This window comes from Anser anser, assembly GCF_964211835.1.
Source record: "Anser anser genome assembly, chromosome: 4".
Taxonomy (NCBI): domain Eukaryota; kingdom Metazoa; phylum Chordata; class Aves; order Anseriformes; family Anatidae; genus Anser; species Anser anser.
This window is the reverse complement of record NC_139724.1, coordinates 20,940,639-21,169,772: the sequence shown is the minus strand read 5'-3', so window position 1 is coordinate 21,169,772 and position 229,134 is coordinate 20,940,639. Positions and strand designations below refer to the sequence as shown.

Below are 229,134 nucleotides of genomic sequence, written 5' to 3'. Positions count from 1 at the left end.
TAAGGCAAACCCTCAGACCTAGGCCCATTGCCTTTTGCACCATTTATGATCTCTGCCGCATGATCACTTATTTGAATAGTGTTACAGTACTCTGTGGTCTCTTCAGTGTAACATTTGTGGCATCAGCCAAGAAGTGCCCTGCAATCGATCTCCGACTTCTATGGCTCAAAACATCCAAGCAGACCTTCCCATTGCTCTGGAGTCAGCTGGGGTGCTGGCTGGTTGCATCTGGTCTTTATTTTGTTCTCAGAGTCCCAGGAGAAGCTACGCCCCTTATGAAATCCTGGATCCTAGCAGGCCGCCGTTTTGATGGATCTTCAGTTGCATTTTGCTGTTCCAGATGTTAATAATATAATGTTCACAGAAGTCAAAGCAGCTGATCTTACCATTCACCATTAATTCCTGGAAACTGGGAAAATCACGTCTTCCTTCAGTCCTACAGAGATAATTCTCCCAGGCCCTCTGCCCAGCCACATCTCCCATCTTGCAGGAGGGATCTTCCTCACACCTCAAGCAGCAAGGTCAGTTACTGGGCTCCTGATACCCAAAGCATATTTCCTGGGAGGATGATGCACAACTCTGCTGAATTCACTGCCCTTCCCTCAGCCAGCTAGGCAGTCTTCCCATATGTTGGTGCAGATCCAGATCCTCAGCTGCTCCAGCTTTCAGGTTGCAGTCAGCTTTTGTCACACTTTGGGGCAGGGCAAGGCTGGACCATCAGAGACAGCAGCTGAACACAGCCCCTTCAGCACACACAAAGCTGAAGCTCCAGATCTTGCTCTTCAGATAGTCTTAGGTTTCATAGCTGTTGCAGGGGCAGGCAGAAGTCTCTCTAAACACTATTTGCCATTGCATCCAATTTATTTGCCAGCAAAGCAAAGCGCAGGTGATAGTTAGCCCTTCCCTCAGCAGGCAGTGCTGATTGTCAAGCCTTTCCCTCCCTCAGCAACAGGCCTTTTCCCCTTTGCTGCTTGATACGTGGCATTTTTCTTTGAGACAGGTCACTTTACATTTCTGTTGGCTAACGCTGTCAAATACTTTTTCCCAGAAAAGTTTCATCATCGCTGGCATTAGCCAGAACACAGATCCTCCTGTTTAAGCATCTCACACAATGCTGTCAGCAGTGTGTTTTAACACAAAGAATTGCTGAGTGATGACAAGCCCAAAAAGGACCGGTAGATGCATTGGCAGGGCAAAGGATTTTTCTGTAATGTTGAGGTCACAGATAATTTAGTGTATCTGTTCTGGATGTGCAGCTGTAGATCTCCTCCTGAGGCTCCTTTTCTCCCCAGTAAGATCATACAAAAGAGAAGCATCAATCAGACTAATGGTAAAGAGGTTAAAGGTATATCGCATAGCGGGGTGTTGGAAGAATCCTACTGGATCTCCAAGTGAAATTCTGCACTCGTGCTCAGGTTTGCAGTGTTTTGTTTCCTCCCATCTTCAGTTCTGCCAATGGAAGTGGGGTCGGTGAGGTTAAGTGCAAGCATTGGGCTCTCTCATCACGCCAGATATAACCCAGCACGTAGGTGGGGAAGGGGCCAGGGCTGAACTTGTTCTCTCCTCATCTCTGTAAACAACCTGAACATCTTGCAGCTGTCAGAGAGCAGACCATAACATCTCATAAACCATCTGCAAATCTGTAGGGGCGGGTGGATATGTAAGGTGCAGAGAACACGCTGTCCTCATTAAACTATCTGATAGCTAACCTCTGATTCAAATTGCAGTTTTTCTGACTGAAATACTGCTTTTGGCTTATGTAAATGGACCACTGGGTAGTCTCATGCTCTCATTGCGAAAGCAAGTACTTGAAGATTGGTTTCCCTTGAGTACATGTATTGTAAGAGTGATCTTAGCATCCTCTGGCCTTCTGCTAAACCAGCTTACCATAACAAGTCCTAGGGCTGTGGGGCTATAACTCATTTTTCAGTGAAATACAAGGGTCCCAAGGGCAGTGCAGGTCCCCAATTTTTTTCTTTGTTGCAACCTTTTTCCAGTTTTGGAGTATGGGTGAAACCAACATGCCACACTGCCTCTGCCCACACCCTGTGAAATGTGGGGGCTTCTCAAGAGGAGAGCAAACCAGGCTCAGTCCACCGAAATTGGTGATAGTGTCTCACGGCATGGCTTTCTGCACCTGGTGGGGACACTGGCAGCTTGGACTTGCACCAAGGAGTCTATTTTTAAACTGGCTCCATTGCATAATGCAATATGCCATTAAATTGCATCACCATTACTTTCTGTTTGCTTACCCCCAAGCTGCAGCAGACTGAAGGGGTGGCAGCCGGGTGCCAGCCACCCTGCCCAGGGCTGCACGGCTGCTTCATCCCCTCCAAACCTTCCCATCATGGTGCTAACAGAGCAGCTTTTTGCCTTCTAAGGCATGCAGCAACTTTTCAGAAAGCTTTTCAGCATGGCTTGTACTTTCTAAGAAATGAGCTGAAGTGAAGCCTGGAAGCGAGCGACACTGCCTACCTGGGCACACTCAAGGGAAAAAATCCCCGCAGATCAGAAGGATGCAAAAATCCTGTCAAACCACTTGAGAGAGGGGTGCATTTTTTACAGGAGTGACTTGATGAGATCTCTTTAGGTGAAACGAAAGGAAGGTGGGGATTTTTTTTTATTGCTACTAGAAGCGTTTTTCAGCCTGACCCAAAAATGACATGAAACCCCAACCTCAAGGGCTTATCTACACGCTTGGGTGTGGGGAGTGGGTTACCATGGATTTACCTTTACTCTGGTCCTTGCTACATTTTTGCAGAAAAGCAAGACCAAGGAGTGGAGAAAAGACAGCAGGTAGCTAACACCATTTGCAAAGCACTCTTTAGACACAACCCCAGTTCTTGAGCATCTTCAGGTATATTTGGGAAAACCCTGCCTGTGCTTACACCTACTCATTTTCCTTTCATCTTTCTAGAACATTTTATTTCACCTGGAGTAATTTTTCTTTCGATGTGAAAGAGGAATGCAAAGCCTTATGCTTCCTGCACCTCTTTTTGGGTGGCTGAGATGTTTTCATCACATTCACTGTCAACTCCAGTTAAACACCAGCGAAGTCCTACCCCAGTTGCCTCTGACTGTGGAGAAAAACCTGTTTTTTCTCATTTGCACTGCAACTCTGTGACTGATGGACCCATGTAGCTGCCAGGTCAGCCTGCCTGCCTTGCTCTGTCCTCCATGCCCATCTTTGCAGATGTGCTCCAGCTACACAGAAGGATCTGCACTAATCCCTGCTACCTTATGCTTCTTCATCCCTTGGCTTTCCTCGAGCCTTGGCCACATACCCTTGGTCAGCCCACAAGCTCAAGCATCCTCACTACAATGGTTTCTCTGCTCTCTGTGCCTTGCTAAGCTGCTTTAAGCTTTTGTTGCTTTTCCATGGACTCACGAACCACACAGTAGGGATCACAACCCGAAATCTCCCATCCACACATGGCTTTCTTTGGGATGGAGGCCACTATTGGTTCAATAAAGGGCCTTAAATGCTTCTTTTAAAAACCCATGCCCAAAGTCAGGACATTGCACTCATCCATAATGGCATCTTCTGAAGTTAGATTTCCCCCTTCCGCAAGTTGCTTCCTCCCCACACACACACTGTCGTTACCTGGAGGCAACAGAAAGGGTTCCGCTGCTCATCACAAGCTGTTGTCATGCTCCAAAAGGCAGGAGAACATGGGGTCCTTGTCAAATTAAAAGAGATAATTGTGACAGTGATCACAGAATTCACTGCAACAAAACGGCAAGCATACTCTGCAATGTAGTTATGGCTCCAGGCTTGCAGGATCACAGGAAGACTGAGGTGGGAAGAACTCAGGAGGTCTCCAGGCCAGCCTCCTGCTCAAAGCAGGGGCAGCCTGAAGTCTGCAGTATTATGGACCATACAGGGAGGTAAAGCCTTCCCATGCAGCAGTGTCTGTACTCCCAGACAGTCCTCTGGCCACTTCTGCATGGTTCTCCTCTTAGATGGATGTATCCAGGGCTGCAATTTAATGTGAGTGCCATAGCAGAACTTTTGGTTTTGTATCGGAAATGGGCCAGTCGGCAGTCAGACAGAAACATCTGACCATAAGCAGCTGCGTTTTCAGTTAGGATCCTGGAAATAATCTTACCTTCAAAAAGGCCAACTAGTCTTCCTAAGTATGAAATTTCTAGAGCTGTGTTATGCAGTAAATCCTATATTATTAGTAGTATTAGTATTAGTGTCATTTACTGCATGCTCAGTATAATGCAAATATATTTAATGAGTTGGCTTAGTAAGGTTTGGATGTACTCCAATACTTATTTCAGAACATACAGGAGTATCTCCAAGATTTCAGAACAAGTTGCACAGAAACCTTTTACGGCATATGATAAAACATACCGTCTGGTAGAGAATTAAGCTTACAACTGTCTCCAGAAAGGAACAGATATCCTGATCTGAATCAGCAGCTTCTGAATCCTGCACTGCTCGCTCATTAACACCAGCGTCACCAGCACTGGCTCACTTCCCAAAGCAGCTCTTGTGTCCTGATAAGCAGATAGCCAGCCAAGCACACAGGTACACAGATAATGCTCCACACATGAGAAATTTCCACCAATCTGAGAACACTTGCTGAAGTGATTTGGTGGAATGAGACAAAGTTTGGCAGAAGGTATATAAAATGCTTTAGTTTAATAGATATACTTTTTTAACAGTCAGCCTGGCAATTATATATTTTAACTTGATACCTCTTTCAGCAACGGGTAGCTAATTTTAAAGCTTTGCTCTGATTTTTTTTTTTAATTTCTTTTTCTTTCTGTCTTTTTTTTTCTTTCTCTTTCTTTTCCTTCCTTCCTTGCTTCCTTCCTGCTATTTCTTCTTAAGCCAAGAGATCTATATGACTTATCATGCTGACCATAGTGGGCATACAAAACTGCACCTTCTTGCATGTAACACTTTGTATCCCAACAAGGAAGCTGAGGTGTAAGCAGTGTTGTTTGGCTAAATTTCACTCCAGAGAGTGTCTGAGATTTCTCTGTGCATGGGAAGACACCAAGGGAATGCCTCATAGAATGGTATCTGATGTTTAAGGCAGATTAGCAACTGGAAATGAGGAGCTGAAATGTACCGAATCCAGCCATTCCTCCACAGACCACAGCATGGGAACGGCTCCCTGTAAGATTACCAAGTTCACCATAATTCACTAAAAGCCATCCTTTTCATCTAAAATTTCACTTCTTCTCTCAGTTTTGTGATGATACGGTCCCAAAGAGAAGTTCCTGTTTCTTTTCCCCCCTCCCTCCTGCTTGGCGGGGCCTGGCTGACGTGAGGAGCCCAGCACACAGGCCAACATGGGAGCCACCATCTTGAGCAACACCAGGCCTTGCTGGGGCACGGAGCGGGCTGCCACACACCAGGGGCACGGCCCAGGTTAAACCACAACACATCTGGAGGAGGAAAGTCTTCTTGGATGGGCTGGGAGCAGCTCTCGTCCAACTCACACGATTATTCATTGCATGGGGCCCGTGGGATGTGATAAACTCATGGGGTACTGTTACCCACTGCTGAAGCACGAAGCAAATGCAGAGCCAGCACGACTTATTCTCCTATAGATATGTAATCGGATATATTCATCATACATCATGTATGCATTTGGAAATTGTCTCACTGCTGCTGGGAAAAAAAATCAATTCAGGACTCATGACATGCTCACAAACTCTGGATTCATTGCAAGGCAAAGTAAAAATAACATAATGGAGACATCAGTCTTGCCCTGAGGGTCACTTGTTAAGGACAACTGGGAAATTTGTCTGTCTGTAGTGTCCTCCCTCGCTCTGCCCTTCCCTGAGGCCATCAGGTGCACTTGTGAGGGCACAAAACGCTGCAGATGAGCGTGTGGAAGCAGTACCTGCATGGTAGTCCTGCACACAGGTGTTGTAGGAGAGAAGTGACGGTGGCCAATGGGCATGGCCCACGTACTCCACTTCCCTAGGTCTGTAAGTCTTATGCAATGAAAGAAAATTTCATCCGCAGCTACTACAAAACAGTAAACATACTGGTGGAGCAGTGGGATTAAAAAAAAAAAATCTCTGGTTAAATCCGGTTTCTTTGGAAAGCCTGTGAATTAGGGTGAAAAAAACAATGGTTTCAGCCTGCTTTCTGGACCAGTAGCCATGCCAAGGACTTCTCTGTCCAGTATATCCTTCTTAATATAGCCATAGTCCAATTGCTACTTCCATCCAAGCTGGAAAGAAAGAACAGAAATCCCCCCTCTCCCTACAGAAAGAAGAGGAAAGTGAAACATTCAGTGTCACCTTCCCTTCCCTCTTATGTCTTATAGGCAGAAGCCTGTATATGGCCAAGAACTTGCAGTGACTCTTGCTTTCGTCTGCCTTGACACCTTAAAAACTTGCCTGTTACAAAAAATAAAGGCAGCTTGCTGCCCTGCAGTTTGCTGTTCAGAAGCTAAGCAGCCACAGGGACAGCATGCATGTATATATGTGCATACACATGTGCACAGGCGCACTCCTGCTTGCCCCGGGAAGGCGATGCTGCCTGCAGCCCGTGAGCCTGCACACCCAGCCTCAGCAGGTAGCTCAGTACCAGCACCTTTCCGAGCAAGGAAAAGAGGGTGCTGAGCAAGGCAACCCCTCCTGCCATCACCCCCACCCTGTGGCATGCTTGCAAAAACAAATCCTTCATGTGCACCTGCTTCCTCTTCGAAAGAAAGTAACGCTCTTCAGTGAAAACCAGACAGCAGGGTGAAGAGCTTACACACACACACACACACCCCCCAACTCTAAAATAGCTCTGTTTGCTGCACACAACGGGCTTTTTCCCCTGCATGGTCGGAAATACAGAGGCAAGAGGCATTTGCATGTGCTGCCTCCTTGGGGGTGCCTGGCTGGCTCCCCCAGTTCAGACACCCCCCAGCGAACAGCAGTTGTCTCCATTCAGCACCCCAGTGACACAGCAAACCCAATTTTTGTAGGCCTACAGACTTGGGACCTGTTATGTGCGTCCTGTGAGTGCTGCTGAAGACTTTCACTTGCTAACGTGTTTGTTAAGGGAGGTAACTGAGATTTAAGGTGTGCACAAACCACACGCACGGTTCTGTGGAGTCTGAGCGCGAGGGCATATTTTCACTTTCATGGCCTTCATATCTGAAGATCTCTGAGTGCTTAGTTTAGAAGTAAATATTCAGGCAGTTGATCTGGAGCAGTTGAAGAACATTTTTTCACACAACATTTAGCTGGACGGTGAAACTCATTGCCACATGGTATTTCAGTGGCTGAAAGCATGAATGGGGTCAAGAAGGAATTGGTCAAATGCATGCAAGGTGTGTCCAGCAGGACTCTTGGATACAGTCAAGACACAACCTCCAGCTCACAAATTCTCCAAATTGATGGTTAGTAAATGCTGGGAGGATTTATCAAGGAAAAAAAAAATCCCTCTAACCTTGCCCTGGCTCCAAAAATCTTGTCCCAAATGCCAGTTCCAAGTCATCGCAGGAGACAGGATACTGGGCCGGTCAGGCCAGTGGTCTGACGCACATCCCCATTCTCACATTGCGAAAACCACCCGGCCTCTGTGTGGCTGTAATAATTAATCAGCTGGAAAGAGCCCAAAACCAAAGAACAATGCCGTGACACTGAGCACATATTTACTCAGTTGGGGGAAGCAATGAGAAAACAAGTTTCGCTCCAATCAGTGCAGAAAGACCTAGGAGGGAGAAGTGGAGCAGGCTCTGGGTGCTGGTTGAAGCCTGGCCAGCCTCCCCTAGCCACACAACTGCTGCCCAGCAGAGCACTGAAAGAGGGGCTGGGCCCTCAGCAGTACTGCCCATCCGACAGCACAATACACCTCTATTTGCAAGGGGCACTCTGGGATAATTTTAAGGTGAAGCGGGGCCAGACAGGAAGGATCTTAAATTAAAAAAATATATACATTATACATATCATTTTACTTGTAAGTGTGGAGGAAGGCAGCTTGGGAGCAAGGCAGGCTGTGCCCCCGTGCTGGGAAGCAGCAGCAGCGATGGAAGAGGTTGAGATTCTCAGGGGAGTACACATTGAACATGAGCTGCAGCGAAAGCAGCTCCTTGGTGGTTTTCAATGCGTAAGGAGATGTGCGGGCTGTTGGCTGAAGGGCAGGACTGACTGAGTGAACTTTGTGAAAGGCGCTGCTGCTCAAATAGAGGGCATATGAAAGACCTTGAGACCAAACCAAAGGCCAGAGGACACTCCTAACAGTAAGCTCTTCACCTGCTTGGTCCCTGCCAATAATCCAGAACTGCTCTCAGCAAGAAGATTCATGCCGGTAGATTTATGGGCTTCGCTTCAATCAGATCAGCCAAAACCATCCAAAAAAGCAGACGAGGCACCAGACCACACCACAGAGCTTCTTCAGCAGTCCTCACCCCACGGTCCTTTCCCCTGGTGCTGACAGGAGCCAGCTTGCTTTTCCTCAGACCCACTCCTTAAACCCCCAACTCTCCTACAGGAAGCGAGGCAGCACCAAAGGGATGACAAAAACAAGCTTCACGCCGGGCTTTCCCTGGCCAGGCGGCTCGTGCCACTCGTGGTGTAGTGCTGGGACCAAGCGCCCCGCTGCCACCCTGCCGCTGACGGACAGACAGCGTGCGTCTGGCAGCGGGGCCGGTTTCCTAGTGAGGCGCTGAGGCTGTTTTTGCTGCCGAGGGAAGGGAAGTCGATGCACACACATCCTGTTGGTTTTACCTCGAGTGACCCACCCGGCAGGCTGTTCTGGCACGGCGCGTGTTTATGCACACGGGCAGCGAGAGGGGCAGCGAGCCCGGCCACGCTGCTGCGGCCGTCCTGGGACAGGGCACAAGGGAGCACCATGCCTCAACACCCCGCCGCAGCCCAGAGCTGCTTGCACAAGGAGATGCTGTTCGTTTAATTAAAGCCTCTACATAAAAATATCATCACTCCGACCCTCTGGGACGGATGTTCCTTCAGCTAATTCCCTTTGCAATTTTTTTTCCCTTTCAACAAGGCTGTGCTACCCCGAATTAGCATTTGCTGCAGACAGTTGCAGTGGACCAGTGAGCTTGATGTAGCACGATCTGCTTGCTTTTAAAGTCCTTATTCAGATGGAAACTTCACAGATTTAAGTAAAACTACTTTGAATCTGGCTAACCAGATTTCTGTGAATAAATGCGGGCTTGCCAGAAGTGTCATTCCTCACTAACATGCTGCTCTGGTTTCGCTTCTCCTCCACCTGACCCGGAATCTGAAACTGCGTAAAATGGATGGACTGGGGTATCATAACCCAACAGAAACGGCCACATGGGCCGAGGGTCTCAAAACTCTGGGATTTGTTCTGCAGGGGCTGGCTGTGCTCCCCCAGCTGATGTCCCCAGGGACACCCGTGCCAGCAGGGAGCACCGCACGCTGCCCTCCTTGCTCCTGCATCCCCGTCCCCAGCACAGGGCGTGCTCAGCACATGCGTCCTGAGGAAAGCTGGACACGGCACAGCAGACCGCTGATCTCCAGGTAAGTGATACAGAACTGATCTTTCGTGTTTGTGTTTTTTCCCAGAAGCTCACACTGAAATCTGATTTGTTTTAGATCACTTTGAAATACTCACAGAGAGATCTTGTATCAGTTTTGCTTGTGCCCATCACTTACATTTTTCCTGTAAACTTTGCTCCACCAAGCCAAACATACAAATGCTCATGAAGTCTCTCTGTAGTACCAAGAAGCTCGTGTTTCCCAACAGCAGACACCAGAGACACAGCAGTGCTCTCCCCAAACGCACTGTGTTATGGCATCACAAGGCCTACAAGCAAAACAGGCATCATCCCATTTTCCTCCAGCAAACTTTGGCAAATGTGAAAGGAAGCTGTGAAAAGCAAGTGCCCTTACGCATACAGGGATGAGTCACGCCACATGTGCTGGGGCAGCGGAAACCTCTGGGAAAACAGCTTTTTGGGAAAGGCATCTTGAACTTGGGCATGCGGGGCACTCCTCTGCCCCTGCAGGCAGCTGCAGTGTCCGGTGAAGGCGTCGCGCCAGGAAGGACAAGGCTGGCTGTTGAGGCAGCGGAAAGCCCCACATGGAGGATCTGGGGCTGCTCTGTGCAATATTTTAGGTAATCTGCATGAATTTGTTTATTGTCCCCCATCACACTGCTGCCTGCTGGAGGGAAGAGGCGTGGGCAGTGTGATGGAGAGATGCTGGTCCCTGCCCAAGGAATGAGGAGGCATCAAGCGCCCAGAGCACTGCTGGAGGTTGGCATGGGAAGGTGAGAGCAGCAACCGTGCAGCTCCTGTTTCATTCACTAACTGGAGAAAATTGCGAGCTGCCAACCCAGATGGGAGGTGGGAGCCTACAGGTATGTGGAAGCAGAGAGCATCTGCTCCCCTAAGTGTACCTGGTCAGGGACTATCTGATGGACAACGTGGGCAAATGGAACAATAAGGAAAAGGGGGAGGTGATAAAATACATGGGGACAGAAACCTGCCAGACAAACATAAATGAGACAGCGACAAGACGCAGACCTGGCCAGTCACATCGATTGACAGGCTATCAGGAAACTGCAGGCAAACTTTGCGACTGATAAGGATGCGACCCTGAAGGACCAGGATGTTGGTGGGGCTACGCAAATGTGGTGGAGGAAGGCGACCAGGGAGGAACAAACCCTCTGCCAGCCCCAGAGGAGGACGGGGCACCCGAGGGGGTCAGTGGGGTGGCTTGGGGGCTGTTTGATCAGCGTCCTTCCTGTGCTTGTGCTTCAGGACGCCGAGACACGAACACCGCAGCTTCCTGCCAGCTCTACTCGTTGCTGCTCTGTGGGTTTGAGGCTGGGCAAAGCGGCCGAGCAGGGAGAATGGCTCCAATTTACTGCTAAAGTAAACAGATTTTAACATCCATTAGCTCTCTGGGGCTTGCACCAGAAGTGAGACCGCAGCAGTATTTGTGTGTCAATATTTTCTCGCCCTCAAGAGAAAGGTGTTCGGGAAGGTATCCCAGCAGACCTATTGCAGCGGGCTGGGTTGGTTGGCTTTTTCAGTTCTTTGAAAAAAAATAAATAAATAAGTTGCCTGAGAGTAAAAATACCACCAAAAACTGAAACTTGACAGCGTTGGCTGCAAGAAATAACATCTTTAAACGGGCACATGCAAAAGCCCATGCCACAGCAAACATCCTCAGCACCCAGCTGGTTTCCTGCTGCTGTGCTAGGTCTCAGAGCAGAAATTGCAAGGGGTTAATAATGCAGCACCTTCACAGCTTGGGTTCAAATGTCCTAAAGCTGATGTTCTCCAAAGAAACAGCCTGAAAAAAACATATGCAGTTTTCAAAACCTGGCTGTATTGTAAAGAACATGGTCAGCTGAGAAACCATACATCAAATAAAGCATGGAACTGAACACAACCCTGTCAGGTATCCTCTGGAGGGGAGCCGTAGCACTCAGATCTGAGAGATGTAGCCACGATGAAACAAACAAAAATAGTAGCTCCCATTCTTTTCCACCATCCGTACACCAGTATTAACCTGTAAAAAACAAGGGACCATCTCCACTGATGCCTCACCTCCCTGTGCTGGTATGAAATCAGCTCCAGACAAAATCCATCTCAGAGGTCCAAGCAAGCCACGCACAACTGCAGCACGCCTTTTAGCTGCTGCTGAATTATTTAGTCTACAGCTGTCTCACTGAATGCAGAAGCAGCCCAAAGGATCTACCTATCATCAGCTACTCATCAAAAAAATAACAAACTGAGCTTGGAGAGGGCTTCCTCTGCCTCTGCTGATCTATTTAAAGCTGCACACCCCCCCCCCAAAAAAAAAAAAAAAAAGAAGCTCAGAGTAAGCTGTAACATCCAGTAGCTGAGTTTCATGAAGCCCAAGCGTGGCCTGGCCACCGCTGTCTTTATCTCAGCAAAAACAGGGCTGTGGACAAAGCGCTGCCTGCAGCAGCAGTCGCTGTCAGCCCCTGTGGTTTCCTTCCTCACAAGAACTATTTTGGTTTTTGTTGACAGAAAAATCCTGCACCTGTTGGTGCTGCCACAAAGGAGGAAACCCGCCTTCAGGCACTGCTCGAGAGGGTCCCCAGGCTGTTCCTCCTGCGGCACGACTCCTTCGGCAGCCCGAACTGAAGCCCCAGGAGTGCCGAGGGATGGAGGGCGGGATGGGGACAGCCGGGTGGTGACACACAACCAGGACCCATGGCCATTGCCACATGCTGAAAAAAACGTTAGCGCCTGACCCCGGGGAGGGGGTTGAGCTGAATCCCCTACCATTATTTTGAATGGCACTTGAACAATTTTTACGGAAGGACCTTGCCATACGCCAGGGGGAAGGCAGCAGGGGCAGCCCCAGCCACCAAGCACGAATCTGGATTATAAGCTCTATGACTCACAGAGACACCTGGATAAATTTACGCTTGGGGCCATAATTTCATTTTTTCGTGCACGCACTCACTTTTTCCATTATTTCAGTTGAGTTACAGAAAGGACGATCCCGCCTTCACAGGAGTCTTCAAGCAGCTCTCTCTTGAAAAACTGCAAGAAACACAAGCCCAGGTGAGGGATGCCCATGATAGCTGAGGGCAAAGGCACCTACAGTAGAAGGGGGGTGATTCCCCTTGCGGTAAATCGGCAGATGCAGTAAGAACCTGTGCTTTGTCATCTCCTTTTCTTTAAATAACCCTGCTCCTCTCTTTCTCAGACTTCAAAGCAGACCTCCGTGTGATTGCAGCACCTCATGCAGGCAGGTCTTCAGCAGATACTCCAGGGAACCTCCAGCTACACTGACTAAACCCCTGGTTTCCTAAGGGTCTGAGGCTCGTGGCGTCATGTTATGAAGCTGACCACGTCACCACGTGTAACCACCCCCAGCACATGTGTCCCAGGCATACGTGGGTCTCCTGTTGCGCAGCTGCTGGAGCAGGGTAGGAGCTACTGTTTTCGCAGGTTAGCTGCCTTCCTCACAGAAACAAGGGGAGAGCGAGCCAAGTTATCTGATCATCAGCATGCTCTCACCACAGGCGAGATGGGAGCATGTAACTTGCTTTGGCTGCACAAAGACGAACAAGCAGCTTATGCTGGAGGTGCCTGCCTTTGCTCATCGGCTACTCATTTTCAGATGGCTGAAGCGAAGAGCAGCAAATTCTTCTCCTGCCAAGTGACGGTTTACTTTGGAAACAAACCTTTATCTACCTAGGAAAACTCAGGCAGACCTTCTGGCAAGCAGCTCCTTACTTACCCAAGCATGCAGCGGAGCTTGTTGAAGCCAGACTCTCACCCACAGTCACACAGGACACACTGAAAGGCAGAAGCTCAGGAATAAAAAGGAGCCTTGTAGGAAGAAGCAATTGCTGAAAGGTACAGAGCCTTGGAGGTACTTCTTTGATGCCACGGGTGAGGGGCAGGGAGCTTGAACCACAGCTACAAATGAGGATAGCCCACTGTCTCTTTTCTCTGTGTAATGCACCGGGCACCGCCATTTGCCTGGAAGCCTGCAGAGATGTGCCAGCATCTAACACAGCCACCCTGGCCCCCGAGAGAGCAGGCCATCACTTGGGTAAACAGAAGCCCTGCTTCTGATAAAGCAAAAGCCCAGCGTCAGCTCTACTTACTTTGTAAGATGCTTTCCAGCCCCCACGCCACTGTGTGTCTGGGCTTTCGGCCGTAACTCTAGCACTAAACCCAGGCTGAGCCAAAGGCAGCAGAACTTCTGCATCCACAGACTGAATACTCAGAGGAGAACGAGATCGCCAGCACTGAGTTTGTATTACTTGATGCTTTCCAGCCCTGTGCAACTGGGCTTTCTCTTTCCCTCAGCCCTGACCCTAGCCCTAGGGTCTCAGCCCAAGCACCGCAGCCCTGCTTTCCCCAGCAAGCGTTCCTCAGAGGACAGTTCGAGCAGCAGCCTTCTTCTGAGCTTGGTAGCCCTTTCCTAGCCCCAGGACAACTGCAGCTCTGGGCTTGCCTTCGTATGCAGCCCTAACCCTAAGCTGAGCTTTGAGCGAGGCACCCCAACTCTCCTTCCCCACAATAAAAATTCATCAGATGACGGTGAGTTACAGAGAAGACGGAGGCAGTCCCTTCACAAAGGCGCATGCTGACGATACAAGAGGCAATGGGCCCAAGCTGCTCCAAGGGCAATTCTGTCTGGCTATAAAGATAAAAAAAATCTGCTGTGAAAACCACTGACCGTGGAATAAGATTGCCCGGAGAAGTGGCCAGTTTCCCTTGCTGGAAACACTCAAGACTTGGTTTGACATGGTCCTGGATAACCTAGTCTAGGATCCTGCTTTCAGCAGAAGGAAAAGGGTGCATTCCCAGGGGCCCTTCAACACGGCTCTTCTGTGATCCCATGAAGTCACTGCCTAAAAACAGGAGCCTGTCATCTTAAAAGGGGCTGGGAAACACTACAGAGCAACTTCCAACCTTGAGCTGGGAAGTTAAAAAAAAAAAAAAAGCAGACTGTGTTAAGAAAACAAGAAATAATGTGAAAAATAATGTGCAAGTGAACCCCCAAACCAAGAAGAAACCTGCTGTGAACCTCATAAACCTGCTGGCAAAGGCCTCGGGGTGATGGAGACTCAGTGTAACACCCCCCCAACACACACAATCTCTTTGCGGAAGACCAAACCTTCTGGCCTTTGGAAGGGCCACTGGAAGGGTGAGCACACAACCCCAAAAGAGGGACAGAGACTGGGAAATTTACACAGAACAGTTTTCACTGTTACGAGTTTTCAGGCTCACTTCAAATACCGCTCTGGGCCGTCTTTTCCTCCCAGCCAAACCCAGAGACCAAAGCTCTAGCCCTGCCTTCACACACCTCTGGGTGTGAAACTGCAAGTTTCAGATGGACTTGTGATAAAACTTGAAATTGTGGTATCACGTTAAGAACACAGCAAAATCCTCCTGGCCAGAACCTGAGCCTTTTTAATAGACAGTAAATACATCTCCCTTTGACACAGCCAATTTTGTGCTTGTTGCTGCTCATCAGCCACACATCCACAATACTGCATATGCACTCAGCTGTTGAGTTAGTATTGGACTGAGAGTCACACCTGGAGAACACCCTGTGATAGCTCAGAGTATAGCACTTCACAGAACCAACAGCATGGTTTGCCCACCACCACCACGCAGTCCTGCGAGCCACTACACACACTTAATCAGACACTCAACAGCTTCCCTCAAAGGCCCAGAGAAATCAGAATTTGTCATCACACAGAAGATGTTGAAAGCCTTGGGGGATGTTTACTTCACGTGTGTTTACTTGACTTCTGATTCATCCCACTAATAAAGAGCTATTGCTTGAAAATCTTTAAAAACATAATTTTCTGGACAAGAAAACTGTGAGTAAACTAAACAGGTATCTACCAGGAACGGGGCAAACACAGCTGAGCCTGCTTTGGGCTGGGGACGGGCTTCCTCAAGATCCCTTCCATGAGGTGCCTTGCTCAAAGCCAACCATGGAATAGCACCAGAAGAGGTTTCCCAGTTCCCAACCTGCACACGTGAGGCCAGACTTGAGTAGGTTGCCATTAAGCTCTAGTTCCTCTTTCCACCTCAAGCTGTCTCGAGCACAATACTTCCCACTCTGTTAGATGGGCACTGCAGAAACTGTAAAGACGGCTCATGCTAATTGTTCACTCTGAGAGGTCACATCCACCTCTCAAACACCCATGCCATCTGGGGCTTCTGAAAGATTAAAAAAAGAGAGACAAACAAGAGGATTATTAAAAATTTAACTATATACCATATTTATTATCAATCCACAGGATAATCTGATTGCTACATGAGCTCATAAAAGCTATTTCACCTTTACAAAATTAAAAAAAAAAATGTGCCACAAGGATGTAATAACTGCTGATAACCAAGGACTGATTCTTAAAATTATAAATTTGCTGTAGAAAAGATTAAAAAAAATTATATTCACTTTAGAATTTTATTTTGAATAAAATATTCCCCTGTATAAAAAATAAAAAAGCTTGCTCTGGTTAGAATTAGAGTATTTTTCTTCTTTTTTAAATCTGGGAATTTGCATAATATCTCTGTAATAGTTTTTTTTTTTCCTATTGTACCACGCGGCATTCAAGCATAGCAGATTAGAAAACAAACATGAGAAAAGCAGTCTTAAAATGTATGAAATCCACATGGGAAGTTTTAACTTCCTTTCCTTTCCTCTGTTCTTTAAAGACACTTTAGCAAGAATAGCCTTGGAAAAGAACACAGGTGGGGAGGGACCTTCAATGTGCCATTAAGTAGAGCAAGGTAATAAAAGGCCTTTCATAAGTGCTTTCTTAATAAGGTGCAGAAGCAGACTGCAACGTTGCTAGTACTGCACTATGTACAATATTCACAATAGATTTTTTTATTTAAAAATATTCCAGCTAGTTCACATTTTCTCTTCCATTCTGAGGCTTTCAGTTCCATCACAGCCTTGACGGCAAGAAGCGCAGCAGCACCACTTCCCTTGTGGTCGGTTGGTCCTCATATGAAACACTGGAACCTGCGAGTGGGCCAAAGTTCTTGGGTTTTTCCTACCTAGCAACCTTGGAAGTCCGTCTGGGTTCAGGTGTACATACTGACGGCTGGAGTCCTGAGTTAAAAACACTCCGGCACTGGAGTCGGACACAGCAATGTTTTATATTGCCAAGGCTTTCTTTACCTTAGATTTGTCTAATGTGCGTCAAGGGATGAACCTCTCCTAGAGAAACATAAAATACAAAACCAAACAAAACAAAGCTAAAAAACACACTGTCAGCGGCTTAGCAGCTCTTGACTCTCGACTGGGTGATGTCTGACGTTTTCTTGATGACGCTTGCCCGTGTCTCGCGGTCTGGCCGGCTGCTGCTAGTGGAGGCTGTGGACACTACTTGTGGCAGGGGGATGTCTGGGAAGGGGGGCCAGGAGCTGTTGTAAGGCAGTGGGCAGCTTTCTTCTTTGATGGTCACCTGCAGGTCAGGCTTGTTGGCAACAAAAGTAGCCATGCTGGGAAGCGTATGAGAAGTGTTCCTCATTCCCAGATTGCTGAGATACTGTTTGCCTTCAATGTTTTTCTTCTGCCAATGAAGTCGCCCCTACAAAGGGGGAAGAAGAATGAGGAAAGAATACATGAGCGAATGCACTTCGTAAGGTGCTCACAGGAACAAGATGAAGACAGAAACATCCACAAATTGCACAGGAGTTACCCCCTCTCTTAAAGCCTACCTGCTGACTTTGGATGTCTTTGCTCTCTGACATTTCCCCCCTTAGGAAGTCCTGTATCTTAACCTTGGTGGCTCTCCAGCACTCAGGAGACTCTGCCCACTCTTCTGATGGAAAAGGACGGCCTTACTGCCAGTGTGCCAGACAGAATCGGACACAGAAGACCGAAAACTCAAGAGCACCAAATGGAAGTCTCCTCCATTACCGGGGAGAGCATCCTCCTGCCAACAGGCAGGTACAGAGACTCAACACCTTTCAAACAGCACCACCCACATTGTCAACACAGGGAAGGCTGCTGGGAAAGCCAATGTCCCTTGATAGCATGCCCACCATCACAGCTATGAGGTTTGCCAAGGGAACACGAGCATCCTCTTCCTTTCACATCACACATGCCACAACAGCATGTTCTGTCAAAGGAGGGTCCTCGCTGGGTTTGGGGAGCCATGGAGCTCCCACCTCAGTCGCTACTGGTGAAGTAGCTGGTGGATTCCCACACTTCTCTCTTACCGGCTTCACAAACCCTCCTGGGGCATTTTACTGAGCTTCGGGCTTCACCAAAGCAGGAAGGAATAGCAGCCCATACAGCCCTCTGGTACAGGGCAGGGCAAGGAACACTGTTATAACCACGCCGGCAGCAGGTAGCTGATGCTGAGCGCTAACTCAGTCTTCGCTTCTCAGGAAAGCCTTTTGCCTCACATACCTCAAACATTCAAGTTGCATTTCTATCATACATGTAAACATTTCCTCTGATTGTATGAGTTCAGATGCCATTTAAGGAAAACAAAGTGAGCGTGCTTCCAGCTGAGATAAAATGCTCACTGCCCAGCAATGTCGATGCACAGTGCGCACACACACAGAGCACATGACAAAGTCCACTGGCTTGCTCCATATTAACAAACCAGTTGGCACTGTTGATGGTTCGACAGAGTATTTTCTTATGCAAATTTATCTCCTTGTAGTTTTGACAGATGAGGAAGAAGGAACTTGCAGAGATATCCGTTCTGCTAGAAAATCATCCAAACATTTGTATCCTTTGAACCTTTCTAGTTTTTTTTTTCTCTCTCAGCTTTTAAAACTGAATGTTTCAGTGGTAGGCAGTTGCAAATGTGGAAGAGGAAAGAATAGCTCTGGACATCATTTTGAGATCTTGCTCCAAAGTGTTTAGACTCCAGAAAGCACTTACCTCTGCATTTTCTTCATCGCTTGGAACGCTGTCAGTCGTTTCACTTTCTGTCAAACAAAAATGGAAGCAAAAATGAAACTCATGTTATTTTATCTACAGTAGCAAAATCCAGCTCAAGAGGCTCGATCCACTTCAAACAAGTTCAAGCAAACAGAGCCAAGCCAAACAAGCAGGAAACAATAGCAAAGCATGGACCCCCTATGTGAAGTAATCGAAGGGCTAGACCACACGGCATCATTGAACGACTGGAGTAAATTCACATGGTTATCATGGTTAATATGGACACGCCCTGGGGAAGACAGCAACAGAGGTGGAAACAGCAGATCTGTGTAACTGCCCATACTTCTGGGCAGAGGGAGGAGACTCCTGCTGGCAGGGAATGCCCCCTCTCCCTCACCTGCTCTGGGCAGCTTGAGGCCCAGCTACGGGCAAAGTCCTTCCCAATCCTTATTTTTATCTCCCCGCAAAAACATCTACAACTCCACCCCAGAGGAGATAAGTGTGTTTTTGTTTCGTAAGCTGTTATCTCAATCTGCTGCCTCAAGGGCTCCTTGTCACTTCTTGCACTTTATTACTGCTGGTTTACTTTGCTTTTATTTCATTCTTGCCACCCTTGCCCAGTCCTTCAGCCTGTTTCTCTGCCCTCCACCCACGACTCCAGCACAGAGAAATGTAATTACATTCTGCACCAAAGCAGGACAGCCCCGTTGCCTCTCACCCCTGCATACTGCCTCTCTGGCCCTCACCATTTCAACCAGAGCACAACTACACGAATAACACTTGTGCAAACACAAGCTGTCACCCCTCTGCACCAAGGGACAGGCCAGCAGCTCCAGCAGGACGGCCATCCTGCTGCAGCTCAGCCCTTGCTTGCAGAAGAGCCCAAAACCCAGGGCTTTCAGTTGTATTTTCAAGCCCTCTAGATGTCCCTGCTTGAACAGTGGGTGGAGCAGAGGACCTCCCCTGCGAGTCTCCAGAGCTCTTCTCTTGAGGCTTGGCTAAGGACGAGGTTTGGGCAGTGGGCCATAAACTTATGGTCTGAATTGCTCCTTCAGACATAAGGATGTAAACTGCACCCAGCGTCCTGAAGCTGGCAGCTCAGCTACTAAATACTCTAACTTCCACAGCTGACGCATCGCCTACTCCAGAGTCCCAGTCCCAGCATGCGGCAAGCAGAGGATCTAACTGTGAAGCCCTATGAAGTTAACACTCCGCAGGGCTCCTTGTCCACTGGCCCAGGTAAAGAGAGAGGTGACAACGTGATAAAGTTAGTCCATTAAGCCAAACTGGGGGGAGAAGAGGCAGAAAGTAATCTGTACAGAAGGAGAGTCAATACGAGGAATCAACACAGAGACAAGAAGCAGATATTCCTTGACATGAAGAAACATGTGGCAACAAAAAAAGGGTGATGCAGATGAAAAGGAATCCATCCTTGATGTTTATACATAACAAAATGCTGAGCAAGAGATAGCACTATAGTTATCAAAGCCAGGGAAGCTAGCCACTCGGGTATGGAAAGTTAGAGAGGCTATTTGAATCAAGAAGGTTATTTGAATCGGTGTCAAACAAGACAAGGTTGACAAGAACAGCCTTGGTACTAAAAAAATGGATTTCATAGACGTCAGTGGAAATATGAGGAAACTCACAAGGGCCAGACATATCATTTGCCTGTGTAACCTCAGAAAGGAACTAGAGGTGTTTTTGAAATAAAACAGATTTATGTAGGACAGCTGATACCTCCAGCTACTTTTTTTGTTGTTGCTGTTGCTGTTTCAGAAGAGCTAAACTAACTGCTCTTGCACAGCTGTTCTGGTCATACTCTTTCCTGCCAATCCGTGGTAGCACCTGACAGAGGAGGCAACCCAGCAAAGCCATGAGGGCAGGTTCAGGGCTCCTTTACGGACTTGTGTGTAACAAGATAAAATCCGAAATAGTCACAAGAACGTCCTACAAATGTCAGGGTTCTGACAAACCCTGTGGTGAAAAAGTGACATTTTTTCTTATATCCAGTTGGACCACGTTCTCTTGCTTCAATTTACGCCCATTGCTTCTCATCTTCCCTCCATGCCTCACTGTGAAGAGCCTTGCTCTACCTTCTCAGTACCATCCCTGTAGGTATGGATGGGCTGCTGTGAGGGTACCAGGACCATCTCTTCTCCAGGCTGAACAAACCCCAGTCCCTCAATCAGCACTTCCCCACAGGACGAGTGCTCCAGCCCCTCCCCATCCTGGCAGCCCTTCCCTGCACTTGCTCCTGTTTGTTGCTTTCTTGGTCTGGGGGACTCAGAACCAGGCCCAGTACTCCAGCAGCAGTGTGACCAGCCCTGAGTAGCGGGGGATAATCACTTGCCTAGATCTCCTAGCCATGGTCTTGAAGGCTGTTGGTCTTCTCTGCAGCCAGGGTGCTCTGCCAGCTCGCGTCCAGCTCGCTGCCCACCCCCCTTTCTGCTGAGCTGCTCCCCATTTCAGCAGCCCCAGCCCGAATCGCTGCAAAGGGCTCTTCCTTTCCAAGAACAGGACTTTGCATCTGTTCTTGCTGAACTGGCTGGACTTGGTGATCTTGAAGGGTTTTTCCAAGCTAGATGTTATCATGATTCTGTGAATTTCGTAAGGTTCCCATTGGCCCCTTTCCTACAGCCTCTTCGCTTTTTTCCGGACTGTGGCCCTGCCCTTAGCCATATCAGCTGGTGTCCTTTATTTGGTGTCTGCTGTAAACTTCACAAGTGTGCACTCCACCACCTCCTCTGCTCACTGATGAAGGTATTAATCAGGACTTGTTCCAGGATAGACTCTAGCAGTACGCCATGTCTTGCTGGCCTCTGGCTAGACTAACCAGGATCCTCAAGAGCTGTCTTGAGATGCATTTAAAGGCATATCAGTGGCATGAAATCGTCTCTGTGCTATCCTAGTTATGAGTTACCAGGTCCTGATATAAGGTAGGTCAGCTCAAGACCACCAGGATACTAAGACAACATAAGGCGATAGCAGAAGTACCTCAGACATGCTTCATTCATGCAGACTTGTTGCACTGACTTTAGGAAAGCTAGCTCAGGACTTGCTCATGTCCAGATGATTCTCTTGTCACCATATACATCCCTCCCTGTTGTCACAGCCCAAGCAACTGCCACGACTTCCAGACCTAGATGGTGACTCTTGTTTGCATTTCAAGAACTTAGATCCTGTAGCCGATGTTAAAAGAAAGCAGTGTTGCCACATTCACATACCCAGGAAAAGTTTTGCAAGAAGCATTTGGAAAAAGGACAAGCGTTTCAAAGGCCGCATCTCCCACTGCTAATATGTTAGAGCACCCCCACCTTGTGCTGCGCAAAGCCCTTCTAATGCTCTGGCCATTACAGACTAAACATGCTGGGAAGCACGATCATATATCAACGTGTGTGAGACTAACATTGGAGGCTATTCAAAAGAACATCAACTATTCACCCAGACCCAAAGATAAAAATTCCTACATTCATATTTTATGAAAACGTGTCTGGAACTAATTCAGCCTAATGAGTCAAAGACAAAACCATGTGTAAAATAATAAATTGCACTGGGAACAATTAATACTCAAGTTTTCCTAAAAAGATGACTTTTCTTTTTCTGCCTCAGTATCCTGAGGCTTGCAAGTTAGCAATATGTTAAAGAAGAAAGGACAGGTTGGATATGAAACTTTTTCTACTTTCAAATGTGGTTTTGCCCTGTTTCCTACGGAAATAAGGCTTATGTGATTGCAAGGACTCTATGTAGCGTGCCCATGCATGCATTTGTATCTGTTCTCCCCTTACAACTTCTGAATACGTTGTCAGTCTTAGATAAGGGATTAATAAGTGCCAAGACTCTTAACTTCCTACCAGTTTTATGAAAATAATGGGCCAGATAAAAATGAGAAACTATTAGCACCCTGACTCAGGGGAAAGCTTGTTATCTCAACCCTTACTAGATATCAGAGAATCCAGATGGGAGACAGACGTTGGAAGCCAGACTTCCACAGACCACTTGTTATCAGTCACTACATGGCTGTTCTAGTCTGCAGACTATACGCAACAAGACAAATCCACTCCTCCAGGGCCCTCAGCTTCACATTTACATTATATATCATTAGCGCAGCCCTTAGCATTCTGTACCCACTGTGGCAGGCATCACGGAAACATGCATCAGAGATGACCTTTTATCTTTAAAAGGTCAGGGTGCAAAGGGGACACAATATATTGGCAACATATCATTTGTACCATTGAAAATGTCCCTCTAATAAAAGATGACAAGATCTCTCTGCATAACATCTGAAAAGGTTATTTTTCCATTAATCACAGGCTAAAAACTGCAGCCTACATTTCCGTCCTTAGATCTGCCGAGTTGTTTCCCAAGGTAAAATGAATATACAGGACTGTGAATTTTTGAGTTAAAAATACAGAAGGCAGCAGAACAGACATTTCTGAATCTGTGCCAGCTGCCCTGGAAAAGCTCCCCTTTCCCCTGTGGTGACCCCTGCCTCTTGGCTTGACACTCCTGAGCAAATCTAGTGTCTCCCAAACATTTCCAAAAAAGAAACACCACGATGCTTACCTGCATAGGACGAGACAGGGGAGATCTGTAGGGGGTACAGTTGGCTCATGCTGAGGGGCTGTTCATCACTTTCTGTTGTCACCTCTACTACCTGGCAAACATCTGGAGGATTGGAAACTATCACCTGCTCCTCACTGCTGCCATCAAGGTGCGGCTGTCCTACAACTTGGAGTCAGAAGAAAAAAATGATTACTCATTTTATGTCGACTCTGATGAATCCCTAAGAGCTTGTCCTTGGAGACTGCTTGGTATTTGAGTGAAATGCAGTCTTTAATATAGCCTCAGCACTTTCTTCCATGTCCACCACCTGCTTTCAAAGAGACTTCTATAGGAAACCTGTGTGATATATTTAGTTTCCATCACCTTCAAAGACATTTCTTTTCCACTTGTGACAACTGAAAATGCCTAACTTTTTCCTGGCTCTCATTCAAAATGCCCTCGAGCCGTCCCCAACACATCAGCTGTCCAGACACTTTCCCAGGGAAGACCACAGCCACACTCTCCCTTCGCCAGGGCATACAGACCACAGCAATCTCTCCTAATCTGGGAAGCATCCTCACCCAACATGCTGCCAGCATCCCATAGCCTCTGGATGCTCTCGTGTAAATTATGCATCATGAAAGCAAATGGGTCAGAACTGGCGTGCAAAAAAACAGCCACCTGGTCATGTAAAATATGTTAGAAAGCTGATTTATACATGACATGAATCTGCCAAAAATTTACTCTCCAGTTAGATGCTTATTCTCACTGAACCTCACAATGCCAGTGGTGGCATGTAGAAAATCACAGTCGTACTGCTAGTCTGTAGTCCCTGTGGTCTGTGACTGACAGCTACAGTCTGGTTAGTTATTAACAGATGGTTTTCCTATTCCCCCATGGACATAATATTTAATACCAAAGTAACATTGCTTATTTCTACAAAGTGAAAGCACCATGGATGCTTTGTAAGCATCCCAAAACACTTTGCAGACACTAGCTGTGCTACAGAACACCCTTTTGAAACAGGGGAATAAACTTTAGAAGTTACTCAGCAAAGAAGTACTATTGTAAAAGCCAAAACCTCAGCTCTCTGGAGCAGCTTGAGAGAATTCCCTTTGTCTTGTACAACCCCCCGTTTTGATCCCAGCAGTATGAACACATGATTACTGCATTAATCCAGCACTGAGCTGAAAGCCACTAGGTAGATCAGGACAACGTGGATGTACAGAGCCACCGCAGGGGATGGCTAACCTGAAACCCCAGCTGACCGAGAGAAAGGGAAGGACTACGGATATTCTTTCACTGGACCACAAAACACCAAAAGAAACAACCTTCATACATATATTCCTACCAAATTCAACGAGAGTTTGGAAAGATTTTGTGCCGGAGGAAATGGTTCAGATTTATTTGTGTTTTGCGAACTGTTTTTAGTCTTAAACACACTGTACAGTGATACATGCCTATTTTAAGTTTTACACAGGAACAACTCTACTAAATCTTTCAGGCTCAGTAGTCCATTCCACTTGGTAATGTCATTCTGGAGCTGGCCAATACTGGAGTTTCAAAGGGCAGCCACAATTAATTCACCGAGCTATATGGTATCATTAGGAATTCAGACAGCATGTTTTTATTCTAGATTCATGATGGAGAAAAATGTGGTAAGTGAAGCACAGTACATCTTGAAATTCTTCTGTTAAGTGACCTAAGTACTCTGATTATTAATTAAAAAAAAAAAAAGCAAAAGATAATATCTTTTCCTGGATGGATTCAGGTAAATATACATGAATGCACATGTATATACACAAAACCCACTCCTGCCTTCTATCTTTAGACAAGGTAAGAACACGATGTTTTGAAAAAGAAAAGTGACAGGTTTTTCTCCCAGGGAAAAGCTTTGTGAAGTGCCAGCCAACTTCTGGCAACTCCCCCAAAGCCTGGGGGATGTGCATTCTATGAGACAATTCCAACATATAGAAAATTACGTACACACCAGATAGTCTTTTATTTTTCAGTTGGACCACGACAATTACTACCATTTTCTTCTAGACATTTTGTTGTCACTTCTCCTGGTTCTGAAAGGGCCTGCTTTTTATTGAGCGGAGGGGAGCAGGAGCACATGCGTGTGCACGCTCACAAACACACACACACAGAGTTAATTTTTATCCAGGAGAAACCAGTATTGTGCAACACTGTTGGGATAAGAACAGGCCATCTGCGCTGTTTTATCTTTCTCCTCAAGACCTGAAGAATTCTTACCCACCCCACGAGATAATTTCAGTGCAGCAAAAAATACTGCTCACTTGGGCAATGTGTCACCACTCTTCCTCGAGCTGCACGTATGTCAGAAGCACTGCAAGTGCTGTTTGTCTTTTCTCCCCGCCAGTTGACTTCCCTCCTTTCTGCAGAATATATCTATTTTACCCTTTCCCCCCTGTTTACATTAAATACCAGCCTGGAGTACTAAATAAGGACTTCTCTCCTCAGACTGGATAAGCAGCACACTCACAAGCCATTAATTAAACAACACTGGATCACAGTTACGCACCCAAACCTTGTTGTTCCACCTCTGAAAATGGATGCTAGGTCTATCCATAGGAGCAAAGGGGTAAAAAGGCTAACCAGACATCTCCCTTGTGAGCTCGAGGAAAAATGAAAGCCCTTAAGGTGCAAATTCAGTTCTATTCCTCGGAACATCTTGCTCGGTTTCCACATTAGGCCCTTTACCACTTTTACATTGATGTTACCAGTATGGCTCCTGTCCTGTAAATTACTAAGATCTGCTATGGTGTAACATGCATTCATCTCACAATAAAATTTAACAGGAGTTCAGGATACACCGCACTGTACAAAACTGACCTGTTGCAGCAAAATTACTCTCTTGGATTTGGGGGAGCAGCAGGTACATTTCAAAGAATGCTGTTAATTGATCTCTGTTTGACTTTAAGGTTGTAAAATAAAGCAAAAGTGTATGAAGCTTCCTTGCTGGGGCTGCATATCAGCTTTGGTGTATTTCAGATTTGTTTATGAGTCAGTCTGTAAATATACCTCACTGCTGTGCTATTCCTTTGAGTTATAAAGCCCTCTGTAATAGTAGGAGCAAAAATCATGCCCTAATACTTTTACAAAGCAAGAGATGATTAAATACACTGCCATAATGAGAGCAAAAGTACTTCTAAACCATAGAAGTACTTGGAGGAATGACTTCATGAAAAGCTCTGTGACCAAAAAATTGGGTAGCAAAAAATCACTGCATGCGATTTCTGCCATCTTTGCAAACAGAAGATTAACATATTTTTTCAAACACTTCTTCCTCATATATTAAAAGTGGAATTCTAGAGAAAATGGTATATGGGTCACATTTCTAAGATTCCTCATTACAGTCACAACCTTAGCTAAAAAAGAGCTGTCAAGAACAGCCCCGTTGTTCTACCAAGGTCCAATTATTCACATTCTTCAAAGATGACATCTAATTCCTAACGTACTGGTTTCTAAATACAATCTTCACTGATCTTGTCAGCTCTGTGATGTTAAGAAAGAACTCTGCTACTGAGGTAAAAGAACTGAGGTCCTCTATTTCATCTGTAGGTTTAAATTCACAAATAAAATGTTAACCTACGCGAACCTGTTCTTTGAGCAATGGGAAACCATGATCCAGCTTTGATTTAACTCCCACAGACACTGGCTACAGTACCCTCATAGCTGAAGACTACCCTGTACAGTAAGTTAATGTCAGGAAAAGCCACCTGAAAAAGTTTGTAAAAGCTTAGTTCTCAGGGGAACAACCATGCTGCAGAAGTGCTGCTCACTGTCTCGGCATGGTGGTGAGGCTGGCCCGCAAGCAGGACCTTGCATGGCCTGGGCTAGCAAAAAACATGTAGACAATTATAACTGTGTTGTTTTCCAAAGTGCAAAATACTGCTGGAAAGGTGAGTTTGGCAGAGTCAGAAGTTTATTTCTGGTATCACCTATTTCATGAAATCGTGTTTTAATCACCTGTATGCTTAGCATATATGAAAAGCATAGTAGTACTTACCTACAATGTTCACTGTACTGTCAACTTCATTTTTTATACTGGAGGGCAGGAAATAGTCAGAAGTGACATCATTTAGCCCATTAATCCCAAAAGATGATTCAACTGGCTCTTGCTAGAATGAAAACAGTACAGTTGGGTCAGGTTTGATTTATTTTAGGAGCCTGGACTCAGTTCATCGCTTTTTTTCTGAGATGGTAATAAATTAAATCGCTTCTGCCTGCCGCATAGCCACTGCTCTGTTAGACACAGTTTCAGAACGAGTAATTTGGTTCTCTGAGAAGCAGCCAGAGTTTATTCCATTTCCAAAGCTTCAGCTTTGAAACTAATGCTATTTTTAATTTTCAGATTTAGAGTGAGCCTTCAGAGAGCAAGAAATTAGTGTGCTATTTACTACAAGAGATTAACATTTGGAACAAACAAAGAAGAAACATTGCTTTAAAATGTATTCTATTTAATATTCATCCTCCCTCCCTTCCAAACATGCTGTATCTCTTTGCACTCTCTTAAAGGAAGCCTTAGCTTCAGCATAGTAATTACTAAATTCTAGTCTTAATTTTTCTCTGCAGCAAGCCTGAAAGCAAACCAAAATGTTTACACTAAATACAGCCTCTTAGATCACATCATAAACATTACCATAGGGCAACAGCGTTGGGAAAACACCACCTGTTCTATATACACTGAGCTGTCCACAAGATGCATACTCTGTAGGTCTGGTACATTCAAATGGGAATCTAAAATCCTCCCTTCAGACTAGACGCCAAAATTTTAATTCCACAAACTCGGGATTTCCTAAAAAGTTATGGACTCTTTTAAAGAATTAACTACAAGTCCAACCTCCTCCCTGTTATGGGCTCCTTTGTGGGGTTATCAGATATAAAGTCTAAAGTCTTCTGCTCTCATTCTGGGCAGGCAGTGCCGCCACCAAAAGTGAGGTTCTGCATGGCTCTTGTCCTCATGGCACATCTGCAGAGAGGTGCAGAACTGCTGGTGTGATCTGATGCCAAGGTATGCCCATTTTCACTGCTCCAAATCACTTCAGCAAGCGTAGGGCAAGGGCAAGCCTCAAGACTTGTGGCGCCAGCCCCCTTCAGAGTACGAACCACATGAACTGTTATCATGGGGATGAAAAATCAGAGGAGGGTAAAGCACTAGTGGCAACCGGGTGGTCTTTGATGAGCTACACTGGTGGTGTCAGCCCACAAGTCAAAGGACCGGAAAAACAGAAAAGATAAAATTAGCTGCTATTGATCTATCCACGAATACCAACTGCAGAGACAGATGAGGACTCTGCACCGGAGCCCTGGTGTTGTGCAACGCCCTGGCAAACACAGCAGCCCCCATGGGAATGCTGCTCACACCGTAACTCGCTCAGCTTTGCTGAGGCTTAGTTACAGAGGAGTTTATTTAGCTGCCCTTTCAAGCTGCAGAAATAAATATTCATCCTACAACTCAGGTGACGGTGCCAGATCCACAGAGGGACATGGACACTGGCATAGCCACTATTAAAGCACTTAACTTTTCAGTTATGCCTGGAGGAAGCTAAGCTGAAAGGACAGGGAAAGGTGTCACTTCGACTTAAACAAATGTCTGAATGGGAAGCTGCACGCATAGCCAAAACTACACGTAAGATAAGGTAGAGATTAAGCCCCATGCAGGCAGCTCAGCCCTGAACTCTGTTTCAAAGGAAAGAGCCTATTTCTCTTTGGGCTGCTCAGATACCTACGGCCTCTCCCCCATTTGCCCAAAACCCCAGGAGATTCATCTGCAAGGTGGGAGACCCGCTCTCAGTCCCCCTTGCCTAAAGTGGAGCAGGGATCAGGTATAGGCCAGGCCTCTCACCCACAGTGGGGACGAGGAAGGAAGCGCCCTCACTGAGCACCCTGCTCGGGCTCGGCCCCGCCAGCCCGGCAAGGTCTGGCACCAAGTCTCACCAGCAAGGTCCGGCAGCTCTCCTCGCCCCCACCACGGGTTGCCTTAGAGCTCTGGGCACCCACAGGGTCTGGCAGTGGTGACCCTGTTACCCTACAGAAGTTAACAGGCAGGTCGTGGAACAGCCTCCCGCTCATCTTCACTAAGCGGAGGTTTTCAAGGTAACTGCAAGGCTTTCAACAAAAACCGCGCAGCTCAGATCTCAGGAACCCACATCACCAAGCAAAGAAATTTAAGCAGCTTTCAGTGTTCAAAAATGTGCATGTGCATTAACTCATCCACCATCTTTCTTCACAGTTACCGCCTTCAGCACTCAACAGCCCACCTAGCAGTAGCTGAGCACTGAACGAGCACCTATTTTAAAAATCCTGGTGTATTTGGAAGTCAACTCATGTACACACTTCTCAGAATAAGGGAGAACAGTCAGGAATACTACCTGGCCCCATATCAAAGCCTGCAAGAGGTAAGCAGCCATATCATAATCAGTGGTTGGCGAGCCACGTATTCATAGCTATCAGTGGCAGGTGTATGTGCTGGAAGCACGGCCAGATCAGCTTACTGCTGCTGGGTCGTGTGGCCCAACACTTCTGCATAGTTCAGGGCAACCAAGCTGCAAGAAAGCACCCCCAAAAGCTGCAAGTGCCTCCCTGCACGCTCCTACTCACAGGCGTAATGCTGTGTGTAATAATCTCCCAGACACCACTGGAACTCTCTCAGCAAGCAGTATTTGTGAGATCAGTCTTAATGAAGAGGACAAGACCGTTCAAGCACCTCTACAGCTTTTCAGGTATTTAATATTTTGACTAAAAGAAAGATTATGAAGAAGGGGAACAGCAAAGTGCTCCTGCCAGGTTTGGGAGGCATCGTGTGCTGCCCGACACTGACCAATGGACTTTACCAGAATAAAGCAGTGCTCTGACACATAATTAAACAAGTCACAAATCACCAAGAGTTTTTGCCTTCCAAATCCAATTGCAATCAAGTCATTTTCCCAGGCCTCAAGCATTTACCTGGCTGAGGAATGAGAGCCACAGTCCCTGACAAGCAAGCAGCGGAGGACCGAGCTGTTCTGTTATGGACATTGCTACATGCTACTGCAGGCCATGCTTTCAGTACTCCAATCCCAGATTTAAATGAAAGACCCACCAACACAAATTTCAGTGAAGCCTGAAAGTCCGGAAACTTTGCAATTTACTTTATGAAAAAAATGAAGTTGGACCAAATCCTGCCACTATTTAACAAGGATCTTCTTTGAGGGGCCTCAGCAGAACTGTGAAACCTATCAAATACCATGCTTTGTAGGGAAAGCAAATGTGAGTTTGGGTCCATGCTCTGAACGAGAAGAAAATTTAATATGCTACCTGATGAGCTTTACAACTGAATTCTTCCAACTTATAGTGCATGAGCAGAACGTGCAGCTCCGATAAGACTTCTCCCCCTTGCCTAAACGAAAATGAATATCCAATGCCTTCTGCACAAAAACTAATTGCTCCAAAAGGTAGTTGCATTGTTCAGAAGCATTCCTTCCATAATTACTTTATTTCTACTTACACAGACAAACAAATGGCAAATGTATTGCCAAAGCTGCCAGTTTTCCAACCTCCAGGCATTGCAACAGAAGGGCTGTGTCAACTGATGACGTTAGTCATGGCTGTAACAGGCTTCAGGTTTAAAAAAAAAAAATCCAAAATAACTGTAACTACTTAACCAAACCACAAGCATAGGAGATTTGCAAATATCCACAAGATACTACTGGGGCTATTAAAAAATATTGCAACAGATTGTTTTCACAAGCTCTTACAGTATTAACAGCCACTTCTTACCTTAATTTGTTTGAATTTGTCGTCCTTCTCGGACTTTGTTTTTTTTCCTGCAACAACAGAAAGAAGATTTCTTAAAGTTCTCTGTGCCACGAGTTTTCCTATATGCTTTCTATATCCACTAAGAAATAGCCCCCAAACATGCCTCAGAATAGTAGCATCTCCTAGGAAAGGGAGAACTCATTTTGTTTAATTTTAAGCTCACTATAAGGCCTGGGCAGTCAAAAATTTACCTTGAGCACTCGGGTTTTGTGTTTCATTTTTGAAGGACTGCAAAAAAGAACCATGAATGGACTAAATAAAGTGATCTCATTCAAAAAAGCAAGGTGAAAAATATGAAAGAGTGACATACTACGAACCAGGGACTGTTAAAGGAGAAGCAAACTTGAGAAAAATACTCAAAAAAAAATCAAAATGCATGCCTAATCACACTTGAGACACTCTCACTGCAGCAACAGGAAAAGGGAGATCATTCTTTAACATGTGAAAAGAGATCACAGCAAATTTCAATGCATTTTTGTAAATGCTTGCAACATGGGAGAAGGATTATATATTATAATTAATGCAAAAGTGGTTTATGTAATCATGCTGGATTTGAGAATGCAGAAGAAAACCCAAGGTGTATGGCCCTCACCAAACCTCCCGTGCCTTGGCAGACCTCAGCACTGCTGCCCCTGCTGTGTCCTGAAGAGACCCTAACGTGAAAGCTCAGACCTGCTGATGCAAGCTCTGCTCTACCCCGCTGTTTGTACAGACGTGTCCCAGGAATTTCTCCCATCCGTACCACAAGACAGCACTTCGAATTAGAAATGTTTGCAGACAAATTCTTTTGCCCTCACTCATACATAAATATAGCCACATGCCATGTGGAAAGGGCAAGTGAGAATATATACAAGGCCCAAAGTATGTCAGTTGTATAGTAACTGGATTGTAGTGGAATCTTCTCCTGCACAGAGCTCCAGAATCTCATTTTTCATGATGAACTTTTCTAGCTCTTACAGCTATGAGAGGAATCTACCACAATGGGACAGATTGTGGTTCATGGATATATGCCTGAATGTAAAAAATACAACACAGATGAGAGATCGGAAACAGTTCCAAACCAAAAATTCTACTTTTTCCAGATTGATCTTCATTTCACAGTATGATTCTGCCCCCATAATGCCAGAGTTAAATGCTTCCAATCACAGTTACCTTAAACTTAAGATGTGCCTTTTACTTCTCAATTTGAGAAAATAACAAATTGAGCACTACGTGAACCGGATTTGATTTTAGAGGAGCATTATGCATTTGGATGGCAGGTTATCTTTCCATCCAATACTTCTAGGCACTAGAAGATACCAGAGGAACAAGGAAGCCCATCTTCTACTCCATAAGACAATAACAAAGCCATAAAGAAGCCAGTGTTTCTACTCAAAAAGAAATCACTCATGAGATTGACCTGGTGGTTGGATCTTCTCCTGGCATGTAGGAGACCTAACACCTAAGCCAAATCTGTGGAATTTAAACAGTTTCTCATGTCACCACTACCACGCTGTGGGGGCAAAGAGGACAGCCTTTTTTGCTGTTTTTTTTTGTTTTGTTTTTTTTCATGGCCTAATTTACCTATGTAACTAAAGAAGTGGCTCCATAGTTTAACATTCTGAACAGAGAAGGATGTCAAGCCTAGGATGTCAAACCTGGGAGTTTGTTCCTTATACAGGAAACCCAGATGCTGAATTTGAGCTCCCAGTTCCACATGGCATCTGAGTTTGGTCCCTGCAACCTACAGAACCAGCTTTTCTATGTAGGCCACAGCTATGCTGAAGTGTACTGCTCCCACTCAGCTAAAAAGAGTGTGAGTTTATTTCTATCCTTGCTTGGAAAAAGACAGAAAAATGCCTGCCACCATATTCTGAATGAGCTTTACTGTGTGAAATGCACGGATGTCAAACATCCTCTATTCAGCTTCCTTGACTGAAGGAGACCCAGTTCTCTCATGAGAGTTCTCTCATGAGAGGGAATAAGCAGCTATGGCTTTATGCTGCCTTCATTCACTAGGATACCTCAGAGGGACTGTGATTTTGAAAGTGGTGCCACAGAAAAATGAATAGGGACTCTCCTCTGTGGTATTCTCAGCTTCCTAAAACTGTGCTTTAGTTCAGCACTGATATTAACACCTCCCGCAGGAAACATTTTTCCTGATTCAAGTTAGGGGTGTTTGTCACTCTGCAAATCTTCAGCTGCTTACGCCGTATCACTGTCCCCTATCAAACTTGGCCCATTTGGCAGCAGTTACTGGCAGCCCCAAAATTTAAGCAAGCAAGGTACATGGGACTAGCACCTGCACACAGCTCCATCGGCTTTAACAGAACTGTCACCATTTACACAGACCACCAGTTATCATATCTTATCGATCCTCTCTCAAACTAGCTTGTTCTCTTAATTGAATGCAGCCCATTTTTCATACAGAAGTTCCTAAGTTCTGTGGAACACCTGGACAGGAAAGTCTGACTTTACAGTAGGAGAAGTAAAACTGGCACATTATGCAGACCCCATAGTAGCAATGCACCCAACACCGAATTTCACACTCACAAACTCTCTCCTCTACCTTTTTTAGAAGGTCTTTCAGATAGTGGCAGCATCCGGTACACCCTGAAGGCATTGTTTCCTTTCTTTATACTTTTGTCCTTCACTTCTTCTATATCAGGGAGAGAGTTCATAGCACATCGGAAGTTTGCTTTCCATGTCTTTGGATCAGGTTTATCTACCCCCGACTGGTATTTTCCTAAGCAAGAAAAGAGAGTTAGGCACATACGATGCATAACTGAATACCTAAGGCAGACTAATAGCAACACAGGTTAACTCCAAGGCATTAGTCTTTGGTTCTCAAGACGGGCATTCAAACAACAGCTGAAGTTGCAAGAGAAAGTGAATGGTGCGATCTCATTCTCATGCATGTTTCTAGAACACATGATTAAAAACAGTTTCTGTTCAAGAAAGACCTAGGGCACTGCGGATCAGATGGAACTCTACAACAACGTGGAAAAGCTTGCACAGCATTTACCTTTATTATGTCTGGCTCAAATCCATAGAAACACATAAAAAGCCTAAGGGCCCAAGTCTACAAAGTGCTGAGCATGCTCTACTCCAAACAATTTTGAACCCGATCTTGTTAACGTTTAAATCAATTAAGTTTTACTGTGTTCCTCAAATGCAAATGACTTATGGCCATTCAATAAAGCTGGGGAGTACTGCAGACCTTGAAAAAAGCACTTAGCCTCCCACAGATCTGGAAGCTTCAATTCATTTACTGTGTTAGTAAAAAGCAAAGACATGAAAGGAGGAAAATACAACTCTTAAAGGGAAAACAAAGTGAAAATCTGTCCTGCAAAAAGAGAGTCCCAATACCTGTGTGAATTGCCCAGTTTCTAAATAAGGGAGCATCTTTTTCAACATCCCACCCATGTCTTGCAGCATGCATCCATGGAATCTGAAAAATCTTCTTCTCCTGGAAGGGAAAACAAACAGGAAATGCCGATATTGATTGACTTGAGGGATTTTCTGATGACTGTAAGTCACCCATTTAAAAATGCACTTCCAGCATCTGCAAATGTTTTGCTTCCTTCTAACCCAGTGCTGCTGTCACTGAACTCAACAGGAAAACATCCACTGGCGTCAGTGAAAGCAGAATACAGCCCCAAGTATATGAAATACTCAGATGCCCCTTCGTGGACTACGAGACTGGCAGCTTTCCAGGCTGACACATGGATAAAACATTCAGTGCTACACATTTCTAAACATTCAAAACGAGGGCTAGTTTTGGCAGCACGGACACTTTTATGATTAGAAAAATCAGATACAAAAGTAAACAACCATAGGAACAGAGCTAATTCAAGGGATTTAGAATTCAGCCAGTAAAACACTAGCATGGTGAAAGAAAGGGCTATCTAAAATTTATGAGCTAATCAAACAGGACGTGTATCAAATGTAGACTTCTCTGCAATGGGATAAAAAAAGATACAGGACACCCATGTGCAGGGGTGGAATTAAAAGTAGCTAAACTTCTTCTAGTTCAGAAACTTTAGGTTGAAGAAAAACAGATTTAAAGCAATCCAAAAGAAGGCTTGTTTGTTTGTTTACACAACACATAGTTAAACCAGGGCGTGCCTTATATAGTGGAAGTATAAACTGATTCACAAAGGGAACAGAAAAACTTGTGGAAGATAGTATGCTGGTGACTGTTAAAGATGATGGGTTCAGATGCAACTCCACCTCTGGGAGCACAATGCCTTTCAGAGCTCAAACAGCACAGGACTGGGAAGAATCATATTCCCCCGGTGGTGTCTCCTTTACTCCTTCCACGAGCACTTCGCCCAGGCCATCATCAAAGATAGGATAGCAGGCCAGATGGATGCTGGGTCAGATGTGCTTTCATATCGTATAACACAGGAAAGAATTGCTATGTAATGACCAAGGGGGTTGTATAAGAACACTTCATGCTCATTTCCGCAAAGCCATGAAAAAGGGTTTTGCTCCACAAACAAAATCCTCCTCTTGGGCAGGATACACCTTACCTGGCTTCAAATACAGACATCTTACACTGTAAGCGCCACCCCTACAGGTTTAGATTTCTTTCACAGCTAGTGAAGAGAAAAGCACTTTCAGGGAACAATTTCCTTCAGCTCACCAAGTGAATTACAACCCCAAAGTGCCTCTTTCTCTCCATTAACTGCAAACAACTTTAGACAGGCAGCTCTCATTTAAATGACTGCTTTGTAGATGTCTAAGGTTGGGTGAGATAAATCCTTTGCCCTCCCCCCCTTCCTCCAACAACAGCTTTTCTTCCTTGTCTGTCAGGTTAATATTTCACTAATGTCAAGGTTAGGCTTATTTCCTTTCCTTTCTGGGTGATCTTTGCTTTTTTGAGCCTGCATTTTTTGTCACCTCCAACTATTTTCTCCAATCCCTTCCCATTTACATTCATTTGTTCAGAACAGCATTCTTCCCTTTTCACTTCATCTTTTCTTTAATTTGGTGAAATCACAGATTTAACGTGTTCTCCATTCTCCTTCAAACTCTCACACACTCCTTCTTCCTCTTCATCTATTCTTCATCATTTGCCTCACGTGCCTTTTGCCTCCTATCTCTTCCTCCTCTACATATTTAAAACACCCTATAGATATGCTCTCCTCTTTCCCCAAGTAAAGTTGGTCTAAAGAAAGCTTCAACCCCACTCTTCTGCGGTCCACAGCTCTACTGTGTTCATCAAAGTGAGAATAACCTCTATTGCCTTTACTGTCCTGCAGACAATGATTAGCGTGGAAAAAATAGAGGCCCATTAAAAAAATCTACCACCATGAACTGCACGAATAGACCAGACTAAAAAGTCTTCTCATGTTTGGTGATAGGAAGAAGTTCCAACAATGCTACACGATGCTATGGAGGCTATACAACTGATTTCATATTCTGCAATGAAATCCAAGAAGTTCTTTAGGCACTTGCAGACTGAGTAAGACTACAGATATAGCACCATGTCACCATCAGTGGTACTCACTGCTTCAAAGAAGGTGCAAGGACCTTCTCGACAGCAGTCTAAGTGTCCGTTACATAAAGTTCTTCCTAATTCCAGGTGTCTCGAAGCACAAGGACTTACAGCAAATTCTAATATAAATAACAAAATCATAGAATCTACATGTATTATAACTTTAAAATATAAATAATTTTACATACAGAAACATTTTCTCATCAATTATGTAAAAATCTAATTTTATCTGAAGCCCCACAAGACTGCATACTGCAACGAAACCATGTGGCTATGGTTCCATGGCGTTCTGCTCTAGTTTACCTAGATCCTCCCTATTTAAATATTATTTTTTTATTTCACAAATCCTTCTTCAGTTCATGTCTATTGATAATGACATTAATAGGAAAAGGCTCAGCACTGATTTTTCTTAGACTTGGCAAATCAAGAGCTCTCTTATGCTGCACTTCATCACTGCACGTTTGTGTAGGAGTCTTGAGTTTGTATAAAAAGTTAGGCTCGCCCAAAGTCAAAAGCACAACCCAGAAAACTGCTGCTGCATAACAGCAATTGCTACCACAATCCGGTGGGGATATCGAAAGGGAAAAGGTGTCACATTCTTAGAAATAAGCAGGAAGAGGAAAACAGTATTGAACACTTGAAACCCTAACAGTGCAAAATGCTCCAGGCGGGTGAATGAGCATGAGATCACAGATTAGTTAGAAAGTCATAAGACACATTTTAAATAGTGACCTCCGTTTGGATGGTAATACTCCAAGCAGCCATCAAAGCAGCTGGCTGCCTCGCGGCTCCTGTTACAGCTACTCTGCATGTTTTCACTCTAATTTCCTTTTCCAGATCCATGAGGGACGCTGACCTCCCATTATCCCCCTCCTCACACCACCTCTGCCCTCTGCTGAACTATGTAATTTCCTTCACACCTTCCAGTTTGTCTCCCAGGGATGGTAAAGAAATTCCCTTTCTCCCTTATGCTGTTCAGCAGGATAAAATGTTCGCTAGGGAGGTGCACAAGGATTTATTTTTAAAGCCCTGTAGAGAAGGGTTTGTTCTGGTGGGGAAAACATTAACAATGCAGTGCAGAACAAAGCAGGAGGTATAATGTGATTAACTGACAGCAGAGGAAGGAATTAGGTAAGTCAGCTGTTACCTGACTTGTCATTTTTAACTGAGAGAGGTTTAATTCCTTCCTTGGTCTGGAAAAATTTCCCAAGAAGACAGCCAATGACATAGAGTGATACTCATTTCTTCAATAGTTAAATCTTATTTCCTTAAGAGCTGTGCACACAAGTGAGTGTCATTCTCTTGCTATCTGCCCCGTCTTCTTTTCTTTAATGTGAACTGTCCTTTGCCAAACTCTGAAATATACAAACCCTGAAATCCTAAAACTTCCAGAGTCAATTCTGTACAGAATGTGCTGTGACACACGACATTTTATCATAGATTCCATGCAAGGCTTTGTTTATGGTCAGGATTTATAGTAAAAATAGAAATATTTTTGGTTTAATGATTCATTGCTGGAATGGATTTTTAAGCATTTTTAAACAGAAACGCTCAGAAGTGCAATTAGCTTGAGCACAATAAAAGCAACTCGGGATGATACCAAATCTGAGGGTAGAGTGGGGAATTGAAGTTTAACAAACGTCAGTGCAGGCCATTTAGCCTGGTGTCCTCCTCCTGATCGGGGCCAGAGCTTTGCTCTAGAAAAAAAAAACTCAATTTCAAAATACTTTATTTGTGAGACAAGCATTGATCAATATAGAATATGCTAACTAAGGACAAAATCCCCTACCGACTCTTGCATGCAAACAGCTTACGCCAGAAGCACAAGGCAGAAACCGCTGCAACAACATAATCAGAGAGCTGCCAGCATTAAACAACATGACATGCCTTGCAACACGCCTTTGTAGGCTAGTGGACTGAACTTGAAGAGTGAATCCCTTAGCACAGAGGCAGTGTTTTCACACTACAGAGCACGTATATTTCCAGGGTGTACTGGGAAAGGTTATGTGAACATAACCTGCAAACACACACCACCACTATATTTAACAGTAACTTGCTCCAATCTGAAATACCGTGCCCTGATAGAGAAATTATTTTGGAATCAAACGGAAATTTTCAGGAAAGGACAGCAGAGGTGGATCATTAGCAGGAGAGATCTGACACAGAAGTAGAGATAGCAAAGGAGAAGAATCCACAGGGACCTGAATATGGTATTCATATTACAAAGACAACCGTAAAAGCTGCTCTCTTCCTCCTCTTCAACTATGACCCCATTATGACCTACTCAAATTCACAGGGCAGGTAACTTGGGAATGGATAAAGCAATATTTATTTACCCAGTCACAGCATGTGAGAATAACTGATGCAGGATGTTCCTGAGAAACAAAATTTGCAGCTAAAATTTATAGGGCTGCTGATAATTTTATAGTCACGAGTGGTTTTAGCTTTGGAAGCTGAAATAAAAATATTAATTGCCATTCTCCAGTATTAAAAATGAACGCCTAAGCCCAACAGCTCCTATCACAGGGAGGATACTAGACAAACTGGACTAGTGTCTTAGACAGAATGGCAGTTTCTATATTTCTGCACCCACTTTACTGCATTTCTACTCATTTTGATAAGAATGTGGACTTAGTAGTTACAACTGCTCCATTCTTTTCAGTGTGGTGAATTGCACTTCTGCATCCTGCAGAACGCATGTAGTATTTTGGGGGTTTATTACTGTTCAAAGTCTCAAATGCACTGTTTTACTCAGCCAATTAAGAACAATTCTAATTGGGTGCTAACATTTTGGAGCCCACACTTGTGTTCACAGAGTATCTAGTGCTCTCACTATGAGTTCTGGACAAGGAATAGTAGTTTTGGGCCTGAAAACAGAAAAACTTAACTGATTTTTTCCCAGGTTCACTGCTTTGAGAAGTGTAAGAGCATTCACCCAATTCTGAAAGAAGGGACCATCACTTCAACTCGGAGGTTAATGCAAAATACACTATTCCACCTCAGAAGAGCATTTTGTTCAAAATCTCTCTGATGCTACATGGCGAGCAATCTGTTCCAGCTTAAAAAAAACTAACGGAGTCTTCGGGACGGTTGTTTCACCAACAAAGAGTTGGAGGAGGGAAAATGCTTACAAACAAGCCACAAATCTAGCAGGCAAATACAGAGAGCTTCAGATCTGGAATGTGAGGCCAGAAGAACAGGTTCAGCAGTGTTGTGGTTTAACCCGGCTGGCAGCTAAACACCACACAGCCGTTCCCTCACCCTCCCCCCTCCCTCTCTGGGATGGGGGAGAGATACGGGAAAGTGAAGCCGGTGAGTTGAGATAAAGACAGTTTATTAAGACAGGAATATAATAATAACAATAATAATAATAATAGTGATAATGATAATAGTATTAATAATAATAATGTGTAAGAAAACAAGTGATGCACAACGCAATTGCTCACCACCCGCTGACCGATGCCCAGCCTATCCCCGAGCAGCCGGCCCCCCACCCCGGCCAGCCACCCCTATATATTGTTTAGCATGACGTCAGATGGTATGGAATACCCCTTTGGCCAGTTTGGGTCAGCTGTCCTGGGTCTGTCCCCTCCCAGCTCCTGCTGCACCCCTAGCCTGCTCGCTGGCAGGACAGAGGGAGAATCCGAAAAGTCCTTGGCCTGGTGTAAACACTGCTCTGCAACAATTAAAACATCAGCATGTTATCAGCGCTCTTCTCATCCTAATCCAAAACATAGCACCCTACCAGCTACTATGAGGAAAAATTAACTCTGTCCTAACTGGAACCAGGACAAGCAAGAAGCATTCAGCTTTGCCCTCCCTTCTTATGTTGCCCCCTCGAAAACCAGGAACACTGATTTACTTATGCAAACCTCTGACACTGCTATTAAGTCCCTCTTTCACACACACACACGCACACGTGTGCACGTGCGCACACACCTTACCTTATTTAGCCATTTCAGCCCCGGTATTGTGTTAGAATTTATTTGTTCTTCCAGCCATGGGCGCATCCGCATTCTTTCGACAGGCATTGTTACCTGCACTGGAAGGAGCTGAAGGGAACAAGGGACAACGTTACTTGTTTTCCTGGCAGAACTGCGGTTCCCCCATCTACCAGCACAAAATACAGACTTATTAAAGATTTGCAGGCATTGAACAATCGTAAACATTATGCTGACTTTGGATCTATGTAGGAGCCTCCCCTAGGAGTAACAGAAATGATAAAGCTTTCTCCACAGAACAGTCTTGGTACACCTGTATTAGTACACCCTTCACCTGGGCAACAGCTCTTCTGCTTATAAAGGCAGGATACCAGAGGCCACAAAGAAAATCAGTTACGCTCCAAGAGACCTCTTTTTTTGGCTCGTGTACCTGCATTTGCAGAAGACTTTTTTTTTTGCCACAGAAAATGTAACCAAAACAAAACCAAACAAAACACAGGAAACACCACTGTACTAGCTAAAATGATGTATCCACTAACTCGAGTGTTTTCAGATGGCTGTTTCTGTCCCGTAAACTTGATTAAGATAATGAAAAATATATTCACATCGGTTATTTTTCAGACAAGTTTGGTTCTGTCTGCACAGGACGACGTCCCACACCCCCTCCAGCTTTCTCTGATCAACCCCGTTGCTGATATTTTTTACTACATTTCGATACTGCTCAGCTAGGAGGCGAGCGCTTCACAGCCCCTCAGCTGCACCAGGCCGCGTTACACTATTCAGTCAGGGCTCAAACCGACTTCTCACACGCGCGCACGTGACCCCGATGCCATTTCCCTGTTTAGAACGGTAAATTATTGACATAAGAGTCCAAAGTCTTGAAGCCAAGACAGATAATTTAAAAAACATTAACCTATCTCAGGCACCACTCCGAAAGTGCCAACCAGCACTAGATGCAGATTAAAGCACCGCATTAAACTCCTGTTAAGCAGCCTGCAATCAATCATTTTCACGTGCAAGTACTTGCATTTAGGCTTCTTCTCTCCCCCACTACACCAGGCTCAGCTCCTTCCTCTCTCCTTTGTTCTTTACATTTGTGTTCACTGCATCATTCTTAACTTCTCTGCTCTGCTATTCTTGTCACCTTTGATCTTAAAAAAAAAAAAGGAGAGAAAAACAAAAAGACTAGGCTACATATTTGAAAGCACACGGCAATGACACAAATGTAAATGGGTTTGTTCTTTTTTCCTATGGGAGTACAGGCATCAGGCAGACTAACAATTAGGCAGTACCAAGCCCACACCCAGCACAAGAGGAAGAAAAACGTTCAAAGTTTCCTCTCATTGCTCTGAGGACATGTATTTCCTGAAACTAATAGGGAATTAAAACCTGAGTGCAACAATAAGGCTCCCTGATACGCTCAGAGAATTTACCAGCAGCAGTGCTCACGCTAATCTCTTAGCAAACTTATTGGCATTTTATTTATTGCTCTGCAGAGCTGGTCACTACAGCTTCAGCCTCAGCCTTTTCCAATGACCAAAAATGTCTAAAATAGCTCACAAAATATTTGCAACTGCTCGGCTCCCTTTCAGATTCACTTCAGATCTGAAAAAGCAGCCAGCCCCGGAGCCCAGCAATGGCTGGATCCTGCTGCAACGCCCCGGTCCATGCAGGAGCAAAGCAGTTTTCCAAGTGACAGCGACACGCTCCTAAAATGCACGATACCCTTTTCAGATATGCAAAAGTACAAGCACTTTTTACAACACAGATGCAAGCAGGCCCCAGCAGCCCTTCCAGCACCAACTGCCTTATCTCAATCACACAGTACCACCATCTCCCTCCCACTCGAAGCAGGGTCAAAGCTAAAAAATGCAAATGACTGTACTAAAAACGCAAGCACATTTCTATTCATCTGTCAGGAAAGGAGCATGTAGATGCAACTATCGTCTTACATGCGTTTCTTCTTGAGATTTCTTTCAATATATGTGCACTTTGAGATAATTCCTGGAAACACCATGTATAAGCTTCAGAATTCAGTACGTGAGTGCTCCTGTTTGCAGCGGGACACGTCTCGTGTTGTGGCTAACGAGCCTCTAGGACGAATTTCAAGCCTGTCTGAATGAACCATTTAGGCAAAAGGCAAGGAAGTCATCTTCAAGGCAGCCGCAGCAAATCCCACTTGGGACGGAAAAAAGGTAAAAGCCGTGTTTGTGAAAAAGCAATGCACTTCAGGAGAGGAGAAAGCTGCCAACATTACTACAAGGAAGCAGGTCCTGCCCAGGATGGCAAGGTAGAGCCATTTGTCTTGTCCGTCCCGTGTCCCATGGGGCTGCCCAGCTGTTCCCCACAGACGTGGCAGGGTTCATCTCCTTCCCAGCACTCAGAGGCCTCTGGGACCAGCACAGCACCTGCAGCCGTCAGCTTACACCTTTACATCCATCACCCGCACCGCACCAAATTAATTGGAGGTAGTCACAAAAGAGGTCTGGCTTGTGAGTGGCTCCCGAGATCTGTTTATCTGAAAGTAAAACCAAACCCAGCTAAAAATAAACCCGCAGCGATGTCCAGCTGGAAGGAACCGTGGGCTTCTTCTGGGGAACCATGCTGCACAGAAGGGCAAAGGCAGCGCGCTTCTGTTAGTCAAAACACAGCCCGTGCTCCTCTGTGGCCACGAGCTGCAGAAAATAAAGCCAGAAGACACTCCCAGACACAATGCCTTGGGACAGCACTGACCACAACGGCACTAAAACGTAGCGGGGTTTTTGGCAGTTGCACGTCAGCGACACCTCTGCAACGAAAATAACGAGTCAGCTCTCTCTAGCAATCGTCTGTGTGAAACGAAGGTGCCACGTCTTCCCTCCAGAGCTGTCAAACGTGTGGTTTCCTTGTAAAGTAAGAAACGCCACGTCCTGCCGTGCCTTAAAAGTAGCCTCTGTGTTTCAGTACTGCCTCCCAGTATGTGTAACACGGTTAGGAGGCAGAGTTAATGGGTGCGCTTGAGAGCCCTACTTTGCTGGCTCCTTTCTGTGCCATTTTTGTTGTTGTACCCTTCACTGTTGGCTTTGCGGGGAGAACCTCAAGTCCATCTCTCAGTGAGTAGCAGGACAAACACCTTCTGCCATTCAAAGTCATCCAAGTTTTTAAAGACCCCTGAAATTCTCCAAAGCGGGCATCAAAGGCACATAAAGTTCCACTGGCCATCACTTAACGTAAAGCCAGCTTCGCCCTAGATCAGGGCACATTAATTATAAAGCAAAAGCACGAAGCCAGAAACGAAGGTGAGCCATACAAAACACGAGGCATGCCAAGTCCCCGCGCCCCCGCGTAGTGTTGACCCAGCAGAAAGGAAAAAGCAAAACCAGACGGTCCTTGTAAGGAGGACGAAACAATAACATCTATAAGGTGAAGCAGGCCTGCAACACCAGGAGCACCTCTGCACCTACCACCCACTGCCGACCAATGCTAACAATGCACTTCCCCTTCAGATTTACACCCCTGGAGTCAAAGCTGCATGCAGGTGCCCACATTTTTGTTTTTTTTTTTTGAGACAAGTGGACTCCATTCGCTTCCCACCTCTGGTCCCACCCCAATTTTGTCCCGTGTCAAGGCTATTCTTCGCGGAGACAGTGTTGTGAACGAGGGGAGGGAACTGAGCTGGGTTACAAGCAGCACCTCTTTCTGTAGGGCTTGTTTGGTTGAACCCTGCCCAACGCTCCTACCCTGCCTGGAAATGCCCGTGGCAGCGCAGCCAAGAGGGAGCACGCAGCATGGGAGCAGCTGGAGGGGACGGGCAGGATCCCCGTAACCCAAAAAGGCTAACGAAGCCTCCGTGCTTTTAAGCCACAGTGTCAAGCTTGGACTGTGCTGACCTCCAGCATCTCTTTGGGGAGGAAAACGCTCAGCGCTCCCAGAGACCCACGCTGAAATCAAGCTTTCTGGCACCACGCTGAGAATCATTTCTGTTTGTTTTCAATTCTCGTTTATAATTGTCCCGTTGTGGGGGGAGGGAAAGAACAATCGCCAAGAAACACAATCAACTGCTAATTTTCCTAAGAAAACATTGTTCTGTCCTATAAGAAGAGGAGGACTCCTTTAGACGTGAAGGGAGGCCTACCTACCGGGAATTCGCTTTGCAAACACTTGCCACTCCTAACAAGAAAGCCAATTGCCAAGAACCATAACTTGTAACCGTACACATACAGAAATGTATTAAGCCTGACAGCTCTGTTAATATCATTTCCCTTTTCTTGTCCCATTTTTATCACACACCTCTTCTTCATTGGGGTCAAAACCAGGGGCTGTGGGAGCAGAAACACACTGACGGGCACTAAGAGATGAAGGATGTCAGCCCCATACAAGCGCTGAGCACGGCAGACATGTGGATGTACCAAACAGTACCACACAACAGTATTGGTACTACAATAGCATGATAAGAGCATTTTGACCACTTTTGAAGGTTTGAGCTAGTTCTGCAGTCAGCTCAGTCTATTTTTTTTTTGCAAATAGACACCACAAAACCGTGGTGGAACCTCCTCCCTGACAAGCTATAAACTGTCCTAATCCTGCAGACGTGACTCAGAGGAAAAGTGTTGTGGAAGACGGCGAGCACAGGAGTTCTGAAGTCAGGCCAGCACAACCCAGTTACAGACACAGAAACCTGGAGGAGGCCAGCCAGAACACGGCTCCTGCTACCGCATGTTGCGTTTGAAAGTGAGCTTTCTACGCTGAAATCCTAACAGCAGCCTGGGGTCACGCGTACAAACCGACCTCTTAAAGGACACAGCTGGAGGAAAAGAGTCACAACAATGTTAAGAGATCGAAGCAGGGGCATAACAACGTTCTTACAAGTAGTAGTACAAAGGGCATTCAGCAAGTAGCTGTCACTACACCATCCTTAAGACGTAACAAGTCATACTGAATTTTAGCTCCGTGCTTCTCTGAAAGATGTATTTTTCCAAGATTCTTTACGTAAGACTCTTCAAAAGGAAACCCAGAGTACTCATTTGTTTTTAAAAAGAAGTTATAAAAATATTGGTTATTTTCAAGAGATATTTCCCTTCAAAGAAATATTTAAAAAGCCATAAATCATGGTTGGGTTATATTCTATATATAAATATAGCTTTAAATATTTTCACTCGATAATGTTCAATAAAGAGCTTGTAGTCCTCCCTACTGTCTGCTAAAACGTACCAGTAAGTTTGTTTTTTCCTTGATAACGCTGCTGCCATACAGAAAGTACAGCCTTTGAGAAGGAAGAGCTCTTCAGTAGAGTTATGGCAGCTGTAGAGAGAAAGTGAAAGCAACAGCACAGCATGTATTAAATCTGAGCAGTACAAGATGTTCCATTCCCTTCAGTTTCACTCCGTCTGTCAGCATCTGGATAACCGAAAAGACACGTAGGTTATCTCAAAACCACAAACTACTCTATGCCTACATCATGGATATTTTTGAAATTTACTTCTACAGAAGTAAGAAAAAAAAAAAAGGCAATTCTTTTTTCCCTGTCATAAAGTACCCAGTTAAAAGATTTGGATGTGGAAATGTAGCTCATGGCTGTGAGAAGGTAAGGTGGGATAAGATACTCGGAGGTGTGTTTGTGAAGTAGGTCACAGCCTTTCTCCAGAGCTGTGAAAAAACATCTGTTCCCCAGAGGACTTGTGCACAATATTGCACGGGATCTATTTCTCTTTTATCTGTGAATAGAGAACTGACAATATTTAAAAAAAAAAAAATAAAGGAAGTAATCTTGTGTTTGTGTTTTGCTGATAATCATTCCCTTTGTTTCCTAATGCTGATGCACTTCAGAAAAGCATCAATCACCCTGTGTGACCAAACAGATATGCTGAAATGAGACCATACGCTAATTTTAGGATTCAGGGAACTGGATTCTGTATTTGTCCGTGTGCCAAGAGTGTTCCAGGATACAAAGAAACATGATCTTATTCTAAGGAACAGTACTTACAACAAAATTCTGTCCCTGGGTCGCAGCTTGGACTCTACTTTCACGCAGGATTTTGTATACAGGACCACCCTGTCTCTTTTCCCGGGTAAGAAAACCTGCTAATGTGGCCTGCTCAGAAATACTTAGAAACGTGAGTGAGATTTAAACTGAAACTCACACCACTGAACTGCAGGTACTCTGACTTCAGGCACCTGAAATCTTCCTGGCTGCGGCCTCCAGGAGACCTCTGCTTTTTTCTGAAAGCAGAGCGAAAGTCTTACCACTGACACTGCACAAGAAGAATTAACGTGCCTGCTTTCTGACAACCCCAAATTATGCAAATACACATATCTTCCTTGGAACCACTAGCAAAACACTTAATTAAAGGAGCATTAGTAAATGAGGAAAAGTGCGCATACCCATTCTCGCAGTAGCCTGGGCTAAGGGCTCCAAATAAAACCCTGAAGCTCTTGGAGTTGTACAATAGAGATACAAGGCAAGAAAGTACAGGGAAGCCTAGAAAAGACTATCTAGATTCATGGATAGTTAGACAGCAACCCTTCCCTCTCTGGTCTTTTAATCTCATGTATTTACGGCGCCTTTTCTGCTCCCTACGAATACTGACACTATTAAATAGGGACAGGGGAATCAACACGGCATGCTGCTGCACACAAGGAAGATGCCGGAAGGTAGAAGGACAAAAAAAAGCCCTTGTGTCCTCAAGGGCTGGAGGGTGAAAAACACCCCAACCAACCCAACATTCCTTGCAAAAGAACAAAACAAAGGCAGCAAATACCTCCAATGTGTACAGAAATCGGCGTTACAGACTGCCTGACAAACATGCCCAGGAAAACGTACAATGGGAACTCACACTGTATAGAGAGTGTGTTTCATCAGCCCTATAGCATTTCTGTTCCACCCAAAGGGTGTTAACATGTCCTGGCTGGGATTCAGACATTACACATCATAACAGACTCCTTCCTTTGGTTTCCATGCACAGCTGAGTTTCCCTCGGCAGCAAGGACGTGAGCTGTTATTTTGCAGTGATCTCAGGCATTGCTAAAGGTAGCCCTTGGACTTACAGCCAAGAGCTGCACTGAGGAAAAGCCACGATATTTTAATACAACTGAACCAGGAGCCTGGTCGGTGCCTCTGGACGGGGCTGCTATGAAATAATGCTTCAGTTTCTCAATACCTACAGTAAATTTCCCTTCCACTGGCTCTTACGCTGAACATTATCGTAAGATTAAATAACACGATGTCTGTTGCTGAGCCCATTCACTTCTTTGGCATCACAGTGACTTACATCAGCTGGGAACTTGGCCCAGACTTCCAACAAATAGATTGTTAGCGATCATCTCTGCAGCATCTGCGCCACGAAGATCATCTGTACACACACGAGTGTCTGCAAAGCTGGTGAGAACACAAAGCGATTGCTTCACTTCCAACTTTAAAGGAATACTTTGTTTCCTGTTGTTCTTTTTCCTTTGTTTCCCAGGTCTTGCCCTGACTCAAGATGGAGATGATGATCAGCTTCAGATGGCGTCGGGATGACAGCGGCTCCGAGCAAGTGACAGCCAACAAGCGGCGTTTGATTACAGAAAACTCCTTCCCCAGCACCTCGGAAATACAGCTACAAACTTTACCTGATTTATTTACTTCCTGAGCTTTTGTTTTACGTCTGGTGACGGCTCGAGATTTGTTTTCCGCATCCGGGACGTCTAACGACTTTTCCCCCGAAGGCTGCCAGAAGAAAAGGTGGTCATTTTTCGGTGGTGGATCCCTCCTTTGCTCAGACGAGTTTGGGAACAGCTTGTTTACAACAAGAAAATCGCTGGCAGGGTTGTCAGGCAGCAATTAATTCCTTGCACTGGGGAGCAGTTATCCCCAAATAAATCAATTTTAATCTGGAATTAACTGCTCACACACGAATTCACTCCTGAACACCCACATATAATAGCTGATGCGGCTTAGCTGTGTCAGTCCCTATCCGCCGCAGCCAAACCCTGCGCCTTCTTAAAGGCTGTCAGGAAAACTCAGCGCTTGACAGCTGATTCATAAGGAATTTTCCAGGCTGATGAAAACTAGAAGGCTGTTAAGGCTCAAACAATTACCAAGAATCACTTATTTTATCATACTAACACGGCTCAACAGCATTTTTAAAGTCTTTCCATGGCTCTGTTAGACCAATGCTCTCTCAAAGTGCCCTGTGAGTAGGTTTACAGGAGACATCCATCCCTAAAACATTGCCGAGCACACTGCATTTCCTACACGAAACTGGTTTGTCTGACAGCAACACAAAATCATACATGCAAGTATCTACAAGATCAGGATGCTGAACTGTAAAAACCCTTTCTAAAGCCTGGGCAGACATCATCTCCACGTCCTGCCTAGCACTTCTCTGACTAAATACGTGGTCGGAGCTTCAGAGGACACCACGAGAAAGAAAAGCAGCCACTGTAAAACACAAGTCCTTAATCACAACGTTCCCACACTGGCAGCTTGTGCGGCTCAGGCAAGCCTCCAGAAAAGATGGTTACTTTTTAAAGGCACTCAGAGAAGCAGAAAAATTATTTCGGACAGCGAACGCTGAGAAGTGCGTTCAAGGAAGAGTTTTCCCATTCACTGGCCATGACCTGAACCTGATGTAATCCACCTTGCTCAGATTTGACTTGTTTCCCACAGCCAGCTCTGTTTGTATAACATACTGTTCTGCGACTCACAGCAAAAACTATTTGCACATTACACTAAAGTACAATTTAGTATTTGCTCAAAGCTTTCATTTTATTGTCTGGGCAAAGGCAGCTCCTACCGCCGAAGTTAATAGCTAACCCACACCTACTTTTGCTACCCTAACTTCTAATCAGCAGCGCAGCATCCAGAGAGCAAAAGACGTAAACCACCTCTGCTTAACTTCTCGGTGAGCTCCGAAGCCAGTCCTTTCCACAAATCAGTTTTTCCTTCACTCCCAAGAGAGGGGACAAATCCCAAATCCCTGACTATGACAGTTCAATTATTAAAGAGAAGTATATGCTATTTCGGTTTAGGAAAAAAAAAAAACATTTCTACCATTCACTTAACATGCTTGCTTTAAAGGCAGACCACAGAAGGCACAGACTTGGGGGCTGGGATACTCTGAATCATCCACACTGCAAGCTGGAAACATGTCTGTCACATGCACTTATTTATGCCTACAAAAATAGCACCATGAAAGAAGCAGATGTGTGAGCAGAAAAACTAACTTAAATTGAGTTAGTTATTACAGATATTGGCTGGAACCGGAGAATTTAACAGAGAAATGTCTTAATTTTGCATACACGCTTTAAAGGTTTGCTTTTACAGAGTACCAAGTATTAAATGCTTAATGCTGACACTTGTTGAAACAGTATGTTGTAAGCCTCCTTTTCACAAAACCATTACTTTTCACCACCACAGGACACACAGGAACTTCTTCATTCATTCATGTTGAGCTATGAATGGTTAATAGGCTCCCTGACAAAATGTGCTCTTAGTTTGATGTTTTTGTGTTGATCACAGGCTAACAGCAACAAGACAGCCTCAATTCCTGATCTGCAGCAGCTATTTCTATCTTGGAAGTTTCCTAAAATACTACTGAGCTGGAGTGAGACCACTGAACTCATCTTCATTTCGCTTCTAAGCAAGATAAGTGTTATTAAACTAAACAAAGCTCGTCTTCATCAGCTTCCCCCATGAATCTCAAGTCTCCAGAACAGTTTCGGCATCCAAAGAATTCAGTTCTGATACGCCTGAACATAATGCTTGTCAAACGTGTGAGAATTAAATCTCTGGAATTAAAGTCCTTCCTTTCACCCTCGTACAGCTTCAGAAGGGCAGGGATGGTCCAAGCTTCTCCTCAATACCCAGATGGCATTTTATACAACACATTCCAGGAACATACATCTCCACATACGAGAAGGATATTCATTCAAGTTCCCATGGCCATCTTTTGACTAATTTACCACCAAGTTCTCAAAGTCACAAAGGACCTTCTAATTGCTGACTGATCCACGGGAACTGAGCGAGGCCCCTTCCCGGCCATCTCAGGGGATCAGCAGAGCTTACAGCAGATAACATCTTTGGGTTACTGTTGATCTGGCCCAGATCTCAGTGGATGACCCCAAAGGTGAAGTGAAAAAAAAAAACCTACATTTTATACCTGATCCTATTAACAATTCAGATCTCAACACAAATAAATTTCAAGCGCACCTGCCGTCTGAATGACTCCCCTTCACGATATTGATGTTACCACCTTTATTTCTCTTTGTGTACCCACTTGCCACATTTCCAAATGTTACTTCCATGAAAGACGAACACACACCACACAGAGCACTGCAGGGTCATCACACTGACCGCTGGATGGGAAAGGAGTTACCTGGAAAACCTGGGAAAATTGCTCTTATTCCTTATTGTGTGTTCTGTTAAAGTAATGCTGCCCTGTAGAAGTCAAATTTACTAACAGATAAAATAAATAATAACACTGAAATCATTTTTATAAAGTTCAGCTCTCGTGCTTCTTTGCTCTGTGTTTATTTTCTCATTTTTGCCAACTGGGAAACGAAAACCAATGGAGTCAGTTTCACTTTTGTTTATATTTGGTTTCAATTTTATCCTCAAGTTTTGCTTTCATGTTTTTAACATAACAATGTTTGGATTTCAAATCCTGCAGGAAAGCTTTCAGTAGCTTTAAAGTATTTGTCTCCTAACCCCCCCTTTTTTTATACTCTGGAATTATTTTTATTTTAGATAAACTTTTTAAGATGCTGTCACAATGCTGGAATGCCTTTGGTGGGGGTATTGTTTTGATTTTTTACAAATGCATATGCCACATCCAATTTAATTCAATAGTTCGGTACTTTCCACTTGATTCATCTCCCAGCTGCACATAAAGCACATTTGTAAAACTCAGAAGGACACCTTAAAAGTAGGAGCAGCCAGTGCACCACACGGACAGAAAGCACACATCACGCACCAAGTGCATGTTACATATGTGCATGGAATGTGCATGCAGACCGAACCTTGCTGCTACTTCACCTTATTGTTGAATTAGTGCATTATCTTGCTTAGGTAAAGCTGTAAGAGGTTTGCCTGTAACGCTGTCAAGCAATGTCCAACATTATCAGAAATATTACAGTACAGATTTTGTGTTTCCTGCACTCATCAAGCCCCTCCACTCAGAGACACCCTTCCGTACACATCAGAAAGCAGAACTTAGCCATGCTTTCAGAATTTCCTAAAACAAACCGTAAGCAAACCTTCCCTCTTTTGTGCTATGTCAGTGCTAAGCACGCAGGTCTTTAAAAACTGCTTAAAATAATATTACAGCAAAACGGAAATGGTTAGACAACATCCACTGTCAAGTGTGGTTCAAACTAAGGGACAAATGCAAATGCTTTTGCCACAGCTTAACTCCATTCCTAACACCAGATATAGCTGCAAATCAAACCTGTAAAGGTTACCTCAAAAACTCTGAACCCCCAATCTGCTCTATTCTTTAAGGGGTGAGAACATGGAAATTATTACTTCTAAGCACAGCATGAAAGCCAGTAGCCTGTACAGCAACAACAGAATGCTAAAATCATTTAAAGTCAGAATTAGTTCTGTACCTTGGGTGAAACAACATGTCACATGCAGGTGGATTTGCTCCTGGGTGCCTGTGTCCAAGCTGCAACACGATAAAACGTCTGCTTTGTACTACAGACTGCTGTACGTTCGGTGTAATCTGCCCCCAAGCAAACAATGGGGTCAGAAGATTTCCAACACACACCAACCCCGCTTGCAGCTTATTACCCACAAGAAACCGAACATTACTCTCTCATTCACCACTTCTGCATTTTCTTCCCAGCTCATTTGAAAAAAAAAAGCATTTTTCATCAGCTCCAAGAAGCTGAAAACATAACCAGCACTAACTGAAAGAGCAAGTTAAGTGTTTTACAGCCTATCAGTGAGCAATGTGTGCTGTACAACATGTCAATTGTGCTATACACAAAACATGCAACTTTATACTTATATATTTACATATGCAGACATTAAACTCTTAACTATTAACATGCATTCCCTTCCTCTAACTGTTAATAACTGCTAATAGTCGGTGCTAGTTTTTCCTACTGCCTATTTTAATCTTAGCACACGAGCTCACACAGTGAAAGCAAGAAGAACCTTCAGACAGTTCGTAAGTAATAATTCAACAAAACTTCTGAAACAGAAGGGGAAATATAATTACATTGACTGTTTCTTTTTTCCATAATGTTATTGTTACATAAGGAATAGGCAATGTAATAAATCTGTTCTTCTCATGCACTGTACCCAGAATCTTTTCGGTTTGCTAATTTTTTGTTTTCCTTTCGCACTTGTGATCTCAAAGAGCAAAATAGAAAACGTATTACGCTAATCACGGTTTATAGCTGCATGAGCTGTAATAAAACTTCTGTAAACACTACCTTATGGCTTATATCCTCAATATCACAATCATTGTAGGTAGGCCTTTGAAGAACGGAGTTTTAAAAGGTCAATCTTTAACAAGTCACAGAGATAAGTAAGTGTCCCGCAGAAAGAGCAACACGAGATTAGTTCTTTTCCTTTATCTACAAACGGATCCCGGCTTTCAATACTTAAGATCCACAAAATATAAACTGAGGTTCTAATGAGGTAATAATGAGGTTCTAATCCTGAAACCAGCGGATGAATTTTGCTGAATACCACAGTGTCGGTGCACACACGCTGCATTTAACCTGACCGCAACTTGTGTCGGTTAACAAGTCCAGGGGTAACAAGCATAGACTGAACAGGATCATCATGGAAATCATTTTTGTTCTCAGGAAGTTTCCCGAGAACTTATGGCACAACATTCACGTAACAAAGGCCAATACACAGTCTGTGTAATCTCTATGTAATCTACAAATGGACCGTTTTTTATGTCTGTGCTTCTTATTCTTACGGCGAAAATTCCCTCACGGTTTTCAGAAAGAATCCTTGATCAGGCCTGGAGTGATCTGCGGCTATTCAGTGCTGAGTTTGAAACTGAACTGCACTGACTGCCAAGCCGCGCAGCAAGTTTCTCTTCCACAGACTGCCTAATCGCTCGTGAGCCTACGTAAGCTCGTGACATGCGTGACACGTGAGGCAAGGAGCGCCACAATTTATTTACTGCATGACAAACACCTCCTCCTGCAGTGAGGCTGCCTCCCATTTCTTTTATGTGGGTTGTGTTTACCTGTGCCGTTCCCTGCTGCCTGTTCACTCGCCTCAGGATGCTAATGATTTCAAGGAACACTCCCACATCCTCTTCTGTCACCTCTTCTCCAAGCTAAGGCTTCTGACTCTCACAAAAGCTGTTCCAGACACTTAATTGTCCTTGATGCCCTTCTCTGCAGCTCGTCACGTCTTACTTTCCAAGGTGGGGGAACAGAAATTGTTAACGCTGTTTAGGAGAGGGGAGCAACATGGACTTACGGTGGCGTGACAGTGTTTCCTATTCCCTGTTGCACTCCTTCCTGATAATTCCTAAGCTGCCCTCTGCCTTCTTCGCCACTACTGGGCACGGAGCTCACTTTTGCACAGGAATACCTGTGTTCTGTGATCTTTTCCCAAGTAAAAATAGTTCAAACTTCACTTTTGCGCATAGCATTATGATTACATTCCCGTCCATGTGCCTTACATTTCATCGGTCTGTACCGAACTTCATTTGCAATCTTACACCTGGACTTTCAACACTGTGAGGTCTTTCCGCAGTCTTTCAGAGGTTTTACTACTCTGAACAGCGAGTCAATACCACGAGGAAACCTGTTGCATCACCACCACCTATCTCTTCCCGCACCAGCCGAGTGGCACAGACTCTAGACCGGCTCCTGGGGGACAACCTGAGCCTCCTCTCATCGAGCAGACTTTGCAACCAGCCCTGCTCTGAGGAGGGCTGTACCAAGGAGACCTCCACCACAGCTCAGCGACGCCTTGAAAGAACCCCAGAAGCCCGGTGAGGCACAGCTTCTCCTCAACAAAAGCCCAGTCCATTGTCGGTGTTATCACACTTGTACCTCCTGCTCACTCATCGCATTCACCAAACCCTGGCAAACAAACAACTACAACAAAAAGGCGAACAAACACAAGAACAGCCACCCAGGAATTCCCAGTGTCCCCAGAAACCTTGAAAAACTGGCATCTGATTTGTCACCTCCTATTCCTGGAGCACCAAGGCCAAGTCTAAGCAACAAGTTACACAAGAGGCAACGTATCAGCAATTTCATAGTCTAAGTTCCCCCAAAAGTTTTGAACAAGGATCGCCTCCTCCCATCTGTTTTATCACCTCAATTTGTTCTGATATCCTCTCTTACAGACACGTCAGTTTGAGAGAAATCCTCAAACAGGCTCACTCCTTCTTAAAAGGGAAAAAAAACCTCTAGCAAGGGAATGTCCCTAAACTCTTCCTTAGTGAAACAAGACTCAAATAACTTGTTTCACTCTTCTGTTATGACTTTATCTTCCTTGGGCACTCCTTCTACACATGGATCATTTATCAGCAGGCTTCCTGCTTTTGATGCACTTCAAAGGGGATTTATTGTTTGTTTTCATGCTTTTAGCAACTTGTTCCGTGACTCTTTTTTGGCCTACCTTATTGTGTTTAACGCAGATTTCATGTTCTTTTCCATCTTTCTCGTTTGAACACAAAGCTTTAGTTTGTTGAAAGATGCCTTTTGACTTCAGCTGAACTCCTTCACTTTGCTTTTCAGCCTGTTCAGCTTTTCTGGCATTTCTGACAGATGCCATGCAATTGCTCTGAGCCCCTATTACAGCGTCTTTGAAGCATTACATGCCACCTGCAAGTATTTTACACTTTTGACTGCCTCTCACCATTTTACTCATTTTTTTCCCCTCCTCTTACGAAGATTTACTGTGGAAAATTAACCACCACCACAATAGCCCCTGGCTTTATTCCTCCTGAAACAACGCTGAATCTCAGCACATTAGGATCACTGTCACATTAGAGCATTTTTAATGTAAAATTCCAAACTTAATTCCTGCTGGCTAGGACCTTGCCCAGAGCTGCCACCCACAGAGTACCCTGACAAGCTACACCCAGAAAAAACCTAAAAACTTAGGACCTGGGCAAATTTCATGTTGGAACGTGACAATTGGCATGGGGGCAACTGAAGCCTTCCATTATCTTTGTATTTCCTACTTTTGCATCCACTCTGATCTCCCTTAGTGTATGACAGTCGCTGTCAACACCTTGGTTGGGCAGGCACTCACGCAGCCCTAATCCGTGCTCTTCCTATTTGGGCCTGGAACACCAGTTCATGAGATCCTGTGTTACTTCCTGAAACGGTTACAGGCTTTAACAAAAAGCATCCCGCTCCATGCACGTGTCAGCTACTCTGTCCTCCTTACGCCATCTGTAGTCTGTCACTACACTCTCTGAGCTTCTACAAAGTTTCTGGTACTCCAAGTATTGTACCATGGAGATGTTTCAGTAGGGGTCTTAATATGCAATATTTATATTATATAATATTTAATATGCAATGTTTATATTATTTTAGTAATATTTTTAAATAGGAATGATCCTCTCCAAGATAGGATGTGTCCCAGCAAACCACGTTCTTCACCTATAGGTCTTTCTTATAGGTTAAAGCTTTGATTTAAAACTTATATTGTTTTATATATATTACATATAAATAAGTTTATACTTCAATTTAAGGCATACATTGCCTGGCTGCAAATTTATTTATTAAAATTTAATTTATTAAAGTCCCTTTTTTTAACGTAGACTTGTTCTATTCCAAATATATTTCCTCTTGAATCTTATCCCCTTTCTTCTGCATCACTTTCTCTACTGTGCATTAAGACTCCACCTCTCTCCGACACCACCTGGTTCCACCACAGAGCTGAAGGCCTCCACACAACGTAGATTTGGGTCTTTACCCCCAGAACAGCTATATTTTACTTCTCAGACCTCTTATCTACCTCTCTCCATGCAGCATGGCCTGTGACGAACAGCCCTTCCCAAGAGACCGGCCTGCCACCTTCTGATAGAGACACCACACAGGGAGGTATGTCAAACGTGACGGCTGACCACCCCGACACCCGTGCCTACCAGCTGGGATCCCTGTTTTGTTTTGTTACTGTTTTGGTACCTGCCCGTGGCTGTGGCTAGCTGAAGAACTGCAGCACAAAACACAACCGCAACGAAGCACCATCACCTCAAAGGACTCTGTGCTCTCACACCAACCACACCATGTTTTTGACAGCAAAAAGGGCCCACGGCATGCAAGGGGCACATGGAGTAATTCCCCTGAGAGACATCACCAGTGTGGGACAGAGGAGGACAGAGAAGCCTCAGAAGAGGCCAGTGGCACGGAAAGATTGTGATTCAGACAGAAACCATCTGCCCCACAGATCAATTGTGCTAGTTTTATAATTATGTCACCATTTCCGTATTAGGGAGAATGTAAATTTTGGTGCCGCATTCAACTCCCTTTTTATGGTGCTAACAAGGGCATTCTGCAAAGGACATTACATGCAAATCTACCAGGGGTTAGTAACTATAAAGATGGGTATTTCATCTCAGGAAAGGGAGGTCCCAGTTTACAACTGCTCCTACGTTCAGGAGATCGCTGTCTAGAAGATCTCAGCACGGTGAGCTGAGCGGTAAATGACAGCCATTCGCCAATTGGGAGCAAAGTGCTGGGCAAGGGGATGAAATCAGTGATTCCTTCAGAGGAGCGGTGTGTATAAACACAGGAGCCTTGTGCAGGTGCTCCCTCGCTCATCAGGGCGGCAGTTAGGGGTGTGAATACTGCTGGGGAGCCGGGCTCGGCGCTGCAATCCCTCAGGGATCTCTGATCCCCGGCATCTGCCCAGACGGAGCGCGGTGCCTGGAATGTGACCCGCGCCCCCCGCGCGAACAAAACGCCCCTTCATAACTCTCCCCCGGGGACGGAGCCGCCCAGGGCCCAGCCCTCGGCCCGCTCCGGGTGCCCTCCGCGCAGGACAGCCCCTGCAAGCCCCGCACCGCGGGGCCTGACGCTCGCCCTCCGCGGCAACGTCTGCAGGCCCGAGGGCCGGGGTCGAGGCGGCGCGGCCCCGGGGCCCACCTCGGGCCGGGGCCGGGTGGCTGCGCGCTGCCGCAGGCCGCAGGGGCGGAGGCGCCGCCCGCCGCGGGGCGGGGGGAGGCGGAGGCGCGGCCGCCGCTTGTGTAACGCGCGGGCCCACCGGGAGGGGCCGGGGCCGGGGCTGCGCCAGCGACCCCCGCCCGCTGCGGGCCCGGAACGCGGCCCCCGAGCCCCGCAACAAGTGCGGCCATCGGGCGTCACCCCCCCAAAAACACACACACGGACCCCACAGCAGCGCGGCCCGTGCCCCGCCGCCGCGGCCTCCCCCCCCCCCCCCACCCCTCCTTCCTCCTCCTCCTCCTCTTCCTCCTGCAGCGGCCTCGGTGCCCCCCCCCCCCCCCCCCCCCCCCCCCCGCTGCCCCCGCACCCCGCACCCGCAGCGATCCGGGAAATAGCGGCGGTACCGGCGGCAGCGCAGCGCTGTGCGGGGATCGCCCCCGGCCCCGTCGCCGGCCCCGTCGCCGTCCCCGTCCCTTCCCGGCGCGGCTCGGTGCGATCCCTCAAGGTTACCGCCGGTTGCCAGGGGACGCGGGCTGGAAATGAAAACAGGCGCTGAATAATCGCGGGAGCAAAACTAAAAGTGCCTCCCTCCTCCTCCTCCTCCGCCCGGGCGGCGAGGAGGGCCAGATCGAAAGCAAAACAAGGAGAGGAAGCGGCGAGCAGCCGGCGCTTGGAAATCCCCCCGCCTCCTTCCCTCCCTCCCTCCCTCCCTCCCCGCCGGGCCGGGCCGGGCCGGGCCGGGGCGGCCTCGCAGGCGGCGGGGGCAGGGCTCAGCGCCGGGCCCGGAGACGGGCAGGGCACGGTACGGCACGGCTCGGCTCGGCTCGGCCCCACAGCCCGGCACGGCCCCGCCACCGGGCCCGGCGCGGCCGCCTCAGCGCCTCAGGGGGCCCCGCTGTCAACGCGGGCGTCCTTCGGCTTCCACAGCCCCACAGCGGGCCTCCGGGGGGCGGCCGGAGCCCTCTTGGGGTTTGCAAAGCCGCCCTCGGTCATGGTGGCTGAGGAGAGGTTGAGGGGCTGCAGGGTGTAAAACTAGCCCAGGGGAGGTCGCAGGTATCGCTGCCGGCCTTGCCATGATGAAGGGAAGGCCCCGTGAGTTAGGGACACTGGGAGATAGGAGATTTGGTCCTGCATAATTACAGTGTGCCATTACATTTCTCACATACACGTATACCTACACGTGTCCTCTACACATTTACACGCTTACCCAGGTGAACAAGTTGCACACACGTGTGGACGCATGCCGGGACACCTCAGTTTGCTCGCACCCTGCTCTCTGCTGGGGTAGTGAAAGGAGATGGAGGTGTTCCCTGGGTGCGCAGGTGCTGTGAGGACCCTCAGCCGTGGCAGCTCTGGCCACACGCAGGATCCCTCGGTGTCTGCCCTTGTGGGCAATGAGTCCTCCTCAGGATGTGATCTCTTCACACTGAAGAGAAGGCAATCACGGAAGCATTTGGGCCGTCAGGAATCCACCACCTCCCCAAAAACACCAAGGCCTCGCAGGAGGCCATGGACCACGTTGTGCATCTGTGAAGTAGGAAAGGGCAAGAGAGAGGTTTAGGGAGCAAGGTTTAGAGTGCCAGGCAGGACGGTTTTTCTGCGTCTCCTGCAGAAATACAGCAGGATGGAGAGGTCAGCACCGATGGGAAAGGGGACAGGTCCCAGGAGAGATGAGAAGAAGCTGCAAGGAAGGAAGGGTCAGAGGCACATGGCACTTCCAGGTACTTCCAGAAGAGAAGAGCCCAGATGGACTGATTTCCATGAAGCCCTCGTGGGACTGCATGGCTGGCCTTCAGATTGAGAAGGTCACAGGGGGAGTTGGAGATGGTTGGTGGTACTTTCCACCAAAGAGATGGAAAGTAGACAGGTACTGAAGAGCACTTGGGAGCGTGCATCCCCTGGCAGGGAAGTCACAAGGATTCAGTGTCTTTGGTTAACGGACAGGATGAAAGTTGGCAAGAGCCAGAGAATGGTGGAAAACTGTCAGAAAAGATAGTGCCATATAAGCAGCCTCAGGAGTGAGATGAGGGCCCAGGGTGTCTAGCTTTAAATCAGCACATTGACAGAATGGATGTGCTTGGAGAGGAGATCGGGGGGATGCTGTAATAACAAGATACACTTGTGTAGGAGGGTCAGGCTGGGCTGTGTCTGAAGGGAAGGGGGCTATACGCTCCAAAAGAAGCAGTCAGATCAGCTAAAACTAGCAACTAAAACCAAATTTTTATAAGACTTAAGGTCTCCATAGGAAAATGGAAGGAGTAAGATGATAGTACCAACTCTCTGAGACAGGTCAGGTAGGTGACCCAAAACTGCTGCAGAGCAGCTGGGAAATGTTGGGATGGAATGAGACCAGGAGCCCTTCCACCCCCCAGCAGGTATGGCAGAAATGGCAAAGAATCAGAGAACAGCAAAGGTAATTAAAAATACAGAATGACTCAGACTGACTCAACAGACCAGGACTTTTTAGGCTGTAGAAATGAGCCAATGCAAAAAAGTCAGGCGAGAGAAAATACACAGTCATGAATAGAGAAGAATGGGGATGGATTATTTGCTTTCTTTTCTAATATAAGAACTAGAGAGCATCAAGTGAAACTAGCAGGTGGCAGATTTAAAGCAAACACGAGGAGGTGGTTCTTCACACAGCAGGTAATTAAACGGTGGCACTTCCTGCTTTAAGGTGCCAAAAGTTCATAGGGAATCAAAAAAACCACCTGAGCACACTCAGAGAAGAAAAAGAAGGAAAAAAAAAGATAAATAAAAGGAAAAAAGAGGTGCTTTAAATGTAAAGACACAGCCTCTGCATAAAGCTGTCCCCTAAGCAGCAGATTGCTAGAGGCTGGAAGCCATTCTGTGGGTGCCTTGGTATGTCCTTGCAACGCTACGTGCTGTCATAGACGAGTGTCGGTCACAGCAGGGTGGATCTCTGAGCTAACTCATGTACTTCAGAGTTGTTTTTGCAGTCATAGAGTTGTGTATCAACACCATACGCAAGCAGGAGTAGCCTTACGTGTCTTGGCAGACCTGTTGGCAAATCGGGGCTCTGGAAATGTATAGCAGTTAACAAAATGCTCTCTTGAAAGCACGGGCTTTGTCTTTTAGGGACCAGAGGGAGGGCTTGCTTATATGCCACGTTACCCTGCCAACTTGCAAAAGTCTTCACAGGTTTACAGCACACGCCAGTTTGGAAGGAATAACTTAATAAGACACAGTTTTGTTCCAACCACCTTGTTCTAAGGGTTACAAAAGGCCTAATTGTGAATGCCTGCAAATTGCTCAGGAGATGGGAGTTGCCCAGTGCCGCTCACACAGCTCACTCCTTACAAAGGGAGCAGCAGCCCAGGCTGCTTTTTGCAGAGTTGTGGCTGTTGTCATTTCCAGTAATATACTTTTAATTCGTTTACAGAATGAGTGAGCTATGAAAGTCTGTAGTTTAGGTACCAGCATATACTGTGGGAAGAATGCTTACAATCGTATTAATAATTTAGTCTCACACTCTCACACTCGGAGGGCTACTTATTCACAAAGTGGCAACACTGTGAATGACACTAATTGTGTTTGGTCACAGAAAACACAAGTGGCTTACTGGAGAAAACAATAACCAAGCCATTTAGTAGAATTTGCAGCCCGCACTTTCCATTTCTTCCCACTGCCCTCAGCTGATCTAGATTGGGCTCATTCAAGGCATTCACAAAGACATTTCTCTCCACGTCTTCTGTGATGAGAAATTTACAGGATGTACTAGATGTTAAATCTTCTGTTGTGATTCTTTCGTGATGTTGAAAGGTAATGGGAACGGACAGCTTCTGGTTTTTAAACATAGCTTTCAACAGTGACTCATTCCATGTGAAAAAAAAAAAAAAAAGAGAGAGACTTACCATTCACAACTTTGCTGTTTCAGTAAGATCTGACACCCTTAAAATCAGAAAATTTAACCAAGAAGCATCAAAAATCCAGATCTTTTTCTCTGCAGAATTGCCAAAGTTTGCAGCTTACACTATTAATCATCTTCCTTAGGGAATCAGCTGATTCCACTAGCATCCTGCCTTTCATTCACTAAAGATTAACTGTTCTGGCCTGGCCTTCATTTCTGTGAAAAAACAACAAAAATAAAACCAACACAAAATTGAAAATGGGAATTCCTGAAGTTCCAGAAGGTAAATAAGCCTTTAAGAGGAGCTGACTATACCATCAGTTCAGTTCTTCAGATCCATTGCACCGTGACTTTCTATCACTAGCACTGAAGGTGAACAGCTGAATTTTCTCATGGATTTGGGTCCCAAGCCTATGTACTCACCCACAGCTGGCCTGCATATTTTTCTGGTATGTTAAAGTAGGAAAGCTCTGCAGCAGAAACCATGTTGGTAATTTGCAGTACAGGTGAGTGCTTAGCAAGAGAAGAAATTAGTCACAAGTCTCCCATAATTCTTGCTTTAACACATCCATGCCTTCCTGAGTGCCCACACCCATTTTTCATCTTGATGCACAGGGAAATTTCTTAGCACTTTTAATTTGTCCTGTGGAAAACATTCTGATGCTGATGTAATCTGTAATACTGATATTTTTAGATACTACATAGCAATGCCATCTTACTTATAATAAAAGAAAGCCCAACAGATTTCTGATTATAGTTAAGAATTAAAAGTATTTGTATATTATAACACAAACAATCACCCCAAGTTTAATCAAAAACAAAAAAGCTGGCTAACTGTTTAACTGTTTAACAACTTATTGTAATGCATTTATTCTCTGAAATAAGTGCTTTATTCATTGGGTGGGTATTTTTTAATTTATTTACTTGGTGTTTATACTGTCATAAATAAAAGAACTGTTTGGTCTTTGATGTTTCTGCAGTGTTTTGTGAGTATTTATGATCGTGTTAAAATTAACAGAAAATAAAGGTTCACCAGGGACAGAAGGACAGAGCTGGCAGGATGCTCCCTGGTCGATTTCGTTGCAGTCCCAGCCTCGGCATCAGAAGGGGGACAGGCCCAGCAGTGGCCATCAGGAAGTCCTTGGAAATCATCACACATCTCGGCGTGCACCTGGAGAGTCATCTGCTTTTCTTCTTGTGTTGCTCAACAACTGCATGAAAAAAGACTAACTTATCTAAGTGCCAACTGAGCACATACTCCAGCGTGTGCTTAAGTGTAAGGACATGACCAGTTCCTACTGGGCTCAGAGGGATTCCTCACATGCCTGAAGTTATGTGTGCACACAAGAACATCGGTGGGGGAAAGCCTCTCCATTCACCCTCACTGCCTTGGTTTCGCCTGGATTCCTTAACTCAACCTTTTTGTGGTCTTTCCTCTTTATTTTTTTTTTCGTGCTCCCCTGGCTGCAGGGTGGCGTGCAGCTTGCTCAGGATGCTTCCACGAGCTGGGATGTGGTCCCTTGCCTGCTCCTGGTGGGGCACAGTCATTGCCATCCGAGGGCACAGACGCATGGCCTGAGCAGCCCCCAGGCAGCTACAGCAGGAACCCGCTGACAGCAGCAGTACCGTGTGCCAGCAGCACCACCCCAACACTATTCACAGCATGGAGAGAGGTTTTTTAAGGCATTTCTGTACAAACTCATCCATGTGACGTCTTTGTCTTCAGCTAGGTTATGCTGGCGAGGAGACCTGCCCCGAGAGTCTTAACAGGGTGTCTATATTACGGAGTACTCCTCAGCTCTCATATTTTTCAGCTGTGCTCATCTTCTGATTGCTAAGAAAGTAGATGATAGGAGCATTGTTTTGTTTTTATTGGTAATAATTACAGTCATAATTACAGAAGACCATTCCAAGATGGAAAAATCTTTTGCTATTTTAGGATTGTGCAAGTATGTTTCAGGGTGACTTCAGAACAGGAATGTCTGAATTATCTAAAGAAAGTGCTCTGAGTAAGATATTTTTAATCAACACTGTAAACACACTGTCTTCTCTAGCCAGCAGCGTGTGCAGTTCTCAAAGCGTGCCAATACTGCGTAAGAGAAAGAAGAAAAAAAAAAAAAGACCAATGTGAAAATACAACTTTTCCATTGCAACACAAAGCCTCTCACACGTTCTGTAACTGAGGTGCCCTCACTGAGGTGCTGCCTTATCCAGCCGTTAGGGGATTCTGTCTGAAAGAGCCCAGAGACAAAATAATGCCCCTCAACAGGTTTCAGATAGTCGCAGGATGGCTGAGGCTGGCAGGGCCCTCTGGAGCCCCTCTGCCCAGGCAGAGCCACCTGGAGCTGCTTGCCCAGGGCCGTGTCCAGGTGGCTTTGGAAGATCTCCAAGGAGGGAGACCCCACAACTTGGGCAACCTGTGTCCGTGCTCCATCACCTGCGCAGCACAGAAGTGCTGCCTGGTGTTTAGACAGAAGCTCACGTTCCAGTTTGTGCCCAGTTTTGTTCCTTTAACGGGAGGGAAGGGAGAAAGCAGGGAGTTTGCTAATACCGGTATTGTGAGGCATTTTTACTCACTCGTGTCTCTTGGCTCATAGAGCAAATTCTAGGGAGGAAAGCAGTTCTTTAAAAACAGGTACAGCATCTTGACATTTCAGGGCTGAAGCAGAGCTTGGCAGGGAAAGCATGGACTGGAGCCAGGCTGCTTCAGTAGATCGTACCTGAAACTAGTCCCGCTCACCCCATCTGTAGTAGCACATTTCACCCAAGTGGAAGCTTTTGTGGCATTTTTCCCAGTGAAACCGAGGCAGAATAAAAAGATAAGTGATGCATTGTCTGTTGGTTTGACAAAGCAGAACGAATTCTTTTCTTCCAGAAGATGATGAGATATTAAGAGCTTTGCTTCGTATCATGTGTAAACACAGGCTTTGATTTAATGGATTCAAAACTTATTTGTTATTAAAATCAGGCCAATTCTCCTCGTTGATGGGGAAGAGATTTTTTTTTTTTCTCTTTTCACTTTCTGCTTGTAGTGGATTTTTATATATAAGGAAGTCTTTCCCGGGGCATGCATCACAGGCGTATTCCCTCACCAGCCTCACAGAGTGGCAGCATCTGTCACCCCACCAGCTCCTACCCCACCAGCACAGAGAGAAGAATTTCAAGTCTTTTTGGCCCATTTCTGGCCTCTGTCTGGTACAAGCGGGTGCCCAGGCTGTGTTAGAGGAGAAAGGGTGACAGAAGGGTGCAACGTGAAGCAGCATCCCAGGCATCCCAGCTCAGGCTGCCTCCTGATGGCAAACCAGGCAGTGCTCCGTGCCCGCAGCAGCCTCTGAGGCCACACGTCTGTGGGGCTACTTAAATGCAGCCCGAGCCTTTCCTCCTTGGTGCGGTCCCCATCTCACACGGCAACACAGACTGGGTGATGGCCGAATGTGACCCTTAAAAAAAAAAAAAAAAAAGGATCCAATTATAAACATTTAATTTTAGGCTCTTCTACCTGAAGTAAAAATGGCCACTGAAAGTTACAAGGCCATTTCCAAGTGAGAACCCTCTTTGAAGCTTTGGCTTTTTTGTCTTTTCTAGTCAGTGTTTAGTGATTAATGGGAGAGTAGTGAGGGCTCGTATAAGGAGCCCTGCCTGCTGACTGCCTGCGCATCTCCAAAGCAGCAAGGCTGACCTCAGGAGAGCCTCCACATCCTGCACTGCCCGTCTTCCCCAGGCACAGGCAGCTGCAACAACTCCTGCATGCGCTGCGATAGCTGAAGCTGAGCTCCCCTACTGCACCTTTGTTGCTAGCCTGCAGAGTCCAGTAAGATCATCTTCTGAAATGCAGCAGCTGGCTCTGGTGAGCTGTTTCTGGAGTGCAGATCGCTGGTGACTCATCTCTCCTGAAGCCCATCGTGCTGCACTTCTCCTTTGACAAGTCATTTCTGTCGCTCTGACCGTTGCCCTGTTCTCAGGTTTGCTAAGCCAGCACAGCCAAGGAGAGACTCCTTCAGAGGAGGGATACAAGGGGCGAGCAGAAAACCAGTGTCAGAGGACGAACGAGACCCAACGCCAACTTCAAACCACCTGTTCCCAGAATTTGCCATCACCGATGGGGTGGGCTTACGGGGAAAGCACCCTGGGGAAGGCGGCACTGAGTCAGCTGGCGAGGTGCTGAACCCCTGTTGGTGTGCGAGAGGTCTCAGCCCCCCACGTAGGGCTGCTTTATCACTGGAAGAGAGAGAGAGGTTATTGGAGGAGACGGAGGAGGGAAACTGTTGGCTATTAATAGCAAATATGAGTGGGAGCTTTGTTTTGAATGGGCTTATTTAATTAGTGTCGTGCAGCGCAGAAGTAAGGCTCGCGGTGCACTTCACCTGCTGAGGAGTCTCATCTTGTTCTGTTTTACAGTGCCTGGCATAAATGTGCCCTGCTTTTTCAGGACCCCTGCTCTTGTGCAGTGCTGCAAATAGTGATATTGCTCTACACCGTGGTTCTCCAGTGTCACGTTATATTTGTCGTTGTGTTTTCAGTACCTCAGAGAAACAAACAACAGCAACCAGAAAGCAGCTACTTAGGTCACACAGAGCTAGGAGACAGCAAACCAGGCTTGTTTCCTTAGCTCTGTAAGACGTGGCACAGCAGCTGGACCAGTGAACCCAGCTAGACATCACTAGCACATTAAAATAGTGGGATTATTTTTTGGGGAAAAAAAAAAAAAAGCTCAGATGCTTGTGGTTATTATTTGCCTATTTGCACCTTGCTTTAAATAATTGCATGCGGGGTGGGAAATCCTCCTTTTAATGAAAGAAGAAAGGAGTACTCCGCAAGTATGCATGTTATGGCACTGATAAGCAACAACCGGCCCCGAAGGTAAGTTTTAGTAGGCAGATATCAGAAGCAAAGGCAAGGGCGGACAGCTGCCAGTTCAAGACAGAGCTCCTCCTCTCCCATTAAGGTAGCTTTATGGGAATGCTGAGTCACCTGTTCCCTGCATAAAAGAGCTGGAGGAAAAGTAATTATGTATAATTTTCTTACATTTCTTCTGCTCCCACACCACCATTTCGCTTTGGGAGCGAGTCTGGCTGCAGAGTCAAGAGTTCTCTTTGTTGGAAAGCATTATAGCATTGTACCTTGGGCTAGATATGTAAAAGCCTGATAAGCAGGTGGTAATAATTCCCAGTCAGCTTCAAAGAAACGGTAATGTGTCATTTCTTGGCGAGCAAACATTTAGCGCACATAAAACAGTCATAAATAGTTTGTGGAATACTTGCAAATAACATTTACACCAAAGCTATTAGCAGCTGTGGCGGTGAGGCTCCTGCAAGCTTCCTCTTCTCTTTCCAATCTGTATTTAAGGTTTTTATGAAACTGTCCCTGCTCTCTCCCCAACCTGGGGTGTCCTGTCCATGAAGGCAAGCTCTCCAGCTGCCCTGCCAGCCCCCCATTGGCACTCTCAGGCACTGAAGCAGAAATCCACGGCCGGTTGTGGTGATTTTTAGCACCCGTCCCTCTCAGCAGCAACATCATCACTGCTCCAAGCTGCTCCAAAAGCATCTCCGTAAAGCCCATGTTCACGGCCGGCGTCCCCAGGCATCCCAGGATGGTGGTGACACGGAGCATCCCACCCTGTCCAGCTGTGCCACTGCTCCCCATGTCCCTGGGCCAAAGCCACATGCTGCTGTGTGCCACGGATTCAGACACAAAGGGCACGGAGGGTAGCTCTGAGAAGAGCTCCATTGCCTGGCCTACCACCCCATCCCTTCACTCGCACACTCTAGCTTCACCGTAGCTCTCCTGCCCCTTGACCTACCAGCACAGCTATCAACCAAAGAGAAGATCAAGGTGGCCTGTTATGTTTTGTTTTTTCCCCAAAGTCACAGACTTTGCATTGTGTTAGTCACGATGAACTGAGGACGTGACAAAGGCGAAAAAAGGCAGGTTGCTCAGAGGTGCCCCTCTTCTCTGCTTTATTGGTGGTGCTGGTGAAAGGCATCACGCCACCCTGCGAGCCCTGCGCGGAGCACTTGTCCTTCTTCTCTGGCTTCCCACCAGCCCTCGGATGCTGCTGCTCATGTGCAAGGCTGCTGTTTGTTTTGCTGGCTTGAGGGAAAGGCCCAGAGGACAAAAGCCACAGAACTTGGAGGGCTTCCTGCGTGTCCATCATCACTGGGCTCCTTTTAGCCCGGGACCATCTCCCTTGCTCTGTTTATTGCAAACAGCCACACGAACCATGGCAACACCAGAAATAGGCGAGCATCTTCATCCCTCTACCCTTTCCCCACCTCTGCAAACCTGATCCAACTCTTTTCCTCTCTATTTTGGATATTTTCCCTGCCTCACCAGCAGCGCAGAGGAGCTCTGTCGGTCTCTAATCACGTTAGCTCCGAGTTGCAGTTTTTCCATTTTCCTGCTAACACCCCCGAGGGATGCCAGCAGGCCCGTTGTGCCGGTGCTGCTCCGGCCGTGCCCTTGCCTTTCATCTGTGCCTCAAAGGCTTCAAGTGAAAGCAGCCTGGAAATGGGCGGCACCTGCGATCGAGTCTGCTTACGTCTGCCATCGGTGTTTGGAGTGCTCTGCAAGGCTTTGCAGGGTGGCCAAACAAACGATCCTCTGTTTCAGGAAGGAGGTATATGGCGAACTCCGCTGCAGATATGCTGTCTTTTCAGTCATGCACGGATTGAGACACAGCCAGCACAATAAGCCTGGAACAGCAGAAACTTGCCTCTTCGCTTTTACACTTTTCCAAATCCCATCCTGGGGTTCCAGAGGTCTGTGCCGTTTTGCTCCCGTCTGTTGCAGCGCCCTTGCACACAGATAGGTCGCTGTTCCGTGCCAGTGTCTGCATTCGCGTCCACATTAGGATCTACTTTCCCAATTTAAGCTCGATGACACAATGGTTTTATTCCTCTACTGTCATGATTCAGCTGCAGGCCTGATTATAAGTGATTTGGCTTATAATAGGCGGGGGGCAGCTCCTGCACCGAGGGGATGCTGTGGCACCAGCCCAGCCGGGAAGCATGCAGAGCCCCGAGCAAGCTCTGCTCAGAGCTTACCCCTCACCACACGTGGCATGAAAGGAACATAAACAGGAAGCACAAAGCCACAGGAAATTAGACTACTGAAGTTTCACTGTTCATAGAAGCATTATTTTTAATATTTCTATTGCCATGTCTCGTGTCAGGAGAGAGCGTTCGACTTCTCACTCTGCTCAGGCCTTGGGAAAGAAAAAATTAGTCCCTTCAGGTGACGGGTTGTTTTCCAGCCTGATTCTCACAGTGTTATAATGTGGTAACCCCAATCCCTATCTATTCACATCAGGGGCGCTGAGATCCAGCCCCAGGCACAGCTCCAAGCACAGTGTTGGAGTGCTGGCTCCGTGGCAATATTCGAGCCAATTTCTTCAGAGCTGTGTGTCTGTGAAAGTTGCTGTTGTCACTGCTGTTGTGCATGCTCAGGGGGCAGCAGTAAGGCATGCTTCACCTGCATTTCAGTCATCAGGACAAGGCTAATTACTGCTATTTCGTTTTGAAGTAAGGGGGAGAAAATATGAGCTTTGTGGCATTTCCCAGAGCACTCATTTTAATCCTTCATAACTTTTTTTCTCCTCTCAGCAAAATTCCAGCATCTATATATTACATAGATGAGCAGTTTTCCCCCAAATCCTCAGGCTTTACATGGTAAACGAGCCACTTATCTCCTCCTGCTGTTCTTGCACACTTCATCTCCAGGACTCCTTCATCCACAAACACAAATTCGGCTCCATCCCTTACCCTGCTAACTGACGGACCCACTGTCTGTTCCAGACGTAATTCTCCTGCCATGCTGAAAACCAGGCGGTCTCCCCGATGATTCCTCTTGTCAGCAAAAAGATTAATGTATATTATATATGATTCCTTGTCTTCCTTCTCCCTGGAGATTCCTCTGTGCCTGCTCTATGACCACTCTGGCCATTTGGCACCCAGCTTCACCGTTCTCTTCTGAATATGGTTTTCTGACTCAGGATGCCTTTCTTGGTTTTTGAGGTCTTTCCTGGTGCCTGTTGCCCAGCAAAACCATCTCTGCTCCTCTGCTTTACTCCCAGCTGCCACTCACACTTGGAAGATGCTCTGAAGATGCATCTTGCACAGCGCCTGGCTACCTTAAATTTCTCCTTAAAACTCTCCGTTGTAACCGCAGAAAACCCCATGGCAGATTGCTGCCTCTTACACTGCCTGGCACCATCTCCTCGATCCCTTTTCCTTTCTCTCTGGACCCACATGGCTTGAAGCCTGCGAGGCTGCAACATGGGAAGGTTTGGGGCTTCCCAGGAGGCATTAGCTTTCCCCCTCGCACCGGGGCAGCACAGGTCTGGCAGCACCTCCTGCCCAAACTCACAGTCAGCCCTTCCCAGAGCCTTGCTGTGCCTGTCCCACATGCTGCCACAGCTGTGGCTGTGCCCTGACCTGCTCCATCACCCACCTCTTGCACTTCTCCTTCCCCTCCACCTTTTCCCTGCCTTTCTCCCAAGCCCCATTGCACACCGCCAGTGGGACACAAACCAGCACTGACAGTTTACCTGGAGGTTTTTACTTCTGCTATTTAGGGCATTCCCCTGGTTTTACGGTTTTGCTTCTTTTTCCTTGCAGGTTTGTGTGTCTTGGCTCTGAGCTCAGCCCACCCCGTGCCTGCAGGACGGTCACCACCCTGAAGGCTTGGAACGACCGTCCTCCCCCCTCCTTAATTTTCCCTGCTCCCTGGCCCCTTCCCCCTTGTCCCACACCCCCTGTTTTGTAAGCCAGGCTGCTTCCTCCTTCCCCCCCTCCCGGGGAGCATTTTCTGAGCATTTTTTTAGCCACTTCCCCTTTTCAGGCTTGACGTGCACCTGGAGATTAACGAGCACGCAGCATCCTGGGCACACACTGGAGTAACCCCCTGCCTCCAACTGCCTGCCGCAGCACACTTTAATCTCATCAACAACTGCACAAACTATTTATAATCAGCTCTCTGATTACATTCCTAAGGTCAGCATCCAGCCCGAAAGACTCGGAGTGGCCCATATGCTGCTGCAGAGCCCCCTGTCCCCCGGGGAGAGCTCGCAGAGCTGCTGCAAGGCGTCCGGCCTCTGGAGCCCCAGGTGCCACTTCTCCCTCGGTGTCCCCCCTCTCGCTGCCCCAGCTCGTCCCGCTGCATCTCCCCTGGCGGCTCTGCGCCGTGGAAAGAGGAGGTACCTTCGGGGAAAGCTGATTAAAAATACCCATGCTGGCATGCCCAGCAGGTCAAGCCTGCGCTACGGTCTGCACACCATACACCCCAGCAAGGGGTGTTTATATGCTGGCCCCGAGGGGAGCGTGGGCAGCCTGGGAGCAGAGCCCGCAGCCGCCCTCACAGCTCCCTGCTTGTCTTTTTTAGCCAGTTCCAGCACGACCCCAAACGTTGCTGCTTTTCAGTGAGATTGGGAACTGAGGCCCTCAAAGGTATCTCTCATGGCAAGCAACAATTTCATGTGGGCTGCAGAAAAGACCGTCCTTGTCCCTTTGGCCACCCTCCTCCTCGCCACCCCTGCAGCAAGTACAGCTGGGCTGCCCCTGCCACTCACCCTAACCCTGCAGAAACCAAGCCCAGCACAACAAATGAAGCCATACCACTTCAGCTGGCCTTAACAAGCAGGTTGCCATCAGGTGAGGGCTGTGGGGTTCAGGCAGTCCCCTGTGGAGGTAGTGGCTCCTGGGATGTGGGTGAGGCAGAGCATCGGTCCCAAAGCTGATCCAGCCAGCTGAGCTCATGAATCGTCTCCCTGTGGTGTCTGGGCACCTTTTGGGCTTGGCTTTAGAAACCCATGGTCCTTTGGAGAAGTGCAACAGCTGCCTCTTAGAGCTGGTCTACAGCTGGACTAGAAAGCCCCAGTACAGCAGGGTGCCAGTCAGAGAGGGGTTATACATCACACACAGCCCTCAGGAGGACAGCAGGCATAAAATACAGTGAGAAGTGAAAGCAGGGGGAGTCTGGTTTTCATTTTGCAGCTGGATGCTTTCCCTCAGTAGCACCAGGAAAGGAAGGTACAGGCCCCCTGAGAGCAGCCCAGTGCTGCCAGAGACTCGGTGAAGCTGGTGCCTTCCCTTACTGCTTCTCTGGTCTTCCACACATCTCAGGAGACATTTTTCATCATAATAGTGTCATGTAATCTTATACATACCCTATGGCAGGCAGGTAAAGGCTAGCCAAGAATTAGGGACCTCAGGTGAACGTATGTCTGCATTAAATGTCAGGCCTGAGGCGTGAAGAGGCCGCAGCTCACCTGGGGTTGTTGATTGCCTTCTGAGGACTTTGTATTAATAAAGGGCACGGAGAGGGCTGCACACGTGGGGCCACTAGCCTCACCTGCAGTCTGGACAATAGGGCCAGGAGAACCACTGTGCTGAGCACAGGAACCAGCCAGGGAGAAGGAGGCGCAGAAGGGTTCAGGGCCTTTGCAGTAGGCCTTTAGCTCGTTAAGGCCTCCTGCTAACGAGGCAAGGTTTATCTCCCTTTAGCCAGCCTTTTTGCAGGGTGCCATGCAGGAGAGGTGTGGGCTGTGTGTTTGAGGAAGCTGCTTTCAGCTGAATGGGATTAAAAGGGAACCCAAAGTGTTCTCATTTTGGTACCAGAAGTTGAAAGGGAAAGAGGAAACTCTGGTGTCTGTTAAGAAGGATCCTACAAAAACAGATTCCTCTGTAAGGCAGCTGCCAAAGTTTAGTTTTAACTATGTTTTTGTGCAGAAAAGTGTAAACTGCACAGTACTGGTGGTTCCCACTGCTCTCCTTAGATGGTAACAGGGTTATTTCTTAATGACCATGAAGGGCTGCAACAGTGCTCTTCATCCACAGGCCCATCCTTGCATCAGATACTCTCAGGCCACACAGTTAATATTGCTATTTTATGCATACGAAGGAAAACCTGCTGCCTGGTCCTTTTTAGAGGTGATGAGACGACTTTGAATGGCCTGTTTCCGTATACAATTTAAATCCACGAGGGCCAATTATATCATCTAGGTCAGTCTTCTACACCCCATGCTACTGAATTTCACCAGCTGAGTCCACACGAAGCTCAACATCTTCAGCTAGACGGAAACTTTGTGGCCTTGCGTGTGCAGCGAGCAGAGGCAGAGCCCCATCGCTGGCCAAAACAAGTCCTCTGAGCTCTGGGGGCAGCAGCGGTGAGTTACTGAGCCCAATTCAAAGTCTTGCCTGCAAACACTAAACAAACCAAAATACTTTTGGCAAATGAATATTGTGCATCTTTCTTACTTCTGAGGCACTTTAATTATGCGACTGACTTCATGACAGAACATTTTGGTCTCTAGCAAGGAAAATAAAATGTTTTATTTGGTTGGAAAAGTTAGGTCTTAATTTTAGTTTTATGGTCATCCGGGAAAGTCCCAACTACTGAATTAGATTTTGAAGGCTCACAGACATAAAAATAATATTTGAGAGCTTACAAAGCAAGTTTTCCTCTCCATCTGTTTTCAGCAATCACCTTTCATGATGCAGGCAAAACGAGTAATTGCAACATCCTTCTGTTTAAAGACCATCACCACAGGTATGGCAGGAGTTTTTTTTTTGGTGGGATGCATTTTTAAATTACTAAATATTACGAAACTATCCATGCATCAGTGGTCCAGCAGGCATCCACAGTGGGAGATGCTTTGTATTTGGGAGTGTCCTCTGGGTGGGTCTAGGGTAGCAGAGACATCCCCTTTCTGCCTTAAAACGAGCTGATTCAGTTCTGCTTTGATACGTGATGAGAAAGGCAGGGGGAGGTTTTCTTGGGCATTGGTGATGTGATGTTCCCGTGTTCTTTGGGATGCAAGTCCCCGGCAGCAATGAACACCCAGGCTGACAGCAAGCAGCTACTGGGAGGTGTGAAAGGGTTGCGTCATGCAGGAGGGTTTTGGTTTTGTTTTCAAATTGTTCATTAATGTGAGTTTTATGGATTATTGTGCTATCTACAGTGACACCCCGTGGTGATGAAGCAGTAGTTTGTTTCTGAACCTCGATCACAAGAGAAACAGTTGTTCTGCTGTGACTGTCCTGCTGCAGATAGTCAATAACAGGAGAAAATATACCACTGAGAGGGAGTTTTTCATTGGACTAAGTATAATTCCTTACAGGATATAAGGAGAAAACTCTTCTGCTGTCATTGTTATAATTTATCCTTTACTACCCATATACTGTTAATGTTTCTAGAAGTGATTTTGTATGCCTACTGCCTGGCCTCAGCAGTAAATAAACAAATGTAAGATTGCATTAACAAATATAATTTGCATATAAAAAGGTATTTGAGACTGAAGAGATTACAGTAGGTGTGTCCAGAGAAAGCAAACCAATGTATGTGGGGTTTTGAATGATTTGAGGCCTGCTTTATCAAGATAAATTATTTTTAAGCAGACAAAAAATAATTGATGAAAAATACAAAGAAGTGTTGTGAAAGAGTGGCTAATGGAAAGCTTGGCTGCATCCTTCAGCTACCTGAAAGGCATTTACAGCATCAGTGGAACCAACTCTCTTACTGGTGCCATAGCAAGAGGCAACAGCCACAGACTGCAGCTTGGGAGGGCTGGGATGCATTCTGTGAATGCCATGGGGGTTGTTTCGGTTTTACACACCGCCCCAATTTCACCTGTTTGACTAGATCATATTTTTTCCAGTTACCATGAGCTTAGCTTACAAGCTCTATCCAGACCTAAAATCCTCCTTGCCAGATGGTGTTCAAGGATGTTCTCACCTCCACCCCTTCCCTTCTCCAGCTGGCTCTTTCTCTGCCCTTAAGCCACACTGATGGGAACACCAGCCCTTGGCTAGAAATAACCCCAAAGCCTTCCTGGCTCCGTGGAGCAATTTACTCACCTGGAGTGAAACGCAGCTCTTGTAGTGAGAGGAAAGGACTGATGGGAACATTGCCTCTTTCTCTAAACCCTACCCGTACATCTTCCTAAATATCCTAAATTCATTGCAGCTTAGCTTTGACTTTGTTTTTCTCTATTTTAGTGAACACTAGAAAAGTTGTAGAATCACTTTTCCTTTAGAAATTTCCTTTAATCCAAAATGGGATTATTGTCTGTAATGACAACTTCAGTAGGCTAAGTCTTGTGAGACAGGGCTACGTAATAGTTCTGATACACAACAGAATCTGAGTTACACAAAGTTTCTCGTGAAGAATCCTGAAGCACTTGCTGGTGGATTGATTCTAATATTGTAGGGCTGCAAAGGACAGAGTTGGGATTTACCCAGGATTTCACCACAACGTAGCAAAGACAAGACTAGATCCCGTACATCCAGCTTCAGCTTGCAAAAGCTGAGTGCGATTCTGCAGTATCCTCAGGACCTGGGACTGGAGGAGCTCCTCCAGTCAAAGCAGCTATTTTGGAATAGTATTTGTGGGGCTGAAATACCTCTGCAGTAAAAATGGTGCCCAGATTTAAACAGAACGTCTGACTGATCAAACTAACTGCCAGACTTCTTTGCTTTCTTTAGCGCTCTTTCCCCTGTGATTGAAATGCTACTGCTTCAGCTGGGACAGAATGTGCGATTGTATACAGCTCTTAGAAAAACCACGGTGCTCTAAGTACTAAGCTTTGTAACTGCTTAGCGAACTTGTTTCTGTTTAATAAACACAGCTGACTTCGCATAATGCAAGGCTTATGCATTTTGGGACACTATTTTTATTTCTGCTAATCATGGCTCAAAAAGTTAATATGTGGAGGCTGAGAGTTTGACTTTTTTTTTTTTATAGCAGACTTCAGTGGAATTTATATTTCTTTTTACATAATGAGATGACTCCATATTACTTGTGCTACAGTATTCACATCACCTCTTCAGGCTTCCCTACCGCTGCCTTTTTTGGGGGAAGGAGGGACAGGTGTCAGATGAAACAAAAGTGATCCAAGAGTGCAATCTTAGTTAATTATGCAAAAGATGGATGTGCTGCACATTCAATCTGCTATTAATCAGCTATTTTAGGATATGAACACAATACCTGCCAAGCAAATTTAAAGGGAGAACTATATTCAAACTTTGCAGATGTCAATACTTCATGAGGTAGAGAAAGAAGATAAACGAATACTTCAAGAGAAACACAATTCATGGAAAAATGGGACTAGAGAGCATGAAGACGGATCGAGACCAGAAAGATTAAGACCTTTTTAAATCCAAGGGAAGCGCATATTCAATGACAGGACTTTTTCACAACAAAAATACCCTAAGAATTCAAGGAACATTCCTGTTCCCAGTCACTTTGGAGTAGGGTAACAGAACTCCCATCAGCCACTTCAGACATCTCACTGTGCAGCTGCTTGTTGCAATTCACAAACTACATGAAGAATCCCACATATGGGTTTTTGTAAATGTTATTTTTTAAGTATGTTTAACAGGGTCCTACTTAGTTTTTCAATAGAAGCACGAGTAATAAATCTGCCTGAAACTTAAACTTCAAACAGTTAAGACAGACTATACCTCTCTCACAAAACATTTCTGAAAGAGACATAGATGAAGTTCCTCCTATTCAGCAAGCAGAGTGCTTATCTACAACGTTAAAATTGCCTCCTCTATAACTTTTGAACCTGCATTCCCCATGTCTCAACCACTACGCTCACCACCTGGCTATAACATATACAATGCTTTAAAGAAGCTTCCCTTCAACTTTAGGTGTTAAAGCAGATGGGGAAGAAAAGAGAAAGCAGTGTTTTGAGAAAAATTGATGTAATTCAAGTTAAAATTAATTTGCAAAAACTATCAGATCCTAAACAAATAATACATATAGAAAAACATTATACAATTGAGGTAACAATATTTAAGTTAAAAAATCCAAATGCCTCTGGAAGCAAACATCAATTTGCTAACATTGTTTATGCTGCAACATTTAAAGAGTTTTAAGTATTTTGTAAGCACCCTATAGTCATTTACCATTGTCTTCCTTTGTTCATCATAAAACTGCCACAAGCTGAAACATCACCAAAACCATAATTTTTTTTTTTTACAATTTACTAAAAGCCTATTCCACAAAATTCAGTCAAAATCAAGAGATTTAAATTTACTATTTGTTAACATACTTCAGCTAAAGTCTTATAAAAGACATGAATAATTAACCCAATTGATAATAAACAAAGGAAATTTCTCCAGTACCATAATATCTAGGTTTTTTAAAGATTATATGTGGTATATGCACAGCAGAAAGCAGACCTACACTAATTTATGCCCAGAAAGAGGAAATCAGACTACTCAGAATGCAGACTTCCTTTTGCACTGAATCTTGTGGCCTCAAATATGACCAAATTTTATTAGGCATCCTTTCCTAGGGAGCTGAAAAAAAAAAAAAAAAAAACAAACCATTTTGGAAGACTGGACTGGTCCCTTAGTCACTCAGCTTCAAGGCCAGAAATACAAAATTTATTTTGAAACAGATACTGTGTTGATAAAGTTACTTTACCTGATACTTCATACAAAGCGTTATAAAATAGTCAGGACAAAGTTGAATTTATTCTACCTATGCTTCCTAATTGTATGTAAAAAATGAAATGACCATTTTCCACAGTTTGTTTCTTAAGTTATAAAATACGTTCAGGCTAGTTTATAACCTAAACTTCAAAAAACATGAGTTTTTAAAAAAGAAATGTATGATGACACTTATCATATTACCGTGATTAGCAAACATACCACATTCAGAATCTTCTTATTGGCAAAGATATGGAACCAAACTATATTTACAAGAACGATTTCTTTTCTCTGCTCCTTCTGCAAAGGGAAATGTAGCACCAAGTAGGTCTCATTAAGTGATTTGACCTTTTTTCTGTCTCTTCTTCCTGATTATTCCAGATTATCAGATCACTATTTTCAAATTTGCCTGTGCTTCAGCTACTCAGTTTTGCATTTCTAACATATCCATACTAAGGTTTACTTCTAATATTGGACATATCTAACTTTAAGATAGTTCATTATGCCACACACAGCAGTGAACAGTAATTCAGATTTAAAAGTGGTATTCCATATTAAAACAGTGTATAAATTACAGATAAAAACGTGAACTGAGAAATTGCAAGGTGCAATTCTTCTAGCAACGGAAGTAAAATTCTTTGGTGAGCATAGAGACAATGCATGGAATCTGTTTCTTGGCATTAAAATCCGGCCGATTGGAGTAGGATTCGTATTCTGCCACTCTGTGATTTACACGTGTTAAAATCTGCATGAGTTCAAGTTTCCGTGCATTTTCCCTCAGCACCCTACACAGAGACTGAATAAACCAGGAGCCTTCAGCTGCATTCCTCCAGGAGTAATAGCCTGTGGAAGACAGAGAGACCAAAATGATCAGATGTAGCAGCCTCTGACATAGGACAGGACAGCAAGTAGCAGAACAATGTAACGTAACCAATAGCAGTTAAGGTTTTAAAATAAACAGATAAAAACCCAAACCACTAATCAACTAACAGATTTAACAGTCTCATCAAATTTCAATCCAAAAGATTTTTCTAACTGTCTCATCCTTTTCTAATCTAAGAAAATGTTAAGTAGGTGGAAAATCAAAACTACCTTCTGCTCCAACAGCCTTAGCCATTAACCATTTATTATTTTATCATGCAATACACATATATGAAGGAACAGACACATGACAGACGGAGCCAAGATGCAAAATGGATTTCAGTGCCACTATTTTCAGGTCTACATGAGTGAATAGAAGACTGGAGCTTATTTCTGGTAACTCATGACGTAACGGGCATGCTAAGGGCTCCGTCACCACTGCTACGCTTAGGATGAAAGTAGAGCCGACAGACAGATGATATGCTGGTGTTTAGCACCACTTCTGTATATACATCTTTAGATGTCCAACAGCTCTTTTCTTTCAGAATTAATAATACCATTTGTTTCCTGCTGTTAAGTTATTTGCACAACTCAGATTAACTAAATTTACAGCAAATGAACGTTTGAGGGTTTGCCAGTGAGGAAGATGTATAATCAGATTATTTTCTGTTTTTGTAGGAACTGAAAGTAACAACTACCTCAAAAGGAAATGAAATCAAGGAGAAGAAAAGATAGAAGGAAGAAAATACACATTTTCAAATTCATATTTTCAAACAAGTAAAGTAAGCAGATACTGAATGGACAAAACTGTAAATTGCCGTGCTCAGTATCAATACAAGCTGATATATAGATACAGTTTCAGAAATAAAGATCTTCTTTGCAAGTTTCTCACCTGGAGCAGTAGAATATGCATATAGGAAGTCTGCTTCTACAGGTATTTTCTGACACGTCATTTCATCTGGTCCACTGTCTGCCTCAATACCAGAATCTAATTCAGTCCCTCTACAAGCCTATTTGTTGGAAAGAAGAGTGGAAAATAAAATCAAACATAAATGAGAAAAAGGCAGTGATAACAATGATCAGAACACTGATTTATTTTTTTCCAGCTCTGAAGGGTATTAGACTAACCAGACTCAGAAGAAAAGAAACAAGCATTTATTTAAATTAACTACACAGTTTGGTTAAAATAGATATTCATTCAAAAGTACATTCAGAAACTCACTAAAATATTCGCTAGCGTTGAGAAAGATTTTGCATTACCTTAATTCATAACAATTTCAGCTATAACAAATGCTGCCTATCTAAGAGGGCAGACTGCATCAATACCAAGCCTGAAGAAAATCTTATTCTGAAAGTAATTCCATTTATAGCAATTTTAGGAATAATTAACTATTTTGTACTTGTAACTAATGGGAAATTTTTTTTGAAGTGAAGTGTTCTTATGCTCTGAAGATCATCGTTCAGTTTTACATCACCTGAATGAAGAAGAGTTTGGGTTTTCCTGCTAAACTTCTGCACTTGTCACCTCTGAAAACGCTCGTTAGTACTTTCAGTTCGAGGGGGCCATCTGTACCATAGATGAGTCCTTCTTCACCATGGCTTAGCAACACACAAACAAAACTGCTTCGCTTACTGTGATCTTCTTCAGAAACTTGGAAGACAAGAGAAATGTCATAACTTACTGCATTTAGCCAAAAGCTTTGAACATTTGATATTTCCTATACGACAGAGCTCATTAAATTAAGAACAACTATTCCCACATGTAGAAACCTCAAACCAGTTTCACTTCTGAACAAAAGGAGCCAGCCTACTTTACTTCAGAAGTCTGGACACAGAAGTCCCTAAATTAAAGGTCAGCCCTACCCATTGTAAAACATGGACACAAAACTAGGCCATGAACACAGTGAGGGAACAAAGCAAGTTGGCTGTACCGTTCTGAACAGTGTCTTGAAGTCCAGATGGTACACCTCACTCATACAGTAATGGCATATGGGATCAGACTGATGGGAAGTTCCGAGTTTTGGGAAAGGATAGGGAAGCCTTGTCTCTCTTTCCAGTCTGGGACACTTCAACTGCTTGGATTACATGGGAACTGAATGTAGCATGAAAGTTATGGCTGCTGGGGGACCTACGTACTAAAATTAGACGCTCCTCTCTGCTCTTGTCCTCTAGTAGCAAAGTCTAGCAACATTATTCAGGCCTCTGAGTTTTGTACCTGAAGACCTTTAAGCTTGCTATAAAGCATTTATAGATTTCTTTTTTCATCTTGTGGTATGTAAAGAACATAGAACAGATGTTCTATGATGTCTTTTGTTGCCTGAAATTGATGACCAAGACAATTATTTTAAATATATGAAAATATACAAACGGTTTAAAAGAAGGGATCCAAAAGGATTTTTTTTGTGGGAACCTCAAGTAAATATAAGTTTGTAGATGAAAAATGTCCCAAAAACTGAAATGTTCTGTTCTAGAGCTTGCCAAAATACTGAATTTCTACTTTGAAAAAACTGAACTATTTTTTATTTTTCTCACATGAAATGCACACTAAGGTATTTCTATAATCTAAAGACAAGCACTGCATCTAGAAGAGTCAGAAAAGGCTAGCTTGGGGCAATCTCTAGTCAGGATGTAGTTTATATTGTATATTTGGAGGTCTTATACCACAGGTAAGACAGAAATCTGGAATCAGAGAACATGGCTTTCCACTTTCAGCTACTGTCAACAGACAGGCGTCAAATTAACCGTGCCCGGAAGCCTTCTCTGGTACTAAAGGGCCTACATCTATGTTAGCAAACATGCAAATTTTAAAATGGGGATTGCTGCAGGCTAATTGGCTGTTGGGAATAATCCCTGGAACACTTTCACTGCTGTACTGTGACCAAGAATAGTCCAGGATAGTGCAAACAGATATGAGCCACAGTTGTGCCAGAGAACCTTCCAACGCTTAACTAGAGTAGACTGCATTCCAGGGCTATGGAGCACTTCCAGGCACCATTTAATTTGGTGGCCTAGATATAGCCAGCTCCAAACAAAACAGGATTTACACAAACAATAGCATAAAGTTCTTGCTTGAGATAAAGGTGTTTTGATTCACAATTCAAACAAAACACGAGTTACTTTTCTTTTAGAGTAATTCAGTCCACACACTTGCAGTTTTGGCCCCTTGATCATAATATACCTCCTGGGTCACACCACTAAGCATATAGCACAGAACCCTTCTACCCAATTCTACCCAAAAAGCAGGTTTCTTTCCAACTCACAGAGTTTCAGTGATCCAAAGGTCAGAAAATAAATCAGCCTGCATTTACGTTTCAGCATGTTTTTCCATCCCTCTTTAGAAGACGAGAAAGGAAGACGAGACTGAGACAGTCATGGCACAAAAGATGGAGAAACAACAAAGATGAAAAAACATAAAAACAATGACATACATCTTTAGCAATAAATCATGGGGAGATATGAAATATCACGTAAAAGAACCACAGGAGAAGATATAAGAGGGCTAGAGGTGTTTTTGAAAACAGCGGTGGATTTAACACACATTCATATCATATGATAACTTACCGTTTTTCAAAACTTTAACAATGTCCCTGCATGAAAGATCATTGCTAAGCTTGGTTTTATATCCCAGCTTCATAAAAACTTCTCTGACACTTGCAGCATCTACATCCGTACCTGAACGAGATGACAGCCCTATACATAAGAGACACGTTATTTTGATATGATGTAGATAGAACGCTCCAAGACAGCCAAATTATTTTCTCTTATACCTGCAGTAGTCTAGAATATTATTCCATTTTTCCAGATCCACTCTAATAGAAAAACAGTGCGTTGTTACACATGCACACCCCACCCCTCTCTGCATCTGTTTCATAGATTTATCTATCACTTATTTTTATATCTACCTATCTATATAAGGACTGAGAAAAAGATTTACATAACAGAAGTCATGACTCAAAGGCAAGACAGACTTCCACCGCCACCCATTTTTTCTCCCCATTAAAGCTACACCCTAACATGTTCTCCCTATGCATATTAGGATGAGTACACTGAAATGAATCACACCCATTCAAACCACTTAATTTTAGAACGCAATCAAAACTGGACTGCATATTTAATTCTGAAGAATAATACATGCCACCAATTTATCTGAAATACGGAAAAATAAATAAAAAATTGAAAGTATTACCGGTATCTTTGTGGAAGTTCTTATTGTTTATTATAACACATTCTCCTATCTCTGGATAATCCATTCTGTAGCTGTAGTCTGGCAGAATTCCGGAGTCCATAGACTTGCTAGCAGGTAGGTTCATTCTATACACAAATCAGACAACCTTTAAGTGTTACTTTCTGTTCTCTCTTCACTAATTTCTAAATACATAAGTAAACAAATTATTATTTTAGCAAAAACAGCAGAACTAGTAAGACTTGCTTTTTGATCCATAGAAGATACATCTGTGAAATCAGTGGATAGATCTGATGTAAGACAAATGAAGACTGTACTTGCCCAAAGGTTGAAATAACCAATAAAACTGCTTTGTATAGTTATGCTCCGAAATAAATAATAAAACAAAAGTTTCAAGCTCTGTAAAATCTACACACACACAAATAAATAAGAGTCATCTGTATTTCTAGTAATCCTCTGTGCAACCTGTAACAAGCTTAAAATTAAAAGAATCAAGGAAGCATTGTAGCTACAATGATAATGCCTTTGCACAGGAGAATATATAACAGTGATTTAAGGAAACCAATGATCATACCAAGAAGAAATCTTTTTAAACTATTGTCTTTAAGTAGCTAGATACCTGGAGGCAAGATAAGCTTTAAGACTAAGTCTAGAACTGAATTCCAACCAAAAGCCATATTACCACTGAATTTTCACAGGTAAATATTAAAAAGCTAGAAAATTATAAAGACTCTACATGTAGCTGTAATTTTGTCTCAATTGGCACCCTAGCTACCTCTCGTAACTCTGGAGCTGCTTTCAATTTTACTCAGTCAACACATGCTGAAGTCAGTACGTCTTTCCTCATTTAAGCACATGGGTAAGTGGTTATAAGACTGGGGCCTGCTGTCATACTGTATTTTACAATTAAAAAGTTTGTAATGCTCTTAAATCTACTTTTCATTAAAATACTAAGAAGAATGACTTCAGAAACAAATCAACTTCCCAAAGAGGGTGTAATCTGATCATACTGCTACAATGTAATGACTGTCACCATGAAGAACAGGACTTCTTTTCTTCCTTTCCACTGCTGTAAATTCCCCTTGCAATACACGTGCTTCTGCACACATAGCTCTACAGCAGCTCAGTTTAAGCAACTGCACTGGCTGCTACAAGTTCAGGTGAGCACTAGACGGAGTCCAAGGAAAGCTGTGAACATCCAGCACAGAGTGAGACAGAGAATCCTCTTTCCAAGAACAGCTTACTGCTTGGTAATACTGCTAAGCCAAATCTAACTGAACATTTAGTGTTTTGCTTTTTAGTTCCTTGTACATACATATGTCCTGTTTCGTCAGAGATGGTATATTTTCAGAGCCTGTACAAAAATTTATATATATATATATATATATATATATAAAAATTATTATAAATTTAAAAGTAAAGCTGTCAATTATGGTAATAGCATTTCTTCTACAGTTCTCATCTTCAGTTGCAGCACAGGATTCCTCAACATGCATAGTGACTTAAAACAAAAGTACCTCACTTACCCTTTGGAACCAGGGAAAGATTTTGCATCTGCCAGATCTTCCCCCAGCTGTAGTCCATCTTTTATGTCTGCCATCGTGGCTCTCAGTTATCAACTTGAAAACATAAGAAAACAGAAATATGTAACTTAATTTTCATACAACATAATACATTCAGATTGCTTAATTTTTGTTAGGTCTCCTTAAAGCTCTGCACAGTGCTTTTATGTTTTTTTTTTTTGTTTTTTTTTTTTAGTATTACAGAGAAAACAGAAAAGTTAAAAGGGGATATTCACACAGAATAGCTTTCTGTTGGAGACAGACAAATGGAAAGTAATCTTAAAAAATATATAAACATCCCTAAATGCATTAGTAGTATTTTAATACTATGAATATTGTACCATATTTGGATCATTCCATCTCAGTAAAACCAAGAAATTAAAATCAAAAACCAAGCAATACAAGTTATTTGATACGTACAAAGACACACACTACATTAGGTTTTAGGTCATAGTATTCTGAGAAATCAATCATTTCTCCGCAATCTGTTTGCACACAAAATATCACTGCATCCAATCCTAACCAGTGTAAACGAAGGCAATTGCAATATAAATAATGTAAAAACCTAACAATATAACTTTAAATAGTTGGTGGAATGACTCCTGCACTGTGGACTGCTGTTTACTTTTCATCAATACATAGGGCAAAAAAGGATGAATGATACCAAGGCAGCAATCAGTATAAAAGCACTATGCCTTCCTCCCAGTTACCCTGCGTATACTCACGAAACACATTACAATACAATCCCAGAATGGTTTGGTTTGGAAGGGACCTTAAAGATCACTTAGTACCAACTCCCCTGCCATGGGCAGGGACACCTCCCACCAGACCGAGCTGCCCAAAGCCCCATCCAGCCCGGCCTTGAGCACCTCCAGGGATGGGGCAGCCGTAGCTTCTCTGGGCAGCCTGTGCCAGGGCCTCACCGCCCTCTGAGAGAAGAATTTCCTCCTGAAATCTAATCTAAAGCTCCCCTCTTTCAGTTTAAAGCCATCACCACGTTATCTTTAACTCAGGATGCAGAAAAAGGATGAAGCATCATAAAGTTAAACCACCAGATCAGACAGAATAATAAATGCTTAGAAGTGAAATAAATGCTCAGACATCAAGACAAGGCGGTCCAAGGTATGAATTTTAAAGAAATTTGCTGAACAGGCAGATTTACGGTAAATAGGGATGTACACGTAACCAGACGCAGCAGTAAAGCTTGTTGGTCAGACACGATGGAGATTCTTATTGAGGGCTTAGGTTCTTAATGTGAGACTCACAACTATATTTGCCACCTTACACTGTCATATTATCTTCTGTTATCTTTTTATTTATACTCTAATATACCATAAATATCCTTGGGCCCACATGTTTTCTGTAGAGCAATTACTCATCAGAAGCACTAATTTGGGTATGTACAACCTTCTCTCTCCTGGTTTCTTAGAAGGCATTTACCTACATTTTTAGTGGCTTCAAAAGATCTTCAAGGTTATTCTGAATACTATTTCTCTGTATCTTGGAGCACTGACATAACTAAGAAATTTCGTCCATCAAATTATTCCAGACTTGAGAACCGTATTGTATAACAATACACAGCAGGTCTGACAACCAAATTACAGAAGCATCAAATAAGCTGGTTATTCTAGAAATAAAGTTTCTAAAACACATTTTCAGTTTATATCTTAGAAATGTCCTTTAAATACAATATCATTGGGTGGAAAGTAGGGCTACGATGCTGACGTTGCCTGCCTAGCACCACGATCTGGGTTCACTCGGCCTAACTGCGAATCTTAATCTCTTACAAGTTCCCTCTGCAGAAAAAGACGAGCACTCCCAAAGGGTAATTCAACTACCTGAGCCCCGTGGCACCACAGCGATCCAGCCCTAAGCCTGACCATCAGGCAAGGAGCGCTAGTGTTGACAGGAAACAAGTCTTGAGCAACAAGCTGCGTCTCCACAGTCAGCTGTAACTTCTGACCCCAGGCACGGGCAGGAAAGGCTCTCATTGACAAGAATGCCACCAGTCCCCCTGGTCCAGCAGAGACCAGCTTCCATGAGTTTCTGTGCCTCTTTCACCCTGTCCCTACCACAGCCATCCTTGTCTTCAGTTCCCAGCTTTCTTCAGCTCTCTCTGAGCCTTCTGAACAAAATCATACTTTGTAAGAAAGCCTCCACCCAGACTAAAGCACAATTCTGATGCACTTCATGCTACTCCTTCAGGAGAAGCACTATGTGCAGAAGCACAGCCCAGCCCTTCCGCACCGGGAGAGACAGGGAAAACCTCAACTTGTTTGCTTACGTGTTCTTTGCCTGCCAACAGTAACGAAGACACGCACCACACACAAAAAGGCGCAATATCACGCAGCAACCCCAGTATCTAAACTAGCCAGCAGGCGTAGTGAGAGCGGTGCTGATAGCCTCGATGACACAGTGTTCACGCAGTGTTCAGCTTCCGCTAAAGCCCAGCTATTTATGTGGCTCTCTGGCACCACGACGATCTGCAGCACCAGTGTTTCAGTACCTGGATCGCTGGTGTAAGCCAGCAAACATGACTACCTGGGCTGTGGTCACACCCTATCACATAAACCAACATGGGCTTCCAGTGACTCCCTGGAGAAAGACTTGGCTTAAGTATAGGGAAAGCTAACAACTCTCTGGCCCGCAGAGAGAGCGTAGAAGCGTTAGGGAGGGCAAGCAGATTGTCAGGCTGCTTTGGGTTCACGTCAGATGGGCTCCAAACAAACTGTTGCATCCCAGTAGGGCCTGGTTTTAGTACTCAGTGGGTATAACACTGATGAACAGCAGCAGGGTTGAACAGGCAGAGCCTAGGATTGCTGACTGCTTTTATAACACAAACGTTAACTCATGTTGCAAACAGTAAAAAACAAAGATCTTCAACGTTTAAGTGACCTTAAATAAACACTTATCTCCTTGACTCTTTTGTAACCCTAATTTAAAATTGCTCTCCCTGATCCAATGCCAAGAAAACAATGAAACTTGCAGAAGTGGCTAGCATGAAACTACAATTATAGTGAATTACAGTAATTTGTTTCTGAAACATGTAAAATGCATTTTGCAGCATGATACTACAGAAGTATTTCTAACTAAAGCATTTGCAAACCTAACTCATAATCTACAGCTTCAGTTGTTTAATGAAGCATTAAAGCCTACTGCATTCTGCTGCATCTTGACATGAGCTTGTCCAAGCATCTGTACAGAAGCCGGTGGGATAATGAAGAAAAACTGAGTATAATATATTAGGCATTTAAAATACGTATGCTTCATCTTCAGAATAGAATCTGCAACTCACCTTTAACATCCACGGATTTCTGAGCACCTTAACACACCAAGCCGCCTGCACTTCTTCAAAGAACAAAAGGCATCCACCAAGAGATGCCTGATTTGTTGCTAGGCACAAAACGCGTGTTTTCTGCTCTCAAGCTCCAGTCAGGGGAACAGCAACGCTCTCTGGAGGATGATGCTGATTCTGACAGACTACTAAGAATTGCCTCATCTCAGCTGAGGTAATGCAGTGATATCATTCTGTCAAGCAGAATTCACATTCCCCTGTAGAGAATGAGCTCATGGTATTTAGGAATAGAGGAAAAAAAAATCAGGACAGGGCTTTATGGATTTAATCAAAAATGGTTATTCTGCTCCTTGATATTCTTTTCTCTGAAAGCTTAGGTAAGAAGAGCTCTCACCTGTCAGGAAACTTAAAAAAAAAAAAAATCAAGTAGCAAAAACAAGCAATAGCTTTTCTTTAATCTAGCAGAGAATGTAGTACAGGTTTTAGGAAGCCTATTTTAATGGTCTATTTTTCAGTATTTGAAAAAAAAAAGTATAATAATTAAACAAACAAACCCTATGAGACAGATACAGGATGTAAAGTTGATCCTACGATGATGTTTAGAGGCACTAAGTGGTTAAAGAAAACCACAGTGCTTGACAGAGGTCCAGAACTATGCTCAGCAAGCTATGAGAAATGAACCACAGTCTCCCCGTATAACAACAAAAACAAAAATGTATTTTGCCCTATACAAATAGTTGTTCTAATGCTTTTATTTTAATAGGAAGATGATGAAACAATGTATTTACTCCATTCCAGCCTGGACTAACTTACTCTACCTGGACCTAATGAAATTAAATTCACTTTATCACATATCACACCACTGCCATATGAGAACTAACTAGTTTCTCTTTAGAGCACTCTGTCTGAATTTTGAACCCTAGGAGACAAGTTAACAATATAGTGATGAAAATACCAAAGCTTCTCAAACAAGAAAGGAAGCAAATAACTGAGTTGTCTCCAGTTACCGATACTGTCTTGAAATATGCAAGCCACAGTAGACAAGACAACACATGTTCACTACATGTCAGCTGCGACAAAGCACCGATTGTAACAGTGTTAAAATACATTCCCAAAACAGAAACCACAATCATAAAACATGCCCTCAAAGATTACAAAAGGGCACGGTTTTCCAGCTCACGTGACTGCAAGATTATGACTACGTGACTGTTAAAGACTGAAAGCAGATATTTTATGCACACACAGAACGCTGTGATGCTAACGCAGATATGCAAAATCAGTTATACATAGTAGAATGCAAAATTATTGATAATTAGATGCTTAATAATGGAAGGAAGACATAGCGGACTGTACAAAAAACTAAACAGATCTGAAATACAGCATAATATTTCCCATGTGGCGTTACACCACCACCAAAAGCTGCTACCCCCGATGGAAGTGTGCCAGCATTGTGAGAGCCCTCCGCAATTCCTTCTGGTCTGGATGTGGCCGCTGGAAAGGGCTCACCCTGGGCCAGCACTCTAATCTTCCAAAGCCAAACCAAATTTAATTTATCATCATTAGCCTGCAAAATGAATAAGACCTGAATTTATTTTGGGAGTTGACGGAAGCCTCCCTTATTCATCCGTCCACACCTATTAATCCATCACCACTGCGAGAGATAACGCTAAGGAGCCTGACAGGGCTACTAGGGGTACGTGTATTATATTCGAACCTGACACTACTGACCAGGAATGAGGACTAGAGAACAGCAATCACAGCATGGTTTGGATTGGGAGGGACCTTAAAGCCCACCCGGTCCCACCCCCTGCCATGTGCGGGGACACCTCCCACCAGCCCAGGCTGCCCAAAGCCCCATCCAGCCTGGCCTTGGGCACCTCCAGGGATGGGGCATCCACAGCTTCTCTGGACAGCCTGTGCCAGGACCTCACCACCCTCTGAGAGAAGAATTTCCTCCTAACCTCTAATCTAAAGCTCCCCTCTTTCAGTCTAAGACCATTCCCCCTTGCCCTATCATTATCTACCCAAGTGAGAGTCCCTCTCCATCCTTTTTACAGGACCCCTTAAGTACAGAAAGGCCGCACTGAGGTCTCCCCGGAATCACTAACCGGAGGATAAAAACCTGGATTACCAGCACTATCCTTCAATCCACCGAGGCTGAGAATACCTTGGACAGGGCTTCCATGTGCTCTGCGAAGTTATTGTGCAATTTCTCGCCGTGAGTGCCTCAGGTGCGCCGAGGCTCTTACCCAGGCTTCCCGGCTCGGTGTATTAGCGCCGAGCATCGTGAGGATCGCACCGTGAGCCTCGCTCTGGATTAACTCCCAGCTAGCGCACACTCCAGCCTTTGTTAGGATCTGGGTCACAGCAGAGCCATTTTCCAGGCACGATTTAACCCGCTGCCTCCAAAGCTTTACTCTGGTAAACCCGGCTGAACTCTAGCATCCCGCCCCCCGCCCCCGCCTCCAGTTGGCTGCCAGTCTACCCGAGGGACATTAGAGAGAGTGTAAAATTAAAGCTCGCTCCCTCAGATCCGTGCAGATCCCCTACAAACAACCCCCATCCGGCACAACGCCCTGCCCCGAGCCCGAGGAAAACCCCGCCGACACCCCAGCGCCCTCCCGCAGCGGGGCCGCCGGCCCCACAGGGGCGCCATGGCCGCCCCCCGCCAGCTCTGCCCGGGGCAGGCTCCCCGCCCGCCCACCGCCCTCCAGCCCCCCGGGCCCCGCACCTCACCTCGGCCCGGCCGCCGCCGCCGCTGCTTTGTCCGGCTCCGTCCTCCTCCCTTCCTCCCTTCCTCCCTCCTTCCCTCCCTCCCTCCGCGCCCCGCTGGCTCCGCCCGAGGAAGGGCGGGCAGGAGGGCGGGCAGAAGGGCGGGCGGCCCGTCCCTCCCGGCGGCGGCCCGGCCTGTGGCGGTGAGTGCGGAGGGGGGGACGGGCAGGCGGCGGGGGGATCCCTCAGGGGGTCCCAGCACGGGTGGGAGGTGAGCGGCCACGCGTGGAGACCGCGGCTCTCCCTGTTCTCTGCCTCTCCAAAGCCTGAGCCTGGGGTTACTTCTTGGAGGTCTCCTGGTGCTCCTCTGGCTGCTTCCTTGGCTCCTAAGGCAGCTTAGGCTCCTAAGTCACTGTAGCCCTCGCTCCCTCCAGATGGCTCCATGGCCGTGCAGAACTCCAAAGGCATATTTAGAGTCCGTATAAACACTGGGGGTCTTCCCCTCTTTTAATCCCAAGGCCTTAGTCAAGGCAATTAGTTCAGCTTCTTGTGCTGAGGTATTATCAGGTAGTGACTTTGTTTCTGCTGCATCCCGAAGGGTCGTGGCCACATATCCTGCTTTACACTGTCCGTTCTCCATAAAACTGATACTATCTGTAAAATGGAATAATGAACAAAAGCAGGATCTCCCTCTCTTAGCAGTGCCTGGATAGCTGGCCCCATTTCCTGTTGGATGTGAATTGCTATGGGGCTACAATTGGAAGCAGTCTGGGCCTCAGAAGAGGCCTCCGATGTCCCTGCAGGAACCTCTGCAGCTTGAGCCTCAGGAGAGGTGTCCGATGTTCCGGCAGAAACCTTGGAAATCCAGCCCCCAGGTTGGCCTCTTGATGTCCCCACAGAAGTCTCAAAAATAGGGGAGACCTCTGGGTTATACATCAGTGGTGCTGAGGGTACTGATAACTGAAACTCTTACTCCAAGGGGGTTCAGAAGGGAGGATTCTGGGCTGACCGCTTCCCATTGTCCCTTTGGTAGCTCAGCTTTAACTTTAACCCATCAATTGGGTCAGGTAGTTCATGGGGCCACCTCCTGTCCTTGCTAAACCACAGCACCTACCTGCGTGGCTGACAATCCACTCTGCAAATACCCATAGGAAGATACAAACTATACTCACTAGTCCAGTGATTTCCCTTTTATCCCGATATTTGGTGGATTCCTCAGAGCATTGTACCACTTGCCCCAGACTTTCAGAGTGTAAAAGACAGACCCCAGTAAAATCATTAGGGTACTCTTGGTGTCTGGCATCCTCCCCTCTGGCACCAATGCTGACAAGCTAGACAGAGCAAAACTAATTTAGGAGTCCCAGCTGGGATGCCAAAAGTATTACCTCTAGGTTCGTGCCTGGTGTGCCTAGCCAATAAGCGCACAGAGTCAGAATCCCCACAAAGGTATTTTAATTAAGTAATTAATTATAATTCTGCAGAATCAGGTGTTTGGTGATCTTTTACAAAGCAAGTACCCCTCTGACTTGAATCACTGTTATTTATACACAGCTAACTTGTGAAACTCTCTCTGGCTACTTTTCAGTGGTGGTTGTAGCTTGCCTACCTTATCTCTGTTGGGTCTGTGCATTCCAGAGGACCAGCAGGGAGTGGGACACACCAAATCCCACATTTGCATGCACTTGCATTTCAATTAGTGTGTTTTTTAATAAGTTAATGACCCTTAAGGAGCAAAAGCTTGCCACAGATCAGTCTGGAATCTTCCTTCAGCTGTTTTTCTCCTTGCTTTTTCGCTTTCATCCCTTATCTCCCTTGCTTCTGCTAGCTCAAAGCCACTAGTCTCCTTGTTTTCTCTGAGGTTTCCTTGTTTTCCTCGGTTTAAGACTACGCTATGGGTCACAATAGCTCTTTGAACCTGCAGACTAGTTTCAGCTTCATTGTGAACTTTAAGGTCACTATTCTAGTTTCTTATTTGTACGTCGGCCTTTAGTACCTGGAGTTGGGGTAAGTTTAAGATTAGAAGCTAAGTTTCTTGGCCTCTCAAAAGGCCCTATCCTCGCCTAATCCTACTTTTTGAGGTTTTATCACCAGGTCTAATATCCTGCATTTTGTGTGAAATTCCTAGCTTATCGTAGAAGAAACTATTTCTCAAATTAGGAGCGTGAGATAAAAATTTTATGTTCCTTGTTACAGTTGAGTGCAGATGAGTAGCATTCATTAGTGTGCTACATTTCAGCTCAACATAAGGATAATAAAGCTATTTTTCACTCATCGTAAGAAATTTAGCACTAGGGTGAAAGTTTTCTAATACATTTAACTAAGGCTGTAATAATTTCTTGGTGTTGAGGGCTGTGAATTTCTGCCATACAGATACGTTGCTTGAGTCGTGCAGGCCAGGAAGCCAATGTAAATATGCTATTTTAAATAGTAGTTGATTTGCATGTTTAAGCTTCATTTTGCAGCAGGTGTGGACAGTGTTTTGTCCATGAGCATTACAGTTTTTTGAGTATGGATTTTATTTTTTACAAAAACATAGGGTTGTATATGACAAAATTATGTGTTTGTGTTTGTCTTTTGCCTGTAGCAAGAGGGAGAAAATCACCATGTCTGAAATGGTGAGTTAATTTATTTACCAAAAAAAATAATAAGTCTAAGGTATAGAAATAGGATGTGTGCTGTGTTCTCATCACTTAAAAAGTAGTCTTTCATCAAAGGGGGAAATGAAATAGCACGTTTATTAAGTCATCTCCCACAAGATATATTTTCCCAGTGTCTTCTTGCTATCCTTCTGCTGAACTGAATGTTGGTGACAAAATTTCTTTCTGGCAAGTGAAATAAAAATAATTCTTTCCCTTGCTTCTGCTGGGCTAGAAGTGACCAAAACAAAGTGGGAATTTCCTGATAAACTCAGGAGTCTTATTAGTCAGTACATGCAAATTGTACGTGCTCTAAATAGATGTGTTATGTTAGGTATAGTCGACACAGGAAGTAAAGCTACCATGGAAAAACCTGACGTGTTAGACTGCTGGGAAGTCAAGAGCTGGTTGGACTGAAGTGGCAGCGACAGATCTCAGTTTAAAGTAAGGCCATCGACCTTCACCCAGGTTCACGTACCCTTCTAGCAGCTGTGTTTTTGCCAAAGAATGTACTGATCTAAATAGGAAGCTTAAAATGTGTTCAGAATTATGGGAATTCTCCTTTACCTCCCTAATTTTAATGGTCACCTGGTGGGAAAGTTCTGATCTAGGGAATGTCTATTGTGCTTTTGCATCCAGTTAACTTGCAGCACGACTGACAGCATCAAAAGGAAACTAAAGGTTCTTCTAGCACTTCTGAGAAATACTGATTGCTGTATGATTTCACTTTTCATATCTAAAGAAGAAACTAATAGCCTGAGAAGGAAAGGAGTGGAGGAAATTCATAGGTCAGCAGTCTGATAAGATATGTAGAGACAATATTTGACCTCTATAAAAGGGAAAAAATAAAAAGGCATTCCGTTATTTAAGACTTGAAAAAGGCACTAAACGATCAAAACACAGGCAGGCGTAAGTGTACCATGGACGGAGATATAGGTGTCCAGGAAACTTTTCTGTGGAAAACTTGGAGCAGGATTCAGAGAATTTATAATTTGGGCTTTGGAGCCCACAAGGATATTTAAATATGTAAACTTGCCTTGTGGATCCATCTTGTTAAGGTTAGAATACTTTTATGTATCATTAGTTTCATTTTTTTCTTTCATCGCAACGAGATTGTTTTTTTGAGAACAAGGGTTGATGAGTGGTTAAGCTAGGCAGAACAAAAAGTGCACCTTTAATCTTTTTTACTTCTCTCTCCTCCTGCTCTGCTTCGCAGTTTCTTAGCAATGCTCTCAGCCATTTGCAGAAGTGCGGATGGGCAATGAATTTTCCCAGAAGATAGTTAATGACACTTAAAAATAACGATAGTTGTGTTACTCTAATCTGCTTTTCTGCATCACTTTGTAGTCTTTGGATTACTTTATATGACTAGGAGTTTAAAGGTCACATGATAGGAAGTACAACTGCATCACATGCTATTTCTTGAAAAGAGATAGGATTGCTATTTGAAATTTACAAGGAATTATATAGAAGGTGAGGTTTTAAAACATGTGAACATATTACAGATCAATAACAGAGGTGGGCAGCAGAGAATGGAGTGCTCATTTTGGATTTCAGATCTTTTGCTTTGAGAGTAAAAAAGCTCAGAGCTAGAGTCACTGAAATCTTTAACTTTTTCTGGACCCTGCGATGCATTTCCCACACAAATCAATTATCTCATTTATTTTTCCACCTGTAAAGCAGTGTGGTGGTTTCACCCAGCTGGGCAGCTGAGCTCCACCACAACTGCTCTCTCACTCGCCCTCCTCAAAGGAAAAGGTGGAGAAAATACAAAGGAAAAGCGCTCAACGGTTGAGATAAGGACAGGGAAATTGCTCACTGGTTACCGTCATGGGCAAAACAGACTCGCTGTAGGGAGTTCAGTGTAATTCATTGCCTAACACTAGCAGAATAGAGCAGTGAGAAACTAAAAACACCTCACCCCCATCCATGTTCTTCCATCTCTTCCTGAGCAGGGCAGGGGAACAGGGAATGGGGGCTGCGGTCAGTCCCTGCCTGAGGCTTTGTCTCCACTGCTCCCTCACGGTCCCTCTGCCCCTGCTCCACGTGGGGTCCCTCCCACGGGATGCCGTCCTTCCCAAACTGAGCCTGCGGGGGCTGCCCACAGGCAGCAGCTCTTCAAGAACTGCTCCCACACGGCTCCGTACCACGGGGTCCATCCCCCAGGAGCAAACTGCTCCAGCACAGGTCCCCCACGGGCGGCAGCTCCCCCCAGACCCCTGCTCCTGCGTGGGCTCCTCTCCACGGGCTGCAGCTCCGGCCCGGGGCCTGCTCCTGCGGGGGCTCTCCATGGGCCGCAGCCTCCTCCAGGCCACATCCACCTGCTCCACCGGGGGCTCCTCCACGGGGGGGCTGCAGCGTGGAGATCTGCTCCGTGTGGGACCCATGGGCTGCAGGGGGACAGCCTGCTCCACCAGGGGCCTCTCCACAGGCCGCAGGGAAACTGCTGCTGCCTGCCTGGAGCACCTCCTGCCCTCCTGCTGCACTGACCTGGGGGGCTGCAGGGCTGTGTCTCTCAGATTTTCTCACTCCTCTCCCAGCTGCTGTTACACAGCTGTTTTTCCCCCTTTCTTCAATCAGCTCTCCCAGAGGCCCAACCAGCGTCGTTCCCTGGCTCGGCTCTGGCCAGCAGTGGGTCCCTTTTGGAGCTGGCTCTGATCTACCTTGCCACATAAACCCAATAGAAGCAGAAATAACAGTATTTTTGCACTCCGTGCTAGTGGTGTGTGTGACTACACAGTTTTGTATACTTTTTGAGGAGCAATGTAGTACCATTCTGTAAGCAAAAATGAAACTTCTTAGGCCTTCCCTTGCTACATCTATTCTGTTGTGCTGATCTTTGATGCTATTAATATGAAAATAAATTATCTTCCAAAACTGTGTGAAAAGATTTAATGTTGAAAAGAGAATCATAGCAAGACTGGGTGTTGTTTTGGGGTATTGGCTACTCTTAGTTAAATAAAGTGTGCTCAACAAAAATGGAATTAAAAGGCAACAATGTGTATAGAATATATTAAAAGTGAATCCAAAAATTGATATTGATCTATTTGTAATTGTTTTAGGACAAATGAAGAGAAAATGGGAAGAAAGGCTGAGGAAAGTTGAAGAACTAGCGTCTCACTATGAAAGAAACCCACTTCCTGCAGTTTATAGACCAAAGCTGTCCCCCTTTCAGCCATCCCCTGTTTGGAAAATATTTTGTCGGCAGGCTGAAGCTTTCAGCTATGTAAAAACCTGCAAAGAGGTAAATTATGTTGGGTGAACGTTTCTGTGCTTCAGGTACTTTCAAGGATGATCTTGATTTAAAAAGTTGGTTAACAGTGAAGTCTTTATCAGTTGCAAAATCTCTTTTTTGCAACCATGAGACATTTTTTTTTCTTGCCTTTGTAGATCATGCTATACTGGAGGTAGCTCTAAGTACTAGTTGTAACATAAGAATTGAGATGTGGAGTCAACCTCTAACAGTAGAAGTGGTTTTTTTTTGCAACATAGTGATTATTTCCTTCTGAAGATAAGGAAGGTAGCAGGAGAATGGGAAGGAGGTGAGTTGGGTAGGAAGAAAGAGGAGGAGAAAATGAGGAAGAGAAAGAGAATGACAGGAGGCAGAGACAAAAAGAACAATGCAACTCTACTACCATCAGAGTAGCAAGATGCTGATCCAAATAAATACATTATGTAAAATGTATCCTTTGTTTTCAGTTCCCTATATTTAATACTTTTCAAACTGCAGATTTTAAAGAAATATAATGCAACATATCATTTTTTTTTCTGCTGAGCTAGGTGTTCAAGTACTCATGAGTCTGTTTTCCTGAATGTACTTTCACTGGCTTGGTAGTGGTGCTTTTTGTTTGTTTGTTTGTTTGTTTGTTTGTTCTGGTTTGTTTTGGTTTTGGATTTCTATTTTTGGTTTTAAATAACATAGAGTCTAAGGACTGTCTGCTGTAAAGCCATATGTTGCCATCACAACCATTACAGTGTTTGTTTTAGGACGTTGTTCTTCCTCCCATTAGAGGTACTTGCTACTGTTCAGGACAAAAAGAGACTACTGAGAAAACAGAATTTACATGAATGCACAGCAAAGAAAAGCTTCACGGTTTCACTCATGTAACAGATGCTACTTAGGTCAAGAAAGGATAAGTGATCTGCTACTTAGTTTCCTAATATTAACTAACCTTTGACCAAAGAAATGAATGTCAAGTAGGAACTTCTGAAGAGTTTAATTAGCTTTCTGAATAGTAATTATAAAAAAAAAAAAAAACTTCAATGTTTTTCTTTACAAAGGATGTTCATGTATTTGCCTTGGAGAAGAACACAAAAAATGGACAGAGGTTTTACCTCGTGACAACATACAAAGAGCTTTGGTTTTATTACATGTAAGTACTTGAAAAGGTATGCTATACTTTACTGGGGGATAGGTCAGTCTTGCTCAGAGTAGCACAGCTGTAAAGGGCTACCCAAGGTTTGATCTTGACCATAGGGAAAATCTTAATAATGCCAATCCAATCTATTCTACAGTAGTTTTCAACTTTCTTTTGAGCTGCAGACTGCCATTATTTCCTGTGAATTAAGGACCCCATCTACTGAACTTAGATCTAATAGCAGTAGATCTGCTTTTACTGTCAGCTTTCCTCAGGGAATCACGTCAACAAATGATGCAAACATATTTCTATGATTAGTAATATATGGACTTAAAATTGGTATTAATATAAATGTCCAATTACCATTTTATGGTTTTGCTTTTGCATGGTGCAGTTTCAGGTGTTGAAAATTCGTTGAACATTTTTTCTAATTTTTGTTTTACGATAAAATACCTGGTTTTGAAGTAAAAGAAGTGTAAGAGTCAATGTTTGTATGAACTGTAGACTTGATTTTCTTCTCAATTTGAAAAGAAGATTAAGCTTTCTTAATTTTTAATTTAGTTGCAAAAAAATAAAAATAATTCTATGTACTCTTATTTTTTGTGCTTAAGACTTAGGACTGATAACATTGGTTGGTGTTTTTTTTCTTTTTTTTTCATGTTGTTTACATCATTATTTAAATTCCGCAAACCATTTCTGTTGATAGTACATATTGTAAGACTTCAGGGATGGGGATGGAGGGAACAGTTTCCAAACTTAAATTTTAGACCAAGCAAGTATCAACAAATTAGTTTTGAAGTTAGTTACATTTTTTTCAAAGCATTATGGAGCTGTTACTGGTTTTAATGCGAGTGCTTGACTAAGAGATAAAACATTGTGTAGTACGTGTGGATTGGTGTTTGCAGTTGATAGGTATGTATAAAGCTTATCACGAGAGGTTGTAATTTGTTTTTGTTTTTCCTTAGCCAAGGTCATAAAACAAGTCTAATGCATAGCTATGAGGTGATTCCTGAAAAAGATGCTTGCAAACTTTATTTTGATTTGGAGTTCTACAAAGCAGCAAATCCTGGTGCAGACGGCAAGAGTATGGTTGTAAAGTTAATTGAGGTAAACTGGCACAGTCATGTTGTAGACTAATTTGAATTTGTTGTTGGTTTAATGTAAAACCAAAGTATTTACCGCCTTGTCTTGATTACTGCAGTAAAATGAAAAAGGATTATAGAGTTAGTGGGCATTTTTAAAGAAGTGAAAAGTACTGTTTTAATTAAAGCATAGGTTGCCTGCTTTATACAAAAGGAAATGCTAGAGCATGATGGTTGTTGGAATGCTTGTATTCGCTGTAGGTTTACTGTTACGGCGAGTTTGTTTGCAGATTGTTTTATGTGCTCTGCCACTTCAAAGCTGTCAAACTGAAGGAGTGTTTAGTTATTCTTCAGAATAGTATCAATAAAAGTTTTATTTGAATATTCTGCAAATCATTTCCTGTTCTAACAGGTGCACTCATATATCAAGGCTTAGATTAATTCCTCCTATGTTAAGACACCTTCAGATAGAATTTTATTATAGTTGATAAAATTATGATGTAGAGAGCAGGAGGTGACTGTAGTCATCAATTTTGACACCTAAAGTTAAATATGTTTGCTAATTATAAATTTTATTAAGTAGTGCAAATTTTTATCCTATTGCAAATTCAGCTGGAAAACGAGATGCACTGCAACTGCAATATGTCAGAGATGGAAAATAAAGCAGGTTTTTAGAAGAATGTCTTCTGTTCCAATAAAATCTCTTTGTCAGTGGCCATTTTTTTGTGAGACATCTGGTGTCTCTAACTAGAACAGAAAGAGTAAGATGAATGAGGTTACTTCTTCGTAAATAACACTTAGCTGGTAAAGAATCTGGAGGGTTTTACTCCGTTGTGGATCAGTTCTCAAATCTGGATACTCCTAAGCTTCGGAAGAGATCTTTGGATTTGCTGGTTGGGGAGGATATGAGATGCTATAGTCATAAACTTCCAAGCCCTCAGGTTCCGAATCCCAGTCCTAAACATGAGTAATCACGTTTAGCTTATAGCAGGTTTTTAGAGCTGGACATTTATTGTTTTCTGCTTGTTCACTGTTCATTGGGTCTTCTAATGTGAAGTGTTGGTGTGCTAGTTCGCTTTTCTATTTAGCCTCTATCTTAGATACTAGGTAAGCATGCCTTAGAATTAATGTCACTGTGGGTGTGAACTGCTTTGCTGGAGGGGAGAAAAATAGGGATAGAGCCACTACATTAGACCTTGACCTGAAAAGTTGCTTACCCCATCACTGTTAGTATATTCAGTGATTTGCTCGATCCAGAAGACACTATATGACAAATTTCTTTAAAATTTGGCATATTGTGAGTTAATTTGAATTACTTGCATCAAAATGAGGAAAAAAAAAGGTTAAAAAAATGTAGAATCTGCATTTGTTTTACGTTTTATAGACAGTACTGTTAAAAATGCTAAAGAAAACAGCCTAATGAATGTTTATGTAATTTTCAGCTTGTCAGCCAAAAGTTGAAAGAACTTTATGATGTTAACTGTTCAGCCAAAGACGTCTTGAATTTAGATTCCAGTACTGATGAAAAATTTAGTCGACACTTAATATTTCTACCCCACAAGACTGTATTTAAAGATAATATTCATGTTGGTAAGTGTGTTTTTTTCACTTGTAAACTAGAAATAAAAGGTGAGGTTTTGACTTTTCACAGTGCCATCTTACATTTGAATATTTGTTTTAATTGAATTACATGTGAAAACAACCATGTACTCCCAGCAAAAATGACTATTTCTATTTAATTAAGCCTCACATTCCTCAACTCATCTTCTACTTCCTTTTTCTATAATTATCATTTGCATTTTTACAACATAACTTTTTCATGTCTCTGTGGTTTATTTGTGAAACCACTGGCAAGACTGGTTTTTGGCTGGAAGATTTTTGTACAGTAATTGATTAATTTTCAGATTCATGTAAATCTTAACAATTAAAGTTAAGATTATTGGCTCTAAATACAGCTGGTTTGTGTTCTGCACAGGGTCAGAAAGTCAGGACAAAGATGGCTTCAAGCCACGAGTACTTATAAACATGGTTCAGAGAAAGCTGAAAGCAATTTTAGTTGTTGATGTAAGTTGGGATTTGATGGCATAGAGCAACTCCAGCACAAAAAATTGTCAGTTCAGGGTTGTCTTCACTACATTTGTAAAATAAGTATAATAATACCTCCATACTTCACAGGAGTATTTTGAACATACTTTTGAAATCCTGGAAGATGGGTTCTTTGCTTTTAGTTGTGTTCCAGGTTTCTTTCTAGCCCCATAAAGCATTAAAGAAAATCTTACTCTTTCTTTTGGATTGTGTATAGTCATTTTGTGTAGATAACACATGTACTGTTGAATCAAAGGGTTTGGGGTCAACACGTATGTGTTGCTCTGAGAAATCATCTATGAAAGGTCTTGTCAACATGAACAACTGGAGGAGTAAAACAAACTGTAAGGAGAGGCTGGATCTTGTAGGTCTGTGTGCATGTACATTTTTTTCCCTTGTAATATTTGTAACATACAGACAAAGTTCATGGCCTGAACATCACCCCAAGGCAAAAATCAGATCCTTCAACACAAAGGCAACAGATTTCTCAGATCTAATTTTTTAATGTTAAAAAACTATTTTTCATTCTTAGGGGCAGTGCAATCTGTGTCCCTATCACAGAAGTGTTGTTTGTTACATGACACTGTAGCAGCAGCTATGAACACAAAAGACTGAAATAGGATCATTCCAATTTGTATTTCAAGAGCATGGTCTTCAACTCCTGTGCCACTAGAAAACTCTTATGTAATACACGGATGATAAATAATTCGGTATGACAGCAATTTTAGCCTGTGATCCCGATAACTAAATTGCGTTAGTCAGTTCTTTCAGTAGAAGCTTGAACTATTTATTCTAGTCCATTAGCTGAGTGTTTTGTGTCTCCACTGTTAAGTGAATTTGACATGTTTACTATCAGACTAAAGCATGTATTTAGATTGTGTGTGCATGTTCTGCCTTTGCCTTTTTAACAAACGTTGAAGTCATGGTACAAATCCATTTTATAATTGTGATATGTCAGTTAAATCTGTCTATGATATCAGTAATACTACAGTCGAGACTTTTCACTGGGGTGTTTTAGTAACCTATTTGACAAACCTGGCCTAAAGCTTAGCTTTATTCTGTGTGCAAAATACTTTGCTGTAGTATATATCTAGAAATGCAGACAATTTCATAAAGTAACTTCACAGAATCTTCATGAAATATATCTATATTCTTTGATGTGACATGAAGATTTTGGTCTAATATTTAACTTAAAAGAGCTAATATATTTTTCAGGCACATTCAAGTGTTTTTAAATTCATCATTGCGATTTTGGTCATTCTGGAAGATGAACTATCACATCTTCAATAATATCATTTCATAAGCATTTTGTCAGGAGTCATGCACAAAATGATGGCTTAAAATTGATATCTTGTCTGTCAGAGTCTATAACTGCAATGGTACAGGTGTCAGGAAGGGTAGGAGAAATTGTTTGAAAGCCACAAAAGACATTTGTTTCATTTTTGCACTTTTAACTGAGATTTAATTTGGTTCAGAGGTTTGGCTAGGGAAACTGCAGTGACAGCCTATGCATTTCTGTTTGACTATTTTATCTTTATTCCTAATGAGGTTATTTTCAAACCAACTAATTTCTCAGTTCTCTCTGTTCCTGGTAGTGAAATTGCAAATGGGAAGATTGTGGCCGTATGTCACAATTAATACACACAGAATTGTTTATTTTCTTGTGTTGGAAAAAAAAAAAAAAGGTATAAATTCTTGCCAAGCGTGGGTTTCTTATTCACTAGCAAGAAAAAGATTGTGTACTGGGCCGGTCTAAAAGGTTTTTAAAAAAAATCCCAGAGGAGAAAGAAAACCCAAGCAACTACCGCCACTTCCATCTTGGCTGTTTTGAAAATGTTTGCACAGGAACTATTAAGTTCTTTCTTGACTCATAGGGTTATATGTTTGTTTGTTTGTTTGTTTGTTTTAAGGTAACTTTGTGAGAACCATTTTGCAGCCTGCCATAAGGTTAATGGAGAGTAATGGTGCTGCTGTGATTCCAGAAGAAGGAGCAGAAAGTGTTTTCCAGTGTTCTTCATCCACAGTCAAAGTAGATGGTTCTCTTACAAACCTCACACCAGCTGAAGATGCTTCCAAAGGTTGGCCAGCCCTTGCTCACCAAACAAAGGAAATAGAAACATCAAACCATGGAGAAAATTCTGAATTTTCCTTTCTAATAGTAAATGATAAAGAAGGGGACAAGCAACTTTTTGTGGATCTAGGTAAATATAACAAGTGCTTTTAAGCTTGTTTAGGAAGCAGCAAAAGTTAAGAAATGATATGTTCTTTAGTATTTGATTACAGATTGCATGTTGTCCATACGTTCAGAATTTAATTCAAATACAGTACATGCTGAAACAATGGTCATAAATGCTATACTTACAGGAGTCTTAGATTCTTTGCCTTTGGAACTTTTCATATTACCACATTCAATTATTTTGTTCAGAAGTTGGAAGAAACTCTTGCCACACATCTCTAATTTCATTCCTAAGGACTTAGTGCACCTATTTTGGTTAAAAGGGGACAGCATATATTGCATTCTAATCATTTCAGTTGAATTAACAGCTGCTTGATTACAGAACAAGTCTTAAAGGTGTGGTTTTTTGTACCGATACACACGTGAACTTGAGGCTTCTTCCGCTGTTTGGAATGGCAGTTGTTGGGTTTTGATGATAGAATAATAGAAATTAGGGCTGGGCAATTCATGCCCTAGCTGTTCGTTGCCTATTCATGGAATTAAAATGTTAAAAATCTCAAAGAGCACAACACCCATGGTCAAACTAAAGTTTGAAAGTTCCACCCTCCTCCAACACTATCTGAATTCTCTGCCTTTTGCCCTTAGTGAAGTGAAAATATCTTAGCACGCTTTCCTACAGCAGCGATTTATGTACCTGAAGACTGATTATCATGTTATTCCTCAGACTTCTCTGAAGAACCCCCATTACTTCAAATTCTTCTTGTGGAGTACAGGATCATTTTTATTGCTGACCTCAAGACTCTAGAGTATGTCAGATTGAAATGTAGTCCCAAAGCTGGATGTTTATTAGGCTTCTCCATTACTGATTCAGGATTACTTTCTGCATCTACTGTTCAAAATTCCATCAAGCATATTAGTGAATGGAAATTAAAGAAGAAGTTTGTTGTTGTCAATTCAGTAACTACTTAGTTCCTTTACCTTCATGAAAATTAAATGCAGTCTACAAATAAAGCACCCAGCGCGCCAATGAATTCTGAGACAGATTAGGCAATGTTTACTATACTTTTAATTTTGTTGTTTGTTTTTGAGACTGGAATTGAATTTCCCTGATACACTTTCCTGCACACTTCCGACAAGCGGTGTCTTATGCAGAAAACAGGAAGTTTGATGGATATGATGTCATTTTGGATTGAAATAACTTTGTAGCTTTTTAAGCTTAGTTGTATTTCACGAAGTTATTGTGAAAGCACGATTATTTTTTTTTTTAATACTGAAGATAAACCTTTAGCAATGATAACGTCAGAGTGATGCTGACCTAATGTGTTGGGAGTTTTAATTCTGTACTATGAAAAATGTCCATGTTTGCACAGCCTTGGTGGGCTGCATTTCTTCTGTGGGAGGTGAGCTGAAATCAGTAATAATTTTTGTCCATTCCTGAGGCCCTTAGTTTGGTCTAAGAAAAATTGTTTAATTTACAAACACTAAGTATCTTAAATCCTAGCCAGTGCAGTTATGTTGTGAAATATTTGTTTTCCTGTAGGAGTTTATACAAAGAACAGAAATTTACGGATGTATAAATCATCAAAAGCAGGAAAAAACGTGATTCTGACAATAGCAGAGGATAATAAGTTTGTCCCTACTTGCGAAGAGAATGTGTCCTTGGAAGAAGCATATTTTCTGTCCTCTTTGGTCTGCAATATTAGGTAATGATTTAGTTCCAGCAGAGTTTTAAATATTTTTAAATACGTATTTCAGTAATTTTTTCTCCCCCAGCACTTACAAATAACTGCTATCAATGAGCAGGTATTCCAGGAACATTGTTACAGTGTAACTTAGGAGTTTCCAGTAGAATTATTTTGGTTTTGGAGAAAAAAAGATCTTGGAACTCAATTTTCTTCTTTAACCTACCTTTAAACGTCCAAAGTCTGTTAAAAAGTAAAAAGGATTTTTGTACATTTACTTGTACGCCAGATTTCTCGTATGTTACAGATACCTCCTCAGGTTGGTGATGATCTCATAGAATAACCTCAGTTTTCTTATCTCTGTATATTTTTCCTTGTACTGACTTGTGGCTTAAGATGTAATTACTGTAATTAGTAATCATTGCAGCAGAAAGGTTAAAATGGTACAAATCTCTGTATAATATTTTTATTAAAACTTATTTTTTGTGACTTCAGTTTTTATAAAATGTTGATTTTCCTGAACTGGTGCTAGTAGCCTGATAGCATACATAATGTAGTGTATTCATACCACAGGTATCAGCTGAGTCTGATGGAAATATGGGTGAGAAATTCTGCTGCATTGAACTTAGCCTTCTGTAATCAGCTGGCTTGCGGGTAGCAGTATGGAAAGAAAAAGCAATTCATTGCAGATAGGGGAAAAAAAAAAAAAGGAAGAAAAAGAGGAGGAAACCTTTCAAAGGGTATATATGTTTAAGTATTGCATCTAGAGCAAACAGTGTTAGAGTGTGGAGCAGGAGTCTTTAAATGGCTGGCTCCTGGGATTTTTGCCAGGGAAGTTTTGCTTGTTTGCAGGAGGAAATCCTGCCCTCTGCTGCGCGGTCAGAGGAAACTGCGAGAAGGCGCTGCGGGGCTGTGAGGTAGCAGCGTACTGACTGGATCACAGCGTGCATGAGGCGAGATGGGCTTCTCTGGAGGCCGCTCCCCTCAGCTACTCTGCTGTCGTAGCATGCTGTGGTAGATGTTGTGGTGCCGTACAGTACTGTGCTGTGAGAATCACACATTTTCCTTTGCCTTCCCTGTTTTTCAGCTCTGAGGGTGACACAAGAGTTCTGTCATCTAGCTTTTCAGAGGAGAGAAGAACGTCTGCTTTTTTAAACAGTAAAGCCACCAGAAGTGATAGAGGTACTGCAAGCCTTTTCTCTGCCGTATGGGGAGGGGGAAGTATGTTTAATTTAGCTGTGCTGTGACTTACACACCTAATAGCTTGTATGAGGGCTTTTCTCCTGCTACAGTTCTGCAGGAGGCAGCGCAGGGATGTCCTGATGGGTGCTCCGCAGTGCTTGAATGCCACAGACGGTCCCCTCCTGGTCCCAGCTTTTATTTAAGGACCTGGTGTGAATCGTGTCAATGGCCTATATATCATGTAACAGTGTGTTAGAATTACATTAAAATTACAAAACCAGGATGAATGTGTGGCTTTTGTTTTAACAGAGTCCATGGAAGGTTATCAGGATTCACCGTATCCAGAAATCGATTATTTTGTTCGTTCTTTGGTTAATAAAGACGGAGTACAAGGAGGTAAAAACCATGTTACTATTTACAAACAAATAGTCTGCAGCAGTAGTTTTTAACTTTTTTTTTTTTTTCCCCAGGGATACGGCGATGGAGTTATTTCTCTCTGGAGGAAATACTTGTGTATGATATTTCTAGTTACCGGTGGTGTGAAAATATTGGAAGAGCCCACAAAAGTAACAACATAATGTATGTTCATTAACTGTTCAGTATGCACTCTAAGTTCAGTTTAAAACAGCTTTGTTTATTTTCCTGCTCAATTGTAATTCTATAAAAACGCTGAAAAATTCTTATGGATAGAATCATCACCTGTTACAATTACGGCTATCTTACTCTGGGTGTACAGTGCTTTTTTCATTCTTTTTTTCCTAAATTATTGTGATATAAGATCTTGACTTCATAGAAACGTTAGAAATACATCTTCACGCTATTTAAAATCTGTGCCTAAAGATGCTAACATACAAGGTAGAGTATGTTAAAGCTATTAAATGGTACTATGCATTGACATTTCTCAGATAGGAAGCTAATTACAAATAAGATAAAGAAAACAGACCATTTTTAATATAAAAATTTACATTTACAGTACATCTTAAATTGTATTCTTAACTGTTAAAAGGTAAGTCCTGCCACCAGTGCAGTCAAACTGAGTTTTGCAGAGACTTTGTAAGGACTCAGACTTCTTCCCATAGTTTTTATCAAAATAAGTGTGAAAAGTCAGGTTTTTAGGTGATATTAGAATTGCAGTATATTGGTAGTAGAAATATTTTCACTTAAAAATAATTCTACATGAAATATAAACCAAGTGAATGACAAAAGATATGTTTTTGAGAAATGAGAGTAGGAAAAAACCCCTACAGCCACTAGACAAAGTAGATGAACTTTTGAGGTTACTTGAAGCTGTTGTTTTCATAACACAATTGTAAAAGCAGGGTTGTCTAATCAGTTGCCAAAAAAAATTATTTTATCCTGCTTTTATGTTGTGAAATGCACAACAACAGCAAAACCTTACCTTACGGTTAGGTCCCATATGCTAGCTTTACATTAGGGGCATTTTCTTCTGAACTTAATGTAATAAAGATGACTGAATTTCACTTCCAGATCTTAGTCTTAAAGAAATGTATTCTTAAGAGGTCTGAAGTTCATAGGGAAAATGACAGACTATGTATGAAACAAGCATGTAATGTCAGTGTGAAAACAATATCCATAGTTTGGGGACAAACAAAATCTCTTCATTTACTGTCAGAGTTTCATGTTGTATATATTTATTTTCTTTACATACTGTTACTAAAAGCAAAAGTATTTCATTCTTAGGATTCTGGTAGATCTAAAGAAGGAAGTCTGGTATCAGAAGTGCCACGATCCAGTCTGCAGGGAAAAAAACTTCAGATCACAAAGTATGTGTCTTGTTTTCAAAGCAATTATACTTAATACTTTTTTGAATCTTAACTGTAATTAAACACCTTCTCTTTGATTTAGACTTTCCATTACCACCTGGGATATGTCTGCCTTCTCTCTTCAAAGAGGTACATGCTTTTGTCTTACCAACATGCTAAAAGCAAAGCTTTCTCTACAAGTCGCTGAAAATCCCTGCTACCTCAGGTAGTTTGTTGAGCGCCATACAGTAATTACACTAGCACACCGTAGCTCTGCAGAGCAGCTGTGCTGTTGTGGTATCTCCATATATTCGTTTGTAAGTTCTCCAGCAGCAGATCTAACACAAAAAAAAAACTGGCAGCCTAGAGAAAGGTAGATTACTAGAATAGCCTAACTTCACCTGGGACTAAAGATTTTATTCTGTCTTACTCTGGACCAGCAGTTCCCAGTGTAAAATCCGCAAGCCCACAATAGGCGTGGCATGAAAACATGGCCTAAGTAAACCTCTGCTGTACACATTCAACTTCATACTGGGTCAGCTAAAGTATAAGTGTTCCTGGAACACTTGTGTCAGTCAAAACGCTCTCAGTCAAAGTCGAGTTTAAGTCAGTGACCCTCAAATTTGAGGTTTGCTTAAGTGAATTTCAGTGTACAAAAGCAGTTACGTTTACCCACAGGGGCAGAATATTTGAACTGCCCTGATGCTGACCCAGATTCTAAGCACTGTACCTAAGTTTTTCCACTCAGTGGGTATTAAGAGTTGGCACTGTTGCAACTGCACTTTTAAATTTCAGACTGTAGAATGGCACGTTAAGCTGTACTTAGGCAAAACATCAATAGCTATTAGCATTATTTCTTAGCAAGTGTGATTTAAATGCATTTTCAAGCCATTACACTATCTTCAGATAGACACTAAAATAAGTTTTAACCTTGTATCATTTTAAAAATCTGTGTACACTAGACTACTTTTAGTTTGCTGGAAAAACAATAAGTTCCTTTTTCTACTGAAACAGGCTTCTATGGGTAATGTGGCTATAAATTAGCTTGCTGGGAAGTCTTGTTAGCCAGCTTTCTATAGTATTCATTATATGTGACAGTTGCAAGAGTTCAGCACTTGTTTCACTTAGAAATATGGAAAACATTTTAGTGTGTAATAAATAATATTTATGTTTCTAAAAGGAAGAAGATTATATGGTAATGGATGAATGTGGGAACACAGAAGAAAAAGTAAAACCCCATTCTAACCCTGCGGATTTGTCAAAAAGCTCGGTATCTCTTGAAGAAAGCATGTCTCAAGACTTCCAGTTAACAGACACCGAGTGGGACAATGCAAGCGATGATGCCTGTTTGGTAGAAGCTACTGAGGATGTGGAGCTAGCAGAAGCTGCAAATGACAGTCTGGATTACGGCATGGAAGACATTCCTGATGAAGTTCTTTTGGAAACTTTAAGGGTACAAGACATTTGCAACAGAGATAACAGCTAATCAGAAACTTGGCTGGCAAACAGACTAGTAGCAACAAAGCTTGCTTTAATACAACATGTGCATCACATGCCTTCTGTGAAAGATACTGTGCTGTAGCTCAAAAGCGCTCTTTGAGAGCTGTTAGACAACTGACAAAGAACTAAAAGCATCCTTGCAACTGGATAATCTTAAACAGGCATGAAGAAGGTTACGCTAGGGGTAGAGAATACTGGCCTGAACGTTCTTCATGAAGGCTGCTTCAAGGAGTTTAGCACTTCTAAGACTTACTGCTGTGTGGTTTCTATTTTGTTAGCTGTTTGTCCAGCTTTTACTGATACAACAAATAATACACTTCTTCACTTCCAGAAATGGGAGGAAATTATTTATTTCAAATACAAATTTAATAAAAAATGTTTATTACTAGGTTCATCCAAAGTCCTTGTGTTCTCTTTTTAAACTATATATTGCTTTCAAGATCACATTACTTAAATAACCCAAGACTAAAAATCATCTTTGACAGAACACAGGAAGTTTTACTACATGAACTGGAATTGATATTTCATTCATTTCATTGACACTAAGTAAGTTCTTACACAAACTATTTGACAAGATAGAATCTATGATGAAGTCACTGACTTTGTAAATAGTGAAGACCAACGATTAAACAAACTTAAAAGAGTCCATTATAATAGTGATCACTTATTGTCAAAAAGTCTATTAAAAAGCACTTAATCTTTCCCTGATACCTTTCTTCTCTGTACGTCCAGAGCATCCTCCAGTTTCCTGTTAATACTCTGAAAGTGTCTTTCTGCTCCTAGAATTCTCCGTGATTCCACCAGCAGAGCAGGTAGGCTGGAAGTTCCATACTGCTGTTGTTAAGGAAATAAAGTTACAGAGCAACATTTTCAACTCTTGGGGAAAAAGAAATAAATACAGATACATATGTGATTTTATTATTCTTCTGCCTGAAATTGCACAATGTGACTTGCAAAAGTGAAAACCAGACAAGTTTAGATAATATTTAACCAAGCTGATTGAAGTTGATTACTTTTTTCTCACTGTTAATATTTCTTCAGTTTCCATTAAAAAAAAAAAACAAACAGCTAGACCTGAGGACAACAGTTATGTTTATGTGCTTCAAATTCCTGGACATAAAATCAGGTATCAGAATTTCTCTGAAATACTTGTTTCCAACATGAGCGAGACACTGGACTGCAGTTACAGTAGTGATTCTCAAGTTGGTTCCATAAAAACAGCTAACAAAACTCTGCTATTTAATGTAGGCTAACCATTTAGAAAGGCATGCAAAAATGTGTACTCACTACCACTTTCTCTCTTGGGTTTTCTTCTCTGTAATCCAAGTAGTCCTGGTGTAGCTCTGTCAAATCAGTAAGGAATTGAACTGCTTGTGTCAAGGAAGATTTCCTCTCCTGTACCTCAGCGTATTCTCTTTGTAGTTCTACCAGTTGTGATTCAGCTCTGAAAAAGATCAATGCTTTGATGACTATATCAGAATATTTATTTCATGACTGACTGTGAAAGTATTTCCTCTGAAGACGACTTAAGGAAAGGTAGGTCAGAAACAGGAAGCATAGGTTAGTAGAACATACTGTTTAAATAGAAGAAGTAGTGTATTATTTAAACCAGACCACAAGTCCAAATCCACAAAAAAATACAACAAAAAAACCATGATTTTCCAAGTCTTACTGTCAAGTCTGACAATATAGCCAATCTTTCTTAAGCACTTAAACCCAAAAACCAGTGAAGTTCTGTAACTATGCTGAGTGCTTCTGCAGACACCAGCCTGCAGGCTGTGGTGTTCGGTGCTTATGCTGAAGCACACTCAGGATCCACAAACTAGATACTCCTCTGCCTAAGCAAGCTGAGGGGCTCAATCTATTAAATGGTGTTCAAAGCATGATTAGCACTCCAAAAACAGAACACAAAATGCCATTTTCATTTAAGCTTCAGGAAAAAAAAAAAGAAGAAGAACAACGAACTTTTATAGAATGATCAAATGATTAAAATACAAGAAACGTGAAGACAGCTTTCAGTGTGGGGGGGGTTAAACCCAGGCTAAGGGATGCCTTTATTTCTTTCAGAGAAGTTTGTCCACAGTACTGCAAAGATAAAGAGACTCACGTGACCACAGAGAAAGGGCTTTTAATCTGCCTTTGTGGATCCATTTCCATGTAGGTCCCTACAGACTTGGCATGCATGTTACATGCAGCTTCAGTATAAATTTTATCCTCCTAACTAACTGGATTTGGGGAAGTGTAATGATTTTTCTGAAGAAAATAATTTTTTAGGTTTCTCTGTTTTGTATCTAAATGGTACTTAAGATTAATGCCATGTTGTAGAAGGGGAACTGTGTGGCTCTGTGAGACAGTAGCAATCCATGTATTCGGAGGCATCCATGCTAAAATGCAATGAGATGAAAAATTCTCCTACCCTCAAAACCAAACTCTGTACTGCCTCTGTAAGTTTTGATTCATTACCTTTGCAATTCCAATTATAACATTAGTGTTTTTCTTATGAACATACTGTCTGAAATACTGTCCCAGTAACCACAGTTATATGAGAGAACTTTGAAGAAATACTCTAGGCAACTGAAACACGGAAAGGAGAGGTTATCCCGAGCTTTTGTAAGAAGAGAAGGCAAAACAGAACAGAATTAGTTTCATCAAAATAACTCTGAAGTGAAAGTAACATTTTTTTTTTGATTTTTATGAAATACTAGCCTCCTTCAGTTTTTCAGGCTATTATTGCACAAAAACATACCGTATAGTATTAGAAACATACCCAATTAGCTCTTCTCTGACTTGCATCAGTCGCTGCCTTTTCTTTTTGATGTCTGCCACTACCTGTAACAAATAGCGAAGAAAGTCTTTGAACCTGTTTCAGTAACTTCACAGGCAAACAACTCAAGTGTCGTTGACTGTTTTTCCTTTGAGGTTTCATGTTTCTAGTTCAAGGTGTGGAAGATACTAGACCTTAAATAGCTCTACAGTGCTAAACTCTCATCCCCATCCAAAATGTCTCCTGAGGAACACTGGCTTGACAAGTGTAGAAAAGGCGTTGTGAGGATTTGAACTCAAACATGCTAAACTCCACCGGGTTTCTTTAAGAATACAGACGACTATGAACGTACGTTCAGTATGACTGCCATAACTATGGAATTAAGTATAACTATATCCTTTTTTTCTTTTATGTCTCACAAAAGATTTAAATTTAGTAACTATAAACCTAAGTTTAAACGAATGTGTAAGATACAAAAAAAAAGGAAGCTAAGTGGCTGTGAATGCTAGATGCATATTAAAATTTTCATTTTACAAAATAGCATACCGTGTCATCTCAACAAGATTTTTAGGACTTTTCATCTTTGGCATATTAATTGCCGCCTGACAGAATAAGCTTTCCATTGACTTCAATTGTTAAAAGCTATTTAGTCATCAAAAAGGTTGCTGAAGAGGAGGTGTGTGCATCGTATGTGGTTGCTAAGTAGGTTAAATTGTTTAATAATTAAAAATAAAGTAATATCAAGAAATAGAGAACAAATTTCAATCTTCTGTGTTTGGTCCAATTGCTCTTTCATGCTTCCGATTACTAGGTTTGAAGGCAGAAAGCTCTCCAGCCACTTCTCACAAGAGAGGTCAAGCGTACCTAAAATATGCCTCTGGAAGATAGGGCCTAACCTGCTCTTAAATCGCTCTGCTATGGGGTATCACTTCTCCCCTGAGGAAACCACTCCAATGTTTTCTGCTCCCACACTAGTTTCTCCTACAGTCTGTATTTCTCTTGCTGCATTTCAAGCCTGAATGAATAGAGGAACTGCTTCCTCTGAACAAAAACGATGTCTTTAGGGAATGCATCTCCCTTAAGACTACTCTCCTTTAAAATAAAGGATCTAATTCTATTCTCACAGATCTTTGCTGTTCTCTTCTGGATTTTATATTCATCTGTGTTTCTTGAAGGTGAGCTTCCAATATTTAATTGGTTCCCCAGGGGCCTCACCAGTGCTTGCTCAAAAAATAAAATAAAAGTGTCTAATTCTCATGCATAAATACTTACACATCCTAATGTGTGTTCATTCTTTTTACACCAGTAAATGTATGCAGTGTGCGATCCATACTCTGGTGGTGCCCTATCCTCTATTTGCGCAGCTGGTTCTGTAGAACAGTGCACTTCCTTTTGTGAATTATTTTATTTCTTTCAGTCAACTTCCTGAAATGTCAACACCCACATCTGTATGCTGTACATTTCAGTGATAGCCTGTCTTCCAGATATGTATTTACCTTAGCGTTTTTTTTCTTCACGTTCTTTAATTCCTGGACTTCTGTTATCTGTGGAGGGAAAGAAGCATTAGAGATTGATGATGGATCTGGATTTCACCTCTATCCTCCTAAAAATATGGTTGCAAGAATTAATTTGGAAAAAGTACTTGGTAATAACATAAAAAGCTATTTAATAAAACAGCTGCTCAAAGGAATATTACAAGTGTACCAGTTGTGTATCAATTCTCTCCCCCCTCCTCATACCAGAGGAAGACTGCTACACAACGCTAGTCATCTTGCACCAGTTAGCCCTCGTAATACTGCTGGTACCAATTAGTGTAATACTACCTATGCCAATTTTTCCATAACTTTATATAAATGTATAAATTTCATCATTTTAAAACTTGTTTACTCTAATGAATCACTTAGAACTATAGTTTTAGTATTCATCCATTTTACTTACCACAACAGAGTTTATTTTACAAGTTGGAATTAGCGAGAAGAATTCTGAGTCTTCCAAGCTAATAATTTTTGACAGTTAGGTTCACACTGTTAACTAAAAAGGATTAGTTTTCATAAGCTATGTTAAAGGCTTCAGTCAGGCTACTACACACCAGAGTAGCTGAGACACTGTAAAAATCCAGTCCAGGAGCTCTTAAAACAATGTCTTCCATAATTGTTTGCTTCTTCAAGTTATGCAGCTCTCCAGTTTTACTACGTGATATACAATGTAATGCACAGCTCTAAAATCATTACCACAAATATTTTATATATATATAAATATATATATATATATATATTACTGTATACTTACAAGATCAGTGATTTGGTCCTTGAAAGCAGAACAGAAGCCATTGACAGCTTTTCTGCAAATTTTTGATTCTATGCTTTGTCTGGAGAAATCAGGGGGATAAAACACAACCCACTTAGTTTAGTAAAGGGGAAATCATATCCAAAAACATTCTTTTGAATACAAATAAGACCCAATGTTAAATAGCTATCAGCACAAGCAGCTGTGGGTCTTTCATATCCTAGCAATAACCTAAATTCTACATTGGAAAACAGATGAAATGTGTTGCTCTTCTGTTTGGAAAAATATCAAATTCCTGGAGACCACTTCCTTAAGGTCACATACAAACACTATTTTTAACACAGAAGCCTAACAATCATTAAAATAACATCAGAATGTAACTAAGCAATACTGCATTACCTAAGGGAAAGTCTATTAGCAAAACAAGTATGTAAGTTGTTTATAAGACTGTGAGCATTCAGCCAAAGGAAAGTAGAATATTTACCTATAATTTGCCGTTATCTTTTCAAATTCAGCCAGAACAACATCCAGTTCTGTAATATCTCTGGAAGACCTTTTCAGATCTTTGGGACACCAAACCTCTAAAGAACACGGGCTATTAACTGAAACAACAGAATAAAGATAAGTGTTACACAGTTGAGGTATGTGCTCTGAAACAGAAGTTATTATGCCCACATTAAAATAACTTATCTAAGAGTTATGAATATTTTAATATGAAACTTGGAAATGCAGAAATATGAATTATTTCATGTTTTAGGCTGAACAACTATATACATTTATCTGGGTCCACTTTAAAATTTGAATGAGCATTCATACACATCTTATTTCTTATTCGTCATCAGTTCAAAGAAGTCCAGAAGAACATCATTACTCTAACTGATAAACTACCCAGTGACATAGCTGTTTGAGCTGTAAAAGCCAGTGACATAGCTGTTTGAGCTGTAAAAACTATCTGCCTGAGTTTGGGCAACCTGCATTACTCAAAGAATCATGAATTGTTATATCGTATTTGTTTAAGTTTTGTATTAATACCATATATGTTTTAAAAAAGGTATATGCAAATATATTTCTTTAAAACTTTGCAGTAATATTAACCACTAATTCCACAGAAACTTCACGCACTCCCAAATGTAAATCTAGTACCTGAATGTAATGAGGTACAATTTGAAGGAAGCAAGATGACACCTGAGAAACAGTTTCTCCACATACCAAAAAAATGCCACAATCTTGAAGCTCCTTGTCTCAAGGGTCTTCACACTAACAGTTGTGTCTACGCTGTAAAGCAGGGTTACTCCAAGTTGTGCCCCACAATCTGGTGCTCCAGGCACCAAAACCAAGGGACACACTGGAGTACGGATCCAAGCTTCTCCCCAAATGAAGCCAGGCTGCCTGCAAAGGGTGACGCATACCTATGCTCCAGTGAGTAATAGCCAAGTCCAGGGATGCAACCCACAGGCATCAGAACTGTGTGGCACGCCAGCCCCTCAATTTATCCATTGATAATGAGTGTTTAGACCAAAATTAAAATTACAACCTCCCAAAGCCGTATGCTGCTACATATCAGAAGTTAGAGACTGCCGAGTTAAGGAAAAATATTAATTTTGAATGAGATAAAACTACATAAGAGTTTTGAAAGGTCTACTTTACCAGAAGAGTCTGGTGTGCTCTTCTCTGAAGGTTGTTTCTTCTTTTTCAACCGGTGTTGAGCAGTACTTGGAGCTTTCTGTGATATACAAAGCAGATTAACTTTGAAAAAGAACTTAGATGCACTCATTTAAAATTCTGAGAGACAGCAATCAGGTAGACTGCAGGAAAACATTTTAGTGATGTTTCAGTCAAGAAATACTAAGTACCGTTTGCTTAGGTCTGTTTCATCAGAATCACAGCACAGCGATTACACTGCACAGGGCCAGCAGCTGCTTGGCTGCACTAACCAAGCGACACATCAGACAGTGGTCATTTTAAGGAACGTTTTAAGGAGCCTAAGGCCCCTCAGTTCAGCATGGGCACCAATATCAACAGTTTTCTGTCCAACAGCTCCTCCTTACCTTCCTTTTCACCTTCACCTGTCCCAGTTCCTTCTCTACTTACAATTACTGTCATGTCACAGAAAGCATTCAACAACAGTGCTGCATATGTGCAGTTCACTGATAAAAGACTAACACTATGTCCTGAGTTTTACAACACAAATTTCAACAATTCCAATGAATTTCAGTAGGCAAAAAGCTTTTAGAGAAACTACTGCATTGCTTCTTCTACCACAGGCCTACCTTCTCAAAGTAGTTAACTCTTCCTCCATAAGCCCAGAAGCTAAGCTGGCCAAAACCACCATTTTACACTAATTACAGCCTAAGCATGAAAAAACACTCATTCAAAACCAATTCGTTTTTGTCTAATTCCAATATATCTTCAAAATTAATTTTATCAATGAAAAATTAAATTCTCTCATAAATATGTTCTTACTTCAATACTGAACAAGGGATTTATATACCAAGTAGTACAGCATTCTTTAAAAACATATATTCCAGATGTAAATATACTCATTTAAAAGAAAAAAAACATATTGCCAAACGAGCAATTAAAATGAACTACAGGACCCCAGCCATTACATCCTCCATTGAAATGACCATGTAGGTTTAAGCATTTCACTTAACACTTGGCTATTTCACAGGAATATTAAGAGAACTAATTATTTGGCATACAGTTAAGTACTAAAAAGCAAATGAAAGGTCTTCGTCCCCCACCGTTATCCAATGCAATCATGGCATCAAGTTAAAAATGATTTGACTGATACACTCATGCAATGCTGTACCATATTCTCCTTAAGGGGCTCATCTGTAGAATCAGCTGAGTTGGATTTGTCAACATCACCTTCAGACATTTTCAAGTGCATTTGTTTACTAGGGAAAAAAAAAATCCATATGTAAACCAACTACATACTGAGAAAAATGATCTATATACAAACAACAAAATCTTAGGGTTTGGGGAACATGTTGTACTGCTGTATCTTTCAGTTTCCCCTAAATAACTACATAAAAAATTTCAAGTGGTATAAAAAGGGAATAGAATCTTTACCCATCAACAGCAAACCTCGCAACAATTTAGAAATCTATTTCTAACTGGCCACTGAGACAGACATGTTGTATCAGGGAGAAACTTTGAAATAGACAAAAATTAATATTTGGTATATTTTAGCAGGAATGGAGAAATCTTCCTTTGAGGGGGGTCAGAGGGCTGAGGGGAAAAAAAAAAGAAAAAATACACAACCTCATATGGGCACTATTATTGTCTTATTTACCCCTTTTTAAACTTTAAAGACTCCAGGATTTAGAGGACTAATTAACAACTCACAAAGCCATCCTTTCATCAAAAAAAAAAAAAAAAAGAGATATAGTAACTACTTATACAAGGCAGACTCTAGTTCGTTCTCCCATTTTTTGTTTTTTACGTTCCTGGGTATTACTTACTCTTGGTTTCTCATCTGGGAGATTTTAGGCATCTGTTTAATAAGCAGTTAGTGAAACCTGACAGACAAAACATTTTCCCCATTTAATCTAAAATAAACAAATAAATAAATAAATGCTGGCAATTATTTTTTCACCAGACCTTCTTTCTGCCTTTTTCTGTTGTGGAGCTGAAACATAACTAAGTGACTCGCTTTCCGAACGTTCCTCTCCATAAGCATCCACAGCAGTACTGTGCAAAGGGTGATCTGTGAATAACAGAAAATAAGCTGTATGAAAACTGTTCCCATCTGTTGAGGCAAAGAGCACAGGTATATTAGCATTGCCTAGCATTCAGTTAAAATTTTTGTGGCCTGCTCACTTACACAAATGAAGTCTTGTTAAAAGTATTATACACATTTTTTCTAATCTTCAAATAGTCAAAGCATCATAGTTCCTATACTCACCTACCTGCTATTGGTAGGAACTAGAAAACAAGATATGAGGAGCAACTGAAGGAACTGGGGCTGTTTAATCTGGAGAAAAGGAGTCTGAGGGGAGACCTCATCATGCTCTGAAAGTACCCGAAAGGAGGCTGCAGTGAGGAGGGCATCAAGTGTGACAAGTGATAGGATATGAGGCAATGGCCTCAACTTGCTCAGGGGAGGTTTAGATCAGATAGCAGGAAGAATTTCTTCACAGAAGGGGTGGTTAGCCTTTGGAACAGGCTGCCCAGGGAGGTGGCAGAGTTGCTATCCCTGGAGGAATTTAAGAAATGTGGGGATGTGGAGCTTAGGGAAATGATTTAGTGGTGGACTTAAGTTACATCTGAAAATGGCAAAACATCCCTGTGAACTTCTAAACTTGTTGCCATGTATATTCTCTTCGACAATTTCACTTCATAATTTGTGTAATTTAACAAAGAATAACTTAAGAAATTGAACTTCCCTTTTAAAATGTAAATTCTTACACAATTGCACTGCTATATTGCATGAAATTCTACTATTCACACTATAAAACTTGAATAGCCAGTATTTTTCCATCAAATTTTACTTGGCATCTATTACTACGTTATTCTATTTACTTCCTAAATGACAGAACATAACATCTCCCCCTCAAAAAAAAAAAAAAGAAAAGAAACAAACGAAAAAAACCCTCTCTCTGCACTCTCTCCTGCCCATAATTTCTGTTGGCAAAGAAACAGTACCTTTTCCTAAGGACAAAATATTTCAGTGTTTACACGTGGTTGGTTCATTAAAGTCATACGTTTAAGTTAATACAAACCAAATGAATCGTCAAGCTCCTCAAGCTGATTTGCTTCAGCCACCTTCAATATCCTTGAGACATCTGGTTCCTCAGGTGGAAGTAATTTCCAACGAGGACGGGAGCTGCTTTTGGCTTCCTGGAAGGGTATGAAATTAATAGCTAGCTCATCCAAACTTCTTAGCATATCGCAGATTGAATATGACAATGAATTTCGAGAACTTTTGACTAGAAGTACATTTAACCTGTAGTGACTACTAAGCTATGATATAAAGTATTTGAAGCATGCACTTTTTTCCTCAAGCTATGTTTTATTTTCCCTAAGAGAAGTGATAGTATGAAACTAGTATACACAGCTATTTTATACTATACTGTAGTTTGTATTTACAAAACCAAGTGTATATGCCTAGAGATCTTAGATCAGTCTGATATCCAGTTTCTGTGATCTGTGGCCTTTTTCTTTTCAGGCATTAAAATGTAGTCATCTCTGTATTTACACGAGATTCTGTCTTTGTCCAATTTAATGGTTTTCATTTAAACTTTTGTTTTGAAAATGACTTTCATTTTCACTTTTCAAAGTGTAACTTCTTATAAAAGACAGAACATGTAAGCCAAGCATTATACAGACACTTCTGGACAACAGAAAGACAGGGGAGAATGGCATTACTTTAGGAAATATTTTTAAATGTGCTACTCACACTGTAAATATGGGAGTAAGTTTCCTCAATAATTTGTGTGTACATTGAGAAGGAATCAGAAGAAAACACTGACTTCCCAAGCTTTTAACTTTACTGGCACTGAGCAGCACCTCACATGTTTTATGGTACTGAATATAAACACATCAGCTATTTTCTCTTTAAGCCGTTCTCTTTATTTTTACTAAATTGATTTCAAATTTTTGATTATTTGAAAGTCAGTGGCTCATTTTGTCTGACAACGTACTACTCCTAAAAGGAAAAAAAATGAGGAGAAGAGAGGAGAGACCTCACAGCCTGTACTAAAACTGCACAACCCGTACTAATTTGTGGTCCCTGAGCAAAGCTCCCAACATCTATGCAAGCAAAGTCCTGCATTAACGTACATACATCAGCCTCCACAATCAATGACATAAAAGCATGGTAAGACAACGAATAATTTATTGTTTCAATTAAGCTCAAAATGGGTAAAATTACCTTCAATTTGTCTCTGGAATTATTTCTCTTCATCTTTTTCTTAGAGGACATTTATTATGAAGCATAGTCTCCTAAATATGCAACTGAAGGTAAGGCTGTCCGCCCCTCAAATTAGTCCTGAATACAAATCTGCTCTCCTAGCCTTGATACCTGGGACAGGGAGAAAAAATATTTGTTAATTCAATGTATTCTGCGCAACTTCTTGCCCAAGCAGTACAGGTCACTTCACTGGATCAGCACAGGTTAGGAAGGAGATCCAGCTATTAACCAGACAAAGCATGACACCACGCACGCCTTTATCTCTGTTTCGCTGCCGCTGTCACTTCAGACCCTCGCACCTTGCCCGGAGGGCAGCCTCAGGCAGATGTCCCCCCGTTAAACCGACCCAAACGGCCGTCCCGTCCCGTCCCGCCCCAGCCTCGCCTCACATCCTCCAACGGCCGCCGCCGCCTTCCCGCCGCGATTCAAAGCGGCGCGGGGCCGACGGCTGGGCCGGGCCGGGCCGGGCCGCCTCCGGAAGGGGAAGGGGAGGGCGGACTGCAGCGCCCTGACGGGCAGGGCACGGCACGGCCCGCGTCGGGGTCGGCTCGCCACCGTGTCAGCGTACCCGTTTCTATTCTGAGAGATTACCGAGGAGGAGAGGCTCCTGGGGGCGCGGCACCGAGATTTATTTGCGTGTGGGATATAGACATGCCGTGCCTGCGTAGGAGGATCCTTTGCAGGACCCGATGGATCTGCTTGCGTGGGTCGCGTTGCACGTGGAGCAGCTTCATAAACCGTGACTGTATAGACGCATTTTTAGGGGGCCAGGCATCGCTTGGCTCTGATTCCCTAGCTAGAAAAGTGAGCAATTGAGATAATTTCTACAAGGACAGCCTGAAACCTGAGGTGAAAAACTAGCCACAGGTTGTACAAAATCAATTCCAAACATGCAACAATATTGCTTGCAGTAATAGCGTGCAAAGAAAGTAGGATTCAGGTTTAAAACTTGTAATTCCTGATCTCTGCCATATAGTTACTGCGTAAATTGTAAGAACCACAGAATATCCGGAGTTGGAAGGGACCCACAAGGATCATCAAGTCCAACTCCTGGCTCCACACAGGACCACCCAAAAATCAGACCATGTATCGGAGAGTGTTGTCCAAACACTTCTTGAACTCCAGCAGACTCAGTGCTGTGACCCCTGCCCTGGGGAGCCTGTCCCAGTGCCCGACCACCCTCTGGGTGCAGAACCTTTCCCTAACACCCAGCCTGACCCTCCCCTGTCCCAGCTCCATGCCGTTCCCTCGGGTCCTGTCGCTGTCCCCAGAGAGCAGAGCTCAGCGCCTGCCCCTCCGCTCCCCTCGTGAGGGAGCTGCAGGCCGCCATGAGGCCTCCCCTCAGCCTGCTCTGCTCTGGGCTGAACAAACCAAGGGGCCTTAGCCCCTCGTCATAATGTCTTGCCCTCTAGACCTGTCACCATCTTTGTATCCCTCCTTTGGGCACTTTCTTAATAGTTTTATGTCCTTCTTATATTGTGGTGCACACGGTACTCGAGGTGAGGCCGCAGCAGCAGAGCAGGACAGTCCTTTCCCTTGACCAGCTAGCAATGCCATGCCTCATGCAGCCCTTGCCCTCCTGGCTGCCAGGGCACACTGCTGACTCTTATACAAACTGCTGTTGACCAAAACCCCCAGATACCTTTCCACAGGGCTACTCTCCAGCCTTTCATCCCCCAATCTGCATGGATAGCTGGAATTGCTCTGTCCCAGGTACAGAAGCTCACATTTGCTCATTAAACTTCATACCATTGGTGATTGCCCTCTTAATTTGAGGAAGATCTCCCTGCAAGTCCTCTCCCCCCTCAAGACAGTCAACAGTTCCTTAGTGTTATTTGCAAACTCACTTAGTATACATTTGAGTCCTGCATCCACATCATTTATGAAAACATTGACTAGAACTGTCCCTCAGGTGGAACCCTGCAGAACCACACTAGTGACTAGCCAGCAGCCCCATATAACACCATTTACTATATCCCTTTGAGCCTGACCCATCAGCCCATTGTATTATGTATTTTTCTATCTGTAAGCAGGACATTTTGTCCAGGATACTGTGAGAAATTGTATCAAAAGTTTTGCTGAAATCTGAAAAGATTACATCTACTCGCTTCCCTGGGCCAGTTAGGTGGGCAACATTGTCGTAAAAGGAAATCAAGTTTGTTAAACAGGACCTTCCCCTCGCAAATCCATGTTGGCCATGACCAAGAACTAGTTTGTCTTTCTGCTGTTTTTCAGTAACTCTCAGAATAAGTTTCTGCATAATTTTACCAGGCACTAAAGTGAGACTGACAGGCCTGTAATTACCAGGGTCTCCTTTCTTACCCTTCTTGAACATTGAAACATTTAGCAGCTTCCAGTAGACTAGGACCTCTCCAGATTCCTACCACTGTCAAAAAATAATTGAGAGAAGGCTTGCAATGACATCAGCCAGCTCTCCGAGTACCCTAGGATGAATCCATCAGGCCCCACAGATTTGTATACAAAGGTAGAGCAGCAAATCCCACACAAGTTCAAAGCTGGCTGGATGTATATTGTTCTTATAGTTGCGGTCCTCCAGCTCAGGGGGTCCCAGGGCCCATCACTAGTTTTGAACACAGAGGCAAAGGCAGCATTAAGTGTCTCTGCTTTGTCTACATCCTCATCAAATAATGGACCAATGTTATCTCTGGTCCTCCTTTCGCTGTTAACATTTCTAAGAAGTTGAGTGTGTTTTTTTGGCCCCCCAGAGCACTGGCCAGCTTCAACTCTAGTTGAACTTTGGCCACATAAATTCTCCCTACAATGACAAACAGCATCTTTGTAGTCCTCACAAGTTACCTGAGCTCACTTCCACTGTCAATGCACTTTCAGTTAAGCTCTAGAAGATCTGCTGTAGATGATCCTTGCTCAGCCAAGATAGCCTTCTGCCCTGCTTGCTTGGCTTCTCACATTTTGGAAGTGCCTGCTCCTGTGCTCTTAAGAGGTGGTACTTAAAGTGACCAGAAGCAATAAGCCCCAATACCTTCAAAAACAGAACCCAAGGGGACCTTACTAATTAGTTAACAGGAGGTTTAGCCATCTGTCAACAGAACAAAACCTTTCTGGTTTCCAAAAGGTTGTGGAGGGGTTCTTTTCATTCCTCAGCTGCAGGTTTGGGCATTCTTCCAAAGACCTACTGCTGTCTTCCTGACTCTCCCCCACCCATTCAAGAGAATAAGCTAAGGTGACTTCTTGTACTATTGCTTGTTACCTAAGAGGTATGGACAGTCCTTCAAGCAAGTTATAGACTATGTCTATGTGCTGGCCATTCTGATAAACAGCTTCTACAGCAAGCTTTTTTTGATAGGATGTGTCAAGAACAGGCCTTAGATGCAACTCAAGCATCTTTTAGCCTTTTTTTCCATTGAGACATGCGGTAAAGTATCATGTTCTACAATTCTCATCATGCTCAACAATTACCTTAAGGGAGGCTATAGCAAGGTGGTGGCTGGTCTCTTCTCCCAAGCACTAAGTAGAAAGACAAGATGTTGGAACAGGCTGCCTAGGGAAGTAGCTGAGTCATTATCTCTAGATAGTGATAAGTCTTCATATCATATCAAGGCCAGATGCACAGTGTGGGGGGAACAAATATACACAGAGGAACAATAACCACCCATAAGCAGTAAGACCAATAAAGCTACAGCTTACCATCATAAATGTTGTCTGAGGGAAAGAACACCGTCAGACTGTACTGACAACAAAAATAGATTTTTATGCTATTACACAGCAGAATCCCTTTCTTACAGATATTGGTCAAAAACTTGCACATAAATATCAGATCAAAGCAGAAAGTTACCTTCTAAACAAAGCATCAAGCAGCAGCATTGATCCTGTGCTAGGTAATATGGTTGTAGCAATGGAGTTTTACAGCTTGTTAGAATTACCATATTATACTTCTGCTTGCTAGTCAGTAGCATCTTTCCTTGATTAAATAAACACTTCACTGAGTTGAAATGCAGAAATATTTATTTTGGTTTCCTTCATTGGTTTTGAAAATTGTTTTGGTTTTATAAAACATAGAAATAGCCAACACTAAGCAAACATTTGAATTCCAATGTAACAAACTACTGCTCTAACAGTTGACTTGGATTTGTGTACCTTAATTGCACACATGTATGAAATTATGCTACAGAGTAGTGCATTACAATCACACGAATCTTAGTGCAAACCTTGTTGTGCTTGTATTTTACATATATCCATGTTCTCAAAAAACAGCAATGAATACTAATGCAAAACCAACTCTTAAGAATAGCAAGAGACTTATGCCATAATAAGGCTTATTTCTGCTGATTTCTGAAACAGAAGGTAAATAGTTTTGTAGTTTATCTGGGAATTAGTTTCTCATCCCTGAACAAATACCTATACAGTGCCAACAGTTCTGTCGGCATATCTGAATGCTTCCAATTACTGCAAAGCATCAGGCAAAAGACATTCTACCTGACCTATTTTGCTATTCAGTGAAAAATACTCAGTGGCTCATACACAAAGCACAGAAAACAGAGGTTATGGCAGAAGCTATTCTGCTTACAGGGGACCTGGCACTTTTTAAAATGCATTTTAAATACACGTTCATCACAAGGAAACAAGTGGCTAGTACAGGTGCAATGTTTACCTGCCTGTCAGCATAGCCTAGCCTCCTGAATGGTTTTTGTTTCTGGATCTCTAGTGTTCTTGCCAGAGTTTGGGTCTGTTCTCTTACAGGACTGGCACCACTCTGGAATTACATTAGTGTAGCAGAGTCTACAACTTGCCAAATTTACTGCATCTACACTGCTATTGCAGAACCACCAAATTCAGACTTACTCTGAACCTGTATTAATCAGTCTCCTTTGGGTGGAGTTCTGGCTTCTACCTTACAAAAGCAAGCCTCAGAACTGGCTGTAGACAGAAGGGAAGAAAACTCAGATACCTTGCGCAAATTAATATCAGGACCAAAGCAAGATGTGATACCAGCTACACAACTGTAAGGGTTTTTTTTGAATAGATTAGTGTAGTCTTTCTGAGGATGCAAGATACTTAGAGGCATTTCAGACCTGCCAAATCCCTTTTGGAATTGACAACTGCAAAATATACTGCAGACAGCAAACATGCTGGCAATAAGAAAACCTTAGCTCCTTGTTTAAGGAGAGTCCATTTTTGGCCGATGAAGTCTTAAATAACTTATATATAGTTACCATTTATAGTTAAGGCTCTTTTTGGAAATTGTAGGTCACCATAAAAACAGTATGCAACACGACTTGACAGTAAGGCAGTGTTCCATTTCTTCAATGTTCCTATGGCAAGTACCCATTTTTGTACAAGTTAATGATTGCACAGTTTCCTTCCCTATATTTGCTGTAGTCAAATTACAGATACGAAGGCTAACAGTAGACAGACGTGTGACACTTTCCTCAATCCACTCAGTTACATTTTGGTATTAGCATAGAGTTCATCTATCTGCGACTGGAAATATTTTCGTAGTTCCGGTCTCTTCGCCTTCAGTGTTGGTGTCAGCAGGCCATTTTCAATAGAAAACATTTCAGTGTGCATGATAATGTCTTTAACCTGGAAGAGAAAAATATAATAGCCAAGCTACATTCCTTGGAATACACAAGGCTATTAACAAAAAAATGTCTAAATATAACAAAGCCCACCACTTTTAAAAGGTGCAGATACAAATTAAAACCAGCTCCTGGATACTAAGGTTGTTATTGAGATGTTTAAAGAATTAGGTGTCCAATTGTAATTTGTATCTTACCTGTTCAAAGGATTTCAAACCAGATTCTTTACCAATCCTCACCATGTCTTCCAGAATGTGTTTTTTGACATCCTGTGGATACAAGAACACACTGTTTAGCTTGAAAGAGTTGATGCAGAACAGCTAACTGTTTAATTAGGTATCACTCACCTTGTTTTTGCAGAGCTCTTCATATGAGCCTTCAAATCCTCTTTTCTTGGCCCATTTGCGCAAAGTCTCAGGGTCAGGTACCACAACAGCTATTAAGAAGGCCTAAAATGAAATTTGAAGTGTTTTGTTTGTATTTTGAATCTAAGGCAACACTAGTTCCTACATGCTTCCTACTAGTCAGTGTCTGGTTTTGGGTGGCAGTTCTGATTCTACTGTGAAATCAGCACCTTTCTGCTGCTTTAAGAAAGGAGTGCTGTTCACAAGCCTGCTCATAAAAGAATCTCTTGGAATACTCTTCAATTTACATTTACAAAAACCTGAACATCTTGGCAGGTACATTGTTTCCATGCATGCTGTTAGCAGTTTATTTACCATGCTTAATAATCAATTAAGTTAATCCAGCTCTACTATGTGGTCTGAAACCAGATCCAGAAGCATGTTATAACTGGTGGAACCTGAAGTGGATTCAAAACTAAAATGTCTAACACTAAACTGACACTGGAACAGGTTGCCTAGAGAAGCCATGGATACACCCCATCTCTGACAGTGCTCAAGTCAGGTTGGATGGGGCTTTGAACAACCTGATCTAGTGAAAGATGTCCCCAACCCATGGCAGGGGGATTGGACTAGGTGATCCTTAAAGATTCCTCCCAACTCAAACCATTTTGATTCTACAAAATGTGTCAAGACTTCAGACGCAAAGTTAGGGATGGGGAAGAATGAGGAAAAACTTCCCTACCTGTCATCTCTTCCCTATCTTTCATCTCTTCCTTGCATTTTTTTTTTTAAATTACCCAAAGAATGCCTACCTGCAAGCTCTCTCCATGGACAAACACTTGAGCAAGTGCTTCACTTCTCAGATACACATTTTCAATCTTCTCTGGTGCTATGTACTCTCCCTGGGCTAGTTTAAATATGTGTTTTTTCCGGTCAATGATCTTCAATGTACCATTCTGTTGACAGAAATAATTTCCCACTCAGAAGAGGCAGTTCAAGTGATAATCAGTCTACACAGCTCAAGTGTATCACAGCAAGTCACATAATGCACTAAAATTAAGTGTATGAACAAGTTTGCTTCCATGCATTCCTGCTTCAGAAGTTACTCTGCACCCTTCGTTAAGCTTTCAACAACAGACCAGAAGCACTACTGCCTAAGTTCTGGTTTAATATGATCTTAAGTTTTGTGCATGATCCAAGACAGTTTGATATTTTGATATAAGTTAGATTTTTTGATATGAATTAGATTTTCGCAATACAGTAAGATACTGCTAGGGTACTGTCAAGCTAGTGTTGAAAAAAACATGCTCTGCACCCACCTAACCTGAACTAAGGACAGGCTCAGAATTTATACTGCCTTTTCTTTTTAGCCCCACGCATACAGATTTGTATATACAATTCTTCCTCTCCCCTTAAAGTTACTTGTCTTTCACCTAATTCATGTTTAATACCAAGTGTTTTTTTCTTTTTAAAAAACTGCTAATAGCTACAGAAGTACGTTTCAGATATCTATGTTAACTTACTGGTAACCATTTCCCAATATCTCCTGTATGAAGCCAGCCATCTTTGTCTATAGCTTCTGCTGTTTTTTCTGGATCTTTCAAATAGCCATGGAATACATTTGGCCCTTTCACACACACCTGAAAAATAGTCATTTATTAGTGTCTATTAACTTGCTATTAACTTGCCTTCATAGCAGCAATCACTCTTTGCAAGGAACGCTTTCTCCAAAAGCTCTCAATGACCACCACTACAAAGACAAGACATGTTGGTAGAAAAAAAATCTCTATTCATTGAGGTTCTCTTTAAGACTTAAGATTTTCCACTGGTATAAAATGTAATAAGAAGCAGTCACACACATTTGTTTCAGTTCAAATGCAGTATTCCTGCCTGCTATTTGAATAATCTGAATTTATCAGAAGCTTATTTTTATCTGAAGAAATTAATGTCTGGATCTGGCAATTGCCTCTCAGTTTGGGAATACATTAGTTTTAGGTTTGGTAAACAGACATCACAAAAAAATAGTTACAGGTCTGACCCTACAAGCCACTATACCAATTAGTACAATGTCTGTCAATAAAACACAACATAATAGAGCAACTAGTCAGGAACAAGACTTAAGTATTTTCTTCTCAATAGTCAAAGCTGTATAAGTATTTGTTGTTTCTTGTGGGGGATGGAAGAGCTCTTGTTATTTAAGGACCAGCAGGACAATAAAATACCTTCTTAGAAAAGAGAATAGAGAGGTACACAAGATAAACAAGATTGAAGCAAAACTCAGAGGTCCCCAATGTACATGAATGTTGGGGATCAGGTCTCCAAAGAATCTGAAGGCTCTATACTAGAATCTTCAGAAGAATTCAGAGCATCACACCCACTCGAGTGGCTTGGCCTGAGTGCTTCACATGATACAATAAGTGGTCTGGACAATGGCATCAGGACTCTATAGAGTAAGTCTAGAAGAATGGGTAGAGAATCTAGTTTTAAGTTAGTCAAATCAATAATACATACTAATAGGGACTGAATTACCTAGATTAGGGACTAATCACCTAGGCTAACATGGTTGACCCAGTTAGATAACCACAGGTTAATTATTTTAATTAATCTATTAATTATTTTCCATTACAGAGTGGGCAAGGAACTGGCTAAAGAATTTTTAGACACTGATAGCAGTTCTCAGACTACCGGAAGTTACTACTGCAGTTCAGAGGCCAATTCTTAGAAAAATTAATTCCAAGCATTTTCAGTGTTTACCTTAAGATGAAATACAGACATGTAGGTGAACTACTGTACTATGAACAGATATCATCAATATAAGAGAGGTCAAAATATTAGTAGGGGTTCTGATAGCCTTGGAGGGACAGTGCCAAACTCATGACCAAACCAAGGCCATGCTTTAAGACCTCAGTCATTTCTGCTACAGAAGAGCTTATCTGGAAGGATGTATAGAGAACTCTGCATGTCCTAGTTAAGTCAAAGGCTGATTGATCAAACTTTTCATGACTCCTATAATTACTGGATAACAGTAGGTGACAGCTTTTCCCAGTAGAGACAAACCATTTATCTATATCCTGCTAACTGGCACTAAGACCTCATCTGCATATGAACATATACAATTCTACTTGCAAGTTTATCTTTTTGAACATGGATAACTGGCAAGAGCGAAAAGAAAGGCTGACAGAGCTGAGAGTAACAGAAGTTTATTCTCAGAAAGGAAGACTGGGAGTGCTGAATCCAGCTGAAGATAAGAGCTAAAGAACAGGCAGACAAGGAGGAAGATGATCTATTTTTGGCAAAGCAAGTTTACAGCTATGGGCATCAGTACTGTGAAACAAGTTACATCATTTGATAAATCCAGAAGAATTTGACTGAGGAAGTTAAAACTGAGACTAAGATGATACCTGATAATTTTAAGGGACTACCATATTTATGTAAGTCCCAACTCACTCCTAATTCAGCAAAGTTTCACAGCAAGTGCAAGAGAAGCATTACAAGATTTTAAGACTTGTTAACTGTTTCTCATTATGACAATATATACCCAGTTCCCTTAGCAACCAAACTTTAAAAGCATATTTAAAGACAAGACGAATTTGAAGGAAACTAGAGATCAGGTCACGTGCACAACATGGAAGTCTTGACACTGCTCTTCCCTTAAGCTTTTCTATTAAATGTAGCCCAGTGATTTGTCTCTAGCAAATAACCAAAATTATGTATTGTTTGCAGTCACAAACCGGTTGCTTGCTTAAGCTACACTCCCCCTGCCTTACCCAAGTAAGCTTGATATTTTGAAGTTACTCACCTCACCCTCTCCTTTGGCAGCCAAATAATTCATTTCTTGTACATCAACAAGCTTTATGATATTGCATGACATTGGTGCTCCAACATGACCTATTAAACAGAAATGCTTCAGTAGCCTGAATGGGTTTAATCAGGTTTTTACAGTAATAAGCTGTCTAAATACTAGAGTAATGGAAGAGATGGAACATCAATTTCTGGCAACATATCACATCAATACCATTATACTGACAGCTTTAGTTTGTCGGGACTGCAACATTCAGTTCAGATATCCATTGAATTTTAAAAAGTGAACCATCTATTCAGGCTTGCTATCCTTTTAGTATAATCAGGATCTTTGCTCTGTGGACATATTAAAGTAGCAAGAGTCTTACTGTAATTGCAAGTATCAGTGTTACAATTACAGAGCTAGAGATGAAGTGGCTGACAAATGCAGACTGTTCCAAATACAGAAATGCCACTTACATTTCTAGCACTGTTTATACACAGATTTCTATTCTGTAAGACTATAAATTTTAGCATGACAACCTCTCTCCTACACCTACTTGAACTACAAGGGCAAAGCCTGTTAACAACCTCACTCACTGAATATTCCTACCTTTTTAGGGGTATGAACTCCACAAAATCCTTTGAAAGCTTTCTTACTTGACTTGAAAACTAAAATCTAATTCTTTACAACAGGTGTTAACAGGCTAAATAACATGACTGGGGCTTCTATAGCAACCTGAAGTTTAACAGACAAGCAGACCATTAAACACTGTACCTGCTGTCCAGTCACCAGGAACCGACAGTGAGCATCCAGCTGTGCATTCAGTCTGTCCATAACCTTCATAGAACTAAGAAGTAAAACCAAGAGCTTAAGATTCTTGCTTTTTCAAAGTTTCTTCATTAAGAAGAAAATTTCACTTTTCTAATCCTGTTTAAATGAGTTTAGCATAATCCTCAGCATCTTTTTAAAAATTAAGTTTTACTGCAATAAACACTTTCAAGTAATGATACTCCACCATCAGTTAATATTTACTCAAGATTTCAGTTTCACATGCTGTGTGACACCTGTCTAGATCAGAATGTTATCCCTATTCTTAAGTCAGAAAGCAATACAGTACAACAAGAAGCTAAGAACAGACGCACTAGAAATGACATCATGCATGTTGCTAAAGGACAGGTTTGTCCAAGACAACCAGGAATGGAATCCCTGTATCTCATCCCAGCTCTGTGGTTCTTGTATACACAACAGAACTACCTCTTCTTTTTAGAGCTCATTGCTCTACTAACATACCACTGAAGGTATTCAAGTCACAGAAAACCTCACAAGTTTTAGTGTTTCCAAGTTTTCTATCCTTGAAATTTATTTCACATTTGTTCCATCAGAACATCTTATTCAGATTTTATCTCAAGCAGCAAATACTTTGCTCAAAACTGCTTCTGCCTTCAAAGTTTCAGTCTGATTCTACCCAGTCTTATCTTCAAACCAATACTACACCATGTTGACGAGATACTCTATAGTAGTTATGAATGTTTCTGTAGACAAGGCAAGTCCCAGAAACTTAATCCAAGAACATTAATCACTGAATATAGTTGCCACCGAGAAAGTTTTTCCCCTTAGGAAGGCTTAGATGGTTGTTGAAATTACCATAGAGACTTTGGATGAACACAGAAGGCTTGGAGGTCTGAGAGAAACTCTGGAAAGGAATATGTACTTGTACAGCTTCCAAAAAAGAATGCTAACAAGTTAGCTATATAATCAGACCACTAGAAGTATTCTTCTATTAAAGCTTAAATCAGGTACTAAAATCTTTATGGTTTTGGATCAAGAGCAACAAACTCACCTGACAGCCAAGAGCTGTCCTCAGGAAGGTCAGTACACTTGCAGATACAGGTGCTGCTCCCGTGACCATCAGCCTTACTCTTCCTCCCAAACTTGCCTACAACAGACACAAGATACTGTGGACACCAAAAGCATTTTAGAGAGATTTCCAGAGTCTTTATCTCTTCTACCCTCAGTCACTATCTGCTTATATGTGCAACCCACAAATGTTAGAAGCTGAAGTTCAGTCTCCTATGGCAAGTTGTCCTTCATGGAATATTTTAGTGTTTTAATCTCTTTAATGGCTAGAAGAAACATTATCTCAGATACACAGCATCTACAGAGGCTATACTTGTGTGTCACTGAAATGCAGACTCAGCCAGAGGTCTCAAGAACTTTACTTGTGGCCCTACAGCGAGGGTTTTTACTTTTAACCTGTCTTCTATTGGTTTCTCATATATCCTGAATGCTATAAAAGCAGCCACAGGAGGGTGTTGTGCAACCAGAATTCAGGCCAGTGCAAACCACCAAACATAATACCAGGCACATTTGCTAGTTACCAACAGCGAGGAAACAGTAAGGGCTACATGTAGCACTGGGCAACATTCAGCATTCCTCCTTCAGAAGGAGGGTGTTTTGCTTTCAAAGTAGCAAAACACTTTTAGAGGAACTTCCCTAATGTAGTTACCTGATACCACCAGAACAGGAAGAATTGAGAAGTGTAATAGGAAAAGTTTTGAATTTTACTCTGAGTAACCAGATGGTCTTTAATGAGTGATAAACACCATACCAGATTATAACCATCCGTACCACGTTCAGCAATTGCAAACTGATGCCTATAAACCACAAAAACAGTACGTATATATATAGTGATGCTTCACATTTCCAGTATTTGAAAACACATTATACTGCTGTTCTGCAACTAAGTAAGCACATTTGGAACTTTTCCAAAAATAATCAAAAAAATGATGCAATATACATAACACAAAGACTTAAAGAATTTCAAACATACCTGTATTTTGCGGAAGATGACTTTATCCCAGAAACTGTTGTTTCTAATTATACCACTTCTAAGTTCTGCTTCTTTCCTCTTGGAAGCAAAATCCAGCATCCACCTCTTTAATGATGTATCTGCCTGCCCAAAAATCTGTTAAGGAAGATGATTTACAGTTAATAGTTTCAAACTGTAGTTTACTTTTTTTTTTTACAGTAGCATGCATAGAGACTTACAGTGAAAAACAAGCAAGTCAGACACCTACTGGTAAGCATAATAATTCAGGTAAGAAACATCTCTGGATTTGGCCTCTTTACCTCTTGTATACACCAAAAACTATAATCCTTTCATCCTTTCTTCCCATCCAACTAGGGACAACTTTTTAATGTATAGTTTCTTCACGTAAGTATGAATAAAAACTGATGTTTTGCTTGCTTTTTCTATTCCAGTTTGGTTAAAATATGAGTTAAGCATAATCTTCAGTATATTCTAAAGTACATATCACCATGACATGTGAAATAATACAAATCAATAAAACCCGTGTTTTCTAAGATGCTATTCGGCATTTCTGAAGGGGTCTGCAATCTGTCTTATATAAGCTTGCTTTTTAGATCACTTTTTAAGGTTTCCTTCTGGATGTTCCCAGGAAGCCACAGAGCAGACTTAACAGAACCACAGAATAGTATATTCCCTTGGAGGAAGACAGACCCAGCAGTACTTCAGCATTATGGGGCTCACCACCCCAATTTCCCACTTGGAATTTCACATGCCAGATTACTACATGGCCATGAGGTTGAAACTGCCACAGAAGTGAAATAGTCATGGCACTAGGAACAAGTAGTAAGAGATCATGAAAGGAGAATGGAGTTCTAAGCTTCGGCCCTGTTTCTAGAATTCCAGTACAGACCTACATTCTTCTCTCATGTTCTAAGTTTTAAGCACTACAGGCAATTGGCCTCAGTATTTCCTCCCCTCCAAATGGAGTTGCTGTGGCCAAACAGAATGTTGCATTACTTGTTGCTCCTCAAGTCTCATGAGAGGAGTACTGTCCCAACTGAGGCAACATAGACAGGTCCGCCATTTCTTTAGCAGCCAGACTACATCTTGTATCCTTCAACTCCTCTGGCTATATTCTCATAGGGGTCAGCTATTTGTATTAGAAACAATGATTTAATATCTTCCACAAAAAGGCCAAGAAAGAATCTACTTCTGAATACCCATCTCAGATGACCCTGAGAAGGCTAGTAGCAAGCACAGGAGAGAATAGGGTTACTGACACACCCTCTCTCCAGGGCTTCAGACTGGCTGGTTTGTAGTTCTTCCTGCTAGAACATGCTGGCTGCTGTGTAGGAAACTTATACTTGTCCATGCAAACATAGGCAGACACCTGACCTTGATTTGCAAATCCCCTTCCATGAGTCAGATGCTAAAAATGTGGCATGCGGACACAGCCTCATGTTCATGGTGCAGGCTGGACTTGAAAAAACTTACTCCTTTGCTTTGAGCAAGTTCATAATGCTGGAGAGAACCAAGACTTCTAGTCAGACTGTTCTGTGCAAGTAGTGGCTGTCTGAAAACACTTTAATACAACCAGTACTAACTACTCTCTGTAGTCACTTTTAGAGAGATGTAGCAATTTATTGGCACAGATTTAACATCAGAGCACAACAGTTACTTCTGCCTTATCAGACTTGAGGAAGTCTTTCAAAGCTCCTCACAGGTTTAGTCTCAGCTTTAGACTTACCTTGTCAAACATTCTGTTCAGCAGTCGCGGTACTACAGGAAATACAGTTGGCTGTAGTGTCTTTAGGTCATCCATAAGTAGTCTGATATCCCCTTGAAAGAATCCTATCCGAGCTCCATGGCACAGAATCACACACTGTTAGAAAAGAGCAAAGTGTCTGAAGACACAGCATGTATAAAGCATAGCAGGACATGTTTGTTGTATGTGGGGCAAAGACCGACAGAAATAAATACTGTACAAGAGTCCCTAACCAAAGGAGCAGTTGGTCAAATAAGGTAGAGCTCAGAGGTAGCAAAATATTGAAGTACTCTATTTTAAGTATCTAACAAGCTTAAATACTAGAACTTTGTTCCCTGCTATAGACTAGGAAATTCTGCATTTGAAGTCAGCATATACCATGTACTGATCCAGCAGGGATTTCTGCTGTGTGCTACTTGTTTTATTCTCTTTTACTCTGGTTTTCCTTACTGTTTCCCAACAAGATTGATGCGAGCAAGGATTTGTTGTCAGGTGATCAGGATGCTCTCTGGAAGATTCTAGCATAGCCACTGCTTATTTCTGTACCACTTCAGACCTACACTGTGGAAGGCAGACAATCCTGCAGTGTTTTATGTTCTCTATTAGTCTAGAAGCTCTATCCACCACACCTATACACCCTCTTTGATTCTTTTTAATAGCATCCCTACTTTTCTGCGTTTCTCCATACCTACTAGTTTTTATTTCTTCTACCTTCCCCTGCACACCTCCTCCTTCAAGCCTAAGGAGGCCCATAAATCTTGGGGTGCATCTACTTTCTTCATAATATACAACTACACACATACATAAGCATATATATTTACACATACCATGTAGACGTATTGACCTAACTCCTTCAGTAGAAAGCTCAGGACTCCTAACTGAAACTGTGGGACAGCTTCCAGCCCTATGTATTTTTTCACACTTGCATGGAGGCTGTTATTCCCTTGTATGTTGAATCTGGTTGTGTCCCAATTCATATGTTTTCTATCTCACCTAAAGGAGATGAGTTAAACAAGTACAAGACAGCCATGCCTCTACTATACATATAACTAGAATGATGCCATTTCCTCAAACATCTTGTGTATCACCCGCTAAGGACCTTTCAGCCCATAATTAAGACTACTGGTATTAAGACAGCCCAGAGCTCCCTCATCCTCAAAAAACAAGGCTCCAGATTTTGCTCTACAGAAAAAAAGCTATCCAAGTTAATGTAATTTAATGACAAATTCTGCAGTTAAAAGCCATTTTCATTTCCCCTGGAAGAAAACTGCATTCAGACAAAATCCACCCCCTCCCCCTGGAGGTTTCTTGAAAGCAATAGTAAATATAACCAACTTAAAAATAGTTTTGTTTAAGTGAGCAGAAGGCCACATTACACAATAAGTCTTTATTATAGCTTTCACAGACTAAAGAAGGGCATGGACTTTTAGTACTACACTTTTTTTTTCTAGGCAATAAATATACTGAAGGATTGTGTCCTGTTCTACTAAACCAGTTTCTTATTAATCCTAGCCCTAAGGTTAATTGTTTAGGCATGAAAATTAGTTGTCTAGTACTCACTGTTGTGGGATGCTTTCTTGAACCTTACCTCAAGCTTTTATACATGTGTATAAAACAAACACTGTTTATCAGTGGGACTCAGGAATCACGCATTCTCTAAGAAAATACAATAGTTTTGAAGAACATGCCTACCTCAACGATTCTCTCAAACATATGGGCCAATGGCAGGAATGATATCAGAACATCCTCAGGGGTAGGTATAAATGTTTTCTGAAAGTGTTAAGCAAAAATAGAGGAAGAGTTATTTTAAGCTAAACAATCCAAATAGATATCAGAACTCTAGAGCACAGCCCTCACTTCAGCTTTGTTTGAAACACAGCTGCATTGTCTTTCACTCATTAACACGACTATTAGAAATCACTGCTGTGAGCACACTGCAGAAATTGTGATTTTTGTAACAGCCAAGTACAGTAACTGATTATTACAGCTTATTATACGATTACGAATAGAAACAAGTTCTGAGAGAAGCCACATGAAGTTCCAATACACATAATGCAGAGGATGGTGTGGAGATTGTAGTAGTATGCGTCTTAGGGGTTAAAAATACAGACATTCATTGTAGGTCAGAAAGTTCGTTTACCCAATTTAACATAAGGTCAATATCAAAGTACTTCACATGATCTAATCATGAGACCAGTTGCTTAATTTAGAAACAATTCTATATGCAGGGTACTTAGCAAAGTAGGTATGTCAGAACTCTTGCATGAGAATTCTGCTTTTCTCCACGCATGCCAAACTTTTGACACATCTACACAAGTACAGTTACAAGTTCCCAAGCTGTGCTGGTCAAATGATTGTTAATATAGCAGTATCAGTTGGCAGGGGTGGGGAGGGGGAAGAGGAAGACAAACACCCAGCATCACCCAAAAAACACCTCTACCAACATCCCCAAAACATCCAACAGATCTGCATTAATATCAGTACTGTGTTGCTATTCTATCTCTGGTCCACAAGTTACATGCAAAGAAATTAAGGAGAAACTGACACAAGAAACAACTAAGATAAATGCAACCAAATCTATTCCTTATAGCTTTATCTACTCTTGCATAGAAAGCAAATCAGAAAAAAATATTAAGTTTAACATGAATTACGTGATATCCTACAAAGTCGAAGAAAGGCACCTTAGGTATATGTTGACTCCTAAACTAGTAATTTGACAGCAGTCTGCCCACACATTTTCAATTGCTGAAATCTCACTTATTTTACACTTAACATAGTAAGATCCATTTTCACTCCTGAGATACTCCCCTTCATGCAAATAAACCTACAACATCAACCTTGAAGTTTACCTCTGTATTTTTCAGAAAAGCTGAAGCATTGCTGACTATATTTCCATGACTGAGCATAGCTCCTTTGGGGTTTCCTAAGGAAGAAGCACATCAAGATGCAACAGTGAAATTCTTCAATCCTTTAAGTCCCCATGCAAAGGTAAAATTACACTAATAGCATTTCAGTCAAACCCTTCTTAGATGTTAAGATATAATGAAGGGTATTAAAGGCAGAGACGTGGCTGACATTTAAGAAAACTATTACCAGCTAAAGTACTAAGTTTGTGTGGAAGCCTTCAAATTTATTAAGTACAGCAACTCCTCTAGAAACAGATTTTTCTTGGATAAGCTTTCATTCAAAAGTCAGTATTTCTATGAAGATGCAGCTATCAAACTCAGACAACTTATCTCTCAGAGCTTCTTTATAAGTATAATTAATAACATTGTACTCTTCCCTTTTACTCCCTACCAATGTTGGTTGTCATATGCTTGACATTTGTCAGTTATCTAGGCAGTTGGCTTTCTGTTTTGGTCCTACAGCAATGGTACACTACATAAGAGCTAAGAAGCAAGTCCTGCTAGTACAAAAACAGAACTGAAAGTCAGAGCCAGAACTGTTATTATAATGGAAGCACAAATTCAGTACCTATTTCCAAGCCCCAAAACGTAAGGCCCCTAACCCCCCTTTACTGCAGCTCTGTATTAGTCAACAGGAAAAGTCAGTGAGCCTTACCATAAAACCTCCCTAGATACTACTTGCCAAAAAGATGCTGCAGCAGGGGAGAGTCTTGGAAGAGACAGTAGGAGTGCTTCTGAATTAGTTTTGCACACAGGGGATAATAAATTCTGCATAACGTAATGAGATGTACCTGTCGTTCCACTGGTGAAACAGATGACTGCTAGATCTTCTGGCTTTGGAGGCTATGAGAATTAAGAAAGTATTAGTATAGATCTCTAGAAAAAAATTACCTGGATAAAACACTGAAATACCAGTGCTACTTTTGAACTGTGGGAGATCGGAAGATTTCCGAGTTTGATGTACGGAATAATTCAGATTAGATCACTTGAATTCATACTTACCATAGGTTTTTGCCTATGTGCTCTTCCCAGTTCCTACAGGAAGTAAAGAAAGGAGAGACTTGAGTCAGAGCACATTACTTTGCTTTAATTTTCCAGACACCTTACCAAACATTATAATATTCCATCCTTTAGAATGTTTAAAATGCCTGTTAAGGCTTTTGCAAGTTACAGAAGTATAAAATATCTTTAACAAAGGCTCTGAAGGACATTTAGAAGGTCTAGTATATTCTACAGATACAAGAGCAATACCTAAAATTCTTTTCCACTAGTAAATCAGAAGTCATTCATAAGACAAGCTCAAGGTTAAGCAGTCTACTAACAAGCCACAGCAGACAATCAATCCAACAACTCATGCAGATGTGTCACTGACAACTGCTGACCAGGTGGAGCAGTATTCATGTCAGGAAGCACCCTGCATCTACATCACTGCTTTGTGAAGGAAGACTGAAGTTTCCCCATGAAGGCTCATTGGTGGTTTGTAGTCCTTTTAATACTGATGAATGGAGTGCATGGAATTCTCTCCACTAGAGCCTCTTCTTCCTCATTACATTTATTCATGCCTGAACATTAGTGATGCCATAGATCTTAAGGCTGAAGGGAATGGATATCAAGATCCCTTTACCATCAGTGATATAATGTGATATAATGATTAATATGAAATAGTTGAAAGCTCATGTTCAATACTGATGAGCTCAGAAGTTTCAAATCAAGACTTATTCCTGTCACATCTATTTAAGACTAAAAGCAGCTATAGTTGTTTTGTTTAAGGGCTTCAGCAAGTTAAAAATGGACCTTTTGTTAAATACAGGTTTGCCCTTTTAGGGCAGGTACATCATCCTCATCATTGCCTTTAAGTTCCAAGTACACGGGAGTATTCAAGAGTATTATGCATTCATTTATCTGTACACAAAGACTAGTGCTAATAATCTTTACATCTTTAGATAACCCATAAACAAAGAAGTTTAGGGAAAAAGGAACATCTGTAAACAGTTAATCTGTAAGTTTGCCTTTTTGAAACAGTGCCATTACATCAAGAAAATTGCCAGTATATTATTGTCTACTCAAAACAGCATCTGCATTCCAAGTGCCAAGAGCAGTTCAATACAGCCTGTTCTAAGTAAGACCTAGTATTTACTTAACACACAGCTAAGATCCCTACACAGTTCTGTTGATCTAGGAGAGAAGGCCAACATCTCTTCCTCTCAAATAGCCATTTATTCACAGCTAATCAGCTCTAAATCATCACAGCATAAGTACAGACACTAAGCATCAGAAACCAAGATAAATATCTGGTCACATAGAGCACAGGGAACAGCAAGTTCATGCCAGAAACCTAGAAAACAAGCTCGAAATAATTATTTTAATCTAAGCTTCTAAACAGCTCAGAGTTGTCTTTGAGACCAAAAGCTCTTACCCCTTAAAAAGATTAAGGCTTATTCCTGTTCACTGAGATGCTATTATGAATATTCAAGTTTGTCTTACTTCTGAGACTTAGAGAAAGAAGCACTCATTACTACATTAATCCCAACATCAAGTGTTGTTGTTACAGTAGCATGGTAAAGACCTAACACAGTACTAGAAGTAGCTACTTAAGCACATCTGCTTTAAGTATTTACCCTTTTTTTCCCCTGTAGCTAGAAGACCCAGTGGACGGTATCTAATAAAAAGTAGAGTTCAACTAATAGAAAGAAGCTGATTTTAGTGTACCACCCTATTCCTGCAGGTTTTTTCCTTATTTAACCCAGCCCTTTTCTCAGTCAGCTATATCACTGTACAAGCCACTTACTCTGCATAATGTCTTTAGCCCCATTTCAACCTGGCAGCCTTGCTGAGGCTAGTTAGCTATGATACAGTTAACTGTATTGCAAAGGATAACATGCGGGCAATTTTGCATCTTTACCAGAAGGTGGCTCTATTAACATAGCAGGTAAGACTGCTATGAGAACAAGTTCAGTGAAGTTGTGTTCTTTTTCAATTACTAGTTACCACACACCTCTGCAGAAGACAAGCACAATTACCGGGAGATACGCAGGTCCTAATAAGCCAAGCCTTTACCAGCACTACAGCTGGAACCAGGCTAAACCCTATTTCATAATATCACAGTTAAGATGCAGTTTATGCAATTTGTACTTGGGACAAATTTCTCCAAATAACAAGATTACAAAATAACTTGCACAAGAGATCCAAGCAGAAAGAGTGACTATAAGCAAGAGGACTAAGACTAATCTTAAGAGCCTAAAGTCATGTTCTCAGAAAAAGATTGTCTATTCACTGTACTGTATTCTGAAGTATTATTCACTGCATATAACTATAAGGCTTGTCCATATGAAACAGTAAGATAATGTTCGGATCTGATGTTACATCTGTACTATGTTTTGCCATCATCTTGACATACATTTTTAGATCTTGCACATTGTAAAATGCCACTAGCAAGTTGATTTGTTTTTGTATGAACTTCAACCCAAGAGACTGGTAGGTATTTTGAAACTAATCTACCACACTGTTCAGTCCTGAAATCTGTGCAATAGACACTACCTGATTCTTCCACAAGTAAATGAGATGCAAGCAGAATAGATTAAACATACTTACTTCTATTTCTTTCATGCTGAAGATTTCCACCCCACACTTCTTACCACGTTCTACAAGATCTGTGCCAAAAGGTTCCATGATAACAATGGTGTTGAGGATTGGAGTTTCCCCCTTTTCCACACTAGTTAGCAGAAGTTTGGCCTTGTCAGGTGTGTCACAGAAAACCAGTGATAAGTCAGCTGATGAAAGAGAACAACATTATCAATGCAGCAAGTTTGGACTATATTCACACTTCAGAACTTGGTAAAAGAAAACATCTGAAGGCAGCTACAGTTCTGTCCTTAGCTCTGCCATCATATATTCAGTTGCTGAACTACTGAAAATGCCCTACCTTTGTTCACAATGTATGTAATTGCTTCAGTTCCCAGTGTATCATAGAGTGGCACCACTACCATGGAGTATGTATAGCATCCCTGTTCGATGATCACCCACTGCACAAAGAAAAGAGATGCAAGTCACTGTGTTTACTTAAAACAGACCTTCGAGAAGTAATCCCGATGTGAGCCTAATAAGTACACTATTAGGACAGAGCTCATTTGGACAAATCTTAATGAAAAGGTCTCCTTACTAATTTCTATTATTTGTTTACCTTGAAAGCCTATTTTTAATTTGTCAGAGGAAGAAAAAAAGTAAGGAGGTAACTATGAAAAAGCATCCAATCCAATAAAATTCAACTGTCCTTAGAGTATTTTTAATTTTAAATAGTTTTAGAAGAAGTCAGTATACATTACTTATCTCCTTAACCTACCTATTAAGGGAAAGAGGCTTTGAGTAAGAGTTGAATAGGAGTACAATACCGTTTCTCATCTTTAGGTCATCACAGAAGCCATTGAAGCTTTCAATATTTTATATCATCGTAGTATGAATCAATGAAGGACTTGCACATGTCTTGACACACTAATATATATGTATATATTGTATAAATAACATCTCTACACAGTCTGTTCTCACCTCTGTATTACCCACATCTCATCAGGGCCAGACATGCAACAGTTACCACAGAATTCAGAGTTCTCTGGAAAGCCAGCTTCATGAAGTTTGTCATCATGTCTCAAGACTAACTACTCCCCTTTAATTGGGTTTAATCTGAAGATGCAGTTGAATGTGTACCAATTCTGTGTTTTCACAGAAGAGGACATCCTTGCAAGCTGCAATTAAGAGGATTCATCTGCTAAGAAGTATAGTAATCAAACAGCTGCAGTCTTATTTTGTGATACTATCTGATAATTCTTTAGCAAGACAGATTTCATCTGAAATACTGTCAAGGTAAGAGCCACACAATTCTCTCTCTGTAGAGTAGCTATTGGGAATGGTTTGTAAACAACTAGCTACACCAAAATATAGAGTTGCATGCAACTCCTTAAGTGTGAGCCTCTGGGCAAGTGAGGCAGCCAGTGGAACTGAACAACTCCATTTTTGCCCTCAAGAGTGACAAAAACTCAGATAGGACCTTTAGCTAGTTCCAGTTAGCTAAATAAAACGTGCATCTTTAAAAGTTAAAGAAACTTACAATTCAACAAGGATTTCATTAATAAAGAGCGTTTCCCTTTACCATTTCCCCCCACCCCAACTCTATCATGTTTTCCAGTGTTTTTGCAGGACACTAGCCAGTTGCCTCACCCCTGTAATGAGGGCAAGTTTAGGCATCATTCAGCTGATTATTCCATAGGAGATCTAACATAGAAACTATGCTAAAGTTGCTAAATCTCAGTTTTATGAGCTGTTATTATGGGCAAGTTTCCTAAATTAAGTTTTCTACTGATTGAGAGTCTTTAACAGCAGGAATTTTTCTGAAGGCACTTATACAACATGCCTGTTGTTAATCTCTTACCCCAAAAGAAGTCATCTTATAAAGTCTAGTACAACACCAGTGAACAGGGAACTTACTGGTATAGCTAGTGTCTGCATGAAAGTCTACGCGTGCATACCTATACCAACTGTAACAGGGTCCACTGAGGATTTTTTCTATAGACAGCATCCACCTACACATCTAACAAGAATGGGGCACCTGCATTGCTGTTCAGCAGCTTCAAGTTTAGGACTTGTTTTATTGGAGGTAAGTCTATTACAGTAGATTACAGTAGACTTCAGAAGCTGCAGACAACTGAGCTTCCCATTACAGCCTCCAACTATTCTTGCACACTGACTGGGGTATTGACAGTCATCTTTATTTCCTGGACCAGTGACTTTTCTTCCTTTTTAAATATTGCTTTAAATTGAGATGCTAGACACAAATAGCAAACCTCAACACTGGAGTCCTCTCTCTAAGCCCAAGCAAGCAGCTAGTACTGAATAGAGGCAGCAGTATGAAAGTCTCAATTTTTCTGATGCAGTTATGATCTATTAAGGGAAAGTGAGTATTTCACTGTGCTTTTCCCCCTCAACTTAAAACACAACTTCCCTACTTGTAGAAGGGATCTGTTTTTCAGTTACTCAGAGGGGAAAGTAGTTTTTATTAAGCAAAGTTTATTTTTCTAGTGAACATTTGAGTAACTTGCTAGGATTTCCCCCCCAGGGGATTTTCCCAGCAGTTCCCCAGACTGACAAATGGGAGTCACTGACAAAAACCTTCACATAATCTCCTGTCTGGATTAGTGATTGTATTTTGGATGTCACAACACTCATACAGTAGTTTTCAGTAGGGAAAACCCCAGAATTAAAGTTGTTGGCTTAAACAGGTCTTTCCAGCTCATTTGACCCAGCTCAGAGCCAGCTGGAATGAAGCAATTCCAGCACATTTTGTTTTTGTGGTCCATAAGCAGACCACACTGCCATGCCCTCCTTCAGAAAATCCACTGACCTAACAGTCAAAGATTCTATCTTCCAAATCAACAAAAACCTTGGAAAAGAGATGGCCAGTTTCTTTGCACTCAGAGGTCTACCTAACTAACACCTGGCTCCTTTTTTTTAATTAGTTTCTACTTGATGTTATAAGAGCACTCATTTAACAGCTTCCCAATTGGAGACATCCCAGTCTCCTTATAACAAAAAACTGTAGCTGTTAGGACCAGAATTCCAGCAGGAAAATCCAAGCAAGTTACCAGATTTAAGAATCTGGAAAGTATTTCTTGTACAATGCTAGAGTTAGGTTTTCTGTTAGGAAAGGAGAAAGTTGGGGGGTATTAAAGTCACTTTTTTTAAGTGATAGAAGGAAAGGCATAGTGACAAACTGGAAATCAGAAAAGATACAACAGCAGAGTGTTGTCCAGGACCACAGAGACAGTGGTACAACTTCTAGCCATGTCAACGCAAAAGGCAGCTCTAAGGGATGGAATCCAGCTGCCAGAGTTTAATCAAGAGGGACAGCATATTTTAGACACAAGTTAAGAATCATCCTCTTGTCTTGATACAGGCTTGGATTAAACTAGCTTAACACAGCAAGCACCAGCTGAAGCTCTAAGCACAAACAAGTTAGAGAAGTTGACCCCTATCAAATAGATTTAATAAACAAAGTCAGAATATGCAAACATTACTCAACAGTTCATACTACTTTTAGTAACAGCAGTCTAGAACCACCCCTGGATTAAGATGGATAGACACCAGCTAATCAAAACATCCTCACAGTTGCCTAAGGTTTGTGACATTTGGCATTGTCAGATGATCTTCAGTTGTATCACTTTTAGTCTTTCTGCCTCCTTATTAAGTTAAGGAATTTTCCATTTTTGCCTTTATCAGGAGGTTTTGCCACCCAGCATCTTGGTGTCCAGGGCCTCTTTCACAGAGATAATTCTATCACCTTTAGCCATCTTTTATTTGTCCAACTATTTCATCATTAAAGGTCTTAAGTTTTGAAAGGTTTAAATATCTTGCGACTTCCAAATACTTGGAGTCACCTAGGACTCCATTGTCACTTTAAGAGAAAGCAAATGGTGATAACATTAAATCAAATAAGCACTATATTAGCTTCCCATTAAACAGGCCTATGAACTATTTGCTATGAACTAGAAAGAGGAGAAAAGTTACTTTGGATTCCCTGATCCTGAGCATAAAAGGCTAACAGTTGTGTCAGCTATCAGTTTTGGCTCTTAGCTCTAGATGCCATGTCCACAGCTTGTGGGTCTACAGTGTCAGCTATGAGCCCTTTCCCAACTCCAAAAATACTCATAGTAGGGAAGCTCAGTACACTGCCAAAAAGAAAAAAAATCTATAGATTTAGAAGAGTGGGCCATTTCAGTAACAGCCAGATCACTAACAAACACTGTCAATCAAATTACCTCAGGTCTGTTTTGTGCAAAGATCCCTATGTATTGGATTTGAGATGGTTTGAAGCCTCGGTGGAGTAATGCAGAGCCCACATATTCTGCTCTGTCTGAAACCTGAGGGAAAATAAAGAGAAGCCAAATGAAAAAAGAGACAAGCTTAACAGTACAAACCACGTAAAACATTTTCCTTTAAGTCCTACAAGAAGAATAACTAACATGAAGCAGACAGTGGTTTTCTAGGCTATTTTGGATGTCCTCTGACCTTGATAAACTAGAGACTGAATATGGACACCATACTTGCACACAAAACACAGAAGAGTACTTAACAGTTAAAGTCCAGCTAGATTAAGTGTAAGTTTAGATTTAATGCTCACATGCAGAAGATGCTATTTTGTTGCGTTTGTATTAACCCCCAGAAGTGACCCTGGAGTGAGCCAGCTTTATACTCAATGACAAACATTACATATGCCATCCTTCTGCTTCTTTCAGAAGACTACTGAACTACTGAATTCCCAGTGCCTACAAGAATACCATTCTACTTTTCAAGAAGTACAAAAATAAAGGAGACAAAACAGTTCAATAAATAAAGCTTTTGGGAAAGTAATTTTCTAATTCCTCCTTCCATATAGCATATGACTCGAATCTACGTCTTGACATGAAGAGTTTTGTTAATGAGAGGCTGTGCCTAAAAAATACCCAGCAAAACCACCTTGGGAAGTGACCTCTGCTACATACAAAAGGTCTTTACTGACCCTAGCACTACGTACTAGATGAGGCTTATGCAAAGTTTAAGGTATCACTTACTAAATCGGGAACAACCTGAAAATGCAGAGCTGTCCAAAGAAGATTTGCATAAAGATATTTTTAGCATTCATGAAGAAGCAGTGTGCTACTAGGTAGAAGTGTATCTATTAACACTCTGTACAAGCATTATTCAGCGCTACTGAGACAAATAATCAAAAAGCACAGGTAACATTTGTAAAGTAAAACTAGCCTCTCAAACGAGTGACTATAATAGTAGCATTCTGAGCCTCCAAATATTGCCTCTGAAAGGCTGCAGCTTTGTAGTAGTGTCCAAATTCTACGCAATTCAGCAATAAAATGCTGAAAGCTGCCAAGATAATCTGAAATACGTTCAGGAATAAAACAGTGAATATAAACAAAGTGCAGGAGGTATTCTTCCCCTTGTACATTTTTGTGACTGTTCCTTTAGGATTTTAACAAGAATTAGAATCTTCCTGCAATATTTTGACATTACTTTAAAACACCATGAATAATTAAGTCTTTTTATATCACGCCACTGGATGTTGTGGCAATGGTCTCAGTAAGCAAAAGCAGATCTAGCTCAAAGCTAGAAAGGCTACTTACCTCTTTATAGGATATCCACTCATACGGCTGGTTTTGTTTTCTAACACCTAGACATGGACCGTTATCTAAAAACAGCAATAAAAAAGTTACTTAAAATTTAACCCCTGCTTCCTCTGTCTTAACAGCACACTAACTACACACCTACCAGCATTAAGCTGACACCCTATGAATTCTTTGGAGATACCTTCAGAATGCAAACCCCATTTTGGAGTTGGTGAGGGGGACAGGCAGGGAATGAAGCTGGTGAAGGTTGGGTTAGGCTAAGGAACACAGCACTGACTTAATTCACACAATGCTGCTTTGCAAGAGATCATAATGCAATTTGCTTTCAAGATGCTCACATTTAATGCATTCATCTTATTGATGGGTAGACATCCCCCATCCACAACGGGGCTTCAGGAGCCCAGACCTTCAGTTCTTGACACCACTGAAAAGAGTAACTTTAAAATTAAACTTACTTGAAACATGCAACCCCCTTTGGAAGATATCATAAGCTGTTCTCACATCATCATAGTAACAAGTTAACAATTCATCACTCTTAAGGAGAGAGGACCTTCGAGCACGCTCACCACCCTAAAAAAGATAATTAAAAGGTTGGACACTTGTTGGATACAAATGAACAGGAAATTCCTGAAGAAATAAAAACATCTCATCTATTTTAAACATTTTGTTATGAGTCTTAGTAAATTCTGCTTGAGAGAACTTCATTTCTGTTTCCCAGGACATCATTTAAAGATATGTTATTTCTCCCTGCATTACTGAAAGTACAAGGCAAAAACCTACCCTCAGCTACATTTGCTCTGTGCTCTCATATGTAAGAACCACAAAATGCCCTTTGACACCCCTCACTAGAGGAAGATCTTCTTTAAAAGCATTTTATCCCATTATATCAGCAGTTAAGCTTTCTAAATCCCTCCAACCTCAACTGGGGCATTCTAGATGTTAACACTGAGATCCTAATTTACTTTTCCAATTAGAAATAGTAAACAACCATGTTCAGACTGAGGTTTCAAAACCTTAATGATTTTAAGCATGGTCAGTTTTAACCTGCTACTATAAAATAGGCTATGTTAAATAATCTCATTTTACACCAACTAAAGTTTCAGAAGTTGTAATTATGCAAGCACTGTTGGGCCATACTTGTTCTGTTCAGGTGACAGACACTTACAAGCAGATTTTTAACAGGGAGACAGTACAGCTGGTTAAGCAGTTTCAAGTAAATATTACCTAAAATCCTCTTTATCAGGGGTTGTAGTCAGCTTGTGGCCCTTTCAAAGAAATTTTGGACTACCTAAATCTACACATGTATTATATCATCACCTACAATGTCAAAAACCTAATCAGATGCAATTAGACTCTTCCCAGGCCATTGGTCTGGTTTTGATTTCAAGGTACACTGGAAGATCAGAGAGCACCTGTTATCTACAACTGGAAAGATACAGGTTTATGCAGGTTTCACTGAAGATGTCATATCACACATGTCCACAGAAAGGAGCTAGCACATTAGTGATTCATCAGAGAAGGAAAAACATTTTAAAACTGAAACAAGTTGGACTTGTTTTTAGCAAAACTATGTGTAATGCTTGCCACTCCTTTGACCGTAAGCAGAAACATACACTGTGAACATGGCCCAGAACAACTTTATGACTAGCTTACCTCCAAACAGTCATAACATTAGAAATTCAAGAGCATACTTGCCCTCAGACCAACATCTACTCTATAGGAAGTGAGCTGATCACTTGGACACATCTCTACCCAGAAAGAAAAGCCAGAGTGCTTATTTTATTGCACTTGTTTCACAGACACTGGATAACCAGGGTCAGCTTCTAGATTTCCCAGTTTTACCACCTCTGGAGCTAACCAGAGGGAGATTAAGCCACATAGTTTATGACCACAGCCATAGGAAACATCTATATGTGATGTATTGGCACCATGTTTGATGCACTCCAATTTCTGTGTAGGTGAGTATCACACCTTAAGTCACTCCTTGGGCAACAGTCAAGAAGTTGGTTTTCTTCTCAGCTGAGCTGGTACTATTTTGTTTACATGTCCTACTACTCAGAACTACAAAAGCAGCTTTACAAAAAGCAGCTTTCAGAGGGCCTGAAGCACTAACTGAACCTGAGAATGACGCTTACCAGGCAGAGAGCACACTGCTTAGATTCAGGGCTGACTGCATTCCCCTTCTCTACAAGAGAATTAAGAAACTATTGCAGGCTACTACTGCAGAGACCCATAGGTTGTTTTATCAGTAAAGGAAAGCATAATCAGCTTATCATCCTGCTTACTTAATTCCTTTTCTCAACACAAAGTAAAACTCTTACTCTAGGCCTGCTAGAAATCACTTTCCACTGAAGAAGGCAGCTTCTTGTGTGAAGACCATCAGGAGTTCAATGTTATTCTTCAGAGATGCGGTGAAATACACCTTGATATGCTGAAGATCATTTAGACCTTACTTCACGCTGCCACTTTTAAGTCATCTATTAGGTGACATTATGGTATTGGTCTAATTTTGCTTTGGAGTAAAAAGGACTAGAATTACACTACTTTAAGAGCCTGTACAAAGGGTCCTTACCCAAAATATTTGTGCAGCCATCAGGCAAACCTTTGTAGCAGAAGTGCTTTTTAGTTTGCCGTGAACAACACTGCTCATTACTAGTCAGACATCTCAGCCTCAGGACTGGATGTTTGGCTGATTCCATGCAAGTTACCTGAATGGGACCTAACAAGCAGACCCAGTACAAAGTAAGCACTCAGAAGGGTTGTCAGTTTTAAAGTGTGCTTAAGGAGCCATGAAATAAAGTTTTTTAATGCTAAGAACAGCCTTGGGTTACTTGTTTAAGGCAGCCAGTACAGCATTTCGGGTTGTCACAAGAAGATGAGCAATTATGCAGCAGCTTGTAGACATTAAGAGTAAGACCTTGGATTGGTTTATAATAGCTGCATCTTAAGGAAAGAAATTTATTCTATAAGAGACATATTACATAACCCAAACAGGCACTGATTGTAACACAAGACAGCCACTTTTAGACATAGGCTTACTTCTTGTTGATACATGGTGCTTAGGATGAGCAGTACTGTCAAAACATATTGCTGTCTCAACCATGCCTCAGAGGCAAGAGGCCTAATTTCCATGTTCCTAAGGGAAAGTACGCTGCCAAGTGATGCTTGGGTCACTAACATGCACATTCTGAGCAGCAAGAAGTACAAGCTAGGATTTCAAGCTAGCCATATAGTTTTGAGAAAGCTAATCCCCAGGTGAGCACACAACTGCTAAAAATCAACCCCTTAATACGGAGACAAGCACAGGTCTAATCAAGCAATTACTGAAAGACAAGGCAAGCCAGAGCTCCTGTACCATATCAGGAGAGTGCATGAAGGTTTAAGAGCTTTCAGGAGAGGAATACCACTCTCCATATCTGAATGGATTTTCTTAAGGGAAGAAACCTGAAGTCCAACCCAAACTCTTACTACAAGACAATATTGACATCCTTACTGTTTACACACCATATTTCTACATACCCTAGCAGAACTTGACCCAAATAGAAGTACTTGCATTTTTTAAGCATGACGTAATATACTTGACAGCCATACATCCTGCACTCTAAAATCAATAGTTCAAGTTGTTTAAATATGCATCACCAACTAAAAGCAATCCATAAGTAGACAGATCCAAATGCACCTACGAGTCACAAACATGATTTTGCAAAAACTCACTCTTACAATAAGGCCTTATTGCAGCACTGAAATCTTTGGTACAGTGCACAACTGAGTATAGCATGAGTCTCAGCAATAGTCTCACACTTACTTATGATCACTTTTTATCTTGTCTTCCCATCCACAGACAGTGGATTCAAGTGGATCCCAAGAGATTTTCACTTAGGCCTCAGAGATTCTCACAAAATTCATATTGTGTTTACAGCTTTGAAAACAGGATTTCTTTCCATGAAATGGAACTGTGGCATGTACATTTCAAAGACTGCAGTCCATGTATTTTGTGACACCTACTCTAGAAGAAAGCAGATACTTTCAGTAACTCAGCACCCATTTACCCCTGCATACAATCTCTATGCTCCCTCAGTGTTGGTTAGAATAGGTCACTGGGTGCTGACCTACTAAATCAAAGCTTTTCAGAGCCACAAAGTGAGCTTGAACAGCAATAAATAGGATATTTTTCCTCCTTTAAGAAGCTATGAAGGCTTATCATCAGAATACATAGAAATCCTATGCCAGTCACTGGCTTCATTTAACTTCATTATTCTCTTGGCATCTAAGTTACAAGCAAGAATTAAGCAGAAGCATATTTATAACTCAAAGCTATAACCATTAATGAACAGATAGATTTAATATTCACAGTTGTACAGATTTGTGTTCTGCTACATCTCTTTTGAAGCATGTTGCTGATTCTCTAGACCTTTGAACATCTTTTCTGATTAAAGATGATCAAGTTAAGGCATAATCTGAGAGCAGCGTTTTGCATTTTTCTCCCACCGAAGTGGGAATCCGTCTTAACACAGCTAAGAGAATGGAGTACATTAAGCAAACATAGCAAGAAGCTAAATCTCAAGCACTGCATTACACTTGGTACTATCATTAAAAGCACCAGTTCTAACAGATGTGAAACGTGCTTTAACATACTTTCTCATTTCACTAGTTTGAGATAGCTCACAACATTATATTGTAAAGGGCTTTATCTGAATTGTCAAACAAAACTGGGCAGATCTTGGTCATTTCAAGATATTAAAGTTTGAGCTCTTTATCCCCAAGATATAACATCCAGCTGTTCTTCATTTAATACTAGCTATTCCTTCTATTGGTGTGTTTTCTGAAGGGACAATGAAAAGTAATCCCGCTCTACCTATTCTGCTCAGAGCAGATGTTAATTAGTACAATATGGATCAATTGCACATTAAGTATTTTTAGTGAGGTCTCATACTACAGACAATTTTTAATCATGGAATCCGTGAGTGATGAGCGATTTAACTTGAAGAGGTAAAGGTAGTGAGCTGAGACTGCTGTCTAGTCTCAAGCACATAAACATTTGTCACTGGGTTTATGGCTGTTCCACCATCTTCCAGCACAAAGCCCCCCCCAGCCTGCTATTGATACAGTCTATACTGGGTAGCGAGGCACTCCACAGCTGGAAAGCTTCACTGGTTGTTTACTGCAGCCACTAAAACATGTTCTACAAGAATATTCTATACACTGTCTAAACGGCCACTGTCCAGACTGGGAAAGCTCACCAGAAGTGAGATCTAGCCTCTGAATCCTTAAAATATGCGTGCTTCTTGTAGAGATGTTTTTGTAACTATCACGTTGCCAGAACACGTTTGTCTTTCTGCAATTCTAACAGTGGACCATTACTTGGTTTTCATTACCGTAACATGACTTGTAGGCAAGCTTACCAGTACATCATACTGGAAAAAAGACTTAAGAAAAGCTAAGCTTCTGAATGGGGGGGCCAACTGATGCTTCAATTCTTCAGTTCCACTATCATGAAGCACTGCAGAGACAGAAATGTGTGATCTGAGGCTATGATAGGAGCGTCTTGCTCATGAAAGGTTACCTACTGCAAAACTTCAAACTGCTCTGCCACATTTGTTTATATCAGTTTACTGTCACATCTTCTCTTAAGCTCATGAAGTCATGTTAAAACACCTGTGACACAGGACACCCAAATGGGGTCTAGCCACACAAAAGAATCTGCTGTAATTGGATTCTTTGGTTGCAAAGATGTATGAACAAATCTATAGATATCACTTCTGACTATCAAGAGTAATGCAGTAAACTGTCACCCTTATTTTCCTGTATTTTATAATACCCCACCTGAAGACCACAACCATCCAAAGCTATCTCCTTCCTCCAAAAAAGGAAATATGTTGTCTACTCTGAGGAAATAGAGGGGCACTCTTGAGAGAATGAAATCCATCATAAAACAGTGACTCTGTAGTAAACAGGGAAATTGATAAAACTGCTGCTCAGGAAACCAACCATGTAATCAGTTGTCTGTATTTCCATCTAAGCAACAGTTCTTCCCAGTCAGACTGTTTCCATATTTGACTTCAGTATTAAAACCACCACCTAACTGCAACATTGTGCCTCGGAAATCAAGACAGAAACTAAGCTAACATATCCAGAGTTCAGTATATGGTTGCTTTAATTTCAACTTACTCTATGGCTGGGCTCTCTTGGCAGGGCTCATATCTTTCCGCAGATCATTTCAGGACAGTTAGTACCCTCTTCATGCTTGTAACCTAATATATGTCTCATCTGTCAGCTATTATAAGCTAGATATTGTAACAGAATAGTATTAGTCTATCAGTACACCATATACACCATGCACACTCTGACCAAGACCTGATTTCATAAGTCACCACCTAAACAGTTTTAAAGTAAAAACTACACTGTGCTAGCTGTAATATTCACAAGTTTCCTACCACCACTCAGATCAGAAGCTCTTCTCACCAGTCTCTCTCCCATGCGAGTTATCACCACAGTGACCTGAAACCTCAACTTGGTTTTCAAATTCAGCAAGCCAAAAAAAGAGCCCAAGCCACACTTGAGAGAAGTGTTCCCCCCCTCCAGTTCAGAAACACTGCATAAGCAGCGACTGCTGTAGGCTTCAAAGTTCAGTGAATGACAGCATCAAGTGACACTTACCTCTACTTCCACAGACTGCATTGCTAAATCACATGGTGGTTTTAATGCTTTCGGTCTTGTCGCATACCAGTAGGTTGTGAGAGCTGCAAAAGCACCAAAACCCATCAGCGTGTTTGTTGGAAGGGTGCGCACATACTGCCTGACATCCCCAAGTTCCGGCATCCGTAGATGTCTGAACAACTCATGTGCTTGCATTGTAGTTCAGTGCAGTTGTCCCAGAGCTGGAATCTGTTGACAGGAAAAGAATTAGACAGATCTGAAATTCTGCTTCAATTCAGTATTGTTACAGGAGAGCAATGTACGCTTTGTCCTACCAGCTTCTCACTATCAAAGTGACTTTATCTGCCACTAAGCAAGCAGCATCTTTAGATTGCTGTAATGCAATTACATAAATAAGCAATTACTAGTTCATACTCTGGAAAAACAGGTGTGGCTGACAAGAAAGCTCCAGGGTTTTAATATCACTTAAGACACTGCATTGTAACAAAACACGATTCTGTGATGGGGTTTTTGTCTGAAGGATAGTCTTTCAGAAGTGCTAGACCTTTACTGGCAGAATAGCTACAGCACAAGGCTGTTTAAAGAGTGAGTGTCACATGGGACTCGGGGGAGAGAGGGCAGGGCTATGTTGGCTTACTTTCCGGCACTAACCCAACAGAGAGCAACCTAATCCTGCGGGAGCATAGCAGGAGTTTTCACCTCCCCTTCCCTACTCTCCCCTCAGTCGTGCACGAGGCTCTGCAGAGCTTTCCCGCAGGAAGGCTCTCCCTATAGCCCACCGTGCTAGCTAGCTTCCTTTTTCTCCCGGTGTCACATCAACAATTCATCTTCAGACACGAGGCAGAACAAAGCAGCATCTGTGGGGCCGCAGCAAACAGCGGCATAAACAAGCACAGGAAGCACGTTTTACCCGTCACGTCCATACAGAGAGATGAGGAAAGGCGACTCCTCGCCCGTGCCTCAGCAAGGGCTGACATGGATATTCCGCAGCCAGAAGCGGCCGCGGAAAAAAGCCTTGCCGTCAGCTCAGCTGGTGCCCTCCTCCCCAGCCAAGGTCCCTGGGGACGTTTGTCACATGCCAGAGCCAGGGGCTCCTGCCCACTGGGTTAGAGGTGAGCAGCAGCAGGCAGGCAGCGGGCCCTGCCAGGCCAATGGCAACCCACAGCCGATCACCCCACAGCGCTGAAGGACGGCTGCCTGCCCTGCGCCAGCTCCCAGCTGCCTCCTGCCACCCAGGGACATTGCCAGAGTCGCGTCTTCCTGCATTCAGCCCCGTGGTGTGCTCCTTCGGGTCCCTGCAGCTCAGCCGCTGGCAAGAGCCGACACAGCAAGAGACCTAGAGAGTGTCAGATGTTTTTGGATGGCTACAACATGCTGTGGAGCCATACGCTACTGCACAGTGGTAGTATAGGAGATGCTGAAATCCAGGCGGCCAGAATTAGGGGCACATTCATTTCTGAAACCAAGCATACCAGGTTAACATCTCACACTTCTACAGGAAAAAAAAATCTGAAGTTTACAATCTGCTGATGAAATCTTTGTTGCTGCCATCAGTTATTCAGCTAGACAGGGGAGTCGTCTAGTCCATAAAGAGACTAACCAGTATTTGGGGAGGATTTGCTAGAGACAGCAAGAACACCTTAAGATGGTTCAAGGGGCCCACCGTTTCACAACGCTGCACAGAGCAGCTGAGGTTGGAAGGGGCCTCTGGAGATCACTGAGTCCACCCCCTGCTCCAGCAGGGTCACCTAGAGCACGTTAGCAGGAGAACAGTCTGAAATAAGGTCACAGACAGGGGTATCAGGTCCATCTCTGGACAGGTCCCAGCCCCCCCCAAGCCCGGGGGCACTGCTTTTCCCCACTCTCCCCTGTATTTATATCTCAGGGTAGCTGACTGCATGGCCTAGGTATGCTGCGTAGGGCCACTACAGAAGTGCCTTCTGATTATTTGCACTGCAATATGCAGGAGACCACATCACAAACCTGTGGCACCTCAAACTGTAGCAATGAAAGGTGAAGAACTGAGTATATCAAGAAATCCCTTCATCTTTCCTTAGCATAAAAAAATACTGACTCAATTAGGATCACTATGCCATCGCTTTTTATACATAAAGCTACATTTCTTTGCATTGCAGGCATGAAAACTCTGGTGTTTTAGCTTCCAATAGATGAACACTAAGAATAAATCAATCCCAACAAGAAAGGCTTAGCTTACAAATCAGTTTTAGATATCCTATTAGACACCACACTATCAGATTAGCAAAAGGGGAGTTAAAGTATATGTAAGGGCAAAGAGCAAGCTGAGCTCTTTCTTCAAGCCTCACAATAAGCAGCTCTGACTTAAACAAATACTTGCTTTCCTCTCTGTATTAGTCAGGATATATCCTGCTCACATACTATATAATTCAGGAATGCAGGGTAATTAGAGAATTATTCTTTCAGAAGGCTGGTGTGCTATTACAGCTGACAAGAATTGAAGTAAACACCTTCATTTAATTCACATAAAAGTCCTATTGTAGTCAAGAAGCTGGGATGATTTAGGACTAGGTAAAGAAAAATGAGTATCACCACTCTTCATTTCTTTGACCAGTTGTTTGTAGAGCAATTTACAACAAAACATTCTTGAATTTCAGTTACATAACATACTCCACTGCTTACGCTTGTATTGAGGGAGACTCATTTATTACACCTTCTGCCTCATCAGCACAGAGAGACAAGATCAGGACAAAGTTCTCGGCAGAACGAAGCAATTCCTAGCTTTAACACTATCAACTAGGTCATATCAACTCTTTCTGTAGTTAAGATGAAGTCAGATGCAACAAGAACACTCACATTCATAAACACGCATGAATATGCCCTCTCAAAAAAGATGAGGTTTCAACGCCCTTCAGCCTTCTTTGATCCATCCCAGTAATTACTTGGCTTATGCTCCAATCATATCAGACATCCAAGGTCTTCCCCATGATCAAGGAGAAGAGTTTAAAGTCCACAAATGTCTTTTCAATTGAACTAGACCTGGCCTTCAGTCCTTTTCCTCGAGTAAGGGCCCAGCTAAGTCTACTTACTCAAGACAAGCAAAGCAGCCCAGCAAGGCTTCATACACTCCACTCACCTCTGTTACTTCCACCCCAAAGCACCAACTTACCCTTCCAATTATGCAGCCCACCCACACCTGGGCACTCCATAATTGCTACCTACGGACCTCCCCATTGTTAAGCTTCATTGAAGTTTTGCCCCCACCTTTCACCTCAGCCAACAGAAGACTAGAAGAGTGATAAGTAAGCTATTAACTCCAGCTGCACAGTCAGCATGAGCCATCCACTTGGAGAAGAGCACTTTGAACTACTTGGTGGTAGGACACTCAACACAGAGGCAGTTGTGCAAGGCCAACAAGATTCACCGAGACCAGTGGTTGTAGCTTCATGTTCTTTTCCAAAAACTCAGGTATTGAAATCGCTTCTTAACCAGATGGGGTCTGGACTGCAGGCAATGGACTGTGGAACTAGGTCCTACCGCGAGATGGTACGTGGTGGCTGACTGCAGGTCATGGCTGGAGACTCCAAGGAGGCAGATCCCAGGTGAGAAGCACCAGTCTCTGACACTCCGCTTGCTACTTGGGGCACAAGGGACAACATCTGAGCAGGTCAAAAGCCACATTCCTCAAAGCAACCAATAGACCTTGGCTGGTTTGGTTTTAGTTAAACTACACCAGGCAGATATGGGAAAGGGGTTCTAGTAACAGGGCAGAAGAACTACATCAGAGGTAATTACCTGTGCCCTGCAGAAACAGTGGTTTCCAAACCCAGCCCCTGAAAGCATCCCTCTACATTCATCGCATCGGTTCAGTCAGAGTTCTGCACAGCTCAGACAAAGCCAGCTCTCTTTGCACACACACGCGCATGCACACACACACCCCGCAGCACCCAGGGCTCATTCTTTATAGCACAGCCAGTATCTCAAGGCAACGACCCAAGTTGGCAGCACTCGGCCGTTCTTTGCTGCTCCTACTCTGGGCACACAATGGGCTATTTACAGAGGGCAGCAGCCTGCCCATTGTCTACCCGTGGCCAGACATGGTTCGAGTGCAACAGAAGAGAACAGGAGAGCAGCCGTCAGCTTCTTTACTGCAGAGAAAACAGCCCCAAGAGCCAATGGCCTCTTCCCCCCTGCCCTAACACTGAGGGCAGCGGGATGCCTGCACTGGTGGCTGGTGATAAAGGCAAGCTCCCCACACGGCCTGGAAGGAGCAGCCACGTTATTTCTGCGCTCTTACAGAGAGGAGGGCAGCTTCTCTTGCTGTTCCTCTAGCTGTGAGCGGTATGGCCCCAAGACATTTTCACTGTGAAAGGCTGGAAGAGGTTACCAGCCACCCATGTACCTTTTGGCTAGCCTCAGAGCTGTTGAGCAATTTGTTTGTTTTTCTTACTGCTACAGGTTACACCCCGGAGCTCCCAGTGTCCCCCTAATGCTCAAGTTTTTTTCCACTCATCCTTTAAAGATGAGCCAAGTGCAGAATCATACTCTAGCTTTAATGCAGAGTACGACAGGGTGCAACTAATAGCTTTGGCTACTGACAAAAGAAATCCTTGCCTGAATAGATACATAATCCTAATCTCATGGTGCAATTTACAATCAGCTTAAGTTTCAACCAGCCCAATCCTTCCCAGATGCATGCTCCTACAACCCTCTGCTGGCCAGGGATTCAGCTGGTGGTACACGCACACATGGGACATGGTCTAGCAAAACCAGCTTTCCTGGGTTAGTTCTGACGCTCGTTCTCAGCTAGACCAGCTCTCAGCTTGATGAGCAGATAGCCATTAGCTCCCAGAAGGAAACAAGACAGCCCAGCTGCCCCTCGGTTTCTCCAGCTGCAGAGCTGCACCTCAAGCATGTAACTCCAGACACCGCACACAAGGCCTCCCGGGATTCTCTCCCCCCTGCCCTGCAGTCAAGGCAGTAACTTGACTGAGGTCTTGCAACCACCTGTGTCAGAGCCAGCCGTACCCAGCAGGGAAACCACAAGCACCCTAAAGACACAAAGGAGCACAGGTAATTAAGACCTGGAGGAGATTTCTCAGATTAAGCCTCCTTTGACATAAATGCTGCAGCAAGGTGTGTTGCACGGTGCTCAGCATGGCGCTCAGCATGGCACATATAACATGCGAGTCTGGCCTTGGCCACAAAGGGCTCTCCCAAACAAGAGAAATACTGTTGAAATGTAACAGCGTCCCACCAACTACTCCACTCTCCTCCCCTATCCCCTTTTCTCCAATTAAAACAAACCTAAACATCACATCTTACTCAGAATCTCCCAACCAGGTTTCAGAGCTACTGAACCCTGCTTCTGAAGTAGTTGGCTGCCAAATTCGCTTTCCTGTAACAGCAATGAAGAAAGAATCAATAAGCTGTTAATGAGGAACCCATCCCACAGATGGGAACAAGCAGGTCCCTAATATTCACCCCTCGACACTTTGAGCCTCCCAGCTGCCTGCAGCCCCCCCAGTCTGGCTCTGAGCAAGCACAGGGCACCGTGCAGCGGTTCAGGTTGCCTCTGAGGGCTTTGTCCCTTCATCTGGAAGAAGGCAGATGGCTGGAGGGAAGCAGCCTGCCAGCTCTATTCAGCCCCACCAGGCAGGAGGGACAGGGTGACTCAGTAAGCTGCAGCTGAAGCAGTGAGGACTTGTTGCAACCTTGAAGCACTGCATCTGACAGGGATGCGTCAAGGCTCTGTCCCCCACTGACAGGCAAAGTCACAGCCCTGTCCTCAGCCCTTTGGCCGCAGCCCTCCTACAATCAAACGGAACAACACCTGGATTCTTGCCTCTTACTGAGGCCCAACAAGTAATCTGAGTGCACACCAGCGAGGTCACTGGAGTTCACTCCAGTTCAGAAGCCAAGTGGATTCCTGTCATGTGGCTCGATCGATGTCTTTTGTGCAGTTAGCACCCTTCAGCAGCACTTGGTAACACCACGCTAAAGAAATCAGTACTTCCCACTGAAGCCTGTGAGACCATGACCAATTTGAAGTGTTCCCATTGATTGGCACCTATATACACACAGCAGCCACTAAAAGTCTTACCAGTTTATCCTCTTCAATGAGGAATAAAAATGCTTACAAACATCTACTTTGAAGCCTAAATTACTTTCTCCCTTTAGAACTGCATCCCTACAACTCTGGCTAGCATCGTGACACTCCCCTGTTAATTTATCTCAGCCCAAACACAGAGCAGATGACAATCACCCCACAGAGGGGACTGCCCTGAGCTGGCAGCTTTCTGGTGGCACTAACAGCTTGAGTAGCTTGTGCCAACTTATTCATGCTACTTGTTCCGGGAAAGTCCTGTGTGTACCTCAAGGTAACATATGCTTCCAGTACTCACCTGAGACCACGCAACAGTGAGTTTCTTACTCATGCTTCGGTCACCTGACAGCCATAGCAAAGGGTAACCTGGGTCAGGCATACTTCAGCCGTGGTGCATCACACCAGTGTTTACATTCAGAAGAATGTCTAAAAGAGTGTAACCCACAGCACTGAGGCCAGACAGATCAGTAAGTACTTACTAGAAGCAACTAATTCACCCGAGTGCTCTCCCAACACTAGCACCATAGGAAAGCTATGGCAAACCAAGCAGCCCCCCCCTTGGCACCAGGTATTAAGGTCCCCCTTTATCTCCTCCAAAGGGGCTTTTCTTTTCCAGGAAACTCACCCCTCCTCACCAGCCTATTAATGCAGCCCAACTGCAGAGACCAAGTTGCCAAAAACAAGGCACATGCAGTATCAAGCTAAAAAGCTTAAGAGTTCTAGGTTTACTGACTGCAATTCATATAAGAAGCCAGAAGTCCTTTTCTGGAAACAGCTTGCTGCCACAGGACATCATACATTTCTGCTATAAGCCTCAAATAAGAAAGTCCAGCAATAAGAAAGAGCTTTTTTCCTCCTCTCTATCAAACTATAGAAGCAGTTTTCAGTCAATGCTGGACAAACTACCGGTACTAAGGTTCAATTAACCAAAGTGAGTATTTTACTATTGTATTTTGCCCTCTGTAGATGACTAACTCCAAAAACAGGAGGCAGCAAGAGAGCAGAAGCCTGTGTGTTACCAGGAGTCAGGCAGGACCTGCAGAAGAGCGAGCCCCCCCACCTGCAGGCAGGGTTCAGGCTGCTGCCTGCAAAGGTCAGCACTGTTCAGCAGCCCTTCCCTCAGCCACACAGCACGAGGAACTCCCACACAAAGTCCTGTACCTACAGACAAGCCATCTCCCCTCTTATTTGTGAGGATTTCTGGGGAGTTACCACTGATTATATTTTAAACAAAATATTTTGTGTACTTTCCACTTGTAGTTTAGCACACCACAGAAGTAGAATAAGGCAGCCAATCTTTGCATCACTCTACCAGAAGCCCAATTTACCAAGCACTGTACTCCCTTGGGCCAGAACCTCTCCCTCTGCTGCACATTTGAAATCCGGTGCCATTAGCCTTTGAGTCTACCCATTCCAGTCATCTGCATTATCAAGACTTGTACAAAATAAATAGAAAAAACAAAACAAACAAAGCCACTATTGTATTCTATTGCTCACACTAGCTTAAGTGTCTTCTTGTAGGGGAAATAGAAAGAGTTTACGCCTCCCCACTGGAGATTAACACACTCAGGTCTGAAAAGTATATGATCTACCTCCTCCAAAAATCCAATGCAGCATTAATTTGCAGTGGAGCACATCAGGTAGGAGTCAGCTACAGAGGCTTTACTCAAAGAAACAGGAGAGTTACTTACCCAGGTAACTATTTTGAAGAGTTTTCTTTCCTTCCATTTGAATTGCTGGTTTTATTTCTCCACTGATACAGATACCGACCTTGTATTTGCCCTTGACATGAAAGGCTACTCAGGGGCAGGCTTCTCAAGAACTGATGACCTACTTCCAACCTCAAGCTGGGAGATTTGTAGTTGTAAAACAGTATCTACCAAATTTAGAAGCAGCCTTTTGATTCAACACAATCACTGCAGCCCCCAGAATAGGCTAAGGCCAGTTGCTCAAGACCTTGAATTGAGTACACTACACAAAACAGATAATTGTAACTACAAGCTTTTAATCCAACCCCCCAATCATTTCTGTATTGCAATATAAATACGCTTGATATCTTTCTGTTTCAGAGAATCAGCCAACAGCAGTACAGCTCCATGAGGATCTCCGTATTTCATTTATACTCATTAGATGTTACTGGTGATAAGAGAAAAGAAAGGTGTTTTTCCCCTAAGCTCACTGCCTTCTTGATCCGAGAAATCTGAGCTGAATCTCTTGATCTGAGAAACCTCAGCCCTCAAGCCAGAGCACATTCCCAAGCACAGAGGTGCGAATATAAAAGCTCCCAAGCAGGCTGAGGAGACGGCACTGCTCCCTGCAAAGCAACGTGGCCAAAAAGCCTGCTTACACCACGCAGAATAATTTTGCCTAGGCACAAGTATAAAAGCACAGGGCTTCAGGAGCAGTTAGTTTAGATGTCACTATTTCCTGTCACAGGACAGGACCATCATATCTCTGACACTAACCCAACGGAGGCAAGTCTTTAGGCAGATTGCTCGGTCCAGAAGCGTTTTGGTAATACCCCAGACAGCTCACAGGCTTGCCCTTTAGAAATTTAGAAGGCTCCCAGGGTTGCGATTCCTGTTCAACAGGAACAACAAACGCGTGCACCTCGGAACAAAAGCATCGCTGAACTCGGATAAACCCCCAGCTCCGTATCCCTACCTAGCGGGGGGCAGGCGGCCTGCGGACTCCCAGCCCCTCAGCCTTCCATTTTAGGCCGGTTCACCTCACGCCACGCTTCCACACGCGCTTTAAAAAAAATAAATAAACAGATGCTGCTTCAACAACACGCTGTATCCGAGAGCAGCCTCCTCGGGTCCAGCGAGGCAAGGTCCGGCACCCAGACGCTGAAACCCCCAGCCCGGCAGGGCCGGGGGAGGCAAACAGGGCTCCGGGGGCAGCCTGCGCTGCACCACAGCTGGCAGCAGGCCGGGCACCGCTCCTGTGCCCGCCGCAGCCCGGCTGACAGCCGGCCAAGCAGGCCGCCCGGCCCCGGGGCTGCGGGCAGGTCGAGGCGGCGGCCCCGGCAGGCCCCGGCCCGGCCCTGACAGCCGCCGGCACCCTCCCGACACCCTCCCGGCACCCTCGCCCCCGTCCCCCTGGTGGTGGTGGCGGCGGATCCCCCCGAGCCCCCCTCACCTCCCAGCGGCGGCACGGCGGAGCAGGGCTATGTGCGGCTTCCCCCGGCGCCGCCCTATTTAAGCGGAGCACGGCGGGAGCGGCGGGTGCGTGTGGCGAGCCCGCCTCCTCCGCCCTCACCGCCCCCTGCCGCCGCCGCACAGAGGGCGAGAGGGCCCGCGCCGCCTCCTGCGCGGGGCCTGCGGCTGTCCCGGCCCCTCACGGCCCCTCAGGGCCAGCCCTGGTCCCTCAGGGACGGCCCCGGCCCCTCACGGCCGGCCCCGGTCCCCCGCAGGCAGCGGGGACAGGCCGGCAGTCGGTCGCCTTGTCTCTCCCTCCCTGTGGGGTTCAGCCCTCTCACTTCATCCCCCTAAATTCAAGGAGCCCCAATGAGCTGCCTTGTTCCTCCTTTGCCTGCTCGCTCGCGGGATTTGGAGGTGCAGGGTGCAGCCCTTTATACCTTACAAAGCCAAGGCGACAGCTTGTGAGGGAAACTTTTCCTCCCAGCTGTACAAAAGCCGTCTGCATCCAGTACAAGTATGCTGAAAAGATGCACGTTTCATGATAAAAGCGGATAATGAACTCATTGCAACCCCAAGAACCATATGTTACCAACCACTAGATTTTGCTTGTGAGGGGACTGCAGATTTGAGGCGTGCTGGGACAAAACAAAGGAACTTGGAGTCGTTTCAGCCGCCCTCTGAAAGTCAAGTTACCTTGCTGTGGTTTGGCTGTGTGCTTCACTGGCCCGTTTCGTTTGTAAATCATCAACCCAAATCTCAAAGTTCTGCCATATCGTACACACTGAATAGTGCCATGGGTTTCAGCCTCCTCTGTTTCATGGTTTTTTTGTTACCTTAAGTGTCAGCTAAGACTATACACATTCACATACATGTATAATATTTTGTAAAGTATAGGAGGTACTTTTATTTTACATACAGACAACCACTCTTTTTTAGTTTCTACTGGAGCATACCAGGTGTAGGACTTGCCATGAAATCTAAATGCTACCAAAGGCCCAGAGCCTATACTCCCTTCTCAGCACAAAGGAGGAGCGCACTTGTGCATGTACTGATAGTCCCCGATTAACTGCACTCGGGTCACATTGTGGAGGGTCTCACAAATGCAAAATAGATTCCTTTCACCTGAAAGGAAGTGGGGACATGTCATCCAGGAGTGCATCTAAGTCACATCAGCTGCTAATGGGCATGAAGTCCACAGTGCAACTAAAGCCCCAAGGCACGGACAGCATGGACATCAGCTATCTGGAACAGCTGCACTCCGCTCGTTTGTCCCTGTTGCACCATACTTCTTGCTCGTGTAGACAGAGCCAGCCTCTGCCATTTGATTTTTGCATCATGTCCTTAGTTTTGGATGAAGGCAACAATCAAGTGATGTAGAAATACACCATCTCAGGCACTGGTGACTTTTTTGCTCCCTGAATGCTTCTATCTGCCAACCAACAAAACTTACTATGATTTTATCTGCTATGCAAATTAATCCTTTGTTATCACATTCTTCTCCACATCTGGGTCTCAAAAGGACACAAACCACATTTTTAGCCCTCGTAGAGAAACTTAAGTGAACCTACTTTTGCCTTGTCTCCACTGGAAAGAGTATTTCTAGGAGGTGTATGTCTGTGTGTCTGTCTCTCTCTATCACTTGCATGTACCCTTTTGTGATTCCTGTCATCAATATGGAAGTGCAAAACTGCCAGCAATTTGAGTATGTGTCTCAGTAATTTGACACTCACTGGATTATCCATCCAGGGACCCCATTACTCTCTGAAATTGGCTTTTTCCAAATCTAGTCTCAACCAAATTACTTAGAAAAACATGTAAATAAATCAGGGAAGCTGTATGTAAATAAAATCCATAATAAAATGTTGGGCTATCTTATACAGCGGAGCTAACAAAACTGGCTCCTGTGGATGAGAGTATTCCAGTTTGTGCCCATTGCCTCTTGCTCTTTCACTGAGCACCACTGAGAAGAATCTGCCTCCATCTTCTTGCCATGCCTGCTATAAACACTTATGCACACTGACAAGGCGTGTCTCCATCCCAAGGTTTTCCTTCTTGAGATTAGGCATTACAGCTTGCTCAGCCTCTCCCTGCACAACAAACATCTCTCTTGCACTGGGGAGCCCAGGCTGGACCCAGCACTCCAGCTGTGGCCTCACCAGTACTGATATAATAATACTGATAATGAAGTACTGCTCTTACATACATATGTTAGCTATCATTGATGAAGTAAATTAAGCACCTGGCAGAAAAATCACTTAGCTGCATTCTTTTCAATTTGATTTACAGGGTATGCACATCACTGAACTGAATCAGCCTCTCCTCTTTGAGAGCCATCCCAAGTGCATCATTTATATACAACATAAACTGTCTAGCCTTCTACCGTACTCTATCTGCATCTGCTTACACTTGCTTGAAATATCAAGAGAAGAAAAAACAAAGATATTGTTAGTGTTGGGGAGAATCGAATGGATGTTCTATTAATGTTTCTCAGGTGATGGATCATACGGTATAATTAAATATTATTAAATGTACTTACATTATCAAGTAATCTATGTATACTGGAAACCTAGGGAGTACATTGAACATTTAAAGGAATCGTTGAAGGGGAACCCTGGGAGGGAACAGGTATAACCTGACCTTGGATAAGGGCCTGGAGATGATGAAATGAGTTGAAGCAGAACCAAGGAGCGGAGGGAGCATGCGTCGAGTGAGAAAGGTGAAAGAGTTCAGCGGAGAGGAAGACTCCTTACTTCATCTGGACGACCACCTGGACGACCACCAGAGTGCGCCACGCATGTGCAAAGGGGAGGGGAGCTAATTAGAATGAAAAGCGAGGCTGATGTTGCAACCTGTAATGAATATGTATACCTGACGCAATATTGTATGTATAAATAATGGCTGGGAAGTAACGGGACTTGAAGCCAGATTTGGGCACCTGCCCCGGCTTCCAGCGCTGAATAAAGCACCTTCATATAATCACTTGGTGGTTATGTGGTTGCTACGCTAACATTTTGGCGACCCAGATGGGACAGCGTGGGCACTGCTGAGGCGGATCGTGTCTCGGTTTCGCTCCAGCCGGCACCGAGGGATTCTCGGGGAGCAGTCGACCACGACCGACCTCCGCTGCTCACGACGTACCACTGGAGTGGTAAGCAAAGGTGCTTTCAACTTTGGGTATTCGGTACCGATTTGGTTGGGAAAGCCTGCCGGTCAGACGCGGCGAAAGCCACGCTCGGTTGGGCAGGGAGCTCCCGGGGTAAGCCTAGGCGCCGTCCGTTAGACAGAGCGAAAGCTCTGCAGGTTCGGCATTGGTAACTGTATTGGTTTGTGCTGAAGGGTCAGCACCAGGTATTATTGGTATGTAGAAAGCGTGCTGCTGCTGCTCCGGCAGCTTTTTAGCGAAAAGCACGCTGCTGCTCCGGCAGCTTTTGGGAAAGCACACTGCTGCTCCGGCAGCTTCTGGAAAGTGTGCTGTTGCTGCTCCGGCAGCTTTCGGGAGAGTGTGTTGCTGCAGCTTTCGGGAGAGTGTGTTGCTGCAGCTTTCGGGAGAGTGTGTTGCTGCAGCTTTCGGGAAAGTGTGTTGTTGCTCCGGTAGCTTTCGGGAGAGTGTGTTGTTGCTCCAGCAGCTTTCGGGAGAGTGTGTTGCTGCTTCGGCAGCTTCCGGGAGAGTGTGTTGCTGCTCCGGCAGCTTTTGGGTCCGTATTATAAGCTCAAAATGAAAAAGATTAAAGAAATTTTGGGAAAAGATGTACCTATCCCGCGGACATCCCCGCTGGGGTGTTTGCTAGCACACTGGAAAGAGGGAGGTTTTGGTCAAGAAATGCGGAAAGGAAAGCTGATTGATTATTGTAATATTTGGTGGCCACAGTATAAACTAGAGGACCAAGAAACTTGGCCTGAGAATGGAACATTGCAATATAATACAATTTTACAATTAATGCTATTTTGTAAGTGGGAAGGAAAATATGATGAACTGCCGTATGTGGAATTATTCTTTTATTTGCGCCGAAAGCCTGAATGGCAGCATGCTTGTGGAATAATGGTGCTTGAAGTTTAAACTGAGGAACGTTGTTGTGCATGTACTAAGGAGGGACGCTGTATACAGCATCAGGCAATAGAGAATAATAAGTATTATGGGAAATAATATAATATAATAATATAATAATATAATAATGTATATAATAATATAATAATATAATATAATAATATAATAATGGAAATATTGATCTGGAAGTTGCACCGTTGGCTCCGCCGGAAGAGCCAGGACAGGGAGGGAAAAGAGAAAAGGAAGATAGCAGTAGTGATGGAGAATCCCCGATTTTAGTCTCCCCGTGTCACATAGGACCCGGCAACAGCGAAGGGCAGGAGAAACTATAAATGAACAGGGAGGGAAAATAATCGCTCCCCTCAGGCAAGGAGTGGGGACAGAAGGACCGGTATATGTCAAGGTGCCTTTTTCAGCTGGGGATTTAATGATATGGAAGCAAGCAGCCGGCACCTACAGGGAAAACCCAGATAAAGTAGCTAGGATAATGAAAATGATAATTAAAACCCAAAATCCTGATTGGGATGATCTCCAGGTGATCCTGGATACTTTGATGGATTCAACAGAAAAGGACATGGTATTACGGGCAGCCAGAGAGAGAGCCCGAGAAGATATACGTAATGGATTAGTGCTTGGAAATCTAGATCAAAACTTCCCCACCGAGGATCCCCAATGGGATTATAACACAGGGGATGGAATAAGGAGGCTGAAGAGATATCAAGATTGGGTACAAATCGGGGTACAGAATGCCATGCCCCGGACCATAAATTGGTCAAAATTGTATAATGTCAGGCAAGAAAAAGCGGAATCACCTTCCGCCCTTTTAGAGAGATTGAAAGAAACTAAAGAGCCTTTGGTAAAAAAAATTCAAATAGGAAATAAGGAAGTAAAATTTTTAATTGATACAGGGGCCACATATTCAGTACTCAATAGATTAAGTGGTAAGATAGGGGAAAGGAAAACTACTATTGTAGGTGCCACCGGGAAGGAGGAAATACGGCCGTTCTTACAACCCCTTGATTTACAGTTTGGAGGTAAAGAAATTACGCATGAATTTTTATATGTACCAGAATGCCCTATTCCTCTTTTGGGACGGGATTTGCTAACTAAACTATAATGTTTGAAGATGGAGAATTGATTATGAGAATCCCGGAATCAAAAGTGGGACAAATATTAATGATTAAAGAGAAGGCTGTTCCTCATATCCCAAAAGAGGTAGAAAATGCAGTAATGCCTGCAATTTGGGAAACGGACGTGCCTGGAAAATCAAAAGTAGCCCAGCCAGTAAAAATTGAACTTAAGGAAGGGGCCCGACCGGTACGGATTAAACAGTACCCGTTGAAGCTAGAAGCTAGGCTAGGGATAGTAAAGATTATAGATAAATTTCTTAGCTACCACATTCTGGAGGAATGCAAATCTGAATATAATACCCCAATTTTCCCAGTAAAGAAACCTAATGGGGAATACAGGCTAGTGCAGGACCTTAGGGCAATAAACGAAATAACAAAAGATATACACCCAGTGGTGGCTAATCCTTATACATTGTTAACATCTGTAAAAGAGAAATATAAGTGGTTTACGGTAATTGATTTAAAAGACGCCTTCTTCTGCATACCCATTGACAAGGAAAGTAGAAAGCTTTTTGCTTTTGAATGGGAAAATCCATGGAACGGACGAAAGATGCAACTAACCTGGACAAGGTTGCCTCAAGGATTCAAGAATAGCCCGACCCTCTTCGGCAGTCAACTAGCTAAAGAAATAGAAGACTGGATTAACCAAGAACAGATTCAGGTACCAAAGGACCGATACTTGCTGCTGCAATATGCGGACGATATATTAATAGCTACCGAAGGAGAGTCAGAATGTATTCAGGTAACTATTGATATTTTGAATCAATTGGGACTAAATGGGTACAAGGTTTCTAAACAAAAGGCACAAATCGCGTGCACAACAGTAATTTATTTGGGATGTGAAATTTCTCAAGGACAAAGAAAATTGGGAGTTAACCGAATACAAGCTATTTGTGAAATCCCCGAGCCGCGAAATCTGCACGAACTACGGGCTTTCTTAGGTATGGCCGGGTGGTGTAGACTGTGGGTAATGGACTATGGACTCATAGCAAAGCCCCCCTATGAAACCCAAAAGGCCTGTACATTTACCTGGGGAAAGCCACAACAAGAGGCCTTTAAGAAATTAAAAGAAGCCCTGATGAAGGCGCCTGCCTTGGGCTTGCCGGACTTATCAAAGGACTTTCAGCTGTTTGTGCATGAGAGACAACGATTGGCATTAGGAGTACTGACCCAGCGACTTGGGAGCTGGAAAAGACCTGTGGGGTATTTTTCTAAACAATTGGATGCGGTAAGCGCCGGATGGCCCTCGTGTTTAAGGGCCGTGGCAGCCACAGTCCTTTTAATACAGGCAAAAGGGGGGCCATTGGCTATCGCCCAGCCGAATGAATCTTAAGAACTACTAACCTATTGAACCCAGCAGTGTTTCTAGGAACAACTGCGGAGGAAGGAGACCTCAGTCATGATTGCGTGGAGATCATCGAACATACCTATGCCAGCAGAACAGACTTAAAAGATCAGCCTCTGGAGAGACCAGATTGAGAACTTTTCACGGATGGAAGCAGCTTCGTGGAAAATGGGACTCGTTTTGCAGGATACGCGGTAACTACATCAAAGGTAGTGATTGAGGCAAATTCCCTACCTCCGGGGACTTCAGCCCAACGAGCAGAAATAGTCGCCCTGACGCGGGCCCTGGAACTAAGCGAGGGTAAGAATGTGAATATTTGGACAGATTCAAAATATGCATTCGGGGTAGTCCACGTACATGGGGCATTATGGAAAGAAAGGGGAATGCTATCCTCATAAGGGACTAATATAAAATATCAGGAAGAAATATTGAAATTAATAACAGCTGTACAGAAACCCCAACAGGTGGCCATAATGCATTGTAAAGCTCATCAAGGAGGGATGTCAGAGATTGCAGAAGGTAACAGATTGGCAGATTTGACGGCCCGGAAGGTCGCGCGTGAAGTACGGAAAGTAATGGCTCTAATTCCATCGAAGGTAGGCCTCTCTTGTTTCAAATTACCTAAAAACCCAAAGTATTCAGCAGAAGATGAGAGACTTGCAAATTTGATGAAGGCCCGGAAGAATCCTGACGGATGGTATGTGACTGCGACAGGACAACTCATAGTGCCTCCTATAATAATGCGAGAAATCTTACAAATAAAACATAATGAATGTCACTGGGGTGCAGGAGCAATGGTGACCTATTTGAAACGAGGTGTCATCTCGGTACACATGTTAACAATGGCAAAGTCAGTAATGTCAAAATGTGAGCTTTGCTTAAAGAATAACCCGGTAGCAAGGAAACATGCTGAGATGGGGAGAACTAGAGCTGGAATAGAGCCTGGAGATTACTGGCAAATAGACTTCGTAGAACTGCCTAAAGCAAGAGGTTATAAATACCTATTGGTAGGGGTTGATACTTTTTCAGGATGGCCAGAGGCCCTTCCCTGTCGAACCAACCAAGCTAAAGAAACGGTAAAATGGTTACTACGGGAAATAGTCCCTAGATTTGGTGTACCATTGGGTATTTCTTCAGACAGGGGACCACATTTCATTGCCAATGTGGTTAAGGAGGTTAGTAGGTTACTAGGAATTACCTGGAACTTACATACCCCATGGAGGCCTCAATCTAGTGGTCAAGTAGAGAGGATGAACCAAACCTTAAAAGGACAATTAAGCAAAATCTGTCAGGAGGCTAAGATACAGTGGCCACAGGCCTTACCGATAGCTTTGCTAAGAATTAGAATAAAGCCAAGAAGTGGGATGTCAGTAAGTCCCTATGAAATCATGTATGGAAAACCTTATGAGTCTCCTGAACCGAACCCGAATATGCATGTTACCGGTAAACAGGATGTATATAATTATGTTTTAATAGTAATGAAAATACTTGCTCTTGGTATGAGTGAAGTATTTTCAAAGGGGGGAAATGTTAGTGTTGGGGAGAATCGAATGGATGTTCTATTAATGTTTCTCAGGTGATGGATCATACGGTATAATTAAATATTATTAAATGTACTTACATTATCAAGTAATCTATGTATACTGGAAACCTAGGGAGTACATTGAACATTTAAAGGAATCGTTGAAGGGGAACCCTGGGAGGGAACAGGTATAACCTGACCTTGGATAAGGGCCTGGAGATGATGAAATGAGTTGAAGCAGAACCAAGGAGCGGAGGGAGCATGCGTCGAGTGAGAAAGGTGAAAGAGTTCAGCGGAGAGGAAGACTCCTTACTTCATCTGGACGACCACCTGGACGACCACCAGAGTGCGCCACGCATGTGCAAAGGGGAGGGGAGCTAATTAGAATGAAAAGCGAGGCTGATGTTGCAACCTGTAATGAATATGTATACCTGACGCAATATTGTATGTATAAATAATGGCTGGGAAGTAACGGGACTTGAAGCCAGATTTGGGCACCTGCCCCGGCTTCCAGCGCTGAATAAAGCACCTTCATATAATCACTTGGTGGTTATGTGGTTGCTACGCTAACAATATGTCTTGCAAATAAGCACTTCAAGATGTCTAGCATATATTGCAGTTAAAAGCCATGAGCTACTGAATCCTCAGAACAGGCATAGCTCCTTATGTCTTTTCAGCTCTCTCTGTAGTGGGAAATGGAATAATTTCCATTTTGCATTTGTAACTGTTTTATACACTTGGGAAAGAGATTATAAATCCCGACAGCAATTGCCAGGGAGCAGGAAGAAGGAGTGGGATCCCTCTGTGATGGAGAATGAGTGAGGAGCCATGGGGGACTCCAGCAGAGGCAATGCCCCCTTTGCAGTCCCAGAGCAGCAGGGCAGGTGGCAATGACCAGTTCTTCCGACAGCTCCGGGAAGGTGAAATGACGAGGACTGGTGGGGCTCTGGGTAAAGCCCTGCGTGGACCCAGCCCAAACTGTGCTTCAGTCCCACTTGCTCCCTTACCTTACATAGGCACTCCTCAGCTTAGAAACACAGGTGTAAGGAAGTCATGAATTTAATGAGTTCTGTGAAATACAAGTCTTCTGAACAATGAGATACTGAACCAGGAAAACAGGGTGTTTCTGAAATCCTCTGTATAAAAGCCGAGAAAAATAACTGCAAAACTTCTATGGCATACCAGAAAAGAGACGTGATATATATGTGCATACATGCACACTCAAATATATAGAGAGAGGATATTTGGGGAAACCAAATAGAAACATAGCTAGAAAGCCAACTTAAAATGGCAAACACATGTTTTTAAATATGTAATTACTTTGCTGGGTTTCGAGGTTTTTGTGTTTTTCTTTTCAAACACAGAATGGATTTTTCAGCTACTACGCCTTCCACTTTCTTTTACTGTCTTTGTTTATCAAATATTACTCCTTCTCCTGCCCCTCTTTCCCCTTTAAGAAAAATATATAGCTTATGGGTTGGGATCTTCTGATGGCCAGCAGCTGGCATGAGTTGCCAAAGCTCCCCCTCAGAACACAGGACCTGCCCTTTCCACAGCAGTAGAGTCAGTGGGAATCCCCCAAATAGGAAGGAGACGGCAGGCTCTTGTGGAAATGGCATTTGTCACGTAAAAAGAAGACGACCTGGCCATAACTGATTCAGTTTGCTTATGTCAGGCTACCAAAAATGTTATTTCCTCAAATGACAAGGTGTGATGTAATGGCATAGGACTGGAAAAAACAGCATAAACAGCAGCAGATTCAATTGTGCCAAAGCCAGTTCATTTGCCACCGGTTCTTCTTCTCTGAGCTTTTGTTCACATGCTGCATTTTTCCCCCTCCCTCCTCCAAGCTGTACGTAATCCCAAATTTACTACTTGCCTTATCTGAACCAGCAACGTGAAGCCTTTCAAATCTGAGTTTTTTTACATGAAAGCTCAAACATAAGAAAGATGTTCTGCTGCTTGCTTATGGCAGGGTAATACAAACAAGCCAAGTGTGCCTGTTTGTTAACTTTTCCTCTTATAAAATTTATTTCCCAATGACTGTTCCTCTTTCTATCTCTTTGAGTGCTGAAGGCACCACACAAAGGAGGTATAAGGTTGCATTCTTTACTTCTAAAATCTACTTGAGAACAGAAGTTACAACGTGTGAAGGTACACTACCGAAACATATAAACTGATAATAATGCAGTCTGCTTAACTGAATATTAAGTAAAATATTACACAGAGATAAACAGAGCAAGAAAGCGTAGAAGTTAAATATTTATTATGTCTAAACTCCAGCTGAAAAATGAAGCGTCTGTGTCAAAAAATAAATGACCGTCTCAGGAATATATCCTGAGCACAATCCTTTCTGGCTGACAAAAAGAGTGAATTGTTTTATTTGGTACAGGCTACAGTTCGCCAGAATATGTTTAACACAAAAAAGAACAGCAGTGCCCAAAGCAGTGCAAGACTACAGCATACTGAAAGTCCCTCGCCAGAGCCAACCTCCAAGCACCCGGTGTGTTTTCACGTCCTTCCCACACCCGCAATAACTGTTGCAAGGAGCCCTGGAGCACAAGTGCAAGTTCAGCCCCAAAAGCAAGCAAGAAACATCTGCTTGTAAAGAATGTCTGGGGCAAGGTGTGTCCCCATCCCCAAGCCTGCTGGCTCAGCAGTGCACTCCACCAGGGCAAGGGCTTGTTTGGACCCCTTCAACTCCATGCTAGCACCTACGGGGTCCCAAAGGGGAATATATAAAGAATTAATGAGAACATCGCCCTTTCTAAAAGCCAAAAAGCTCGTATATAGTGATTGTGACATTTTGTTTTTAAGTTAGTGCCTATTATTCAAAAAAAGTTTCAATAAGCCTGCAGACACCAGTGGGAGACGATGGGAGAGCGGGGCTGATGGATCCCCAGCTGCACAACTCCAGCAAAGCGAAACAACTCACAGGAGCCACCTGCGTGAGCCACCACCTATAAAAAGGCACTGAAACACCAGCTTCCAAATACACCTTGTGACCCGTGTGTGAAGTAAGCCATGCTGAGCCCCGTGGCAGCACACTGCAGAAAGCCTGCCTGCCCTGTGTGGGTGCCTGGGAGCTGGGGACCAAGCACAGCACACGTGCATCAGCAGCTGGAGCAGCTCAGGCTTTATCTCCTTGGCCACAGGGCCGAGGTTGCATACTCCTTCACGCTCTGCAAGGTTGTGTTGAGAAAGGGTGACGGCAAGAGCCAACTCACAGGTTAACGTCGTGGGGAAGAGGAGCCTTGGGAATATTTTTAATTAAAGATGTGGATAAGATCAGCACGGCCAACATACACCCCACTAAAGTATTCCACAACCAGGTGCGTAAGTAAACTACATCTTCAGTTGGGATAAAAGCCAGCCCAGGGATTAAAGCAGCATCTTGTCAAGGCTCTTCATCATAAATTACCTGTATTGTCTCTTGCAATGGGTGGAAACAATTCCACCCTCTCTCTGTGATGATGTGAGTCACTGAGTTATGCTGTGCAGTAAAACAAATAGGTCTGGCTTTGGATAACAAACCTTCCTATCCAAGCTCCCTTTTAAAGGAAATGGACATGGGAAACAGGCTAAATATACCTCTCCCTGGTAAAACATTGTTAATACGCAGAAAATAATTGTTGTATTCTATCAGGAAACCACCAAAATCAAACGACACCTTGAGCATATACCCAGTTTTCCACAGAAAAGAGCTACTGGGTATTGGCAGTTTCCCAGCTGGTGAGCACTGGATAGCATGCAGCCTGGCATCATGCATGGACCCAAGCTTTAGAGACAAAACACTGAGTAGCTCTTCAAAATTGTTTCCTTACCCTGTTCCTGAACAGCAAAAGTGGGTCAAATCATCCCTTCTGACCTGGTGTTTTCCCATCCTATCCCATCCCGTCCCATCCCAGTGCTGACACTTACAACCCCAGCTACCCACCTCAGAGACCTCACTTTCCCATACCCTGATCTTCCGTGGCTCCGACCATGTCCTGTCGTCAGCCTCCTCCTGCATCATTTCACGCAGCACCCCAGAGGGAGACTTGTTATGGGATGCTGCAGCCTCTGCCCCACACAGGAGTGCATTAACCTCTGCAAGCTGTCCTCCCTAACCAGTGTGCAAGCTCCTGCCCAGCGGCACATGCACGGGGTTGCTTCCTTTCTCCTACCCTACACAATCTAAGAGGCTGCGCATCAGTGGTCACTCCAGAGAAATGACTTGGTGAAGATACGGTGGTCAACACTGACTCAAAATGGTGAGATCCGGATGGCACAGGTGCAGAAAAATCCCTCTGTCTTACACAGAGAAGGGGCTGGAGGAACATTTTAGAGCCATTTCATGTAAAAAACTTCTTGCTGTTTTAAAACTTTATTGTTTGAAGATTTTTTTTTTTTATGTCACATTTGTGGACACCTGCACATTGGTCCTTAAAAAAACCTTATTTTCCAAAATATCTGACTAGCAACAAACATTAATAGAGACAAAGAAACCTAAATTCCCCTGTGTCTAAAATAAGTTATTTCCTTATCTTTTGTGCTATGCAACAGCAGCAGATCTTATTTCAAGGTTGTTTAACCTGTGTGAAAACACAAATTTTGTACGGCTATATCTCTTACATACTTCTGAGGTTTTAATTCAAATAGTCTCCAAAAAAAATCACTTGTACAAACAGGTGTTTGAAAGGAGGATAACAGCTACACAGCTTATCTGAAAGAAGAAAAAATGTAGTGCCTCAGTGGCTGGAGCCAGGTTGGGCCCAGGAGGACCGACGTGGGGCTGAAACAGATAGGGTGAGCTGGAAATGAGCTACGTTTGCACAGGACCACATGGGGTCTTAGTGCTAACTGGCCCAGAAGGACCCATTTCACAGCCCAGAATTTCCCTTCTTTTGGTACTCTGACAGATGAGGGACAGCGCAAGGCAGAATCCCATTGGCAGTGTGGAACCACTGTGCTGCTTGTCTGGGTGGCTTTTCCTAAAGCCAAGGCTCCACGTTCTCCCTCAGCATTAAACACACCTGACTGGCTATCTCCTAGTGAGGCTGAATGGCCTTTTCAGCAGGAAAAATGAATGAATAAGATTTAAAGTTCATCATCCATTTGGATATTTCTTCCACATCCAGTTTCTTTTACTACAGAGTTCAACACTCAAAAAAAAAAAAGCCTCAAGAGCCAGCCTGTCACATATCTCGCCCAGCAGGGTCACCTGTGACAGAATATTCAACATTTGTCAATAAATCCTCTCGTCCTCTTCTAACAAAAGGAAAACGGTATGGCTCAGCAACACACACACAAGTTTCCCTTGCAAGGGTCCACGTTTCCCCCTGAACGTGCCCTCCTGTAGGAGCTAGGTCAGGATCTCAGCACTGTGCTCCCCTGTGCCCCACAGGGTGAAGTCCCGTACTTGCTCCAACCGAGAGTAACATTTGCAATGATTTCAACAGGACTACTCCTGGGGTGCATGACCTATAGCAAGATCCATTATCAGTGAGTCACTAGCAGAACAGGGACAGGCACCCAAGCATGTGCCACATGAAGTGCTTAATTTTAAGCTGCCACTTTTGCTCCAGGCACAAAGAAGGGTTTATGTCCAGGATTTTTCCATTTTTCCAGCTATAAAAGTTTTTCTAAGAAAAAAGTCTATCCTTTTGGTGAATTAGGGGCATATCTAGCTCTGCACTCAAAAAGTTTGAAAAAAAATCAGAAGCAGTTTTGATTTAACATGAGTTCACTTGTCTCCCACCAGTACTACAGCACTGCAGTGCTTCCATATCAATGGCTTATTTTAAACTGTTAGGCTGATCATCATTCTTAGCCACGCAGCATTCATTCACACCGACATTTCACAATGCCCACCATGTCTTCCTATTTCCTCTTCTCTCATTCCTAAACTTATTTCCCTGTGTCTCCTGACACACATAACCCTCTTAGTCACCCGATAACAAGGTGACCTGAAGACAAATATCCAGCCTTACTGGATACTTCCTACTGGTTTTGTCATTTATTTGGCCAGTATTAAACTACAAGAAGAGACATTTACTTGGTTATCTTACTTGTTCCGTTATTTTTCAGCATCCATTTGCTTCATCTCTGCTTCTCTAAATTTTCTGTTGAGTGATCTTTTATCCCCCTTCATTAGTTTGCATAGCGGCACCTCAAAATCATACCCAGGTTTCCTCAGCACTGGTTTTTCTTCAATGCTTTTATGACATTTGAGTCTTGCTTTTTGTTGTAAGAATTGATAAAGACGACAGTCCATGCCCCTCTTGAGCTTCTAGGTATCGTTTAAGGAAACAGAGCCAGAGTAAATTAATATTATAAATACGTTTGAAGAGAAATCATACAACTGATGAATTTTAAAGGGTAATTCAACCTCTGCTCATTGCACTGCCTGCAGTGTCAGCTCGGGGTAAGGGTACTTCGGGATGCAGGCGCCTTGGGGTGGCACTTGCAAGGCCGGCAGGCGGGGGCTGGTGGTAGCAATGACAATAGGTGACAAACGGGGTTCTCGTGCCAGTCACAAGCATTTCTTATACTCCAAAACTGCCGCCGGGCTCTATTTTCTTCTCCACGGAGAGGTCAGCGCTGGCTCTCGTGCACTGGCACACATTGCTTTTGTGTAAAAAGGGCAACAGGTGGCAATGCTCGCCCCAAGGTCACAGGGAAATACGTCTGCTGGTCACGTAGGTGGCCAGCAAACATAAAACCCCGTTCGCGTTCTCATCTCACCTATGTGACAGGCAGCAGGTACTGTGCTAGGTGGAGTTGCGGCTCTCATAATATGAGGATTTGCTGACAGAATTTCAAAAAACACACATTTGGGGAAGATGTTTTTTTTAGCTTTTATTCGCTTGAAGTGAACACAGAGAATAAGGACCCGGGGACATTAGTGTGCAGTGCTGACAACATTAGGGAAAAAAAAAGAAAAGCGAGATTAAAATAGACTTGCAGCTGAAATTGTTCGTGGTTGAAACATATGATTCGGCACAAATCATTGAGGAATGCAGCAGAAAGCAGCTTGGCCTGACTTAGTTGTGATGAACTGAAAACTACCTAATCAGCACAGATAGGGCAGCTTTTGCTCACTCGTTTTTGTGCTTGTGTTACCAACGGCACACCTACCAGGTTAAACAGGGCTCTTGTTACTAAAAGCAGCGTGTGTTGGCTAGGTGCCAGCACTCCCTCGAGCTAACCCCCAGACTTCCCAGCGCATCTCAGCTGTGGTAAAAAGCTCTGCATCCTACTGCTTCTCCTCTGGGACCTGACATTAAAAAACTGCAAATGTGCTCTTTCACGTTACAAGAGTGCATATGCAAACTTCCCTCTGCCCTCTCTGCATAATGCACCTCAACGGGCATTATCATACGGAGGTAACCTTTAGATAACAATTTAGAGATTAGCTGTTAACATAACAGATAACAGAAAAAAAACAACCCAAGAGCTAGCAACCTGTCCAGAAAGTGGGATAATATTTCCCACCTCGTATCAATTCCTTTATTCTCAGTGTGGGCACAGCTCCACGCTGCCTTCAGCTGCAGCGCCCACCCTGCACAGCCTCACGCTGTGCACATCCTTCGAGCTGGAGCGGAAAGGAGAGCAATGTCACACCGCCTGCATCCTCTGCAAGTCCCTCCAACCGAGCACAGGCTTGTCTTGATCTGTCAGTGGGAACTGCTGAAGCCAAAAGGTAGCTTTTTTTTAACATTTTAAAAACGTGAGTTCATTCATTTTCATTCAGTTTACTCGATATTCTCTTTTTTTCTGTTCAAAGGCTTGGAGAATGCAACTTCCTCCCCACTCTTATCTAAGCACAGAAGAAAATCTTTTCAAAACCCAGGCTATAAAGCCCAGAGCAGCCCTTCACAAACTATGCTGAGTTATCAGAGGTCTGGCTCTCATAGGGACGAAAGGACCTTTATCACATTCCCAGAAAGCAGTGTCGGGCATGGTTTTGCCCATGCAGAAAGTTTTTCCTCCCACTCTGATCTCATGGGGAATGCCACAGAAATCTGCCAGCGTCCATCAGCCTCATGAAATCATTTATAACATGGAGTAAAAACTACAGCTTCCTAAACTTCAGGAAATTCTGCCCAGCCAAAGCAAGGCAACAGATGTTTCCTGAAATTTGTCATCACCTACTCTAGCATAGGGTTGCTACCCTAAGGACATTTCTGACAGGTTAATTTGATAAGAACTGTGAAATGGAAGTACGAAGATGGAATAAAAATGCAGAGATCACCTTCAGCCTTTTTCAACAAGACCACACTAGGCCACGTACAGTAATGGGCTCCTCATTATCACTACAATAACTAGTAAGAACTCGATTTTTTTTTTCATGTGACAATGCACATGAATACTGGTGCTAGCTAATAGCCTTGTTCAGCTTCTTCTGGAGGTGATGAAAATCTCTCCCTTAGCTTCAACAGAGACTAGATTAGGATATAAATAATTCACAGTGGGAGCAGTGTATTGCCTGGAAGATCTATTGCTGCTTAGTGGGGTTTTATCTAAAGTAAGATGGCACCCATTTTCCACGCTGGTAGTTATATGTACTCTTTGTACAATCAGATATTAAATGCACCTATAATTTAAGAACGTTTATGTCTTAAAAGGTAAGTTCTCCAGTAAGTGAAAAATTCACCGCCACATCCAGAAACGATTCCCACAGTTTTACAGTGCCAATGCAAATGGGTATAAACAAAGTTTCTCTGACAATTTAAAGACTTCAGGTATCCGTACTCTTCGTGACAAAAGCAATTTCTCAAGGACGAGCTATTATTGAGCTTTTCCAGTGGTAGAGCACATATAACTTTATGTTCTTCCCACATTAAGCCCATATGATTGAATGTTCCTTACATACACGAGTTCATGCATGCACACACACATACGTATACACAGGAACTTGTCTGGACCCCAGCAGAAACAGTGCGGAAGAAGCAGATTTGCGAAGACCAGCCAAGCAGGGACTTTGCAACAGGACATGCGGATGGGAAAGGGCCTCCTCACCAACCTGGGCAGGCTCTGGCCAGAAAATGAGCACTCTAACTCCTGGGAAGCAGAACTCTATAGACACTTTTGTGGGGGGTGGTTTTGACTCATGTGAGACCACAACTGTAGAAGTAATTAAATATTTAATTATCCTTAAGTAGAAAAACAAAACGAATTTAAAATGAAAGGTCAAAAATACTGTTTCAAATTAATAGGAAGTTACTTGTATCTTTCATAAAACACTCCAATTTTAAAATGTATTTAATTACTTCTGTGCATTGAAATATTTCACAAATGATTCCCAGTCGAACAGACACAAGCTAAGTTTTGGTGCTCAGTACCTCAGTGAGCCTGACATTCTAGCCCTACTTCCACTGAAACCCCAAACAAATTTTCCCTGGCTTTCAACACAGCAAGGTTTGGTAAAAAGACAGGCCATCTCCAACCTGCTTAATATTTTCTCTTTCAGCCAGCAACTCGAAATCTTAAAACCCTAACAAAAAAAAAAAAAAAGAGTTCATTCTTCCTCCTTCCTTTTGGACACCCTCATTAGCTCAATGTACATTTGCTCATTCTTCCAGTAACTTTCTGGCACAAAAGTGTTCCAGCTTCTTAGTTAGGGAAAGTTTTTGTTTGGTTGGTTTTTTGTTTGTTTTCAATAAAACCTCATGTTGGGATCTGTTTTTTTTTCTTGGAAAGTGGGAAGAGGGCCAAGAGTGAGAAGATGCGGTCAGTAGGGAAAATGGAGGGGGATTTGCAGCCCCGTTAAATTCCCCTTTCTTCCCCAGCAGTTAAATTTCTGTCCAGCTTCCTTCTACACAGAAAAATTGATTCTTTTCCAAAGCAAGCAAATGGATTTTATTTCAGTCCTTCAGGTCATAGCAAGGCACTTGCTTGGGTATATTAGTCAGGATTAGTAATTCTCTTCCCTGTTCGCAAGTATTAGAAATAAATTTAGCACTCATATGCTCTGTTTCAGGACTGTTGTGAAACTTTCATTTTCAATATGATTCCAGCTTCTAGACCGTCATGTTCCTTTATCTGTTTTATTCATTCACAACTTGTGTGCCTGCGCTTGAGGCAGACTTATTTAGAAAGCACCGTGTATTTAATAATATTAAGCCTTCTACAAATTTCACAAGTGACAAGAATAGTTGGGTTGAGTGGAAAGAAACAAAATGTTAAACCAATATCCAAGTTTGTCAAATGACCCCAAAGGTGGGGAATATTCTCGTTTATAAGGACGCCACCTGAAAGTACATAGTGCAAATGAAATTCAGAAAGATTAAGGAGTGATGTTTAATCAAAAGGTCTCTGCACAACTTGGAAGCATGCTGTTGGCAATCTTACCCTGACTGAACAGGCTCGCAAATAAGCGTGGTACATAGAGACTATGCAGCTTATCAGTGTTTTAACATCATAACTAAAGCACCAGGCACCTAAGGGTACACCTATCCCAAACTTCTGCGAGCTATTTGTCATCATAATACGGGAGTGCTTTCCAGGCAACAGCAAAACCTTTGGATTGTGAATAGGAAGATCTTGTCAGGGCAAACACATTACTTACTGAGCATTTGTTTTAATGTCTTAATCATTGCTTACTAATTTGTTTTTTGTTCCAGGAGGGGTCTGTGTTTCGGCACCCTGCGCACCGCTCTCACACCACGGCCACGCTTCCCAGGAGGAACCTGGTCCCCTGCCACACAGCTGTCCCAGGACAGCTATGCCACATGTCCCACACCAGGACAACGGGGCAGTCCCCAGGTTAATGTTTGTTCTATAGCATTAGAAAAGATCAGGGCTATACATTTCCCCATAGTACCTTGGTATCTGTGGACCCAGCTGAAAGAGGCAGAGTATAAAGCAACATTTAATGGAGGCTCCTGTAGGGGGCTATGTTAGGTAACCAATAACAGGGCAGATCTGACACTGGCACTGCCGGGTAACCCCAGGCTGAATAAAAGCAAGCCAGCAAGGACTTTTGACACCAACACATTGGGTTACTTAAAAGCATCCACTTACTCTGCAACAGGGTAGCAGGGTCCCCTGGAGGGCCACTATCACATCTGGACTGGGAAGCTCTCCCACAGTGGCTCTCAGGAGCACGGCTGCCAACCAGGAGGGAGAAATCACAAATGACAGCTCTCAAGTGCAGCTGCTGGGTTAAGCCAGGTTAAAAGGAAAGAAAACCAAGGACTTTCTGCAAGCTAGGGAAAGTCATCGTTCTCGTGACAAAGCCTCCATCCCGAACCGTATTACGGAGGTTGGAGGATGAACCCCAGCCCAAGGAAACTTCCCAGAAGCTTTCCATTCAGGCTGCCCAAACCCTGCAGGCAGCTCGTATCCATCCTCACATGGTGCAGTAAAACACAGGAACCGTAGGTATGAAGTGAGTAAAAACTACCCACATGAATAAGCACTACAGAGATATCCCTGGGCTGGTGCTATCAGTGGTACAGGGCGATAAGAGGGTTGGCAAGCGTAGCCCGGAGCTGACACTCCACTTAAACAGACAAACCAGTCCAGATGGCTTTGAATAGCTGCCTATCCAGCGTTGTTCCACAGAACAAGCACAACCTGAGGAGCCCAGCGGACGCAGCTCCCTCTCTGCAGTCGCTAGGAGCTGGAGAGGTAGCACGGCTCAGCCTCCAGTGGCCATTTGTCACCTTGTCACAGCAGGACAGGGCTCAGCTCTTCAGGCAATGTTACTTATCAGTTTCTGTGCCCCACGTAGCAAGCTATGCATGAGCTGAGCATGGATTACCTGCAAGTGAGGAGCAGCAGATGGGTGATCAGCACAGACGTGCCTTTGCTTCAAGTTTCAAGCCAGCAGCACTGTGCTCACCTGGAGTGCTGTTCGCCACCCATTATTACTATTAGAAGATGGGGAGGTGGTTATTGCTATTCCTACCATCCTGCATGAAGGAAAAAGCTCCAGCTCCCGGGTGTTCTTCTAACATTGTCCTGCCCCTGCAGCACCCCATGCCTTGCACTGCCTCCAGGCCCTGTCAAATGCCAATAGTGTATGTCAGTGTATTTGACCCTTCCCCAGTTCCCTCAAGAAAGCAGGCAGCTTTCCCCTCAGAAAGTCTGAAAACATTCTTCTGAGGAGTCAGCCTAAACTCTTCCTGTAACCTCTAAATTCTGAAAGAAATTAGGACCAACAATGGTTATTTCCAGCAATCCCCTCTTCGACGTGAGCTGACCCCGAAGCAAAGCTCAGTCAGCCCCAAGCCTCCAAAGACACATGAAATCACTCTGACCCTTTGCAGTAACAGGTCCCTCTTTCCTGCAGTTCCCAGCTTCGCTTGCACATCAGTTTAATTTCTGAAGCCTCATATGTGCACAGGCATGCCATGCTGCTTGCACATATCACCTGTTGCAAGGCCAAGCGGCTGTGCACTATTTTGCTGGAAATGCTGTAGTATTAGCTCACTCAATATTATATTTTGGTGTCTTACATTCCTCAAATCTGTCTGTGGAAGGCAAGATTCAATCTGCACATCCAAAACGAGCATTGACTTCTATTAAACAGCACAAGGCTCAACAATCCCTGGGACACATGTGGTTTGGTGCCAAGCTTCCTTATTCCTTTTATACTCCCTTACCAGTTATACTGCCATTTTGCAGGAAATTCCCTTGAGTTTTTGTTAGGAAATGACCAGTGCTAAGTATCTTGGTGACTGATGAATTTTGAGTATATTGCCTGTATCTGTATCTCACATACGTAGAGTCTTTTACCACCAAAGTGTTTTAAACCCATCAGTAATAAACCCCCAGTAAGACAGGAGTGAGTAATAGAGTGCTAGGTTAGACCTGAACAGAGGTGGCCCCAAATGCCTTCAGACTGATAGGAAGGAATGTTCTGGCAACGTTACATTTAAGCAAGCAATCAACAACCTTAACAATTATTTATGACCTCCTCTCTATGGTAGGTCCCAGCAGGCTAAAATGCAAGCCTGGATTTTATTATGAAGGCTTTATCACCTTCAACAAAGCAAAACAAAACTCTCAAGCACACAGGAAGAAGCGTGCTCAGGGCTTGGGTAAGATGGATGAGAAATAAAGCTGTGCTGATATTCAGCTGGTTGTGGCATTTCGAACAGCACTGCAAAACTAGAAAAACCTAGAGGAAACATCCACAATGAGATAGGGGGCAATGTTTTAAGAGCACTGGCATAGTCCATCACACACAATTAGCCAGAGCAGAAGAAGAGAGGAGAGCAGGGCAGTGAAGGCAGCTGTAATTACATCTCCCAGCAAACCCGCAGCCTTCAGAGGTAGCACCCACCACCCTAACCCTAACCCTAACCCTCTATGAGCCCAGCTAATAGGAAAAACTCTGTGGCTACCCAAACAAAATGTTAGCTACAGCAACGTGTTGGAAGAAGGTATTCGAGTCACCCCTGCTCCCCTGGACTAGCTTTGTCAGTTCATTCAGTGAGGATTTCTGGTTCTTCCTTTGCATCATTACCCACTTACATCCAGGCACATGGGTTTGGTGTCTACAGACAGCAGAGCTGGGAATGTACAAGCCCTACCAAGTAATTTAAGGACGGCGGGTGGGAAGTTACTTTCCATTCTACCAGTACCTGCTAATTAGGTACCTCTTGCCCCCTTTCTCATTGACACAGGCACACGTAGTGGGAGGAGTTCACCAGCGGCTCAGCCCCACTCCCCCAAACCCACCCCATGCACACACAGCTCTCACCTTTCTGCACCAGCGACCACAGCCACCACGGGTGGAACATCTGCACTGACCTGACAGCACGGGGAAAAGTCCACTGAACCCCTGGCGCTTGCCCTCTCCTCTGGGTAAAAAAATCTACTTTGGGGTCAGTTCAAGGATTTTAAATGTTAGTAAGCTGGGAAGGGGAAAATGCTAAGGGTTAATTTGTTTCCAGGCTGGCTCTTCCCTCCTCTTCCTTGCTGGAGAGAGGAGCTAAGCACAGAAAGCCTTGTTTATATAGGTGTGTTTGCTCCAAGATGCAGCAAAGAAATGAGGAGTCCTGAGCTGCCCTCTGCAGCACAAAGACATCCCGATGCTAAAACCACCCGTGAGGAGGAATTCCTTTTGCTTCAGAGAAGTCTCGTGGTGTGAGGCTGGGCTGTGAGCTGTGACTACCTTACCCTGAGACCAAGCTGCCCTGCCAGGGCTTTAAGCACTCAGATGAGCTCAGCTGATTTACTGATGAGTATGGGAGGAAGGCAGAAAGCTTTCACTTCCATCAGAGAAACAAGGAGAGAGTAAGAAGCGAAAGCCCCCCATGCACTGCAGTAAGGCCAGCAAAAGTTTGGACACACCTGAAAAACCAGGCCACAAGTGCTGTACTTTAAAGGACCAGCTGCAGTTCTGAAAGAGGAGCAGATGTAACGCCTGATGCTGAAGTCAGGAATTTGGGAGATGAGGCAGCACCCGACCCTTGTACAGATCTAGATTATACAGCACGGTCAGTGACTTTACCGATAATTTGCTTTAAATATGAGGATTTAGTTTGGCCAATGGCCAGGTAGCAGCAGATATATAATCCAGCTTTTCCTTCAGACCCACTCTCAGTCAGCAGAGGGTTTCTCACCCCCTTACTCCCAGAAGCAGTGTTCCTGTTTGCCCTGTAACTCCAGGCATCAACCCCCCTGCTCACATCCTAACTTCTTTTCCCACACCAAGCTCTTGTCCCAGGCGCAGCACCAGCATGTTTTACACACCCCAGATTTCAGCCCTCATATCTGCCATCACCCTTTTGTCCCCTGCTCTGAGCAGCAGTCTGGACATGAGGAGGCAGATACAAGGGCTGAAAAAACTAAGAAACACACTGAGAAAAAGATTCCTAATTCCCTCCCCACTTCAGATCAGAGTTTGAACGACAAACTTCTGGGACAGAGGGCAACATCAGCACGATGCACTTCAGCAGCAGCTCTTTGAGGGACTGGGCATGCAGCATTCAAGGCACTGAGGGCATCCTGGGGTGAAACCAGGCTCTGACTCACACCGAGGTACAATCCCGGGACTAAGTCCCTAAGACAGACCTGCAGCGGCTGCCCGGACTAGGCGGGGGCTCCCCCCCGCATGGTGCAAGGGATCACCAGCCTGTTACGCATGTGATGGATGTAGTAATGGCAAAGAGGAAGCCCTGACCCAGCCTGTGTCAGCACAGGCTTCTGATATGTACAAAGGAGGAGAGCACCGCAGCTGCCCAGGGGGCAAGCCTGGCTCTGCCAGAGGAGGTGGATGTGGTGTGACTGAGCCAGCCTTGCAGCAGCTCCCTTTGAAGTCGGATATATCTTATTCCAAATCTTTGAAGAAAGTCACTTTTTTTCCCCCTGTGGAAAAGAGGGAAATCAGCTCCTAGTACTCTGCTCAACATCTTTTTTTTTTTTTCTTTCACAACCGTATTTCCTAATTTCCTCTCAGATCTTTAGCCACCACAGGAACAGCCCGAAGGCACGTACATCTTTGATTACATCAAGAGCACGGCTCCTTCAACAGCGCAGATCTTCGCTGGTATTTCACTGCGTTACCATCACTGGCAGAAAAGTCACGGCTTCAGAGTTACCCTCCTGAGGCCAGCTTTTTGCTGACACACACATGGGCCAAGCCAGGCCTGTTCCCAACTAAGTCACAGTGGTGCTGACTCGTCTGGGTTTCTGAAACTGCCCTGGGATTTAGCCCATAATGGCACTGCCCAGACATCTCAAATCACACAGTATCTGTGCATTTCACCGATTGGGAAAGAGGGGCAAAGAGAAGTGTGTGGATCTGCCTGCACAGCAAATGAATGGCAAGGACGTGAACAAAACCCAGCAAAGTTTACACCTCCATGCCTGCTACTGAGACTCACTGCTTCAATGAGAAGTGGCAAGATAAAAGTACCTACTTGTTCTCTGTTACTCCGGTGCTTTCTCAATAGAGAATAAGCCTGAAAAACAAACAAACAAACAAAAAAAACAAACAGGGATCTTAGCTTCTATTTCAAATTGAACAGATCAGCCCTATGTTTCAAACCTTCCCCGAAGTAATTCAGGGAAAGCTGGCACAATCCCATGTCAGTGCTGTCTTGGGTCACTGATGTCAATACCATGACACTCAAAAGAGCTGGCCCAGCTTATTTTGCCCAGAAAATTAAGGAGTTGTGCCATGTCCAGGCTGGTAAACGTGTTCCCTGGAAAACTTTATTACCCAACTGCTACATTAAAGAACACACACACACACAAAAATAAAAGATAGAAGAGATTCAAAGCAGAATAATATGAGTTCTCTAATTTGCTTAGCAATTGTCAGCTTTGACCTTTTTCACTACAAATGTGTGTGACATCTGAAAGTATTGCAACAGTGGTCTGAATAAAAAGTAGCCTTCCTGTTACTACTATAGCAATGACTTCTTTTTACTCCATTGTTGCTCACGGCTTGACGAATGCCCAAATTTCTTTTCTTGCATACATTGTTAGAAATGATGAAGTGATACGACAGCTCTGTAGACACATCATCAAGGCTAGCAGGTCTCACAGCAAAATCATGAGCTTGACCCTTGGCTTTCCCTATTTACTAATAAGTCATCGTTAAGACTTCTTACTTCTAAAGTTGTACTCAGACCTCTGTGTCCTCCATAACCTTGCAGGATTGCTGCTGTAATTGGAGCCAGAGCACAAAATGTGCTCCTTCACCTAAGGTATGGTGTATAACTACAGGAAGCAAAAGAAAGGATTCTCTTCTAATTGCCAAGAAAAATGTCTACAACATCTATGTTCAAGCAAAACCCAGGACAGGAGACAGTGCACTGCTGAGGATTTTTTGTTTCTTTAAACGGAATTATGTGATGAAGCTGATGTTTTATATGATGTCTCTCTATGAAGAAATAAATAAAAATTAAACACCTGAAGGCATGAAGCTAAGGCTGAATGTCCAGTGGCTAATGTCATCAACACCGACTAATGCATGACTGTGCTTTGCCTTACGTCAAACCGCAACACAAAGCCCTTCTGTGTCCTCTTCCTCGTGCAGCTCACCAGCAGCTTTCAGCAGCGCTTGCCCTTCCCCGGGTCAGCCTGAAGTAGGTCAGAGTTTATCTGGAGCGGGGAGGGACCACCTTTTCTGCTTTCTGTTTGCACGCTGCCAAGAGCAAGAAGATCCCTATCTGCAATCAGGGGCTCTTCAAAGCTGTAAAAACAAGACACTGTAGGAATCTGTCAGACATGCTCGCATAAATCCAGAAAACCTCCCTGTAGTTAACGATGATTGAATGATGAGATGCAAATTTGGGAATTTGGGATAAAGAAAACAGACTTAGACTGCCCCTTGCATCTACAGACCCCCAGGACAACGACAGTGAGCTCCAGGAACTATTCTGCCTTCACACTGATCAGCACAAATCTGGGTCCAGCCTGGAGTTACAGTGGTGACACTTGGGTTTTATCTTTACATAAATTAATTTTTCTGGTAAATTTGGGAAAGGCGGGTGTGTCACTTGTGTTGGAAAATTTAAAAAAAAAAAGTGAATTCTAACTCATTTGAATTTGAATTTGAGATATTTCGGAAGCTTGTTCAAATTATTATTTTCCAGGGTGAAGCCTCCATCCTACACTGGTCCACTATGGACAGACCTCCTGGCCAGCACAAAGACCTTCTGGAGTCTCAGGAAGAGAAAATGGCAGAAGGAGGCAGAGCTAAATGAGCAGCAGCGCTTGCCTTCAGTGACCGACTGACAATGACACGGTGCCACGAGAAGATGTAGTGGAGGCCACACAAAGCTCAGATGAAGACGGCAGCAAAAGGATTCCTAGAGCGAGGTTTGGGTAAAAATGGGAAAGGATGGACACTTGTGTGATAAGCACAACCTTCAGGTGGTATTCCCTGGCCAGTTGTCCCACTGCAGGAGCAGGCTTGGGACGCCACTGAGCTGAGCACAGGATGAGCAGCAGAGGTTACTACAGGAACAACAGGTTTCTGGGGAAAAAGCCTAAGAGCCTGCTCTTAGATTTGAGTTGCACCTGAAAAATACTGGGGGAGGGTGGGCAGGAAAGAGGGAAAGGAAGTCAAATGCAGCCCCACGGGATGTAAAGGAAAAGTAAGTAAATGTAAATTTAGTTTATGCATACAGCATCGTTTCCTGACCTGATTTGCTCACAAGCAGAATATGAGTCATGTTCATTTTGAACAGAAACATTTTCTTAAAGCAAACAACAAAGCCACACAAAATTCCTAATAAATAAAAATAATATAATAAACTGAACATCTGCATTCTTCAGAAGATCTTACAAATCCTTCCAGGTTACTAATAAAGTAACTGAGGCCAGTTCCTTGCATACTTGATGTTCAGTGGTGTTTACAAAAATCTGCAAAGTGACAGCACTGGTTAACAGGAGGTTCAAAAATGTCAGGGAGTTAAGTGCACACCGTGGGCACCTTCCTGTCATTTGAAAGCCAGCAGCCCTCCTTTGGATGTGACCACGTTATGGCCAGGTGGAAAAAAAAATAAATAAATAAGAAAGAAAGAGAGAGGGAAAATAAAAAGCTGCATGTTTTGAATGCCACCAAAGGGTCATTTTGGTACAACTCATCAGGAGGCAGGAGTGCAAGTGTACAATAATTCTAGGATTATAACACAGCCCAGAGGAATTTTGGACACAAACACATTTCTACTTTTCTGCTTTGCAGAAAATAATGCCGCTGTGCTGAAGACATCCCGTTGGCCTGCCACTTAGAAGGACAGATACTACATGGGAATTTATATAATAAAGTAGCTGCCGACAGAAGTTGGTGTAAATGTCTGTAATCCACACCACCGCAGCTACTTGGCTATTACTCTTTTATGTAAGCAACATGCAGTGATGGCCAAAACCAAAGCCCTAGCAGAATAATCAGTAGACAAAACTCACACCAAAGCAGGAGAGGGTAAAACCTGTATCCAGAAAAAGTCATGCATAAAGTGATTTCAAATCCTTTCATACAATTGTTTGTTTTAAAGACATAAGCTCCACTCCAGCCAAAACCCATCCAAAAAAAAAAAAAAAAAAAGAAAAAGATTAGGAAATCTCTGTTTTTATGGCAGGTGGGTGACATCTGCACCGTACTCCGGTCTCCAAAGTGTGCCAGAAGGTGCTGCAGCGCGGAGCCGCAGCCCCCCGGGCCCTCAGCCCTGCCTTGGTGAGGCTGTGCTCAGCAAGCTAACTCCTCCCCAGCTTTTAGCAATTACGTGCAAGGAAGCTGGAATCAGAGTGTCCAAAAGCACGTTAAGAAAACCCAAATAAATTCAAAACGTACTTGCTAATACCTTACCATCCCACCAAGCTGCTGTGATAGGCCTTGACTTCTGGTTTAGTTCCTCTGTAATTGCTGGGTATGTGAATCCTGCTCTTGCAAACAATATACCTCAAGGGGAATAAACCTGTTGCCTGCAGTCAGATTACTTTCATGAATAAGGGTTTCTGAATAGTGCCCTTAATCAGAAAATGACTGAAGACAAGAAAGTCTACACAGACTAGACCAGAAAGAGAGGGAGTTACAGTTCAGTTTTCAACCTCATTTCACGTGGATCACCATCACATGGCTTTTCTTCCCACAGATACAAAGACACATTATTATTGCTTACAAAAAAGGTGTACAATAATCTATGGCTTAATAAAGATGAATTTTTAAAAGTTACTTGGCCCAGGAAGAGAGACTCTACAAGGAAGAGTCTCCCTACCCACTGCCTACGGAAATTTATATAAATATTAGTCACCCACTATTTTTAGGCAGATTTTATCACTAGTTCATTAAACACCTATTAAGTCATATATATATACACATAAATATATGATATAAATAATACATACGGTCATATATGGTATGCATAATCTATGTAGTCATAGATACCTGCATATACATAAAAATCAGACTAATGTTTTTGTAATATCCATTAGCAGTCTACAGAAACCACAGATTCACCAAGGTCAAGCGCTCATTTTCCTACAGCACTCCTTCCTAAGGAAAAGTCATCTCAGATGGTAAAGCTGGACTGGGGATTATCTTTATGCAGCCAGATCTTGGCTGCGTGACAGAAAAAATTAAAGGAGCCTGCTGATCAGCTAAAATACTACGGCTCAAACTATGCCTGGATGACAGCCAAAGTCTTGGAATTGTTTTGCCATGAAATCTCCTTTAAGGCAGGAAGAACAGGAAAGTTTTCAGACTGGAAGAGGTTCCGTGATGAAAAGCTTGGAAATCAAGCCCATTATTCACATCCAATCAAACCTGCCCCTCCCTGCCCCTCGCTCCCCCTCCGTCCCCAGCACGGGCATGCCCATGCATACAAGTGCACCCCACACACCACGCATGCTCTGTGCCTCCTGCACGCTTTTGGAAGTTGTTTTCGACCCGCTGTGCAGTATTTAATTCAAAGCTACGCTGTGGGTTTGCTGTTCGGGTGAGCTATGCTTCGTTCGCACACCACAGGTCTTGCAGACAGCCATCTCCTACAGTAACTTCTCTGCCACCACAAGCCTCCTGGCTCCTAAGGGTGCTGCAGAGAGGCTCAGCTTGCCTTTTTCCTTCTCTTCCCACATGTCAGCCTTGGTGTACAGTTACATTTCCAACATCACAGGCTTACCTCACCCTTGGTTTCTGTGCAGTCAGTACGGCACAGATACGCATTTACAGCTGATGCTGTATAGAACTGTACTACCTTGTGGCCACCGAGCGTACCGCGGGGAGCTTCCCATGGCTGCTGGTGGTGGTGAATTACTGCAGTCACGCTCTCACTGAAGCCCGAGTAAGAACACAGCCCAGGGTCTGATCCTGGGAACTGCAGGCAACCAAAAAGCAGAGCCTGCACAGCTGTGAAATGCCCCCTGGAGCAGAGTATTTAACTGGCTTTCCTCACCCGGGACACCCAAGGAGTTCCCCGCATCCCTACCCAGACCCATGTTTAGCTGAGCACATGCCCTTTGTGCCCAGCAAGGGCAGGATGTGGTGCAGAAGCAGCCCCAGTGCTTGCAGGAACACTTGCTGATCCCATCTTTGCTTCCACATGAAACGTTTGAGAGGTTTTCACAAGACTAGCTTGTCACCACCCAAGGTATTAGACTGGTTTCACAATACAATAAACCTAGTTTCATGGCTCCTGTTATTGAATTAAAACTACCTTGCATCAGATGGCAGCAGTGTTAGCTCTGCTATGTCAGATTTCTTTCTGGGGTTACAAGCCACCACCTCAGCGGCAGGCTTTAGGGCAGCACAGGTACGCTCCCGACACCCTTCTCGCTAGCTCCAAAGAGCAAGGATACCACGAGCTCCATGCCAGCTGCTCTGGCTCATTTGAGGGACATGCAGTTTATGTCCTCGGCTGATCTGGGCTGACGTTGCCGGAGCAGCTGCTTTCGTCTGCGTGAGCCACGCTGAGCACAAGCCTCCTGAGACCACTCTGCAAGGCCACTGCCACTGACACCAGACACTGCCACAAGTGCTCCAGCATTGCTATCTGATTTGAATCCCCGTCTGATCAAGCCTGTCTCACACCCTACTTTCCCTCCCTCCCTCCCACATAATCACCAACAACTTACACTGGATCTTAACTCTAAATTTCAAGCAAGCTGTTCTTTCCCCACCTCCCCAGAAGTGTTGTAATCGCCACCTGTAGAAAAGAAACTGCATTAAAGGATTCCTTGGTGCATTGTACAGGATTGCCATACAGCTTTTAGACCAACAGATGTGGAGAAAATAATTTCAAATGAATATGTAGAGACCATTAGTCTCCGAGTTATTTTTGTTCCATGCTTGAGAGGTCAAGACAATATTCATACATGCACATGGCAGGGAACACAGCAGGGGACTTGGCCACCGAAGGTTAAGTGTGACTGAGGGAAATTTAGCAAGCCTTTGGTCTGTGCCACATCCATACTGAGCAACATATAGGCAATTTCATAATTAGGGTTTTATCCAACCATCCTAGGAATACTTGCAGCCACTACGGAACTGCTGAAGCTGACACCCAGCTCCTCATGGCTCTGAGAGCTGAGGAGCTCGCTAGGAGCCCAATCAGAGATAACTCACAGCTACTGAACATCTCCCTGGAAAGCCGTGGAAGGCAAAGTATACCTGCCTGGGCTCACAGCAAGCCATATCTCCATACTGCCATCAGCTGCTTGATCTCACCTTGTCCCTTCAGCCATTGGGAGGAAAAGAGTCTGCAGAAAAGGTAAGACGGCTCTTGCAGCTCTGAAAGAGAGCTGGACGAGGAACAAGCTATGCATTCCTCCTTGACCTGAATCCCCTGTGTACCTTCCCTTGTTGCCCAGGCAGCATATTCTTGCCAACAGCCAGGCCTGATCTTGTGAAGAACATCATACAGGTTTTGACAAGCCTTTCTTATGAAAGTCCTTCAGCATACATCGTTATATGTTTTATTTTCAAGCAACTCTGTCGCATTGCAGAATCATCAGAATCCATTGATTTTATGAACATATATCCTATAATATAATATACTTCATCATCATACAGATCATATGCACAAAACCAAACAGCCACCAACTCCTCAGAACAAATCCAACCAAAATGTACAGAAACAGACAAAAAAAAAATTCAGACACATAATCACTAGCAAAAAAAAAAAAAAAAGATTTCACAGGACAACTCACCTACATCTGGCTTCTCCAGCCTAACCTTCTAAAAAGGCCTACAGAAGACCTTCAAAAATGAATGTATGAACTAAATTTAATGACTCTAATAGCTACTAAATATGCCAGACTGAGAGAGACAGTGGTTTCACAGCACGTCACTTTGCCATCTACTGTCACAGGTGATGTCTCTCCAATCCCTTCTACTCAACATGAACTCATGATGTTATCACTTTTCTGTTAACAGCTTTCTGTGTTCTACAGTTTTGTTTGTTTGTTTTTTGAAAATATTGGTTAGTTGATTAGTCTAATTAAGTTAGCTCAGAGTAACAGATTCTGAGCTGTAACGTTTGAGGCTTGCAGCTTGTGCTTTATGCATAAAGGATGTATGTGCCTGAGAGTTTACCTTCTTTTTCCAATATTACCCATTGGCTCAAGAGAAGACACCTAGCTCTTACAACAGCTCTTGCTTCTCTCCTGTATTTCCCAAATTTAACATCACATTTTCAGATAGATTTTTGAGAGTAAGCAGTATATATATCTATACAATTGTTATAACAACATGGAAGTCCGTACATATCGCTGGACCACACTGTGCAGAATATCCTAAAGACTGATTTGAATATATATTGCTGGTATAGTTGAAGATCAATGATCTTGAATGCTCTCCCTCAGTCTTCTTCATCTTCTAGTTCTTGGAAAGGTAACATTGCTTTAGTACACGGACAATATTCAGCAATATTCAGTGGGAGGTTTGAGAAAGATAGGTGTTTGACCATCTTTGCATTTTCTTGTTACAAGTCTCTAAATGCATTCATGTTCCAAATAATACCAGACCACAGATGAGCTGGGTGGTAACTTCCAGTCATGTCACTGCTGTAGTCTTTGAAAACGAGCTTCCAAGCCAAGTGCATTTAAGTACCCTAGACTTACAGGGAAACCACTGAAGCCCCCAGCAATAAAAAGTGCTAAGGACTCCCTTTGACTCACTGGAGTGTGTCGACTCACTGGAAGTGTTTTTTCTGAAGCATGCAAGTTATGTGTCCTACTAAGGCACGATACCCTGCAACAAACTCTTGCTCCACTGGGAAGAAATCCCAGCTAGCGTAACACATTTTTCAGATTTTTCTGCCATTCATCCCCAGGGCAGTGAGTGGAAAGGGTGGGGTGGCCACACCACTCTTCCGAGTAGCAGAGCTCAGCTGTTCTGTGATATCTGTCTCTCCTGGTCCACTCTGGATTAGGATGGCACAGATTTTTCAATGGGTAGATTGGCCAACTAATGGTACATGACAATAGGCATGGACCACTTCCAAAGATACAAACTTCAGCATCTTGGGCAAGTTTTTATAACATTCTCAGAGGTACTAGGGGGAAATTGCCTCTTTTCCTGACCTCCTGCTCTCATGAATCCTGCTTTTTCCTGAAACCTGCTTGGTGCAGGGGATTCTTTCTGTTGCAAGAAGAGCACTAAATTTCTGGAGTTGATCAATTATTGACAGCTCTTCTGTCATGCTTGACTTGCTTTTATATTAAGTCGCATACTTGCTAGGAGTATTTTGTTTATGAAGTTATTTTACTGCTTTGTGACTCCTTTTTGATCCTGAATATCCTCTGAAAACAAATACTCCATTTGAATGCCTTGTCTGTCTTTTGAAACATGCAGAATCACTCTTTACAAATGGTCCCAAAGGCAATGCCCTTAAGTGCTGTTTATTTCCTCTGAGCTCCACTAACTAAGGTTGTCTGAGTCACGGACTGTCTGCCTGCTTAAGTCTGCACTTTAACTATCACCCCTGTGTGCTGAAGTCCAGTGTTGCAAGTCCAACAGCTTTTGTTACCTTCTTACGTATGGCCAGAGGTTTGACTTTGCTCCGGCAGCCTTGCTTTATCAATCGCACCTAGCTGGTCCTGAGTGCTCAGCATTTCTTAGCAGTCTAGACAAAGCTGAATTTTGCTTGCTCTGAAGATGAAGCAGAGTAGTACTGGAGGATGAAGCAACACAGCACTTTGCCCTCCCCTTTGGAGGGGTCAAAATCCAACCTTACAGCTGTGGCAGAAGGGCTGGGACAGACACTGCTCTCTCAGAGAGGTTCGTGGTACTACGCCCAAGTGAGCCGCCTGATCCCAGCAACAGCAGGCCGGGGCCTAGTTCAGCTCTTTGCATGCTTACGTGCCTGCAGTATTCAGCCCGTTTTTGTTCCTCTTCTCGTCCCCTGCAAAATACATACACACAGTGCTGCTGGCCTGGGGAGGAGAGAGAAGGGAGGAGAGAGCTCACTGCAGCCCCGCAGGCTTGGCACCTCGCCACTCACATCACCCTCACGTGATGAGGTGGAGTCCATCGCCCTGGCCTCCCCGGCCCCGCTCCAGAATGCCATTCTTCCACCCACATCCAACCCCTTGTGGGCAGCTGTCAGTTCTGTCTGTATCTAGTGCCAGATTTGGATAGCTCCATTCCTCGGACTACCAAATAGTTTAACATACCGTAAAGGGGCAGGAATTCAGGTATGACGCCGAGACTTAGGTTTATCTAGGGACTCCTGCCCATGATGCTCAGTATCAGTTTTCCCCTTCCCTAAAACTGACTAATAGCCAAGTTCTCTTTTGCAGACCACTGTGCTGCTACCAGCTAGCAATGATGAGGTACTCTGATAACCTGGTAGCAGAGGCCACAGAAAAGACATCTATTTACTCCAGTCCTCAGAGGGATCATCTTCCCTGATATACTGACTGCCTTTGTAGTTGATAGGGCATGACATTATTTTTATGCTTACATATGATCGTCCTTATCACTGTCAAGGCATTTTGACACAGTATGGTGCAAACAGACACGTTGCTGCATGAAAACCGAAAGCTGGTCTGCACAAAGAAATCAAGTTCATCAGACTAAGCAGCTTTCAGATCGGTTTCATTTGGTATATGCTTAAGAATAGTTAGGCTGGCATCACATCATGCGCTGGTACCAGAGTATTCACACAAAGGAACTCAGTTGAGCTACTACATACTAGCAGATACTATTTTATTAAATTAGATTTCATCTCAAAGAGGGGTTGAGAAAGAGAATGGAAATGGGGTACTAGGCCTTTATCATTCTCTGCATCTTTTCTGTATTGTTAGGCTGGTTTGTGTAATGGTTATATGATTATTCTTGCAAAACTAATTTTAATTCGCTGCATAATCTGATTTGTTTACTTTGCTTCCAAAGCTGAGTGCAACCTGTTGGTGTATGTGTTCTCAACAGTAGGGCTGTCCTACATGTCATCACAGGTATGTTTTATCTTAAAGCTAGCATCTACACATTTATTTTCTTTCCCCAGCCAGTCACAGGAGAATGGCTTCAGAGAGACAGAAAGAAAATAGTTGTTCTCATTAAGAGTCACAAGGGAACAGGAAAAACTTCAAAGTATATGGACCATGAGGTCAAAACTGAACACAGACATTGTTTTGTTTGTAAAGTCCAAAATGATCACAAATGATGCCAAAAAACAACACACTTTGGCTCAAAGAGTATCACTACATTTGAAAATGAGACAAGAAAAGGATTCTTAAGCACACCAGGTTTCTGCCTTCAAGCTAGACTTACAAAGACAAATATACCCTGACCTGAAAAGCCAGTATAGTATCTAATTTTTCTCACACTTCTCATCTTAGATCAAACCCAAGAAAGAGAGGAGAACAAAACAGACCTACAGAGGTGGATAGTCTCTGCTGTGCTGCTGCTGCTGCTGCTGCTGCTGCTGCTGCTGCTGCTGCTGCTGCTGCTGCTTGCAACCCCCACTGTCTCCATCATCCTTACATAGCCCAGTGCAATCTCTTCTCTGTTGCGCTGTTATCTGAACTTCACCCAGCTCTTCCCCATCAGCCTTCTGATTCAAGATTTTTCTTCCTCTGTCTCCTCAATTTGTCACAATCATCCATAGCAATAGTCATTTTATGCTTTAGGAACCACCCCTTCCCTCAGCTGTATGTGCTATCATCATCATCACAACTTCATTCAATTCACAGCCTTTTTTTTTCAAATCTTATGTTCAAAAGAAGGGTGTTAAGTTAGGATGTCCTTTGCAAACAGTGTCCTCTCTGGTTCCACAGGTAATTATATGCATAGGTATTGTTGCTTTTTGGCTGCCATCTCCTGGTGGCAACCCCTAGTCTCTCTCCTGAGACACTGCCTCACCCTGCAAGATCTGGTCTGCAAGCAATGGTTATGTTTCAGCCCTTTCTTGGGTTCACCTCTTTTCCATTAGCATGGTACTATTTCTCACTGCTCTGTAGCCTCTTCTGCTTTTGATTCCTTCTCTCTTCCTTCCCACTCCACCTTTTCTTCCGCTAAGCCAGTCCTACTAGTTCATTGACAGGCATAACATGGATTGATGCTGCAGACCATCTCTGAGAGAAATCCTGTAGCAAGGACAGACGATCTTCCACATGACTAGTGTTCCCTCTTCTTCCAGTGACACCATCTCCCTCAGTTTGGCCCCTGCATCTAACATGAAGCCTTTCCACCAGTCTTCTTTGCACAAGACCTTGTTGATTTCATCCAAGAAAATTTAAACATGTGAACTTCCACAACTCCCCTTTCATCCTCCCATGTCACCAGGTCAGAAATTTCTCATCTTCTCAAGGGCTTATTGTGCTTTCAGCCTAAGACTTAGCTTGCTTCCAGCCACCGCTTCTCAACAACAAAACAAAACAAAAAACAATCCCTCTCCAAAACCAAACAAAACCTGTCAGCCAGACCATAATTAACAACAATATATTGTACAACAACAACAAATGTCACCTATGGCACAACATTTCGTATCTTGACTGCTTTACATAAGGAGAGATTACCCTCCTATTTTGTCTATCAGTATCTGTTTTACTCAACTCTCTCACTGGCCCACAGGTTAGGTGGCAGAAAAGAAGACTGCTCGGGTATCTTAAGGTGGATAAGCAGAATGGCATTATTCCCTGAAGGCAACAGGCTTCATGATGGAAATAATTTTGTCTTAATAACTATTGTTTTAATTCTGAACTCAATACACAAAGATTTCAGACCTGTGATCTGTAGGTCACTGTGCTTTTTCACGCAGCTCAGTAAAACTAGGCATGAAGTTGCATCAGTTCCAACAGTTTCAGGCCTCCACCTCGCCATTTACTCATGACGGCATTTTCTTTTTCTTTTTGACGTTTTCAACACAAGAGTTCACCCTCTCACTCCAAACTATGCTTTCAAACTAAATTTAATTTTAAATAGTCTGAAAGCAAAAAGGAGTGTATTGTTCAAACCAGCGCAGATTTGCAGGATCTCTCTTTCAGCAAAAAAAAAAATGAAGCCAAAATTACTCCCATCTCTTCATCTTTTTCCCACTCTCACCAAACCAAAAAAATATTTTTAGCACAACTGTCTCAGTCTGAACAGTTCATCATCTTCTGCTGCTTTCCAGTGCTACAAAACAAGAGACAGATTTTAACATTATTTTCCCACCCACACCACTGGTGCCATTGCCCCAGGTATCACGCCACCAGCAGCCTGTATTACTGAAAGCTACTGGAGGAGAGATATGGGACAATCTCTCCAACAAGGAATGGTCCTCCAAGGGCTGTCCCAGTTTCCAGCAGCTAAGAGCAGATCTGCTGGTGAGGGGCTGTGCAGGAGGCAGCTGGGCAGCGCTGGCTTCCCTGGGTTCCTGGAGCCCCTGGTGGCCCTTTGCCTTGTCACGCCATACATTTATGTGAGCACATCTTGTTGGCACTGTGCTCCGCCTAAACACAGACTTGGGTTACGTGCCAGAGGGCTCCTCCAAAGCTGCTCAGGCAGATCTGGGAGATGTCCCTGCAAACGCACAGAACCACACACTTGCATGAATGCTAGGTAAAACAACCACTGCATTCCAAAAAAATGAAATCGGCATGTAGAGTTGCAGGGTGCCTCTCTTCCATCAACCCACTCTGCAATAGCAATGTGTTATTCTTGCCTACTGCTGTTGTCTGTCTATTGACTCGCATGCTGATGAGAGAATGCTCCCTGCTCACTTCACTTCTGCGGTCTGATATTCCCCAAGCATTTGGCCCTATTCCTATGGCCTGTGCGTGCAGCAGCCAAGACATTTCAGGTGCCCTTCCCACAACTATTCATCAGCTCTTGCTCAGTTTCTGTGAGCAGACAGGGTCATGTCGATGAAACTTGGCGTGGATGTAAGCTGCATTTTAAACACAGCATTCAGCAGAAGACATCTGCTTGGTATCGTGGCCTGGCAAATCACTTTAAACCTGTGCAAATACACCAGGCTGGGCTCCCTTCGCTGGGTCACTACCGACATAGGTAAGAGGGGCATGGTAAGGCGTCCCATGTTTCTCTTGTGACCTTTCCACTTGCTGGGGCTCCGGCAGACAAAGTTTGTCTGGACCTTGCCTTGTCCTCTTCGCACTCCCAGCACGGTGTCGGAGACTCACCTCTGTCTGACTTGCAACATTGCTTTTTTTCCACAGCATTTCGTCAGATTGCTGTAGCAACTCAGGCCTATGCTGTCTCCCGATCTCTCTTTGCCAATCCCGTTGTGACACTGCGTCTTGGAGCAGTCTGTTCCTGTCCATAAACAATGGGCCTGCTTGAAGTGGTTGTATCCACAGCCTCTTGAGCTGCTAAGGCTGCAAAACGATGTGTGGGGGAAGACGGTGTTTTGCAGGTAACAAGTATACGTATTTTCTGGGAATACACCACGACTTTTTAATTGGAGTACATAGGGCAAAAGGAATCGTAGTTGTTATGGGAAAAGTTATGTAGGTAAAAGGTTAAAATAATGTTATTGGCTCGGGCTTCCCGCAAGAATGCAGGGAGTTATCTGAGATCAGAGTTAACCATTCACAAATGCTGAGGTGCCCCGAGGGGACAAAATAGGATCGCGCTGCTCTCATTGGTACAGATAATTAGAGGTTATTTGGGAGAGAATAATTGAGGCAAGAGATAATGCAGCAGAGAAGGGAGGAGGTTACACAAGCTGACTCTCATTTTCACAGTAATGGTATGACCTGCACAGGATGACCATTCAGTGATTCCACAGGAGCATACAAATGCATACCAAAAATTCAGGTCTCTCAGAAATACAACAAGCACAGTTTTTAATGAAAAACACAGGGGAACTTTCATGTTCTTGCATACTGCTAGTCACATCTGCGTGTTTCAACATGCTAACTTACCTGTGCCTCTCACTCTTGGCCCAGAGCCCACACAACCATAATTATACATATCATATTTTATAGGTGGCCTCATACATCTCAGGGTTAACCAGCTCAGACAGGGTTTACACAATCCAGCCATGGACTTCAGGAGCCCCTGTGCAGCCTTCTGGCAACTCAGTCCACCAAAATCCTTCTAACAGCCTGGATCCCAACCACAACATGTTCCAAACGTGCTGCTGAGGAAAATCGTATGCATCGTGCCATTTAATACAATTTTAACTCCATTATCCTTTAAAAATGCATCATACATGTCTACTGCTTGCAAAAGTTATCTGTACTATATCATTTGTAAAATCTGTAAATGATGCTATGGTTACATAAAAAAAGAGATTTACATAATTGCAGGAAAGCATAGACAGAGGGGCCCCAAAGCTGTTTTAGCACCATTTCATGATGACATTTTTAAAAACGTTTTTTCTTAAGCAGACTTAAGATTTAGAAACACACATTTGTTTTTAAAATCCCTTGTTATGTTTAGAGAATTTTTAGTGGAAATTTGAGGTAAAAATGCTGCTATTTTATCTAAAAATGCAAAGTTTGCACTGACTCAATCATGATAATATGTATTCAACAACTACTGATTTCAGTGACAGTTTCTTGAGTACCTACTGTAGAAGGTTAAGTATGTAGTTTAAAAGCTAATTTCAAAGCAAGTTAAAAAAAAATAAACAACAAAACAATCTAGAGATCACCACACATTTCTTGCTAGGAGAGTCTCTAGAGGCAAGGCATACATCAAAAGAAATACCTGGTATAAAATTCAGAAATGGCAGTACTTGTAGATATGGCATTTATATTACATTTTGTTTCTTTCCCCACCAGCAAAGGGGAAAAGAACTACCTGAAGCACAAGAGAAACAAAATAAGGAGGTGTGACAGTAGGTGGATCAATATTATTTTTCAGTGATGTAATGTCAAAATAACCCAGTTTTGCTTTCTGCATAAAGTGCTCTGCCCAACTCAAAGCAATCTATCAGTTTCATAAGCTTCTCCAAGGGGTTAGCCAGTTCCCCATGTTACCAACCCAAAAACATCAGTCCAGCCACAGTTTTTCCCCAGCTCAACTCCTCTAGCATCATTGCACCTCCTTCTTTTCTCCTGTCCTCGCTGGACTGCCCACCAGTTCTAAGCAGAGAGGACAAAAACAAGTCACTCCTGAACCCAGAAAAAGAAACCAGGAGAACCTTCTTGTAGAAGATGTAAACTACACTTTACCTACAAGCCCTGAGTCCCAACAAAAAGGTAGGCCACCAGACAGTAGATTAATTTCTCATAACGGGCAGCCCAAAAGCATTTTGTAGGAGCTTCTGGTTAACTGAGGCAGATGAAGCCAGCTGTGAAATGTTATATGAAAGAATGAAGAGAAATGAGCCCCGTGAAATTGAGACCTGTAATCAATATGGTTTTGACTACAAAAAGAAAGGGGAAACCATCAGAGGATTTGTAAGTGGTGGGAAATGAAGAGCTAGCTTTGAGAAACCCGGTGAACCTCTAACGAGGCATAATTCAGGTCTAGGACAAAAAGGCATTTAGCAAGATGCAACAGGGAGATCCGGAATTAGCCTAGGAGAAAGCTGTGAAACTTTGTTGGCCGAAGACTTGCACTCCACTCACACTGACACAGAGCCACCCCATAGCGTATGACAGTCCCCTCACACAGCCAGCACAGAGGAGAAGCAAAACTAGCAGAAGAAAGCAGATGTTTATCAGGAAGGAGAGAAGTGCCAAAGTCCACAAGAAAGAAGAGAATACTCTGGAAAGATGACCACTGCCAATTTTTTTTTCCATACTTCGTGTGTCAGCATTATTGTGCTCTTAGCACGCCAAGGGGGCCTCCCTCTCCCTCTGCTCCCATGAAAATTGTTGACTTTTTAAATCTCCCAATAGATGGTTTGTGATTTAGACTACAAACTTATATAACACGCAGAACCAAAGAGTGGTGAAGAGCAAAGTCCAGAGCTGAGTTTACATGCCAAACCAAGTCAAATATGTTCTGTTTGGTCTCTCGTGAACTGTGAACTACTTTTTTTCAGACAAACCACTCCGGAGCAAACCCTGAAGAAAGTACTCAAAGCTCTAGCAGAGGGTCGTCTGGTCAGCATTTTCTCAGGTGTTGTTACAGACCTAAAGAAGAGCTTGCGGAATTAAAATAGATTTATCTGAAGGCACCAGGAGTCTGATTGAGGCTTGCTAGCTCATGATGCACTAGAAAAGATGAATGGCAATCGTGCAGAACTTGAAATATCGCAATGAAATGCCTCAAGTGGAAAGCAACGCTGATGTAGCCATAGAAAAAAAAGTACCCAAAAGAGACAGTAGAAGAAACACACAGGAAAAGCTATCCAAAGGAATTAGGCATCAGTGCCTTTGTGTGAGAAGAAATGTAGTCTCCTACACACTTGTTAAGAGTAGCCACTCAGGAAAACATAATGTCTCACCTCTGGATCCTGTTTTGAGGGATGCCAGGTACCCCCAGCACTGCATAGGGAGTTCCTTTGATTAACATGAGGGTCAGGGCTCTGCTAGTCTGGGGGGACACCTGGGGCGAGCCTCAAAGCCGTGATGCCTCAGCTCCTTTTTGAGTGCAGCCCAAAAACCTTGAAGAGGTCAGATAGGGAGAATACAATTTTCTACCAAAAAGATGGCAAAGATTAGGTCAAATAGTGGAAAAAATCAAATTCACTGTTTGTTCCAGACCTAGTATTGCTGCAACAGGCCTGTGTGTGTTGGAAGAGCTTTCCTCATGCTGCGGGAGATACCCTTGATTGTTTGTTTACCAAACTCCACGGTGCATTCAGTGATCAGGTTGTACCACCTTGCACGCACGTGCTTTTCCAAGAACCACAGGAAAACATAGCCCCCTCAGATACAGCTTATTTAGTTGTTCAGCTATTTGCTTATTGAGCTAAGCACTCAACTGCGAAGCATTTCAAACAGATTTAAGAGTACAAACCTGCTGAAACAGAAACAGTCTTAAATGCAGTCTTGTTTAGCAGAGTGCTTAAACAAGTATCTGAGCTTAGTTGACTTTAGCTGTCTAAAAATCCTAAGTTTGTCACAATACTTTTCACTGATACTGAATACTGGCAGGTTGCCTTCAGCCAGCTTATTACAAAATACACTTCTGTGTGTCTGGAGACTAAAATTTACACTGCTAAATAAAGGCACCAGAGCTCCCAAAATAGAACTGGAAAATTAACTTCTCAGGAAAAGAGGGAGAACTGTCTGACCTGAAAAGATGTGTGATTTATGCTATCACAGCCATTGCTGATAAAGCACAATGATTACGGTGAAATTTAATAGGGACTACAGATGGAGAATTGCTTATTAAGCAATTTACTTCTCCCTTTTAACAGGGTTGGACAATTTCCTACAGCGCTCGCTTGAGCTTTCTGTCCAGGGTGTTTAAGGATGGCTCTGCTAATACAGCTTCTTTGAAAGATTATGTCTTACTATAATAGATTTAATCCAGAAAAGCTGGCTGCTTTTCTTCCTAAATTCTCTTTAAATACTTTCCTCTTTCTCACTTTACCTGTTTTTGCCTGAGGCCACACTTCATATCCCCCTCAGGCAGCTGCCTGATAGCACAACAGCAGCAGATAGAAGTGCTGCGAATGGCACAAAAGGTATGAACCGTGGCTTGGTAAATAAAAAGGGCCTCCAATCAGGAATGTCTGTACAAAAGTCATGAATGAAAGCTTTTTCTTCCTTCTTTTCAAGACTCATACAGCTTCTTTAAAGGAAGGAAAAAAAAATAAAAAAAAATATGAATATTTGCATTAACACTGGGTAACTGCTCAAAGACCAGGGGACAAACCTCTCCCACTTAACCACTGCGTTACAGTCCCCTGAGCAGACTGTGTTCGAAGTTCCCAGGTATGGTTTGTGTGTGCCCCGTGGTGTGACAGCAGGGTGTCCAACCTAGCTAACAGGCTCTGCTGCTTCCAGGGCATGGGCTGCTAAATCCATAGGGCACCCCATAGGTGCACCGCGCCTTGCTGCACCGCACACATTCCCAGGCTTTCAGACCTCTTGGGCAATGAGCTGGCAATTGCTCGCAAGGGACATCAGCACTGGAAGCTATTTCTGTGGCTCAGTCAGTCTTTTATGTACCCAGCAGCTGTCAACAGCGATGAAATCTCTTTCTCTGTTACCAAACAGATCCCCAAGACCTACTTTAGGCTTTTGTAACATTCAGCTGGAGACCAGAGCAAATTGATGGCTGCCTGGAAACATTTGCTCAAATTTATCCCTAGTGTAAATTCACTAAGTTGAGGAGAATTACGGCAGTGGTGAATGCAACCTGTTTATTCCATATACGCCTGAAAAGCCACAGCCTTCTTCAGATGGTAGCTGCCTTAGAAAATAAAGTTGCATTATTCCTGGAAAAAAATATTTATTCAATGCAGTTAACAGGAAAAGTTTGTACTGACACATCAGTGCTTTAACTCTGTGTTTAGAAAATCGAGAAGATAAACACGCAAGTGTAAAGCAAAATATTAAATAGCCCGAAACTGCCAACGGGTGCAAACAGAGACTTTCAGTGCTTTCTGACGCTAACGTAATGCCCTCTGATGCTAATGGGATGGCTCCAGCGGATTCACTTGGAATATTTCGGAATTAAAAGGCACTGTGATGGTGCAAAAAATTAACTTTTGTTCCAAAAACCCCACCTGAAAAGACAACTGCGGGGCACCCCACCACCACCACTAGCACACAGTGTGCATCGAATCACCCAGCACGGCTGGAAAGGTGCTCAGTGTATCTTTTAAGTGGCTGAGGGCTGGTCACGGGAAAGGACCTCTGTCAACCAGGAGCAAAACACACCTACAGGACTCGGTGCCAGCACAAGGAGCAGAAGGACTTGATCAGCACATTTAGCCTACGCAGCTGCTGCAATGAAAAGCTGGAGTCTCTGTACATCGTGTTAAAAGTGCCCAAGTAACAGAGCTTACAACGCAGGGAGTTACAAAATTGTGGAGGAAAATTACTGCTTCGTAAAAATAGCACAGCTGCAATTTAGCATTAAACAACCCCGTTTCCAATGCCAGCAGGGACAACTGTGCCTATCCAGCTCTCATGTGTACCCTAAAACCACCTCTCCTGCCACGATGGTCAAAAGGTCAGCACAGATTTTTCCTTGATGGTAATATAAAATTAATAGATCAGCACAGCTTTCACACAACCCTGCGAGAAGAAAACTTCCACCACTTCTTGGCTTCAGCCCCTTCCCTCTCCTCATGTTCCCCCCTGTTGCAGCCCAGGCTAGCTGGCATGCATGGGGTGAGCTGCGGGTACAGCACTTTGTGAGATCCCTGTTCACCCTTTTGAATGGCCAAACTGCCAGGTTAGTGGAAATGAGACCTTCCTGCCTCTGCGACTGCCAGCCACACACCAGGTTTTGTTCAACGGTATCTAGCACACACTGAAAATCGTAGCAGCTGGTCATGGAGCATTGCCTCCCATGGCCGGTAATTTTGCTGACATCAGGAGGAAATGGCTGAACAAACTGGCATCCCCACTACCAAGCTATTTTTAGGACCATTCAAGATCCTTTCGGGATATGTGATATTCAGTTTGGAACAATCCTCAAAATCGGGAGTAGCTGTCAATATGGCTCCTACAGAAGTGATTCAGTATATGAAACGCTATCTGCAACATGCTCTCCCCTATCTCACCTCTTTTTCCACCTCTATATATTTACTCTTCCCCTTCCCTCAGCTGGATGGTGAATCACTATCGTCTGCCAGTCTCATGGTCATGAAAAATCATTCGCCATCTATCTATGTTTCCTTGTAAGTCCTATAAATCTGGTCCTTGTAAGTCATCCTCACACCTTTGCAAAGTTTGACCCTATGCAGGTCTCTCCAAGATGGTCTTTAAAACAGTTTCTACTCTATAGGAAGCAACCTGATCAGTAGATAAAGTGAATATTTTATCACCCAAGCGTATCTCCAAAAATATCAGTAGATTACACAACACAGACCTCTTGCTGCTGCTGGTTTCCTCCTACATTAGCTGGCAGATGCCAAGAACGCTTGTAACCTTTGCCCTACTTAATTCTGCAGGCAAAATGATGAAATATGACCTAAAGGGGATGGTGAGCAGTGTTCACTGACACAGAAACAACAGAAGGAAAGGTGTGACAGACCAGACAGGCTGCACTGCTCGTATATGTCATGGTCTCATGTTCCTGAGAAAAGAAACCTGGGTTTGTCTGCACAGCTCTGCAGAGAATCGCAGCACATTTTCTCCTAAGCTGCCAAAATACAAGTCAAAGCCATTAACGATTCAGTGAGTCTTCCAGGATAGAAGTAAAGGTCACTATCTTCCCGTGTGCTTATCGTATAGTCCGATCAGATCAATATACTCCTCGCTTTTGCGATGTTGAATCTGCAGCCATCGCACCTACAGCTGCCTCCAGCCTCTGGTTGTTCACGGTCACTGACGGGCATCACGACCAGATGTTGTGCTTAAGGAGACAGTTTTTCTTAATAGACTGTACTGCATTTAGCCGGGGCAATAAAACAAAAATAGCCATACCCTGGTCTGTTTTAAATTAGATCCCAGTCAGACTGATACGCAAAAAATAAACCAAACCTTCAAGATTGCCCTCTAATGCCACCAGCAGAGCTCTCTTGAGACAGCAGCTGCATCAGCTGAGCATTTAGTCAGGGAATGTGGGCACTCTGAGGCCAGGGCCTGGGAGATAAAGAGCACACCCTGCTTTTAATTATCAGGCAATTGCTCGTTTTAGTGCAGAGGAAAAGAAAAGGAGGAGGGGGAAGAAATGAGATCTCCAGTTCTACTGACAAGTTCCCAATTAAATCATTATTTTGAACTGAATATTTCATTTCTCAATGATTGACATGCTATAATGCTTCCCCATAGTTGTTGTTGATATTATTATTGTTATTTTGAAAGGAGGGTTACATATATACGATTAAAAGACACTATTTAAAGTGTAGCAAGGTTTTTATATAAGCTGTAAATCAATCAATCAGCTTATTCACAGCAGGATCTATTATTTTGTAAAGAATTGGGAAAGAACCATCTTAGGTGGCAATGTAAATGCCTAACAGGGCACGTCTGGATCATATCGGCTGTATATTTAGAGACATATCAGCCGGCGTCCACACTAAGGACAGTCCCTACTGTCAGCTAGTGTAAATCTGGAGACGTGACTTGTTGAATCTTGACTTCAGATTCAACATTAAATCAGAACACGGAATTTCAGGGCTGTGATCGTGCACAAAGGTAAATTTAGCAGCTGGATAAGAAAAGAGGAAAAGCCGGTACGAAACCTTGGGGTATCGTGAGATGTGCTGGATCACTAGAGGGCAGTAGCCAACCCCTAATATCCCCAGACCTGATCACAAAACCTCACAACCACTCAAGGAGCTGGCCAGCAACAAGAAACGCGTGTTCATCAGAAGTTTGGAAAGCGGTGTGCTAATGAGGATTACAAAAACCCACCTTTTGCAAAGGGCTTAAACACGAGGACAAGGCTGAGCAGCCTTCCCAGTAAAGGTGCACATATATTGGGACATGTTGTATGCAAAAGAGAAATCTCCCTGTTTGCTATGAATGCTAAAACTCCTCTACATTAAGGCATTTTAAAAGTATGTCTATAGCTGTGCAGAAATTCGTATTTTATATATAAAGGCCAGATATACAATTGCTTCGGTGAAACAATGCCAGAACAGCCTAGAGGTGTTCCCCACCCTCTTCTTAACCCACCCGAGTGGCCCCAAATTCAACACTGCTGAAGCTAAAAGCCATCCAGTGAGGAGAGAGCCCAGAAACAAACACTTCCAGGATAGTAATAATACCTCAAACGCTAGCAATGGCTTATAGCAGTGCAGCCCTGGGGAGCGCTCACAGACTAAACTCAGTTCTGTGCTTCCATACAGGCAGAGGTTTGGCCCCCAGCACATGCAACGTGCACGAGACATCACTGATGTCTTCAGGTCTGTGGAGAAAAGACATTTGGATACGTGGCTCCGATGCTTGGCACTGACAAACACACTTGCCTTCCCATCTTTCTTTTCTGATAGAAAGAATCATGCCTCACTTTCCTTATCCCATCCCCAAACAGGATTTATTTGAAGGCAGGAGGAAGATGTGCACCCCTTCCCAGCCTGGCAGCCTTAGTTTTGAAAATGAACCAGATGAACTGAACCACGTCTGGCACAGCCACGCTTTCTGGTGTTCCTGAAAACATCCTGTTTTCATTTAACAGTCCTAACAGAGTTTGGTGTTTTACACTTCTGTTTCGGGGTCCGTGACTGACATACAAGTTTCATAAAAATGACTTACCTGCCCTAGTGGTTATGACACCAGACAAAATGGCCGGAAAATGAAAAACGAACAGAAAACCACAGAAATAACCCTGCTTCTGTTTGCTTATTATTATTGCTGACAATTTTAAGCTCCTGATTTTTCAGTCAACCTAACAGTTTGGGGGCTTGCTCATGAGTCATGAATGCCAGGGTTTCAACATACTCCTGACTTTACCCATTAAGCAGGACTACCTGGGGAAACCTTTGGCTACCTTCTGATGCCCCCACGTCAGAGCTACCCAATTCTGACAGAACAATGGCCCTACAGGGTTGGACCAGAGCTCTGCTATCCTCCCTCTGATACCACATAGCAGTGCACTAGGGGAGAACCTAAGAACAGGGTAAGGAGGGCATGGTGCTTACCCCAAATATTTTCACAGCTTCCAGAGGTGGTATTTATATTTCATAGCCGCATTTTACCTGTGTAATGGAAGAGGACTTGCCTGGCTATTGCTAAAGGCATGCATAGAAAAGAAATAATGTTTTTGAGCCAGTATATGTAATCTAACTTCACGCTTGCTTTTGAGAAATGGTTCTTCACCTGGCATCGTGACCTCTGGGATTGCCTTTCGGCCGTGAGTTCACAAACAGGACAGGGCTCTTGGTGGTGTTCGAAGGCAAATAACATTGCTCGGAGAAGGAAAGCCCAAGCTTTGCAGAAGCTGTTTCCTGCAACGTACGTTTTCCCAACAGCTAACAGAACTGCGTGCCCCAGGCCTCCTTTCCTGGGCGTATCCAGCTCCTCTTTCTTTGAACAAACAAGACATGCGGGATGCTCCATTACTCCAAGCTACAACAGGATTTGATGCTAGCATTCAGAGAAACGTGATGATTCTGCCTTTGACAACAAGAACCACTCGGTAGCCATGAAAAATTGCCAGCAGAAAACCAGCAGCAATGCTGCTGCAAGTCCTTGCCGAGAAGATGTGGCAGACCCCTCAGGAAACCAGAGGCATTGGCCCCTTGACTTCTCAGTGGAGACATTACTTTGGATGCCTTCATGAAGTCTCTCAGATCTTACCTTTATCCTGTTTGCCATAAGCTGATGCTGGAAAAACCTCACAAAAGCCAATTATCAGTGTAACGTGCAAGACCGCTGATGTTTCCTCCCTGTTTCTGCGAAGGCAGGGAGGTGGAGGGACGGCACACATTATTTAGCCTCTTTCTCTGTGTTTCTCCGTACCAAGACTGTTATAAGCCCAACATTTGCACTTCAAAAGCAGGGCACAGCCTGTCTGTCCATAACCCAGTCCCAACATCACAAGTCTCTCAGAGTTAGCAACAAGGGCACATGACAGAAATGACTGCCTGGAAGCCACTGGGACAGGGCACAGTGTTTGATTCACTCAACCTCTGTGAAGTTAGAGCAAAGATGGGCTGAACCAAAGGCTTTTGGGTTAGCTTTTGGGTCCAGCTTTTTTGGACCTTTTCGGCTTTGCCAAAAAGAAGTCTATCAAATTCCAAGTCCACACGTAAGGCTCCGTATGAAGGGTTTAAATAATAATAGCATGCCTGAGCTATGGTATCACGAAATTAGTAGAATATGCAGGATTCATAAACCTCTCACAAGGGTCCTCTTTCCCACTTGAGCTAGAAAGAAAGTCATGGCTAGGAGTTATAAAAGACTCTCGAGGGAATTAGGCTCTGAATTCCTATTGAATTAGCATTGTTTACAAAGCAGTCAGAAGTATAATGGTTGCTAATGACTCTTTAATGAGTCAAGTTATAATGCAACATGTGGTGAAGCACAATAAACAGAAAGGCCGCACTTCCTTCCCGTTTATTCCACGGTGCACAGGTGTAGAAGCCCTGGACCTAAATGAGTTACTCTGCTGGGAATAGAGTAAAAGAGCTGAATCTGGTCTGTACCTTGAAAAATTACGTTTCCTTTACACCAAAATAAACTGGGGGTGAATTAGCTCCATCTTCATTGCATCCTCCCTTCAGGTATTTGTACACGTTGATGAGATCCCCCCCGAGCCACCTCTTCTCCAGGCTGAGCAGTCCCAGCTCTCTGAGCCTCTCCTCACACAGAGGTGCCCCAGTCCCTCGATCATCTTGTAGCCCTCCACCGGACTCCTTCCAGTAAGTTTAGGTCTCTCTTGTACGTGGGGGCCCAGAACTGAACCCAGCACTCACATCCCCACAGGTGCAAGACCACCTCAATGCCACTGAAATCGATTTTAGCAGGAACCAGATAGTCACACAGGATCCGTACCCCCACTACCCCTGAGAACCGGAGTGCCTGCTTACAGACATCTTGTTTGTCACTGTTAACATTAGGTGATTCTCTTTAGTTATGAGGATCCTTACCCCAGAATTTCAAAATTAATCCCTGATTTTTAAAAGCACAAGGGAAAGCACAGCACCAAATTCTGTTTTCTAGAGCTGCATGGATTCCGAGAATTGTTTCGCAATATAATGCAACCCTTCTTCATTTTAAATGCACGTAGGGATTAAATCCAGGTAAGAAAAGAGGAAAATGTGCAAAGTCGCCTAAATAACAGGGATGGCACTGGCAGACTGCTCAGGGCACGCCACCTTGCCTCCAGCTCTGCGTGCCAAGTGGCACCGGGGCAACTTTGAGCATCTCCATGCCACTTTGGGGACTTGCCTTGTGCAAACCCCCAGCATACACTGTCTTGGGTTTTGCCACATATATAGAAACATTTGACAGGTAAAGGCTATGTCAGGTCTTGTGCCAAGGTAAATCAGCTTCTGTAGAGGGGTGTAACAGATATAACTACATCTGGCTTCAATCAGTGGAGTGTTTTTTCCTATATAATTCTGTATGCATTAGCTATACTACGTATAAGTTTGAAATTTTATTTCTGACACAAAAAAGTTGGCAAAGGAGATATTAGAAATTACAGGGATATACGAGAGAATGGCTCCCAAACACTTCTTTCTCCACAGCTCGCTAAATTTCGAGGCACTGATCCCTGCAGGCGCTACACAGCAGTTCTGCCACATGAGGTACGCTGCCAGGTGGCAAGGTGCTGCCAGACAGACTGCCAGCAGGGCCTCTCCGGCACGGTGGTCAGTAGAAGAGTCAACACATGGAGCCCAGCAGAGACAGCATGAGACCGCAGGCATGGAGATGCCCACCTCTGTCTTCAAAGTGAAGGGGTGGCCGAGGCCAGCTTGCTGAGTGGGGTTTTGGTGTGATGCAAATGACAAAAAATGACACTTTTATTAAGTCCTCAAGTAAAATGGGACCTTTTCCAAGCGTCTCTCTGCTGTTCCCGTTCTGCTGCCGTGGCCATCCACCGAGCAGCAGTGCTGAGGCTGACATGCAGACTCAGTAAGGCTGAAAAGGTGTGAAATCATGGGAAGTGTGTCCTCATGAATGCAACAGTCCTCTCACTGGTGTTCATATAAACCAGAGTAATCCAAAAGCAAAGCAGATGAGGTTTTACATTTACAAAAGGCTTTTAATCCTGAACAGCACCATGTGCTATATTGAAATTACACTGCAAACTATACTTGTAGTGAAGGTGTATTGACCTGGCAGTCCCATCTACCACCGCAGGCACCGAGAGATCTCACCGAGTTCCTACAGCAGGGCTCAAAGACTTGGGGATTTTTTGGATGAAAGGGCCAAAGCGGGGGTGCGAGGCGCTGCCACAAAAAGCCAAGGACAGATGCCTTTCCAGGGGTGCCCAAAGGGCCCCCTCCCACTGAGCCACCGCCGCGGTGCCGCCTCTATCCGGGGGGGCCCCCACCAGCGGCACCTCGCCCCCAGTGGCACCACCCCGGGGGGAGCCGCAGCCGGGACCCCAAATCTCTGCGCACGCCTTTGCCGCAAGGAGGTGGAGTGGGCTCTCGTGGGGATGCAAAACGTTCAAAAATACCCACATAAAATTATTTTTCTTATAAAAACCCTTCTCCTCGCCTCCCTGCGAGTGTAAAAGCCCCGGCCGTGGGAGCTGCCTGCGGCGCACAGCCCGGCCGCAGCCCCGCCGAGCCGCCCCGGTGCGCCCGGCCCCGGGGTCCCGCTGGTGCCCGGTGCCCGGGGCTGCCCGGCGGGGCGGAGCGGGGCCGGCGGCGGCGGCGCGTCCCTCGGGGACATAACCAACCTCCCTGGCGGCGGCAGCAGCCTCGCAGGTGCCTGCAGCTGGCGGTTAACACAGACAGTAAGAGGATCAACTCCATCTCCGGTGGTGGAGAGAGAAAGGAGGGGGAAAAGAAAAAAAAAAAAAAAAAAAAAAAAGGAAAAGAAAAAGAAAAAAAAAAAAAGGCAAAAAAAAAAACAAACCAGCCTCCCCCCTCCCCATTTGCCATTCAGGGTTTGGTTAATTTGGATGATAACGGTTGGTGTTTAATCCCATTGTACGGCGCTGAATATGGCGCAAGCTACCCGGCTCCCGGCGGCACAAAGCGGCCGGCGGCACGCCGCGCAGGGCTCCCCGGGCCGGTCCCCGGCCGGCAGCGGGGGGACGACACCGGGAGCCCCCCCCGGGAGCAGCCCCGGAGCCCGGGGGGGCCTGGGGAGGGCTCCGGGGAGGCCGTCGGGGGAGTCCCGGGAGGCGCCGGGCCGGCCCCGGAGGCGCACGGGCGGCCGTGGAGAGGGGCCGGGGGGGCCGGGGCCGCCGGGGCTCCCCCCGGGGCGGCGGCGGCGGGGTCCCGGCGGCGGGGGGGCGGCGGCGGGGGGGGCCCCCCCGTGGCGTCGGGGCGGCCCCGCCGGGGCGGTCCGGGGCGATCCGGGCCGGTCCGGGCCGTGCCGTGCCGGGGGCTCCGTGCGCTCGGCGGGCGAGGAGCGCGGCCGAGGCGGGCGGAGGGGAGAGGAGGGCGGCGAGGGCTGTGAAAATATGTTTGCGGAAAATAGACAATTGTTGGATTAGACGTATTCAAGTATGAAATAATGCCTTTTTGTGTAAAAAACTGCAGCAATGTGAGCGTACAAAAGTTCCCCTGTGGCAGTTACTTGCTCCCTTTGTGAGCTGTGCGCTCCGGCGTCTCCACTTGGCGCGTTCAGCGCGGAGCCCCCCTTTAAACGCGATTGTTTCTTTCTTTTTAATGACATTTACCGGATCAAAACATGCTGTTAATTCGATCAGAAAGCTTTACCCTCCCTGACAATGCCACAATAATTTCTCCTGAAGTTTGTTAAATTGACCAAAATTAGGCAAATGAATAGGGGGTCTGTAGGCGACCCCGCTCGCAGGTGACACCGCATAATGCACTCTCGGGCCAGCTGCGATCCCCTCTTTATTTGCCCCTCTTTTCTTTGACCCGCATTATTAAAATTTAGGCCCAATGAAACTATTCATACTTTTCAATGGGACATTTTCCTATAGGATAATAGGCTACAAATTGAGCCTCTCCAAAGGGGGGAGCGGGGGGGCGGGCCGGCACCACACAGCCGCGCACCACACAAAAAGCCGCGTCGTGTGCCAAAGGCTGCCGAGAGCCTCCCCGGGCCGCCGGGGGGGCCGAGGGAGCGGGGGGGGTCGTGTGCCAGCCCCCGGGCCCACACCTGCCGGGGTGTCCCCGCCGCATAAAGCGAGGGTAAACAAAAAGCCGCGCTGCCATCTCTTATAAAGATGGACGTGTCACCAAGTCGTGTGAGAAAAGCCTGAGAACAAACGGGGCCACTCCGGCTCCGAGGGCTCTCCCTTGAACCGGGCGGAACAGCCTATTAAGGGCTTACTTAATTACTTTAATGACTCTGGACAGGCTTTAAAATGCAGTCAGCGCCGGGGCCGGGGAGGGGCGGGGGTGCCGGTGGGCGGCGGGCGCGGGGAGCGGGCGGCCCCGGCTGGCACACACGATGCGCCCTGCGCCCCGCTCCCCGGCCCGGCCCGGCCCGGCCCGGCCCCGCGGGGCCATCACGTGCGATGTCGGCTCCACGTGGGGCGACACAGCTGGGCCCCCCCCCGGCCGCGGGGCGAGGGGGGAAGGAGGGAGAGGGGGCGAGGGAAGGAGCGTCCCCCCGGCCCTCTCTCTCGCCCCCTTCCACCCTGATCTTTAATGCATACATTCCCCGGCGCGGCTCTCCCTAATCCTATGGGATCAGCGGGCCCGTGAAGGCCCCCCGTCCCCCCCAGGACACGGGGATGGCTTTATAAGGGGCCCGGCGCCGAGGGGCCCGCAGTGCCCACCATGGCCTCCAAGCTCAAGGAGCGGCGGGTGAGCCGCCCTGCGCGCACGGCCGGCCCTGCCCTCCCCCAAAAAATAATAAAGCCGCCCCCCCTCCTAAAAAAATAAATAAATAAATAAGGAAACAAATCCTAAACGCGCCCAGCCGGCGTTTAGGATTTCAGCGGGGCTAACGCGCCCCGTCTGTTTTTGCAGAGGACGCCGGTGTCCCACAAAGTGATCGAGAAGCGGCGGAGGGACCGCATCAACCGCTGCCTCACCGAGCTGGGCAGGACGGTGCCCATGGCCCTGGCCAAGCAGGTAGGCGGTGGCCGGGTCCCGGGGCCTGGCTTGGGGGGCCGTGCCGGGCCGTGCCGGGCCCCGGGGCCGGCCCGTCGGGGCGCGGGGGGAGAGGTGACGGCGCCCTGCCCCGCGTCTTGCAGAGCTCGGGGAAGCTGGAGAAGGCGGAGATCCTGGAGATGACGGTGCAGTACCTGCGGGCCCTGCACTCGGCCGACTTCCCCCGCGGCCGGGAGAAGGGTAGGTAGGCGGGCGGCCCCTGCCCGCCGCCCCCTTGCCCCCCCCCCCCCCCCGGCGGCGGCGGCCGGGCGCTGAGGAGCCGCGCTCCGCTGTGCCTTCCAGCAGAGCTGCTGGCCGAGTTCGCCAACTACTTCCACTACGGCTACCACGAGTGCATGAAGAACCTGGTGCACTACCTGACCACGGTGGAGAGGATGGAGACCAAGGACACCAAGTACGCCCGCATCCTCGCCTTCCTCCAGTCCCAGGCGCGCTTCGTGGCCGAGCCCCTGCTGGCCTCGCTGGGCTCCCCCCCGGAGCCGGAGCTCCCCTTCCAGCTGCACCCCGCTCCCGACCGCCCCACGGGGCTCGGCCCCACCGACACCCCGCTGCCGGCCCCCCACGGCCCGGGGGGGCCCTTCCCGTGGCCCGGCGCCCCCCGCAGCCCCCCGCTGCCCTTCCACCCGCTCCCCGCCGCCGCCTCCCCCCTGGGCGGCCCCGGGCAGCAGCGCGGCGCCTTCCTCTCCCCGGTGCCGGGGCTGGAGCGCCGCTACCTCAACCTGCTCGGCCATTCCCACCCCAACGCCTTCGGGCTGCCCCCCGGCCAGCCCCCCGCCGTGCTATAGGGGCTCGGCCCCGGCGGACTCCTATTTATGGCCGCGGACGGGGCAGGACGGGGACCGCGATGGGAGCGGGGACAGGGACGAGCCCCCGGGGTCCCCCCGCGCCCCGCCCGCTCCTCCGCCGCCCCCCGGCGCGGCGCCTGTACCAGCGATGCCTTGCAATAAACCTGTGTGGCCGCGGCCCCTTCTTGTCTCCGGGAGGGGGCTTCGGGGGTGCGGGGTGGGCTGGGGGAGGCTGGGGGCGTCCGCTCCGTGCCCCCCGAAAGGCAAAAACGGGAGCGCAGAGGGAGGCGGGGGGCACGGCCCGGCCCCGACGGCGCCATCGGGGGCGGCGGGAGGATGGAAAGGGTACCGGGGGCGTCCTCAGGGGGGAGCATTTGGGGTCTCCCGAGAAGCACCGCCGCCCCCCCGCATCTTACCAGCGGTTTATCTGCTCGCTCAAGGTGGGAGAAAGGGACGGGGCGGGCCCGGGTGCGGAGCGCCGGGGATGGAGGCAAGGAGTGCCCCCGGAGCCACAGGGTCCCCGGGGGGGGGGACCCCAGGTGCCCCCCAGCCCGGGGAGGGGGCGGAGGGGAGGTCCCGGGACTTGGGTAAGGGGCTTCGAGCAAAAGGGCCCGGCGCTGTGCTCGGAGGCGTGCAGGGAGGTCCCGAGCGCACCGGGTCGCTGTGCGGGTACAGGGCAAGCTGCCGGCTCGGGCTGCTGGGAGAAGGGTCCCGGGGGTCGGGCAGAGAGGGGGGAAACCTCCCTCCCTCCGACGGCTTTGGGATCGGGAGCACGGGCACCCAAAGGCAAAGCCACCCCGTGCTGGCGCCTGCAGGAGGACACGGGCCCACTGCTCCTCTTGGCCAGCGCTGGATGCAGGACACGAAGAAAATCCTACACGATTTTTATTCTGTGAGCATTAAGCTATTGTCTCCCCCCCCCCTCCCCACACACACACACACTTCGGCACTGAAGCATTAAAGATATAGTGTTTCCCTGGAAATATAAATTATTAATATATTCAGCATTTTGGTCACTGTTAACCAAATTAGACAAAACTTCCCTTTGCTAAGTAGATTTTCTCTCTGGGATTAGCAGAGGGCCACCACGGTCAAAACTGCGGTCATTTACATATAATTTTGCAAACTTGCACTGGTCCATGACAGTCTTTGTATCTCGAATGTTGCTATTCTGGATTTTTTTTTTTTTGTCCTTTTCGTTTTCATTTAGCTGTGGAGGATAAACCCCGCTCTGGCTTGACAATGACTTTGGGATAAAAGTCCCCCACACGCCCGCTGCCTCCCCCGCCGCCTATGGGCTTCCGTCGGGCCCTGAGCTTGCCCCCGGGCCCCGCAGCCCCTGGCTTTTGCCCCACAGGTATTTGGGCTCTGCAGCAGGGCACGGAGCTCACCCAGATGGACATCCCCTGCCCCAAGTCTGCACTGGGCCTGCCCTGCCTGGCCACCACCCCATGGCACTGTGCGGTGCTTTGGTAGTGGCCTTTTTTTTTTTTTTAATTCTAATAATTTTTAGTGTTTCCATGCCAGGAGGTCATAGCTATTTTGGGGGGATTGCTGGGGAGCTGGATGCAGTGCCACACCTAGGCTGGTAGCGCTGCCGGCACCACCACTTGCTGGCGGAGCTTTGTGCCCCAAAATAAACTGCCCCAAAATACAAGCTTCTCTGTTACGCACCTGCCTGGATAAAAATGCTGCTGGTGAATCCCTTGCTGTCATTTCCTGTCCCTTTCCTTCTGCTGGCATCTTTCTGCTTCTTAGGCCTTCGTGCCCCTTCTGCCTCGTTTTGCCTTGCCTGCCTTCCCCATGCCTCTCGTGCCCCCATTGCCTCCTCTGCCCCTTACCCGAAATCCCACTGTCACACACCTCCAAGTCCTCTCTATACCACAGGTCTGTCACCCCTGAAAACAGTTGCACAGCAGTCACATCTCGGTAGGCTTTTTCCCCTTTTTCTGGAAATTTGTGTTAAAAGCTCACTAATTTATCATAAGGGTTTGTTCATTTGAGCTAGCCTGGAAGTAAAACACCATCAAATAGATCGAAGCCTGCGCCCAAACTCTCTACCCCAAAAAATTTGCATTCCAAACAGGCAACAGGAGACCACTGGCAAGAAGCATTCGTTGTCACGCTTACTACTCCAACATCAGGAACAGATCTATAAGCTTCAACCGAACTCCTGTGTCCATCCCCTCACATCATCAGATTTATTTCTAGCAAACCTGCCAACAGGCTGTGTAAAGGGCTCGGGAACAAAGGCTGGCCTGGGGAAAGGACACCAGGAAAACATAATTGTGGCAAGATGTATAAAAAACACATTTATAGGTTAAAGCTCTGATAGCTACCCACATGTGGTGCTGCACCCAGAGTGGCATGTTAAAACTAATTTTAAAAGGTGAGAGAGAGCAATGCCATGAACCTCCAACCCGAGGAAAGAGGAGTCATTTAGAAGATTCCAACTCAGAATATCAAATGGGGTTGAATTTATGAAACATTGCTTAACATTCATCTGCAAGCTGCAGCAATTGAGATGTGCACTGCATTTCAGCAGCAATTACACAGTTAATTAGGCTGAAATAAATACTTTTGCTAACAAGAGCTCTAAACTTTTGCAGTTGAGCTACAAAAAATAAAGGCAATTTAGTTTTTATGACTAAGAATACAATACGTCAGAAGTGGAGTCTTCTATAAAGTGATTATGTAATTAAAGAAAAAAAAAAAGAAAAAAGGCTTCTTCATCCGGGGAGTCCTGCAAGGGAACAGGGAATTCAGATGCTACATTAGCGCCTTGTCAGCAGATGAATTCACAGAGACCAGCCTTTAAATGGCAGTCCTTTATGAATAAGATATAGGATTGTTTTTTGTTTTTTTTTTTTCTCCTTCCCCCCCCAAACTCAAGTGCTCACCTGTACAACATTTCTGACTGCAACAGGCAATGCCACTTCAGCTGCAAGTGAAAGTCAGGGCGCAGAGTTTTACTGTTAAAGGAAGCAGGATGGCAATAATTCACCTTTCCTATCAAATCCACTGCTGGGTTTTCAGGACTGTGATCTGTAGAAAGAATAAGAAGAGTAACACCTATGGAACAAACCCCACGTAATTTCAGTTTCAAAATGAGAAAATATAACAGGTATCAATAAGGTTCACCGAGCATGGGTTGTAGGTTTTCAAGAGCCTCAGGAAAACCTGAGACAACATACATTTCATACCACACAACTACTATATATTGGAAAATTCTAAGGAAATTGGTATAACCCAAGACTTGCATATTCACCATAACACCTCTTTTTATAATAAGAATTTTCTTACACAACATACTGTATTCATAGATTACCTTCTCCTCCCTTAAAAAATGAGAAAAAACTTTTCTTTGTAGTTTTATAACTGAAAGTTGCAAAACTTCTGTGATGGCTGGAGACAGGGAGAAAGTATTTGGAAAAAGAGCAAGAGCACGAGCACATCCTTTGCTGCATAATGCCAAAAACTGTAACACAGCAAAGACATATGAAAACCAATAAAATGTTTCTTAAAGATGCCACTGTTTATAGCAGGTTACAAATCACTGTCTGCAGGAAAGCCAGTGAGTTAAAGCAAAGGAAAAAAATATAATAATAATAGAAGACCTCTACACACTTTTTACCTACTTGTATATATGGCAGACCAAATCCTTAGCTATTGCCAGAAGGCAAAGCTTCCTGGAGATCCCTGAAGCCAGAGTTCCTTACACGAGGAGGAGACACGATGGAGTTGCATCAGCAGAAGTCTTACCAAGCAGGTAAGTGATATATATTCCAGGGCTCCTCATGCTCATTTTATTAACTCAGCTGTGCAGGCACGTTTGCAGAGATGTATGGAGAACAAGTAGCCTACCCTAGTCCTAAACAGATACTCTGAGCATGAAAGTGAAGTCGTGTACCGGACAGGCTGCACTGCCTGTTGTTCTCAGTGTATACACTGTTCCTCCAAGAAGAAGAAAAATAATAATAAAAAACACCTAGGCACAATAATCTATACTTAAATGAAAGGCCAGCTTCCACCTACATGCATATGCAGGATCTAAACTACTTCTGCGAGGCCAGAGGAACCCCTTTCCATTGTGAGGAGGCTCCAAAGGAACAGCAGAACAGCCTGCTGCTCTTCACCGAAGAGCTCACCTTCTCAGAAACTATTTATTTGCAACTCTCCATGCTGCACCTTTGCCTCTCCTCTTCAGAGAATTAGTTTTCTTAGCCACACAGTGTACGTTACAGTTAGGAACTGTGTTATATTCAGCTTTGCTTTAAGCAAAGAGCTTCTGCTACCCCTATGCAAAGCAACATATAGTATTGAATATGGCAAGCAAAGAGTAGATCAAATTTAGGGATAATGTGGTGATTTTCCTCCTCTTCTAGCAGGAAGTTACAGAGATTTGGGATGGACTGGAATTCTGGAAAAGAGAGGTAACCCCTGCTGCCAGCATCCAGCTTCTCAAACGCCCTTGAACTTCCAGTCACCATAACTGCAAAGAGAAAAAAAATCAAGGTGATAAGTTACCGCAGGAAAATGACAACCATTTGCTGGGGCACAAAACCCTTCAAGCATCTTGTCAAAGCTGACAGAGTGTAAGATTAGGACATAGTGTGCTCTATGTACAGCCTGTAGGCCTGCAGATGCACAGACAGGATGCTGGCAAGTTTAATTCTTTATCAGTCTAAAATATAAGGCCGAGATGAGACCAATAGGATATTTCAGTCATGTACTTGGAAAAAATTATTTTGTCATAAATCAATGTCATACCATGATGGAAAAATCCTTTCAGTGGTCTGCTAATAGAAGGATGTACTAAAATTTGTAAGCATTTGACTTTAAGCAAATGCTAAATTTCTAAAAGGTGGAGGTCTAAAGACAAATTAAGCACTCTAAGCTCTCTTTCCAGTCAAGAGGGACAAATGGGACTTTCCAGCAGATAATTTACCAGGCTGATCTTAGACTTTCCCTTAAAATGAGCTGATTTGCTTTGGAGACATGTTGTCTCTTTCCCCCTTTTGAACCAAGAGGGAATGCAGGATCAATAGGTCAGATTCAGATATACAGGCAGGGGAAAAATCAGGGCAGCCAAATCCCACCCTCACTGCTGTCTCGCAAGTAATCTAATTTATCTCCCCAGATATTTCAGAGGTGCTATACCCCTCCAAGCTAAAATACTGTATTCTGTTTAAGAGAAGTTCAGCTCAGTCTCCAGCGAGTTAGCCAACTAAAAACTTCTTTTTCCATCTCATCTGCAACGTTTGCTGCTCATTAAAAAGAAAAAAAGGAAAAGAAAAGTACCTTTTCTTGTGTGTCTGTTATACAGACTGAAGATGTAGTAAGTCTGTCACTGAACTGAAACAGCTGATGTGTGTTTAAGGGTATCCCAGTGGCTTGTTTTTCCAGCTCACAGGTATTTTTAATGTACCTGTTGCATGCCCTGCTAGAGCAGGTGGGGAAGGTGGGAAGGATTTCAGGTGGAAGCAGGGCTTTTTACTATTTCCCTCCAGCAAGCGTGATTTCAAACAAAGCCACTAGCCACTCCCTGAAAGGCAGAGTACCTTTCTCCATAGTCTGGTCGTCAAAATATCAAGCTCAGAAGCTGAGGTCCTCCACAGCACTGGTTAGATTTACTTGTACAATAGCCACATTACTCCCATTGTTCCACCTTTTCCAACACGAAACAAAAGGGCTTCAGGAATTCTGTGTATGACATGCTTACACAGAAAATCATAAAATCCGTATTTCAAAGTATCTGCATACTAGGGAGAAATTTGCCTTTGCTTTCAATGGAAATCAATCCTTTCTCCTCTCCTCACACACCAGGAGTTAATTTCTTCTAAATCTTCAAGCTCCTTACCTAAGTAATAGGCAGTGTTTATTCAGCAAGCTTTTAGTACCCCTGAATAGCTTGGGTGGAAAGGACATGGACGTGAAAAGGTATAAACAAGGCTTTTCCTGTTACCACACTGACACAATTCCTCCTCGTGACTTTTTGTCTTATTTCTGCTGTCCTCCAGACCATAATGTAACTGCTACCTTGTTCTGTGGAGCAGGTCACAGCTTCCACTTTATGTTACGCTATACTCAAGCTGACAGCTGCTCAGAATTATGCCAGCAGGGAGAAATGCAGTGGATAGTACTGAACCTGCAACGATCTGCACACAACTTCAGCCTTACTTTAAACTCAGCCTTTATTTTACCGAGGGATGATTTCACTCGGATTTCAGAGGAACTGGTAGAAAACAGGTGGAAGTGAAGTGTTAGTATCACGGGGATTTCAGAGGAATTGGCCAGTTAGGAAAAAATAAAATAGTGGTCACATTGGTGAGTTCTTCCAACCTAACACAGACAATTTCCCTTGGATGTGAAAATAGGCAGGACCAAGATGAGTTGCCACAAAACTGCCATCTGCATGCCTGGAAGCAGGACCTCAGCTGCAGCCCTGAGCTTTCCTACCTGATTTTAACCCAGAGGGATGACGAGCTGCTCTTCAGGACAAGGAGAAACAGTATTGCAGAAGCAAGACATCTTTTTCTATGCCTGCCCAGGATATCTTCCACCTGTGTCTTCCTGGTCCCACTTATTTTCCTCCTGCTTCTGTGCTCTCTTTAGGCTCAGGTCCCAGAAAAAACAGAGGTTTCTCATCAAAGAAACTAACCAGACCTTTTCTGAGAGAGAAAACACTATCCTTCGATCCTCTCTCCTACTATAATTGTCTTTTGTGGACTGTTATCTCTGTTATCTCCTTAACAAACATATCAGAGCCTCACTGAGTGAGAAACATCACCGTAATACCTGCCAGCGCACTTTCAGGCTGGTTTTCTTCTTAAAAGGAAACCGCAGGTACGGCATTGCTGTATGGTGTGCAAACAGAGTGGATGGGATGCTGCCCCATAACCTCTGTCAGCCCCAGAGAACTGAAACTTGGCCCGTTCCTTCTGAAGGGCAAGATGCCTAGATAGCTGAGGTGTGCCACCTGCCACAGCTCAGGAAGGTGATTCAGCCTACACGGGAGCAGTATTTACCTTGCTGCCTCAACAAGACTGATCCTGACGGGGTGTAATCCAGCCCAGCCCCAGCAGGCTCACGGTGCTGTGCTGCCTTAGTCCTGCAACCCCCCCCCCCCCCGATGGTAATCGGGGGTGGTGTGGCTGAGGCACGAACTTTGATTTTTGTATTTTAATCGCCAAGTGCAGAACGTGGAGCCCATCGGCAGCTGGCAGCCTTGCCTGCCTTTCCACCCACCCTCTGCCAGAGCACGGCTGCGAATTACCACACGCTGCAGTGTGTGCTCCTCGTCGTGAAGTGGGTGTAAAACAGCTTCTAAAAAAGTCGACGTCTCTCCAGGTGGTTAAGTGCACAGAGATGCAGCCAGCGTCTGCAGAGGGCATCAGCACAGTCCGGCAGGGTTAAAAGGGAGGCTGTCCGAATTCAGCCGAGACCTGAAAATCTTGAAACACGTAAACCCTACATGCGCCAGATAAAGAAGGCAGAAAGAAAGGTGCCCCCTAATGAGTTTTTTTTGCGCTTGGGTGAGCGAAGGGGCTGCTTCAGGAGGCTAATAACTGAAAACCTTCCAGGCTTTTGTCCGGAGAAATGGCAGGCACTTTCCATCCCTTTGAAAAAAAGAAGGCCTTTCGGAGTCTTCACGAGAGATGTGGATTTTAAGGGCGACCTTAGGTCATACAGAACTAATCAAGCGAAAACAATAAGAAAATTAGACTGACAGTCAGCAAGTATCTGAGGACTTTATCAAAAAGAATTAGGAATGGACAAATTCACTGGGAGCAAAGGATCAGATCTGCAAGGTGGCATTGTGTGGCAGGATTAAATTATTTATTCATTGTTAATTTATTTATTTATGTATGTGCAAATGACCTAGCTGCTGCAGGTGCTGAGGAGTTTCTGAAAAGGCCCAGTTTTAGAGCCAAGGCTAGAATATTGGTCCATTTAACTCATTCTTTTCCTTAAGGCGATCAAACAGTGACTTTTATCTAGGAGATAGAGGAGGAAAAACCATATGTGTACTGGGAATGATGCGGGCTCTGAGCAGCACTAAGTACCCAAGTATTCCAGCCTCATTCACGAATGCTGTGCAGTTTAATGTCCAGCAAATTAGCAAATGAATGCTTATGTCAATACGTGAAAAATCCCTAGTTGGTTTAAACAGATAAAAAGCCTCTTGGGAAATGGCAGAAAATGCAGGCTTTCTCTCCCTGTCTTTTTTAAAGAAAGAAAGAGAAACAGTACTTAATAAGTTTCCCCCAAACTTACAAAAAGTTGCGGAAAACAACAGCCTACATGGATGCCTGATCTTCTATGTGCACGTAATATTTGCAGTGCGGCCACTGCAAAAACACAGGAAGCTTTTGCAAGGGTTTGAATTGCATGTTTACTATTCAGAAGAAAATAGTTACAAGCTGGGACAGCTAGAAAGCTGTTAGATGCCATCCTGCTGCCCCTCTCTTACAGGTGCAGGAGGTCAAAAGCCTGGGAGTGGGTCCGTCATTACTTCTCCCCTGACTTTATAAAATCAAACTTGAAGATAAAATCCATGCAGACCTCTTGTTCTTCCTTCTACCAATTTAACCATTGATAGGAAAGGGCAAAAATTGTCATCTCATGTTTCCCTTGACCCAGCAGAGCAAAGCCACAGTGGGGACTCTGTGTAAGACATGACCCTGGGGAAAAAAGGAACACGAGATCTCAGCATGGGGGTCGGAGGCAAGAAGTCACACGTATCAAAAATGACAGCATCACATCACTTAATGCCATGTGATAAGGGAGTCCTGCTGGGTTTTATGTCCTTCTGCAGAGACATGCTTGAAGGTTGACTGGAACTGGTAAGGAAGATTTCTCACTAAACCCAGAAATGGGTTGTAGGTATTTGGGCAGGACAGATCATGACAAATTATCTTTCTTCAGGACAATCATCAGTAGCTATGCTGGGGATAATAAAACTGCCCCGTGAGATGAGCAGACACCTCTGCATCTGGAAACAAGGCAGGCAGGTTTATGTCAAATGCTACCTTACATACTTCTGCTTCGCTCCAATTTCCCTTGTCTTGGCCATTCTTAGGCCCATTTCTCAAAACAGTCCTCCTTGTGTCATACATGAGTAAAGGCTACTAAGGGGAAAGATGAGAGGTATTTTAAAGAGCAAACATTTTTAATAACGCTAAATTGAAAAGATGACCTCAAATCATAAGTTCGAGGAGAGAATTTCCCAGGCCAAGCAAAAAACACAGGTTATGCAAAAAGCCCGCCTATAGCCAAACCGTCCTCCTTTCTCCCTTGAGTGTTCATGTGCAAGGATGAATTTGGTCAATGCCAGCATGTCACTAATATGCGACTACTTACCTTCTGCAGCCTGCCGTGACACACCACCAGCAGAAAGCTTGCTGAGTGACAGCCTTACTACATGGGCTGTCAGGGTGCCTTACTGAAAACAAAGCACAACCATACCTGTTGAACTTGAGTCAGACGAGACTGTTTCATCAGAACTGAAATGGATCAGATGGCCCCTTTCTGCTCTGTTAAAGATAATCAGCTAAGACAAAATCCTATAGTCCCCAGTTTTCAAAATGTTTTGCATTTATAGACAGCTAACACAACCTCTCTCATCATTGATTTTTCTAATTACATGAAACTGAGTTCGCAAATCTCTTGGCATATTTTCACGTTTCCTTTCCCTTGGTCACGCAGCCATGCAATCTCAGCACCTTTTCCAGTTTCAGCCCATTTTTGAAAAGGCACATCTAGTTCTTGGCCCTATCAGCTGAGGTATTTGTAATAGGAACAGGGAAGTTTCATGCCATTGTAAAAGGCACTGGTGACACCTTGTCAGGAATGCTATGATCAGAATTGCACATAGTATTCCACATTGCTTCTCCCCAGTGCCTTTGAAATGGCACGAGCCAAAAGCTGCACCTGCCTTTTCCAGGGTTACATAGCTCTGGCAGCTCAGTGCTCTGCCAATTTTTACAGCAATTAAAAGGTAGAGAAAGGGATAAAATAAATGAGCCAAAAAAGAAAATTATGCTACCATAAGTGAAAATGTTGTCTCTTTGATAAAAGATTTTTCCAAACAGAGCCACTGATATTACTAAAGCAGCAAGTTTTCTTCTTAACAAGAAAGAACAGATGACGTGCACTGAGTGGATGATAACTACTGTTCTAACATTTTTCAGCATAAAGGCTAAAGGCAAAGCAGGACAAAATGCAGAAGACTGTAAAAACAGACATGCAGAAGCAAGACACTGTTAAGAAAGACATTATTAAAAAATTCCAGTTGAGGCCAAACAGAGTTTGCCCTGATAAATACATCAATACATGACCCAAAGAGCCTTCCTTCAAGTCGGGGAAGTTTGGCTTGGCTGATCAGACACTCAGCAAGACAAACACCACAGCAGCGAGCGCAAGGCAAATCTGCCCCTTTGGGTCTGTTCCACCATGGCAGTTGTCATCACACAAGTGTTTTCAAATATATTTTGTATTTTCCCTACCACTCAAAATGTGCCTGTGCTACTCACGGAAATGCTGATTTCCTCCGCAGCTGCAAAAGAGAAAATGTTTGCTCTTTGAATACCTTGTGCAGGAGGAAGGATGAATCCTTAATATTACGACTGTGTGGTTTGTCACAACTTCTCTATGCTCTGTTACACAGTATATATTCTTCTCAACAGTGTCTGAAATAATGGATAAAATACAGCAGGGAGAACTTCAGACACTCAGCACCTCGGTTCTGTTTAGGTCTCCTCAGGAAATGACTGTGAATCTGAAAGCAATTTGGCACACGTGCATATTGCAGCCTTACTCTCAAGGAGTTTCCTCATGGTCCTACAGGATTTGGCCTGGTTTACTCTAAAGGGAAGACAAACCTGAAAAGAAGGCACAGAAGCAGGAATTATTTTGCTGGATACCACCAGAACAGAGGCCCCTTAAACAATCTACAGCAGTAATATTATTCCATAGAGACTTTGCCCCTTCCAGGGACAAGATGCATATTGTTTCTTTATTTTTATTACATGGGATATGCATATGAAAGTACAATATATACAATGAAATATATTATTGTTTAGAAGAAAGGACATTGTCAGACTTCATATAGATTAGAATCTGTCAGGAAAAAGAGAACAAAATAAAACAAACAAACAACCCCCCCCCCCAAAAAAAAAGTACAGATTTTTTTTTTTTATTGTAGCCTTCTTATTGTAGGCTGCTAAGTGAAAGGATGCAGCTTCACAAGGTCTCACTGACTGCTGGGATGCTGTTACTGCAAGCATCCAAGAGTTAATTTAAAGTCAAGTGTAAATATAGAGAAAGGTGTTTTGCCCAGTTCAGAAAGTTGGAATAAATGATTCAAAAGTTTTGCTTAGAATTATCGTCTTTGACTCTTGTTTTCATGAGACACCCCATCCAGAAAATCTAGAAAACAAAAATACAGTAGTTATGACATCACATATACCAGGGATGGTGAACATTTTTCATCTTCTTTACAGCGACAGAGGAAATCACAGTTGTGATCCAAAGCTATAGTAGAAAACCAGCAGGAAATATTAAAATAGAAATGAAAAAAATATTTTACAGACCTCATCTTCCCTTGGTCTATTGTCAATTCACGTGCACGTGTCTGAAAACCAGAAACCGAAACTAGCTAGCTTATTTGTGCGTTCATGGTACATGAAATTAAAGGTCACTGGTGAAAATCAAATTTTAACAATCATCTGCCCAGATGTAATAGCCCAATTGTTATCAGTCACGGAGAAACTGAGGCAATGCCTAAATGCATAGTTCTAAACTGCAGGAGTCGGTAAAGCTGTCAGAAGTTGGTGATGCCTCCAGTTCAGGTCCAGCTGGGGCACAGCACCTCACATGCCTGTACGTCTCCCCGGAGGCAGTAAAAAGGGTAAGGGCTGGGGAAGACGCCCTGGAAAATGGAAAGACCCATTGTGTTGCTATTTTTGTAGTAAACCCACTTGGCATGCGCCGCTGACGGCTGGCTGCACATCCACGTGCTGTCATCTGAGGGCTCGGGAATGCAGGAGGGCTGGGGCTGTTCAGAGAGGACGTCAGCTCCAGCGGCTGCACCGGGCGGCTCCAGCAGAGGCTGTGCTGCAGAGATTGTCAGCTGCAGGCTGGAATGAGATTGTTTTTATGTGTTTGTTTCCAGCGTTGCTTGGCCTGTGTCTTTTTGTACAGCTGGGATTGTCACATAGCTGGGGATGGAGGCTGCACCTTACCATTTGCCCTCTAAGGTCCCATCAATATTGGACTTCAAACAATTTGGGTTTAAAGCATCGTACAACAGCCTTTATCCTGTCTGCAAACTTCATGGGTTGGAAGAGCTTTCCCTCCTCCTTTTCCAGCCCCTGCCTGGCAGGGCACTCTCCACAACAAGGCACCTTGGTGTCCCGCTCACTGTGGCACGGGTTGGACACCTCTCCTCTCCCTCTGCCCTGCAGCACGGTGCACGACGACGTGGCAGCACCAGCATTGTACCCACCGAAGGCTTCTCTGCGGAGGGGGGACACCAGCTGCCAACTGGGGTGGCTCCCCAGATGTTCGGTGACTCGAGGGCTATCCCCCGCGTGGACAGAGGGATAAAGTGAGAGAGACACCTCGTGCCAACAGACAGCAGAAGACTTAAGGTTAAACATGCGTGTCCCGTGTGGGCAGGGAGGCAGCCTCTTGTTTAAGGTTATCCTCAGACACGAGCCAGCCGAAACCTGAACGCTGGGTGATGTCAGCGCCAGAAAATCTGGCAGGGGAGAGGGCTGCAGCCCAGGCGCAGCGCCACCATACTTAGAGGCGGCGCTGGCTCAGCCGGCCGCGGCTTCACCCACCCTGTCAGCACCCGCAGCCGCGGCACAGCAAACACAACCCGCCCTATCTGACCGCACGGCAAACCTTCTGAGTAATCCAACTAGCCGAAACCAGAAAAACACTTTCTTACCCCAAAACGTGCGGGGGACAGCCCAGGTGCGCAAAGAATTTGGTGGCACGGGAGGGCTCGGAGGGGGGCTCCCCGGGGCGGCTCCGGCGGAGACGCTGCGCCCTCTGCAGCCGCGGTGGCGGCTCGGCACCGCTCGGCACGGCTCGGCACGGCTCTTGGAAGGCTCAGTGAGCTTTCCCGGCTAGGATTTCCTCAGCCCGCCGCAGCCGTCCCGTGTTTCGTAACGGGCGGCGCCGCCTTTCGCAATGTTTTGCCCCCAGAGGAATGCCAGCCCTGCGCCTGCCCCGCAGCGACGACTGAAGCCTTGCTTCGACAGCTCGTCTATCAGAACAGCCTTTTGTCTTCTGTCCTACAAATGTTACAAAAAACAACAAATACTACACAACTGCGTAGCGCGTTCATTCAAAAAATAAAAAATAAAAATCCAAAAGAAATGGTGCAAAACCTCATTTTGATCTAAACCTGAACCTTTCGGAGGAGTAAGAAAGGAGCCAAGGCACAGATTTGAAAATTATTCACTCAGGAAAGCTCTGCTGAAAGGCATCCATCCCCTGGTTTGCTGCCCGGCCCTATTTTTCCACCTAGCTGTACAGCTGCCGCGACCGAGGTCAAGTGATATGTCACTGTGGCAGATCACACAGGGAGGCAGTGGCTCTTCCCGGATTAGATCTCTTCCACATGGCCCTCTGAAAAGATTTGTAACAAATGTCAGCCCTGACTGTCCGCTGCTTAAAGCATATGTTTAAAGCCCTTAGACATCTCAGTCAAAAGGTATTGTAAATATAGGGACAAAGCCAGTAAATGCTTCACTGGGGACTTTCAAGGATGGCAAACGAGAATCTAGCATGAAAAAAAAAAAAAAAAAAAACAAAAAAAACCCCACACCCCAAACAGGTCACCTTTAGCAGGGAATGTGTGCTCAACTTTGCAGCCATTACAAGACCAGAAAGGGATTTGATTTTTTTTTTCTCCAACAGTAATCAAAACCACCAAGATCCTCCTGGCACCTATGGTAAGGCTGGCAAGGTCGCAGGGCCGGAGGGCACAAAATAACTTGAAAATGACTTTCTTGCTTGTCAGCATCCCTCACCACTGCTTTCATTATCTTTTTTGTAATTAAAAAGGAAGCATGTTTGAAATGGCCATTCTGCTATGCACAACACAGAAAAGTGCCTGCTGCTGTAGTCTTGCCTTATTTCTTCATTAATTCCACCAAAACACAAGACGTTTCCTTGCGGAAAACTTGCACGTGCAGATTAAACATGGCTTGTAATTAGAATCAAAACCAAATACACAACAGCACCTATTCATATTCTCATTATCTTAGCAAGAAAGAAATAGAGCAGCTATTCAGAAAAAGGCCAACACAGGGCCCATAAATCACTCAAGTCCCACTGGAAACTTTGTTTAGGTTTTATTGGTGTAGGAGTTTGTCTAACGTGCTGGTGCTGTGAACAGAACCGAAAAAAATGGCAAAGATAAAATAGGTTGACTAAAGTGAACTTCCCCTTTGAAATCTCAAGGCAGAAACCTCTAAGAGAACACCAACAGATGTATATAATGTATGAAATCTTCATCTTAATATGTGAAAACTTGCCACATGATGATTTCCCTGCTCCTTTCAGGGAGTCCCCTGGTCTCTCTGAGCTTCTCTCAGGAATAAATACTTACTGAAAACACCAAAAGCTGCCAAATCACACAGAGACGGAATCTCAGGGGAGTTCAGCCGCCACAGCTTCGCCAGGGGAACATTCTTGCTCTACAACACAACCAAATCACCTGGGAATTTTCATCTATGCATGGCCCAACACCCTAGCTATGGAAAAGGACACGGGTCCTTTCTTAGCTTGTCTGTGCTGAGAAGGTACAGTCTTCGTTTGTTTATATGACCTTTTTTTTTTTTTCAGCAGCAGAGGGATAGCAAAAAGAAGCTTAATCCATAGCACCTTGAAAACTAAAAGGAATGCTTTTTCTCCTTTTCACCTGCCAAGCCCTTTCCCCATGACCCAGCATTGTGTATTTT

At 43.9% G+C, this 229,134-nt stretch overlaps 6 protein-coding genes and 3 long non-coding RNA genes across 30 annotated transcripts; 3 read left to right on the top strand and 6 right to left on the bottom strand.

The window, feature by feature from the left end:
- Positions 1-15,673: 15,673 nt before the first annotated feature.
- Positions 15,674-57,894, bottom strand: IRF2 (interferon regulatory factor 2). Of its 5 annotated transcripts, XM_083835040.1 has the most exons (10): positions 57,588-57,840; positions 41,147-41,270; positions 40,123-40,230; positions 34,045-34,144; positions 33,245-33,421; positions 30,658-30,704; positions 26,906-27,017; positions 22,894-23,058; positions 18,331-18,377; positions 15,674-17,020 (listed from the first exon to the last, which is right to left on the bottom strand). In XM_083835040.1, the coding sequence occupies exons 3-10, from the start codon at positions 40,207-40,209 to the stop codon at positions 16,709-16,711; spliced, it is 1,047 nt and encodes a 348-aa protein (XP_083691166.1). In that variant the 5' UTR covers positions 40,210-40,230; positions 41,147-41,270; positions 57,588-57,840; the 3' UTR covers positions 15,674-16,708. The 5 variants fall into 5 exon arrangements, with proteins under 5 accessions (XP_083691166.1, XP_083691168.1, XP_083691170.1 ...); XM_083835042.1 differs by lacking the exon at positions 41,147-41,270 and having other exon boundaries at positions 57,588-57,894; XM_083835044.1 differs by lacking the exon at positions 41,147-41,270 and having other exon boundaries at positions 57,694-57,880.
- Positions 57,895-62,790: 4,896 nt separating this feature from the next.
- Positions 62,791-64,975, bottom strand: LOC310898809. Its single transcript, XR_014583728.1, has 2 exons — positions 64,841-64,975; positions 62,791-64,494 (listed from the first exon to the last, which is right to left on the bottom strand). It is a non-coding gene; the product is annotated as an uncharacterized lncRNA (long non-coding RNA).
- Positions 64,976-72,075: 7,100 nt separating this feature from the next.
- Positions 72,076-76,382, top strand: LOC310898811. Its single transcript, XR_014583730.1, has 3 exons — positions 72,076-72,215; positions 72,529-72,598; positions 73,011-76,382. It is a non-coding gene; the product is annotated as an uncharacterized lncRNA (long non-coding RNA).
- On the bottom strand, positions 75,740-89,210 carry CASP3 (caspase 3). Of its 4 annotated transcripts, none has more exons than XM_083834320.1 (8): positions 89,126-89,207; positions 83,059-83,151; positions 81,536-81,660; positions 80,911-81,039; positions 80,610-80,681; positions 78,825-79,000; positions 78,242-78,359; positions 75,740-77,331 (listed from the first exon to the last, which is right to left on the bottom strand). In XM_083834320.1, exons 2-8 carry the CDS (start codon positions 83,130-83,132, stop codon positions 77,105-77,107), a joined length of 921 nt encoding a protein of 306 aa, XP_083690446.1. In that variant the 5' UTR covers positions 83,133-83,151; positions 89,126-89,207; the 3' UTR covers positions 75,740-77,104. The 4 variants fall into 4 exon arrangements, with proteins under 4 accessions (XP_083690446.1, XP_083690448.1, XP_083690447.1 ...); XM_083834322.1 differs by lacking the exon at positions 89,126-89,207 and adding an exon at positions 88,557-88,791; XM_083834321.1 differs by lacking the exon at positions 89,126-89,207 and adding an exon at positions 86,390-88,121.
- PRIMPOL (primase and DNA directed polymerase) lies at positions 89,183-107,959 on the top strand. Of its 6 annotated transcripts, none has more exons than XM_083834270.1 (14): positions 89,288-89,304; positions 92,072-92,181; positions 94,800-94,981; positions 96,019-96,110; positions 97,061-97,202; positions 98,620-98,767; positions 101,173-101,463; positions 102,979-103,141; positions 104,208-104,302; positions 104,612-104,698; positions 104,773-104,881; positions 106,004-106,086; positions 106,169-106,215; positions 107,246-107,959. In XM_083834270.1, the coding sequence occupies exons 3-14, from the start codon at positions 94,805-94,807 to the stop codon at positions 107,549-107,551; spliced, it is 1,740 nt and encodes a 579-aa protein (XP_083690396.1). In that variant the 5' UTR covers positions 89,288-89,304; positions 92,072-92,181; positions 94,800-94,804; the 3' UTR covers positions 107,552-107,959. The 6 variants fall into 6 exon arrangements, with proteins under 6 accessions (XP_083690393.1, XP_083690398.1, XP_083690396.1 ...); XM_083834268.1 differs by lacking the exon at positions 89,288-89,304 and adding an exon at positions 90,677-91,105; XM_083834267.1 differs by lacking the exon at positions 92,072-92,181 and having other exon boundaries at positions 89,183-89,304.
- Positions 107,891-119,159, bottom strand: CENPU (centromere protein U). 6 transcript variants are annotated; one of them, XM_083834317.1, is made up of 12 exons: positions 119,101-119,159; positions 118,494-118,643; positions 117,343-117,460; positions 116,222-116,327; positions 115,428-115,515; positions 114,263-114,338; positions 113,100-113,217; positions 112,619-112,697; positions 111,826-111,873; positions 110,333-110,394; positions 108,853-109,009; positions 107,891-108,399 (listed from the first exon to the last, which is right to left on the bottom strand). In XM_083834317.1, exons 2-12 carry the CDS (start codon positions 118,542-118,544, stop codon positions 108,259-108,261), a joined length of 1,044 nt encoding a protein of 347 aa, XP_083690443.1. In that variant the 5' UTR covers positions 118,545-118,643; positions 119,101-119,159; the 3' UTR covers positions 107,891-108,258. The 6 variants fall into 6 exon arrangements, with proteins under 6 accessions (XP_083690443.1, XP_083690441.1, XP_083690444.1 ...); XM_083834315.1 differs by lacking the exon at positions 119,101-119,159 and adding an exon at positions 118,922-119,076; XM_083834318.1 differs by lacking the exon at positions 119,101-119,159 and adding an exon at positions 118,917-119,059.
- A 3,339-nt stretch (positions 119,160-122,498) lies between these two features.
- On the bottom strand, positions 122,499-160,928 carry ACSL1 (acyl-CoA synthetase long chain family member 1). Of its 4 annotated transcripts, none has more exons than XM_083834259.1 (21): positions 160,743-160,928; positions 151,520-151,747; positions 145,318-145,432; positions 144,860-144,924; positions 143,504-143,605; positions 139,621-139,720; positions 139,290-139,468; positions 136,701-136,733; positions 136,490-136,541; positions 135,642-135,715; positions 134,485-134,562; positions 132,775-132,909; positions 131,049-131,183; positions 130,059-130,154; positions 128,993-129,065; positions 128,234-128,322; positions 125,958-126,074; positions 125,247-125,390; positions 124,438-124,539; positions 124,288-124,359; positions 122,499-124,094 (listed from the first exon to the last, which is right to left on the bottom strand). In XM_083834259.1, the coding sequence occupies exons 2-21, from the start codon at positions 151,712-151,714 to the stop codon at positions 123,954-123,956; spliced, it is 2,097 nt and encodes a 698-aa protein (XP_083690385.1). In that variant the 5' UTR covers positions 151,715-151,747; positions 160,743-160,928; the 3' UTR covers positions 122,499-123,953. The 4 variants fall into 4 exon arrangements, with proteins under 4 accessions (XP_083690385.1, XP_083690383.1, XP_083690382.1 ...); XM_083834257.1 differs by lacking the exon at positions 160,743-160,928 and adding an exon at positions 160,266-160,424; XM_083834256.1 differs by lacking the exon at positions 160,743-160,928 and adding an exon at positions 153,183-153,293.
- Positions 160,929-180,807: 19,879 nt separating this feature from the next.
- On the bottom strand, positions 180,808-198,603 carry LOC310898814. Its single transcript, XR_014583734.1, has 4 exons — positions 197,800-198,603; positions 195,051-196,792; positions 184,647-184,688; positions 180,808-184,092 (listed from the first exon to the last, which is right to left on the bottom strand). It is a non-coding gene; the product is annotated as an uncharacterized lncRNA (long non-coding RNA).
- A 14,089-nt stretch (positions 198,604-212,692) lies between these two features.
- Positions 212,693-214,331, top strand: HELT (helt bHLH transcription factor). 2 transcript variants are annotated; one of them, XM_083834328.1, is made up of 4 exons: positions 212,693-213,059; positions 213,225-213,329; positions 213,452-213,548; positions 213,651-214,331. In XM_083834328.1, exons 1-4 carry the CDS (start codon positions 213,033-213,035, stop codon positions 214,151-214,153), a joined length of 732 nt encoding a protein of 243 aa, XP_083690454.1. In that variant the 5' UTR covers positions 212,693-213,032; the 3' UTR covers positions 214,154-214,331. The 2 variants fall into 2 exon arrangements, with proteins under 2 accessions (XP_083690454.1, XP_083690455.1); XM_083834329.1 differs by having other exon boundaries at positions 212,695-213,059; positions 213,654-214,331.
- The last annotated feature ends 14,803 nt before the right edge of the window (positions 214,332-229,134 follow it).

Coding starts and splice junctions, on each gene's coding strand:
- CASP3 (XM_083834320.1), bottom strand. CDS start 83,132: ATGGCAGACATAAAAGATGGACTACAGCTGGGGGAAGATCTGGCAGAT. Junction 81,661..83,058: donor TCTTTCCCTGGTTCCAAAGG/GTAAGTGAGGTA, acceptor ATTTGTGTATAG/AATGAACCTACCTGCTAGCA. Junction 79,001..80,609: donor CTTTGGATCACTGAAACTCT/GTGAGTTGGAAA, acceptor TTGTCTTCCAAG/TTTCTGAAGAAGATCACAGT.
- PRIMPOL (XM_083834267.1), top strand. CDS start 94,805: ATGAAGAGAAAATGGGAAGAAAGGCTGAGGAAAGTTGAAGAACTAGCG. Junction 98,768..101,172: donor TAAAGATAATATTCATGTTG/GTAAGTGTGTTT, acceptor GTTTGTTTTAAG/GTAACTTTGTGAGAACCATT. Junction 104,303..104,611: donor AGCCACCAGAAGTGATAGAG/GTACTGCAAGCC, acceptor TTGTTTTAACAG/AGTCCATGGAAGGTTATCAG.
- HELT (XM_083834328.1), top strand. CDS start 213,033: ATGGCCTCCAAGCTCAAGGAGCGGCGG. Junction 213,060..213,224: donor CCAAGCTCAAGGAGCGGCGG/GTGAGCCGCCCT, acceptor CTGTTTTTGCAG/AGGACGCCGGTGTCCCACAA. Junction 213,549..213,650: donor CCCCCGCGGCCGGGAGAAGG/GTAGGTAGGCGG, acceptor TGTGCCTTCCAG/CAGAGCTGCTGGCCGAGTTC.
- ACSL1 (XM_083834259.1), bottom strand. CDS start 151,714: ATGCAAGCACATGAGTTGTTCAGACATCTACGGATGCCGGAACTTGGG. Junction 144,925..145,317: donor AAGGGGGTTGCATGTTTCAA/GTAAGTTTAATT, acceptor TGCTGTTTTTAG/ATAACGGTCCATGTCTAGGT. Junction 124,360..124,437: donor AAGAGCTCTGCAAAAACAAG/GTGAGTGATACC, acceptor TTGTATCCACAG/GATGTCAAAAAACACATTCT.
- CENPU (XM_083834317.1), bottom strand. CDS start 118,544: ATGTCCTCTAAGAAAAAGATGAAGAGAAATAATTCCAGAGACAAATTG. Junction 117,461..118,493: donor ATTCCAGAGACAAATTGAAG/GTAATTTTACCC, acceptor ATACCCTTCCAG/GAAGCCAAAAGCAGCTCCCG. Junction 114,339..115,427: donor AGCCCCTTAAGGAGAATATG/GTACAGCATTGC, acceptor TGTATATCACAG/AAAGCTCCAAGTACTGCTCA.
- IRF2 (XM_083835042.1), bottom strand. CDS start 40,209: ATGCCTGTCGAAAGAATGCGGATGCGCCCATGGCTGGAAGAACAAATA. Junction 33,422..34,044: donor AAACTGGGCAATTCACACAG/GTATTGGGACTC, acceptor TTTCTTGCTTAG/GAAAATACCAGTCGGGGGTA. Junction 30,705..33,244: donor TGAAAGACCTTCTAAAAAAG/GTAGAGGAGAGA, acceptor CTGTTGTTGCAG/GAAAAAAAACAAAGTCCGAG.